The sequence below is a fragment of the Scyliorhinus canicula genome, chromosome 14 (genome assembly GCF_902713615.1).
Source record: "Scyliorhinus canicula chromosome 14, sScyCan1.1, whole genome shotgun sequence".
Classification (NCBI taxonomy): Eukaryota; Metazoa; Chordata; class Chondrichthyes; order Carcharhiniformes; family Scyliorhinidae; genus Scyliorhinus; species Scyliorhinus canicula.
The window spans coordinates 43,906,962-44,195,319 of NC_052159.1; the positions used below are offsets into that span (position 1 = coordinate 43,906,962).

The following is a 288,358-nucleotide window of genomic DNA, read 5'->3' on the forward strand; positions in this document are numbered from 1 at the left end:
GCTGCACCAGTTTGCTGCAAGGAGACAGGGACAGTGGTGATCTGCAGCAAGCAGCAATGTAATGATTGGCATTGACTTGACTCCATCCCTGAGGGAAACACCTTTGCCCTAAAGCCTGCTGCGAGCATCCATGAGGCTGAGTCTTGTGCCGGAGGAGGTGGAGTTGGCCCTGTTCAGTGCATCACTTCTGCGTCCCCAACCCACTTCCGTCCCGAGTTTGTCCTCCCATTTTTGCCTGGCTCCATCCAGTGGTGTCCTTGCCCTTTCCAGAAGTTGTCCATCGATGTCCCCACAGTTCCCCCTCTCCTTACTATCCGTGTTTATTAGCTCTTCCAGTAAAGTGTTGCTCGGGGCCCGAGGGTAATATGCCGTCTCCTTGCGGAGGAAGTGTTTAATTTGATGGTGCCGGAGTTCCTGTCTTGTCAGTAGCTCCAGATCTTCCGTAGGTTCGTCCAAGGTCGCGGGTCTGTCCCCAGTGTAAAAGTCCCTGACTGCTCGCATCCCCCCGTCCTTTCTCCATATTGTGAAGGTGGCACCGAGCAGGGCTGTCGGGAATTTGTGGTTACCGGAATGGGGGCCATGGAGGACATCCCAGTTAAACTGAAATCCTGCCTAATTTGGTTCCATGTCCTTAATGTGACTAATGGGCAGGATGTGTACTTTGCCGCGGGAGAGGGGGGAGGTGCGCTGCCGTGGTGAGGGCCCGGAGGAGAACTCCTCCAGCCTCACCCTCACCCATTCCATGTTGGGTTCTCATATCCATCCTTTCATCCTCTCGGCTGTGGCTGTCAAATTGTGGTATTGCAAGTTTGTTAGGGCCACGCCGCCCATAATTTTCCTCCTTTGCAGTGTCGGCTTGGGGATCCTAGGGTTCTTTGCCCCCACCCCCCCACCCCCCTCACAAGCGCCATGATCATTTTGTCTAACCCTTGGAAAAAGGCCTTGACGATGACGATCGGCACGGATCTGAACAGGAAGAGGAACCTCGGCAGTACGTTTATCTTGATTGTCTGCACCCTCTCCGCCAGGGAGCGGGGGGAGTGCATACCATCTCAGTAAGTCCTTTTTAATTTCCCCCGCCAGACTGGTCAGGTTCCACTTGTGGATCCGTGTCCAGTTGGGGGCTATCTGGATCCCCAGGTAGTGGAATTTAAATTGGGTCAGCTCTGTCCCTCCCCCATCCGAGTTCACCGGGAATGCCTCGCTTTTGCCCAGGTTGAGTTTGTAGCCCGAGAAGGCCCCGAACCCTTCCAAAAGCTCCATGATTACTTTCAGGCCATTCTGTGGATCCAAGATGTAGAGGAGCCGGTCATCCGCATAGAGTGAGACTCTGCTCCCTGCCTCGTCTTTGGATGCCCTTCCAGCCTTTTGCATTTCACAGAGCGAACACCTGGCGTTCAATTGTCAGGACGAACAGGAGCGGGGACAGTGGGCATCCCTGCCATGTGCCTCTTTGCAGCTGGAAATTTTCAGAGCTGGTGGCGTTGGTCCGAACACTCGCCTTAGGGGTGTTGTCCAGGAGTTTCACCCATGAGGTGAACCCTTTCCCAAACCGCTCCAATACCTCAATGAGGTACTTCCATTCGGCTCCGTCGAATGCCTTCTGGTACACAGCACTGGTACGCAATTCTCCAGTCTCTTAGCCAGGACTTTCGCGTGTACCTTCGCATCCACATTGAACAGCAAAATGGGTCCAGATGATCTGTATTCCGTCGGGCCTTTGTCTTTTTTAGTTATCAGTGATATCATGGCCTGTGTTATCAGTGACAGCGTTTCTCTGAGGCCCCCAAATGAATCAGCGACTCCTCCCCCCCACCAAGCCCGTACGCAATATGGGAGGGTTCCCACACCCACAGCGTGCAACCCCGGCCCGATCGCACGAGCATGCAAAAAATACCAGCTTGGCACCATGGCAGTGCCAACCTGGAACATTGGCAGTGCTCCTGCCAGTTGGCAGTGCTACCTTGGCACCTTGGCAGTGCCAGGGTACCACCCTGCCCAAAGGGCATGTAACTGGGGGTGTCAGATCCCCTTATGGACCCCCCCGAGTGCCATTCCGTCTGGTCCCCGGTTGTGGGGACCAGTACCAACAGTGCTCGCCCGAGAGCCTCTTGGCGAAGGGATTGAATCCTAAAGCCTCAGGTACTTTGGGAATCTGCACATTTCGGGTAAGGCTTACTGCCTCGCTCAAATATGCTGATTTGCCAAAACATGATCCCACCCATTGTAGGCGGGATTCACCTTGCAACATCTCGCAAGATTGTGTTGAATCTCACAAAGTATTGCGAGCCGGGTAGATCCTGGGAGCATGTCTCCCGGCTTTCAATGACCACACTGCGCCGTGGTGAGCTGCTTTTCCGGCGTAGCGTGGACAGAGCATCGCACTCCATGTTTCAAATATAAGGACAGCGGTCTTCATTAGTGCGCAGTCTTGCAAATTCTTTATTCAACTGGTCCTAAAATGTCTGCCTCCAGAGGCAGAATGATATGACTATGGTAAGCTAATTGGCTAGTACAGCCTTGCATTTCCAAAACCCAAACGACCTCCACCTCACCCTCTGCAGGTCCCTGCAGTAACACTGCCTCATGATTCACTTACATAAATAACAAAGACCAAAATCAATGTAAGAAAACCCCCTTTTGCTAAACATTGCAGATATAACAAATTTAATTTCTCTCAAAATTGAAATGAAAGAGGCCCCAGTGCAATCCTCACAGCCTGGTCTCCCTACTCTTACATACCTCTGGAAATATATCGAACATAGTAACACTGAGGAATCCCGGAAGAAAGCTGAGGCAGAAAACATCCTTTCAAATAAACACATCTCCAGCCCAACATCTCAACAACAACACTCCAATCTCCACAGGAGCTTGTGGACAGCCCTCAATAGAATATGGACTGGACATGGCCAATGTGGCGACCCGATGTACAGCTGGCACCTCAAAACCTCGCCCGGTTGTGACTGAGGAAATCCCGATCAAACCACAGAGCACGTAATTAGATCTTGCCCCCCAACTCAAAAGTTTGAAGGTGACACCCTGGAGGTACGCTTGCTCTCCAGCGGGGAATTGGTCTGGTTGGGGAACTTGAACTTCAAATTGTGATGACAGCTTCTGCAAGAAGAAGCAGATCCCCTGTCACAGGAGCCTGGTTGGTGGAAGGCTAAGGGAGGTGATCCCACAGGGTTATTTTCAAACACCACCCCTTCCCCTCCCGATCAAGACTTTTCATAAATAATTATGATGTGGAGCTGCCGGCATTGGACTGGGGTGGGCACAGTAAGAAGTCTTACAACATCAGGTTAAAGTCCAACAGGTTTGTTTAGAAGCACTAGCTTTCGGAGCGCAGTTCCTTTATCAGGTAAAAGTAAATAAATAATTAGGCCATTAAAGAGGAGGAGCAGCACATAATGGAGGCTAAGGAGGGTGTGGGATCATCAAAAGCAAATGTAGTCCATTAGGTATTACCCTGCAACCCTCGCACACCCCCACCCACACCAAAATATACAAGCAGCTTAGGCCTCGTAGGAGTTGTGTCATGGAGTGCATTTTAGAAAATAGGCAATAGGGAATTTCTGTAACTCAGCAAGACCTCAGACCACACTCATCTACCCACATGGCTCTCTCAGCGGTTTATATAAAGTGGCTCCAGCAAGGATTAGAGATTGACAATAAGCAAAGCCAATGCTCCGGGAAATCTATTGGCAGTTTTTATATATTTAAATGAAACTGTATTTTTTCATGTTTATTTTTTTTAGAAAAATGCAAAATCTCACAGTAACAGTAAAATACACCCAGTTATATGCTTTGATTAATACATGACAAAATAAATACATATAAGAAACAGAAAAATAATAGCAGTTGAACCGAAATCTCATCCCCACATGCACATTGCATTTGATGATCCTCGAGGAAAACCAATAACGGAATAAATGGAATCAAAGAGGTAACCAGCAAACATCCACTGAATCTTCATTTGCCTTAACTGCCGTAAATATTGTGTACATAAAAAGTACACATACATTAAACACAAACACATCAGGCTTATTCCAAAAATGTTAACACCTTTCACACTGTAGGTGTAGACCAGAGTGAACCAGGGTGGTATATTCGAAGGGGTATAGTGTTTGAGGGGTGCTATTTGTACAATGAAGAAGATCCTCTCACACAGGCCAGTAAAACTTCTTCCCAATTACACCTTCCATTTAAAATAAAGGACATTCCAATGTTGTACTGATTTAAAGAGGTCTCAGGGTCTTTCTGTATTTCTCCAAACTGACATCCAGGCACCCGGGCTCTACCCCAGCCACCATGGCAGTTGGTCTTGTCAGGCTGCCTAGGTACCAGGGAGTGCCAGGGCACTGCCCTGTGCCCGACCAACCGGGGGCTCCAATGGCCTGCAAAACCCCAGGGCAGCACGGTGGAACAGTAGTTAGCACTGCTGCCTCACAACTCGGGTGACCCGTGATCGGCCCAGCGCAAAGTTGTTTTGGACCTATCCCGCATTGCTCCCATTGCAACAGGATCGGTGCGGGGCACAATGTGGTGGGAAAAATCGCACCCTTTATGAAGGATGTGAAGCCATTAGAGAGGTTTGTGAGAATGATCCCAGGGATGAAGAGCTGCAGTTACATCTATAGATTGGAGAAGCTGGGCTCTTTTTGTTAGAGAAGGTTGAAAGGACATTTGAAACAGATGTTCAAAATCTGGAGAGAGAGGATAATAATAGTGAAATAGAAAGAATGTTAAAGAGGATAGAAAGGACGTCAGAAGTTAACACTTAGCAATTAAGCTGGAAATGCGCTCAAATAGGGCATTGAACTACAAGACAAAAGATGGAAGGCGTGATGGATGCAGTAGAAGATACTTCAGAGGAGCAGAGGCAAGTCCTGGGTATACCTAGGACAAAATCAAGCTGAGGCCAACAGCAACAGAAGGGATTGAGAAGGCAATAGTGTTAAACAGGGTGTGGGAACTGGGAGGAGGATATTGAAGAAGGAAATGGAGGAGGAGAAATAAAGGCAGCAGAGGCTGAGAGAAATATAGCTCAAGGAAAATTGCAAAAAGGACCAATTAGCAGCCATCTGGGTCAAAGATACTCATGTCTGGAGCAACACCCAGTACAATCTGTCTGATTGTGTGCAGCAATGGTAGATCTCGGCAACGTAAACAAGGTACAGAGAAAGCAACATATGGCTGAGCAATTCCTATGTCGAGGCTTAGAGTTCAACTTTGCTCTCTTTAAAACAGATGGTAAGAAATGGATCTGTGTTTGCTGCCGATAGGTCAGGTTTCTCACATGTTATTGGGGAATTAGAAATTTCAAAACACTTCAGGGTGTGATACACAACAGGGCCTCCATGGTTTAGTGGTTTATTCAAACTCTGGAATCTTTCATGTCGAAGTCTATGGAAAAAAAGGGAGAAAATTAGCATTGCTACAAAACAGTCCTTAATTCATTCACTAGTTGATGTGAAGGGCAAAAAAATATATTACAAAGCTACAGGAATAATTTGTGAACATTTTTGCACAAACTTATGAGTATTGGTATTTTGTGGTTAGAGTCCCAAATGGTGCTAACCTTTTTTAAAATCTCTTAAAACAGCACTCAGAGCTGTCCTTTTTGATCCTCCCCTTAAACCGGTGAGGTCCACTTGATGTAGGTACACCCATGGTGCTATTAGGAACGGAGTTCCAGGACTTTGACCGATCTATGTTGAAGGAACAGTGAAATCGTTCTAAATCAGGATGAATTGAGTCTTGGAGGGGAAATGTAGATAATGGTGTTCACATGTGCCTGCTGCCCTTGTTTACCTTGGCAGTAGAGGTGCAGAGTTTGGAAGGTACTATCAGAGGAGCCTTGGGCATTTTGCTGCAGTAAATTTTGTAGATGGTACAGAATGCTGCCACTGTGCACCTATGGCAAAGAGACTGAGCATTTAAGGTGGTGGATGGGGTGCCAATAAAGTGGTTTGCTTTTCCCTGGAAGGTCTAGGCAAGATACACAAAGCTCCGAAGAAGAGTCATATTGGATTCGGAATTTTGGGCGCCATCTAACCATATGAAAACAGAGTGCATTCTGGGCAGGATTAGAGGTGTCATTCCCAGCACTGGGAATGATCCCACTATCTAACAGTGCTCTGCTCTTTTTGGGGCCTTAGCGGAGAATGCCCCACCAATGCCTCACTCAGCCGCATTTCATGCACTGAGGAAGTCCATCGTCGGAGCTCCTCAGTACAGCAAGAGATCGGGACGCCATTTTAAAATGGCGCCCCAATCTCTCGACCCCACCCAGCCCCTGATCCCCCTCTTGCCCCTTTTGTTGGGGGTCCTCGTGCTCCCCGCACCTCACCTCACATGGCTGGGGCACTCCTGGACCCAATCTGAAACATAGATTAAATCCAACTGGCAGCCTGGCATTACCCCTGCGAGCCTCAGAATGCCATCTGGGTACCCTTGCAGTGACAGCCTGGCATCCAGGTGGCACTGCCAAGGTGTGTAGGTGGCACTGCCAGGGTGAGTGCCCAGGTGCCATCAGCAGTGCCAGGGTGCTACCCTGTCCAGATACTAGCCACCCAAGGCCTCCTATTGGCAGGGAGAACCCCCCACCCCACCCTGCCTCCCCTGCAAGTGCCGTTCCACCTGCTCCCGTTTGTGGGGACCAGCGCTGAACCGCGCCTGGCTGGATTCTCCTCGGTGAGGCCGGTAGATCCCGGCAGCCGGTTAGATCCGGCATCGACAGAGCTCAGTGAGTTTTTAACCTCACTGAACTCTGAGAGTCTGTGTCCCGCCCAGTGTGGATGGGATCCAGATGGCGATGACTTGGGAGGCCGGTCTCGCTGGGAGAGGCTACTGGCTGCGTTCCGTTCCGATTCCCGCGGGACTCGACCAGTGATTCGCACCTGTTAATACTTTCTCTCTCCCTCAGAGCTGTTGAGTTCCAGCATTTTCTGTTTTTTTTTTACATAATGTTGCTTTTCCCCAACAGTTTCAGTGAGATTCGGTTTAAAGAACTGCTCTTGGGTTGGTTTAGCTCACTAGGCTAAATTGCTGGCTTTTAAAGCAGACCAAGCAGGCCAGCAGCACGTTTCGATTCCCGTACCAGCCTCCCCGGACAGGCGCCGGAATGTGGCGACTAGGGCCTTTTCACAGTAACTTCATTGAAGCCTACTCGTGACAATAAGCGATTTTCATTTCATTTCATTTCATTTCATTTGTCACTGTAAGCCTTTCACTCTGGCTAACCATGGGCTTGCAGATTTCAACCCTTTATATTGCTCATATCAGGTCAATGTCTCTCTCCAATGATTTCCTGCTCAGCACTTGTCTTCTATAATCTGCCAGGTTGCACTCGCAGTGTGTAACCCAGGCACTGGTCAGAAGATAGAGATTCCATGCCTAAAAAGAAAGTCGCGAGGCCCCAATCCTCTGCCAGCAAAATATAGGCAGCCCAGGAAAATTGTTCTTAATGGGGCTGGTAGTTATTTAAATTTCTCGGTGGGCAGCCAATCCACATCCAGTCCAAATAGGATTTCCTGCTATTTTTCTTGCTCTTCTGTTTCCCCATGATCAGGAAATTCCTGTCCATGCACTGAGATAGTGCCTTTATTTGGCTGCCTGGCCTGCTCTGTATCTCGAGGATGTCCTGTTTATATTAATCTCCTTTTGGGTTGATTCTTGTACTTACAGAAAATCTATTGGTTGATTTACTTAAATCCTCCAGCAGTTTGCAATAATGCGAATTCCTTGCATGATTAAATAACTCTGAGAAATTGGACTGGTTCAGTACAGGCCAATAAAACACTTCTGAAAAGACATGTCAAAACTTTTCATTTTGCACTTATCAGAACACTTCACAAGAATACAAGAATGTCTCTTAGTTCAGCTTCAATTCTGTACTGCCAAATGACCATTCCTGAAAATGTTATGCTCAAATGAGTAAGCAGGAAGCTTCTCAGGGTGTATTCAATGAATGGCATGACACTGGGAAGTTTTGAGGACCTTGGCATGTTTGTCCATAGGTCTCTGAAGGCAGACGGGAAGGTTGATAGGGTGGTGAAAAAGACATATGGGACATTTCCCTTTATCAATCAAGGCATAGATTACAAAAGCAGGGAAGTCATGATGGAGCTGTAGAGAACTTTGGTGAGGCTACAGCTGGAGTACTTTGTGCAATTCTGGTTGCCACATTAGAGGAAGGATGTGATTGCATTAGAGGAGGTGCAGAGGAGATTCACCAGGATGTTGCCTTGAATGGGACATTTAAGTTATGAAGCGAGGTTGGATAGGCTTGGGTTGTTTTCACTAGAGCAGAGAAGACTGAGAGGTGACCTGATCGAGGTGTAGAAGATTATGAGGGGTATGGACAGGGTGGATAGGGAGCTGCTCTGAGTTGAAGGGTCAGGTACGAGGGGACACAATTTCAAGGTGAGGGGGGGGCAGGAGGTTTAGGGGGGTATTTAAGGAAAAACCTTTTTACCCAGAGGGTGGTGACAGTCTGGAATGCACTGCCTGAGAGGATATAGAGGCGGGTTACCTCAAATCCTTTAAAAAGTACATGGATGAGGACATGGCACATCATTACCTTCAAGGCTTTGGGCCAAGCGCTGGAAAGTGGGATTATGTAAGCAGGTTAGGTGTTTTTCATGCTTTGGTGCAGGCTCGATGGGCCACTGCACCATGATTCTGTGATTCTGAGTATGAGAGGGGAGGAGATGCATACCTTAAAGGGAGGTTATTTCATTTAATTAATGAAGCACATGTCCTTCAGATGTTGAACATCTAAAAGAGTGAGACTGTGGTTAATACAGGTTGGCCAATAGCTGTTTGTAGTGGATGTGATCTGTGAACTGATTGCCCCTTAATGATGTAAATGTCCAATCTTTAGGCACATGAAATGACATTCAGTCAGCACAGACAAGAATAGCAATGGAGTCACACTTATTCTTTTTCTCTGCTTTGTCTGGCTTGACTCATCATTGTCAACATCAATGAGATAATCCTCAAATTGCTCCTCTAATAATTAGAAGTAAAGTCAGCATAGTCCCAAATGATCATAGGCTGTTTTCCCCTTTGAGGATGAGAGCTGACTGGTGGTGATTTAACCTCTGGGGAGGGGCAGGGTTGATGAATAACCTCAGCCAGTACAGAGATTGTTGGCATCGCTCTACATCACAAACCAACTGTCCTGCCAACTGAGCTAAACCCGGTTTTCTTAAAAGCATTGTTGAAACGGTCTTTCTCATAATATGAACAGCATTCTCATCACATCATTGTTATGTAGAAATATTACGTAGTATTATGATTTTGATGGGGGTCCGTGATCGCTAATCCATTTTATTGGAGCAAGGAGTCATTCCTGAAACGAGAATAGGGGGCGGGATTCTCCCAGCCCTGGGCTGGGCCGGAGAATCCCCGCGAACGGCCCGACATCGGCACGCAATTCTCCGCTTTTGGCGCCGGTGTGGTTAGCGCGGCGCCAGTCGTGGGACGCTCGCCACTGCCGGCCCGCTGATTCTCCGGCATTAAGAAAAGTGCTGAGTCCCGCTGGCGCCGTTCTAACCTGCTCTGAGCCGGCGGGACCTTGGCGTTGAAGGATCGGGTGGCGGCCTGTGGGAGGGAGGGGGGATCCGACCCGGTTGGGGGGGGGGGGGGGGGGGGGGGGGGCTTCCGATGTGGCCTGGCCCACGATCGGGGCCCACCGATCGGCGGGCCGGCCTCTGGGGCTGGGGGCCTCCTTTCCTACGCACCGGCCCCTGTAGCCCTGTGCCATGTTGCGTCCGCCCAGGATTTTTCAAACCATAAATATTTTAAAGTAATCATTTTAAAATACGCAAGTACATGTTATACCCCATAAAACCGACTTGTCAGGTACTTTCTAACCATTCAAGCTAAAGACTATTAGTGAATTGAATGACCATGGATCGATGCAAAGTAAAGCTGTTTTAGAAACCTTGAGAGAGAATAAACTACACAGAAATATTTCAAGTGTAAAGTATTGTCCTTGTTTTAGTGTACAATGAAAATAAAGTACTTTTATCCATGCACCAGAGGATCTTGATCTCCATGGATGTATGGATTTTTACCCTAAAATAAGGGTAGTTCATTTGGACAAAAGGAGACTGTGCCCTAGGTTTTCCGAGCTGCTAGAAACTACAAGAGTTACCTTTTGCCAAGGTTGTTCTGGAAGGTCATCTTTTTTATTTCTTCATTGATATCATCATCTGAAATGGTCATCTTCAGTGAATTGTGAAGATCCTAGAATCATACAATTTTACAGCATAGTAGACCATTTTGCCCAACATACCTGTGCTTGTTCTCTGAAAGAACCAACCACAGTGTTCTATTCCCCTTCTCTCTCCCCATGTCCTTTTGGTGTTTTTCTTTTTCAAGAATTTATCCACTTCCCTTTTAAAAGCAGTCAAGGATTCTGCTTCCACTATTTCTGGCAGCATATTCCATAACGTAGCAAACTTAAAAAAAATAATTCTCTTAACCTTATATTTCATTCTGTTTCTCACAATCTACTGTCACTGTTTTAATAATCCAGAGACCCAGGGTAATCCTCTGGGGTCCTGGGTTCGAATCCCACCATGGAAGATGAAGAAATTTGAATTGAATAAGAATCAGCAATTAAAAGTCCAATGATGATCATGAAACCATTGTTGAAAAAACTCATCTGATTCACTAATGCCCTTTAGGAAAGGAAATCTGCTGTCCTTACATGGTGTGGCCTACATGAGACTCCAGACCTACAGCAATATGGTTGACCTGAATGCCCTCTGAAATGACCTAAGTAAGCCATTCAGCTGAAGGGCAATTAGGGATGGCCTTGACAGTGATGTCCTGGCAGAGAATGGTAGATCCCCCAGAAAACTGGATCGATGCAGGCGCCAAACCCGTTGCGATGCTCCGATGCCCTCCCTACATCAAAGTGCTATCTGCTGTGAATGAGAGGAAGTGAAACCACTTATCTCATTTTGATGTGGTGAGGAGCTGTCAATCATAGCAAGAGTGTTGAAAAACAGCGGTTCGCATCACAGCAGGGTACTTAAGATGCATTCAAGTCTGAAGGGAAAGATAGCTAAATAATGCACCCAAGCACCTTTCTCTGTGTGAATAAAACTGTCAATCACTGGCGAGAGAAGTATATTGTTGTGTGAAATTGATTGGGAGTTTTGCATTTCAAAGGCTGTCAAGGGATTTGAAGCCCTTTCAAGAGTACTTGGCTTTTGAGGAAGCCTCTGTCACTTGTAACAGCTGCTGCTTTAAACATATTTGTCTGAGGCAGATGTTAAGGAAGGGAGTCTGAGGCAGCAGATGTTAGGGAAAGGTGCATGAAAATGCAGTGATCTTTCACTGTACTGTCTGGACTTTTCTTTCAGGCAGGGGTGACTCTTGGAGCTCTCTTTCATGCTGGGGGTGGCTGATGGGTGGTCAAGTGAGGAGTGATTGAGGGTTGTTGGGGAGCGAGTGGAAGGTCAGTGGGGAGGGGGTTGGGTCACCCTCATGTGTGCATATTTTTAGGGGGGGGAGGGTAACTAGTTGTTCCTGTGGTAGGGAGGGAATAATGCCCCTACTTGTCAGTGAGGAGGGACAGGATTTGTATTGTGGGTAGGAGGGGGGCCCTCGGGATTGGGCCGCCCGTTCAAAATGGTGGCCCCATAACAGGATTCCTAACGAATCCAACGACGTCTCCTCCATGCATATATTTGCATGGTTATGGTGAGAGACTCACACCTGGGCCCCATTCCCAGTGCCAGCAGATATCAAACCCAATTTACTATCCAGAACAGAGAACCCTGGCCTTGATCTTTCAAACTGTTTACAAACCTTAGACTCTGTATTTTCCATATTCTCTTCACTTTGTTCCAAATTGATGAGCTGTACGACAGGGGTGTCTCCCTCCAACACTGGATGAATGGGCATGCTGAGTGGATCAATCAGAATTTCATAGGGAACCATTGGGTGCTGCCAAGATGCTGGTGCATAGATTTCCCAGGGCTGTAGCTGTCCAAACGTACCTTACAAACAATCCAATAACTAAGTGTTAAATAGGGGTATTTAATACACACTGAATTCAAGGCAATAGTAATTTCAAAAGGCCTCCTGAATTAAACTTGAGTTACTTATAACCGTCATGTAGTTCCAGTAATGAAATGACAGCTTCAGAATTATTTTCATGGAGTCAGAGTGCATCTTGTCATTCAACCAAATAAACATAAAAGATCTTGGGTGGAATTCTCCGTTCCCCACGCGGCGTGGGAGAATCGCGGGAGGGCTTCCCGACATTTTTTACGCCCCCCCCCCCCCCCGGTGCCCCCTAGGGGCCCGATTGGCACGGGAGCACCACGACTGTGCTCGGGAGAGGACAGGCCCGCGATCGGTGCCCACCGATCATCGGGCCAGCGTCCAAAACAGACGCACTCTTTCCCCTCCGCCGCCCGGCAAGATCAAGCCGCCACGTCTTGCCGGGCGGCTGAGGATAAAGATGGCCAATGCGCATGCGCGGTTCACGTCGTCTGCGCAATGAAGTCATCCGCGCATGCACGGGTTGGAACCGGCAACCCGCACATGCGCGGATGACCTCACAAATGCGCCGTTTTGCGCTAGGAGCGGCTGGGAAAGGCAGAGGCCCGCTCCTAGCCCCCCGGGTTGGGGGTGAATTAGGTGCGGGGAGCGGGCCCCGAGGCCGTCGTGAACCTCGGCCGATTTCACGACGGCCGATTTTTATCAGGAGCGGAGAATACCGCCCCTTGTGTAACTTTGGGCAGCTTTATTCTATTTTGGGTCTTTGTCAACAGGAAATGTCAGCACAGAAGTCGTTGGTCAGCCTTACTGATATTTGATGGTTAAAATATGGACTGGGGTGGGGGCGGAGATGGAAATTGAATTGGATTTGTTTATGTTCACGTGTACCGAGGGTCTTTTAGGGGGTTTGGCAACAGCGTGGAAGAAGTTGTTTTTGAGTCTGTTCGCGCGTGTTCTCAGACTTCTGTATCTCTTGCTCGATGGAAGAAGAAGTTGGAAGAGTGAGTAAGCCAGGTGGGAGGGATCTTTGATTATGCTGCTCGCTTTCCCCAAGCAGCGGGAGGAGTAGGTAGAGTCAATGGATGGGAGGCAAGTTCATGTGATGGACTGGGCTGTGTTCACGCCTCTCTGAAGTTTCTTAGTCTTTGGCCAAGCAGTTGCCAGGCTGTGATACAGCCCGATAGGATGCTTTCTATGGTGCATCTGTAAAAGTTGGTAAGAGTCTGTGTGGACATGCCGAATTTCTTTAGCATCCTGAGAAAGTATAGGCGCTGTTGTGCTTTCTTGGTCATAGCGTCGACATGAGTGAACCAGGACAGATTGTTGGTGATGCGCCCACCTAGAAATTTGAAGCTGTCATCAATCTCCATCTCAGCACCATGTATGCAGGCAGGGTTGTGTACTATACTTTGCTTCCTGAAGTCAAAGACCAGGGGCGCGATTCTCCCAGCCCTGCGCTGGGCCAGAGAATCGGGGCAACCGTGCCACGCCGCACCGATGCCGGTGCGCGATTCTCCGAGGTGCGGAGAATTGGCGCCATTTGTGCCGGTGGGTTTGGTGCGGTGCTGGTCGCGGACCGCTGTACAAGGCCGGGCCGCCAATTCTCCGGCCCAGATGGGCCAAACGGCCGCGCGGAAAAAGCAGAGTCCCGCCGGCGCCATCCACACCTGGTCGCTGCATGAAGGGCCGGGGGCGGCATGTAGGCGGAGGAGGGGATCTCCGTCCCTGGGGGGGGTCCTCCGATGGGGTCTGGCCCGTGATTAGGGCCCACTGATCGGAGGGCCGGCCTCTCCCCCCCTGGCCTACTATGTTGTGCGTCCGGCCCCAGAACCCCGGTGCCATGTTGCGTCAGGGCCGGCACGTTCTGTAAAGCCACCGCGCATGGGTGGGTTAGCGCGTCGCAACTGCGCATGCGTGGTTTGGCGCCGCCCCCAGTGTACACCAGGAAGTGAGGCTGGAGCGGCGTGAACCGCTTCAGGGCCGTGCTGGCTCCCTGTGGGGGCCAGAATCACTAGTTGCCTGTTTTGCACCGTGGTGAAACGAGACGGAGAATCGCACCCCAGCCTTTTAGTTTGCTGATATTGAGAGAGAGATTGTTGTTGTTACACCACTCCACTAGGTTCTCTATCTCTCTCCTGTATTCTGACTCATCATTGTTCGAGTTCTGACCCATTACGGTCATGTCATCAGCAAACTTGTAGATGGAGTTGGAGTCAAATTTTGCCATGCAGTTCTGTGTGAATAGGGACTTCAATAGAGGGCTAAGTACGCAGCCTTGCGGGGCACCGGTATTGAGGACTATTGTGGAGGAGGTGTTGTTGTTTATCCTTACTGATTGTGGTCTATGTATCAGAAAGTCGAGGATCTAGTTGCATAGGGAGGAGCCAAGTCCTAGGTTTTGGAGCTTTGATATGAGCTTGGCTGGGATTATGGGGTTGAAGGCAGAGCTGTAGTCAATGAATAGGAATCTGAGATAGGAGTCCCTGTTGACGAGATGCTCCAGGAATGAGTGCAGAGCCAGGGAGATGGTGTCTGCTGTTGGCCGGTTGTGGCGGTATACAAATTCCAGTGGATCTAGACATCCTTGGTGTATGGAGTTGATGTGTCGCATCACCAACCTCTCGAAGCACTTCATTATGACAGAGGGTGAGAGAAAGAGGGAAGTGTCAGAATGACGAGTGAAAAGGGAGAGAAGGTGTGAGAATGCAGTGATGACTGAGAAGTAAAGATATATAGGAGTGACGGGAGGGGAACATTAATCTGAGAAGGAGGAGGAGAGGGGGAATAGCAAAAGGAGGGAGGTGAAGGAGCGGGGAGATCAAAGATAGGAGAAATGGATAGGGGGGTGACGGAGGAATGAGCAGGATGGGTAGGGTGAAACAAAGGCAGTTCAACATTAAGTCTCCCAGTAAGTTTTGGGAAATACCACCTAAGGTAAGTCATGGGTCAACTTTCCAAAACTCACCTAGTTGCCAACTGGGAGGGTGGGGGAGTGGGGCACTGGGTAGAGGGAGCAGAAAGCAGAGGAGAGGGAAGGATACTTTCAAACATTGAAATTGGACCCCAATAGGCAAGAACTGGACAAGGGGGTTGAAGTGTGGTAGCAAGAGCAAGCCGAGTTCCAGGGTGTGAGTGTTGAAGGTCTAACTCCTGTCCAACCAAGCTCGTTGTCGGTTTCTTGGAGTTGCTAGCAATGGTGCCTCAGGTTTCGAGAGTGAAATATTTATTTTGCAAGCAATAAATCAGGCTTTTGTGGCACCTCGAAGTGATGTAGTTCATTGGCTATGAAGTGTTTTGGCATGTCTTGTGGGTATAAAATGTTCCATTTTAATGCAAGTCATTTCCGCTTCATCTTTTACGAAGCCACCTAATTCATGCTTTTACAAAATATGCGGCGGGATTCTCCCGCAACTGGCCGGATGCCGGTGCCAAGAGTGGCACGTGAACCACTCCAGCGTTGGGCTGCCCGGACGTTGTGGAATTCTCCGCACTTCCGGGGGCTATGTCGGCAGCGGGTGGTTGACGGCGTGCCAACCGGCAGCGAAGGGCCGCCGTGGGCCGGCGCAAGTTGGCGCATACGCAGAACCGCCGGCGTGTTTCCTGTGCATGCGCAGGGGGTTTCTTCTCCACGCCGGCCATGTCGGAGCCCAACACGAGGCCGGCGCGGAGGGAAAGAGTGTCCCCACGGCACAGACCCGCCTGCAGATCGTGGGCCCTGATCGCGGGCCAGGCCACCGTGGGGGGCCCCCCTCGGGGTCGGATCCTCCCGTGCCCCCCCGAGGACTCCGGTAGACGGCCTTCTAGCCAGGTCATGCCGTGATGGACCATGTCCATTTCACGCTGGTGGTACTGGCTGTAAACGGGTGGCCGCTCGGCCCATCGGGGCCTGGAAAATCGCCGGGCGGGGCCGCTGCCAACGGCCCCCAACCGAAGTGGCGTGGTCACTGCCCGAAAATCAGCCTTGGAGAATTCTGCAGCTGACATCGGAGCGACGGGGCAGGATTCACGCCGCCCCCCCCCGGCGATTCTCCGACACGGCCTGGGGGGGGGGGGGTCGGAGAATCCCGCCCATGGCATCTGGAATGCTGATTAATTCAGGAATATTTAGCTAAGAGTTGTGGAACCCACAATGAGTTCATTATTATTACACAAATATTTACCGATAAACTCTCCATCCACGCTCCACAATCGTACAGTACCCTCAACAGAAGATGTCACAATCACCTTTTGTTCTTCTATCAGCTCCATGCTGGAACAATAAACAAAAACCATTTATCGTAAAATAAGAATGAAATGAAAGCTGTTCGTACTTAATGCAATGTATATGGCACATACTTACCAGGTAACACCACTTACATGGGCTCTCCAGTAGTTAACAACTATAATGAAGATAGATGAAAACATATTGCAATTAGATTGGTACTATGTTTTCTATGTTTCTAATGTAATTTTTACAGATCATGAAACACATTTCGATTCATATGACACGTAGTATTCCTACATCATAATCAGCCTTCCTACATTGGAACTGGACGCTATTTCCTGAAAACAGGTAGTAGAGATTATACAAGGCACCATACATGCACAATTAAACTGTTGCTATGCATGGATGAAAATCACCAATGACATACAGGCAAATATGACAGTGCAGAGTAAACTTTCAGCAGTCTTCCATGTATTGAAACTGAAAAAAATTATCAAAATGTCAAAATGATAACATATCAAGATTGTTGCTTCTGGCTTCATAACTTAGCTCCTCCTCTCTTTGGTTGCTGCTATCAATGAAGCTTTTTCTATGAAAAACTCTCTCGATATAAATGATGTGTAGAGCACTCTCATTGTTATCCATAACAAGCCTGCTTTCACCAACTCCCGATCAATATAAGCCCAGGATTCTGCACTATTTTGCTCTCGACAGTTTATGAAATTGGAGGGCCAACTAAGCAGCATATCATATGTTCAATAAAGCAAGGCTAGGTTGATCAAAACTCCACTGCCCACCCCATACAATTGTTACATCCTCTTTGTAGTTCTTTTTTCCTTTTTATTCCTTCCTCTAATATTTTTCGGCTGCTGAGTATTTTATTTTTGCTGTCTCTCCAGTTTGTCTCGGTGATTTTTTATTTATTCATCCTTAAACAGTTCTTCTCATTCAGAGAACTTAGCACCTGCTGAAGAATATATTCAGTAATCAGGAATGATGACTGTTAATATTCTCTGAGAATCTCAATGGATGTTTGGCAAGCAAACAGGAAATTGTGTCAAATCAAAATTGCATAAAATTGCAGTGTTTGCTATTTCTTGTTTCTACTGGTGAAAGTTGAATCTACTGTTGAATACAAGAATCTCTGAAAAAATGAGGGGCCATATCGCCTTTGGAGCGGCTATCACAGTCTGATTGCCACATCTCTCCTATGTCCTTACACTAAAACACAGCCACACCTGCAGAATAGCTCGGTCATGTGAGAGGATTTCAGGGCAGACGGACTGAAGCTATGCTTTTCTCTGTTATGGGTTGTTAAGCATGATAGAAAGGAAACTTCAAGGCTTCATAGACCCAAAGACCCCCAACCTGGGGGAGACACACAGCCTCCTCCCCCAGCCCAGCCTGAGCCCCCAACACCCATCTCCCTTGAAGGACCTGGTAATTAAACAACATCTGGTCAGCGGCTGCTGGGCCCTTGTACTCCCTGGAGGTAAATGGGGCGGGGGTACTCACCTCCTTGCTCCACTTGGGGCCCATGGCACCTGGTCCCCGTTCATCTGGACAAGTAGTGATTTGCACCCGGGTGACTTCCTGTTTGGAGTGGGGAGGGGGGGGGGGGGGTTGGAGAATACCGGGAGGACACTGCATTCAAGTTTAATCTCACTAATGAGGTTAAAATGAATACAAATGAGCTCTAATTAGGTTCTCGCCTGTTCTGGGTAAGATCCTGATCACACCAGCTGGAGCAAGCTGGGAGCATTGGAAACTAAGCATCGGAAGCTGATTAAGGGGCATCTTGACAAATACATGAATAGGATAGGAATTGAAGGATACGGACCCCGGAAGTGTGGATGATTTTAGTTTGGACGGGCAGCATGGTTGGCACAGACTTGGAGGGCCGAAGGGCCTGTTCCTGTGCTCTACTTTTCTTTGTTCTTTGTTCTTTTGCCTGGTGCAAATCCCGTTTCTGGCCTCTCCCAGAATTCTTCCCACATAGCGGAATTTGTACCAGGAGCAGTGCAGCTGGAGAATCTCCCTCCACAGGTGCGGCACTGATCATCCTATGGACGATGGCCTGGGGCGATGGTGGACACAAATAACTTCACACATCTTACAAGGGCATCTCCATCTTGAGGCGTCCTTGCATTCTAATCTCTCTGATTAGAAGCAGAGTGATTATCGGTCTGATCGCTTATCAACAGCACACAGATAAATGCAGCATAACAGCAACATCTGTCAGTAATCCCCCCCCCCCCCCCCCCCCAACCACCCGCCCCGCTCTGAGATAATCTCGCATTCTTCACCTGCAGGTTAAAAACTACAATTTTACTACCTCAAATAGGAAATTTCTGACCATATTTGTAAACTGTAAAAATAATTCATCATTTTTATGGACCTAACACTAATTACCATGTTCTTGCACGATTTAGAAAAATTGTTTATAATGTGGTACATCCATTAGTACAGGTATTATTCAATTGTTAGAAAAACACCAGAATAAAATAATGGTTGCAATGCTTACTTTTTGGTGGATGTACTTCTGGTCCATGAACAGCGAAGCCTTTTATACCATAAACATAAATATATCCAACAGAATCTGCTGCGTAAAGCAACGAATCATCGATCGACACAGCCAGGCTGCTTAATTGAGATTTCACTTTGGACTGAAGAGATAGAAATGTGTATTATCAGAATTCACAATGAAAATATCAAGGGGTAGATTGTGGGTGTAGAAATCCTTTGCTGTGTTTCAGTCTTTTTAAGCCAGTTACATGTCAGAAAAAGTGTAAAGGACAATGACACATTGCAATGCGAATCTATTATTGTCTTTCTCTTTATGATGGAATTGGGGTAAATGTGGGTCGGAATGCTTCATTTACTCTTTGACATGAAGCCAGAACAAGTTTATCTCACGGACTTTATATAAATTTGGCAGGGTAGTCTGCAGCTCAAAGTTAGTGAAAAAGAGGTCAGAACGAGAGACAAGAAATGGAATGTGACTGAACGGGAGGCGGGCAACACTTTGGTCCAAAGAGAACGGTCCCTGGTCTAAGTGTTGGGAGGGTGTCTCAAAATAGATACCAGTGGGAGGGAGGGGAAGGCTGGGCCTGGGCGTGGTTCTCTTCTTGCTCTTGGCCCACAGGGATTGTTCACAAGTTATTTTCAAAATTAAACTTACATTTACGTCTTCTGGCCACTCTGCAGTCTCACGCAGGTTTCACTGCTGAATTTGGGGCTATGCTATCATCCCATGAGTTCTCATGAAAATGGGGGCAAATTTGTGGGGCTGTGATTTTACTACGTCGAGTATCCTCAAACCTGCCTGGGCAAATGATCCTGCTGCACGTGATCTGAGGTCAGTTAAGGATGTAATGCGGGCTTTTACAGAATGACTGGGGAATGTAGTGTACCCCACCTGCAAACACTCACTCTACCCTGTCTGCAAACTCCCTCTCACACTCTACCCCGCCTGCAAACTCCCTCTCACACTCTACCCCAGCTACAAACTCCCTCTCACACACTACCCCACCTGCAAACTCCCTCTCACACTCTACCCCAGCTACAAACTCCCTCTCACACTCTACCCCGCCTGCAAACTCCCTCACACACTCTATCCTGCCTGCAAACTCCCTCTCACACTCTACCCTGGCTGCAAACTCCCTCTCACACTCTACCCCACCCACAAACTCCCCCTCACACTCTACCCAGGCTGCAAACTCCCTCTCACACTCTATCCTGCCTGCAAACTCCCTCTCACACTCTACCCTGGCTGCAAACTCCCTCTCACACTCTACCCCGGCTGCAAACTCCCTTTCACACTCTACCCAGGCTGCAAACTCCCTCTCACATTCTATCACCACCATTTCGCTGGGTCAAAAGAGCACTAATCTATCATATTTTTTCAGGGTTAAAATTAAAATAAAATAAACTAATTAATTAAAGAACAAGCAAAGATATAACAAATTGTCAGCAACTTGTACCTCAAACCCAATTTTGTTTTACGTTTCATTGTTTTAAAAAAAATCTTCCCCCAACTACAATGTTTCAAACAGATTAACTTTCAGGATCACAGACAGCCTCAATACACAGTCATCTGAAATAAATGGGTTGAATTACAGGTCTGGGCGAATTTATCAATCTGAGTGGAATTACAATAAAAATGCTGCTTGCCAGACTATCATGTACATAAATTACACAGCAGATCTGCAGCTGAAAGGCTTGTCTCCTAACAAGTGAGAAACAATTAACCATCAAACAGGAGCACCATGTTAAACATGGAGATAATTTATTTGACTAAAGCTGCTTTCATCGAATCCCTACAGTGCAGAAGGAGGCCATTTGACCCATCGAGTCTGTACCGACCCTCTGAAATAGTACCCTATCTAGGCCCATGCCCTCTTGGCCACGCCACACCTTATCCCCTGAATCCAGTAACCCCAACTAATCTTTTAGATACTTAAGACAATTTAGCGTGGCCAATCCACCTAATCTGTCGATCTTTGGACTGTGGGAGGAAACCGGAGCACCCAGAGGAAACCCACGCAGATACAAGGAGAACGTACAACTTCCACACAGACAGGCCCAAGGCTGGAATTGAACCCTGGTCCCTGGTGGTGAGGCAGCAGTGCTAACCACTGTGCCACCGTGCCGCCCATATAATTACGGTGAGAGAATTGAGGAAATGTAGTTAAACCTTTAAAGAAAATGCTGCATATCTGTTACAACACTTTCTTTACAAAGGAAACTAAAAATACATATTTCTAACCAGTTTAAGTGCGAGCGGGAATTTCTGTTCCCTTTCATCTCGGGGGAGTATGGCGGTGAAAGTGGAAAATATCGTGAGAAGGCCTAAGTCGTGTTTCATGTTGATGTAAATGCACGTTGCAATCGTGTTCTCCCCCCACCTACCTGCATTTCCCACTGTTCAACTATGGGAATCTCACATTACATTAGCATATCTTTATCAGGCCCATACGCCAGAATCATAACCCCAAGTCATATAATGCGTCCATAACAGCGTGATGTCAGAACGGTGGGATGTACAACAGGTTTCAATTGGTATGCACCTAGTGAGCAGAACTCCGAGGGGAGTTCAGAGGTGAACGCAGCATTCGCAAAGCGTCTCCGGACCTTCAGGGGGAGCGGGCAACAGGGGTTGAGTCAGGGAGGCGATGACGAGAAAATGAGCAGGGGAGTGGACAGGGGAAGTGAGTAGGGGGAAGTGAGTTGGGGACAGATGGAGGAAGTGAGTCGGGCGGACGGGGTGGGGGGGGGGGTGTGGTGTCGAGGTGGATGGGTTGAGTGGGGGGTGCTTGGGGCACAAGGATGAACTTGGGTACAGAATGTTTCCTGGTCTGGCAGCCAAGACTTTGCACTGAACTCCAAAGAGTGCTAGCAGGGGCAGCTTTCAGATATGGCACCCGGATTACTGAAGTGCTGAGGTGATAGCGGGGTGGGTGAATCAGGAGCTGAATGCCAGCGAAACGATATGGAACTCATGCCTACCAATCGTTTTGGCTGCGTTTCACACAATATGGCGGAAAAAGCCACCATTGCTGTCGGTGGGCTGGTTCTCCTGCTCAGCATTGCCGATATCAAAGGCGATTCTGCCAGTGATTACATTTTAAGATAAAAATAATTGACATTAGAATCTATATAATTCCTAAACTGCAGAAGCAGGCCAATTGGCTCATCAAATCTGCACCTACCCTCTGAAAGAGGACCCCACCTAGGCCCACTCCCCAGCCCCATCCCCACAATGCCATAACCCCCGTTAACCTGCACATCTTTGGACACTAAGGGGAAATTTAGCATGGCCAATCCACCTAATGAACACATCTTTGGACTTCTCAATGCATTAGTTAAAAGAAATGTTTTCAAAATTCACATTTCACAGATAGGAAGTAAGTACTTTATCAGTGCAAAATTTCACATTGAAATTAATATCGCCCTATATGGAGATCTTCCACAAGAAATATTAAACACTTCCAAGTGATGTATGAACCATTTATTTGCTAATCGCTGAGTGACTGAAGATTCAGAAATGTCACGTGTTATAACTCACAGCAGTAAAAATACCGAAGAGCTGTCCACCGTGAAACAGATTCCAGAATGCAAGAGAGCCTATATAAGCATAAAACAAACACAAATTAAAAACACGATAGAGAAAAGTTGACAATGATAGGAACATTGGGCTGAGGAGCAGGAGCAGGCCATTTGGCCCTGCAAGCCTGCTCTACCATTTGATAAGATCATGGCTGATCTGATATGGTCTGAACTCCTGCTCCCCACATCCCTGTGGGTTCATGTACATCAAAAATCTTTAATGCTCTATCTACAATGTACATTGTAGTATATTATTGACAGTTGAAGGACAAGTCCCACTAGATTCGCTAATACAGGCTTGGTATGAACAAAAATATTGCAGAGAATAGTGAATTCCACTGTCCGTAATATCCAGTGGAAAGGGTGGATTTTCCTGAGCTGTGGCCTACAATTTCGGTCGACCACTTCAGAAGTTCACTTCACCATTATCATCACCTCATTGGCTGCTCCTCCGATCAGGTTTCATAAAGATTTCAGAGTGCATATAAAATGTTCTACTCAGATCAGGAAGGCAAAGAAGAGACTTAAACACAGCAGCAACTTTAAAGTGGTAAAGACAATGATAGTGCTGTCAACCTCTGCCATGGCCGGCGCGGAGAAGAACCCCCCCTGCGCATGCGCTGGGATGACGCCAGCACACGCTGCCGCTCCTGCGCATGCGCCATATCGCGCTGGCCGACGGAGGCCCTTCGGCACGGCGCCAAGCCCTTCCATGCCGGCTGGCGCAGCGCCAACTCTGCCGGTGCCGGCCTAGCCCCTGAAGGTGCGGAGGATTCTGCACCTTCCGGATGGCCCGACGGCGGAGTGGTTCACACCACTCCTCGGCGCCGGTACAGCCCTCCCCGCCGGGTAGGGGAGAATCCCGCCCAGGATGTGTTGGAAATGCTCAGCTGGTCTGGTAGCATCTGTGCAGTGAGAACCACTGGTCAGTGACCTGAAGCATTAACTCTGTTTCTCGTCTCACAGATGCTGCCAGGCGTGCTGAATATTTCCAGCATTTTCTGTTTATATTTCAGATTTCCAGCAGTACTTTGATCTCCTATTATATGCTCATTTAAAATGAGAAAATGTTTATCACAACGGAAAGTGTCATTTCTCTGTTGTGTGGCTAGAAATAACAGAGTATTTCAGGTGAATTGGTTTGTGCTAGTTTACTGGAAGGCAAACCAGGAGTTATGTGCCAATAGAGTATGTCACTGTTAGTTCAAGATATCTCGTTTGTACATTGGATTGTTGTTTGTGAACCGAAAAGCAAAATCACAAATAAGAACATAATAACTAGGAGCAGGAGTGGGCCATCTAGCCCCTCGAGCCTGCTCCGCCATTCAATGAGATCATGGCTGATCTTTTGTGGACTCAGCTCCACTTTCCTGCCCGAACACCATATCCCTTAATCCCTTTATCCTTCAAAAATCTATCCATCTTTACCTTGAAAACATTTAATGAAGGAGTCTCAACTGCTTCACTGGGCAAGGAATTCCATAGATTCACAACCTTTTGGATGAAGAAGTTCCTCCTAAACTCAGTCCTAAATCTACATCCCCTACGGGGAAGGCTGGGATGAACCGGTTCCTTGATGGACTGGACATACCAGTCGTGGGAGAGGGCAGGAAACGGGATCTGGAAGCACCACTAGCACTGGGAGAGATCATGGACAGCATTAGCTCCATGCAGACGGGGAAGGTGCCGGGACCGGACGGATTCCCGGCGGACTTCTACAAAAAATTTGCGATAGCGCTGGCCCCGCACCTGCGGGAGATGTTCACAGACTCGCTAGCTAGGGGCACGTTGCCACCCACGTTAGCACAGGCCTTAATCTCGCTGATACCTAAGAAAGACAAAGACCCAACGGAATGTGGGTCATACAGACCCATATCTCTGCTGAACGCAGACGCCAAAATACTGGCCAAAATCCTAACCAAAAGGCTAGAAGACTGTGTACCTGAGGTGGTCACAGAGGACCAGACGGGCTTCGTCAAAGGTGGACAGCTCACCTCGAACATCAGGCGCCTGCTGAACGTAATAATGACCCCCTCCGAGGAGAGAACACAAGACGTGATCGTCTCCCTGGACGCAGAAAAGGCCTTCGACAGAGTCGAATGGAAATACCTCATAGAGGTACTGGAGCAGTTCGGGCTTGGAACAGGGTTCACCGCTTGGGTAAAGCTCCTATACAATGCTCCCATGGCGAGCGTACGGACCAACAATACCAACTCCCAATACTTCCAGCTGCACAGGGACACCAGACAAGGATGCCCACTGTCCCCGCTGCTGTTTGCACTAGTAATCGAACCGCTAGCAATCGCGCTCAGGGCAGCAAAAAATTGTAGGGGGATCCAAAGGGGAGGCAGAGAGCACAGAGTCTCACTCTATGCAGATGATCTGCTCCTCTATATCTCGGACCCACAAAGCAGCATGGACGGAATCATCGCGCTCCTGAAAGAGTTTGGAGCCTTCTCGGGCTACAAACTCAACATGAGCTAAAGCGAGATCTTCCCAGTACACCAGCAGGGGGGGGGGGGGGGGGGGGGGGGGGGGGGGGGGGGGGGGGGGGGGCAGCACTAAAGGGGCTGCCGTTCAAACAAGCCGATATAAATTCCGCTACCTGGGGATCCAAATAGCCCATGACTGGAAAGGGATCCACAAATGGAACCTCACCAGCCTGACGGAGGAAGTTAAAAAGGACCTGCAAAGATGGAACACACTGCCACTCTCCCTCACGGGGAGAGTCCAGATGATCAAAATGAACGTACTGCCCAGGTTCCTCTTCCTGTTTAGATCCATTCCGATCTACATCCCCAAGGCCTTCTTCAAAGTGCTGGACAAACTTATCATGGCGTTCGTATGGGGGGTAAAAATGCTAGGATCCCAAAGAAGATCCTACAAAAAACAAAATCCAGGGGGGGGGCTAGCTCTCCCGAATCTACAATTCTACCACTGGGCGGCAACAGCCGAGCGAGTAAGGGGATGGATCCAGGATCCAGAAGCCGAGTGGGTGCGTGCGGAGGAGGCCTCCTGCATGGGGACCTCCCTCCGGGCCCTCGCCACGGCAGCACTCCCATCCCCACCCAAAAAACACTCCAGCAGCCCAGTGGTGACAGCCACCCTCCAATCCTGGAACCAACTGCGGCAGCATTTTGGCCTGACCAAAATGTCGAACAGGGCTCCCATCTGCAACAACCATAGGTTCACACCAGCACTGACTGACGCCACCTTCAAAAGGTGGAGGCAGGACGGGGGGACACTGACAGTCAGGGACCTACACACAGACGACAGGATCGCAACACTGGACGAACTGACAGCGAAATTTCGGCTAGCTGGGGGGGAACGAGCTGCGGTACCTCCAGCTCAAAAACTTCCTACGAAAGGAGACAAGGACGTACCCACAACCGCCACGACAGACACTATTGGAAGACCTACTGGACGCAAGTATCCTAGAGAAAGGGAACTGTAGCGACTTGTATGACCGACTGGTAAAAAGGGACGACACCGTACTGGACGCAACAAGAAGGAAATGGGAGGACGACCTGGGGATGGAGATAGGGTGGGGACTCTGGAGCGAAGCACTACATAGGGTCAACTCCACCTCCACATGCGCAAGGCTCAGCCTGACGCAACTAAAAGTGGTACATAGAGCCCACTTAACGAGAAACCGTATGAGTAGGTTCTTCCCGGAGGTGGAGGACAGATGCGAACGGTGCCAAAGAGGCCCGGCCAACCACGCCCACATGTTCTGGTCTTGCCCCAGACTTGTGGAGTACTGGACAGCCTTCTTCGAGGCTATGTCCAAAGTGGTGGGGGTGAGGGTGGAGCCATGCCCGATAGTGGCGGTCTTTGGGGTTTCAGACCAGCCAGATCTATTCCTGGGGAGGAGGGCGGATGCCCTTGCCTTTGCCTCCCTGATCGCCCGCCATAGAATCCTGTTTGGCTGGCGGTCAGCAGCACCGCCCAGAGCTGCAGACTGGCTGTCCGACCTCTCGGAATCTCTCCAAATGGAGAAAATCAAATTCGCCATCCGAGGGTCGGACGACGGCTTCCACAGAACGTGGGAGCCATTCATGCAATTGTTCCAGGACCTGTTTGTGGCCAACGAACAAGAGGAAGAATAGTCGGGTGGCCAAGAATCAGGGGAAAATGGACGGGAATCGGGGGAAGGTTGGGGGGGGGGGGGCTACGGGTTCGTTATGGGGGTTTGATGGCTAGCTAAGGCCCAAACTGTAAATAAATGCCTACAAACATGTGCCTCGGCCATATTGGGGAATGTAAAATATGTATGCCGGCTAAAGGGGGGAGGCCACAGTTATTATTACGAAGATGCTTACCTGTAAATATATATAGAACATAGAACATAGAACAGAACAGCACAGAACAGGCCCTTCGGCCCTCAATGTTGTGCCGAGCCATGATCACCCTACACAAACCCACGTATCCACCCTATACCCGTAACCCAACAACCCCCCCCCCTAACCTTACTTTTATTAGGACACTACGGGCAATTTAGCATGGCCAATCCACCTAACCCGCACATCTTTGGCCTGTGGGAGGAAACCGGAGCACCCGGAGGAAACCCACGCACACAGGGGGAGGACGTGCAGACTCCACACAGACAGTGACCCAGCCGGGAATCGAACCTGGGACCCTGGAGCTGTGAAGCATTTATGCTAACCACCATGCTACCCTGCTGCCCCAAATGTTAATTTTTGCGTGTTCCTTTTTTTTCTCTCTCTCTCTAACAATTTGTAATTTGTTCAATATAAAACATGAAAACTGAATAAAAAACATTTATTAAAAAAAAAATCTACTTCCCTTTATTTTGAGGCTATGTCCCCTAGTTCTGCTTTCACCTGCCAGTGGAAACAACCTCCCCGCATCTATCCTATCTATTCCCTTCATAATTTTATATGCTTCTATAAGAACCCCCCGCATCCTTCTAAATTCCAATAAACACAGTCTCAATCTACTCAATCTCTCCTCGTAATCCAACCACTTCAGCTCTGGGATTAACCTCGTTAATTTCGTTAAGCCCGCTTGCCGGAGTTAGCGCCGGCTGACGCGTCATATGACGTCAACCGCGCATGCGCGGATTGGAAGACTCCAACCCGCGCATGCGCGGATGACGTCATCGCGTATTTGCGCGAAACCCGCGCATGCGCGGGCCGGGATGCCCCTCAGCCGCCCCGCGAATGGATACTGCGGGGCGGCGGAAGGACAAATAGTGCGCGGGCACGGGCCCGCTGCCCGCGATCGGTGCCCACCGATCGCGGGCCCATGGCACCCTTGGCACGGCCGTGGTACTGCCGTGCCAATCGGTGCCATGGTTATAAAAAGCGAGTTGTTCCCGCCGTTTTTACGATCGGCCAGACCAGTTCTGTTTGCCGTTCGTAAAAACAGCGTAAAGGGCTGGGACTTTGGCCCATCGAACAGCTGTGAATCGCTGCCGGCCGTAAAAAAACGGCGGCAGCGATTCGTGTCGGGAGTTGGGCGGGGCGGGGGGGGAGAATAGCGGGAGGGCGGGAAAAATGTCGGGAAGGCCCTCCCGCTATTCTCCGACCCGTCGTGGGGGTCGGAGAATTTCGCCCAGTTAATCTCCTCTGCACACCCTCCAGTGCCAGTACGTCCTTTCACAGGTAAGGAGACCAAAACTGAACACAATAACACAATTCTCCAGGTGTGGCCGCACTAACACCTTATACAGTTGCAGCATAACCTCCCTAGTCTTAAACTCCATCCCTCTAGCAATGAAGGACAAATCTCCATTCGCCTTCTTAATCACCTGTTGCACCTGTAAACCAACGTTTTGCGACTCATACACTAGGCCACCCAGGTTCCTCTGAACTGCAGCATGTTTTAATATTTTATCATTTAAATAATAATCCCTTTTGCTGTTATTCCTACCAAAATGGATAACCTCATATTTGTCAACATTGTATTCCATCTGCCAGAACCTAGCCCATTCACTTAATCTGTCCAAATCCCTCTGCAGACTTCCAGTATCCATAGAACATAGAACATAGAACATTACAGCGCAGTACGGCCCCTTCGGCCCTCGAAGTTGCACTTTTTGCTTTACCATCTTAGTGTTGTCTGCAAACTTGGACACATTGCACTTGGTCCCCAACTCCAAATCATCTATGTAAATTGTGAACAATTGTGTGCCCAACGCTGATCCCTGAGGGACACCACTAGCTACTGATTGCCAACCAGAGAAACACCCATTAATCCCCACTCTTTGCTTTCTATTATTTAATCAATCCTTTATCCATGCTACTATTAAATAACACCCTTTTTGACTCACCAGGGTACACTGTCCTTCCGAACTCTCCTTGATCTCTTTGACACCTTGCAGACGGATTGTGCACACCGTCCTCCTCCAACTTCAAGTTGTTCATCTCAGTGAGGTTTATTTTGCTTAGTTCCATCTTACTTAGCTGATCGTATCTATAGCATTTCCAGCAATTACTTCTCTTTCTCCCGCTGCTTCAAGGCTTTCCCAGGGACCAGCTGTTGGATCACTCCATTTTTTTCATTTACAAAAAACAAAGAACAAAGAAAAGTACAGCACAGGAACAGGCCCTTCGCCCTCCAAGCCTGTGCCGACCATGCCGCCCGTGTAAACTAAAATCTTCTACACTTCCTGGGTCCGTATCCCTCTATTCCCATCCTATTCATGTGTTTGACAAGATGCCCCTTAAATGTCACTCGTCCCTGCTTCCACCACCTCCTCCGGCAGCGAGTTCCAGGCACCCACTACCCTCTGTGTAAAAAAACTTGCCTCCCACATCGTCTCTAAACCTTGCCCCTCGCACTGAGGAATTGAACAAACGAATGTGATACAAAATGGGATAATTAGTTAGGATAATGTAGAGGATACCCGGGTATAGGAGCCGGAACAAAGGAACTGAGCAAAGCTTGGCCAGGAAGGGGGGAGGGGCGGTTGCTAGGATGAGAATGCTGAGCGAAAGGGGCCCCCAAGGGCTGAAGAATGTGAAGTGAGCCAATCAGGATATATGGCCAGGTCAGGAAGTGTATAGGGATGACCTATGGAAATCTTGCATTCATTACTGTTGCCTTATTTGGTCATGTGTGTGAAACTTGATGCAACTTGAATGTATCTGTACAGACATGCTTCGTGCTTTTCGCTCACTCTCGCTGTTGAAGATCCAGGAGACACAGATTGTGTCCTGTGCTTTTAATAGAGTGAGTCACCCCAGCAAGCTGGTTAAAATAAACAATAATTGATACCTGCAAATCCGTCTCAAATTTTATTGAGACCAGACTGACAGCAAAAGAATCAGGATTGTCAGCACCTTAAACCTATGCCCCCTAGTAATTGACCCCTTTAACCTGGGAAAAAGCCTCTGACTATCCACTCTGTCTATGCACCTCATAGGGCAGCACAGTAGCATTGTGGATAGCGCAATTGCTTCACAGCTCCAGGGTTCCAGGTTCGATTCCGGCTTGGGTCACTGTCTGTGTGGAGTCTGCACATCCTCCCCGTGTGTGCGTGGGTTTCCTCCGGGTGCTCCGGTTTCCTCCCACAGTCCAAAGATGTGCAGGTTAGGTGGATTGGCCATGATAAATTGCCCTGAGTGTCCAAAATTGCCCTTAGTGTTGGGTGGGGTTACTGGGTTACTGGGTTATGGGGATTGGGTGGAGGTGTTGACCTTGGGTAGGGTGCTCTTTCCAAGAGCCGGTGCAGACTCGATGGGCCGAATGGCCTCCTTCTGCACTGTTAATTCTATGTAAATTGTTTATAATTCTGTTGACCTCTATCAGGTCGCCCCTCAACCACCGTCATTCCAGTGAGAACAAACCGAGTTTATTCAGCCTCTCCTCATAGCTAATGCCCTCCATACCAGGCAACATCCTGGTAAATCTCTTCTGGATCTTCTCTAAAGCCTCCACATCCTTCTGGTAGTGTGGCAACCAGAATTCAACACTATACTCCAAGTGTGGCCTAACTAAAGTTCTATACAGCTGCAACATTACTTGCTAATTCTTATACTCAATGCCCCGGCCAATAAAGGCAAGCATGCCATCTGCCTTCTTGGCTACCTTCTCCACATGCGTTGCCCCTTTCAGTGACCTGTGGACCTGTACACCAAGATCTCTCTGACTGTCAATACTCTTGAGGGTTCTACCATTCACTGTATATTCCCTACCTGCATTAGATCTTCCAAAATGCATTACCTCACATTTGTCCGGATTTAACTTCATCTGCCACCTCTCCGCCCAAGTCTCCAAACGATCCATATCCTGCTGTATCTTCTGACAGTCCTCAGCGCTATCCGCAATTCCACCAACCTTGTGTCGTCTGCAAACTTACTAATCAGACCAGTTACATTTTCCTCCAAATCATTTATACATACTACGAACAGCAAAGGTCCCAACACTGATCCCTGCGGAACACCACTAGTCACAGCCCTCCAATTAGAAAAGCACCCTTCCATTGCTACTCTCTGCCTTCTGTCACCTACCCAGTTCTGTATCCATCTTGCCAGCTCACCCCTGATCCCGTGTGACTTCACCTTTTGTACAAGTCTGCCATGAGGGACCTTGTCAAAGGCCTTACTGAAGTCCATATAGACAACATCCACTGCCCTACCTGCATCAATCATCTTTGTAACCTCTTCGAAAAACTCTATCAAGTTAGTGAGACACGACCTCCCCTTCACAAAATCGTGCTGCCTCTTGCATTTGCTTCCAAATGGGAGTAGATCCTGACTCGAAGAATTCTCTCCAGTAATTCCCCTAACACTGACGTAAGGCTCACCGGCCTATAGTTCCCTGGATTATCCTTGCTCCCCTTCTTAAACAAAGGAACAACATTGGCTATTCTCCAGTCCTCCGGGACGTCACCTGAAGACATTGAGGATCCAAAGATTTCTGTCAAGGCCTCAGCAATTTCCTCTCTAGTCTCCTTCAGTATTTTGGGGTAGATCCCGTCAGGCCCTGGGGACTTATCTAAATCCTCCCAATTAGCAACTGCAGATCTGAGATCCGTTTCTATATACACATTGATGATATCAGCTTGATTTCTTCACCATCTGTCTAACCGCTATAAAGTCTTGGATAGATTGCAATTTTCTCCAGCTAAACATTGGGAAGGCTAAAACATTCACCTCTGACCCTGTCACAAACATTGTGTCCTCATCCAAATACTTGACAGAAAAATCTGGAAGCAGTAGAATGAAAGTTAAAAAGCAAAGCAGCCACTGTGATACAAAGGGTCTAAAAATTGAGCACTTCACCCACACGGTGGGTTTGCAGACAGTAAAAAATATTTCCAGCAATTCATTCAGATATTCAGAGTTTGCATTTTTCTTGTTGCGAATTCCTTGCTTACCTTGGGAACCAGTAGCGACAAGTGAAGCTCCTAATTCAGCCTTCAGCACACGAGTCTTCAAGAATACGACTTTGTTGACACTCTTATCTACTGCTGCTGTGTGAACATCCAAAGTTGATTAAATCTAGAAGCGTTATACGATAAAATATGAACCAAATCTCATTATATGGTACCAGTGAATGATTGTCACAGATCTTGTTGCTTACTTGCTTCTTTTTGTTCAGATCTTTTCTGCCAAATTAGCAATGTTAATCAGTAACTCCTGTACTTTAAAGGCTTTACTGACCTATTCTCTAAAGCTATATTTATACTCTAGTCCCATGGCTTTATCAAATTGGAACTAAGTGGATTACAATTATATACATCACTCATTTCAGTTCATAGTCAAGTGATGAATAATTCAGTCAGGAAGACAGTGCGGACTGTTAAACATGATTGGCAGGACCTGGATGAGTAGGCCCACCCTCATTTCAGGCAGAGACAATATTTATCAGTAGTGGGAAGGCAGCACAGGCGGGAAACCCCAAATTGGCAGGACTACTTGGACATAGCGCTGAGATTAAATAGACCCTATCTTGACTGGTCCAAGGACCTTAACCCGTATTGTGGGTGTCATGAATTGATGCAATAGATGTAAATGCTCTTGAAAAGCAGATATGGTCGACATAAATGTCAAGATCTGAAGCTTTTTAAATGCTCAATCTTCCAACTTAATTTTAAATGCTCGGTCTTTAAACTTAAAAACTTAAAAAAATAATCTACAGCAAGAGCTAAAATAATGCTCTGCTGGACCACTTTGCTTGACAGTCTTAAGTTAGGAAGCAAAGTAACATTTGGTCATGCAGTTTCAATAGAGCTCTTTGTTGATATCTCCCCAAGGGCTGTCATTGTGCATGCTTGGCTGGGTTTCAAGAACAAAATTATCTCAGCAGGGGTCTGCGAATTTAATGTTTGATTAAAACTCCAAAGGGTCTCAAAAGTTTTGATATGGTTACTGCATAGAAGTTTGTTTGCTTTTACAAGAAAATTACCAATTGAGGAACATGGAAGGTGGATGAGGGGCATGAATCCTACTCACTCATGCATGATATTTTCAGTGGATAAGCAATCACCACAGAGAAGACTGCAGTGCATCATTCTGCACCTTCCCTATCAAGCAGCAATCTTGTTAGGCCACCTCACTGGTCTTTCTCCATATCCCCCTAATTCTTTCGCATTCAAGTAGTCACCCAATTCCCTTTTGAAGATTAGCACTGAATCGACAGACAGCATATCCCAACCCTGACCTCTCCTCTCCACCTTTCCCTCCAGGCTGACCATTCGTTCAGGAAAAAAGTCTTTGCCATTCACAACCATATGGTGGATGACTCGATTTATAACGGGCCTTGAATGAAACTTGGCTTACAGGAGATGACAATCTTGCCCTTCATTGAAGTTACCCATGTGCCACTGCTATCTCCCCAGCCCTACACCTCACACCCTATCCAAACTGTCATGGTGGCTCTTATCTGCAAGTCCCACCTTGATCTAACCCTCAACACATGGTACTTTCTCGTTTGCCTAGTACTTTGCTCCAGTTCTCGCAACTCGATTTTAAAATCTTTGTTGTCTACACACAAGACCCACCCCATGCTTCTCTCCCAGATATCCTCTTTCTTTTCCTCTTTCAACCTCTACATTGAGTGACATCATCAATATGATTTCAATCCACACCTCAGCTTCCCTCATTACCTCACCATGCATCTCACTGCCTTCCTGTCCTCCCTAAACCTCTCTTGTCATCAAACCACTCTTACTCATGTTCACAATCATTCCATTGGCCAATGTTCCTGCTATGCTGTGCACATGTGTAGGCTTATGGCTGTTTGGAAAGCACTAAATAGGCCTTGTTCCATGTGAAACACTGTGTGTGCCGCAAAAAGATTTAAAGATACAGCTCCTTGAAAAAACTGCCCGCTTACAACAACAAAATGTAAAAGGGACCGTTGCTCATGATTTTCCACCTGGTCTCATAGGCGTAAATACTGGCAAACGAATCAACAGTCACTCATTAATGTTCTGCCTCACACGTTAAGATAAGATCATAAGAAATAGGAGCAGAAATAGGCCATTCAGGCTCTCAAACCTGCTTTGTCATTCAGTAGGCTCACTGCTGATTTGATCATGGCTTCAACTCCACTTTCCTGCCAATCCCCATAACCCTTGACCCCTTGTAAATCAAAAATCTGTCTGCATTGTAAGCAGTTCAGAGAAGGTTTACCAGACTAATACCTGGAATGGAGGGTTATCTTATGAGGAAAGATTGGACAGGCTAGGCTTGCACCCACTGGAGTTTAGAAGTGACCATATTGAAACAAATAAGATGCTGAAGGGATGTGGGGAGGATGCTTCCTCTTGTGGGAGAACCTAGAACTAGGAGTCAACGTTTCAAAAGAAGGCGTCACCCATTTAAAAATGAGATGAGGTGAAATTATTTCTCTCAGAGAGCCTCTGGAACTCTCTTCCTGAAAAGGTGGTGGAAGCAAAGTCACATAATATTTTTAAGGCAGAGGTGAACAGATTCTTGTTAAGCAAAGGGGGTGATAGGTTATCGGGGGTATGAGAGTTATCGATTTGAGGTTACGGTCAGACCAACCATCATCTTATTAAATGTGGAGCAGATTGAAAGGGCTGAATGGTCAATTCTTGTTCCTTGTTCATATGTTCAGCTTTGAATATATTCAATGACCAGCTGACACAGCTGTCTGGAGTAGAGAATTAGATTAATGATCCTCTGAAAGATGAAATTCTTCATCTCCCTCTTAAATGGAAATTCCTTTTTTCGAACTGTGTCCCCTAGTTCCAGATTCCCCCATGAAAGGAAACATCCTTTCATGGCCAACTCTGCCAAGACTCCTCAGAATCCTTAATCTTTCAATAAGATTGCTGCTCATCTTTCTAAACGCCAATGAGTATAGGACCAACCTGCTCCATCTTTCCTCATCAAACAATTCCTTGATCACAGGAATCAATCCAGTGAACAAAATGAAAAGCGAGAGAGATCAGTGGGAGATTGAGAATAGGGCAATATTTCAGCATGGATAGACCATTGGTTAACTGGTAGAAAGCAAGGAGTAGGTATAAACAGGGCTTTTTCAAGCTGGTAGGCAGCGAATAGTGTAATGCTGCAAGGGTCAGCGCTGTGGCTTCATCTATTTACAATCTATATTAATGACTTAGATAACGAGACAGAGTAATGTATCAAAGTTTGCTGATGATACCAAGTTAGGTGGAAAGGCAAGCTGTGGGAGGACATATAGAGGCTGCAAAGAGATACATAGAACATAGAACACTACAGCGCAGTACGGGCCCTTCGGCCCTCGATGTTGCGCCGACCTGTGAAACCATCTGAAGCCGATCTGACCTACACTATTCCATTTTCATCCATATGTCTATCCAGTGACCACTTAAATGCCCTTAAAGTTGGCGAGTCTACTACTGTTGCAGGCAGGGCGTTCCACACCCCTACTACTCTCTGAGTAAAGAAACTGCCTCTGATATCTGTCCTATATCTATCACCCCTCAATTTAAAGCTATGTCCCCTCGTGTTGGTCATCACCATCCGAGGAAAAAGACTCTCACTGTCCAACCTATCTAACCCTCTGACTATCTTATATGTCTCTATTAAGTCACCTCTCAGCCGTCTCCTCTCTAACGAAAACAACCTCAATTCCCTGAGCCTTTCCTCGTAAGACCTTCCCTCCATACCAGGCAACATCCTAGTAAATCTCCTCTGAACCCTTTCCAAAGCTTCCACATCCTTCCTATAATGTGGTGACCAGAACTGCACGCAGTACTCCAGGTGCGGCTGCACCAGAGTTATGTACAGCTGCAGCATGACCTTGTGGTTCCGAAACTCAATCCCCCTGCTTATAAAGGCTAGCACACCATATGCCTTCTTAACAGCCCTATTAACCTGGGTGGCAACTTTCAGGGATTTATGTACCTGGATGCCGAGATCTCTCTGTTCATCTACACTACCAAGAATCTTGCCATTTGCCCAGTACTCTGCATTCCTGTTACTCCTTCCAAAGTGAACCACCTCACACTTTTCCGGATTAAACTCCATCTGCCACCTCTCAGCCCAGCTCTGCAGCTTATCTATGTCCCTCTGTATCCTATAACATCCTTCAGCACTATCCACAACTCCACCGACCTTCGTGTCATCTGCAAATTTACTAACCCATCCTTCTACACCCTCTTCCAGGTCATTTATAAAAATGACAAACAGCAGTGGCCCCAAAACAGATCCTTGCGGTACACCACTAGTAACTGAACTCAAGGATGAACATTTGCCATCAACCACCACCCTCTGTCTTCTTTCAGCTAGCCAATTACTGATCCAAACCGCTAAATCACCTTCAATTCCATACTTCCTTATTTTCTGCAATAGCCTACCATGGGGAACCTTATCAAACGCCTTACTGAAATCCATATACACCACGTCAACAGCTTTACCCTGATCCACCTGTTTGGTCACCTTCTCAAAAAACTCAATAAGGTTTGTGAGGCATGACCTACCCTTCACAAAACCGTGTTGACTATCGCTAATCAACTTGTTCTTTTCAAGATGATTATAAACCCTATCTCTTATAACCTTTTCCAACATTTTACCCACAACCGAAGTAAGGCTCACAGGTCTATAATTACCAGGGTTGTCTCTACTCCCCTTCTTGAACAAGGGGACAACATTTGCTATCCTCCAGTCTTCCGGCACTATTCCTGTCGACAAAGACGACATAAAGATCAAGGACAAAGGCTCTGCAATCTCCTCCCTGGCTTCCCAGAGAATCCTAGGATAAATCCCATCTGGCCCAGGGGATTTATCTATTTTGACATTTTCCAAAATTGCTAACGCCTCCTCCTTTTGAACCTCAATTCCATCTAGCCTGGTCGACTGAACCTGAGTGTTCTCCTCGACAACATTGTCTTTCTCCAGTGTAAACACTGACAAAAAATATCCATTTAACGCTTCCCCTATCTCCTCTGATTCCACACACAACTTTCCACTACTATCCTTGATTGGCCCTAACATACAAACATGTTAAGTGAGTGGGTAACAAGATGGTCAATGGAGCATAATATAAACAAGTGTGAAGTAATTCATTTTGGTCATTAAGAATTAAAAAGCAGTGAAAAGCTTTAAACATCAACACTTAAGGGACTTGGGTATGCTGACACAAGGAGCACAGAGTTAGCATGCAGGTGCAGCAAGTTATTAGGAAGACAAATGGCATATTGTCAGGGGATTGGAATACAAGAATAAAGAAATCCTGCTCCAGTTGTACAAGGGTTTGGTGAGACTTCATCTGGAGTAGTGGGCACACCAGGCTGGGAAATCCTCCCCATTGTGTACAGTTTTGGTTTCAACATTTAAGAAAGGATATCGTTGCATCGGAGGCGGTATAGTGAAGGTTCACTGGATTGGTCCCTGGGTGGTGAGAGGTTCAGTAAATTGGGCTTATATTCTCTGGAGTTTAGAGGAATGAGAGGTGATCTCATTGAAAACTTCTAAATTCTAAGGGGGTTTGATAGGATAGACATTGGGCGGCATTCTCCATTGTCTGTGTCTCGCCCGTTCTTGCGGCGGACTGAGCGGAAGAATCCAGTCCATTGTTTCCACCTATAAGGACATCTACAAGGGGGCAGGATTTCAGGATAAAGGGGCTGATCGGTTAGGACTAAGACAAAGAGAAATTCTTTCCCTTAGGTTTGTGAATCTTTGGAATTCTCTGCCAAGAGAATTATAAAGGTGCTATCATTAAATATATGTATGGCTGAGATAGAGAATCAAGGGATATAGGAAGTGGGTGGGGATGTGGGGTTGAAACCCAAGATCACCCATGATCAGAGCAAGCTCGAAGGATGCTATGGTCGACTCCTCCTGCCATCTCTTATGTTTTTATAACAACCATAGCTGATATTTAGTGAAGGTAGTGAGGGATAAATACTGGCTGGAAACCAGAGAGAATCTGCCTGTACTGAAATAGTCCTCATCACCATTTACTTCCAACTGAAAGGGCAGATGTGGCTTCCGTTTAACATCTGACTGAATCATGGTACCTCCAGCACCTGCAGCACCCCTTCAGTACTCCATCAAAGAATCAGCCTAGATATTGTGCTCAATGCTCTGGAGTGGAACTGAAAACACAATACCCAGCACTCCACCCCACCCTCCTCTGACAAAATCACTCACCTATACCAGGAGCATCTGGAACAGCAACCTTTGTTTCTTTTTCAAATTTCCAGGTATCTTTCTAAACCTCTCTTACTCTCCACTCCACCCTCACATCCAAAATGCATGTGCAGGGCATTGATTCAGCCAATATGTTCAGTTGTCTTTGCTCTCTTCCCCTTCCAATCGTAAGCCAAACCTCCCTCTGAACTCCCCAAGTCTCTGTTTAGTTCCTCCCCCATCTTTCTTCATGCGCTTTCCAAATTCCTTCTGACAATGAGATCCACATCTTACTTTCATGACACCATTCCCAATAAACTGTAGACCATCCAACGTCTCTTTGTGACTTCATGCTAGTTCCTTCTTCTCAGGTTCTAACCCTTCCATTTAACAACCACCAGTTATCCATTCTTCAAATCAGGCACTAGATGCTGTAAATTCAAAGGCCCCAGCCACTTTGAGATGTTTAAGGAGCTGTGTAGGATGGAAGGGGACAGGTCAGGGGAGGGGGATACGATGGGTCAGGGAGAGAGGCTAGGACAGGTTGTGGGAGAGAGAATAGGAGGGGGCGGGGAGAGAGAATAGGAAGAGTCGGGGATGCCAGGAGGTGGGGGTGGGGCAGGATGGTGTAGTTAGGGGTCTGGGGGGTGGGCAAGGGTAGTTGGGAGGGTGTGGTTAGGTGGTTAGTCGGGGGCCCAGTTGGGAGGTGCAGTCACTACTATAGTCACCAGAGTTAGAAGTGGTTTTAATTCTGCCCATTTTCTACTCATTTTCTGGGGAGCTATTCTGCTAAGAAAGTTAGGACCATATGTGGTCTCCGATTTAAGTCAGAATATCGGATGGTTACCAGTGTAGGGTAATTGCCCAGCAGAAACTTAAACTTGCCAGACAATTGCCATGCAATCCTTGCTTGGGGACATTGGGGCGTCGCTTGATGCACCTTCTAGGGTACCTGTCAGGTATGATGCCCCCTAGTTCTGCAGGGGCTGGTTTAGCACACTGGGTTAAATTGCTGGCTTGTAAAGCAGACCAAGGCAGGCCAGCAGCACGGTTCAATTCCCGTACCAGCCTCCCCGAACAGGTGCCGGAATGTAGCGACTAGGGGCTTTTCACAGTAACTTCATTGAAGCCTACTGGTGACAATAAGTGATTTTCATTTCATTTCATTTCACAGAGATCAGAAGTTATGGACCATTCTTTTTTCCATGATGAAGGAAATGTCCTTAATTCCATGTAACCATCTACGTGTGCCAACTATAAATTGTGCCAGTATATTTATCCCGCTAACAAAACTAGTCCCAACAAATAACGATGATGCCAACATGAATAAAGTGAAGCCAATGTAAAGTGAATTATTTACAAGTCAAATGTAATTTTGGAAAACACCCATGCCGCCTTTGAGCTCGCGAATCTTGGGCGGGATTATCCCCTAATCGGCGGGGTGGGCTTACCGGCGGTGAGGGCCTTACCGGCGGCGAGGAGTGGCGTGAACCACTCCAGCGTCGGGCCGCACCTTCAGGGGCTAGGCCTGTGCCGGCGGGGTTGGCACCGCGACAGCGGGCGCCTAATGGCCTCCGCCGGCCGGTATGAGTTGGCGCATGTGCGGGAGCACCAGCGTGCGCTGGCATCATCCCAGCACATGCGCAGATGGGGTTCTTCTCCGTGCCAGCCATGGCGGACCGTTACACCGGCTGGCACAGAGGGAAAGAGTACCCCCACGGCACAGGCCTGCCCCAGGATTGGTGGGCGCTGATCGCAGGCAAGGCACTGTGGGGGGCCCCCAGGGGCCGGATCCCACCACCTCCCCCCCCCCCGAGGACTCCGCAGGCTGCCCGCAGATCCAGGTCCCGCCGGTATGGACCTGGTGTATTTCACGCCAGCGGGACCCGGCGAAAACAGGCGGCCACTCGACCCATCGACCCATCGCGGGCAGGAGAATCGCCGGGGGGGGGGGGGGTGTGTCGCTGCCAACAGCCCCCGACCGGCGTGGCGTGATTCCCACCCCCGCTGAAAAACCGTCGCCGGAGAATCCCGGACGGGATTTACGCCGCCCCCTGACAATTCTCCGGCCCGGCGGGGGGTCAGGGAATCCCGCCCCTTGTGTTAATGGTATCATAGTTGATGAGGAAAGTTTTGGCCGTGATGCAGAGTATCCTTGATTCACCAGGAGGCTTTCTGACAGCCATACCAGGCTGCAGCATTGTCAGCTGATGGTGGGATTCATCACCAAAAATATTCCTCCACTGTGGAATTGCACGCCACTCCCATGCACGCTGCCGGCACTTAAAATTTTAATTGTGATTGTGTGGAAAATGGGAAAAAGTGAGTGAGTGTAAGTGGCACACATTTCTGGTTACACCATTGAAAACAGTATGCTTGTTGACAAAACTCCCGCAGCCCTTCCTCACCAAGATAACTTACCTTCTCTGTCTGTGCACACTGCTATATGGGGATTCCTTAAACGGCAGTAGATATGTCCTGAGATCATATTCCACACTATTATTTCTCCGTCATAGCTAGAGGTGGCTAGAAGTGTAGGAGGACACTGAGCTATACAGAGAATGTCATCCTTATGTCCTCGTTTCTAGAAAGAGGCATAAAATAATCATAGGCATGTGAATTTAAGGTTCATTATGCTCTCGTTTTCATAATGCCTGTTCAAGAAATATTCTTCATTAACTTAACAGGATGAAACATATATTGACAACCTCTGTATGAACTCAGTGAATGCAAAAGATATATCAAGCAATTATGTTTTCTGAAGGGGCATGTACTTTAAAGGTAAATTATTAATAACAAATATATTTTGAATTTGGATAGGGAGAGCGAAATAGGGACAGACTAGTACAAAAAACACTCAAATTTTTTCAGGGTAGCTAGGCCTCGCCTCTAGAGTTCAGCTCTTTTGTCCATTTTTGGACCAAGGCTAGAATGAGGTCCGATGCGGAGTCATCCTGACAGAATCCAAACAGAGCATTGGCGATTGGTTCTAGATTAATATGTGCCATTTGATAGCATTGTTGCGACATCTTGTATCATTTTGCTGATGATTGAAAGTAGACAATGAGGGGGTAATCAGTTGGATTGACTTCTTCAGATGAAACGTACCAGAACATTTTTCCATGTTGTTGTCATTGTGCTGAACAGTTTAGAGAGAAGCACAGCTAGTTCTGGAGCACAAGTCTTCAGTACTATGGCTGGAACTTTGCCGGTATCCAGTATGATGAGCCATTTCATTATATCATCTGGAGTGAATCAAAATGGATGAAAGACTGGTATCTGTGAGACCTTCAGGATGAGGTTGAGATGGATCATCCACATAGAATTCTTGGATGAAGATGGTTGAAAACATTTCAGAGTTGTCTTTTGCAAGCACGTATTGGGCTCCATCATTGAGGGTGGGAATAATTATGGCCTCCCAATTGTCCAACATTATTCAAGACTGAATGTTACAGGACAGCAGAGTTTTGATCCAATCCAGTGGTTGTGGGATCACTTAGCTCAACGTGTCGCATGCTGCTTCTACTGTTCAGCAAGACTGCAGCCCTGTGTTGTGTTCACCAGCATGGCAACTCATTTCCTGTACACTTGATGCTACTTGCGGCTACTTGAACCAGCCTCAGTTCCCTGGCTTGATGGTAATGATAGAGTGAGAAATGAGTCGGACATTAAGATTCAGATTGTGGTGGAATGCAATTCGGCTGCTGCTGAAGGCCCACACTGCCTCATGAATGCCTAGTTTGGATCTGCAGGATCTGTTCTGAATCTATCCTAACTAGCACATTAGTAGTGACACACAACGTGGATGGAAAGTGTCCTCAGTATGGAAATAGTACTTTATTGCTACAAGGACAGTGTAGTGGTTCCTCTTGCCAATACTGTCACAAATAGATGTCTCTGGACAGATTAGTTAGGGTAAGTTCACAGAGTCACAGAACAAATAGGTTTTCCCCTTGTGTTTGTTCTCTTACTACCTGCTGCAAGCCCAGTCTGGCAGATATGTCCTTCAAGACCTGGTCAGCTTGTTTGGCAGTGGTGTTGCGGACTCAGTCTTGGTGATGGAATGAATCTGCCCCCGAGTGCACTCTGTACCCTCACTTATGTATGTTAAAAGGTACACTATTCACATACACAGAGCCCTGTCCTTTGCAGACAGAAGGAGCATGTCCACACATTGACCTTTTCAACTAAACAAAAGCTTCAAGAACAGCCATTCTCTGGTTCATTCCCCAGGCAATGCATTTTTAAAAACATTTAATTTTTATTCCAATTAAGGGGAAATTTAGCATGGTCAATCCACCTACCCTGCACATCTTTGGGTTGTGGGGGTGAGACCCATGCAGGCACGGGGAGAATGTGTAAACTCAACACGGACAATGACCCAGACCTGGATCGAACCGGGTACTCGGCGTCGTGAGACAGCAGTGCGAACCACTGTGCCAAGCAATACCTTGACTAACCAGAGTTGCCCTGAGTGGTTTGAATTTGAACAAAAGTTCGACAGTTAACTGTTGCCTGGTGCATTCTGCATGGCAATGGCTCTACCAATCAGAGTGCATTTGCCAACCAATCCAAACTCTCTTCTCATGCAGTATAAATTGCTGTTCCCTTTAATATTCATGATGTGGAGATGCCGGCGTTGGACTGGGGTGAGCACAGTAAGAAGTCTTACAACACCAGGTTAAAGTCCAACAGGTTTGTTTCAAACACAAGCTTTCGGAGCACGGCTCCTTCACCTGAAGAAGGAGCCGTGCTCCGAAAGCTCGTGTTTGAAACAAACCTGTTGCCCTTTAATATTGGCATTCTTGCAAACTGTCCTAATGAAGGCAAGAAAAAATGTTTCGACAGAACGTCTCTTATTTTCAGCAATACACGAGTTTGATTAAAACAATATTTTTTTTGCGTTGGTTGATTGTGTGACCTTAGCTGCAGAGTAAAAAGAATGTCAGCAAGTTTCTAGTGGGAATGGAGCAATATGTCACTTTTTCCCTATTTTAATAGATTTCCTGACAAACAGTTTGTATAAAATCAGTGTCCCAAGTATTATGAAGATTCCCCACTGGAAATACATTACAACATTGACCTCACTTCAAAAATAATTCATTAGCTTTAAAGCAGTTTGTGATGTATGATGACCTTGAAAGATCAACATGCAAATGGGTCTTTTTAAGTGTGCATATTTTAACCTTATGATATTTGACCATTGTACAAATTATTGCTGTTATCTTATTTTCTCGATGCTTGGCTTGCTTGGGTTAATTTGTACAAAGTTGTGTTTTGATAAATTGTTTCTAGGTCTATTTATCACTGGATGACAGTAGTAAGTTTAGAACATAGAACATAGAACATAGAACGATACAGCGCAGTACAGGCCCTTCGGCCCAAGATGTTGCACCAACATGGAAAAAAACTAAAGGCCATCTAACCTACACTATGCCCTTATCATCCATATGCTTATCCAATTAATTTTTAAATGCCTTCAATGTTGGCGAGTTCACTACTGTTGCAGGTAGGGCATTCCACGGCCTCACCACTCTTTGCGTAAAAAACCCACCTCTGACCTCTGTCCTATATCTATTACCCCTCAATTTAAGGCTATGTCCCCTCGTGCTAGCCACCTCCATCCGCGGGAGAAGGCTCTCGCTGTCCACCCTATCTAACCCTCTGATCATTTTGTATGCCTCTATTAAGTCACCTCTTAACCTTCTTCTCTCTAATGAAAACAACCTCAAGTCCATCAGCCTTTCCTCATAAGATTTTCCCTCCATACCAGGCAACATCCTGGTAAATCTCCTCTGCACCCGTTCCAAAGCTTCCACGTCCTTCCTATAATGAGGCGACCAGAACTATACGCAGTACTCCAAATGCGGCCGTACTAGAGTTTTGTACAACTGCAACATGACCTCATGGCTCCGGAACTCAATCCCTCTACCAATAAAGGCCAACACACCATAGGCCTTCTTCACAACCCTATCAACCTGGGTGGCAACTTTCAGGGATCTATGTACATGGACACCGAGATCCCTCTGCTCATCCACACTACCAAGAATTTTACCATTAGCCAAATATTCCGCATTCCTGTTATTCTTTCCAAAGTGAATCACCTCACACTTCTCCACATTAAACTCCATTTGCCACCTCTCAGCCCAGCTCTGCAGCTTATCTATGTCCCTCTGTAACCTGCAACATCCTTCCGCACTGTCTACAACTCCACCGACTTTCGTGTCGTCTGCAAATTTACTCACCCATCCTTCTGCGCCCTCCTCTAGGTCATTTATAAAAATGACAAACAGCAACTGCCCCAGAACAGATCCTTGTGGTACACCACTCGTAACTGAACTCCATTCTGAACATTTCCCATCAACTACCACTCTCTGTCTTCTTTCAACTAGCCAATTTCTGATCCACATCTCTAAATCACCCTCAATCCCCAGCCTCCGTATTTTCTGCAATAGCTGACCATGGGGAACCTTATCAAACGCTTTACTGAAATCCATATACACCACATCAACTGCTCTACCCTCGTCTACCTGTTCAGTCACCTTCTCAAAGAACTCGATAAGGTTTGTGAGGCATGACCTACCCTTCACAAAACCATGCTGACTATCCCTAATCATATTATTCCTATCTAGATGATTATAAATCGTATCTTTTATAATCCTCTCCAAGACTTTACCCACCACAGACGTTAGGCTCACCGGCCTATAGTTACCGGGGTTATCTCTACTCCCCTTCTTGAACAAAGGGACCACATTTGCTATCCTCCAATCCTCTGGCACTATTCCTGTAGCCAATGATGACCTAAAAATCAAGGCCAAAGGCTCAGCAATCTCTTCCCTGGCTTCCCAGAGAATCCTAGGATAAATCCCATCAGGCCCCGGGGACTTATCTATTTTCACCTTGTCCAGAATTGCCAACACTTCTTCCCTACGCACCTCAATGCCATCTATTCTAATAGCCTGGGTCTCAGCATTCTCCTCCACAATATTATCTTTTTCCTGAGTGAATACTGACGAAAAGTATTCATTTAGTATCTCGCGTATCTCCTCAGCCTCCACACACAACTTCCCACCACTGTCCTTGACTGGCCCTACTCTTACCCTAGTCATTCTTTTATTCCTGACATACCTATAGAAAGCTTTTGGGTTTTCCTTGATCCTACCTGCCAAAGACTTCTCATGTCCCCTCCTTGCTCGTCTTAGCTCTCTCTTTAGATCCTTCCTTGCTTCCTTGTAACTATCAAGCGCCCCAACTGAAACTTCACGCCTCATCTTCACATAGGCCTCCTTCTTCCTCTTAACAAGAGATTCCACTTCTTTGGTAAACCACGGTTCCCTCGCTCGACCCCTTCCTCCCTGCCTGACTGGTACGTACTTATCAAGAACATGCAATAGCTGTTCCTTGAACAAGCTCCACATATCGAGTGTGCCCAAACCTTGCAGCCTACTTCTCCAACCTACACATCCTAAGTCATGTCTAATGGCATCATAATTGCCCTTCCCCCAGCTATAACTCTTGCCCTGCGGGGTATACTTATCCCTTTCCATCACTAACGTGAAGGTCACCGAATTGTGGTCACTGTTTCCAAAGTGCATTTCCCTCGTGCAGCACACAATGGAAAGTTTCAAAGGGAGGCCAAGCATTTGCTTGTGGGGAGATCGATTTGCAGAGTGAAAAGATTGCGAAAGAAAATAGTGGAAGATAAATATTTTCTCTAAAAATTCCATTTGGAAACCAAAAACCACAGATTAATGACAGACATACTTAAATATCAAGTAGTGCTGCTTACCAGATCATCCTGCCAATGTGGCTCAGGAAGCTGAATATGATGATGGTCACTGAATGAATCCTGGGCCATACAAAGGAAGACAGAATTTTGTAAATTTATAGTTTTACCATTTATCACGTTGTGTTAAAATAGCCTTACAGAAAAAATACATTGCAATTGCTAATATGAGATATCCTGACACATATATATCCGTTCCTGTGCTGTACTTTTCTTTGTTCTTTGTAATTCTTAAAGTGGTGCAGGAGCAGAAGTACCTGGGTCTATATGTGCAAAGGTCATTGAAGGTGGCAGCACAGGTTGGGAGAATAGTTAATGAAACATGCAGTACCCTGGGCTTCATTAATAGGGACATGGAATACAAGAGAAAGGAGGTTATGCTGAACTTCTATAAACCACTGGTTCCATCTCAACTGGAGTCTTGCATCCAACACATTAGACACATAATGTGAAGGCATTAGAGAAAATGCAGTAAAGATTCATGACAATGCCTCCAAGGCTGAGGAGCTTGAGCTACACAGATATATTGGAGAAGTTGTGGCTGTTTTCCTTCATAAAATCATAGAATTTACTTAAGCCTACACATCCGCCCTGTCCTCATAACCCAGTAACCCCACCTATTTAATTTTTTTTTTCTTCGTTCATGGAACATGAGCGTTGCAGGCTGGACCAGCATTTATTGCCCATTCCTAATTCCCCTTGAGGGGTCAGTTAAGAGTCAACAATGTTGCTGTGGATCTGGAGTCATATGTAGGCCAGACCAGGTAAGAAAGGCAGATTTCCTTCCCTAAAGGACATTAGTGAACCAGGTGTGTTTTTTGACAATCGATTCACAGTCATTATTAAACTTTTAATTCCAGATTTTTACTGAATTCAGATTTCACCATCTGCAGTGGCGGGATTTGAACCTGTTTCTCAGGACATCACTCTGGGTGTCTAGTTTACTAGTCCAGTGACAATAGCACTATGCCATTGCCTCCCCATGAGGGGTCTGGACAGAGTAGATCAGTAAAAATTGTTTCCGTTGGGGAGAGGGGTGAGAGGCTTCAGATTTAAAATAATTGACAGAAGAAGAAACACCAGGAGAAATGTCTTCACGCAGTAAGTGGTTAAGATGTGGAATGCACTGCCTGAGTGTGTGGCTTTTCGTGATTTTTTAAGTTTTGCATCACTCAGTCTCTGTGCAGTTTGGACTCTGAGTATGTCTTGCTGTTCAAATTTCTCACAGTACTCTTCAAATTTGTTTAGTAACGTTTGTAAGCTGTTTCTGTCTTCATCTTTTGAGTATTTAAATCCATTATACACTTTCCTACTTACAGGCCCTGCGGTGAGAATTGCTATTTTAATGTTGTCTGAGGCTTCTTGTATTTCATTAGCTACGAGATGAAAATCAAACATTTGTTTAAACCTTTTCCAGACATTTCTTACATTGCCAGTCAGGTCCAGCTGTTCTGGGTATTCAAGCCACATCCTCGAATTAGCGATGTCTTCCCAAGTCAAATGTCCAGTAGGAGATTTCCATGCCATTTTGAGCTTTCTGTATCTGCCACTGAGTTGTCCTGTAGTAAGCGTCTGAAGCCACTCCTGGGTACCATGTGTTGTTACTCGTGTCTTAATAAAGCTCGTAGTCTCAAATGTGGAGAAGATGCTTTATTGTGAGTTCGTTCTCTCTTCAGAGCTGTTTCCTAAGGTTACCTTCAGTGTTCCTAGCTGGTATGTGTGGGTGTCTGTCCTGCTCCAAGTTCTGCCCTCTGTGAAGTGTGTCCTAACTTCCTGTCCCCGTCTATTTATATGGCTCTCCCGTGCCCCCTCTAGTGTTTGCTCAGTTGTATTGCATCTAGTTAACTTGTGATCACCACATGTGGCAATGGCAGCTTCAATCACTGGCATCTAAAAAGGAAGAATGTGCAGGGTTACAGGAAGGTGGTTAGGGGCTGGTTTAGCTCACCAGGCTAAATCGCTGGCTTTTAAAGCAGACCAAGCAGGCCAGCAGCACGGTTCGATTCCCGTACCAGCCTCCCCGAACAGGCGCCGGAATGTGGCGACTTGGGGCTTTTCACAGTAACTTCATTGAAGCCTATTCGTGACAATAAGCGATTTTCATTCATTCATTTTCATTTCAGGTGGCGAGACAATGACACAAAGCAAATTGCCCAGACAGCAGGATCAGCTGAATGGCCTCTTGTGCTGTAATGATTCTGAGTGTCACGATTCAGTGTGACGTGTGGTCCTGGACAGGACGCAGAGCATATTTGGAGTTCAGGTTACTGGGCCCTACAGCACAGAAAGTCTCAGATTGAATCTCTGATCATTACAACATTCATCAGCTTCAGGTAGCAGTGCTGGCCTGATACAGAATCTATTAAACAAAGACAAACCAACAGGCTCAATTCATCTATATTCGTGTTTATTCTTCACCTAAACCCTGTGGTATTATTGTATTAGTCCTTAAAAATAGGAATTAATTGTTTGCAAATGTTCATCCAGGATGCACTGCAGTCAGGTGCTAAGCGACAATGGTTGCGATTTAACGGGACAAAAACAGAGTCCCGTTTTGGGCATGTTTAACGGGGAGTTTCTTCGCGCCTGCAGCACCGAGAACGACTTTTCCGTTCTTTGGTTTTGGCGAGGAACAGCCCACCGAGACCACATTTACATCATTTCCTGCACCGACGAGCTCAACTCACCAGTGCAGGAAGAGTATTGGCTGATCTGGGCACCATTGTTAAATACTGCCCCAATCTATTGACCCTACTCAGCCCCCCCACCTCGGCCTCTGGACCTGCCTCCATTGTCACCAAGTTGGACATGACAAGCTATTAAATCACGCCTAAAGTATCAGTCCACATTGAGAGCTTGAGAAATACACTCGGTGAAGCGCCAACGGTCTAAAAGTTTAATTATTTTGAATACTGGGAACCAGAAGCCATAATATGGTGGCAGTGGGTAGCAATAAGACGCAAACATTTTAAATTGAAGAATTTATTGAATTAGAATGAAAAAATTCCAGCTGAATTAGATTTTCTCTCTCTCTTGAACTGAAAGGATGGTGCGGTAATGAAACAGCCACGCCACAGTAAATAATGCAGAGTACAGCCTGTGATGAATTGGGAAGCTGATGATGCTGCAGCGACATTGGAAAAGTTTAGCTCACTTGGCTAGACAGCTGGTTTGTGTTGCAGAGCGAGACCAGCAGCGTGGGTTCAATTCCTGTACCGGCTGATGTAATTCATGAAGGCCTTGACCCTCACCTGAGGTATAGTGACCCTCAGGTTAAATCACCACCATCAACTCTCCCTATGTTCAACAGCCTATGGTCATCTGGGACTACGGCAACTTTACCTTTTCCTTACCATTGGTCCAGTGAAGAAACACAGTGAACTGATTCCAATAGTTCAGAAGATGCAAAAGGACAAAGCCAGTCAAGATATTGGGCTGAATTCTCCGCTAGTGGGATGCTCCGTTTCGCCAGCAGCCTGGAAGGTTCCGGACAGAGTGGGGCTATCCCACAATGGGAAACCCCACTGACCAGCCAGTGAAACGGAGAATCCTGACGGCGTGCTGAACCAGAAATCTGGCGGGGCGGAGAAACCCGCCCATCATGTTCAAGGCAGATATGATCTACAACAAGTTCAAATCCATGTTCGTTTTTGGCAAAGGTGGTTCTGTTATTGTACAAGTATTGAGGCAGCAGCAGCATGAGGAAGCAGTCAAGGGTACAAGAACAGGGGAAGAAAAGTGATCAACTGCAAGCTAACAGGAAAGACGGAAACATGTCCATATGTAAGTGTTACCAATTGGACAGGATGGAAAAGTTATGGCCCCTCCTTCTGCTCACTATCTAACGATCCCTGCTGAAAATGTGCACAGTTGGACACTGGGCAACATAAGGTTTGAACTGTGCTGTAAGCCCTACAAAACCTTGCAACACTGCAGCAAGTCAAAACGGTAACTACTGTCAAAGGAACAAGGCTGGGAATGTTACTGCAATAAAGTAAATCAATGGTCCAGCTGTGCGAGACATCTCTGAAGTAAAGCCAGCAACAAGAAAGTAAAAAATGGTTGACCATGTAGTAGACAACATTGAGAAGTATATAATCAAACCTATGTGAACAAAATGTTTTGCAGCAAAGAGTATGAAACTACCAGGACATAATAGTCAGGAAGCAAACATGCTTTATACTACATATATATATACACACACACATTACTCACACAGTATATGTTAATTCTTCTATCCCAGCCAACAGCAAGCACATATCTGCAAAGAAATTGAATGTATGTGGTTGAGAAAATGAATTGCAGCTTGAAAGCATAATGCCAAAGCAAATTGTTCATTGTAAGACTTGGCTGTTTTAGACAGGAAGCTCTCAGATAAGTCCCCGGAAAAGAAATGTAGAAAACATAGCTTTTTACACTATTTAAGAATGCCATGCGCGGTTCGGACACCCATTTGAAGAAGTGAAATTAAAACTCGAGAGAGTGCATGGAATCATCGAAACCTACAGCACAGAAGGAGGCCATTCAGTCTGTAGTGTTCATGCTAGCTCTGTGTAAAAGCAGTCAGACATGGCTGGGGGCTTTTCACAGTAACTTCATTGAAGCCTACTTGTGACACTAAGTGATTTTCATTTCATTTCATTTCAATCGCTGCGCAGTCATGATTCACATTAATGAATGTAGATATAATTAATGTCTATATTTCACGTGGAAGTATAAAGGAGGAAAAACCATTTCACTTACCTTTTAAACTCTTCATGTCTCCAATCCATGGTTCATGCCTCCATGAAGCTTTGTGACGTCTGCTAAAGACCTGCCACCTCCCTGGAGGCGAACTCTCAATGGGCTCACAAAACTGTTCATTTCCTCGTCAATACGAGCTGGCCAGTTCTAAGGCTGCTCATTCCCTGCCCTCGTGAAAACAGAAGGTAGTGGAGGCAGACATTCTGCATGTACCATTTCTTTCCAGTCCCACTAACATTAGGTCCTGATTGGCACAATGGAAATCCAGCCCCAGGAATCTTCCCCTTCTGGCCCCCTCGTCAAAATTTATCAAAATGAACAAATGAAACTGAAAACATGGTGGCCTGTCCGAAGAAGAATGACCTCACACCTCCTGATAAACTACTTCCTATGCTAGTGTTGCTCTACCCCCTTCCCACCATACAGAAATCTGAACACCCGCACATCCAGACATAGGAACAGCTTCTTCTCCACAGCTACAAGACTCCTCAACGACACCCCCTCGGACTGATCTGTTCTCTGTAAGACACTATTCACGACGCCCTATGCTGCTCTTGCTCATGTCATAGAACATAGAACATACAGTGCAGAAGGAGGCCATTCGGCCCATCGAGTCTGCACCAACCCAATTAAGCCCTCACTTCCACCCTATCCCCGTAACCCAATAGGTCCTCCTAACCCTTATTGGTCACTAAGGGCAATTTAGCCTCGCCAATCCACCTAACCTGCACGTCTTTGGACTGTGGGAGGAAACTGGAGCACCCAGAAGAAACCCACGCAGAGACGGGGAGAATGTGCAGACTCCGCACAGACAGTGACCCCGCAGGGAATTGAACCCGGAACCCTGGCACTGTGAAGCTACAGTGCTACCACTTGTGCTACCATGCTGCCCTGTATTTGCTTTGTTTGGCCCTTGTTCCGTACTGTAACCAATGAATTATTTGTCATTGTATTGTACTTCTTTGCATTCACTATAACTATCTATTATTCTTTTTTGTATACTGTGTACATACTGTGTACGTTCCCTTGGCTGCAGAAAAATACTTTTCACTGTAGTTCAGTACATGTGACAATAAATCAATCAATGAATCAATAGAGCCCTTTAATCAACTGCAGCATTTTAAATACTGAAGCTGGTACTCAATTTCCCTCCCTCCAAGCTGTGATAAGTCCATGACCTCCAGAAACTCATCCTGAATAATTAATAAGGGCTAGTCAAGGATGTTTTGTGGGGATTGGCTGCAGCATTACACCAGGTGCAGAAGTCCTGGCAATGGGAAGAGGTTCCAACTCAGGAACCCCTGCCCCCCCCCCCCCCCCCCCCCACCCCCACGCCCTGCCTATACCTCTTCAGTAAAGGATTACAGGCTTACAAATGAAACAGAAGGGCAGCAAATACCTGCAGAAGCATTTGCAGCAAAAGAGTCATGTACCGTTAAAGATGTCGGAGGATGTTTTGTCAAACGCATCTTACTCACTTATGTTTGTGCATCTCCACGTAGATACAGTCACAGATTTCACCACATCTCTCTGCAACAAGGAAAACTTAAGAGTTTGTTACATTTCATTCAATGTGGACGTTTTTGCGTATTAAATTATTTTTGTAATATTCAGAAAAGAGCGTATATTTTATGTAATTGCTTTGCAAACAATTTGAGATATTGTTGCTCCGTATGCATGTCATTTTGTGATGTGAGATATTCAGACTGTTTCACATTGTTTTATAAAACAGAAAAACCAAAATCATTAAATATGCACTTTTGGTTTTATTCTGAACCTAAAACCATCATTTTGAGTGAGCTCCCATGGAGTGCTCAAATCAGGTATATTCTCCGGGTGAAACAGAGTCATAGAGTACACAGATGTAACTTACTCCACAGTTTAAGGTCATCCATTCTGTCCTTATTCTCATCTATATTCTTTATAAAGAGGTACGATTTAATTGTTCTGTGCGGGATTAGCGGGGTTGTTCCCTGGGATAACGGCCCTTTTTTGGCCCCTGACGGGGAATGTCACCACCCCCAACTCCATTTTCAAAATTCTGAATTTTATTTGCAGGTGAAATGAATATACTCTATTGATGAGGGATAAGAACATAAGAACATAAGAACATAAGAACATAAGAACTAGGAGCAGGAGTAGGCCATCTGGCCCCTCGAGCCTGCTCCGCCATTCAATTAGATCATGGCTGATCTTTTGTGGACTCAGCTCCACTTTCCGGCCCGAACACCATAACCCTTAATCCCTTTATTCTTCAAAAAACTATCTATCTTTACCTTAAAAACATGTAATGAAGGAGCCTCAACTGCTTCACTGGGCAAGAAATTCCATAGATTCACAACCCTTTGGGTGAAGAAGTTCCTCCTAAACTCAGTCCTAAATCTACTTCCCCTTATTTTGAGGCTATGTCCCCTAGTTCTGCTGTCACCCGCCAGTGGAAACAACCTGCCCGCATCTATCCTATCTATTCCCTTCATAATTTTAAATGTTTCTATAAGATCCCCCCTCATCCTTCTATATTCCAACGAGTACAGTCCCAGTCTACTCAACCTCTCCTCATAATCCAACCCCTTCAGCTCTGGGATTAACCTAGTGAATCTCCTCTGCACACCCTCCAGCGCCAGTACGTCCTTTCTCAAGTAAGGAGACCAAAACTGAACACAATACTCCAGGTTTGGCCGCACCAACACCTTATACAATTGCAACATAACCTCCCTAGTCTTAAACTCCATCCCTCTAGCAATGAAGGACAAAATTCCATTTGCCTTCTTAATCACCTGTTGCACTTGTAAACCAACCTTCTGTGACTCATGCACTAGCACACCCAAGTCTCTCTGAACAGCGGCATGCTTTAATATTTTATCGTTTAAATAATAATCCCGTTTGCTGTTATTCCTTCCAAAATGGATAACCTCACATTTGTCAACATTGTATTCCATCTGCCAGACCCGAGCCCATTCACTTAACCTATCCAAATCGCTCTGCAGACTTCCAGTATCCTCTGAACTTTTCGCTTTACCACTCATCTTAGTGTCATCTGCAAACTTGGACACATTGCCCTTGGTCCCCAACTCCAAATCATCAATGTAAATTGTGAACAATTGTGGGCCCAACACGGATCCCTGAGGGACACCACTAGCTACTGATTGCCAACCAGAGAAACACCCATTTATCCCAACTCTTTGCTTTCTATTAATTAACCAATCCTCTATCCATGCTACTACTTTACCCTTAATGCCATGCATCTTTATCTTATGCAGCAACCTTTTGTGTGGCACCTTGTCAAAGGCTTTCTGGAAATCCAGATATACCACATCCATCGGCTCCCCGTTATCTACTGCACTGGTAATGTCCTCAAAAAAATTCCACTAAATTAGTTAGGCATGACCTGCCTTTTACAAACCCATGCTGCGTCTGCCCAATGGGACAACTTCTATCCAGATGCCTCGCAATTTCTTCCTTGATGATAGATTCCAGCATCTTCCCTATTACCGAAGTTAAACTCACTGGCCTATAATTTCCTGCTTTCTGCCTACCTCCTTTTTTAAACAGTGGCGTCACGTTTGCTAATTTCCAATCCACCGGGACCACCCCAGAGTCTAGTGAATTTCGGTAAATTATCACTAGTGCATCTGCAATTTCCCTAGCCATCTCTTTTAGCACTCTGGGATGCATTCCATCAGGGCCAGGAGACTTGTCTACCTTTAGCCCCATTAGCTTGCCCATCACTCCCTCCTTAGTGATAACAATCCTCTCAAGGTCCTCACCTGTCATAGCCTCATTTCTATCAGTCGCTGGCATGTTATTTGTGTCTTCCACTGTGAAGACCGACCCAAAAAACCTGTTCAGTTCCTCAGCCATTTCCTCATTTCCCATTATTAAAACTCCCTTCTCATCCTCTAAAGGACCAATATTTACCTTAGCCACTCTTTTTTGTCTTATATATTTGTAAAAACTTTTACTGTCTGTTTTTATATTCTGAGCAAGTTTACTCTCATACTCTATCTTACTCTTCTTTATAGCTTTTTTAGTAGCTTTCTGTTGCCCCCTAAAGATTTCCCAGTCCTCTAATCTCCCAGCAATCTTTGCCGTTTTATATGCTTTTTCCTTCAATTTTATACTCTCCCTTATTTCCTTAGATATCCACGGTCGATTTTCCCTCTTTCTTCCGTCCTTCCTTTTTGTTGGTATAAACCTTTGCTGAGCACTGTGAAAAATCGCTTGGAAGGTTCTCCACTGTTCCTCAACTGTTCCACCATAAAGTCTTAGCTCCCAGTCTACCTTAGCTAGTTCTTCTCTCATCCCCTTGTAATCTCCTTTGTTTAAACACAAAACACTAGTATTTGATTTTACTTTCTCACCCTCCATCTGTATTTTAAATTCCACCATATTGTGATCGCTCCTTCCGAGAGGATCCCTAACTATGAGATCATGAATCAATCCTGTCTCATTACACAGGACAAGATCTAGGACCGCTTGTTCCCTCGTAGGTTCCATTACATACTGTTCTAGGAAACTATCGCGGATACATTCTATAAACTCCTCCTCACGGTTGCCTTGACCGACCTGGTTAAACCAATCGACATGTAGATTAAAATCCCCCATGATAACTGCTGTACCATTTCTACATGCATCAGTTATTTCTTTGTTTATTGCCTGCCCCACCATCTCATTACTATTTGGTGGCCGATAGACTACTCCTATCAGTGACTTTTTCGCCTTACTATTCCTGATTTCCACCCAAATGGATTCAACCTTATCCTCCATAGCACCGATGTCATCCCTTACTATTGCCCGGATGTCATCCTTAAATAACAGAGCAACACCACCTCCCTTACCATCCACTCTGTCCTTCCGAATAGTTTGATACCCTCGGATATTTAACTCCCAGTCGTGACCATCCTTTAACCATGTTTCAGTAATGGCCACTAAATCATAGTCATTTACGATGATTTGTGCCACCAACTCATTTACTTTACTCCGAATACTACGAGCATTCAGGTAAAGTACACTTATGTTGGTTTTTTTACCTCTGTTTTGAATCTTAACATCTCCAGTTTTATTCCTTTTGTTATTACTGGGCCTATTCACTGTGCTCCCCTCAGTCACTGTACCTTGTACTGTCGCCCTTATGGATTTCTGACTATGTCTTCTCTGCCTTGCACTTTTCCCCTTACTTCCTTTTGTTTCTGTCCCTGTTTTACTACCTTCCAACTTCCAGCATTGGTTCCCATCCCCCTGCCACATTAGTTTAAACCCTCCCCAACAGCTCTAGGACATCGGTTCCAGTCCTGCCCAAGTGACAATCAGAATGTTCCAGCCTTTAGTAACTCAAATCAGGGAGTTTTGATGTGTTGAAAGAGACTTGATTTACTTTTAGCCCCCCCCCCTTTTTAATAATGTATCTCACTCCCTATTTATTATCATGTTTATCTTTTCTGCCACATCCATAAACTAATAGATGTCCAACCTTTTTGCCCATAAGATGTATGAGCAGACGTAGGTAATTCGGCCCATCCAGTCTGCTCCGCCATTCAATGAGTTTGTGACTGAGCGGAAATGAGTCTCCCCAACTCCACTTTCCTGCCTTATCTCCACAACCTTGGATTCCTTTGCTGATTAAAAATCTGTCTATCTCAGCCTTGAACATACTGAGACCCAGCCTCTACAGCTCTCTGTGGCAAAGAATTCCACAAATTAACTTACTCCATGAGAGAAGAAATCCTGCCTCATCGCTGTCTTAAATAATACCCATGTAGTCTAACATAGGAGAGCCGGTCAAGGAATATAATAGGAATGATGTCAGTATCTGCAGCAAGGCTGCAGATGAACACAATCCCAGGCTCTGCTTTCCAAATACTTTGTTCTTGACTGTACATCTGAGCAGGACACTTACACTACATATGGCTACATTAATTGTATAAACATGTGATGTGTTGGGTACTCTGGATCTGTGGAGACAGCGTTTACCTTAGCAGTAACATAGACAGGCTACCAACACTTGTAATAGTACAACTCTATTTTATTAACTTAAGAGCTGTTGAACATACTTGCACTGTGGATCGACACTATGTTAGATTGACTGAAGGCCTTTGCCTATCCTGACCAGCCTATACTGCTGGCAAATGGTGGATGTTTGTGCTACTGACTGCGGGCTCTGTCTGTCTCAGAGGCTGCATCCCGAATGAGCAGGAGAACTAGTGCCCTCTGGCTTTATAGTGACCGTGCCCTAACTGGTGATTGGCTGCTGTGTTGTGTGTGTTGATTGGTCTTGCAGTGTGTCAGTCAGTGTGTGTCTCTGCACCATCATATACTGATGTGTATATTATGACAGCATGGACATGCCATTTAAGGTCACAAGATAAGTTTGTAACTTGATGAGTGGACTTCAGGTGATTTAAGTTGACCACATTTCCCAACCCCTACTACCTCCTGAATACTGTCCCGACTCTTCCAGAAAAACAAAGACCTTTCCAGAATAATGATTCTCTTGAAAGGAAAAACTGTTCCATGCACAAAGCAGTTTGACTTTGAAGGAAACAGGTGCAATGGAAGGGGGAAGAAAACAACACCTTACTGAGACAAAAAGGGAGGGGGGAATATAGTATTGAAGTGTTTTATAAAGTGAGGACTCAGCTGCGAATTAGAATGGAATGAAAGCAAACCTCTCAGAACTAATCCTTTGAAATGGATTAAACCTTAGCTCTAGATTATTGGTATTCAAGATTTTTCATCTGCTATCTGCTTGGAAGGCAATGTGATAAATATGGATTATTTGTGTTGCAGTGGTGGTAGTTCATTGATGAGATCTTGAGGCTAAAGTGTTAAAACAGAAAAATCTTTATTGGGAGGCTTTAATTATTTACCGTTCCAAGTATGGTATTGCATGGTTTAGCTCCCACCATGAAGGCGAGCTGCTTGGAGTTCTGTTCTAGACTGTTCTCTGACTATGTGACTACATACATCATACAATGAGCAGTGCACTCTCTAGTCCCATGTTAACCCTTGCTCTGCTGATCACCGTTACAGTATAATGCATACAGACACCCCCTCCCTCCGGCCGCAACCCCCACCCCGATAAGTTAATTGTAAGTGAGCTTATAGGCGATAAGTTAATGGTAGGTGAGCTTATAGTTTTTGACTACATTGTTGTTGGGTACATTAACTGTTTTGTTACATTATCTGTTTTGTAACATGCTGATCTGAGCCACCTAAACTAAGATTATATCTGTAGAGCAACCTGATGCCAAATGAACAGCTAATTATTTAAACTAAGCTATTTATTATCATGACAAACCACATTTGACCCTAAGCCATGAAACCCTGGCCAATGAACTACATTCTGATCTGCTCAGGATAGCGATCAGTGGAAAGTTCTCAAGTTCTGATCCTATCCATTGGAACAGTAATTAGTGAACCAGTTGCATCTGTTGTCCTCACCAGTATGCGCTAGCCTAAGGTGTTGGAGGTCTTCATCCATATTACCTAGCAGTGTAAAACAATTCATGCATTTTAAAGTCAAAGCTAACATCCTGTAAGGTAGGTATCCCAACTTCCATTGTCTTGAATCTAAATCTCGAAGAAAAGCCCTTGTTGACATAATTTACCTTTCTTTAGTATTCTCAAACAGTGGCCATTATTAGGATTCCAGATCTTCAAACATCCATCTCTTCCTCCTGTAATTAGTCTACAGGAAAAAAGGGTTATTGTGAGTTTTCTTGTCACTAATGTCAACAAATAATTCATATGCACAAAGTAATAAATTCTCACCTCCTTCCACTGTCATCAAATGTCATGCAGCAAATGGCAGAATCATCATGAGCTCCACTAAATTCAAAGGTAAGGTTTCCTGTGTCAAGGTCCCAGACTTTGATTACCTCAATAAAACACACATATTTAATGTTTCACTTTGCTTCACTTATCAATAAGACTTTTAATGACTTCTCAAAAACCTAAATTCAGTTATAACTTTATGAATTAATTTTACATTTTGGTTAAGCCAGCAGGCCTCTCATGACATTGGTCACAGAGAGTCAAGGATGTCCCTTCTAACTGCTGTCTGCTGTGTGTGACCAGCTGCTTACACTGTGTGGCTGCTTGAAAATGTTACGGTTAATGCGCAGCCATGCATGTGCGCCTATAAAAGGGAACGTTGTTCGTGAGTAACTTGTTTGCTAATTTCCCCGTATATTCCCAGTTGCTGCCCACCTGCACAACTTAGAACATATAAGAAATAGAAGCAGGAGTAGGCCGCCAGACACTTCAAACCTGCCCGCCACTTAATATGATCATAGCTGATCTATGTCAGCCTCAACTCATTTTCAGTACCATTTCCCCATTGCCCTCTATTCCTCTATCTATCAAATATTCATCTACCTCCACTTTATTCTAAAAGTATTTTTATTCTCCTTTTTCACATTTTTTCCCAAATTTACACCCATCAATAAACAATAAAAAGTAACAAATGCAAAGTCAATCCCTATATCAACAACAACAATCCCATCCTCCCACCAAACCCCCAAACATTAGCCTGCTTGTTAACATAAACAAATGATAAAAAGGAATCAGGAATCACCCATAGTCACCATTAGCACATACTGACCCCCGACCCCCAACCCTCCCAGCTCCCCTCCTCCCCAATGTTCGATGTAATCCAATTCTTGAAAGTGCATAATGAATAACGCCCATGAATTGTAAAACCCCTCCATCCTTCCCCTCAGTTCAAATTTGACCTTCTCAAGCGTCAAGAAATCCAGCAGGTTCCCCCCACCACGCCAGTGCACAGGGTGGAGAGGTTGCTCTCCACCCTAACAGGATCCGCCTTTGGGCAATCAATGAGGCGAAGGCTACAACATCTGCCTCCGCATCCGTTTCCAACCCCAGCTGGTCCGACACCCCGAATATGGCCTCCCAATGGCCTGGTTCAAGGTTCACGTGTGCACCACTTTAGCAATTACCTGAAAAACCTCCTTCCAGTAATCCTCCAGTTTTGGACAGGACCAAAACATATGAATGTGGTTTGTGCCTCCCCGCCCCCCCCCCCCCCCCCCCCCCCCCCGCAACATTCACTCACATCTACTACCTCCTCAAAGAGCCGGCTCATCCTCGCCCTTGTATGGTGTGCTCTATACACCACCTTCATCTGTATCAGCCCCAACCTCGCACACAAGGTTGAGGAATTCACCCTCCGGAGCACCTCACACTAAAATCCGTCCTCCATACCCTCTCCCAACTCTTCCTCCCACTTTGCCTTGAACCCTTCCAGCAGCGACTTCTGCTCTTCCAAAATACCACGTAAACGGCCGATACTACCCCCTTCTCTAGTTCCCCTATCGTCAGCTCCTCCTCCAGCAATGTGGAAGCTGGCTCTACTGGGAATCTCTGTATCTCCTTACTGGCAAAGTCTCAAACCTGCATGTATGTAAATATTTCCCCTGTTCCAGCCTATTCTTCGCTCCCAGCTCCTTCAATCCAGCAAACCGACCCCAAGGAACAAATCTTTTAATGTCCTAATTCCGTTCTCCTCCCATCTCCGAAAATTTCCATCCCACTTCCCTGGCTCAAATCTATGGTTCCCCCGAATCGGCATTTCCCTTGACCCTGCCCCCAACCCGAAATGTTGGCGAAACTGCCGCCAAATTCTCAACGACGCTATTACTACCGGACTCCCCGAGTATCTCCCCGGGGCCGTCGGGAGCAGCGCTGTCACTAGTGCCTTTAATCCCGACCCCCTACACAAACTCTTCTCCATTCTGACCCATTGGGAGTCAACCCCTCTGACCCAGCTCCGTACCTTCTTCACATTCGCCGCCCAGTAATAATACATCAGGTTTGGAAGACCCAGACCCCCTGCCTGCCTTCCCCTCTGTAGCAGCACCTTTTTAATTCTGGCCACCTTCCCTCCCCATATTAACAAGGTAATCATCCCTTCAATCTCTCCAAAAAAATGCCTTTGGCAGGAAATCGGCAGGCATTGGAAAATGAACAGAAATTGCGGCAGCACATTCATTTTAACCGCCTGTACCCGACCCGCCAATGACAGAGAGGCCATCCCACCTTGCCAGATCAGTTTTCACCCTCCCCACCAAACTAGAAATGTTGTACGTACGGAGCCCCCCCCCCCCTCCACCCCCAATCTCGGACAACCTGCACCCCCAGGTATCTAAACTGAGTCCCTGCCCTACGGAATGGCAGCCCCCCACACCCCTGACCCGACCCCTGGCCAAGACACCACAAAATGTTAACTTTTGTCTCGATTTAATTTGTACCCTGAGAAAGACCCAAACACCCGAAGCAGCTCCAGTGTTCCCCCTATTGACACACTCGGTTCCGACATGTATTATAATAACAAGTCATCGGCATATAAGGACACCCTATGCTCTATCCGCGCCCGCGCCCCCCCCCCTCACCCCCCCACCCCCCCCCCCACCCCACACCCCCCCCCCCCCCCACTATCCCGTTCCATACCCCCAAACTTCTTAACGTGATGGCCAATGGCTCAATATCCACCTCCACTTTAAATACTTCTAATGATTCAGCCTCCACCACCCTCTGGGCAGTGAATTGGAGAGATTCACCACACTCTGCGAAACATTAGTTTTAAATGACCGGCCCTTTATCTTGTAACCTTGTCTCCTTGTTCAAGACTCTCCCGCTAGTGAAAACATCTGACCATTTACCCTGTCATACCCATTCAGGATCTTATATGTTTGAATAAGATCACCCCTCTCTCTTCTAAACTCCAAGGCGTACAGACCAAAGCTATTTAGTCTCTCTTGATAGAACAACCCTCTCATCCCAGGAATTAGCCTGGTAAATCTCCTTTGGACTAAATCCTTTTTTAGGTAAGGGGATCAAAACTGTACGCAGTATTTCAGGTGAGGCCTCACCAACACCCTGTACAATTGCAGCAAAGCCTGCCTATTTTTAAACTCCAACCCCTTTGCAATAAAGACCAAACTGCTGTTTGCCTTAACTACATGTTGGACCTGCCTACCAACATTTTGTGATTCATGCACGGGAGCACCTAGATCCCTCTGTACTTCGCTCATCTGCAATCTCTCTCCATTTCGATAATAATCTACCTTTTTATTCCTCCTTGATATAAATCAGCTTTTCTGGTTAACTATAGATGAGATAGATAAAATTTTAATTGAGAAATCATTAAGAGTGATTGACTAAATCACATTAACCATGAGAGTGAGGATAGCCGACTAGCTGGGAACTAATCAGATAAGACTCTAAATTTTTACATTTTGCAAGTTGCTCGAGACGTGCCAGAGAATCCAAGGCCAGTGACAAAAGACTCCATTGTTTGCAGATGCCTTCCCAGGCCTTGACAGCTGTGTTTCCATGGTCAGTCAGTCAGGGTAATAATGACTTCTTGAAAACTGTGCTAATCTAATTAATGTTAGAGGCATAATTGGCAAGCCAGGGTGTGGAAAATTACACCAAAACATTTCACTCTGAAATTGACAGACAGTTTGGTCAAATTGAGTGAAAAATAAATTAGTTGAAGCCAATCAGAGCTGTAAAGAAGGCAAAACTTTAAGATAACAATTTTTTTAAAATCACTTGTCGGGATGGAAAAATTCATTCCGGAATCAATCTAACTTCTTTTTGAAACCTATGTCTTTGCTGATGCCTTTGCTATCGCCATTTTTATTTTGTTCAAATCAATCTGTAATTTTGTACTGTGTGTTATGATTTGAAGAATTATCACGATTTGTATTTTAGACTCAACCACTGTATTCGCAAAAGACAATCAATCTGACCTAAGTTGGTTTTGTAACCAAACGTTTACCAGTGGACACTAAAGCTGTCAATAAAGTTCAATGAACACAGCCTGAATTTCTGTTATTTGGGAACTAAGAAGGGATAACGCGTATCCAGGATTCTGAATAGACACAGAGATCCATCACTCCGACAGAAGTGCATGACCTCACACTTCCCCACATTAACCTCCATTTGCCAGGTTTTCGCCCAGTCACTGAATCAATCTGTATCCTGTTGCAGAATCACAATACACTCATCACAACATTTCCTTCCACCTGTTTTATATAGAAGAAACACTGGGGAGAAGGCAGGAGAATGGGATTGAGAAAAATATCAGCCATGATTGAATGGCGGAGAAGACTTGATGGATCGAATGGCCTAATTCTGCTCCTATGTCTTATGGTCGCAGGATAATAGCAGCAATGATTATACTATGTATGGTACAACACCAGAGTCATTGATTGAGAGTGACTGAGCTAACTTCTTTGGGGATTGTCAAACACAACTCTATTTCTGTTTGTTACCCAATAGTTTTGGGTTTCCTTTCATAGAATTTACAGTGCAGAAGGAGACCATTCGGCCCATCGAGTCTGCACCGGCTCTTGGAAAGAGCACCCTACCCAAGGTCAACACCTCCACCATATCCCCATAACCCAGTAACCCCACCGAACACTAAGGGCAATTTTGGACACTAAGGGCAATTTATCATGGCCAATCCACCTAACCTGCACATCTGTGGACTGTGGGAGGAAACCAGAGCACCCGGAGGAAACCCACGCACACACGGGGTGAACATGCAGACTCCGCACAGACAGTGACCCAAGCCAGAATCGAACCTGGGACCCTGGAGCTGTGAAGCAATTGTGCTATCCACAATGCTACCGTGCTGCCATTTGATTTATATATAAACTGTCTCTAAACAATATTTCTTTAGCTGCTTAATTCCTTATTCTTAAAGAAGAGAATAATCAGAAGGAAATGCATGTAAAATGCATCAGTTAAAGGTTGAAAAACATTGATGGGAGGTTCACAGGTATGAGCGCGGGAGCGGCTGCGTTTTAGCAAGTTCCGGCTCTGCCCAGCTCTCAATCTTTGAGATTATACTTGCACACATCTCTATTTTGTCTTTTCTTGGTTTACACAGTGTACGCAATGTACCGAGTGTTGTGGATCAATGTCTCAGCTCTATTGGGTCAAGGTGACAAGCTTTGATCCTTGTGGTAACTGGAGGGAGTTGGAGTGGGGCCCTGTCTTTGGTGCCATAGCTGCTTTTGAGAGGATTTCCGCCCTGACAGCTGCTACCAATGAAGTGAATGCACCTGAATGTCATGAATCTGCGATGCGGGACATCAAAGCCCAATTTAAAGAGTTGCGAGGTGTCTTTATGAAGGCAATGGTGGCGCACGAGGAGGTACTTGTGACAGAGAGACCCGCCTTGGTGCAGGTCCTATTGCATGGCCTATCCTGAGGGATTCAGCTGAGGACACAGGGAACTGGTGCGGAGCCTGGTGTCTCAGGTGAGATGTTGAAGACTTTCCCAGCCGAGTTTGAGAACTGGCTTCTATGTTTCGGGAGACTCCATTTGGAGGATGAGCAGCTCAAATTCAATGGAGCACATTTAATCCTGCCTCCGGGGACTGGGTTTGGGGTGACCTTCCAATCTCTGGTTCTGTGTGGTCCTGTATGGTCCTGTTCCTGGTGTTAGTTGAGAGGACTTGGGGTTGCTTGGGCAGGCCAGACCATCCCCCAATTTGAGAGCCTGGGCAGTTGACCGCCTGGGCTCGGTCGAGTCAGCATGTTGGAGCTAATGGTGCTCATGTTCCGATTGTGTGAATCCTTGGAAGATCCTGAAGAATTCTCACATTTCAGATCCTGCTTTATCCTACTTTCTCTGCGCACCAGTAAATTGGTCGTTATCCTGATGACTACCTCACTCCTCAGTTGTTATCCTGGACTTTACTCCCTGATAATCATGTTGTTGTCTGTTAATGTTGTAATTTTATCCACTTGAAGGGAAGTAACTACTTCAGGGGTGATGTCCTGCACCATTAGCTATCCTGATTTGATAAAGTTTCATTATGTTGAGCTGAATATTGGTTGCGAGATTTGTGCACATTGCTTTATCCTAATATACCCTCAGGGGGAGGGTGAACAGGGCCGGAGGGGGGTGAGGGGGGAAGGGTGTGGATGGTGTGGCTAATTCTGTCTTTGTGATGTTCAAGGAAGGTTCCCCCTGTAGTCAGATCTAATATTTTTTTGGCTGCGCCTTATTCTTCTTCAGGCCCAGGTGGACTGTACATTATCCTGTTGAATCATAGAATCATAGAATTTACAGTGCAGAAGGAGGCCATTTGGCCCATCGAGTCTGCACCGGCTCTTGGAAAGAGCACCCTACCCACGGTCAACACCTCCACCCTATCCCCATAACCCAGTAACCCCACCCAACACTAAGGGCAATTTTGGACACTAAGGGCAATTTATCATGGCCAATCTACCTAACCTGCACATCTTTGGACTGTGGGAGGAAACTGGGGCACCCGGAGGAAACCCACGCACAGACAGTGACCCAAGCCGGAATCGAACCTGGGACCCTGGAGCTGTGAAGCAATTGCGCTATCCATAATGCTACCGTGCTGCCCGAGGGATTTGGTTTGGTTTGGGGCTGGGCTAGGCCAGGCCAGGCCGGGGGCGGGATTTACGCCGGCCCCGGGCGATTCCCCGACCCTACGGGGGGTCGGAGAATTCTGCCCCTTGTTCTTCTTCTTCACCCTTTTTCTGACTTGGAGAGGTGTTAAGGATGTTGCTTTTATTTTTCTTACTATTGGTGCCCTTGTAGCTAGCTGTGGTGATGTTAGAAGGAGGGCCTTGGCGGCACGACTAACAGATATGTATTTACGTTGGCTTTTGGATGGCCAAATCCTCTCTCTTTGGACGGACTTGGCTGTTTGGGGTGGGGAGGTGTTCCTGTGGTTCCGGGGGCTGAGGGTGTTAGTTTGGGGGCCGCTTTAACAACCCTCCATTCCTGGTGTGGGTTCCCTGCCATTCTTTCGATTGGGATCAGACCGTGTTCCTATTGGTTCTAGGCCACAAGATATCCTGTTGCCTTTTTGAGGGTGGTCATGGTGCTGATGGTTCAATGGCCTGTTTTATCCTTGGATCTGGGGTTGGGAGATGGGGTTGTGGAGGATCAGTTCACTGTTTTAGGTTCTTGTTCTTGTTACCTTTGTACTTCTTCCATGGGAGACACTGGTCTGATAATACAAGTTTGGTTGTGCCCAGTCCTCCCTCTGACTTTTTCCTTGTTCTTTGCCATCTCAGAAGTGTAGGATGGTTGCCTGTTCCGGTTTGGTTATGTAGAAGAGTTTAAATTGGGCTGGAAGAGTTAGTCGATTTCCCCTAAGCACTGGGTATTATTTTCTTCGCATGTCGTTCTGTTTTATAGCTATGGGTGAGATGTAGGTCAAAAATGTTGACTGCATCCTGTTCAGGTTTGGACGGGTTATTTATCCGTGGGTGGATCCCATCAGGGATTTTGTCCCTGATTCATGCGGTCTTGTCCTGTAGCTGCCTTTTTGTATTGGTTTGTTTCATGTGAAAGTTTGTAAAAAATTGTAAATTCCAATAAATAGACATGAGAAAAAACAGTGATAATGTAGGAGTTCTGTGAAGTGAAGAACAGTGATAACGTAGCGGTACTATGGATTGAAGCATTGTCCTACTCTTTGGTGGTAATTGTTGCCATTTCAGGCTTTGCTAACAACAAAGACCAGAATATAAGAATGGCTTGCAGCACAGAAGGATGTTATCTGACTTATTGAGTCTGTGCCGACTCTTTACAATTTAGCTGGTCCCACTTGAACGTGCTTTCCCGTAGCCCTCCTACAGTTTTCCCTTTTAGTTGTTATCCTTTCTGAAAGTAACAATTGGACCTGTCTCCAGCAGCCGTTCAGGCAGTGTATTCCATTCCAGATCCAAACCATTTGTTGTGTAAAAAGACTTTGCTCATGTTGCCTTTGTTTCTTTTGAAATTGGTGTCCTCTGGTGCTCAGTGCTTCAGCCAATGGGAATAATTTCCCTCTAACTACCTGGCCTCGGCTGCTGATGGCTTTGAATGCCTCGGCCAAATTTCTTCCCAACATTCTCTGCTCTTAAGATAGAACATAGAACATAGAGTACAGAAGGGGACCATTCAGCCCATTGAGTCTGCACCGACCCACTTAAGGCCTCACTTCCACCCTGCCCCCATGACCCAATAACCCCATCTAATCTTTTTGGTCACTAAGGGCAATTTAGCATGGCCAATCCATCTAACCTGCACGTATTTGGACTGTGGGAGGAAACCGGAGTACCCGAAGGAAACAAAGATAGAGGTCAGCTATTTATTTTCACCTGAACAATTTCTTTTAAGAAAAGAATTGAATAAAATAAAATTGATTGGCAACCAAAAGACAAAAATTTAGCATTTCTAAATCAAATATGTGCAAATTGCCAAGTGTCTTCTATCAACTGTATAATGTGCATATAGCTGCATAATAAATTCAACACAAGAATCAATAGCCAAATCAAAATTAAAATACACCTAACATTTTGCATCTTTTATTAATATTTTCCTCATATCGTCAGTACGTTTAGGGCCAATGCACAATTATATATAATCATGTTCAAAAGAAAATGCAAAATGATGAACCATATTAATTTAATGGAGAAATAGCATCTTTGTGCTCTGAATAGGAAAGTAGCGTGAAATTCACATATCACACTGAAAGCAAGCTTTTGGGTGCAATTCTCCGGAAAGTTTTCTCAGTGTTGTAGCGAGCGGGAAGTGCCGCGAGCTCCCTGCCCTCAGCCCAGCAAGGCCTGCAATGCAATACAACGTTAAATAGCCCACTTAACAAGGCCCCACAGGCTTCTCACCACAAATGAAGGCTGACCAGCTGATTCGTCGGGACCGCACTCGCCAGTCCCCTGCTAACAAGGTCGAGTAGCAGTTAAACAACTCTTGCTGTTTAACCCCACTCAGCACGCAGCCATGGTGCTGAGATGAAGAGTCACAAGGTTTGGAGATGCGGACCTGGCAGGATCCTAGATGCAGTCGAGGCCAGGAGGGAGATCCTGCTTCCCTCAAGTGTCCCGGAGGGTGAGCCACAGGGCGGCCAGTGCCGCCTGTGATGAAGTGGCACTGGCCGTCAGCTCGGGAAGCATGACCAGGATGAAAGGCCTCCAGTGCCACACAAAAGTTTGTGACCTACACCGGGCCGCATGCTTGAGGTGACCCCCCCCCCAACCAAAACCTTTACACCCCACGTGACCAACCCCCAACCCTCCATTGGCCCCCAACCCTACCTTCACTCCCACTCCCTTGGAAAAAGTTTTTAAAAGGAAAAAAAAAAACTGTAACAAGGAGTCCTACTGTAATTATTGTTCAGAGCACACACTTACTGATCCTTCTGAACAAGTGATGACTTGTCGAAACTCGTCACTGTATTTGCAGCAGAGTACTGGTTCAGTATGAGAGCAGATATGGTGTGGCTTCAGCTGGGGTCTGTAGGATACCAGAGAAATGGAACAAATGTGAAATACTGCCTCAGTATCAGGTAGAATCCCTTTAAAACCAATATTGACAAGGTATTGTTAATTGTGTACAGCTGATTTACACACTATCCTGGTCCAATTCCTGGGACTGGGGAGTGTTCAAGTTCAAGGTATTGGTTGGGATTCCAGATCAAACGTGATACTGTACTGATGCAGGTAGGATGGGCTGCATTTTCCAATCTGACACAGGCTAAAAATGGCAGATGGGGCCTGAATACGGGGTTCTCACCGCTGTTCCTGGTGCCTGCAAGCTTCAGCAGTGCTGCATAAGTGGACAAGATGTCCTGCCAAAGTGGAAGTGAGCATTTCAGAATTGCAATATTGTGAAAGTGGAAAAGTCTTCAAATGCATTAGAATACATTATCCACTGGATAAACTGCTATTCTTCATTGTACAACAGTAAAATCTAAGTCTGACGGTGTAGAAGTGTTTTAGCTTTGGCTTTTACTTGATGTTCAGTTCAAACATATTTTTGGCTGTTTCAAAACTTTGACATATAGCTGAGATTTTGGCTGTTCTTAAAGGCTTTAATAGATTTAGCTCAGCATTTTTTTGGACAGAGTTGTTCAGTGGAATCTTATTCTGAATGCTCAGTTGACTTCCAAGCCCATTAATGGATTCTGCATTTTGCTTATTAGATTTTGTTAACACAGCTGTCAAGGAAAATGAGACCTTAGGTTTTGTTTTACAGGTTTATGTCAAAAAGATTATGTTTGGGCAGCACGGTGGCACAGTGGCTTAGCCCTGTTGCCTCACGACGCCAAGGTCCCAGGTTTGATCCCGGCTCTGGGTCACTGTCTGTGTGGAGTTTGCACAGTCTCCCCATGTTTGCGTGGGTTTCGCCCCCACAACCCAAAAAGGTGTGCAGGCTAGATGGATTGGCCACGCTAAAATTGCCCCTTAATTGGAAAAAATGAATTGGGTACTCTAAATTTATTTTTTTTAAATTTAAAATAAAAACTAAAAAGATTATGTTTGTAAGTGGATCATCAAGTAACGTTTATTTTTGACATGTTTATGAGTTCCTCATACTTCCTAATGCTATCATAGGGCTCCTGAGTTGTGCTTATAGTAGATAGTTATAGTTGGGAAGTTGGTGGCATGGTGGTAATGTCATTGGACTGGTAATCCAGAGTCCAAGGCTAATTCTCTGAGGACATAGGTTCAAATCCTACCGTAGCGCTGGTGGTTTAAATTCAGTATATTCCAGATTTATTAAAAGCGAGTCTCTGTAATGGTGACCATTCCAGAAACTGATTCCTGCCTCCCTAATAAGCCTTCTCTTTGCAATAAGGCATTGCATTGAAGTCTAACTGATTGACTTGATGGACAATATAAGGAACAAAATAAGGTTGTATAGTGCTTTAAATGTACGGCCTCTACAGACCACATAACTTGCACCTTATGAATTATGATTAACACAATCAGCTGCCATCTAATCACAAGTGAAATCTCCATGAAAATAAAGCTCTCCAACAGTTTCTCCTGATTCTCATGCAATAGGCTACAACCCTGACTTTACAATTAAAACTCAGACCAGTTGCATTCCACAGATGACCGAGTAACTTGGAAACTCCTGATGCTGTGGGCAATTGTGATTATCTCTCCAACTACCCTAGTCTCAATTCCCAAACAAATATTTACTCATTTTTTTCTTACTTCCTTAGCATTCTGGATTACCAGTCCAATGATATTACCAATTCTATATTTCAAATGATATTTGAAAAATAGACATTTTTTTATATAAGTATATGCCCTGCATTTGCAGCTGTGATTTTCTGCTGTTTTATAAGTGCGAAATTGGAGTCAAACAGGTGACAGAAGTTTACAAGTAAAAAGAAGTGATGCTTGATGGTATAATGAACAGAGGGCCGTGTGATACGATACTTTGCCCTGACATTCTGCAGTGTCTGCAGTGAGAAACTGGCTAAAATCAGAAGGGAATGGAATAAACAAAATTAATGGCATCTGACTTATAGAAGTCTGTGCAATTTCAGGGTTAATACTACATAGGATATACAGCACAGAGAGAGACCACTTGGTTAAATAATCCATGATACCATGTATGAGCCACCTCCCATTTTTCCTCATTCTAAATATATCATTATAAGCCCCTTATTCCCATCTCCCTCATATGCTTACCTCGTGTCCATTCAAGAGCTTCGATACTATTCTCTTCAACCACTCCCCGTGTTAATGAGTTCCACATTGTCACCTCTTTCTGGTAAAGATATTTATTGAATTTCCTATTGGATTTCTTGATACCCATCTTATATTGATGGTCTCCAGTTCTACCTTTCCCCCACATTTGGAAACATTCTATTTGCATGTACTGTATCAAAATCTTTGAAAGATCTCCATTAGGTCACCCCTTGGGCTTCTCTTTTCAAGAGAAAAGAGACCCTGCCTGTCCATACTCTCCGTATAGGTAGCCCTCATATTTCACAAATTTTTTTTGCATCCTCTCCAGCACATCTATCATTTTTTTTTTAAAGTAAGGTAACCAGAATTATACATCGTACCTCAGGTGCGACTCACCAAGGTTTTGATACAGGTTTAGCTTTACTTTTCACTTCCGCCATTCTCAAAATAAAGTTTCATATTTGGTTTGCTTTTTTACGGCCTTGTTTACCTGGGGCGAGATCTTCTGGTGGTTCACACTGACGGGATCTTCCAGTGCACCCCCGCTGCAGGTTTCCCAGTGGCTTGGGGTGGATTCAATGGGAAATCCCATTGACATCGGCGGAATCTTGTGGTCCTGCCGATGTCAATGGGATTTCCAATTGTATCCACCTCACTCTGCTGGGAAACCCATGGGGGTGGTGCGCAATTGGCGGGGTGAGAAGATCCCGCCACCGGCCAATGGCGGCCGCTTCCTGCCACTGACAAACATGCCACGGGAAGGCCAGAGAAACTCACCCCTGGTGGTTACTTTTAGTGATTTATGTATTTGTATTCCCAGATTCCTTTGCAAACTGCAAACACTTTGGACACAATTTAACTCCCGCGTTGTGTCTGGCTAGGATCTGTGCGGGCCGGGGAGAGGTCCAAATTGGGAACCATGTCGGGTGCTGAGCTGTTTGTGATCAAACTGGCTCACTCCTTGTTATAACCTGCCTGCTTACCATTGGCTGGGGACTAATGACAATCCCACAATCCTGTGGGGGGGCGGAGAAATCATTAGCAGACTCCCTGCAAAAATAGAACTGGCCAGCTTGGAACCAGCAGAGAGAGAGGAGGGAGCAGCAAAGGAAGTAGCTGCTGCTGTTGTATATATATGTTATTGTAAATAAATGTTATTTCTTTGTATCCTGACAACTCGTGCTGAATTCTTCGTGGCCCTCACAAAATTCCTATTGGCGGGATCCGGATTCTGTCTAGATGCGGCGCAAAGCTAATTGAGGCCAATTTCAGGCCATCTCAATCTCATTAGGGAGATGCCAGCCCAATCTAACAGCCTCCTATGATCTAACCGGCTCCCCAGTTAGAGGTCATGCAGGCGCTGATTAGGGCTCATCCACACAAACGTGGACCAGACTTCACGGCCCCGGAGGGTTTCCCAGGCTATTGGAGACCCCGGAGTACTCAGGAACAGCGCACTGTGGCACCCTTGTTCTCCCTCTGACACCCGGGCAACATGGCACTCAGCGCCGGCCCTAGGGTTGCTGGCGCCCCGGGCAAGCTGAACTTCGGCGCCCTTCGGGGGGGGGGGGCGAGGCAGGGGGCGGGGTCCGAGGCAGGGGGGGCGGGGCCGAGGCGTGGGGGGAGCGAGACGGGGGGGGGGGGCGAGACGGGGGGGGCCGAGGCGGGGGGGGGGGCCTGAGGCGGGGGGGGGCCCGAGGCGGGGGGGCCCGAAGGGGGGGCGGAGCCGAGGGCGGGACGGAAGGGGGGGGCGGCCGGAGGGGGCGGAGGGGGCCGCCCTGGGGGAGGGCGGGCCACCGCGCATGCACTGGTTGGCACCGGCCCAACTGCGCATGCGCGGGACCCGAGTCTCTGGCGCCCCTAACACATGGCGCCCCGGGCGACTGCCCGAGTTGCCGGTGCCTTGGGCTGGCCCTGATGGCACTGCCAGGGCCGGCAGGGGCACTGTCGGGGTGCCTGTGTGGCGAGTGTTAGGGTGCCAGATGCCAGGGTGGCACTGTTGAGAGCCAAGACTGTGCCTATGAAAGGAGGGATGAGGGGGGATATGGCGGTTGGGGGGGGGGGGGGGGGGGGGGGGGGGGGGGGGGGGGGGGGGGGGGGGCTGTGAAGGGGCCTCCGGAAGGTTGGGCGGGATTAGGCTATTGAGTTGAATAATCAGCCATGGTCATAATGAATAATGGAGTGGGCTCGAAAGGCCGAATCACCTCCTCCTGCTCCTATTTTGTATGTTTCATTGTTAGATAACGGTGGGGAACTTGCTGGACAGAGCAGAGGAGAAATTCCCAGCCAAACCTGCCTGAAATGACACGTAGAAACTTTTCCATTAGATCTTTCCCTTCATCTTTCTTGTCAAAATATAATACCTCATATTTATCTATGTTAAAACTCATTTACTAATTATATGTCATCTTTTCATAGAATGTATAGAATTTACAGTGCAGAAGGAGGCCATTCGTCCCATCAAATCTGCACCGGGTCTTGGAAAGAGTACCCTACCCAAGGTCCACACCTCCGCCCTATCCCCATAACCCAGTAACCCCACCCAACACTAAGGGCAATTTTGGACACTGTGGGCAATTTAGCATGGCCAATCCACCTAACCTGCACATCTTTGGACTGTGGGAGGAAACTGGAGCACCCGGAGGAAACCCACGCACACACGGGGAAAATGTGCAGACTCCGCACACACAGTGACCCAAGCCGGGAATCGAACCTGGGACCCTGGAGCTGTGAAGCAATTGTGCTATCCACAATGTTACCATGCTGCTCTAAAGTTTTGTTCAAGTTTGTTAGCACCTTATAACTTGTTGCAGTCCTTCTCAGAATTGACTATCCCTCAATCTGGTGCCGTCAGTCATTTCAGGAATTGTGCTTTTATTTCCAAAGTCTAAATCATCAATAGGAATTATGAAAAGTCATGGTCTAAAAACAGATCCTTGTAGATCACTTTCCATCGTCTCCCATTCGGAATAATTACCCTTTACTCCGATGCTCTGCTTTTTGCATTGAGTGAATTACTTATCCTTTCTACTACTTCTTCCCTGAGTCTGACTTTATTCATTAGTCTATAATGTGCTACCTTATCAAAGGCTGTTTGAAAATCGAATTACAAAATTACCCCCGAATACTCTTTGTTACCTTTCCAGATCAAGCACGATTTCCAATTTTCAAATCCAAGTTGATTATTCATTATTATACATTTGGTTTCTCGATGCTCTTCTCTCCCATCCATGTTAAGCTGACTGGTCTACCTCCCCTCATTAAAAAAATAACGTTTGCTGTCCATCAATCTTCTAGCACGACACCTTTCCCCAATGAATTATTAAAAATATGAAGCAATGCCTCTGATATCTCTTCTCCAAAATCTTGATGTAATCTATCCAGGCAGGGACATTATTCTTTTTAAATTTAAAGAGATAATTATTTAATATTTCACCTCTTTTAAATACAGTTGTCTCATTTCTAATCTTATCATTCAATGTCATGTCCATCGGTCCTGTTTCCTTGGTAAATACTGAAACAAAGTAATTACTTAATAATAATAATACTTGTCACAAATAGGCTTACATTAACACTGCAATGAAGTTACTGTGAAAAGCCCCGAGTTGCCACACTCCGGCGCCTGTGCGGGTACACAGAGGGAGAATTCTGAATGTCCGATTCACCCAAGAGCACGTTTTACGGGACTCATGGGAGGAAACCGGAGCACCCGGAGTCATTTGCATCTAAAATCTAAGACTCCTTGCCTAGTCATCCTTGGAAACTCCATGAAAATCAATTTGACCAAAGAACATAGGTTTAATAATAAAGATAATCTTTATTAGTGTCACAAGTAGATTTACATTAACACTGCAATGAAGTTACTGTGAAAAGTGTTCCCTCGTTGTTCGACCTCATTGCTAACCAATATCGTTCCCATTTTCCATTCCCAAGTTCAATTTCAGCCCGTCAATATAGACTTTTCTTACCTTACATTTTAGGGGCTGGTTTAGCACAGGGCTAAAGAGCTGGCTTTGAAAGTAGACCGAGGCAGGCCAGCAGCACGGTTCAATTCCCATACCGGCCTCCCCGAACAGGCGCTGGATTGTGGAGGCTAGGAGCTTTTCACAGTAACTTCATTTGAAGCCTACTTGTGACAATAAGCGATTTTTATTTCATTTCATTTATTACCTTACATTCTTCCCAGTTACCATCTTAAAGTTTATGAGGTTATGTTCACTATTTGCCCAATATGTATTTTCTGCCCTATTACATTTTTTTTTAAAATGTTCTTTTCATGTACTAAATACTCTGTTTGAGCTGCACGCAGAGAAATACTTTTCACTGTTCCTCGGTACACGTGACAATAAACAAATCCAATCCAATCCTACTTTTACCTGCTCTGGCTCATTCCATCACTAGATCCAATTGTGAATTCTCCCTTCTCGCTACATACATACAGAATAAAAGCTTTGTAAACATTCTAGGAATTCTGATATCGTAACTCCTTTGGGCAACTAAAATCAGAGTAGTTCAAATTCCCTATTATTATTCTGGGTTGGATTTTATTTATTGTTACATGTACCGAGGTACTTGAAAAGTATTTTTCTGCGAGCTGCTCAACAGATCATTAAGTACAAGAAAATAAAATAAAATAAAATAAAATACATAATAGGGCAACACAAGGTACACAATGCAACTACATAACACCGGCATTGAGTGAAGCACACACGGGTGTAGTGTTAATGAGGTCAGTGAATAAGAGGGTCATTTAGGAGTCTGGTAACAGTGGGGAAGAAGCTGTTTTTGAAACTGTTCGTGCGTGTTCTCAGACTTTTGTATCTCCTGCCCGATGGAAGAAGTTGAAAGGGTGAGTAAGCCGGGTGGGAGGGGTCTTTGATTCTCGGGCCTGGGGCGGCACAGTGGTGCAGTGGTTAGCACTGCTGCCTCACGGCGCTGAGGTGCCAAGTTCAATCCCGGCTCTGGGTCACTGTCCCTGTGATGTTTGCACATTCTCCCCGTGTTTGCGTGGGTTTCACCCCCACTACCCAAAGATATACAGGGTAGGTGGCTTGGCCACGCTAAATTGCCCCTTAATTAGAAAAAATGAATTGGGTAATCTAAATTTTTTTTAAAAAATTATTCTAGGGCCTGAATTTTTCATTTGGTGGGGTCTCACTTCCTGCCATCTGGAGAGTGAACTGGCAACACATCCTCGCCAACTCATGACAAAAAATGGAAATCTGTGTGGGAGTTGGGATCATTCTGAAAGCTAAGTGTAGGTTTTTGCACCTTCAAATGTCATTATTAGGTGCTGTATTTTAATGCAGTGATTCATCTCAGAGATTTGTCCTTTAAACTGACCTTTCCAATGATCAACTTTGTGTAATTATTCACATACATTACCATCTTTTCCATCATGCACTGAAAATGTCATAACTTGCCCTTGACTCTCCTCTATTTTTCCTTTGAGTCAACTCGACTGCCTGTGCTGGCTGTTGAAAATAGAACTGCTCCTGTAGGTAGAAAATGCGTTGCACCTGCTCTCCCCTCCATTGAAATGAAATGAAAAGAATGAAATAAAAATCGCTTATTGTCGCAAGTAGGCTTCAAATAAAGTTCCTGTGAAAAGTCCCTAGTTGTCACAAACCGCCCGCCGCCTGTTCAGGAAGGCTGTTACGGGAATTGAACCGTGCTGCTGGCCTGCCTTGGTCTGCTTTGAAAGCCAGCACTTTAGCCCTGTGCTAAACCAGCCCCATTGATTGACAGGCATGCTGCTTTGAAGTGAAAAGGGACTTCTATTCTGTCAATGGAGCTGATAGCTTCGTGTTACAAACCTAATGGAGGTCCCTTGATCAGGACTTTGCGATTTCCCGTGGCCTCCCTGGAATATGAACTTCCCCTTTAACAAAGGTAGGCTTTTCCCTTTAAGGTGGAGAGGTTTCCCCTTTACAAAGAGAGTCCCAGTTGTATAAAAACGCCGTTCTAGCTGCAGGGTGGGGAAAGAGACCCTTCGGGGAGTGGAGGAGTATTGTAATTGTATCAAAATAAACCTTCTTCTGTAATTTCGACTTCCGTCTATGCATTCTGCCTACTGTGGATTCAACAGTGGCGACAAGGATTCTGTGGAGCTGCCATCGACACCGGTTGCCAAGTGCCTGGCCCACCTCATCTAGGCTTCGGCAGGTCCCACTACTAACCGCCGAATTGCCACACCCAGGAAAGCTGGAACCTTTTGAGCAGGTACAGATGATTGAGGGCAATATGTTGAACACATGAACTATTTTTTTCAAACAAATGATATTACTGGCGATGCATAAAAGCTGTTACATTACTGACAGCTTGCGGAGGGCCCACCTACAGTGTGATAAAGAGCTTGACTTACCCAGACTGCCCAGGTACCTGGTCGTTCGCCGCCCTGGTGAGGGAGCATTTTGACCCGAAACCATCTCTCATTGTATGTTGTTTCCGATTCTACATTGCTGCTCAGACCCAAGCCGAGTTGGTGAGTGACTTCTTGGCCCGCCTCCGAAAACTGGCTGTGACTTGCGAATTCGGAGTGACACTGAATGAGGCACTCAGGGACCGTTCGGTGTGTGGGCTCCGCGATGCGGCCACACAACGGAAATTACCAGCTGAGGCCCACCTGGTCCTGCAACACGCGGTGGTGATAGCTATCTCCAGAGAAAGTGCCGAACGAGAGATCCAGGAACTGCAGAGACTGACAGTGCTCCGTCTGGAATGTAATCGCAAGCACCTATCACACTCGGCTAGACCCGAGAAGGCTGACACCTGACAATGGGACACCTGCTGGAGGAACATGGACCGCCATAATAGAGGCCAACAACACCGCCGGGCATTCTCCCCTGACCAGGAGGAACAGGAATGTGACCACTAGCCAGCGTGAGCTGCAACAGGCCACAGAAATCAGAGAGATAGGAAACCCTGTGAGGATCTACCCTCTAGGCACGACCACCCGCTACGTGATGGTGCTTACTATGTGGAAGATGCGGAAAGCACCTTCCAGCAGTTACACTGCATGGCTACGCCAAGAGTAGCACCATCCGGTTCTCCCTCCGGATTAATGGCTATCCAATCTGTACGGAACCCAACACTGTGGCAGCAGTGCTGATAGCCCGTCACCGTTCGTTCAACCGCATTCGGTCTGGCCTTCAATCGCTGTCGGACACAAATGTGAGGCAATAGTGGGCACTTCAACGGTTCCGGTCAAGCATGGTCAACAGTCTGCAAACCTTCCTCTGCTGGTGGTCGACAGGAGCGGTCTGAGCTTGTTGAGGTGAGCCTGGCTACTCCACTTGCAGTAAGATTGGCAGCGGGTGTACTGCATGCACCTACCTTGTCCTGAGGGATTTCTATCGAGGCTTCCATCAGTATTCAAGGATGGCTTGGGCATCAAAAAAGGGGCTGTGTCCTAAATAAGTGTGGACCCCATGGCTCGACCACGCTACTTCCGTGTCCAACCTGTCCCTTGTGCCTTATGACCCAAAATGGACGCTGAGTTGGACTGGATGGAGAACTTGGGCATCATCTGCCTGGTACAGTTCTCTGACTGGGCGGCGCTGTTTGTCCAGATGCTTTGTAACCGAAAACATGCACAGGGGGCCATATGAATACACCCGCCTTTCCCTTTGGGGTTTCCTCCGTTTTGCGATATTTCAGCGAGCAATGGAGAACATCCTGCGGGACCTGCTCTGGGTGGCGGTCTATCACAATGCCGTTCTGATCACAGGCTTGTCTGACCAGGGGCACCTACAAAATCTGGCCAAGATGCTGGAGCATTTTGAGGCACACGGCGTCCACCTCCAGTGAGAGAAATGTGTATTCAACACCGCTAATGTAACTCGGCTACCGCATAGACCGGCATGGCTTGTACCGGGTGGAAGAGAAGGTAAAAGCAATTCGGCAGCCTCCTGTACCAGCTGGCCCAACGGAACTCAGTTTGTTCTTGGGAATGGTAAACTACTATGGCACGTTCCTCCCACTTCAGACCCTGAAGCCACCTGGGTTGGCCACTTCCTCACACAAAATGGAAGAACGCAAAGGTTACAAGGTAAAATGGACATTGGCAAAGAAACAAGCAGTCTGCAGAATCCCCTGTATTCTAGCTGCTACAGAAACCCGACAGAATTGTAACTAACGAGCTGTGCATATTAATGAAGCGATTCACGGTGATTCCCAGGCACAATGGACACAACAGTTAACTGCAATTGAAACATTCTATGGAAGGTCAAACATTCCGGCGCCAGTGGAGTCCAAGACAAAGGACACCAATAAGGTGGAAGGAACCGCCCGGTGATCGAGGAACATCCCCGTTATTGGGGAAATTCAAATCAATCGATTGGGAAGAGACCCAATCAATTGCAGGTTTATAGAGGGTCCGCCCAGAAGGATGCAAAGCCCCTGGGACCTATAAAAGTCAGGTCCCAGGACTGATTCGCTCTCTTGACCAGCCTCCCAGCGCTCCTCTTGACCAGCTCTCTTGACCAGCTCTCTTAGCCGGCCCTCCCAGCAGAACATTTTAGCAACTCTCGAAGAACCTTGAGAAGGAGAGGCCTGGTCAGCAGCCGCCATCAAGTAAGTGTCATACAACGCACGCTACGAAAGTAGACACTCCTGACCCCTTTAGTCCACACCAACTGGAAGCCTGCGGATCCAGGAAAAAGCAAGAGGCCATTGTTCCCTGATCCGGCAGTTCCCTTATTCCAGATAAGTATTGGCCTGTTAGTGGTAGGATTAGCCTAGTCTTGTAGTTTTATATGCATAAGTAGTAGATAACTGTATTATAATAAACGTGTCTTGTTTGAACTTACTAACTGGTATATTGAGTTATTGGTCTGAACTTGAACTTGATTCTTGTGGCGGTATCATAACGATACCTGGCGACTCTAGAGCTAAGGAATAAAACAGAGCCAAATTGAGTGTAAAGCACACTCACCCAGAACGAGCAACAACCCTCTCCTGCTGAAGAAGGGGCAACACTGGGAGTGAGGTCGAGAGCAGCAAGCGGCTTTTGTCAAGGAGAAACAACAACTACTTCAACCCATCCCGGCCAATCCTACTGACCTGCAACATTTCCCTGTATGCCATCGGGGCCAAGCTGGCCCACACCATGGGTGACAGATCTGAACATCCCATCGCCTTCGCCTCGAGAATGTAGGCTGACGCAGAGAAGCATTATGCCCGGATCGAGAAGGAGCGTTTGGCTGTCATATTCAGGGTCAAGAAATTCCATCAATATGCCTACGGGCATCGCTTCACTGTTCTCACAGACCGCAAGCCACTCTTGGGGCTCTTCAAGGAGGATTGGCGATTCTCCCCTCATTGCTTCCGCCCAAATTCAGCGATGGGTATGGTTGTTCGCAGTGTATGACTGTTGGAGCACCACTCCAGACCTAGATTCCTCACGCCGGTGCATTAAGCCATTTGCCCCTGCTGACCAGGCCACCTCCGCCAACGACAGCCAGCGAGGCCATTGCCACCCTCCATAGCCAGCGAGGCCATTGCCACCCTCCATAGCCAGCGAGGCCATTGCCACCCTCCATAGCCAGCGAGGCCATTGCCACCCTCCATAGCCAGCGAGGCCATTGCCACCCTCCATTTTATGGACACGCGACCGGTCAGGCCATTCCTCCCTCCATGGGTGGACCCAGACTAACCCTCAGCTATCCCGCGCCCATCACATGGTGCAATACTTTGCTTTATTCATTTATGGGATGTGGGCATCGCTGGTTAGGCCAGCATTTATTGCCCATCCCTAGCTGCCCTTCAGAAGGTCGTGGTGAGTTGCCCTCTTGAACCGCAGCAGTCCTTGAAGTGAAGGGACTCCCAATCTGCTGTTAGGGAGGGAGTGCCAGGGTGTTGCCCCAGCGACAGCGAAGGAGCTGTGATTTATTTCTAAGTGAGGGTGGTGAGTGACTTGGAGGGGTTCCCAGGTATCTGCTGCTCTTGTCCTTCTAGATGGTAGTGGTCGTGGGTTTGGAAGGTGCTGACTAAGGAACCTTGGCGGGTACTGCAGTGCATTTCTGGACAGTGAAAAAGGCTGCCACAGTTCGGTGGTTATTGGAAAGTTTGAATGTTTATGGAAGGGGGAGCAATCAAGCGGGCTGCTTTGTCCTGGATGGTGTCAAGCTTCTTGAGTGCTGTTGGAGCACTCATCCAGGCAAGTGGAGAGTATTTCATTACACTTCTGACTTGTACCTTGTCGATGTGGACAGGCTTTGGAGGGGTCAAGAGGGAAGTTCTCGCTGAAGGCTTCCTAGTCTTTGACCTGCCCTAGTAGCCACAATATTAATGTGACTAGTCCAGTTCAGTTTCTGATCAATTGAACTACTGCAATCCATATGGTGTAGGTGCACCCACAGTGCTGTTAGGAAGGAAGTTCCAGGATCTTGACCCAGCAACAGTGAATGAGAATGGCAATGCAGTTCCAAGTCAGGATGGTGTGCAGCTTGGAGGGGAACTTAGAGGTGGTGATGTTCCAATGCATCTAATAATAATAATGGTTATTATTGTCACAAGTAGGCTTACATTAACACTACAATGAAGTTATTGTGAAAAGCCTGTAATTGCTGCCGTTCTCCTTCTAGGTGGTAGAGATTGCATGTTTGTAGAGTGCTGTCAAAGGAGCCTTTGTGAGTTGCTGCAGTACACCTTGTAGATGGGACACACTGCTGTCACTGTGCATTGGTGGTGGAGGGAGGGGATGTTGAAGGTGGCGGTTGGGGTGCCAATCAAGTGGGCTACTTTGTCCTGGGTGGTGTAGAGCTTCTTGAGTGTTGGAGCTGGATTCATCCAGGCAAGTGGAGAGAATTCCATTACACTCCTGACTTGTGCCTTGTAGAAGATGGAGAGGTTTTGGGGAGTCAGGAGGTGAGTTACTCTCTGCAGAGTTCCCAGCCTTTGACCTGTTATTGTAGCTACGGTATTCATATGGCTGATCCAGTTCTGTTTCTGATTAATGGTAACTTTCATGAAGCTGATACTGGGGATACTGCCAAAGGAAAGTGATTGGATTCTCTTATTGGAAATGGTCATTACCTGGTATTTGTGTGGTGTGAACATTACTTGCTGCTTATTAACCTAAACCTGGATATTATCCAGGTCTTGCTGCATTTGGACATAGAATTTCATAGAATTTACAGTGCAGAAGGAGGCCATTCAGCCCATCGAGTCTGCACCAGCTCTCAGAAAGAGCACCCTACCCAAGGTCAACAACTCCACCCTATCCCCATAACCCAGTAACCCCACCCAACACTACGGGCAATTTTGGACTCTAAGGGCAATTCATCATGGCCAATCCACCTAACCTGCACATCTTTGGACTGTGGGAGGAAACCGGAGCACACGGAGGAAACCCACGCACACACGGGGAGGATGTGCAGACTCCGCACAGACAGTGACCCAAGCCGGAATCGAACCTGGGACCCTGGAGCTGTGAAGCGATTGTGCTATCCACAATGCTACCGTGCTGCCCTGAACTGCTTTAGTATCTGAGGAGTCATGAATGGTGCTGAACATTGCGTAGTCATCTGCAAACATCCCCGCTTCCGACCTTATGAAGTAAGGGAAGTCAATGATGAAGCAGCTGAAGATGGTTCGGCCTAGGACACAGACACTACCCGGAGGAACTCCCGCTGTGAGGTCCTGGAGCTGAGATGATTGACCTCCAACCATTACAAACATTTTCCTTTGTGTCAGGTATGATTCCAACCAACTGAGAATTTTCCTCTGATTTTAGACACTAAAGACATCAAGGAGTATGGGGGAAAAGTATTTAGATAGAGGACCAGCCATGATCACATTGAATGGTGGAGCAGATTTGTTGGTTCAAAAGGCCTACTCCTATTTTTTATGTCTATGTTTCTAAGTGTTGAATCCACGGTAGGCAGAACATATAGACAGAAGTAGAAATTACAGAACAAGGTTTATTTCAATACAATTAGAGTACTCCACTCCCTAACGGTCTCCTTCCCTGATCTGCAGCTAGGCCGGGGTTTTTATACTACTGGGGCTCTCCTTGTAAAGGGAAAACCTCACCCTCTTAAAGGGGAAGGCCTGCTTGTCTTAAAGAACCTTGCTTCCATCATAAGGTCAGAAGTGGGGATGTTTACTAACGATTGCACCATTCATGACTCCTTGGATACTGAAGCAGTCCCTGCCCAAATGTAGCAAGAACCTTGACAGTATCCAGGTTTATGTTAATAAGCAGCAAGTAATGTTCACACCACACGAATACCAGGTAACTTCATTGCAGTGTTAATGTAAGCCTACTTGTGACAATAATAACTATTATTATTATTGGATGCATGGGAACACCATCTCTACGTTCCTCTCCAAGCTACACGCCATCCTGACTTGGAACTGCATTGCCATTCTCATTCACTGTTGCTGGGTCAAGATCCTGGAACTTCCTTCCTAACAGCACTGTGGGTGTACCTACACCATATGGGTTGCAGCAGTTCAATCAAACAGCTCACCACCACCTTTTCAAGGGTAATAAGGCAAGGGCAACAAATGCTGGACTAGCCAGCAAAGCCCACATGAGTTCCTTTATTAACGTTGGCTGGCTTTCAAAAACTTCAGCTCAGCTCAGCAAGTAGTCTTAAAACGTTTACTAGTCTACAATAACAGAATGTGTCTCTGATGTGGTTCCTTGTTTGTTTACAAACCTAATAGGCATTTAAAGGATTATAAATCTTCCCCCTTTGGTTTGCTTTTTGTGTTTCAGGATTTTCATAGATTGTTAGAGGTTTAATACTTTACCAATGATTTTAAAATAATTCCCATTCCTGAAGAATGCACATAGTGCATATTGGGTGAATGGCCTTGGAGGATACATGAGGACATAGAAGTACCTCAGGGCGGACGGGACTTGGGCGGATGTCTTGGAGAGAGTCAACTCTTCCTCCTCATGTGCGAGGCTTAGTCTCATCCAATTCAAGGTGCTGCACCGGGCCCACATGTCCGGGACTAGGATGAGTAGGTTCTTTGGGGGTGAGGACAGGTGCACCAGATGTTCGGGGAGTCCAGCGAATCATGCCCATATGTTCTGGGCATGCCCAGTACTGGAAGAATTCTGGAAGGGGGTGGTGGGGACGGTGTCGAGGGTGGTTGGATCCAGGGTCAAACCAGGGTGGGGACACAAGGGGGGGGTGTTCCGTATTATAGTTTCTATTTTTTTTCTCGCTACGGTTATGTAACTTAACATTGTGTTAATTTAAGTTGTTGTTAATATGTTGGGTTGTTCATTGAGGAGGGGCGAAGGTTCATGATTGTTGTCATTATTGTTATTGTTGGTATTTTAGTATGGTTTGATGTTGTTATATAAATTCTAAATTTTCCAATAAAAATTATTTTTTTTAAAAGAAGTACCTCAGGGCAACATGGTTGATACATGGGGGCATAGCGAAGCAAAAAAGGAGACATAGGTTGGCATGGACAAGGAGTGGCACTGGGGTAGATGGGGTGTTGAGTGGGGGAAGGTGGATAGGGTGTTGAGTGGGAGGGGTGGAGGTGAGGTATAGAGGGGCCTTTAATCAATGTTTGGAGCTCAGAGTCTTGGAAAACTGAGTCGAGCCTCCTAATCTGCCCACCTTCACACCCTTACTCCTCATGCTCTCCATCAAGGTTCCCAGAATGCATTGCGATCTGACTCCTGTCTGAAAAGGCAAAATATGGGACGCGATTCTCCGCCCCCCACGCCGGTTGGGAGAATAGCGGGAGGGCCTCCCGACATTTTTCACGCCCTCCCACTATTCTCCCCCCCCTCGCCCGACCCACGTCACGAATTGCCGCTCGCGATTTGACACCCGGGAGTCCAGGGGGCGAGAGAGGCCGATGTCTTGGCCTTTGCCTCCCTGGTAGATCGGTGATGGATATTGTTAGAATGGAGGGACTCTGGGCCTCTGTAATTGGGGGTGTGGGTGAGCGACCTGGCAGAGTTTCTCAGGCTAGAAAAAATAAAGTTCGCCTTGAGGTGGCCTGTGGAGGGGTTTGCTCGGAGGTGGGCAGACATTTTCGACTTCTTCAAGAAAAGTTAAGATGTCAGCAGCGGGGGGCGGGGGGTGTTAAAATGGGGAGACAGGAGAGTCGGGTAGTGGAGAGCGGGATGGTGGGGCGTTCAGTATTTTGTTGAGTTTGTTATTTGATTTGATTGTGATTGTTTGCTGTGTGAATATATAAATGTCTCAATAAAATGTTTATCAAAAAAAAAGTGTGGCCTCAGTGAGGCATTCCTCGCCAAGGCCAAAAAAATGGCAGACCCCGCGGGGTCGTTCTTGGCACTGCTGAAACACCCCGATGTACGCGGCCAAAACGGGACTCTTTTTTGCGTGTTAAATTGCACCCATGTATTTTTATTTTAATGTTTCCTGTTCTACCCGTGCTAATAATGGTTTGAAGTCATAACAGCCATAAACAGTGCTCCTTTTGCCATCTCACACACATCATAAAAGATAATGTGGCCATGATCTACAGCAACCTTTTCAGCAACAATTCATTAAACATTTGGAGCAGTTCTATGCTCTTCACTTTTCAGTACATTTTATCCACAAGTAAAATCAGACACGAAGGACAGAATCGTAAGAAAATTGGCAACAGGCCATAACCAACCATCCTGTTTCACAGTCTAATATGACGATCTTTCAATTTTTCCTGCAAATCCATGGACAATATCTAGGCTTGGGCTGACAAGTGGCAAGTTACACTCGTGCCACACAAGTGCCAGGCAATGACCATCTCCTGCAAGAGAGCATCTAACCAGTGCCCTTGACATTCAATGGCGCTGAATCTCCCACAATCAACATCCTGGGGGTTACCATTGATCAGAAACTGAACTGGACTAGCCACCTTAATACTGTGGCTACCAGGGCAGATCAAAGGCTAGGAATCCAACGGCAAGTAACTCACCTCCTGACCCCACCCAAAGCCTGTCCACCATCTACAAGGAACAAGTCAGGAGTGTAATGGAATACTCTCCGCTTGCCTGGATGAGTGCAGCTCCAGCAACACTCAAGAAGCTTGACACAATCCAGGACAAAGCAGCCCACTTGATTGCTCCCCCTTCCACATAAAACATTCAAACCCTCCACCACTGACGAAATAGCAGCTGTGTGTGCCATCTACAAGATGCACTGCAGTAACTCACCAAGGTTCCTTCGTCAATACTTTCCCACAGACCCACAAACACTACCATTTAGAAGGAAAAGAGCAGCACATACCTGGAAATCCCACCACCTGGAGGATCCCCTCCAAGTCACTCACCACCCTGACTTGGAAAAATATCGCCGTTTCTTCACTGTCGCTGGGGCAAAACCCTGGAACTCCCTCCCTAACAGCACAGTGGGTCTACCTACACCTCAAGGACTGCAGCGGTTCAAGGTGGCAACTCACACCACCTTCTAAAGGGAACCTAGGGATGGGCAATAAAAATGGCCTAACCAGCGACACCCACATCCTGTACATGCATTTTTAAAAACAGTCTCTTCTGATGACTTTAAGCACATCAACATTTAGTCAGTCACTAGGTGACAGTCTAGAACACCAAAGCACCACATCGTGTTATAAGTAATGGAAGTACAACCAAGTTGACATGATTGAATATATTGGGGGAGATTTTCCGGGACCGTTCATAGTGAAGTCATATCTTGTTGTGGGCGCTAACCTTTGCGAGAGGGCATTAATGGGAGTTGTGTTGAGAGCCCCCCTCCCCACCAGCGCCATCATGTTTATGCTCAGTGAGGGCGTGAACCTGATTACCATTAATCTGCATATAGATAAATAGCTTCCAGTGGCATCCGATGTTCTCCTCACGCCCCCCCCCCCCCCCCCCCCCCCCCCCGCAGGCATTACGTAAGGTGAGTGGGAATCACTACTGCTCTCCAGCAGTCAACATGATCACGTTGCGGGCACAGAGGTCAGTTTACCCCCAGATGGTCAGGGCATGGCAGGGCATTGTCATCCTGGCTCTCTGGCAATGCCAATACTAGTTACCAGTGCCAGGATGGCAGGGTCAGGGGGTGGAGCAAGGGAAAGTGGCATCCAAGAAACCCCATGTGGGGGGTTCCCACCATATGGAGATACTGGCGATGGTGATTGGCGGGGGGTGGGGGGGGGGGGGCATTGAAGCCCCAATGCCAGTGGTGATGGTGGGGGTGGGGGTCCTTCAGTTTCACTTTGAGATCGGAGCAGCCTTTAAAATTGGCTCCCCGATCTCTGTGTAGCTGGGTTTAAGGCTCTACGAGGTGCAAACCACGCCCACTTGCTTTTTATTTGATGAAGTGTTCGAAGATCAGGAGAGCAAACCTGGCTGTTTCTCTGGGGAGAACGACGCCGGTTTTCAGTCAGAACCTATCTTTTGGGAAAAATTCCACCCATTATTCCAATTATACAAGAACGGACAAAAGAATGATAACCCCTAGCAAAATGACATGAAAAGATTGAGTTACTTCAGAAACCATTGGGTAACAGTTTTGAAAGAAGCTCACTGTATCTTTAGGTGCAGAAGAGCAATGCCATCGGCAGCAATGCAAAGTGATTTGGTCCCTGATACGTAGTGACATGCAGACACATCCCCTTTGATTCGACTGACTTTTGAATTGGCTGTGTACAAACAGCACTGATCCTCAATATCCCAGATCTAGAAACAAAAAATAAATATTTTAGAAAATAATTGAATATTGCATATCGATATTTCACAAATTTAAAAACAAAACAAATATCAACAACTTGCATTTCTATCATTTCCCAAGGGCGAAAAATGCAAGTGGACAAATTTGACTGTACTAACACAGAGGCAGCTATTCAGCTTAGTATAAACTTAGTAAGAGATTGACTGCGTCTCAGAAAGAATTCCTATCATTAAAAACTGAATGGCCTGATGAAGTTGCTGCCTTGAGGGGCAATAACGGCTCTATTTCAATTGCATTAAACAATGAAAATTACCCCCATTCTATTAAATGTGTTGCTATATGGGATTTTTCTTTTCGTTCTTTTTTCCCCCAGGGAGGATGAATTAATGTTCACTTCAAATGAGAGTGTGATTACTGGGAATTAAATATGTTTTCCTCCTGGTCATATGCAGTATCAACATTCAACACTGTCACTCATGTCTGCCTTTTTACCCAAGCTTTTCGTTACCCCTCTGAACATCTCCATCTCCGCTTCAGCTTCCATCCTCGCGATGCACCTTGCAAGGTTTTTCAGTGTCAGAGGCACTCCATAAACCCAGGTTATCTGCTACATCACACTAACTCTGTACTTCCACCATACTCTCAGGTAGATTTCCTGCAACACCTTGTGAATTTTTCAGAATTCTCACACCCAGCACATTCCATTTCAGATTGATATTGACAGGTTAATGCTCGATTTACCATCAGCTTATGGTGTGAGTTTATCCCCCTACAAGGACTCAACAGAGATGCCCCCTTATTACACCGCAGATTGTTCAAGTTTGATTCAAACCTGTGCCTCAGTTGTACCAACTGACTGCACCACCGTGCAAACCAGCCTCCAGCAGCCGTGCTGCCTATATTTAATGGAAAGCAGAAACACATGGAAATAATTTTAAATCTCCTCACGGACCTGGAACAGAATGCGACTGGCATCATAAGGTGTGGTGTCGTGGCTTAGCTTTACAAACCTTCACAGTGTTGTCCGTGGAGACTGAAAATAGTTTGTCATCAGGGGAGATGCATAGAAAGAAAATCGGAGCACAGTGGCCTCTCAGCAAAGCAGTGGGTTTCCTTTGAAGAAATAGATATATATTAAATGGATACAGATCACACAATTGAATAAAGGCAGTCCACTATTTCACACTTTCTACTTTTCCTTCATTGAGAATACATTTAAAGCTCATCAAACACTGTGACAGGATGAGGTTTTTAAAATGTGTTCCTGTTACATTTTCTCCTCCCTTGGGCACCATCACGTTACAGACCAATTCCAGCCAGGTGGACATTTGCTGATTTATCTCTAGCACTCAGTTTATAGCACTGTTAGCATCTCTAAGGGGATCATTGTGAATGACCTGGGTCACATTTCCCATTATGCATTTCCTGCTTCCACATACAGTACAGTTCATGTCTGCTGCTCTTTATCATTCCTGTGCACTTTGGCCTACACTGACTCGCTGTCAAGCAACACCTCAATCTTAAAATTCTCATCCTTGTTTTCAAATCCTCCAACCCCACAACCCGAGATAGCTACGTTCAACTAATTCTGGCCCCCGGAGCACGCCGATTTTAATTGGTCAGTGGCTGCACCTTCACTCGCCAAACTCGGGATTCTCTATGTAAACCTCTCTGATATTTTCTTTCGTCTATTAAGGCCCTCCTTAAAGCCTAGTGCTGTAACCGCTGTAACTACCGCAGGATATAGGCCTATTTAAGAAAGTCTTAGAAATCCGGTGGGTGTTAAGAGAGTGAAAACCCAGTGAAATGTATCTCTGCCGTCATTCCTTCCTCATTGTACCTTTGGAACTGAACATTCCCCAGGCATGGGAATGAGAAATACCAACCTTCTTAAGAGTTGTTAAGAATAGGATACAATCATTAATCTAACAGGCCTCACTTTTTGAAAACCACGTTTACTCACTGGTGACACGGTGGCACAGTGGTTAGCACTGATGCCTCGCAGCGCCAGAGACCCGGGTAACTGTGTGGAATTTGCACATTCTCCCCGTGCCTGCATGGCTTTCATCCAGGTTCTCCAGTTTCCACCCACAGCCCAATATGTGCTGGTGAGGTGGACTGTCCATGCTAAATTGCCCTTAGGCGGGGTTACGGGGATAGGGTGGCGGATTGGGTCTGGGTGGGGTGCTCTTTCAGAGGGTGGGTGCAGAGTTGATTGGCCGAATAGCCTCCTTCTGCATTGTCGGGATTCTATGATTCTGCCACCCAAGGCAGATGTGGCGAGCCATTGGCCCCCAGCTGGAATTTCCTGTCCTCTCAATGTCCACAGTCTATTTGCATGGCTCGCCCGCTGCTGAGGAACCCAAGCAAACTAATTGGCATGTCACAGAACCATTAAGTTTGCTTTATAATCATAGACATACAAAAGAATCTTTGCAGAAGGCTATTTGAAGCAGCACACAGCAATTAATGAGAGGATAGCAATAACAAGATTTCATGGCCACCTTACCCAGGAACATAAGGGTTCCACATACGCAAAATCCTGTCCATTCCACCTGTTACAATCAGGTTGTTCTTCTTACAGAAGTCAAAGGTTTTGACACCTTTGTGAACGCGGAATACAGACTGATCACACTCGAGCCTCTTCTGAGGAACCCCAGGGGCACCGTGACACTTTATACCCTTTCCCTCTTTCCAGCATTCCTTCACCTCCTTCATCTGTTTTTCCAGGTTAGTGGTTCCAGACGTGCAGCCTACAACGGTACAGCAAAGAAAATAAGATCTAGAAAGTCCAATTTTTCACAGAACATCTTTTACATTTCTTCCAATTTATAGTCTGGAAGGAGCAGTTGACAGCTTTGTTTCCACTTCAAAAAGCAAGTGGAATAATTGAGATTTTCAAACTGAAGTAGTATAGAAAATATATCTTGCAAAATGAAGCCAGAAATCTCAGCAGCAACATTTGTGGTCTATTTTTATTCACTGATGTGTACAGGAAAAACTTGTACATTCGTCCAATTGATCCGTTTTTAATAGATTCACTGCTGCTGTGCTAACTACTCTCGTTGAATGCCTTTGCCACTTCTCTCCACCTTTTTACACAGATATGTTTCTATGTTGAGAAATGTTCTTTTACAGTCTCTGCTTCCTGCAGCTGGTAGCTGTTTGCCTTTTTTTTCAAGCTGACTGATTAAATTGCTGCCTCACTTTCTCTTGCTGGACCCAACTCTCATCCTGGGCAGGGCAGGACTTCCACCCTCCCACCCAACCACCAGAACCCTAACTCCGTTTCCTGCATCACAGTTAATCTGATACCCATGGAGGGTTCTCAATAGAATTCTCAGAATCAATAAGGAACACCCCATTGCTCACCTGCATATCAATAGGACCACTTCTACAGCAGTAGTAGACACAATTGTGAAATACAGGAGGCAGAAGGCCCCCAAATTACAGAATGCCAGTGACCCAAAACAAGCTAGGTGGAGTCTGGAATGTATGGCGGGTGCCATAACACGGCTCTCTCCCTCTATCGGGTATCGTAGGGTCATTACTGCCACATCCTGGAGCCTACCACCTAATGTGACACTAGGGGAAAATGGTAATGTGGGCGGCAGGGAACTCAACACCACAATTGAATTTGGTGGCACCCCTACCAACCTGATTCTGGAGGGCCCCGATGGAATAAAGTGCCCAATTGGCAGCAGGAAAACTGTCACCAGGACTCCTGGCTCCTCCAGGGCCATTTAAATGCTGCAATGATGGATATCCCACTCCTGAGGGCTGCCAGCCAATTAGAGACCTGCAGCTCTGCAGTGCCACTGGTAACGGTGGCCACTGCCGGTATTGCAGGGACCAGCCCAGAGGATGAGCAATGGATCATCTGGAGTCAGGTAAGTGGGCCGGGATGGGGTTCCCAGGGAGGGGGACACTGGTCAGGAGTTGACAGCAAGGACACGGGTTGGTTTCCTATGGGGGTGTCCCCTATTTCGCATGCCAGGTCCCTCGAGTCCCCTGTTTGCTGTTTGTTGCATACCAGTGGCAATGGGTGAACTCCTCAAGTGATCACTTAAAGGCCTCAATTGGCCTCCTGATAGGAAGGCCAGCCCTAACTTAATCTCTAGGAGGTGAATAGGTAGTGGAACACGACCCCACACCCTCCCACCAAATCACATGGCCCACTCGCCTCTGGGAGTTATTATATTCCATCCTAGGATGCTAGGAAGCAGCAGTAACACAGATGGATGTGGTGGAAATACGGTAAGACCTAGGCCCTGTCTGATATTTATATATTATGGGTGGGTAAAAGGAAGCCTGAATTGGTGGGTTTGGGATTTGGGGGATGGACATACAGGTGAGGCAGTGATAGGCCACGTATTCCTTTTGTCTAAGGAACAAATTTAACACCGATTTCTGTGTGATTCCACTAGAGCACAACTCCCACTGAGGGTTACTGGAATTAATAACTGCAGTTCAATACAAATCCAAACAATCCAATCTAAAATGTATCTGGCAATCTGACAGTACCACAAGGCACAATCTAACTTCAACATTCTTTTGTAATGGCACTTTATTAACAGCTTTTCAAGAATCAAGCACACGCAAAGGTATTTAAATTGTTCACAGAGGCTTAGGTTTAGTGTTTCTTGGAGCAGGAGACTAATGTTGCACTTTCATATTATTCTTGCTAACACAAGGCGGGATTCTCCGACCCCCCGAGGGTCAGAGAATCACCCGGGGCTGGCGTCAATCCCGCCCCCGCCGTGTCCCGAATTCTCCGCCTCCCGAGATTCGGCGGGGGTAGGAATCTCGCGTGCCGGTCGGCGGGCCCCCCGCGGCAATTCTCCGACCCGTGATGGGCCAAAGTCCCGCCGCTGACAGGCCTCTCCTGCCGGCGTGGATTAAACCACCTACCTGACAGGCGGGATTGGTGGTGCGGGCGGGCTCTGGGGTCCTGGGGGGGTCGTGGGGAGATCTGACCCCAGGGGGTGCCCCCACGATGGCCTGGCCTGCGATCGGGGCCCACCGATCGGCGTGCAGGCCTCTGCTGTGATGAGAGAGAGAAATACAGCACAGAACAGGCCTTTCGGCCAACGATGTTGTGCCGAACTTTTACCCCAGGTTAATCATAGAATTTTGGACACTAAGGGCAATTTATCATGGCCAATCCACCCAACCTGCACATCTTTGGACTGTGGGAGGAAACCGGAGTACCCGGAGGAAACCCACGCACACACGGGGAGGATGTGCAGACTCCACACAGACAGTGACCCAAGTCGAAATCGAACTTGGGACCCTGGAGCTGTGAAGCAATTGTGCTATCCACAATGCTACCGTGCTTCCCTTAAGAAGAAATTTATCTACACTCCATTATTCTACCCTAATCCATGTACCTATCCAATAGCCACTTGAAGGTCCCTAACGTTTCCGACTCAACTACTTCCACAGGCAGTGCATTCCATGCCCCCACTACTCTCTGGGTAAAGAACCTACCTCTGACATCCCCCCTATATCTTCCACCATTTATCTTAAATTTATGTCCCCTTGTAATGGTGTGTTCCACCCAGGGAAAAAGTCTCTGACTGTCTACTCTATCTATTCCCCTGATCATCTTATAAACCTCTATCAAGTCGCCCCTCATCCTTCTCCGTTCTAATGAGAAAAGGCCTAGCACCCTCAACCTTTCCTCGTAAGACCTACTCTCCATTCCAGGCAACATCCTGGTAAATCTCCTTTGCACCTTTTCCAAAGCTTCCACATCCTTCCTAAAATGAGGTGACCAGAACTGCACACAGTACTCCAAATGTGGCCTGACCAAGGTTTTGTGCAGCTGCATCATCACCTCACGACTCTTAAATTCAATCCCTCTGGTAATGAACGCTAGCACACCATAGACCTTCTTCACAGCGCTATCCACTTGAGTGGCAACTTTCAAAGATCTATGAACATAGACCCCAAGATCTCTCAGCTCCTCTACATTGCCAAGAACCCTACCGTTAACCCTGTATTCCGCATTCATATTTGTCCTTCCAAAATGGACAACCTCACACTTGTCAGGGTTAAACTCCATCTGCCACTTCTCAGCCCAGCTCTGCATCCTATCTATGTCTTTTTGAAGCCGACAACAGCCCTCCTCACTATCCACAACTCCACCAATCTTCGTATCATCTGCAAATTTACTGACCCACCCTTCAACTCCCTCAGTTGTTAATGAAAATCACAAACAGCAGAGGACCCAGAACTGATCCCTGTGGTATGCCACTGGTAACTGGGCTCCAGGCTGAATGTTTGCCATCCACCACCACTCTCTGTCTTCTATCGGTTAGCCAGTTCGTTATCCAACTGGCCAAATTTCCCACTATCCCATGCCTCCTTACTTTCTGCATAAGCATATCATGGGGAACCTTATCAAATGCCTTACTAAAATCCATGCACACCACATCCACTGCTTTACCTTCATCCACATGCTTGGTCACCTCCTCAAAGAAGTCAATGAGACTTATAAGGCAAGACCTACCCCTCACAAATCCGTGCTGACTATCCCTAATCAAGCAGTGTCTTTCCAGATGCTCAGAAATACTATCCCTCAGTACCCTTTCCATTACTTTGCCTACCACCGAAGTAAGACTAACTGGCCTGTAATTCCCAGGGTTATCCCGATTCCCTTTTTTGAACAGGGGCACGACATTCGCCACTCTCCAATCCTCTGGTACCACCCCTGTTGACAGCGAGGATGAAAAGATCATTGCCAACGGCTCTGCAATTTCATTTCTTGCCTCCCATAGAATCCTTGGATATATCCCGTCAGGCCCGGGGGACTTGTCTATCCTCAAGTTTTTCAAAATGCCCAACACATCTTCCTTCCTAACAAGTATCTCCTCGAGCTTACCAGTCTGTTTCACACTGTCCTCTCCAACAATATGGCCCCTCTCGTTTGTAAATACTGAAGAAAAATACTTGTTCAAGACCTCTCCTATCTCTTCAGACTCAATACACAACCTCCCGCTACTGTCCTTGATCGGGCCTACCCTCGCTCTAGTCATTCTCATATTTCTCACATATGTGTAAAAGGCTTTGGGGTTTTCCTTGATCCTACCCGCCAAAGATTTTTCATGCCCTCTGTGGGGGCACTCTTTTTCTTCTGCTTCCGCCATGGCCATCACCATGGCGGAGGCGGAAGAGACCCCCTCCCCTGCGCATGCGCCGGTATGACGTCAGCAGCCGCTGACGCTCCGGCATATGCGCGGACTTTGCCGGCCGGCAAAATCTTTTCGGCCCTGGCTGGCGTAGTGCCAAAGGCCGTTCATGCCAGCCGGCGGAGCGGGAACCACTCCGGCGCGGGCCTAGCCCCTCAATGTGCGGAGAATTCCGCACCTTTGGGGCGGCCCGACGCCGGAGTGGTTCACGCCACTCCGACATGCCGGGACTCCCCGCCCCGCTGGGGAGGGGAGAATCCTGGCCCTAGTTTCTCCTGAGGCACAGCTAAGGATACTTTAAAATAAGTCACTGTAGAAACATCCAGTAAGTGAAGGATACTTTACCTATGACCAATGCTGAAGCTTCATGATTTGAGGAAGATATGATTGCGCCAATAGAATCATAATACTTCATCTGAAAAAAGAAATATGATTAAAATGTGCACAAGTGCGCACAATACATATTGAAAGAAAATAACTCACTTGAATTTTAAAGCTGTTTTCATTGTAAACTCAACAACCTGCACTCACACTGAAAGAGTGAAGCTGACTATTGTTTGTGGTGGAAACTCAGGAGGCTGAGGTACCCAGTTCATCTGCCCAATTTAATACTGACAGGATATCTGATCATATTGTGTGTTCGGACATCACTTAAATACTGGATTGAAGCCACCAGTAAATTGTGCATCTCAGAGACATCTTCAGACCACCCTGCGTCTTTTAAAGGAATGGCTGAATATTTAGTGTCAAGTAAAGGCCTTTAAATGCCAATTGAAGCTTTACAATGAAAACAGCTTTAAAATTCAGTGAGTCCTTTTTTTTCCACCAAAAGGCATTTTCTGGTTGCGGAATGCAGGAGGATCTACTGCCCACCTGCCTCATCAGGAATGGGGGAAGTTCCTGGGTTACCCCAGGATTTTCACACATAGAGCTGGATTTTCATGGCGTCAGGAAAACTCAGCAGACCTATAGAAATGGGAGGCTGGACCGCGATGTGGACGTGCGCCCCCCCCCCCCACTTTCCAACAGATCCAATTTCTGATAGCAGGGGAAAGGAGGCATGATTCACCCGGGACGAAAATCCAAACTCAGCAAAGACATTTCAAATAGGCTCCGTTTTGGCTGCCTCGATGATCTTAAACCACAGATTGATGGAGTAGGCATAAACCGTCTTGAATAGAGGAGGTAACTGTAATGACCTGAAGGTTTTTAAATACACAATTCTGTAAACAGGTTCCAGCTGTCATTCAGGGTTAAACAATCTCTGCTGGACTGCTTTGATTGATAGGTGTAAGTTTTTTAAAAAAAGAGTATCATCTGTTTGTGCAGTTTCAATGAAGCTCTCCATTGACATGTACCTAAAGGTTATCAGGGTGTTATTTTGAATGCTTGGCTAAATTTCAACCATTCATTACTGGAATCACTCCTGACCTTTTAAAAAATTATTTCACAGAATGTAGGCATTGCTGATTAAGTTAGCATTTATTCCCGATCCATAATTGCTGTTGAGGAGGTGGTGATGAGCCACCTTCTAGAACCACTGCAGTCCCTATGATGTAGGTACACCCAAAATGCTGTTAGGGATGGACTTTCAGGATTTTGTCCCAGCAACAGTGAAGGAATGGCGATATAGTTCCAAATCATGATCACTTGGAAGAGAATCTGCAGGTGGTAGTGTTCCCATACTCTGCTGCTCTTATCCTCCAAGATGATAGAAGTCGGGGGTTAGGAAGGTGTTGTTGAAGGAGCTTTGTGAGCTGTTGCAGTGCACTTAGTGGATGGTAGACACAGTTGCTATTGTGGTGGAGGAAGTGAATATTGAAGCTGATGGATGGGGTGCCAATCAAGCGGGCTGCTTTGTTATGGACGGTGTTGAGATTCTCATCTTGGCAAGTGAGAGTATTCCAACACTCAGTTAAATGCTGCTTGGATGTCAAGGCAGTCACTCTCACATCCCCTCTGGAGTTCAGCTCTTTTGTCCATGTTTGAACCGAGGCTGGAATGAGATCCAGAGCTGACTGGCCCAGGCGGAACCCAAACTGAGCGCCATTAGCAGGTTATCCTAAGTAAGTGCTACTTAACAGCACTGTCAACGACACATTCAATCACTTTGCTGATGATCAAGAGTAGATTGCTGGAGTGATAATTGGTCAGGTTGGTTTGTCCTGCTTTGTGTGTACAGGACACACCTGGACAATTTTCCACATAGCCAGGTAGATTTCAGTGTTGTAGTTCTGTTGGAACAGCTTGGCCAGGGGTGCGGCATGTTCTGGGGCACAAGTCACAGATTTACACAATCACAGAATTGTTACGGTGCAGAAGCAGTCCGTTCGGTCCATTGTGTCTTTGCAAGCTCTCCAAATGGGCATTCTGACTTAGTGATATTCCCCTACCTTCACTCCCGTAACTCTGCAAATTGTTTATTCAAATAATCACCGAATGCCCTCCTGAACACCTCGATTGAACCTGCCTCCACCACACTTCAACCACTCGCTGTGTGAAAATGTTTTTTCTTATCTTATATTTGCAAATCACTTTAAATCTTCAGTTTTCAGTACTATTGTTGGAATGTTATCAGGGTCCATAACCTTTGCAGTATCCAGCGCCTTCAATTGTTTCTTGATATTACATGGAGTGAATCGACTTAGCTGACATTTCATCTGTTGAGGCCCTCCGGAGGAGGCACCTCTGGCTGAAGATTGTTGCTGAAGATTGCAACCGGACTTTGCACGGTCAGCAAGGCTGGGTTTGCCTTTGTTGTTTCTGGTGTTTCGGTCAATGCCGGGTGGTCCAACCAGTTTCATTCATTTTTGCCAACTTTGTGGCGGTTTTTGATATAACTGAGTGGCTTGCTAGGCCATTTCAGAGGGCACTTAAGAGTTAACCACATTGTTGTGGATCTGGAGTCACATACAGGACAGACCAGGTAAGGATGGCAGATTTCCTTCCCTAAAAGACATTAGTGAACCAGATGAATTTTTATGACAATCGACAATGGTTTCCTGGTCACTATTACCAACACTAGCTTTTTAATTCCAGAATTATTAACTGAATTTAAATTCCACCAGCTGCTTTGGTGGGATTCTAACCCAGGTCCACGGAGCATTAGCCTGAGCCTCTTGATTATTAGTCAAGCGATGTTTCCTCTATGCTTCCATCTTCCCTTAACAATATAGGCAATTAAGGGCAGCACGGTGGTGCAGTGGTTAGCACAGCTGCCTCACGGCGCCGAGGTCCCAGGTTCGATCCCGGCTCTGGGTTACTGTCCGTGTGGAGTTTGCACATTCTCCCCATGTTTGCGTGGGTTTCACCCCCACAACCCAAAGATGTGCAAGGTAGTTGGATTGAACATGCTAAATTGCCCCTTAATTGGAAAAAAAATGAATTGGGTACACTAAATTTAGTACCAAAAAAAACAATATAGGCAATTACCTGTGTTATCCAATCTTCGTGCACTTTCCATCGAATGCAAGTGACATTTGGTGACAGGATAGAGTTTTCTAGGCTGATGGTGGGAAAATTATCCACCTTGGGCCACTTTTTCCATGTTCTACATTGAACAAAAAGACACAGAAATTAAAATATACTCTCGCAGCCCTGATCACACTCCATTACAAAACTAAAATGGAACAAACATCCCTGATGAGTTGAATGGCCTTTTTTGGTTATATTCTGGTTTTCATGCCCTATGAATTTTTAAAAATTCATTTACGGAATGTGGGCATCGCTAGTTAGGCCAGCATTTATTGCCCATCCCTTGTTGCCCTTCAGAACAGAGTGGGGAGTTGCCTTCTTGAACGGCTGCAATCCTTGAGGTGTAGGTCTACCCACTGTACTGTTAGGGAGGGAGATCCTGGGTTTTGCCCCAGCATCAGTGAAGGAACGGTGGTATATTTCCAAGTCGGGATGGTGAGTGATTTGGAGGGGAACCTCCAGATATCTGATGCTCTTGTCCTTCTAGATGGTCGTGGGCGTGGGTTTTGAAGGTGCTGTCTAATGAACCGTGGCAAATTCCTGTGTTGCATCTTGTAGATGGTATTCACGGCTGCCACTGTTCGTCGGTGGTGGAGGGTTTGTGGAAGGGGGAGCAATCAAATGGGCTACTTTGTCCTGGATGGTGTCGAGCTTCATGAGTGTTGTTGGAGCTGCACTCATCCAGAGACGTGGAGAGTATTTCATTACACTCTTGACTCACCTATTTTAGTTTTACTGCTAATTTACATTGAGCATAATTCTAGCTATCTATTAAATGTCATTTGTAAAGATCTTTCTGTTTCTCTTCGTTTTCCTTACAAATTAATTGTGCGGGTTTACAACCACAAAGTGGCCGCTGAGTTGTACCCTTGGGCTACAATTGACCAAAAGTAGTTTTCCTTTGTAACAAAAGTATTGAACCTTACTGTAAACCTGAGTCAGAATCAATGATCAATTGTGATGTATTTTAGTGAACATTGCTTTTAAAACAACAGGTACTGGGGCCTAGAGCAGAGAAACTGCTAAAATATTATTGCTTCACTTCATGTCTGGAATTTTCCTGCCTTTCCTGCCGGCAGGATCTTCCAGTCCCGCTGTTGCCTACCGAGATTTCAATGGCTCATTGTTTGGAAAATTCCGGCCATATATGTGGGTTTAATCCCACTTGTCAGGGGGCTGGGGGGGGGGGGGGGGGGGGGGGGGGGGGATTTTCCGTTCCAGTCTTCTCAGCGGTGGGAACAGTGGCCAGGGGTGGGGAGTGGAAATTCCCATGGGAGTTCCAAAATGGCTTTTACACCAACAGGGTTTCCCCAATCAATGGATCTCCCTCCCTGCCCCCATCAGTGTCATAACAGGAATGCCCACTTTAAAAGTCGGGATCCCTATTTGGATGCTTTTGAATATAGAACATAGAACATTACAGCGCAGTACAGGCCCTTCGGCCCTCGATGTTGCGCCGACCGGTGAAACCACTCTAAAGCCCATCTACACTATTCCCTTATCATCCATATGTTTATCCAATGGCCATTTAAATGCCCTTAATGTCGGCAAGTCCACTACTGTTGCAGGCAGGGCATTCCACGCCCTTACTACTGTCTGAGTAAAGAACCTACCCCTGACATCTGTCCTATATTTATCTCCCCTCAATTTAAAGCTATGTCCCCTCGTGCTAGACATCACCATCCGAGGAAAAAGGCTCTCACTGTCCACCCCATCTAATCCTCTGATCATTTTGTATGCCTCAATTAAGTCACCTCTTAACCTTCTTCTCTCTAATGAAAACAGCCTTAAGTCCCTCAGCCTTTCCTCATAAGATCTTCCCTCCATACCAGGCAACATCCTGGTAAATCTCCTCTGCACCCTTTCCAATGCTTCCACATCCTTCCTATAATGCGGCGACCAGAACTGCACGCAATACTCCAAATGCGGCCGCACCAGAGTTTTGTACAGCTGCAACATGACCTCATGGTTCTGAAACTCAATTCCTCTACCAATAAAAGCTAACACACCGTATGCCTTCTTAACAACCTCATCAACCTGGGTGGCAACTTTGAGGGATCTATGTACATGGACACCAAGATCTCTCTGCTCATCCACACTACCAAGAATCTCACCATTAGCCCAGTACTCTGTCTTCCTGTTACTTCTTCCAAAATGAATCACCTCACAGTTTTCTGCATTAAATTCCATTTGCCACCTCTCATCCCAGCTCTGCAGCTTATCTATGTCCCTCTGTAACCTGCAACATCCTTCCGCACTGTCCACAACTCCACCAACTTTAGATTCATCTGCAAATTTACTCACCCATCCTTCTAAGCCCTCCTCCAGGTCATTTATAAAAATTACAAACAGCAGTGGCCCCAAAACAGATCCTTGTGGTACACCACTGGTAACTGAACTCCAGGCTGAACATTTCCAATCAACCACCACCCTCTGTCTTCTTACAGTGAGCCAATTTCTGATGCAAACTGCTAAATCACCCTGAATCCCATGCCTCCGTATTTTCTGCAATAGCCTACCATGGGGAACCTTATCAAACGCTTTACTGAAATCCATATACACCACATCGACTGCTTTACCCTCGCCCATCTGTTTGGTTACCTTCTCAAAGATCTATGAGAAGGTGACTAAACAGTATAATTGTCAGGTATTTGGTCCTCCCATGTTAAATTATCCATTCACGTCAACATGGGAGGGATTGCCAACAAGAATTACAGCAGCTCCCTCACAATGTGCACCTGGCAAACAGAACCCTCCAGAGGCGCAGAGGGTACCCTGGCAGTACCCTGGCACAGTGTCCCATGTTGCATGGAGGTGGAGGGAGTTCCTTAGTTGGGGGGAGGGATGTTTCTATTCATATTCTTTAACAGCTGGATACCCCATGTTGTTGGCAGGGTGGGCTATTACATCGTGGGACCCATCCGTTACATTTTTTTCGTTCATCAGTTTAAAAATACGAAGGGAAATCAACCAATGACACCAGCGAACTTCCCTCTGCTTATCCAGCCTGATATGACACTTTGCCATAAAGTAACAGGATGCCGCCCTTGATTTTAAAGGCTCGTTAGCCGTGGGCGCAAATCCTGTAATGAATGCTAAATCTCACAAGAGGCCAAAAACTGTATTTGTTCCAACGAGACTTTCGAATGCGATTTTCCCAGTCCCCCTCCAATGATGTGATCAGGGTCATGTCCAGGAAGGGCTCATCCTATATTCGCATGCTGTAACATCATGCTGTGAAAATCTCTACTGCCCTTTACAGATGGCAACTTGGGAACTTGACCTTCCAAAAGGGAAGTTGGAGATGGACGGGTAATGTCTCCACTGACCACCAGGGAGCCTTAGGGGGAGAGGGCACTGTGCAATTCTGAGGGGTGGGGTTGAACATGAAGAGTGCAGCTCTTGGAGGTCTGTGACTGATCCTGCAGGGGTCAGTAAGTCTGTTCTTGATGGCCAGTAGGTTCACTGTCAGATATCGGAGTCCGTGGGGCGGCATGTGGCACAATGGTTAGCATTGCTGCCTATGGCGCTGAGGTTCGAATCCCGGCCCTGGGTCACTGTCCGTGTGGAGTTTGCACATTCTCCCCGTGTCTGCATGGGTTTCACCCCTACAACCTAAAGATGTGCAGGTTAGGGGGATTGGCCACACTAAATTGCCCCTTAATTGGAAAAAACTAATTGGGTACTGTGGTGGTATAGATATGAGCACTGCCATTGGTGCAGAGCACTGGCTTCCCATTGGCTCTGGCTGGTCATGTGCCTCTCGTCCGATTGGTTGGGCCTAGTCATGTGACTGCTCTCCAATTGGTCGAGAGGCAAGTAGGCCCCGCCTCTGAGGCGGGGTATAAGTACCCAGAGTTCCTGGCGGTCAGTCATTCTCTGTAGTCGACCACCGGGCTAACAACTAGCTGATTAAAGCCACAGTTCGGATCCTAAATGTGTCTTGAGTCGAATTGATGGTGCATCAGGTACTCTAAATTTAAAAAAAAGAAATCGGAGTCCATTGTCGGTGGTTAGTAATACCTTTGTGGTATTTGAGTCCGTTTGCAGGGGTGTTTGACAGCAGGGATTATGATCAGTGCCATGCAGCCTGGTCACATTGGCAGGATGGGTGTGAGCCTGCAAGAGAATACTACTTGGAGTCCCCGCCTTGTGGGGGGGAGGGGGGTATCTGTTGCTTGAGTAGCCAAGGTGCCTATTAGCACTGCGTATCCCTGAAGGAGGAGACAATTGCGTCCAGTTAGTATGTTGATATCAATGCTTGTTCCAATGATTGGCCTTCACATCATCAGCTCCCCACAGTATCGGATCCAAGGCTGAAACTCAGCTTTAGGTGTCAGGCTTTGCAGATGGTGTCTTGGGATCAGGGGCCAGGGGGTTCACTGCTCCTGGACTCCCCAACTCCTGCATGTACGGTTCCTTGTACCCTTCCCTTCCCAAAGCACATCTCACCGTCCAGAAGTCTAAGTCCAGGTACGATGATCAAACACAAGTCCCTCCTGAAAAATCCTGCAGTGATCCCATGAGCAAGGGAAGGGAGCCCTTGCCTGATGGCCAACTGCGAGTCTGAGTGGGTGAGGGATGATTCAAACAATCTCCCTGTTCTGGAGATGGAACGGAATTTTATATTGGTGAGTGCAGGAGCGCTGCAGCCAGTTGAGGTTGACTGCAGCGCTCAAGGGCGACACAGCGGCACTGTGGTTAGCACTGCTGCCTCACAGCTCCAGGGTCCCAAGTTCAATTCCGGCCTTGGGTGACTGTCTGTGCGGAGTCTGCACTTTCTCCAGTGTCTGCGTGGGATTTCTCCGGATGCTGCGGTTTCCTCCCACAGTCCAAAAATGTGCCGGTTAGGTGGATTGACCATGTTAAATTGCCCCTTAGCATCCAACAGGTTAGGTGGGGTTACTAGGTTCCAGGTATAGGGTGAAGGCGTGGGCTTAAGTAGAATGCTCTTTCCAAGGGCCGGTGCAGACTCAATGGGCCGAATGGTCTTCTTCTGCACTGTAAATTCTATGATTCTATGCTCCCAGGTCAAGGTGAGCAATGGGTAGTGGATGGTAAGGATCTATTGGTGGATCACAAACCTGTCTCCTCACAGGTTCGTTGACTATTTTGCAATGGAGTCATTGGAGCTAACATTGATATTGATCACAGCGATGGAAAAGGAAAGACTCCTGCATCAACATGCAGCTGTACCAATGCTGAAGCATCATCTTGATGACCAGGGGACTGCAGGCCAGGATCAGTGGCTGGATGCCACACCAGCTGGGGAGGAAGCCTGAAGGCACAGGTGACAGCCAGGAGTCTACCGTCTTCAGCTCTCTATCGAGCTAACCGACAATATGTGCCATCTGAGACTCCGGCTTACGAAGGAGACGATGAGCCACCTTTGCCAGGTCCTTGCAGACTTGGTGACACATGGCGCAGGAGGGCACCTGCTGCCTGCGGCTGTGAACGTTACGACAGCTCTAAATTTCTATGCCTCTAGATCCTTTCAGGGCTCCTCCAGGAACCTTTGTGGGTACTCACAGGCATCCACACAAAAGTCCATCCATGAGGTGAAGGATGTGCTCTTTGCCAGGGCGCAGGACCACATTCACTTTGATCTGGACAAGGTCAGCCAGCATGAAAGATCCATGGGATTCGGGCAGATCGCAGGTTTGCCACAGGTGCAGGGGAAATTGATTGCACCCATGGGCCTTTCCGCATCCCATGGCACCAGAGAGTCCCCTTCATCAATTGGAAGGGGTTCCATTCCCTCAATGTGCAACTGGTCTGTCACCACACAACTCACATTAGTTTCCCGGGGAACATCCATGACAGCTTCATCCTTCGGCAGTCCCAAATTCCTGAACATTTTGAGGCTATAGGGATGGCTCCTCAGGGATAAGGGTCATTCCCTCAGGATCTGGCTGATGAAGCCAGGGCAGAGGCCACAGAGACCTGTGGAGACCCGTTACAACGAGGCACACACACGACTTGGTGAGAGGACCATCGGCCTCCTCAAGGTGTGTTTCTGCTGCCTGGACAGGACCGCTGGATCCTTGCGGTATAACCCCAAAGGATCTTCCGCATTCTGGTGCTTTGTTGCACCCTCAACCACCTGGTTCTGGAACAGGATGAGGAGCTTGCAGAAAAGGATCTGGAGGAGATGCACATCGCCCTAACAAGGTGGAAGTTGAGGGGGGTGATGAGGAGGAGCCTGCAGAGGAGCCGGAGGAAGGGGACCATGTGGGATCGAAGGTGTGCATGGACAGGAGGGCTAGATATTCCCCCATCGCCGCCCATTTCCTGGATGACGATGATTAGGGTTGGACACTTGGGCGTCCCTTCAGGGTGTGGACTCTTATATGCGCCCAGTGGTGGTGGTGGTGTGGGGTTGGGGAGGGGGTGTGTGGTGGGGTGGTGGGGGGAGCGGGGGGGGGGGGGGGGGGGTAGGAATCACAACGCAGGGAGCTGGTGATAGGATTCCACGAATGTCAGCTGCCCATTCAATGCAGGGGGGTGATGATGACTCGCAGTGAGAAATGGTCTATGATGCTCCTCAGAGATGCTGCTAATTTCTCAGTTAGAGGGTTCCCTGCAGTCTCGGGGAGATGCCGTGTTTTCCTGTTAGCCTCTATAGTGGGAAACACCCCACGTTCCCGCCCTGCCACAGGACTTACTCTTTGAATAGGAGAATTTCGCCCAATGAGTTAACAGTCACTTTGGATATGATTTTTGCATAAATTAACATTTTTCACTTCCACAATCCACTTCTTTCAAGAAGCATTTCAAACTAAATTCTCCTGTAAATAAAAGGCAAATTTCACCTTATATATTTATATTAAAATTATTGAATAATCCTCTTTGATGTTCCATTTTAAAAAATGATAAATCAGGGCAGAAGGTCCTCTACTTTTAACTTCCAACAGACACCTTTCCACAGAGTCCAGATCAGTTGTGTAGCACCACTTTGCCTTCAAATGTACTAATAAATTAATGACCTCCTTCATAGACTTTGCAATCTGTTCAGCTCTATCCAATCTACAATCATTTTCCTGGACAATCCCCTACACCCTTGGAAAAGTAAATCACAGAAAGCTCAGATATCTGTCGTATCTATCCTTTCACAATTTATTCTTGGCCAACAGTCTTTGGCATGATGTTTGCAAGTTGCCAGCAGTTCAGAAGCAATCATGTTGAATACTTCATTCAATCATCTCTCGCTGAACTTATCCTTAGATTCTGAAACGTATTCTTAATTCAAATTCACCCAACTCAACACAGCATTTTATTGCTTTTGCTGGAAAGGTATTTCACATTAGCAGAATAGAATCCCTACAGTGCAGGAGACGACCATGCGGCCCATTGGATCTGCACCGACGCTCTGAAATAGCACTCCTCCGAAGGTCACTCCCCCACCCTATCCCTATCCACCTAACCTGCACATCTTTGGACACCAAGGAGCAATTTTATCATGGCTAATTCACGTAACCTGCACGCCTTTGGAGTGTGGCAGGAAACCGGAGCACCCGGAGGAAACCCACGCAGACACGGGAGAAAGCGCAAACTCCACGCAGTCACCCAACACCGGAACTGAACCCAGGTCCCTGGTGCAGAGAAGCAGCAGTGCTAACCAATGTGTGACCCAAGGTATTCCATGTCATGGGGGTGGATGGATAGGGAGGACTCTTAAAATCCAAGAATATTGGACTCCATAACAGGACCATCATTGGCACCCACATGCTACTCAATAATTAAATACAGTAAGCTCACTTCTGTCCAAATCTGAATTAGGAAGAGAGCAAGGCAAATAATAAATATCTGGTTGGGAATGGCAATAAAAATTAAGTACAGCCAGAGGATAATTAAATACTCCATGTGATTATCTACTTCTGGTCTGTGGAGTGGGGGGGGGGGGGGGGGGGGGGGGGGAGAAACGATCAGGAGAACAGTGGAAGGATGGATGAATATTAAAGTTTGCCTTGAACTGGTGATCAGGGAATTTTTATGCAAATGTTTTCATCAAGAAATTAAATTTCTTGCAGTGAGGAAGAGGGTGGGTCCAATGTTGGGTGGAATATATGTGGCAATTAAGTGGCAGCCACAGAGTCGATGAGTTATTGTTCCATGCTATCTTGCATTATGATTGCCAATGTAACACTTCCCTCCTACGGCACCGAGTTCAGACCTTTTTGATATAATTCCTGAAAATGGGTTGAAGAATAAAATCAGGCTATGGGGTAAATGTATGACACCAGGAATGTCAAAAAACACGGCAGTTGTCAAATCTGACTATCAGCACATGGTCACATGGACAGCTGGGTGCATCAGTACTTCTAAAAACTCGTCAATCTTCCAATTTATTTACCTTCACAAAAGAGTAAGCCAGATAATATTAGTTCACCTTCCCATCAATATTAAACCAATCACCGAAAGATAGTTAATGTAATAACTTGATATCAGTTGTCATGTTCTGTGACACGATGCAGCCATTTTGAAATATTTAGGAGGAGAACGTGCCTAGTTTCTATGATCGGAAACATAAGGAAAATGAAAAATGGGATCCTTCTATCTTTTTCCTCATTTTTTAGGTTCTAACAATATTCTATGGCTGGGAAAGTGGAGAGATAGTTTGTTGAATAACCAGGACAAAGAACCGATGCGACAGCTCCCTTCATTTGCATTGTCAAAGCAACAGATTTCTGCGCATCCAATGACAGTATCTGGGCATGATGGTCAGAGATGTGATGCACTTGATGCACTGTTCCACACTTACGCTCACAGCATCTCACATGAGCATAAAGAGATAAAACAAATACGTTATTGTCAAATCTTGTAATCCCAGAAAGTTTAATTGCTCGCCAACATGCAAATGATTTTTGTTTTAAACCCAATCTTCCTTTGCCTGGAAGAAATTTGCTGGAGACTGGGTCCCCTTCACTCATTTCCATTCTTTATACATGTGGCCGTGCCAAAAGTGCATTCAATTGAGACAATCAGAGTTGAACTTGACTTGTCCCCTTTTTCTTTCTCTCCCTCGTCTGGAGAAATTAAGTGTAAAGTAAAAATGAAGTAACCATAGTCTGCTTTCCCCTTTGAGGAGGAGACCTGACTGGTGGTGTTTTAAACTGAGGGGAGGATCAAAGTTAAAAAGGTTGAATAACCTCAGCTGGTATGGGGATTAGAACCAGGCTGCTGGCCTACACTCTGCATCACCAACCAGCTGTCCAGCCAACCAAGCTAAACTGGCCCCACCTCTGTCAGAGGTGGTTAGTTAACTCATCAACAGATAGAGGTGGTTAGTTAACTCATCAACAGAAAAGTTTTGAACCTGAGGTGTTCCAGGCCATGCATCCGCACTGCAGTGAGTTATACATCTGTGATCAATAATCAGGAATTGTTACCTCAAATTTATTTAGTCACAATGATTTTTAAGGTCAGAGATTTGGAAAATCTGCTCATGTGATTTGAAATCAAGCCACTTGTACTGAAAAAGAAGCATCTTAATCTCACGTCATCATTTCGGAGAACAGAAACATTCAGAGACATTTTCAATTTTAATGAAGTATTTTGGCATATTATACAAACCTCAAAGTCTCCCCTACAGATTTCAGCAGTAAAATGTTCACACAGCCCTGCAATGAGAAAAATATTTAAATTTACAATGACGGAAATGTCAGGATTGCAGTATCCAACAATGGGGAGGGGGGGGGGGGGGGGGGGGGGGAGTATACTTCTGGTTGCAATGTGCAGCACCAATGTGAGTCCATTTAGAAATAATGTTAAAAACTGTGCTACACATGGAAACCAAAGCAATTCTTACCCTCGTGTGCCAAGAATTCCCTCACGGTTTAATCAGTCAGCTACTGCATCTTTGACAGAGGATTACTGAAATCCCTGCTTGTAAGAAAGGGAAATTAGTTCTTACTGCTCTTGCAGTTATTACTAATGTCCAACAGGATCTTAATTCCTCCACATTAACTGCTATAGAGCTTTTATTATTCAATGTTCTGCCCTCCTCTTCACGATGCTGACCAATACAAGGGCATGATTTCAAAAGCAATGACAGCCCTCTCTGGCAACTAAGATGACTGTACTGACCGTGCCTCAAAATATATGTGGTATCAAATATTGATGCTGCAAATCCAACTAAAAAGTACAATAGGAAAGCAAACGTATTTACAGCATACTGCTGTTATATTGTGCATTTTGGACTCAATGTATTGCTCTCAAATCAAGATTGACTCCAAATATTTGGTACAATGATACCAATTCCAAGATTTTATAGAAAAGATGGGGAAGAATACAGTGCTTTTCTGAACATTGAGAATGTGGATAATGCCAACATACATGTCCCATAAGAAATACATTAGCCTTGGAGGACGTGAGCTAGACTCTCATCCATTTGTGTGTCTGATTCTACTGCCTTTGTAGAATGTACTCATTACAATATCAACCTTTGCTCCTTTAACTGTTTTCTGTTGTAGTTAATGATTGCGGTGCGACTTTAATATTTTGTTTTCATTCTTTCTGGATGGCCAACATTTTCAAAGCCTATCCCTAATTGCCCTTGGGATGGTACAGAATCATAGAATTTACAGTGCAGAAGGAGGCCATTCAGCCCATTGAACCTGCACCAGCCCTTGGAAAGAGCACCCTACTTAAGCCCCACACCTCCACCCTATCCCCCTTTATCCCCGTAACCCAGTAACCCCGCCTAGCCTCTTTTTGGACACTAAGAGCAATTTAGAATAGCCAATGCACCTCACCTGCACATCTTTGGGCTGTGGGAGGAAACCAGAGCATCCAGAGAAAACCCACGCACACACAGGGAGAACGTGCAGACTCCACACAGTCAGTGAGCCAAGACGGGAATCGAACCTGGAACCCTGGAGCTGTGAAGCAACTGTGCTAACCACTATACTACCATGCTGCCCACGGTGGTAGTGATCCACCTTCTTGAACTGCTGCAGTCCATGTGGTGTAAGTACACCCACAGTGCTGTTAGGGAGGGAGTTCTAGGACTTTGACCCAGTGACAGTGAAGAAACAGCGATATATGTCGAAGTCAGAATGGTGAGTGGCTTGGAGGGGTACTTGTAGGTGGTTGTGTCTCCACCCATCTCCTGCCCTTGTACTTCTAGATAGTCGGTGGTTTGGAAGATGCTGTCAAAGGAGCTTTGGCAAGTTATTGCAGTGCCTGTGGTGAGGTGAGTGAATGGGGTGCCAACAAGTGGATTGCTTTGTCCTGGATGGTGTCAAGCTTCTTGAGTGTTGTGGGAGCTACACTCATCCAGGCAATTGGAGAGTATTCCATCACAGTCTTGACTTGTGCCATGTAAGTGGTGGACAGGCTTAAGGGAGTCAGGAGATGAATTACTCTACAGAATTACAAGCATCTGGCGTGCTCTTGTAGCCTCAGTATTTATATGGCTAGTCCAGTTCAGTTTCGGTCAATAATAACCCGAGGATGTTGATGGTGAGCGAGTCAGAGATGATAATGCCATTGAATATCAAGAGGTGATGGTTGGTTTCTGTTTTGTTGAAGATGATCACTGCCTGGCAATTTTGTGGTGTGAATGTCCAACAAGACTGTATTGACCCAACTCCAGAAAAAAACAATCTGATTCCAGAAAGTGTCAGGTCAGCCCCAGGTGCTGTAATTAGTACACTCTACAAAAGTTAATCCAGTGGCAGAATTAGTAACATTGACTGGCTCAGATTGCTAAAACTGTATCGATTTTACTCATTACTTCTGGACAGGGTGACACGGTGTCACATCATCAAGGAACCAGGTTCAATTTCAGCCTTGGGTGACTGTGTTCTCCCTGTGTCTGCGTGAGTTTCCTCCGGGTGCTCCGGTTTACTCCCACAGTCCAAAGATGTGCAGGTTAGGTGGATTGGCCATGCTAAATTGGGGCAGCATGGTAGCACAAGTGGATAGCACTGTGGCTTCACAGGGCCAGGGTCCCAGGTTCGATTCTCCACTGGGTCACTGTCTGGGCAGAGTCTGCATGTTCCCCCATTGTCTGAGTGGGTTTCCTCTGGGTGCTCCGGTTTCCTCCCACAGTCCAAAGAAGTGCAGGTTAGGTGGATTGGCCATGCTAAATTGCCCTTAGTGTCCAAAAAGGTTAGGAGGGGTTATTGGGTTAGGGGGATAGGGTGGAAGTGAGGGCTTAAGTGGGTCGATGCAGACTCGATGGGCCGAATGGCCTCCTTCTGCACTGTATGTTCTATGTTAAATTGCCCCTTAGTGTCCAAAGGTTAGGTAAGGTTATGGGGATAGGGCAGGTGTGGGGGCTCGATGGGCCAAATGGCCTCCTTCTGCTCTGTCGAGATTCTATGGAAATGAAGTTGACAACCATGCCACATAAATGCAAGTATAAGACCTTAAAATATCTTACCATGCAAAGGGGCTACACATTGGCGCAGTGGATAGCATTGCTGCCTCATAGCGCCGAGGACCCGGGTGACTGTCCGTGTGGAACATAGAACATAGAAAAATACAGCACAGAACAGGCCCTTGGCCCCACGATGTTGTGCTGATTTTTTGTCCTAGATTAAGAACAAATTAATCTACACCCCATCATTCTACCGTAATCCATGTACCTATCCAATAGCCGCTTGAAGGTCCCTAATGTAAATGTGGAGTTTGCACATTCTCCCCATGTCTGCGTGGGTCTCACCCCCACAACCCAAAGATGTGCAGTGTAGGTGAACTGGCTACGCTAAATTGTCCCTTAATTGGAAAAAAAATTGTGTACTCTAAATTAAGAAAAAAATGTCTTACCATGAACAATGTAGGCTATTGCCTGATCACTTTCCATGCCTCAGGGTGGTACCATAATGCATAAATTTATGTGAATGGACAAAATTTCTTCCATATCCCTCTCATGCTCTGATAGCAGGCCTACATACAAAGGTGCTTTTGAGTTTTGAGACAGGCACTACTACAGGCTAGCATGCTGCTGCCAGTACAAGTGAGAACCTCCTGTTTAATCACCCTATCAATGCTGAAACCTGTAGTATTATTACAGCACGAGTTAATAAATGGTGCTGCTTTTAATTTGCCAGATTTGTGTTTAAACTATCTCCTCAGGAGAATCTCTGTGCCAGCAGAAACTCTAGCTCAGCTTTACGAGTACGGAAAATGTACTGGTGCATTCAGGGCTGCCTGCAGTGTAGAACTGTATTATAAATGCACCACCACTCTCTCATATAATGATCTCACCTGGTCATCTCCATACAGAATCATGCAGTCATCTTCACCTGTGGAGCTGAAGAATAAAAGAAGTTAAATTTATGCCGAGGCACGATAGCCTCTCATCGCCCTTTACAGATATTTGGACCATTTTGCAGCAAACGAGATCTTTGAATGTAATTCTGATTCATTGCCAGAAGCCCTTGCTTCATTTTTATTACAAGTGAAAACACAACTAAAAGGTCTTCCGTTATTTTTACAAGCTGTATAATAGTATTGGAGGCAGAATATTGGGCTAACTTAAGAATAGGCTGAATGCTATCATTTATTGGGAAGGGCGTTGGTTTGGGATTGATGTCCTTTCTTACTCATTTTAATACTGTAATCTTGTAAAATGTTGAAAATGCACAAGCAGCATATGATTTTGATATTAAGTAAAAAGATTCAAATGGACCAAACAGCAAGTAGTGCCTCATCACTGATATTCCTCACCAGTAGTCAAGTTGCAGTGGTCCGGATTCCAAACCGGTGATCTGACAATATGGCTCCAAGGTAGACAGCTCATAAATCTGAATTTCCCGATCTCTAAATTGAAAAAGTTAAAGAAATAACAAGATCGAGTTTTGAAATGTCTCACGCGTCTTCATGTGACATACAAAATAAAGCTGACAGAAAGAATCCATACCCAGTACTGAGGATGAACTTGTTATATTGAGACATGATGGTGAAGTTAGTTATCCATTTTGGCTTTTGGCCAATAGGCCGCACCTAAAAAGTAAAAGTAACGGAGTCATTAATATTCTTACAGCTTATATTGGGCAACACACATACCGATGACGGCGGCAATACAGATGACGGTATTGCATAGTATGTGATTACGGTCACCTCAACCCAGGCCAAATGAACAGGAGTTGAGATGTATTCCGACCCTCTTATCAAAGTGACTTCTGATGTGGTGCCATTAACTTGACACCATCAGCCCCTTGGGTAACGCACCTAAATGGTCAAATTTTGTCACCTGTGCCACATCACACACTGCATTTACCCAATGAGCAATCACAGCAGCCCGATATTCACTGAATATTTAACTTGTCTGGGGCGGCATGGTGGTGCAGTGGTTAGCACTGCTGCCTCACGGCGCTGAGGACCTGGGTTTGATCCCGGCCCTGGATCACTGTCCGTGTGGAGTTTGCACACTTTCCCCGTGTGTGCGTGTGTTTCGCCCCCACAACCCAAAGATGTGCAGGTTAGATGGATTGGCCGCGCTAAATTGCCCCTTGATTGGAATAAAATAACTGAGTACTTTAATTTTATTTTTTAAACTTTTCTGGCTCTCTCAACAGCCCAACTAGTTTATTCAGTGAATAGTGGAATCACAATAACCTGAGGGTCCAATGTTCGAGCTACAATAAGAAGGGAAGATAAATCAAACTTACTTATCTGACTCGCTATATTTTGTGAATGTCATGCAAATTGGATGGGACCAGGTTCGGTAGTGATGGGACCACTCTGAATATCTGGAGCCTGGATTGTAACTAGCAGTGAGAAACTGTACTGGTAAATTAATTTATTGCCCTCTAATAATGATGGAAATTGGAAATATGCACAGTTAAAAGTGCCCGGATTACTTGTTCACCGTAATTATGAGGCCCCAGTCTAAATCGGGTGAGGGTTGCAGGGGTCAGCTAAATACAAGATAAATTGGGGCAGCAGGGTAGCATGGTGGTTAGCATAAATGCTTCACAGCTCCAGGGTCCCAGGTTCGATTCCCGGCTGGGTCACTGTCTGTGTGGAGTCTGCACGTCCTCCCCCTGTGTGCGTGGGTTTCCTCCGGGTGCTCCGGTTTCCTCCCACAGTCCAAAGATGTGCGGGTTAGGTGGATTGGCCATGATAAATTGCCCGTAGTGTCCTAAAAAGTAAGGTTAAAGGGGGGGGGGTTGTTGGGTTACGGGTATAGGGTGAATACGTGGGTTTGAGTAGGGTGATCATGGCTCGGCACAACATTGAGGGCCGAAGGGCCTGTTCTGTGCTGTACTGTTCTATGTTCTATGTAATTGTTGTTGGGGTGGGGCAGGGGCAGCAGTGGCTGAAATATTTTTGGGGCCCCGGAGGGAGATTCAAATTGGGACCCCCATTCTGTCCAGCAAAGTAACTCCATAATCGTCTTTTTGCCCATATAGTTGAGTGATTTCAGAAAAATGTGTTGGGAAACACTCAACAATACTTGGAAAAAAAGACATCAATGTAAATTACAGGTAAACACTGCTGATTAGAACCTCGCTGTGCATTACACCAATGAACATGGATAAAGGGGCACAGAATATAACTGAACCAATACCAGGCCCAAACATTGTACATCTTAGCAATTGCATGGATATTTTTTAAACTTTTACTGGTGGCACATTGGCCCAATGGTTCTGTTTGAATTCTATTTCCATGATTTCAATGAGTGTTTACAAATAGACGTACAAAGAGTTTCCTGCTGCGTTTCAGTTTTAGCTCAGCTGACCAGAAAGAAATATTTCCATCCTCCCTCATCATGATGAAGGTATCATCGGGTGTGAAGTAGATGCGAAGGATCTGCTCTGCATGAGTGAGCTCCCGGACTGTGGCAGGAAGGGAGAACGAAATACGTTTGGACCGTGTATAGGATTCTTCAACCTCCTTGTACTTCAGCTGCATGTAGGTACAGAATTCACCCTGCCAAAGAAACACAGGGGACAGGGACTAGTGAAGAACACAGGAAATGAGAGGCTGTAATATGATCAAACCGTTTGAGAATCAGAGAAAGAATGAGAAACAGATCAGAAGCAAGACATTGGTGAAACAGAATTAGAATCTGCTTCGATTTGGATGCCGTATTGGGCGCAACTCAACAAAGCATTTCTATGTCCGGTTTTGGGCGTGTTTAGCAGGGTAATTCTCGGTGACTGCAGCGGCGACAAACACACCGCTATTCAATGGTACTTTGCCGGGTTTTTTTGGTGTTGGGGGTGTTTCTCTCTGCTTGGCAGCAGGAAAGGCTCTTCGCAGATCACGGGAGCCATTTTGTCTGCAGGCCCCAACCTCCCCCATCCACCCCCCGCTTTCAGGACACCCATCCACCATTTTCGGATCACCCTCCCCCCCAGCCTTGGGGAGGCCCCCCAGGAACACCCCCTTACCATCCCTCCAACCACCCAACCTGATGAGGCACCGATAGGCCCGATCCCTGCCAGTGCCAACCTGGCACACTGGCAGCACCCCTGCCAGGTTGGCAGTGCCATACTTCCGGAGTCCTCAGGTGACACTATCAGGGTGCTAGGCTGGCAGTATCAAGGTTCCCAGGTGCCAGAGGGAAAGCCAAGGTGCAACCCGGCCCTGTTCCAGACCATCCGAGGTTCTCCAAAGGCCGGGAGCCCGCCACCACCCCCCCCCCCCCCCCAGGTTCAATTACGACTGACCCATGTTTGTGTGGACCAGTACGAAATGGCACCTTGGCGACATCTCCCAGGCGTGGCCTGGAGAATCGGGTGAATGCATATTTAAATGAGCTTAATGGCTGTTATGGGCCAGGGTTTAGAGAACCCAAAAGTGTATCATGGAGTTCACCTGACCCACAACTTTTAATAGATTGTGGTATGGGGAGCGCACGGCTCACTCTACAGGTGTGGTACAGCAGAAATGGAAAAATATTTTTTAAAGCAAAACAATGTTTATTCTATGAACTCAAGTTAACCTTTTTAAAACATACAGTGAACATCTTAGCAACCATCAATTCAAACACAATCCCCAAAGAATAAAACACTAAGTAATCCTTAATAACTTCCCAAACAACATCCAGAAAACAAAAGAAACACCTTTTAACAGAAGCACATTAGGTTTACATTCACTACTGAGAACATTTATAATTCTGAATTCACCAAATGATCAAGAGATAGTCTTTTGATGGCAGAGAGAACAACAGTACACCTGCTTCGTCTGGCTTCAGCTCCAACACTGAAAACGAAACTAAAACACACCCTGTAGCAAACAGCCTAAAATGAAAGTACAAAGCTGACAGGCAGCTCAGCTCCACCCATCGCAAATCTCACGAGAGGCCTCTCGCGAGATTCAACGCCTCATTCTGACACCAAGCTGGGCGCGACGCGGCTGAGAATTGTGCCCATTATATTTTCACTCAAAATCCATTTGCTGATGTTCAGCAACCAACAGCCTGCCTTTCTATGCCAGCTCTCTGCAACGGCAATTCACCCAGTGCCATCTCCCAGCAAATGTTTCTTGATATGTTTTGCAGACAATGGATTAGTATATATGGCGAAGATGCAAATAATCGCTAGTTATCCTGGTTAGGCAGGGTGGAGAAGTTCATTGGAGATCATAATGCTGTCTGGTCACTATTCAGACACCCTATCATTAACGCATTTATAAAATATTGGGTCAAATGTAATGCCCTCCATCATGGCAAGTTTGGTTCTGGAGAGGGATTTAATCAAGTTGGAGGGTGACGGTTGTGGTCCCGGCAGCCTTACAGCCTCTGCCCTAATTATGATAGCTGGACTTGCCTTCTCACCAATTGAGGGCAATAATTAGTGAATTAAAGCCCACTTAAGGACCTCAGACCGCCAGCTCTGGTATCCACGTAGCAGTGGGTGGGGGCATTGTCACACTCGCAGCCTAGTGGAGGTTCCTGTTGGGTTTACAGGACGTCGCTCAGTCAAACGCCTCAGTGGTTGATCAAGGAACTTGGTCTTTGGGACCAGGGTGAGTGGGGTGGGGTGACTGCTGAGGGAGCCCCCCCCCCCCCTTGTTGTTGAATTGGCTCTGTCGTTGCCCTATGAGCCCCACCCCAAAATGCCTCTCCTGCCATCACTTATCTGTGGACTTCCTCCCTGGATGGGAGAGAAAGAATTGACCTTAAATAACTAACACTGCTGACTCCCTGTCCATTTTTCAGTGGGTGGTCTCCGTTTCCATTGTTCAATGGGTGTCTCTCTGTCGATTTATCAGTGGGCAGTCTCCCTGTCGGTTTTTCAGTAGATGGATAATGGAATACAGCACCTCGTGCAATCCAGTCTATGGCGGCCAAATGAATGTGTTGCTTTGATATGAATCCTCATGACTTTTGTGCTCTCATGCTGCAGCCTTTAATTTTTGTCACTTGCACATGTAGAGTTTGATAATACAACCAAATATCTCTGTTCAAATTCCTGATTTAAAGCATTTACAAGGGGTGTGTGTATTATCGGAAATGTAAGAGCGGCAAGGGTAATGAAATGTCTCGATAACCCACTAGAGAGAGCTAGAGTTACAAGTATATAAGACATTGATGCTAAGCCTTGTGGGGAGAGAAGCGAAGGAGATAGCTACAGTACAGACTGAAGGAAAGATAGTGTGAGTGAGAGCAGATCATAGTTTATTATAGTGTAGAGATTAGTGGTAGATGAGTGCAGACTATATGTTAATTATCAACTGGGTATTATATAGGAATAAGTGTCGAATCCAAATTAGTAGTGTTAATAAATTTATAGCTGTGTTCAAATTAAATCTATTTTGTGGTCTTTGTGAACACGACGCCAACCATCCTGAACTTAGTAACACAAAGAACACCACATGGAGCTTTTTGGATCTAAATCATACTGGGCAATATACAATAAATGTTAACATTTTTGTTTGTAAGGGATTCCTCTGACCACTATTTGACCTCATTTAAAAATTCTAAAATGGTTACTGGCATTTCACAGCACAAGGTGAACACATTGACCAGAATTCTCCAGCCCTTCCCACCAGCACGATTTTCCAGTCCGGCCGATGTCAAAATTAACGAAAACCGCTTGAAACATTCAGCAGGTCAGGCAGCATCCGCGCAGCGAGTTTATGTTTCGCGTCGATTATGGCAAAAGAGTCATATTCAATTCAAAATGATACCAGTATGCAATGGTGTCTCGAAAAAAGCAGCATCAGAGATTAAAGAAGCAACCTCATTACAATAAACTGGAAATGAGGGATGAGAATAGCAGGTTTTGCAGCCTGTGCAGGTTCAATTATTTCAAAAATATATCCTAAAGTGGGTTTCATGAAAAAAAAATCAACAAATGGCAAAGAATTATTCATTATTTTGCACTGTTCTAATTACTTAACTCTTTTTCTTAGAATAAATAACCTTTTCTCCTCTGGAGTTATTTCATGGAGGGGGGGGGGAGCGGGGGCGGGGGGGGGGGGGGGGTGCGGCAACTGGGTGAACCAATTCAGAAACATTACTGTGCCCATTGTGTAAGGAGCAAAATCACCTCAGGAAATACAGAATCAGGACCCAGCTGATTTGGGTGATCTTGCTATTTTAAGTGTACATGTTTATTTAACGCTTTCATTGTTGGCTTCAGTGATACATCTTGCAGTCAGTTGCTTTGATGACGATGGCATCAAAAGCTCTTTTGGATCACACCCTCCATAGCATCTCAAACGTCCATATATGCTTGTGTCAGCCATGGTTCCATTGGGAACACCCTTTGAGCCAGAAGGTTGTGGGTTCAATTTGCACTCCAGGATTTGAGCACCACAATATAAGATGATGCTGGAGCAGAGTACATGGGGAATGCTGCACTGTCGAGGTGCTGTCTTTCAGAGGAGTCATTAAACCGAGGCCCCATTCACCTCTCATTTGAATATAAAATATTTCATGACACTATTCTGAAAAAGAACAGGGGAGTTATGCCTGCTATCCTGCTCAATATTCATACCTCAATCAACATCACCACATCAGATGAGCATTAATATATTAAAGTTAACCAGTACTCTTTAATTTTGACTTCTAAGATGGTTACTCAGGGAAAGCTTCAAGCTTCAAGAGTTTAAATCAAGTGAAGTTATTCATTCCTGTGAGAAACTAAATTACTGAAGAAGTTCTCAATGTGCAAGGTCAGTTCCAGCACTGGAAAATAGCAGTGAGTATGTTAACAAGTAAACAGCCATAGCACTGCACATACCCAATCAATCTGATCATTTGCAGAATAATCAATCTTTCTGAAGAGTTCTCCAATTTGGTCATCATGCTAGAGTGAAAAAAAGAACAATGAAATGAGTTAAACGAGAAACATCATCTTCGACCAAAGTCAGAAATAAAATAAGGTCATAAGAAACACCAAGAATAAGAAAGGTTATTTTTGTTTTTTGAAGGTGAGTTCTAAATAGCTCTCCCATTGTAGCATAAGCTACATTCTGAACAATACCAACATTTCTATCTCTATCATTCACCCTGGTAGGTTACTCCAAATATTTACAATTCTGAGTTAAAAAATACTTGCTTTAAATTGACTTTGTGGTGAACTCCTTTCTCAATTAGCTTCTTTCCAGACGGTGGAGCTTAGGCTTCTCTGAGTTTACCTTGAATGTTTGTTCCTTTACATTTGGATCACACTTGCTGTCCTCCATTCCCGTTCCAATGACAGTGTAAGTTTTTCTGTCAGTCATGGTTCAGTTGATGGGATGCTCACCTCAGTCAGTTTGGGCTGAATTTTATGTGGAGTCTTCACCCCCGTTACAAAATATAGGGGTGACTCCACCTGCACATTGCTGGCTTTTCTCAGTGCCATTTAATGGTTGTCGCACCTTTGGCTTGATGCCAGCTTTCCACCCCCATTGGAGAGGAAGTCCCACCTCAGAGAACCGCTGGTTGCAGCTCTCTTGGTCCAGTAGCACCACCTGGAGCAGTGGCCACTGCTGGAACTGCAGGCAGTCTCCCTTGAAGAAGAACAGCTATGGAGCCTGGGCTGAGGCAAGTCTGGGGTCTCATTGGGGCCAGGCTGGCATGCCATGGTGAGGGGAGTAGGGTGTGGGGAGGCCGGGATTGAGATATCAGGGTGGGATGGAAACCATAAGGAGAAGGGAAATACGTTTTGGAGGGTGGTGTTCAAGGAGGCACCACCTATGCCAACATCCATTCCCATTAGTGGAGGCAGCCTGGACACATGCCACAGGCAAATTCTCAGCAATGGCAAAAATACCTTAATAAATCATTAATTGGACAGGCAATTATTATAATTAATTATTATAGTTATAGCAAGAGCAGGGCACCACAGACACAGCACCCACTTTTATGCCCCCACCCAAAACATTCATCCCTATTAAGTGGGTTTGAGTCCTGTCCTAGGACCTGAGCACACAAATCAAGGCTGGCACTGCAGTGCAGTACTAAGGGAGTGCTGCACCATCAGACGTGCCATCTTTCAGATGAGCCCAGTCTGCTCTCACAGGTAGATGTAAAAAAAGAACATGTGGTAAGCTGGGCAGCATGGTAGCACAAGTGATTAGCACTGTGGCTTCACCACGCCAGGGTCCCAGGTTTGATTCCCGGCTGGGTCACTGTCTGTGTGGAATCTGCACGTTCTCCCCGTGTCTGTGTGGGTTTCCTCCGGGTGCTCCGGTTTCCTCCCACACAGACGTGCAGGTTAGGTGGATTGGCCATGCTAAATTGCCCTTAGTGACCAAAAACGGTTAGGAGAGGTTATTTGGTTACGGGATAGGGTGGAAGTGAGGGCTTAAGTGAATCGGTGGAGACTCAATGGGCCGAATGGCCTCCTTCTGCACTGTATGTTCTATGTAATACTTCAAAGTAAACAGGGGTGTTATCCCTGGTGTCCTGGTCAATATTTATCTCTCAATCAACATAGCAGAAATAGATAACGTGGCTATTATCACATTAGTTGGTGGCAGGCAGCTGTGTGCAAGTTGGCTGCCACATTTCCTACATTACAACAGTGGCCACCTCCCAAACTTACCTCACTGGTTATAAAGTGCTTGTGGACGTCCAGTGGCTGTGAAAGGCATCCTATCAACTTAATTATTTTGTGGCCTGGTGACCAGAATTGAACAGAGAGTTAGCCAATTGTAAAGCCATTACCAATGTAGAGGTGAGCATCATACTGATGACTTAGGGGTAATATTACCTGGTAGTAAACACTGTTAGATTCACCTTTCAGAGCCATTGGAATCATTGTCGATTGTCACAAAAACCCATCTGGTTCACTAATGTCCTTTAATGAAGGAAACCTGTCATCCTTACCTAGCCTGACCTACAATTGACTCCATACACACAGCAATGTGGTTGAGTCTTAAATGCCCTCAGGGATGGGCAATAAATGCTGGCCCAGCCAGCGACGCCCACATCCCATGAACGAATAATTTTTTAAAACTCTGCCTATTGATTTTATCTGTGTGTGAAGATGGGTTTTAAGTGAGTTAAAATGTTGCCCCTGTTGTCCAAACTATTAAAAGGATTAAAGAGCAAAAATACTTTACAAGAACGGGACCAGAACTGGGCGATCATAAATATTGGGAAAGATTGAACAGGTCAAGATTTCTTATTTTTAAGAAAAGAGAAAACTTAGAAGACGGTTGACGTGGAGAAGAAGTTTGCATGTGAGAGAATCCATAACTATGAGTTATAAATACAATGAGCACTATTCAATGGAAACATTTCTAAGTGTCATTTTTGGCATGTTTGGTGGGGTGTTCCTTGACGGCCGCATTGGCGAGATCGCGGTCTGCATTCAATGGCACTTAGTGCTGAAAAGGAGCCCACATGAGATTCTTGACATTACTGGCTCCTTCGCCTTCTGATTCACCTGACTCGCACTCAGCTTCTAGCCACTAACCAGGGGGAGCTGCTTTTAAACGCTCCCTCACCACTCACTCTCAGTCAACACACAAGCATAGCAGCGCGCAGACCTGCTCTTCGCTTTGACGATGCCAACCCCGCCAGATTTCTGGATGCTGTGAATGAGAGGCAGGATATCCTGCTCTCACCAAGGTGTTGATTGGTGGTGTCCAAGGCATTGCTCAGTCTGTGACGACCATGGCCAAGGGATCAACATCATGTCCTAGTTGCTGAGGGTCATGTCCCAGCCACAGGCGGATCACGCTGAGGCACTGCAGAGCATGTCTAAATCACTGAGGACCATCGCTGAGAGCACCGATACCATGGTGCAGACAATGGGGAGCAGCCAGGACTGGCTCAGCCAGATGGCACAGAGGCCTCTGGAGCTCTCTCAAGTTCCTCCTCCATCCCCTGGAGTCCCCCAGGGCACCATTAGGGAGGTGGAAGCACGGGAGGCCAACCCCGGGGCCTGCCAAGGAGCCAACAGTGGTCTCCAGTTCTTCCGAATCCCCCATCCTGACACCGGCATATCTCAAGGGCAGCAGGCAGAACAGGGTGGCATGGTGACGCCTGTGGCACCAGTAAGTCAGCCAGGACCCTCCGGTTCCAGGCCCTCCAGAGGACACCCGCCATGGGCGTCAAAGGCCACAGGGATGGAAAGCAGCAGGCTACCTACACCTAAACGTAGCAGTAGATCATAAAAGATCAAAAAGACTGAGGATCACTGAGTGGGAATGAGGGTGGGGGAGGTGGGGTTCAGTATCCATAGCTAGGGGGAAAAGAGATTGGGGGTAGGGAGGGAAATTGCCGGGGGATGACGATGTTGAGCTGAGGATATAACCTCATCCTATGAGAATCTGGTGAACGAGGGCTTTCCTGGTCTCCGAGCGTGTTGGACTTTCGCTGCCACCTGTCCTCCATCTTCAGGCCCCTCCTCCCATAGCTCGTACTCCAACCCCTCCTGGTCCATCTCCTCCTCAGACGAGGCCACATGTCCCTCCTCCAGCATGTCGCCCCGCTGCTATGCTAGGTTATGGAGGGTACAGCAGATCACCACATCACCTTTGAAGGGTTGTATTGCAGGGCATCACCAGAGTGGTTCAGGCATCGGAACCATATTTTTGGCAGTCCGATTCACAGTATGGGTTGGAAGCATAGCCTCATTATATCGGGTCTCCATTTCAGTCTCAGGCCTCCACACGAGCATCACCAGCCAGGACCTCTGCAGGTACCCATTGTCCCCCGAGAGCCAACCTGTCATTCTGGCATGGCCCTCAAAGAGGCCGGGGGTCTCAGAGTGCCCAGGTGCAAGCTCCCTGGGTGGTGGTTGCAGACAATCTGGACATTCAAGGAGTGGAGCTCCGTCCTGTTAATAAAGGTCACTCCCTAATGCCCTGGTGCGTGCAGAGTGACATGTGTGTCACCTATGACCCTCTGGACCTGGGCAATCCAGCAATGATGGAGAATCCCCACAGCCCAGGCATCATGCTGGTCTTGGTCCTGGTTGAGGTGATAAAGTTTGATGCCCCGGCATACAGACCATCCGTGATTGTGTGGATTGTGAAATGCTGCACAGGTCCTCATCCCGCTTGAGCTCTGGAATGAACCGTTGGCATGGGGGTTGAGGGCTGCGGTGACTTTCACGGCACCAGGAGCGAGTATCCCCCTCCTCCACGGGGTGCCAGGTCCGCGAGGATATAGCATGGGTGCTGCACTGTCTCTCTCTCCTGAGATGGAGTCTTATGCGGCACATGCTGTTCTTCAACACATTGAACACACTTACCCTTTGGTCACGAGAAGATCCACAGTGTTGAAGCCCTGCTCTTTAGTGTTTGATTATTGACAACTGTCTCTATGGTGCTGATGCTCCTAGAGTTCAGGCATATTGTTCAGACTTCAAAGTTTCCTTGAGATGCTATGCACTAATCACCCTCTAAGACATGGCACGTGTATCCTCGGGGAGGCACGTGAGAATATTTTGTTTATTAAATGGTCAATAGTAACAAATATTTGAAAATCAACTACATAACATTCCACATATCGCACTAACCATTAGACAACAAGGAAATGTCACCATTCCATATTGGTCCCAATACAAAGTTATATCAGCTCATTTTCACACAAAACACACACAGGTTCCTCAACAGAAACAGAGGATAAGCCTGAGAATATGGTATCATGTCAAGAACTTTGTCATAGAATTGATCTGCCCATCAATGTGTGACTTGTTCCATGTATTAGTGCCTTTCTCTGTCTAGAAGCCACAACTGTGCAGGCCCTCCCACATGGCTCAGGTCTCCAAAATGTAATACAAACAAGCCCCATCTCTGGTGGAACGCCTCATCCGCCCCTCTCAGAGCAAATTTCACCTTCTCCAAATACAGGAACTCCATTAGGTCCCACAGCCACACCGATGCTCTGGGGAGAGCAGCTGACTTCCACCCCAACAGAACCCGGCTGCAAGCAATCAATGAGGCGAAGGCGCAAACATCTGACCCGTTCCCGCTACAGATCCATCAGGCCTGTCACCCCAAATATAACCCATGGGGACCCGGATCCAATTCCACATGGAGAACCTCAGACATGGTGCTGAAACAACCCCCAAATTGTCACCAACTTCGGGCAGGACTTGAGTCTGCCCGACTCAACTATCATTCTTAACTATCCTCCACTCCCTCAAAAAGCCGGTTCATCCTTGCCTTTGTTAAGTGCGCCCTGTACACCACTTTTAATTGAATCAACCCCAGCCTCGTGCACGACCTCAAGGCATTGAACCTTTGCAGCACTTTGTTCCATAATCCCTTCTCCAACACCATCCCCAACTCTTCCTCCCATTTGGCCTTAATCCCTTCCAGGGACTCCGTATCCTCCTCCATAATCCTGCTGGAGATCACTGAAATGAGCCCACTCTCCAGCCCCCATACTTCACCCCCAGCTCCTCTAAACTTTCAAATCACCCCTCCAGAAAAAGATCCTTGATCACTTTTACACCTTTCTCCTCCCATCCCCAGAACTTTGTATCCATTCTCCTTGGCACGAACCCATGATTCCGTCTTATCGGCATCATCCTTGACCCTGTCTTCAACTTGAATTGCTGCCGAAATTTCCCCTGAAACGTCAGCGTGGCTACCACTAGATGCTTACCCAAACTTTCCCGGGGTGAATGGTAGCGACGCCGTTGCCAGCGCCCGCAACCCCGACCCTTTACAAGAACACGCCTCTATCTGCACCCACAGCCTCTGCCTCCTTATTCCAGCCCCGCACCTTCTCCACATTCGCCGCCCAATAATAGTCCAACAAGTTCGGAAGGGCCAGTCTCCTCGGCTGCTGCCCCCTTTGGAGCACCGCCTTCCTTATTCTAGCAACTTGCTTCCCCACACGAGTTACAAGATCACCCTGTCCACCCCTCGAAAGAATGACTTTTGCAAAAACACCGACAGGAACAAAATGGGAACTGTGGCAAAAGATTTATTCTTACTGCCTGCAATGACAAAGGGAGGCTGTCCATCTCCTCAAATCCTCCTTCACCCTCCCCAGTAGGCCCGTGAAATGTAGCTTACGAATTCATGCCCAGTTCTGAGCCACCTGCACCTCCAAATACCTAAAGTGAGTTGTCGCTGCCCGGAATGGCACTTCCTCTCCCGCCCCTGCACCTGGAGGAGACACCACAAAATACTCACTCTTCCCTAAATTCAATTATACACTGAAAGCACCCCAAATTTCCTTAGCAACCACATTATGTCCCTCATCGATAAGCCTGGGTCCAAAATGTACAGCAGCAAATCATATGCGTACAGAGGCACCCTATTCCCCACCCACCCCCTCATTATCCCCCTCCATACATCCAAACTCCTCATCGCATTGGCCAAGGGCTCAATCGCGAACGCGAACAGAAAAGGTATCCCTGCCCCATTCCCCGGGATAGTGGGAAGAACCCAGAATTCATGTCATTCATCTGCACACATGCTGCTGGATCCTTGTATGGCAATTTAACCCATGCCGCAAACCTAGGCCCAATCCCAAACTTCTCCAGCACCACAAACAAATAACTCTACTCCACTCTGTCAAACATCTCTGCCTCTATGGCCACCTCCACCTCCAGCTCCCTTTCCTCTACCAGAGAAAGCATCACGTTCACTGACAGCTACCAGCCCTTGACGAAACCCATCTGATCCTCCCCCACCACCTTCAGAAAATTCTCCTCCAGCCTCACCGCCAACACCTTCGCCAGCATCTTGGCATCCGCGTTCAGTCGGGAAATGGGCCTATACAACCCACACTCCGACCCACACTCCACCAGATCCTTCTCCTTTCTAAGTAACAATGAAATGGATGCCTGCCACATTGTCTCCTGCAACCCTCCCTTTACCATCATATCCTCGAACATTTCCACCATCAGCCGGACCAACTTATGAAATGTAAGAATATTGGAACATTCGCAGGTGGAAAAAGACTGAAATGGGCAATATTCCTGTTTAAGTTTGCATGTTAAATTGTAATATGCTATGTATCTTGTTTTGTTATGCTCTTGACGTAGCATAAGCTGCTTCCTTTTTTTTTATAAATGTTTTTATTCAGTTTTCATATTTTATATTGAACAAATTACAAATTGTTAGGAGAGAGAGACAAAACAAAAAAAAAAAAAAAAAAACCAAACACGCAAAAATTAACATACATATTTACAGGTAAGCATCTTCGTAGTAGTAACTGCGCCCCCCCCCCCCCCCCCCCCCCTCAACATGTTTATTTAGCTTGGTTTTGGGCCTTAGCTAGCCATCGAACCCCCGTAACGAACCTGTATCCCCCCCCCCCCCTCCCGCTACCTTCCCCCGACTATTCTTCCTCTTGTACATTGGCCACAAATAGGTCCCGGAACAGTTGCATGAATGGCTCCCACGTTCTGTGGAAGCCGTCGTCCGACCCTCGGATGGCAAATTTGATTTTCTCCATTTGGAGAGATTCCGAGAGGTCGGACAGCCAGTCCGCAGCTCTGGGCGGTGCTGCTGACCGCCAGCCAAACAGGATTCTACGGCGGGCGATCAGGGAGGCAAAGGCAAGGGCGTCCGCCCTCCTCCCCAGGAATAGATCTGGCTGGTCTGAAACCCCGAAGATCGCCACTATCGGGCATGGCTCCACCCTCACCCCCACCACTTTGGACATAGCCTCGAAGAAGGCTGTCCAGTACTCCACAAGTCTGGGGCAAGACCAGAACATGTGGGCGTGGTTGGCCGGGCCTCTTTGGCACCGCTCACATCTGTCTTCCACCTCCGGGAAGAACCGACTCATACGGGTTCTTGTTAAGTGGGCTCTATGTACCACTTTTAGTTGCGTCAGGCTGAGCCTTGCGCACGTGGAGGTGGAGTTGACCCTATGCAGTGCTTCGCTCCAGAGTCCCCACCCTATCTCCATCCCCAGGTCGTCCTCCCACTTCCTCCTTGTTGCGTCCAGTACGGTGTCGTCCCTATCTACCAGTCGGTCATACATGTCACTACAGTTCCCTTTCTCTAGGATACTTGCGTCCAGTAGGTCTTCCAGTAGTGTCTGTCGTGGCGGTTGTGGGTACGTCCTTGTCTCCTTTCGTAGGAAGTTTTTGAGCTGCAGGTACCGTAGCTCGTTCCCCCCAGCTAGCTGAAATTTCTCTGTCAGTTCGTCCAGTGTTGCGATCCTGTCGTCCGTGTATAGGTCCCTGACTGTCAGTGTTCCCCCGTCCTGCCTCCACCTTTTGAAGGTGGCGTCGGTCAGTGCTGGTTTGAACCTATGGTTGTTGCAGATGGGAGCCCTGTTCGACATTTTGGTCAGGCCAAGTTGCTGCCGCAGTTGGTTCCAGGATTGGAGGGTGGCTGTCACCACTGGGCTGGTGGAGTGTTTTTTGGGTGGGGATGGGAGTGCTGCCGTGGCGAGGGCCCGGAGGGAGGTTCCCATGCAGGAGGCCTCCTCCACACGCACCCACTCAGCTTCTGGCTCCTGGATCCATCCCCTTACTTGCTCGGCTGTTGCTGCCAGTGGTAGAATTGTAGATTCGGGAGGGCTAACCCTCCCCTGGTTTTTGTTTTTTGTAAGACCTTCTTTGGGATCCTAGCATTTTTACCCCCCCATACGAACGCCATGATGAGTTTGTCCAGCGCTTTGAAAAAGGCCTTGGGGATGTAGATCGGAATGGATCTAAACAGGAAGAGGAACCTGGGCAGTACGTTCATTTTGATCGTCTGAACTCTCCCCGCGAGGGAGAGCGGGAGTGTGTTCCATCTTTGCAGGTCCTTTTTAACTTCCTCCGTCAGGCTGGTGAGGTTCCATTTGTGGATCCCTTTCCAGTCATGGGCTATTTGGATCCCCAGGTAGCGGAATTTATGTCGGGCTTGTTTGAACGGCAGCCCCTTTAGTGCTGCCCCCCCCCCCCCCCCCCCCCCCCCCCCCCCCCTTGCTGGTGTACTGGGAAGATCTCACTTTTGCTCATGTTGAGTTTGTAGCCCGAGAAGGCTCCAAACTCTTTATAAGCTGCTTCCTTGATGTGCACTCTGACAAAGGAAGGTTCAGACTTGGAGATAGCTTTAACACATTTATTAAACTGTTAATAATCCTCCTACTTGGATTCGACTCTCCAGTTAACCCTGCTATAGGTACCCAGACTGACGAACCAGTCTGCTACAATCCAGGTGGTGGGTGTGATGTGTTTCAAATCAACTGTATGTACACACTGAGTGTCTCCACTGCAAAGAGGAAGATCATGTATGTTGTGTCCTTTTATATGGGTTGGTGTAATGCCCTCCTGCGGTAATGTCACCTCTGTGTGTGTGTGTCATGAATGCCCATTGGTCGTGTCCTATCTTACTGACCTATTGGTTGAATGTCTGTGTGTCATGTCTCTAGTGCTCCCTCTAGTGTCTAGTTAGTCTAAGTGTATTTACATTAACCCTTTGTGTATTTACAGTGATGCATATCACCCATTCCCCATTTTCTCATGTTACATATTTTCTGTACACTGTTAAAGAAAATTGAACAAAAACAGGTAGATAAGTGATGCTATGTACAAGTTATGATAACAGTGATCATTAAACAAGAAGTCCAAATCATATGCATGAGTCCAAAATTCATGAATTATTATGGTCGAGTGTCTTTCTTGTTTGGTTGGTGAGGTGGTGATGTTTATGGTGGCATTGCTGTGTAAACGCCGTCAGTGTCCCTGTGCGTAAGGAACCAAGAAGTGGTCAAATCACTTTGTTGTCTGATTTGGAGTCTTTTTTTCTTCCGATGCTTGTGGTAACGATGTATGCAATCTGTGTCGTCCTGCCATGGTCTGTCATTGTACTGAGCTGAGCAGTAACAGTGTCCCTCACTTGCAGAGTTGTACCATGTCGTACCAGTTGTTGTTCCATTGTTGTTGTTTGTGTCGTGCTTGTTGTCAACGTTGTTGCCTTTGGTACGCTTCTCGTTATTGTCTTTGATGTGGCTTTTATAGGTTGTGTTGTTGTGTTGATGGTTCTGCTGTTGCGTTTGCTGTGCTCAAGGACCACATTCTGTGGGTAATACGAGTCCTTCACACAGTTACTCGTGTCAGCGTGCTTTGTGGCATCTGCTGTCACCTTGAGCGTGCCGCCACTGAGTTTGCGGCGCTCCCCATCTGGAGTCATGTCCGACTAACTTGAATCAGCTTTGGCTTCTCGATTCTCCCCGTCTGGAGTCTGGTCTGTTTCACCTGAGTATGTTTTGGCTTGTCGATGCTCCCTATCTGGAGCCTTTCTGGTTTACCTGTGTCAGCTTTGGTTTCTTGCCGCTCCCCGTCCGGATTGCAGGTTGACTTGAGTCAGCTGAGGTTTCTTGATGCTCCATGTTCGGATTCATTTCAGGTTCACTTGCATCTTCTGAGGTTTCTTGATGCTCCACGTCCGGAGTCAAAACATTGAGGAATTCATTTGCTTGTGGAGAGGCTCGAGCGAATGAGGTTTGAAGTAACATGGTGTCACCGGAGTCACCAGTAGTCTCACTGTGATTGTCGAGTGCCTCTGTACACACTAGCTGAGGTCTGTCACTTTGCACATCTGGTATGGGAAGTGGGATGCCGTCGTCACTTACCTCACATACAGTGGGTAGAGCCTCAGTGTCTTCTTACCGTTCACTTGAGCTGGGTAGACTGTCAGAGTCTTCTTCTTGTTCACTGGAGCGTGGTAGACTGTCATAGTCTTCTTGCTGTGCACTTGAGCATGGCAGACTGTCATAGTCTTTCTGTTGTTCACTTGAGCGTGGCAGACTTGCATCGTCTGCTGCTGGTTGCTCAGAGGAGGTTGCTAGACCCTCATGGTCTTGTTCATGCAAGGACTGCACTTTGGAGTCTTGTGTTGCTTCTATCATGTAATCTGTCCACGAGCTCGCTGCGGAGGGTTGTGTCACTCGAGTCACTTTCTGTGCGGAGATGTGCAGTTGTCTCGCTGTGGAGTCTTTCATCACTTTCTGTGTGAAGGCTGGGACCCTTCGTGATGCTCTCTTCGTGGTGCGTGGACCACTCTCTGTGTGGCAGCAGTCCGCTCTCTGTGGGCTTGTACCGTTCTCTGTCTCTTGGCATCAGGTCGCAGCATAATCCTGCACTCACGAGTCGGGATGTCGTATATGATGGGCTGAAGATTCCCCAATCCGAAGAACTCGTCGTCGGGGTCATCAATGTACAACACGTCTAGTTGCGGTTCAGATTTGGTACTGGGGTAGCCACCTCCCAAGGTGAAATGATCGTCTGAGTCGTTGTCTTTCAAGACAATATCATCACGTTTTGTGTCGGAGCTGGCATTGGGCTCGCGATGTCCAAAGAAGAATTCAAGGTCTAAATTATAGTCTTCAAGGACTGTATCATCTCTTTAGGCGGTACTAACTGCTTGTTGCAGGTTTCTGCGTAGGTTACTTTCAGCTACTGGTCGAATTTCAGGCATTGTGCTGTCGTTCGAGGTGAAAGAATGGGGTTTTACGGCTATAAATGTTTTTTTCATGTTTTGGGACATTGCCTCTTTGAATGGGCATGGTCCGGGGCCTCTGATGTCACGAAGTGTGTGACGTAGATCGTAGGAAGCGATTGGGCATGCGCAGATTGCTGTTCCTTTACTCGGGGCCTTTGTCTCAACTGCACATGTGCGGCTCCTTTTACAAGATGGCCGCCAATCAAAACTGCAGATTTCTGTTGCAAGCCTACCTCGTGGTGAGTTTTGGCGCCTCTTTTACCATTTTTTCTTGTATGTCCCTCGCAGAATTTTTGGAATTTATCCAGGACTGCCTGGAAGTCGCTCTTGTTTTGGCCCTTTGAGTATTTGAAGGTCTGGAAGATTTCAGCTGCCTCTCGACCCGCAATGGTAAGTAGCAGCTTTATTTTCTCTGCATCCGCCACGCCATCTAGGACGCTACCAGGTAGATCTCGAATCTCTGCCTGAACGCACGCCAGTTTTCACTGAGATTGCTTTGGTACCTGAGCTGCTGTGGAACCGGAATCTCGAACATCAGCTTGCCTGGGTATTGTTGCTGGTTGTCACTGTTTGCTGAGTTATAACTATATGGATTTAAACAGTTCACTCCTCGGTGCCATGTTTTGTTATGGTCAGACCCAGAGGTAGCTTTAACACATTTATTAAACTGTTAAAGATTTTCGTACTCTGATTCGACTCTCCTGTTAATCCTGCTATAGCTACTCAGACTAACCAGTCTTCTACAATCCACGTGGTGGGTGGATCTCGAATCTCTGCCTGAACCAACACCAGTTTTCACTGAGATTGCCTTGGTACCTGAGCTACTGTGGAACCGGAATCCCGAACATCATCTTGCCTTGGTGCTGTTGCTGGTTGTCACTGTTTGCTGAGTTGTAACTATATGGATTTAACAGGTCACTCCGTGGGTACCATGTTTTGTTATGCTCCCGACATAGCATAAGCTCCTTCCTTGATGTGCACTTTGACAAAGGAAGGTTCAGACTTGAAGATAGCTTTAACACATTTATTAAACTGTTAACAATTCTCCTACTTGGATTCGACTCTCCTGTTAATCCTGCTATAGGTACCCAGACTGACGAACCAGTCTGCTACAATCCAGGTGGTGGGTGTGATGCGTTTCAAATCAACCCTGTGTACACACGAAGTGTCTCCACAGGAAAGAGGAAAATCATGTGTGCTGTGTCCTTATATATGGGTTGGTGTAATGCCCTCCTGTGGTAGTGTCACCTCTGTGTGTGCCAAGAATTCCCATTGGTTGTGTCCCACCTTACTGACCTATTGGTTGAATGTCTGTGTGTCATGTCTCTGGTGCTCCCTCTAGTGTCTAGCTAGTCCATGTGTATTTACATTAACCCTTTGTGTATTTACAGTGATGCATATCACCACATATCTTATAAAGTATTACTTGTGTTTGTTAATGAGACTTAAAAGGCTTCAGGAAAATTAAGTAATCTTTTTATATTGCTGGGGGGTATGATGAATGTAAGAATTTTAGTTTATTATATTATATTATGGGTATTTGCTGCAGTAAGGGTTAAAAGTCTGAGTTAGTAGTGTTTTTAAAGAATCCTGGGTTGAAGGATTTTGGGAGCCAAGGATGCAATTAGGCCATCGTAAAAGTTTGGGCTAACGGAATGTTGTTTGGATTAAGGGATTCCCTGTGGAGTTAATTAGATTTCAGCTTGGCAAAATGTTGTAATTACTGAGAGGAGCCAAGGTATCACACATTTTGCAAAACAGTAGTTTTAAATGATTGTTAGTTGAAGATGTGAGCAGAAGTCAAGCATCTCTGTTCAGTTAAAAATATGTCTATCGATAGATTAGCAGTTTCCTTCCAGAATGTTCTGATGTGTGGGGTTAGACGATGAGCTGAAGCCATCTGGAGCAGCTTCTGAAGAAATACAGTATGAGTTTCTGCCTTGTTCTGACAGGAGTCAGGTCTTTTCTTTAAAGCAGAGTAAAAAGATCCCTCTCTCTCAAAGTAGAGTTTCCAGACATCTCTGTAAAGCAGGAATTCCTGAATGCTAACTGTAGATTAACAGTGGATGAATAGCTGGGATTATTTTTTTTTTGTTTGAGTGGGAATAAAGTTAGCAGTCAAGGGTTACCATATTCACTGTATTAATCAACATTGCTTAAGGGATAATTGTAAGCTATTTTCTGTGTGATGCTAGTAATTAAGTTTGTTTTAATAAATCATATCCTTATTTTTTGAGAATTCATTCCAGAGGTGAGGTATCCATTCCTCACATTCTTACAAAATTAAAATAAAGTATTGGGGTTTCTGTCCTGTATTGTAGACAGTGTTGGAGTCTGGTCTTGGATCATAATAGTTATAAGTAGTTCAGAGAAGTTTTACGGGGCTAATATCAGGAATGGTTAGGTTTGTATCCACTAGAGTTTAGAAGAGTAAGAGGCAACTTGATCAAAACCTTTAAGATGTTGAGGGGCATTGACAGTGTGTATGTGGAGAGGGCGTTTCCTCTTGTGAGAGCATCAGAACTAGGCGTCACTATTTCAAAATAAAAGGTTGCTCATTTAAGACCACGATGAGCAGAATTGTTTCTCTCTCAGAGGGTCGTGAGTCTCTGGAACTCTCTTTCTCAAAAGGCAGTGGAAGCAGAATCTTTGAATATTTTTAAGGCTGAGATGGATAGATTTTTGATAACAAGGGGGTGAAAGGTTATCTGGGGTCGGTAGGAATCTGAAGTTGAGGTTACAATTGGATAAGCCATGATCTTGTTGAATGGCAGAGCTGCCTCCAGGGGCCAAGTGGCCAACTTCTGTTCCTGATTTGTAGGTTTGTATGTTCATGTGGATTGCAATTTTTCAGTCCCACCACTCCCTTGCCTCACTATACAAAATCTGTACCAGGAACTATGATAATGAACTTTACATGCAAAATTGCCCACAATTTGGTCCAATTGGAATCATTTGAACCACTTGGCACTAATTTTTCTTTGGAGAAACCCCAGAATTCTAGACCTTAACCAAGGTCTTAGCAAGTTAATACTACTTTTGCTTATTTCCACTAAAGGTGCAGAGTAATTTATTAGATATCAAGGGCAAAATCAGAACAGTACTCTAAGTGCTTCACTTCCAAATTTCCTGTGTTATTAGCAATTCCTCCCCAATTATCACAATTAGTCCTGAGAGGAATATCAATCCTCTTAATTGGGAAATATGCTCAGGACAGAGAGTAAATAGTCAACATCAGAACGGTATCTGTCTGCCAATGTCCACCACTTACAACTCCATGAAATCCCAGACACTTCCTCATTATCTGCTTGAATGCTTCCACGTCCAAGTATTTCCTTCCAGCATTTTCAAAATCCTGAAAATAACAGAGCAAAGGAGATTTACTTTTCACACATATAGAACATAGAACAGTACAGCACAGAATAGGCCCTTCGGCCCTCAATGTTGTGCCGAGCCATGATCACCCTACTCAAACCCACGTATCCACCCTATACCCGTAACCCAACAACCCCCCCTTAGCCTTACATTTATTAGGACACTAAGGGCAATTTATCATGGCCAATCCACCTAACCCACACATCTTTGGACTGTGGGAGGAAACCGGAGCACCCGGAGGAAACCCACGCACACAGGGGGAGGACGTGCAGACTCCACACAGACAGTGACCCAGCCAGGAATCGAACCTGGGACCCTGGAGCTGTGAAGCATTTATGCTAACCACCATGCTACCCTGCTGCCCCTGCAAGCCCACATTTTAATTATTGATTAATTATTTAATTATTGAGACTGCGCTCAGGCCCGATGCAGGGCCCGATGCAGGGGGCATTACTGGGTTGGACAGGTTGCGGGGCAGGCAGGATGGACAGAGTGACAGTGGAGCACAAGGCCATTTTAGTCCCCGCCTTGTTAGAATAGCAGGACTAGGCTGTCCTCCCAACTGCCTGCAGAAATAGACAGCCCAAGGTGTCTAAAGCAAGCGCCAAGCAGCTGGACTTAAGCGTTAAGTGCTGCAAGCTGTTGTAGATGCTTTCTTCAAGCTAAGAATGAGCAGGAAGGCTGCCCCACCATTCTCACCTGCCTCTCTGGAAGCTTTAATTGGGAAAGTGAGAGGAAGGAGCGAGCAAATCTCCTTCAGCTGTTTTACAGCTTTGATAGAATCTTAAATGGCTGCCATGCAGGCTCTGGATTCCAGCATCAAGGGAGACTGTAATCGAGACGTCCATTCTTCTATCATTAACACAAGAGGTGATGCAGTTGCACCTCAACATCCATACTTCGCTATACAACATTTTTAGCATCTAAATCATCTAGAAATGCCCTTTCCATTGTCTTATTTTGTTCATACCATCTTTACATTACCATTAAAGGTTTTTATTTTTAAAACGTCAACCATTTTAAAGTGGTTGATGATGTAATTAATTCACTCCACATAATTTCTTTATCCAGAAGATACGGTTGTCCAAATTGCTTAGCTATTAATGTCTCCTTGATATTTTAGTTATGGCTTTTTTTCCTTCACTACTAAAGGAAGGCGTGTTGAAAGCCACATTCCTGCCACAGTTTTAAACTGTTATATCATTCTACACCATCTCTTCCTTTTGCATGTGATAGTAACCACTGAGTATCGTTCAGGGCTAATAACAGGTTGTTAGAATTGGGTGATTACCCTGACTGAGTTAAGTGCCACTCTATTTGCCTTTTCAGAAACAGTTTTTAAACAGCCATCCCACTGCAGCTCCATGAAGCTTTGAAATTATGTCAGAATAGCAGTCAGCAGGGTAGGTTATGGTGTGGGCATCATTAATACAGAGGATCAGAGTCCCTGCATAATTGTAGCCCAAATTATTTTGTGGTAATTTAACATAATCCAACACTTCGCTTTGCGTGTCCTTGGTCCCATCACTTATGGAATAGTTTGGAACATGCACACTGACGTCGCTGACCAAAAATGGTAAGTGGGGTCTTATTCACATTATAGGACCCTGGCTTCCAAACTAAAAAGGGTTTTTTGCCTGAAACAGACCCACAAATGATGCCAGCCGCATCACCCGTATTAACTCAGAAATAAGGCACACAGAAAACATTCTGAGGCTGTTACTGTCATCTCAGCATCCAGTGAACAGCAATCAGAGGATCGCTATTAACTCTGTGCTCTGTACATTGCTTCTTAAAAATTGAGTTAGCAACAAGGGATAGCACTTTGGAGAAATAACGGGCAAGATTCTCTGATCTCCCCGTGACGTGTTTCACGGAGGTGGGAGGTGGCCTGCCATTGGCCGATGATGGGATCTTCTGGTCCTATCGCTGTCCATGGATTTCCCATTGAACCCACCCCATGTTGCTGGGAAACCTGTGGCGGGGCTGCGCTGTCAACGGGACTGGATGATACCGCTGGTGTGAACAACCGGAAGACCTCGCCCAATAATTTTAATGGGGAATATTTTACTTAAGCTTAATGTACTATAATTATGTCAGAATAGTCTTACCTTTCTGAATAATACTGTAATTAATTTGATGTTTGTCTAATTAAATGTGACATCTTTCACTCAAATCTCATCACAATTTAATTCTGATCTATGACAGTATGCTGGATTGAAAAGGGGACAAATTCACCTCAAAGGCAGTTTGGATGCTCTTCAGATGTTCCAGGGAGACTTGTTGTTCAATCTGAAAATGAAATAAATAGAAACTACTTATGTATTAGATATTTTTTGAATTCATTAATTCATGGGGTGTGGGCAGCACTGGTGGGACCAGCATTTATTGCCTATCCTATACTACAGAGTTGTTTTCTAGGCCATTTCAGAGGGCAAATAAGATTCAAGGTCTGGTGTCACTTGGGCCAGACTGGATAAGAACAGCAGATTTCTTTCATTGGTGAATCAGATCTTTATTTTTAAATAAAGTCCAGTAAGGGGGAGGAGATAAATCGATCTGAGATGGGTGACAAATGTCAATACATTTTTTAGAAGTATTTGGTTTTGGATTGGCCTCCAGATGTCCTACACAAGATAGGCCATTATATGTCCAGCACCTAAGGGAGGAGTTTGCATGACACTTACCCAATCCATTGCTACTCCAAATTTGTGTAAGGATCCTATGTGCATCATAGATGAGGAGCATCATTCATTGGCGTAGTGGTAAGGTCACTGGACTAACAATCCACGTGCTATTACCCGGGAATGTGGGTTCAAATCCAACCAGGGAAGCTGCTGTGATTCAAATTCAATTAACAAATCTGGAACTGAAAGCTAGTCTCAGTAATGGTGAGCATGAAACTATTGTCCATTGTTGTAAAAAAAAAGATCTAGTTCACTAATTCCTCTTTCGGGAAGGAAATCTGCCCTCCTTATCTGGCCTGGCCTACATGTGACTCCAAATCCATGACAAAGTCATTGGGCGTGATTCATCTGAAACATTTTTAACTGTCATTTTGTGCCAGTTTGGCGGGTGTTTCCCATCCGTTTTTGGGGTGAGATCCAGACCTGGATTTACCCACACTTAGTCATTTTTTTCGACCTTGGGGAGTTTCTCCTCGGTCAACCCCCACTTAGAAATTCTGTCAGCAGTGGGGAGCTGAACTCACTGGTGACACCGACTCCTCAGAGATCGGGACGCCAATTTGAAAGGGTGCCCCAATCTCTATGGGGTCAGTGAGGACAGAGCTGTTGGGGAGCGTTTAAACTAATGTGGCAGGGGGATGGGAACTGATGGGAACCGATGCAGGAAGTTGGAAGGTAGTAAAACAGGGACAGAAGCAAAAGGCAGTAAGGGGGAAAGTGCAAGACAGAGAAGACATAGTCAAAAATCAAAAAGGGCGACAGTACAAAGTACAGTGACTGAGGGGAGCTCAGTGAATAGGCCCAGTAATACTAAAAGGAGTAAAACTAGAGATGTTAAGATTCAAAACAGAGGTAAAAAAACAAACATAAGTGTACTTTACCTGAATGCTCGTAGTATTCGCAATAAAGTAAATGAGTTGATGGCGCAAATCATCGTGAATGACTATGATTTAGTGGCCATTACTGAAACATGGTTAAAGGATGGTCACGACTGGGAGTTAAATATCCGAGGGTATCAAACTATTCGGAAGGACAGAGTGGATGGTAAGGGAGGTGGTGTAGTTCTGTTATTTAAGGATGACATCTGGGCAATAGTTAGGGATGATATCGGTGCTATGGAGGATAAGGTTGAATCCATTTGGGTGGAAATCAGGAAAAGTAAGGAGAAAAAGTCACTGATAGGAGTAGTCTATCGGCCACCAAATAGTAACATTATGGTGGGGCAGGCAATAAACAAAGAGATAACTGATGCATGTAGAAATGGTACAGCAGTTATCATGGGGGATTTTAATCTACATGTCGATTGGTTTAACCAGGTCAGTCAAGGCAACCTTGAGGAGGAGTTTATAGAATGTATCCGCGATAGTTTCCTAGAACAGTATGTAATGGAACCTACGAGGGAACAAGCGGTCAAGAGCTTGTCCTGTGTAATGAAACAGGATTGATTCATGATCTCATAGTTAGGGATCCTCTTGGAAGGAGCGATCACAATATGGTGGAATTTAAAATACAGATGGAGGGTGAGAAGGTAAAATCAAATACTAGTGTTTTGTGTTTAAACAAAGGAGATTACAATGGGATGAGAGAAGAACTAGCTAAGGTAGACTGGGAGCAAAGACTTTATGGTGGAACAGTTGAGGAACAGTGGAGAACCTTCCAAGCGATTTTTCACAGTGCTCAGCAAAGGTTTATACCCACAAAAAGGAAGGACGGTAGAAAGAGGGAAAATCGACCGTGGATATCTAAGGAAATAAGGGAGAGTATCAAATTGAAGGAAAGAGCATGCAAAGTGGCAAAGATTGGTGGGAGACTAGAGGACTGGGAAATATTTAAGGGGCAACAGAAAGCTACTAAAAAAGCTATAAAGAAGAGTAAGATAGAGTATGAGAGTAAACTTGCTCAGAATATAAAAACAGACAGCAAAAGTTTTTACAAATATATAAAGCAAAAAAGAGTGGCTAAGGTAAATATTGGTCCTTTAGAGGATGAAAAGGGAGTTTTAATAATGGGAGATGAGGAAATGGCTGAGGAACTGAACAGGTTTTTTGGGTCGGTCTTCACAGTGGAAGACACAAATAACATGCCAGTGACTGATAGAAATGAGGTTATGACAGGTGATGACCTTGAGAGGATTGTTATCACTAAGGAGGTAGTGATGGGCAAGCTAATGGGGCTAAAGGTAGACAAGTCTCCTGGCCCTGATGGAATGCATCCCAGAGTGCTAAAAGAGATGGCTAGGGAAATTGCAGATGCACTAGTGATGATTTACCAAAATACGCTAGACTCTGGGGTGGTCCCGGTGGATTGGAAATTAGCAAACGTGACACCACTGTTTATAAAAGGAGGTAGGCAGAAAGCAGGGCAGTGAGCTTAACGTCGGTAATAGAGAAGATGCTGGAATCTATCATCAAGGAAGAAATAGCGAGGCATCTGGATAGAAATTGTCCCATTGGGCAGACGCAGCATGGTTTCATAAAGGGCAGGTCGTGCCTAACTAATTTAGTGGAATTTTTTGAGGACATTACCAGTGCAGTAGATAACGAGGAGCCAATGGATGTGGTATATCTGGATTTCCAGAAAGCTTTTGACAAGGTGCCACACAAAAGGCTGCTGCATAAGATAAAGATGCATGGCATTAAGGGTAAGGTAGTAGCATGGATAGCGGATTGGTTAATTAATAGAAAGCAAAGAGTGGGGATTAATGGGTGCTTCTCTGGTTGGCGATCAGTAGCTAGTGGTGTCCCTCAGGGATCCGTGTTGGGCCCACAATTGTTCACAATCTACATATATGATTTAGAGGTGGGGACCAAGGGCAATGTGTCCAAATTTGTATATGACACTAAGATGAGTGGTAAAGCGAAAAGTGCAGAGGATACTGGAAGTCTGCAGAGGGATTTGGATAGGTTAAGTGAATGGGCTAGGGTCTGGCAAATTGAATACAATGTTGAAAAATGTGAGGTTGTCCATTTTGGTAGGAATAACAGCAAACAGGATTATTATTTAAACAATAAAATATTAAAGCAATGCAGCTGTGCAGAGAGACCTGGGTGTGCTAGTGCATGAGTCACAGAAAGTTGGTTTACAGGTGCAACAGGTGATTAAGAAGGCAAATGGAATTTTGTCCTTCATTGCTAGAGGGATGGAGTTTAAGACTAGGGAGGTTATGCTGCAATTGTATAAGGTGTTAGGGAGGCCACACCTGGAGTATTATATTCAGTTTTGGTCTCCTTACTTGAGAAAGGACATACTGGCACTGGAGGATGTGCAGAGGAGATTCACGAGGTTAATCCCAGAGCTGAAGGGGTTGGATTACGAGGAGAGGTTGAGTAGACTGGGACTGTACTCGTTGGAATTTAGAAGGATGAGGGGGGATCTTATAGAAACATTTAAAATTATGAAGGGAATAGATAGGATAGATGCGGGCAGGTTGTTTCCACTGGCGGGTGAAAACAGAACTAGGGGGCATAGCCTCAAAATAAGGGGAAGTAGATTTAGGACTGAGTTTAGGAGGAACTTCTTCACCCAAAGGGTTGTGAATCTATGGAATTCCTTGCCCAGTGAAGCAGTTGAGGCTCCTTCATTAAATGTTTTTAAGGTAAAGATAGATAGTTTTTTAAAGAAAAAAGGGATTAAAGGTTATGGTGTTCGATCCGGAAAGTGGAGCTGAGTCCACAAAAGATCAGCCATGATCTCATTGAATGGCGGAGCAGGCTCGAGGGGCCAGATGGCCTACTCCTGCTCCTAGTTCTTATGTTCTTATGTTCTTATGACACCCCATTATGGGGTCAGTGAGGAAACCCCCTTTCAGGCCCCCGTCCCCTTTTCGGACCCCCCTTCTGTCAGGACCACCCCCCCCCCCCCTTCATCCCTGACATTTATAAGCCCCCACGATAACCCCCTTCACCCTCATTCTTCATACCCCCCTCATCCTCCCTCTCATGGGCATGGTTCCCCTTAGGCCCTGCCCCTTGGCAGTGCCAACATGGCACTTAGGCACCCTGGCACCACCAGCACGGTAGCTGGGCAGTGCCCATGGCACCCAGATACAGACAACTGGTACTCAAGCAGTGCCAAGTTGGCATTCAGCCTGCCAGGTTGGCACTGCCAGGGTGCTTGGTGCCAGGGGAGTGCCAGGGTATTTCCCTGCCCTGTGCCTGACCACCCAGCGGACTCTAATAGCCTCCAAGACTCCGAGAGGGTTTGGTCTCAGCTTGTGGAGACCAGCACTACTTGGCATCCGGATGAGGCCTCACCAGTGCGGCCGGGTTCACCTGGGCACCGGGTGAATGCGGCCTCAAGTAGCCTGCACGTATTTAAATTAGCCTAATGGTTCATTTAAATATCGTCGTGCCGGGCGGCGTGAGTCAGGTGACTCGTGTGAGGTTTCGCACTGGGAGCAAATCCTAATTTGGACCCGACCCGCAATGCACCTGGCACGAGATCGGTGCCAGGCACAACGCGGTGGAGAAATCGCGCCTGCCCTCTGAAATGACCTTCGTAAGCCACTCAGATCAAGGGCATTTAGGAACGGGCAACAAATGCTGCCCTTGCCAGTGACATCAACACCCCATGAAAGAATAAAGAAGAAAAAACAGAATCCTGCTTCGCACAATTCTGTAAACTTGTGCCTGAAACAGACAAGTACCCACAGATTCTGGACGGTGGATTTCAAGCCAAAACTGGACAGTATATCCATTCCCACAATTGTTTTAACATTACTGCACTGTCAGTATTTACATTCTGCACTACTGCACCACGAGCACCCGAACAATCCATTACACATTAGCCCAAATCTTACTCAACATCACAGTTAACTTCTCTGAGAAACTGGTTACTCACTGCTGTCTTGCAAACAGAAATGTTTCAGTGTGTGGACAGTGTTTCAGTCAAGGACTAAGAGGAAGCATTCTCCAGTAAAGTGTACCATGAAAAGCTGATGGGATTTGGGTTTGAGAATAGAGGGAGCGTCGCAAGGTTTTCTTTTCTTTCGCATATTTTCAATTTAAAGTAAGTATTTCGGCTGGCTGCTGGAAATTAGTTCTCTGATTAAAAAGGGAAGAAATAACTTACCTGGAACAAGTGGTAAAAGTTTCAAGGACACAGTGTTCGCAACAATAACAATGTTCAAAAAACTGTAAAAAACAGGCTTATTCAGCCACAACATGACTCATTCTGTCATGCAGAATCGTACAAGCACAGCCTGCACTGACCTTGGTGCTACAGAAAACCAGAGATAATTCATTACACTCACCCCATAGCCCTGCAAATTTCTCAGTTTCAAATATTGATCCAGTTTCCTATTGAAAGATGTTGTAGCCCCTGCCTCAGTCACTCCCTCGTAGCACATTATTCCTTATTCCAACAACCCTTTGCATTCAGAATTTTTTTCTAACCTCTCCATTCAAACTCTGGGGTATATTGGACGAGATTTAACAAAACATTTCTAAGTCTCACTTTGGGCGCAATAGATGAGGGGCTGAATTCTCAAAAAAATGGGGCATTGTCCCCACGCCGGCGTAAAAACGCTGGCGTTTTACTCCAGACTTTCCTGAAAAAAAATATAGAGCAATTCACTTATCTTCAGGGGGCAGGGGCCCAGAGTAATTCTCACAGCTTTAGCTGCGGATACGGACCCCTGCATTTCCAGTTCCGAGTCCGCGCATGTGCACGGCGGCGGCCTCCAGCGGCAGCGCCGAGTGCTATGGCGAACTTGGACCGTGGACCAGGACCAAGAAACAAGGTTCCACCGATCTGCCTCGTACCGCTTGATCTTGCCCGCCCGAACACTGCCCCAGCCATCCATAAGGCCCCCCCCCCCCCCCGCCCCACGGGCAGGCTGCAGCCGCCGCACGTGCGTCACAACCAGCAAGACATGGTTAGAACCACACCGTCAGGAACTCGGCCGGTTGGGACTGGAGTATCGCTGGGAGAGCCTCTGGCAATGGCCCCCCAGCCGCGCGTCGTGATTCACGGGCGAGCGATTCTCTGGGGACCGGAGAATCGCGAGAGCGGCGCCGGGTCCAATTCGGGCATAAAAGTCGATTCTCCGTCCCCACGCCAAACGCAATTTTGGCGCGGGTCTGCGGAGAGTCCAGCCCGAGGTGTTCCTCAACGGCCGCATTGCCGAAGTTGCGACCTGTATTTAACGGCGCTTAGAGCCCCCACGATCTCCTTGTCTCGCCCAACTCCCATCTCAGAGTCCTACGGCTAACAAGGGAGAGCTGCTTTTAAACGTTCCCTCAGCAGTCACTCCCAGTCAACAAACAAGCACGACAGCGTACAGCCTTGCTCCTTGATTTGGGGATACTGACCAGGCCAGGCTTCTCTACACCACTGACGCAAGACGGGACATCCTGTTTCCCGAGGTGTTTGGGCGACTAGCTCCAGGGTCACCAATGCTGCCTGGGAGGCAGTGGCAGCGGCCGTCAGTGCGGGCAGCGTGACAAGTAGGACCACCATCTAATATCAGAACAAGACCAATGACCTTAGCCGAGCTGCAACTTACCACCTCTCTCCTGGCATCAGTTCTGCCTGCTGCCCCTCAAAACCTCTGAAGCCCCTCTTCTCACAAATCACTGGCTGACACCTCGCAGCCTCCCCGCATTCGATCTTCGTGCTTGCTTCTCAGAACCCACTGGCACCCACCAGCACAACCCCTTCATCTCCAGGTATGGTGTCCCCACATGCCACCTACTATAGACTCCCCTGACCCATCAAGCATGCAGTTCACAATGCCCTCTCTTTGTTCCCACAGGAATGGGCAGCATGGGAGCACTGCAGTTAGCACTGTTGCTTCACAGTTCCAGGGTCCCAAGTTCGATTCCGGGCTTGGGTCACTTTCTGTGTGGAGTCTGCACGTTCTCCCCTTGCCTGCATGCGTTTCCTCCGGGTGCTCCTGTTTTCCTCCCACAGTCCAAAGTTGTGCAGGTTAGGTCGATTGGCCAATCTAAATTGCCCTTAGTGTCCAAAAAGATTAGGGAGGGTTACTGTGTTACGAGGATAGGATGGAACTGTGGGCTTGGGTAGGATGCTCTTTCCAAGAGCCGGTGCAGACTCGATGGACTGAATGGCCTCCTTCTGCACTGTAAATTCTATCTGTCTGTCTGTCTGTCTGGAGAATATAGCCCATAATAAGCGGGAAAGGGCCAAGATGGGTCACGGAGTACCAGAGATTCAAATCCACACCCCCTATGAGGACCGGACCTTGAAAATCGTGGGGTTGTCCGAAGAGAGAGCAATCATCAACACAGAGGTTGACCTGAGTCACAGAGGTGAGGATTCACTGCCCCTTCACCCAGGTGACCTGTCTCAAGTGAGTTGTTCATGTCAGACAAATGATCCTTCCCACTCACAGACCACGGGCGCAATTCTCCTAAAGGGAGACAAACAGCCGACACCGCAGTGAAACCTGGAGTGTTTCACTCCGGCGTCGGAGGCCACTCCTCGCCCTCTATTCTCCCCCCCCCCCTCCCCCAGGGGGCTAGGAGCAGCGACGCATGAATTTCGCGCGCCGGGCCTTGGCGCTTGCATCAAAGCGGCGCACCTGGAATGACGCGGCCGGCGGTGCCTAAGTGACATCAGCCGCGCATGCGCAGGTTTGCCGGCGCCAACCCACGCATGCGCGGTTGCCATCTTCCCCTCCGCTGCCCCGCAAGACATGGTGGCTTGATCTTGCAGGGCGGTGGAGGGAAAAGAGTGCGCCTTTTAGAGACGCCGGTCTGGTGATATGATCTGCATACCTGTCTGCCATTGGGGCAGAACACCGGCTTACCATTGGCCCTGGTCGGTCATGTGCCTCTCGACCGATTGGCCGAGAGGCTGAGTTAACCACGCCTCCATTAACGAGGTATAAATGGACAAACGCCCGGCGATCGTCCATTCCATTGTAGACGATCGCAGAGCTATGTTCTAGTCTATTAAAGCTTGACTTTTGTAAAGCACTCGTCACGCGTACAATTAATGGTGCATCAGCCGGCCCGATGATCGGTGGGCATCGTTCGCGGGCCAGATACCTCCTGAGCACGCCCACAGACCCCACATGCAGCGGTCACCCGATGTTGATGTCAGCAGCCACCAGGTGTGGTTGGCGCCGACGTGAACCTGTCGGGTTTGGCAGGCCGCTCGTTAGAAACGGCGAGTGGCGATTCTCCGAGCGGCCTATCGCAAAACGTGACACGCCATTTTGGGGGGGGGGTGGGAGAATCGCGGGGTGTACCAGGGCGGCGTGGCGTGATTCGCCCGGCCCTCCCGCAATTCTCCCTCCTGGCGTGGGGGTTGGAGAATCGCGCCCCACATGTCTATTGTCTCGCAGGATCTCCCTCTGATGGGGCAGGGTCATCCAGAGTCATCCCCCCCCCCCCCCCCCGCCCCACCACCCAAGAGACCACCTCGGAGAGACCACCATTGACGCATTACAGCCCCAATCCCCACCTTCCACCAGCGCAGAGAGACACACCTCAGTGGGCAACATCACTGGACAAGCTTCTGGGGCACAATCTGGTGAGTACCACATAGTTGCTGATGCCCATCAGGTGGAGGCAAGAATGTCTGAGGAGTCAGCAATCACAGGTCTGCCTGATCCCAGGACTCAGCTGGGTCCCAACCAGGTGCTGAGCCCCTGGACAGGTTTATCCCACAGCTGAAGCAGGTGATAAGACACACCTGTGAGATTCAGGAGGGGCTGTCAGCGACATTCCAGCAGGTGTATAGCTGATTGGAGGCGTCCCAAAGGCTACGGGCGCTGGAAATGATGCCGACAATGCGTGGCACCGAGTTCAACACTGCTAGGGTGGTGACCGCAATAGAAAGCCTGCAGCAAAAGGTCAGTGTTTTAAGTGATGGTGCTCAAGGCATGACTCAGTCCGTGATGACCATGGCTGAGGGCCTCGATATCATGAACTGAGTGACAGGTCCTAGACGCAGGTGGGCATTGCCCAGCTACTGCAGAGCATGGCCCATTACCTAGGATATCGCTGAGGGCATTGACACCATGGTGCAGGCAATGGAGAGCCACCGGGACTGGCAGTGCCAGACGACTCAAGAAGCCTCTAGAGCTCACTCCAGCTGCTCCTCCATCTCATGGAGAGCCCCAGGGCTCCACAGGCACCGTCAGGGAGAAGGAAGCGCTGGAGGCCAACCCAGGGCCTGCCACCAAGGAGACAACAGCGGTCTACAGTTATTCCGAATCCTTCCCTCCTGACACCTGCGCATTTCAAGGGCAGTGGGCAGAACAGGGTGGCAGGGCAACGCTTGTGATACCGGTAAACCACCGGGGCCTTCCGGCTCCAGATCTTCCAGAGGATATCTGCCAAGGACATCAAAGGCCAAAAGGCACGGAAAGCAACAGGCTGCCTCCACCTCTGACATGTATCCTGGGACACACCTAGACATAGCACTGGACCACCGAACATCAAGAAGAGAGAGAATCACTGAGTGGGCACTTGTGGGGTTGGGGGTCACTATCTGTAGCTAGGGAGAATAGAACTGTTCACTATTAAAACATGTTACATTTGATACATCTGTTGCTTAAATCTTCGCAGCAGGTCTGTCTGCACCCGCAGGGCACAGGGGTCCAAGATCAAACGCCCTGATACAGACCCAATTCAGAGGATGGGTGTCAGCAGAAAGACAGGAGTCAGACTTTGGCATAAGCCGAGGAGCACCAGAGCTAATCTCACAGTGAGTTATCATCGCTCTCCTGCCTTGTACAATACCTGCTGACAATGCCGACACAGGCCCATCATCCTGGGGTGATGTTACACAGACCCTGGGAGGGTGGTCGGGACAGGATGAGGGAAATGGGCGGGGGGGAAGGGATTAGGTGGGAAGGAGGGTATTTGGGGGGGGTGGGCAAGAGGGAGGGAGCTGACAGACAAAGCCTCGTCCTATGAGAATTGGGTGAGGATGTGGACCTCCCTGGTCCTCCGTGCATGCCAGACCCTTGTCACCGCCTGTCCTCCATCCTCTGGCTCCTCCTGTGGCTCCTCCTCGGGCTTATCCTCTATCCCCTTGTACTCCACCTCCTCCTGAGATAAGTCCGCATGTCTCTCCTGCTCCAGCTAGTCGTCCCACTGTTGTGCCCAATCGTGGAAGGTACAGCAGGCTACCACAAAACAGAGGACCCTCTGGGGGTGTACTGCAGTGCACCACCTGAGTGGTCCAGGCATCAGAACCATATTTTCAGCAGTCTGATACACCGCTCAATGACAGCATAGGTTGCAATATGGGCCTCGTTGTATTGGGTCTCGGCTTCGGTCTCCAGCCTCTGCACTGGCGTCATCATCCAGGACCTCAGCGAGTACTACTTACCCTCCAAGAGATCTCCAAGTGTCCCAGGATGTAGCTGTCATGCACACTCCCTGGGAAACGTGCATGATCTGGAGGTGGTGGTCACACACGAGATGAACATTCAGGGAGTGGAACCCCTTCCTGTTAATGAAGGGACTTGCGTGTCATTTGGTTCCCCCCCCAGGACCCCGGCGATGGTGGGGAATCCTGCAGCCAGGCACTTTGGTGGGCCGGGTCCAGCTCAAAGTTGATATAGTTATGCCGCATTGTATCTTTGTTTAGACGGAGCCTTCTGCAACACATGTTGTCCATCATCTCATCGAAAGACTAACAACACCTGTACACCTTGGACCGTTGCTGGCCTCCACCTCTGAGTTCCTCCTTGTCCTGATGGGCAGCCCTGACTTCAGGGTGTCTAGTGGCCCCCTGCACATGGGTTGCCACCTCCAGCCTGCATCAATGCTGCTGCCTTTGACGGTGTCTGGCCACCTGGGCTGCCACCAGCAGTGAGAGGGCATCCTCTGCAGGTCCGACAACACCAACCATATTCTTATATCTGCGAGGAATTGGAGAAGGAGAAAGACCAACAGTCAGTTAGGGCTTCAGCCCCAGGACCCTCAAATCCCCCAAGCCTCCCCCACTGTAGTGCCATTCACTGAGCCAGTTTTGCTGGTGAACCTCGCTCTGTACATTCACCCCCCCCCCCCCCCCCCCCCACCCCTGCCACAGCAGGGGCCCCTAGATCCCTGACCCCATCCCTCTGCTGGGAATGTTAGGGAGACCACGCTCAAGTGCCACCCACTGATCCACACACTTACCCTTTGGTCGTGGGAATTCCATAGTATTGAAGTCCAGCTCTTGAGTGTTTGATTGCAGGCTGCTGCTTCAATGATGTTGACGCTCTAGAGTTCTAGCACAGTATTCAGGCTTCAAAGTTTGATTGAAATGCAAGGCACTAATCATCCTCTGAGACATGGCACGCGTCCCCACGAGAGCTGCATTTATAGCACAGAAGGATTTAGCCCAACAGGTGATGTCAATATATATGCCCCACATGAGCCTCCAATACTTTGTCATGTAACCCCATCAATATCTCCTTCTACTGAGTCAAGGTGAAAAGTATTAACATAGAATTGCATTGTCTAGAATTTCCATGGGGATTCTCCCAATTGTCGACCATGATGCCAGAAGAAAATTAGGGAACTCCAGGTACATGTATTTATTTATTTTGGCAAAATCATTTATTTACCAAAAATAATAGTACAATGAAATGTCTGACATTTCACAACATCTACACGATACAAGTGAGATACTGCACAGGGCCTGGCTCAGTAAAGCATTCTTTATCGAGTGTTTCTGATTACTCAAGGCATATTATATAAATGTGCTGTCACCATTTGACCAAGATCTCAACAGATCCTGTTGTCAGCAACTCCCAGTTCTCAAATAAATTAATGCTAACAGTTTAAGAAAAACATCCAATCTGCCACTCAAGAACTGGATGTTCTCAAACCATTTCCATGTTAATATATTTTATCTCCAAAGGAAGTATCATTACTCAGTACAAATACAAAATTAACTATCATTGTTACAACTACAAACACTTAACCTTTTTGATCTGTTTGTTATCTTTGAGCCTAGTATGAGTTACAAAAGCGCCAGAGCCACTTATCTCAGCAGGTGGCTGTGTTCACATTTTGACTGACAGTTTTAAGAGGTTATTAAAGAATTATCTGTATTTGATCTGGTAAATGAAATAGGTGTGTTTTTGCTTTTACAACAGATTAACCATTGCCTGCATCTTTCCAGCAATGAAAGATGATGGGTATGCATCAAAGAATCCATTTCAGATGGAGTATCTTACCCTTGCAAAGGGTCCAAAGGTGCTTCGCAAGAATGATCCCTGGAATGAACAGCTTACATAGATCATAGAACAGTACAGCACAGAACAGACCCTTCGGCCCTCGATGTTGTGCCGAGCAATGATCACCCTACTCAAACCCACGTATCCACCCTATACCCGTAACCCAACAACCCCCCCCCCCCCTTACTTTTTTAGGACATTACGGGCAATTTAGCATGGCCAATCCACCTAACCCGCACATCTTTGGACTGTGGGAGGAAACCGGAGCACCCAGAGGAAACCCACGCACACACGGTGAGGACGTGCAGACTCCGCACAGACAGTGACCCAGCCGGGAACCGAACCTGGGACCCTGGAGCTGTGAAGCATTTATGCTAACCACCATGCTACCGTGCTACCCAGCTTGTCGTATGAGGACTCTGGGTCTATACTCGTTGGAGTTTAGAAGGATGAGGGGGGATCTTATTGAAACTTATAGGATACTACGAGGCCTGGATAGTGTGGATGTGGAGAGGATGTTTCCACTTGTAGGAGAAACTAGAAGCAGAGGACACAATCTCAGACTAAAGGGACGATACTTTAAAACAGAGATGAGGAAGATTTTCTTCAGCCAGAGGGTGGTGAATTTGTGGAACTTTTTGCTGTGGAGGCTAAATCACTGAGTGTCTTTATGACAGAGATAGATAGGTTTTTAATTAATAAGGGGATCAGGGGTTATGGGGAGAAGGCAAGAGAATGGGGATGAGAAAAATATCAGCCATGATTGAATGGCGGAGCGGACTCGATGGGCCGAGTGGCCTAATTCTACTTCTATGTCTTATACTTTTATGGCGCATCCTTGCTGATGGCTAGAGGCCAATCCTTGAGAGACAGTTTCTGCCACAAATGTCCACATGAAGCTTCCAAGTGTTATTATGGGTTGTTGTTTTCAGCATTGGTACCTGTTGCCAAGTTTCTGTAGCCATTGGTCATTGTGGTGGTGCACACTAACCCATAAGAGGTGTTGCCATTTTCCTCTGTCATCAATTTGTGACCCAGGTGTAATAATCGATGTCTTGCTTGGAAGCACCTTGAAGAGCAACGTTACTAGTTCCATTAGCCGTCTTGCCTCCAGCTACGTCAGCAAACAGAAAGTCCTTGGATATATTACCTTCTTCCATTCTGTGACATGCTTGAGTGAATGAAGCCACTGGAGTATGATGAACACTAACCAATTTGGGAGCTCCACCTTTGATGGGTTGTAATATTGGTAATTTTGTCCTACCAGAATATAATCATAAAAGACAGCAAAGATGTGGCTATTTGGAGGGATTTAACATTCTATTAATGGGTTTTAGGGTGAGAGTTTTTTCCTCCCAGCATGAAGTACATTTGAGCCAGAGCTCTATTGAATTGATGGAGTCATTTCAAACATATGGGATGGGATTCTCCGTTGCCTGACGCCAAACTTGTAATCGACAATCGGGCGAAGAATCGATTCCGATGCCGGAATCGGGGCCGGTGCCGGTTTGACGGCCATTTGCAATTCTCCACTCCCTCCAAATGGCATAATCGTGATGCATGCAGCACGCAATCGCTATGCTGTTGGCGCCTCATCGGCCGGCCCACTTGCAATGCACCACCCCCGATGGGCCGAGTTCCCGACGGCGAGGGACATGTGTGTGGCCTGAGCCGACGTGCCAGCTGTGGACTGTGTCCAGCTCTGCTGGCCGAGTGTGGGTTGGGGAGGGGGACGGTAGACATCAGTTGGGCTGGGGGGGGACTGGTGGGCTGTGGGGTCGCAGTCGGCGGTTTAGGTGTAGCACACGGTCGGCGCCAGATTGTATGGCGCGACTGGTGCAGGTTGCCAGCGGTGCGCATGCACGGTCTGGGACCAGCCATTCTCTGGCTGTTTTCGGCATGGGTGTTGGATGTTCCAGTCAGTGCCGTTGCGAGCCCGCTACGTCGCCCCGATGCCGGCTCCTCCGATTCTCCGGCACCTGCGGGATCACCGCTGCGCCGGTCGGGGGCCGTTGAAAGCGCCCCCCCCCCCAGCGATTCTCTGGGCCTCGACGGGCTGAGTGCCCGCCGAGAACGGCCGAGTCCCGCCAGCGTGGGTCACGTATGGTCCCACATGGCGGGACCTGGAAATTCTGTCTGCGGGGGCCGTCCTAGTGGGGGGGGATCTGACCCCGGGAGGGGGGGGGGATCTGACCCCGGGGTGGGGGGGCCTCCACGGTGGCCTCGCCCGCCATTGGGGCCTACTGATCAGCGGGCTGGTTCCGTGGGGGCCTATGTTCCTCTGCACCGGGCCCCTGTAGGGCTCTGCCATATTGTCCGGGGGACGGCGTGGAGACGGGAACCCATGCGCATGCGTAAACACACACCGGCTGCCGGTCGCCGGCTAGAGCAGCAGAGACCACTCCGTTGCCGACCTAGCCCCCTAGGAAGGGGTGCATACCTGACAATCAAGGACCGTTGATGCCGGAGTGGTTCACGCCGCTTTTCACGCCGGCATCAGAACTTGGCCATGGGATTGGAGAATGAACCAATCCAATGGACCATGTTGAGTGGCATTTAAAATCCCGAGTCGCCTTTTTGTTTGGGTGCTGACTAATCTGCAGATCAGATTTCCAGAATTTTCTATTTTTTCTTTTATTTATCCAGCATTTTTCACCTTTTTCTTTTTGCTTCTTAAAATGATTGTGTTGTGCTCCCCCTTGTGGTCTAATGACCTAGAAATTGCTAATCTTACATTTGCTGTTGCCGTGGATACTGACAGAAAATATTAATGATACTTTGTTCACTGACGTGCATAGTGAGAGATAATAAGCTGGCATTGTGGCATAAACAGCAAGATGCACTTTGGAAAAAACAATGAGCTGCATTTGCACAGACAAGAACAACACAGTTACTTTAAAGAGCATGATGATGGTATGCAGGTCAATGAGAATGCTGGAAGTCATGGCCAGATGAAGCCTTGTCAGCATCCAGTGTTGTGCACCATATAGATTGTCTCTCAAAGTTGCCCATCCAATGTGGTAAAGGGGATTGTGGGGCCATTAAAAGACAAATGCATGAGCGGAGGGGGTGTCACATGATGTGAGTGCGGGAGTGGCTGCGTTTTCCCGAGCTCTGCCTCTGCTCATCTTGTGATCCTTTATTTTATCCTGGTGCACATTTCATACTTGGGATATATATCTTGCTCCATTTCCCTGGAGGATCCTGAGTGGTGTTTTGCGAAGAGAAGGCAAGATAAATTGTAGAAATTCCTCGTTTGACCAAGGTGGTTGGAGTGGGATGGATGGAACCCAGCATTGCAGTGGCGTTGATACTGGTGAGCGGGCTTCCCCCACATCAATGCCCGCCATTGAGAATGTTGTTCTGGATGAAAGTCTTGGTTCTGTGGTACAGGTCTTTAGAGTTCACTTTGAACATTTGCGAGGTAACCTAGGGAGAAGTGTGGAGGCGCATGGTGGAGTCTTTGCATTCGGAAAAGCACTTTTCTTGGAAAGGGCCCGCTTTTGAAACATTGAGATCCTGCTGCACGGCGTGTCAAATCCTGATGGGTTTGGCAAGGAGGGGAATGAGCCAAGGTGTGTCCATGAGCCTGGTCCCTGGCGAGAAGTGGGAGGCAAATTCCCGAATGAGTTTGAAAATTAGCTGGCATGCTTTAGTAATCTTGATTTGGAGGCTGGGTGCACCAGGTTTGATGAAGAACAGTGTGCCTGATCTTCAAGGCCTGTGGTTGGTTGGGGGCCCTGGCCACTGGCCCTATATTATCCTATCCTTGATGCTCAACACAAACAAGTAGAGGTGGCTGAGCATGTTGAATCATCGCCCCCGGTTGGGTCCTAGGCTGTGGATTGCTTGTGCGTCGAAGCGGTGGCATGGTGGAAGTGAAGGTGCCTGAGGAATGTTTATTGATCCTGCCTTGCTGTCGACCTTCTCGAGCAACTTAGATAGTGTTATTATCCTGCAATTCTTCTATAATCCTGGGTGTTACTCTCTTGTTATTGTGCTGTTGATTATTTATTATTGTTGCTTTTTTCCTGCAAGGGTGTGCGAGGTGTGAGCACGAGAGCGAGTGTCGTACTTTATCCCCTTCCAGCAAAAATCATAGAGTCAATTATGTGAAACATGGTTTGTGCACAATTTTACTCCTTTTTTTTATTATGTTATAATCCTTGTGGTAATGGGAGGGCAGTGCTTTTTTGGCACCTCTTATCGTCTTTAGGGCAGATTGGACGGCGGAGATGGCGTTGGATGATCACCGAGATTGAGGATAGCCACCCAGGTAGAGCTCACTGGATCGGATTTTTTTTATTAGTTATTTTTAATTTAAGAATTTGTGCCTTACTCCTCCGATAGCCTGGGCAGATTATGTATCCTAGGGAGGACTGGGTTCCTTCTGATCTTCCTTGTGGTTGGAGTTATTCCTCAGGGCCTTTTTTCCCCAGAGCTATTATAATGGGAGAATAGTAGTGGTGGCGCATGCTTAGCTGGCTTTGGTTAATCCTTGGCTGAAGAGAGAGATTGTTCTTTCTGTGATGGCGGACAGTGAAGGATGGTGGGAGATATCTATCGATCAGTTTGGTCTTTCTTCCTGGAGGGTCTTTTTTTCTTCTCTTCATCTGAGTGAGCAAGGTGCTGACACTAATCCTAGTCCAGCCCGGTGGTTTAGTGGAGGTTCCCCTGGTTTTCCAAAGAAGGAGGAAATCGGTCCCCGCCCCAGGGTGCAAAATCATTGGGTGTCTTGACGCCTCGTCTTCTCTTCGGTGATGGTGTCTCCCCAGCTGGGGCTGGCGTAATCTTCCTTTTTTCAATTTAAATGGGGGCAGTGTACTGCCCTGGATGTGGTTGGAGAGGTCCGGCCGGTGTGTGGGTGTTGTGATGTACTGGAGGTCCTAGGCTAGGCCAGGTCCAGCGCTGTGACTAGTATCCTATTGCCCCTGGGGGCTTGGGATAATCTCTTATTGAAGGCACCTATTGGGGATGCCCAGAGAAGCTGGGTATTGTTTCTTTGGTGGACCTAGGCCTGGGGTTGAGTTGAGTCCTGTATTCTGGTTGATGTCTTGTTGCCCTCCTCCCTTGGGGGGAGAGATGCTTTCTTGGTTGAATGAGCAGCTTCCTCGTTAATGGGTGACCGGCATGCATCAGGGAAATATGGAACCAGGTGAGCCCCGATCCGTGTTATCCTGTAGATTATTCCTAGTAGCGCTAGCTCTTTTTCCTCTGGTTTTCTTGGGAGGCCCTTAAGGCTTGATCATAGTTTGAATATGTTGTTGCCTGTCCCTCTCTGTACAAATGTATGGAATGATGTTGGTTCTGAACTGGGTGAGATTGAGGCTTTGTTGTGTGGTATACATGTTACTCCTCTTTAGAACTGGGGTTTCCGTGTATTTTCTTTGTTTTCCTTTTTTTGTAAGGGTGGGTATAAAGCATCAATTATTGGTTCCTGAATGGGTGCAGACGGGTCTTGTATCTGAGGAGAGGAGGCTGCGGTGTGTCGCTGGTGCTGCCAGAATTGAGGGAGATATATATTGGTGCATGCCGAACATGGTCTGGAAAGTCTATCGTGAACTCTGTGGTAATTGTCAGCAGACGAGTCATGGTGAGATGTCAGACAAGGGGAGGCTCAGGTATGAATGGTTGCTGACATTCAGATGAATCACGTGGAAGGGGTCCCAGAGGGTCTCCAGACTGATAAAGGATGAGGAAGGCACAGGATCTTGTTCCTGGTCCTGTAAGGAAAATAAATGAAAACCCACCTTATGGGCCTCCTATTGTGCTTCACCTCATGGAAAAAGCACAATGGTTTCCCCACTCACAAGACCAGTTTCAATAGAAATGAAGACATTATCATACTTTGATCTATGTGCTTAAGGAAGAACCTGTTGATTTCAAGGGGGTGCTCTTGGGTCAGTTTAGCTCAGTTGGCCAGACAGCTGGTTCATGACGCAGAGTGACGCCAACAGCACGGGTTCAATCCCTGTACCGGCTGAGGTTATTCATGAAGGCCGTGCCTTCGCCACCTTGCCCCTCACCTGAGGTGTTGTGACCCTCAGGTTAAATCAACACCAGTCAGCTCTCTCTCAATGGAAGAGCAGCCAGTAGTCCCCTGGTACTGTGGTGACATTTTACATCTTGCTTTCTACTCACAAACCTGCTTACCTTCACACTGGTTGCAAAATTCTTGAGAGTCATTTCATCAGCATCGATTCAGCGGAGCGATATCCCGCCCTCTTTAGCCCCATCCACATCATCCACAAATCAAAGTCCCCATCCTCAATCCTCGGACAGGAGCACTTGCTTGACCAAACAGCAGTTTGCAACACTATGTCAGATCATTGCCCAAATCTCGGATTGGCATCATTCACCCTGATGACAGGGTGGAGTCCCTCAGGAAAATCCATTACTGCTCAGCTAATTCCAATGCAGTAACCAGAATTCTTCAAAGAGGAACAAGTACCTTTCCAAAATAAATGTTCAAATCTCTTTTGCAATTTGAATTTGTGCACAAGTGCCCCAAGGTAGCACAGTGGTTAGCACTGTGGCTTCACAGCTCCCGGGTCCCACGTTCGATTCCGGCTTGGGTCACTGTATGTGCGGAGTCTGCACGTTGTCCCTGTGTCTACGTGGGTTTCCTCCAGGTGCTCCGGTTTCCTCCCACCAGTCCCAAAAGACGTGCTATTAGGTCATTTGGACATTCTGAGTTTCCCCTACCGTCGTGGACCGGTTGCGACGAATTCGCATACCGTCGCAACCAGTCCACATCAGACGCCATTTCCCTGGCCCTACACTCATCCCTAGAGCATTTTGAAAACAAGGACTCCTACATCAGACTCCTATTTATTGACTACAGCTCCGCCTTCAACACCATAATCCCAGCCAAGCTCATATCAAAGCTCCAAAACCTAGGACTTGGCTCTCCACTCTGCAACTGGATCCTTGACTTTCTGACCAACAGACCACAATCAGTAAGAATGAACACCAACACCTCCTCCACAATAGTCCTCAATACCGGTGCCCCGCAAGGCTGCGTACCTAGCCCCCTACTCTACTCCCTGTACACAGACGACTCATGGCAAAACTTGGTTCCAACTCCATCTACAAGTTTGCTGACGATACGACCATAGTGGGCCGGATCTCGAATAACGACGAGTCCAAATACAGGAGGGAGATAGAGAACCTAGTGGAGTGGTGTAACAACAACAATCTCTCCCTCAATGCCAGCAAAACTAAACAGCTGGTCATCGACTTCAGGAAGCATAGTACTGTACACACCCCTGTCAGCATCAACGGGGCCGAGGTGGAGATGGTTAGCAGTTTCAAATTCCTTGGGATGCACATCACCAAAAATCTGTCCTGGTGTACTCACGTCGACGTTATCACCAAGAAAGCACAACAGCGCCTATACTTCCTCAGGAAACTAAGGAAATTTGGCATGTCCACATTAACCCTTACCAACTTTTACAGATGCACTATAGAAAGCATCCTATCGGGCTGCATCACAGCCTGGTATGGCAACTGCTCGGCCCAGGACCGCAAGGAACTTCAGAGAGTCGTGAATACCGCCCAGTCCATCACACAAACCTGCCTCCCATCCATGGACTCCATCTACACCTCCCGCTGCCAGGGGAAAGCGGGCAGCATAATCAAAGACCCCTCCCCCCCGCCTTACTCACTTTTCCAACTTCTTCCATCAAACTTCCAGACTCAAAAACAGCTTCTTCCCCACTGTTACCAGACTCCTAAATGACCCTCTTATTGACTGATCTCATTAACACTACACCCTGTATGCTTCAACCGATGCCAATGCTTATGTAGTTACATTGTATATCTTGTGTTGCCCTATTATGTATTCTCATGTATTTTCTTGAATTTTGTTTAATTCCCTTTTCTTCCATGTACTGAATGATCTGTGAGCTGCTTGCAGAAAAATACTTTTCACTGTACCTCGGTACACATGACAATAAACAAATCCAATCCAATCCAATCCAATCCAATCCCTCTGTGTACCCGAACAGGTGCCGGAATATGGTGACTAGGGGCTTTTCACAGTAACTTAATTGCAGTGTTAATGTAAGCCTACATGTGACAATAAAGATTATTATTATTAGATGGGTGTAAAAGAGTGAATATTCAGGATAGCCTGGAAGCCTTGCCTGCTATACATTCTTGATGTAAGAGCATGACTGGGAGATCTAAATATGGGGCGGAAAGCTGGCAGTACTGAAATACACCCTGTTTTTTAGTGCATGATGCACCTTGGACTCACTGGCATTTCACAGCCATTGTATTGTACATCAAAGGAATCAAAAGTTGGCTATAGTGTTCCACTTAATAACTTACAGTAGAGAAAAACAAACAAGGTACGGTATCCTAGCAACTAGATTATTAAGATGCCACTTCACTAGTTAAGCAAAGAAAATGTCAACAGGAAATATCTATTCCCATGTAGTGAATCAGTTCCACACTGTGGTGCATAAAAGACTGCACAAATGCAGCAGAAAAAAATTGTATTCTCATTGCGTACAAATCGACAGAGAAGAATAGAAAAAGCAGAATTATCTCCCATATACCATGTTCTGAGTGAGTGTGAGAGAATGAATGGGAATTGAAGCTGCATTGTCTTGTCTGAAACCCACCCGATTTCCTCACCTCCTGCTGCCTAAACCAGGGATCACCAGGAGATGGATAGCAACAATCCTTGGTGAAATATCAGAAGGTGGAGTCGGGAAAAATTTGAATGGGGTATGTCTATTCATGGTCCACACTCACATTTTGGCTCCATAAACATCTTTTTAAAGCTTTGCTTTAATCTAACATCTAAACTGGACAATGGGTAGGATCGTCCTAAATGACAGTGGCAAGAAGTATGTGGCAGCAACACGCACGGCTGGCAAGCAGCACTCTCCACCTTCTCCCCCCCCCACCCCATCCTCAGTTTTACGGGTGTCAGCTCATCAATTAGTTGATGCTAAGGTTGCTGCACTGTTAAGGATAGCTACCTGCCCCTGAGAACTGCCAGCCCAGTCAGAGGACCAGTAGCCCAGCAATGCCACCCCTCTGAACAAATGGCTAGAGCTGGAGATTCTGCCTTCCCTGGCCACTGTCCCCTTCTTGAATGAAAAATATTACCCACATGGCTGCTGCTGGAGGGCCACCGGCATTCAGCGAGTGGCCTCCATTCCTGGCCAGGGGCTGGTGGAGATCAGCCATTGGCTAAATGCCAACAGCTTGGTAAAATGGTGATAACTAATTAATTCCTTACTTTCTGACTTAGGGTCACAATAGTTTGGAAAATACTTAATGTCACAACTTTATTCAAGAAGGGTGGTAAACAGAGAGCAGGAAACTACAGGCCAGTTAGCCGAATAGCTCTCACTGGGAAGCTGTTGAATCCATTATTAAAGAAGGTACAGCAGAATGCTTAGAAACTCATAATTTGATCAGGCAGAATTCAGCATGGGTTTGTGAAAGGGAAATCATATTTTAATTAGAATTTAATCTGGTAAATAATTAGTTCTTAGAATTTTTGAGAAAGTAACAAGCAAGGTGGATAAGGTGTATCGGGCGCGATTCTCCCAGACAGGGAGAAATCGTAAGGCTGGCGTCAAATCCAGGCGGGTTTGACGCCAGCCTCCCCCTCCCCGACCGGGAACCGATTCTGGTCCCCGGTCGGGGCTAGTATGCCGCGGCCGTGAACTCCGGCACCGCGGGCTTAACGAATTTCGTTAAGCCCGCTTGCCAGAGTTTGCGCCGGCTGACGCGTCACATGACGTCAGCCGCGCATGCGCAGATTGGAAGACTCCAACCCGCGCATGCGTGGATGCCGTCATCGCGCATTTGCGCGAAACCCGCGCATGCGTGGGCCGGGATGCCCCTCAGCCGCCCCGCGAAGTGATACAGCGGGGCGGCGGAAGGACAAAGAGTGCGCGGGAATCGGACCTGCTGCCCGCGATCGGTGCCCACCGATCGCGGGCCCATGGCACCCTTGGCACGGCCGTGGTACTGCCGTGCCAATCGGTGCCATGGTTTTCAAAATCGGGACTTTACGGCCGTTTTTACGAACGACCAGACCAGGTGTGTTTGCCGTTCGTAAAAACAGCCGTAAAGGGCTTGGAACTCGGCCCATCGGCCAGCTGTGAATCGCTGCTCGCCGTAAAAAAACGGCCGCAGCGATTCGTGTCGGGAGTCGGGCGTGGGGGCGGGGAGAATAGCGGGAGGGCATCAGACTAGCATGGCCGTAAAAATTTACGAACCCCGCTATTCTCCGCACCGTCGTGAGTGCGGAGAATTGCGCCCATAATTTTTGAAAAATAAATTTAGAGTGCCCAATTCATTTTTCCGAATTGAGAGGCAATTTAGCGTGGCCAATCCACCTACCCAGCACATCTTTGGGTTGTGGGGGCAAAACCCATGCAAACGCAGGGAGAATGTGCAAACTCCACACGGACAGTGACCCAGAGCCGGGATCGAACCTGGGACCGCGGCGCCATGAGGCAGTAGTGCTAACCACTGCACCACTGTGCCTCTTATGAAGAACTGTCAAACTGGAGACTTGAAAAATGAGAGGTAATTGTTTTGAAACGTAAGATCCTGAGAGGACTTGATAGGATGGATACTGGGCAGATGTTCCCACTTGTGGTGGAGTTAGATCTAGTGGGCACAATTGAAGAATACAAGGTTTTCCCTTTCAGACAGTGATGAGGAGAATTATTTTCTCTTAGTGGGTTATTTGTCTGTGGAATTCTATTCCCAGAAAGAAATGAAGGATGGGTCATTGAATTTATTCAAGGCTGTGTAAGACAAATTTTTGACAATGGAGCCAATGGTTATGGGGACAGACAGCAAAGTCGAGTTAAGGCAACTAACAGACCAGACATGGGGCTCGATTCTCTGACCCCCCGCTGGGTCGGAGAATCGGCGGGGGGGGGGGGGGGGGGGGGGGGCGGCGTGAATCGCGCCCCCGCCGTCTCCCGAAGTCTCCGGCACCAGAGATTCGGCGGGGCCGGGAATCGCATCGCGCCTTCGGCGGGCCCCCTGCCTGCAATTCTCTGGCCCGCGATGGGCCGAAGTCCCGCTGCTGTCATGCCGGTCCCACCGGCGGGAATCAAACCACCTACCTTACCGGCAGGACTGGCGGTGCAGGCGGGCTCCGGAGTCCCGGGGGGGGGGGCGCGGGGCGATCTGGCCCCGGGGTGTGTCCCCACGGTGGCATGGCCGTGGGCCGGTGGGCGGGCCTGTGCCGTGGGGGCACTCTTTTCCTTCCGCGTTGGCCATAGCCTTCACGATGGCGGATGCGGAAGTGACCCCCTCCTCTGCGCATGCGCGGGGATGACGTCAGCAGCCACTGACGCTCCGGCGCATGCGCGGACTTCTGCCGGCCTTTGGCGCCAAAGGCCTTTCCCACCGGCCGGCGGGGCGCCAACCACTCCGGCGCGAGCCCTGCCCCTCAAGGTTAGGGCTTGCCCCGAAAGGTGTGGAGAAATCCGCACCTTTGGGGCAGCCCAACGCCGGAGTGTTCACGCCACTCCATCCCACCGGGACTCCCCCCGCCCCGCCGGGTAGGGGAGAATTCCGGCCATGATCTTTTTGAATGGCTCAAGGGGCTGAATGGTCTACTATTGTTCCCATGTCCTATGCTCCTTTAATAAGGTATTGGAATATTTAAATTTGCTTCCTGGCCCCTGAAGGCAGGAAGCCTTCTGAAGCTGGTCTTATCTGTAAACAATTTCCTGATGGTGGGACATGGTCAGGGAGTGAATCCTACCAAATTCTACCACTCCACCTGTCCATTGGTGATCACACCTCATCCAGCCAGTAAAATCCTCCCAAACATGTCAAGTTTGGGTCTCTTCTGCCCCCTTTAAGTAGCCTTCAGTCTCCCACCCTTACTGTCTAATCAGTAGGTGCACAGACCCGATGGCTATAATGGCATTATATTAATTAGGGCATTTTCCTCTTTGACTTTGTGAGGGTGTACATTTAACAATGCACAATGCAGTCCAGCTCAGTGCAGTGAATGGAGTGTGTGGGGGTTCATTCCCATGTTTCAGTTTAATTTTACTGCTCTCGTTAAGTTAGCTGGACATTTGCTAACAGACGAGGACTACGCTCATGCATCAAATCCAAGAACAGAAGCTGATTGGAGCAGCCATACAAACATGTCAGCAATGTGACAAAGCAGCTACAATGTGACATTGATATGTTAAGGGAGTAGGCAAGGACCTGGCAGATATAGTGGGGGAAAGTATGAAAGGGTCCGTTTTGCAGGGAGAATAAAAGGCTAAAGACAGTATCAAACTCAAGGGAAAGGTATATAATTGAGCCAAGGCAGGTGGTAGGTTAGAAGATTGGACAGTATACAAAAAACAGCAAAGAATAATGAAAAGATGAATAAGAAGGGAATAATTACAGTACAAAAGAAAGATGGCTAGAAATATAAAGATGGACAGTTAGAGTTTTGAGATATTTAAAGTCATAGAAGTCTACAGCACAGAAAAGGCCCATCGGCCCATTACGTCTGCGCCGATCAAAAACAACCACCAAAGTATTCTAATCCCATTTTCCAGCACGTGGCCTTGGCATCGCAAGTGCTCATCTAAATACTTCTTCAATGTTATGAGGATCTCCGCCTCCACCATCCTTTCAGACAGGGAGTTCCAGACTCCCACCTGTTTTTCCTCACATTCTCTCTAAACCTCCTGCCCCTTACCTTAAATCTATGCCCCCTGGTCATTGATCCCAGTGGAATTATTTCATCCTGTCTACTCTATGTCCCTCATAATTTTATACATCTCAATCATGTCCCCCCTCAGCCTCCTCTGCTCCAAGGAAAACAATCCCAGTCTATCCAATCTCTCTTCATTGCTAAAACTCTCCAGCCCAGGAAACATCCTGGTAAATCTCCTCTGCACCCTTTCCAGTGCTATCACATCCCTCCTATAATGTGGAGTCCAGAATTACAGTTCCAACATAACCTCCCTGCTCGTAATTCTATGCCTCAGTTAATGAAGGCAAGTATACCATCTGCCTTTTTAATCACTGTATCCACCTGCACTGCTACCGTCAGGGACAGATGTTACATGCACACCCAGGCCCCTTGGATCATCGGTGCTTCCCAGAGTTCTCCCATTTATCGTGTATTCCCTTGCCTTGTTTGCTCTGCCCAAGTGTATCACCGCACACTTATCTGAATTGAATTCTATTTGCCACTGATCAGTCCATCTGAGCAGCCTGTCTTCCCCTCTTCTTCTACTTGGGATGTCCCTCAGTGTCGAGGATGACTTGCTTCCACTCTGGGGAGGTGAGTTCTGCGGTGGCTGAATAGTCCAATCCTAGATCCGCAGACTCTGCCACTGGTTTGGCAGGCAGTGTTCGATGAGGTGGGTGGATGGGACACTCTGGATTCTGTGCTCTCTTTCCACTGTTCACACTTGGCCTCCGTGCGCTCCATCCTACAATGCTCGAGGTGACAAATTTCAGCAGGCAGCCAAATTTGAGGAGGATGCTACCCAATCCCTCACTATTAACAAAGTCGAAGGCCTTTGTGAGATCGAAGAAGGCCATGTAGAGAGGTTGGATTTGTCGGGCGCTGAAGATCATGTCCATTGAGCCTATTGATGGGCAGAAGCCACACTAAAACTCAAGGAGGAGCTCTTCAGCCATTGGGAGGAGGCGGTTGAGGAGTATTCTCACAATGACCTTTCACGTGGTGGATAAAAGGGAAATCCCTCTGTCATTTCCGCAGTCAGAGCTGTCTCCTTTCTTGAAGACGGTCACAATTAAAGCATCTCTTGAGGTCATTCGGCATGCTCTCTTTTTTCCAGACAAGGGTGATGAGGTTGTGGATTTTTGTCAAGAACGCATCTCCGTTGCATTTTAGTACTTCTGCGGGGATTCCATCTGTGCCAGAGGCCTTGGTGTTCTTCAGCTGTCGGATGGCTTTTTTACCTCATGCGAGTTGTAGTCGTGCTAAGATGGCGGTGGGTAGCATGTTGCTGGATGGTGTCGAGAACGCTTGTGTCGAAGGCTGTGTCATGGTTGAAGAGGTCCTCGAAGTGCTCTCTCAAGTGGGCATTGATTGCCTCTGCCTTTCATGAGTGCCTCCTGTTTTTGGCTCTCAGGTGGGCTGGGTCTCTGGGTACTCAGACCGTAGATGGTTTTGCTTGCGAAGAAGCCACGCATGTCGTGGTTGTCAGAAGTGTCTTGTGAGAGTACCTTTAAGAAATTAGTGTTTAAGAAATGTACCTTTAAGAAATGGGTATTATCAGTGATGTCAGAGCGTGGGTGGAGCTGGGCTACCTGTCAGCTTTTTACTTTTGTTTTAGGCTGTTTGCTGCAGCGTGTGTTTTAGTTTTGTTTTCAGTGTTGGAGCTGAAGCCAGACAGAGCAAGCGTACTGTTGATCTCTCTGCCATGAAAAGACTATCTCTTGATCATTTGGTGAATTCAGAATTATAAAGGTTCTCAATAGTGAGTGTAAACCTAATGTGCTTCTGTCAAATGTGTTTCTTTTGGCTGGATGTTGTTTGGGAAGTTACTAAGGATTACTTAGTGTTGTATTCTTTGGGGGTTGTATTTGAATTAATGGTTGCTAAGATGTTCACTGTATGTTTTAAAAAGGTTAACTTGAGTTCATAGAATAAACATTGTTTTGCTTTAAAAAAATACTTTTCCATTTTTGCTGTACCACACCTGTAGAGTGGGCCATGTGCTCCCCATACCACAATCTATTAAAGGTTGTGGGTCAGGTGAACTCCATGATACACTTTGGGGTTCTCTAAACACTGGCCCATAACAGCAAGTTGCTGCGCACTTCCCACCCACCATCTGTTCTTTATGTCGCGATTTCTTTGTTGTACCTCAGCCTTCAGCTGCCTGTAGGCATGTTTCCTCTCACTCGAATTTTGGTGGAGCTGCCAGTTCAGGAACACCTTGAGCTTGCGATCAAGGAAATCCTGGATCTCCTGATCGTTCTCGGTGAACCGGTTTTGGTTTTTCCTGGTTGATAGCCCAAGCGACTCTTCACAGGTGCTCACTATGGTGGCTTTTTAGTCGGAGCAGGCGCCTTAACCTCCTGTAATCGAAGGCTATCCTCCTCACTATTTACCACCCCATCAATTTTCGTATCATCTGAGAATTTACTGATCAGCCCTTCTACATTCATATCTAAATCATTTATATAAACCATAACAACAAGGACCCTAACTCTGATCCCCACAGAACCCCACTGGACAGAGGCTTCCAGTCAGGAAAACCTCCCTCAACCATCACCCTCTAATTCCTGCTACTCAACCAACTCTGGATCCAATTTGCCAAATTTCCTTGGATCCCATGGGCTCTTATCTTCGTTATCAGTCTCCCTTCCAGGACCTTATCAAAAGCATTGAAATAAGAGTTAACAAAGTGAGCATTAGTCCTATAGAAAGTGCATCTGGGAAATTGATAATGGAACTAGGGAGCTGCCAGATGAAGTGAATAGGTATATTGCATCAGTCTTCAACATAGAGCAGTGATATGCAACCACAGCTGGTAAGTGGGCCGTTCGACTGGCCCTCCATCATCTGAGTGGGCTACAAGATTGAAAGTTATTCATTTACTGTGACCCTTGAAGAAGATTGAATATATTTAATATATGCCAAAGATATCATAAGTATAAAAAATGCTTAATCATTCACGTATTAATAGAACTGCCGAAGCTTCAAATGGTAGAAACAACAGAAATATTCACACTTTGATTGGATTCAGAGGGCGTGCAAAGCTCTCATAGTCAATGTTGTGTCCAATCAGCACGCACCTCACTTGCCCTTGCTTTACGTGTTTATCACTTCAGTTATACCAGTAGGAAAAAAGCTTCCCGGGTGGAAACCAATATGGCTACTCTGCGCATGGGCAACAGTCAACAAAATGTCTCGTGGGCCGCACTCAGAACCCTGATGGGCTGCATGTAGCCCCAGGGCCGCAGGTTGCTCGCCACTGCTATAGAGGATACAATATCTCAGAAATAGCTGTAAATCAGGAAACGGAAGGGAGGGAGGAACTCAAAAAAATTACAATCACCAGGGAAGTGGTATTGAATTGATTGTTGGGGCTGTGTGCTGACAAACCCCCTAGTCTGGATGGACCTCATCTTAGCATCTTGATAGAAGTGGGTTTAAATTTTCCAAATTTCCCTAGATTCTAGGACGGTTCCATTACATTGGAAAATAACAAATGTAACTCCTTTATTCAAAAAGATAGGGAGGCAGAACACTGGTAACCACAGGCCATTTAGCCTAACATCTGGTATGGAAAGTGGTAGAAGCTGGCATGAAAGATGTTCGAGCAGGGCACTTCGAAAAAAATCAAGGCAATCAGGTAAAGTCAACATTGATTTGTGAAAGGGAAATCATGTTTAAATAATTTATTGGAGTTCTTTGAAAGATTCACAAGTGCTGTGGATAAAGGGGAACCAGTGGATGCACTGTACTTAGATTTTCAAAAGGCATTTGATAAGGTGCCACGTCAAAGGTTATTGTAGAAAATAAAAGCCCCTCGTGTAGCCGGTAACTTCTTGGCATGAATAAAAGATTGGATAGCTAATAGGTGACAGTTGACACAATTGAATCATTTTCTGGTAGGCAGGATGGAGCAAGTGTTGTGCCACAGGGATCAGTTCTGGGCCTCAACTTTTTACAATTTATATACTTGACTTGGATGAAGGAACCAAAGGTTTGCTGATGACACAAAGGTAGGCAGGAAAGTAAAGTATGAAGAGGATATAAGGAGGTGACTAATGGACATAGGTTAAAGTGAGTGGGAAAAGATCAGGCAAATGGAGTCTAATGTGGGAAAATGTAAAATTGTCCATTTTGGCAGGAAAAATAAAAAGATGCTTATTATCTAAATGATGAGAGATTGAAGAGCTCTGAGATGCATGGGGGATCCGAGTGTCCCAGTGCATGAATCACAAAATGTAGGTTTGACCAATAATAAGAAAAGCTAACAGAATGTGATTGCCACACTTGTGGTGTTCCACAATACTGGGAACAATGATATTTACTATTTACTGAAAGGGTTTGTAAGTATGATTTGAAAATATGATACCAAATTGGCCGTTTGACTAATATAGAGGAACACTGTGACAAAATACAGGAAGATGTTCACAAACTCGCTAAAATATGCACATAATTGGCAACTTAACTTCGACATAGATAAGTGCAAGGTAGAAAACATTTTGGTAGAAAGAATAAAATGGTCCACATTCTCCATAAAATAGCTACCAAAGCACTGAGGCCCATTTCTAGGTGAAAAAATTGAAGCACAAGAGATGTTGTGCTGAATTTGTAAACAAAAACATTGGTTAGACCAAAGTTGGAGCACTGTGTACTGGTCTCCATGTTATAAAAACAATGTGGAGGTATTGGAGAAGGTGCAAAAAGGATTTATTGGACAATAAGAGATAGGAATAAATGTTGGCTTAGCCAGTGATGTCCACATCATGTGAAAGAATAAATAAATAACGATACTGAACGAACTGGGCAATAAGCAGTGATGCTGCTTTTTTCAAACAGCAAAGAATATAGGCACTGAAGGACAAAAGACAAGTTAGAAAAACCAATAGTCCCAAAGAAAATTAAAAGAAAATCAGACAATTTGTCCTTGCCTGTGCTATGGAAAGCCATGCAGGTCTGCAATCAGACACCACAGCTATGTTAGAACATATAATAGATGACACTACATATGCAAGAAACAACCATCTTCAGGAACAAAGGGAAATTAATGATGACTACCAGAACAGAGGTTAGACCGAGTGGGAAAACTTGAATAGGCAGGTGCTCTTATTAAAAAAGACGGAGGAAGGGCATGATAGAGGTCTTTTAAGATTATGAAAGCATTTGACAAAGCAGATATAGAGGACATGTTTCAACTTGTGGACAGGAAACAAACTAGAGGCTATGTGGGGCTAGATTTCCATCGCTCAATGGTGCGAATCAGTTCTCAAAATATTGAAGATACGTTTTTCTGGAAAACCGCTTTTCCTCTGCTTTCCCGACCCCACACCATGTTTGTGTGGCATTTTTGGGAGTCAGGAGGGTCTCGGGTGCAAAGCGCACAGGCATCTCTCCCAAGGTCAGGGTCCTCATTGTGAGGACCACAGGAAAATTGTATTTCCTACCGCACAATATCATCATGCGGCTGGTGTGAGTTTTAGAAACTCTTAAGAAAAAGTACATCCTTGGAGCGTGTGTGACCATTGGAGGAAGCCTACTGAGGAGACTGGAACAATCCAAAAGTGAAAAATGTTTCTAGACCTTCAAATGTCACCAGTAAAGGCTGTACTGTAACGTGGATGTGTTTTTAATGCAGTGATTCATCATAGAGCTCTGTCCTGCAATGGTTAGCTAACCATTACATTAACCAGCATTGTGTAAGAGTTAACATACACTACAATGATTTTTCCATCGGAGGAAGCGTCACCGTATCTAGAAAAATTTGTCACCCACCTGTCTTGTTTGGCGCTTGGATTTAAATGTACAGGTAGCTATGGCTACGGAGAAGTAATTTTAGCTAACTGGGCTAAATCGCTGGCTTCGAAAGCAGACCAAGGCAAGCCAGCAGCACGGTTCGATTCCCGTAACAGCCTCCCCGAACAGGCACCGGAATGTGGCGACTAGGGGCTTTTCATTTGAAGCCTACTCGTGACAATAAGCGATTTTCATTTTCATTTCATTATTTCTAATGGGTGTAGAAATAATCTGAGCACCTACTCCCCTCCCTTGATTGGCAGGCAATCAAATTTAAAACGGAGAAGACACCACCTTTCATTTTCAAGCTCTGGGCGTTGCAATAATACTTTGATAGTTGTGGTCACTATGAATACTTGGCTGAGTTCCAAAAGCTGTTGGTCTGTTGACACAGCTTTTTCTAATTCTTTTGTGGCACGTGGGTGTCACAGGCAAGGCCAGCATTAATTACCCATCCTAATTTCTCTTCAGAAGGAGATGATGAGTCGCCTTATTGAATTGCTGCTTCCCATCTGGTATCTGTCCACCCACAGTGCTGTTATGGAGGGTTTTGATCCCACAACAGTGAAGGAGTGCCAATATAGTTCAAGTCAACATCGTGTGTGGCTTTGCAGGTAGTGGTGTTCCTATGCTCTTTTAGGTCACAAGTTTACTGCAGTGGATCTTGTAAATTATATACACTGTCGCCACTGTGTGCTTGTGGTGCAGGGAGTTAATATTTAAAGTGGTGGATGGGTTGCTAATCAAGCGGATTATTTTGTCCTAGATGATACTGAGTTTCTCAAGTGTTGTTGGGGGGTCACACTAGTTCAGGCAAATGAAGAGTATTCCGTCACATTCCTGACTTGTTTTTGTAGACAGTAGGCTGACTTTGCGGAGTCAGGAGGTAGTTACTGCAAGTAGCACAGTGGGCCAAACAGCTGGCTTGTAAAACAAGGCCAGCAGGACGGTTCAATTCCCGTACCAGCCTCCCTGGACGGCCGCCGGAATGTGGCGACTAGGGACTTTTCACAGTAACTTCATTTGAAGCCTAGTTACGACAATAAGCGATTTTCATTTTTCAATTCTCAGCCTCTAACATGCTCTTGTAGCCACAGCATTTATACAATTGGTCCAGTTCCTGGGAAATTGTAACCCCCAGGATGTTAATAATGGGGAAATGATGGATGGTAACAACCTGGATTGTCAAGCACAGTAAGAAGTCTTACAACACCAGGTTAAAGTCCAAAAGGTTTGTTTCAAATCACTAGCTTTCGGAGCACTGCTCCTTCCACAGGTGAAACCCTGATTGTCAAGGGGAGATGGTCATTGCCTGGCACTTGTGTGGCACAAATGTTACTTGCCACTTTTTAAAAAATATATTCTTTATTCTCCTTTTTCACATTTTCTTCAAAATTTACACCCACCAACAAACAGTAAACGGTAATGAATACAATGTCAATCCCCTTATTAACAACGATCCCATCTTCCCACCAACCCCCAATCAATAGCCCACATGACAACATAAACATCAAATAAAAAAACAAAAACGAATCAGGAATTTCCCATAGCCACCGTTAATATATATAGTCCACCACCCCCCTCAACCACCCCCTCGCTAATATTCAAGGCCATCCATTGCCCGAAAGTATACAATGAATGACACCCATGAATTGCAGAACACCTCCCACCCCCCTCCCAGACTCCTCCCCGCCACTTCCTCTCGAAAACACCTCACCCGGTATCGGTCCCCTCCCCCAACTTTTCACCCCTCCTGGCCGCATCAAAACCTATTCTACCAGGCTCTTATGGCCACAGCCCCTCTCCCCACCACACTCCCATTCACTGGCCAACCTAAACTAGCCAGTGTGGAGGCCCCTGCCCGGGCCTCACTCCCCTCCAATCCCCTCCCCCCTGCCCGGTCCCAGAAAAACAAAAAAATCCCCTTCAACACACACCCCAGTGTAAACCACAAACCCCAAAGAACCATCATTACAAAGGAAATTTCCAACTCTCACCTTGTCCAAATAGACAACGTCGACTCATTTAGCACATATACCAACATGCAGTGAAAAAATAAAGCTACACACACTCCTACAAACCCCCTACCCTCAATAAAAGTCCCGCTCTCAGTCCCATTTCTCAATTCTGCCCCAGTCCTTCTGCCTTCGCAAATACTCCGCCACTTCCATCGTCTCAAAATAAAAGTCTTTGGGGGCAGCACGGTGGCAGTGGGTTAGCCCTGTTGCCTCACGACGCCGAGGTCCCAGGTTTGATCCCGGCTCTGGGTCACTGTCTGTGTGGAGTTTGCACATTCTCCCCGTGTTTGCGTGGGTTTCGCCCCCACAACCCAAAAGATGTGCAGAGTAGGTGGATTGGCCACGCTAAATTGCCCCTTAATTGGAAAAAATTAATTGGGTACTCTAAATTTATAAAAAAATAAAAAAATAAAAATAAAAGTCTTTGGAGTTGTAGGTCACCAGCAGCTTAGCTGGATACACTATACCGCACCGCACTCTGCTGTTATACAGTGCCGTCTTCACTCGGCCGAAGGCCGCCTTCCTCCTCGCCAACTCCACAGTAAAGTCCTGGTATATACATATACCAGCTCCAGCCCAGTGCACCGCCCACTTCTGCTTTGCCCAACACAGGACCTTCTCCTTCACGCGGTACCTACGGGAACAAATAGTCACTGCGATAGGCGGCTCGTTCGCTTTGGTATAGTCCTCCATGTCCTATGAGCCCGATCCAGTTTGAACCGAGAGGGATCTTCCCCCTCCCCCAACAGCTCCGCCAACATCTTGGCAAAATACTCCGTCGGCCTTGGGCCCTCCAACCCTTCGGGCAGACCCACAATCCTCAGATTTTGCTGCATAGATCTGTTTTCCAAGTCTTCCATTTTGGCTCGCAGACCCTTGTTGGCCTCCACCACCCTCCGCAGCTCCTTCCCCATCGTGGTGAGTTGATCACTGTGCTGCGACAATGCATCTTCCACTTCCTTCAGTGCCTCATCCTGCTCCCGCACCTCGGCCGATGCTCTCGATACCGCTGCCCTCACCAGTGTAATCGCCTCCTCCACCAGCACCTTCAATACCGCCACCATCTCCTTCCTCATCACCTCCATGTGCTTTGCGAACTGTTTTTCAAGTTCCATAACCGTCACCTTGGCTATCTTTTCTGCCGTGAGCAATGCGGCCTCACCCGGCAACCCAGACTCCGCCTTCCTTCCAGTTCCTGAGCTGACCCCTCTACTCGACGGAGAACCTTCATTAGCCCCTATCTTCACGGATGTTTTCCTTTGGGTTTTGGACATCTTTCTTCCTTACGTCTTCCTGCACTTATTTAACCAAAAATTACCCCTGGGACCGGGCATTAAATTCTAAAAAAATCAAACCTCAAGCAGGAGCCCTCCAGTGTGCGACCTCCTCCTACATGCCGTCACCGTAAGTCCACTTGTCACTTATTAACCCAAACTTTAACGTTTTCCATGTCTTGCAGCATGTGCACATGGACTACTTCTGTATTAGAGGAGTTGTAAATGGTGCTGAACTTTGTGTAATCATCAGCAAACATTCCCACTTCTGATCTTATGATGGTAGGAAGGTCATTAATGAAGCTGCTGAAGATGGTTGGGCTTAGGACACTACCCCACTACACTGAGGAACTGCTGCAGCAATGTTCTGGGCTTTCAACAACCACAACCATCTTTCTTTTATGCTAGCTATTTCTCCATCCAGTGGGATTGCTGACTGCTGCATAATATTATTCTTCAGCATTCACAGGACATATTTCTTTTGTCACATTTAATTCAATCCTTTCACCTTTGTGTGCTGCTCAATGAGAGGAAGAGATGAACAAATATAAATGGCAGGTCACAAAGTGTTGAATTAAGAGGCTGTATTCTCAGATTGTACTGACTGCCATACAGTACACAGGTCAACTCTCTGAAAGCACGTCTTGCTGGGGTGGTAATTAGCCATATTGAGTTTATCTTCTTTTCTGTGGACAGACATACCGTGGTCATTTTCCAAATTGTCAGGTAGATGGGGGATGACTGACAGTTTTCCGAGCTTGTAAATGACATACCAGCTTTTGATGTGGTTTCAGAATACATAGCTGTTCATTTACGCACCGTAATGTCCATTTAAAGGGTTAACTTACAGCATTTTTCTCTTTGGTCCATTGATTATTTAGCCAATTGATTAATAAGTCAACAGAATTTGGCTGCCTGAGTGAAACTCAAAAGATTCTCCATCATTATATTTTTGCATGTTCACAAATATTTGTTAAGCAGCCAAATATATTTGTTTACGCGGAAACTGCATTTTAGCAGATAAGAAGGTATTTGTGGCAGGGCGTATTGTGTCAATTTACCACCAGCATACAATGGCTTGATACAACTCTATTACAGCTCAATGAAGTCTAGTATCCATACTGTGCATCTCACTACAGAAACCTAGCATTTTAATCGGACAGCATGAGGGGATCAGTGAGTTGACTTTACTCAGATACTCCCAATTCCAGAAGTCTTCATCACTATCTTTTCCCATGGTCACTTATCAAAAAGTACAAGAGTGTTTCATTATTGTTGAGGAACGTATACAAACTCAGCTCTCTGCAGCATCACTGGTTATACATCTCGGCCAGATCTGCTTTGTCCTTACATTGGATGGACTGAATTTTATGGCCCTGTCGGGGAGGGGCGGGGCTGGAAAATGCAGCGAGCCATTCAAAAGTCCATTGACTTTGGTGGGAGTGGAAAATCCTACTGGTGGAAAATTCCACCCGATGTGTCTGCACTTGTAAAGTAAAGTTCATAGACAAAAACTATTTTCTTTATCACTATTTCCCCCCTAATCATTTTTTCGAGAATACTTACTGACTGTGGCATTTCCTTGTGACTTTGGGGAGTCAAGGGGTAGTTATGTAATCTTGATTCCCAGAAAGGAGGCTTGGCAAATTATCTTAGAGAGTTGGAGCAAAATGGTTTGAAAGATGGACAGAGGTTTATCAAGCACTGTGTGTTCCTGGGAAGAATATTTTTAGCAAATCCTTGCAAATTCATTGATGCAAAAACAGCTAATCATTAATGGGCGTTGGCAGCAGTTTAAGTGTTTATAGTTGACTAACCATTGAACCACGTAAAAGTCATGCTAAATAAAATTGTAAGGCATGGATACAGTGAATAAACAATGACAAAGCCACAAAAATATTTACATTGTATAACTGGTGTTGATTGAAGATGCATACTATCACTGTACAAGAAAATCATTATCCAAAACCTCCAGGTCATCAGAGACTGGGCGCATGATTGTCAGAATCCTGTGGAATTCCTGACACGTAGACCGATCTGGAAATTGGCCAGGAAGTTTCAATTTCCAGCGGGAAATTCCTCTGTTCCTGGGAACCCTCAATAAATGTCGACGATTCTGGGCTAGATTCAGAGATTCAGACTGTTCTATTGTATTTGGAGTCAGTCATAGAGGTTTACAGCATGAAAACAAGCCCTGAGGCCCAACTTGTCCTTGCCGCCCAGTTTTTGCCATTAAGCTAGTCCCAATTGCCTGCATTTGGCCCATATATCTCGAGACCCATTAGCACAGCGGGCTGGTTTAGCTCAGTGGGCTAGAAGCTGGTATGTGATGCAGAACAAGGCCAGCAGCACGGGTTCAATTCCAGTACCAGCTTACCTGAACAAGCGGCGGAATGTGGTGACTAGGGGCTTTTCACAGTAGCTTCACACTTGTGAAAATAAAAGGTTATTATTATTAACTGTCTAAATACTTTTTAAAAGACAAAATTGCACCCGCCTCTACTACTGCCTCTGGCAGCTCATTCCAGACACTCACCACCCTCTGTGTGAAATAATTGCCTCTCTGGACCCTTTACTATCTCTCCAATCTCACCTTAAACCTATCCTCTCTAGTTTTAGACTCCCCTACCGTTGGGGAAAGATGTTGACTATCTACCTGATCTATGCCTCTCATTATTTTATAGACCTTTTATAACTCAAACCATCAGGTTCCGGTAGCATACTGGTCAATGTTTTCTGCACTCTTTCTAGTTTGATAATATCCTTTCTATAATAGGGTGACCAGAACTGTACACCGTATTCCAAGTGTGGCCTTACTAATGTCTTGCACAACTTCAACAAGATGTCCCAACTCCTGTATTCAATGTTCTGACCAATGAAACCAAGCATGCCGAATGCCTTCTTCACCATCCTGTCCACCTGTGACTCCACTTTCAAGGAGCTATGAGCCTGTACTCCTATGCCTGGGTAGTTATCTGGGAAATGTTAGGCATATTCCCCTCCAAGTCACTCACCACCCCGACTTGGAAATATATCGCTGTTCCTTTACTGTCACTCGGTCAGAATCCTGGAACTCCCTCCCTAATAGCACTGTGGGTGTACCTCAGGGCTGCAGCGATTCACCTTCTGAAGGGCATCTAGGGATGGGCAATAAATGCTGGCCTAACCAGCAATGGCCACATCCCATAAATTAATTTTAAAATGTATATATTAAAACCTAGTCTCAAACCTGGGTAGCTACACAACTGACCCCACAATCAACCCACCACTGTCCCCCCCCCCCCCCCCCCCCCCCCCCCCCCACTACCCCAACAACATGCACCTAACTCATTCACCCATCCATTCATAAGGCAGCACGGTAGCATGGTGGTTAGCATAAATGCTTCACAGCTCCAGGGTCCCAGTTTCGATTCCCGGCTGGGTCACTGTCTGTGTGGAGTCTGCACGTCCTCCCCGCGTGTGCGTGGGTTTCCTCCGGGTGCTCCGGTTTCCTCCCACAGACCAAAGATGTGCGGGTTAGGTAGATTGGCCATGCTAAATTGCCCGTAGTGTCCTAAAAATAAGGTTAATGGGGGGGGGTTGTTGGGTTACTGGTATAGGGTGGATACGTTGGCTTGAGTAGGGTGATCATTGTTAGGCACAACATTGAGGGCCGAAGGGCCTGTTCTGTGCTGTACTGTTCTATGTTTCTATTCACTAACATTCGCCCTGCATCTTTAAAATGAACATATAGAACAAAGAACAGCACAGGAACAGGCCCTTCGGCCCTCCAAGATCGCCCTGACCATGTGTCCTATCTAGACCATCCTTCTATACCCCATCTGTTCATGTGTCTATCCAGATAAGTCTTAAGGCAGCTAATGCTGTAAAAAGGAGGTGCGTCCTCTCTTCCTCTGACTCTACTCCACTCTGACGGAGTTCCCCGATGCACATTGGGCATTTCTGCAGAAGCTGGGCTCTGAAGGTCCCAGTAGAAAAGGGCAACAGGGGCAGCACGGTGGCGCAGTGGTTAGCACGGCTGCCTCACAGCGCTGAAGACCCGGATTCTATCCCGGTCCCAGGTCATTGTGTGTGGATTTTGTACTATCTCCCCGTGTCTGCGTGGGTGTCACTCCCACAACCCAAAGATGTGCAGGTCAGTTGAATTGACCGCGATAAATTGCCCTTAATTGGGAAAAAAAGAATTGGATACTCTAAATTTTGAAATAGAGAAACGGGCAGCAACGTGCAGTCAGGGGAACTATCGATCTCAGCAACAATCCGACCATTATTGCCGCTGCCAATGAACACACTCAGAGTGAAGCAAAAGCTTTACTTCTATTTTTCTAGCTATTGAAAGGATGCCTAGTTGAAATAACAACACAATTGGTACAACAATTCAATGAAATCCATTACTTCCTAAGCAGCTAATAACACACAGCTGTAGCCATACACTGTTCCCAACCACAAACATCTAAATCCAAAATACTTTACAATCATTTGCAATCTCTTAGCTATAAGTACTTGTATTTCCATCATATAAATTTTTGAAGTGCAATCAAGATACTTTAAGTTGTTATATTTTCCTTACCTGCATGTTAGTGAATGATAATTGGACTCATACTTTGAAGCTTCTCATTTGTCTGGCAGCCTGCAACCCTGCTATATTCCTGCTAGTCATAAATTATCCATTCACAACCAGCATGACTCTTGCAAAGATAAGTCACTCCCACAGGCACTCACACTGCTGTACTTAGTTATTAGACCATACAGATGATAGTCAGTTTACAACTATGTTACAAGCTTGTAAAATCACCTTTTCACCCCTCATTAGTTGTCATGAAGAGAAAACTGGGACTCACATATGGAAGATAATCTTTAATTTGACAGTGACCAGCAGTTTGGATGAGTTGGTTTGGAAACAGTGGGAGCACTGGTATTTTGGGCAAAGGAAACTAATGGGGCAGGATTCTCCTGTACCCGGCCCGGGGGGGGTCCCGGTGGGACGGAGTGGCATGAACCACTCCGGCGTCGGGCCGCCCAAAAGGTGCAGAATTGGCCGCACCTTCAGGGGCTAGGCCCGCCCCAGAGTGGTTGGCGCCCTGCCGGCCGGCAGGATAGGGGCTTGGCACCACGCCAAGCGGCGCCATAGGGCCTCCGCCGGCCGGCACGAATCGGCGCATGCGCGGGAGCACCAGCGCATGCTGGCATCATCCCTGCACATGCGGGGGGGTCGGAGAATCCCGTCCCTAGTCTCAAACCACCTTCTTCATCCAAACCATTTTCGCACCTATCCTGAAGAAGGTGACTCGTACAGAATCTCTAGTATCTCACCCGCTTCTTCTGCCAGGAGTTGGACAATTGGTTTTGGTAGCACCGGGGGAATGGTGACATCAAAGCTGAGCCTAATCATAGCATCATCTGATAAAGATACACATTTCCAGTTTCCATTAATAATGCATAATGAAAATAAATTGATTCTCACGAAGGGTAAACTACTTAGGGTCCCGTATTGACATAGCCCAAAGCCAGTCAAATGGTGCAGCTAATTTAGCATTGAGAATGAACTGAATCTGGGACTTGTTGGTCATTATCTCTCAATAAATAAATGCACGTCTGGTGTAGTGTTGAGTTCCTAAGGAAATCCTAGATATGAATTCCCGAAATTTCAATGCACCTTAGTTAATGCCCAAATAATGTTACTCTCTAGGATATAAGAATTATGCCTCTTGTTTTATTATAAATCTCACACAATGTTAACATTACTGGCTAGGCCAGCCTCTGGTGACCATCCCTAATTGCCTTTGTGAAGGGTCACTCACTACCCTTGCTTGGAACTTGCTACTTATCAGCCTAAGCCTGAATGATTTTTTAAAATTAATTTACAGGATGTGGACATCGCTGGTCAGGCCAGCATTTATTGCCCATCCTGAGTTGCCCTTCAGAAGGTGGTGGTGAGTTGCCTTCTTGAAATGCTGCAGTCCCTGAGGTGCAGGTATACCCACTGTACTGTTAGGGAGGGAGTTCCAGGATGTTGCCCCAGTGACAGTGAAGGAGAGGCGATATATCAGGGTGATAAGTCAGGGTGGTGAGTGACTTGGGGGGAGGGGGGGTGACCTCCAAGTGAATGACGTCCAGGTCTTAATGCACATGGAAATGGGTTGCTTCAGAATCTGAGAAATTGCAAATGGTGCTGAAGATTGTGCAATCATCAAACATCCCCACCTCTGACCTTAACATGGAGGGAAGATCATTGATAAAGACCCTGATGTACCTAAAACACTGCCCTGAGGAACTCCTTCAGTAATGTCCTGGATCTATGATAATTGACCTCCAACAGCAACAATCATCTTCCTTCAGTATGCTACAAGTTGGACCGCTGACTGCAGCATTTTCTTTTAGCATTCATTGGAAATGTCACTTTTGTCATGTTGAATTCAACCTTTCCACCTTCATTTGCTGCCAAGTGGGAGGAAGAGCTAAGCAAATTAAACAGGTCAAATTCAGAGGTTGTGTTCTTCTATTGTACTGGCTGCCCTACATTGCCCAAGTTCGTCTATTTGACAGCGAGTCTCAATTCTGAGCAAAGATCAGTTTGAACATCTGAGGCTGGATTCTCCATTTCAGGGACTATGTCCCCACGCCATCATGAAAACTGTGGTCTTTTATGCCAGAAAAACTGGCGTCAAAAGGCCACAGATTCACAGTTCTGCAGGGGGCTCGCAGGGAGCCGTCATGATGCTCGCAGCTCCAGCTGCAGATACCACCCCCAGAACTTCTGGGTCAGAGGCCGCACATACGTACAGCGGCAACCTCCAGCGGCCATGACGTGCTCCATGGCAGACTCAGACCGCGGAAATAGTGCCCCCAATCGGCCACTCACCCAACCCAGACCGCCCGCAAAATAAAGGCACAGTCCTGTATGAGGCTCCCCCTGCCCTCCGATCGGCCTGCCACTGACCATGGCGGCCGCGGACTGAGTTCACAGCCGCCTCGCGAGTTTCCCGAACGGCTGGGACCGTATTAGAAATCAAATTACAAGAAATCAAATTACAAGTTATTACAAACTTAATAAAATGTTTTTTTTTTAAAAAGGAAATACGCCATCGGTACTTCAGTGGGTTGGGGGCAGAGAATAGCAGGGCGGGCCTCAAGGAATGGCCGCAGGTGTAGGATACTCCCCAAGTACGCCGCTCTTCGGGGGGCGGGGGGCGGAGAATCGTGAAACTGACACCAATCCCGATTCCATTGTGAAACTGGATTGTCCACCCCAGCGCCGAACGCGATTTCAGCGTTGGTGCGTGGAGAGTCCAGCCCATGAACTTTTGCCCTTGTTGGGCCAAATATGTGTGCTTTCCGAATAAATGATCCTCTCCCCCAAGGTCTAAATTTGTAACATTTACAAAAACAATCTGATGTAGCTCCAGATATTGGACTATAACAAACAATCCAAGGTAATATTGGACCACATCACGAATAGCAAAACAACACTTCATCATGATGGGCTCACAAGCACCATGCATCCAATGATCAAGCAGTAAACTAACCTAATCTGAAATTCACTTGTGTTCCATACAGTAGTGAAGTGAGGAGTCTTTTGTACCATTCATTCTACAGCAATGAATATACTACAGCTTCAGTTATTTTAAACTATCAATCAAAGAACAAATGCAGATTTGTTTTCTACCAATAGATGACTAAATTTAAATACGCATACTTAAAGTACTCAACATATGTAATTCAATGTACGGTATAAGATATAATATTAACGTCTCAAAGCCTCTTGCTGTAGAAACTCCATTTCCAATCAGTTTATGGTTAATCTACAATGTCAGTTTTTCACCTGGGTAGCAAGTTGAAAATTTACCCCCACATTCCTCCAATATTGATTAAATATTAATGCTGCCATTGTCGCGCACACAGTGACATAGTTGTTGGAAATGCATTCTTCTTTTTGCAGGCTAGGTATTGTGCCTTCCCTCTAGAATTGTATTTATTACCAGACACCAGCTTCGTGGAAGATGGATAACTCTGAGGGTAACACTATCTACCACCACCTGCAATGGAACACTCTCTGACTAACCGGCAGCTGCTTCTCCTTACTGCCATTGTCACACAAAGCTTTTCAAATGTACTGTGTTTATTTTCTACCCTTCTTATTTCCTAGGTGATGTGTTATTAGCTCACTGCGCTAAATCGCTGGCTTTTAAAGCAGACCAAGCAGGCCAGCAGCACGGTTCGATTCCCGTACCAGCCTCCCCGGACAGGCGCCGGAATGTGGCGACTAGGGGCTTTTCACAGTAACTTCATTGAAGCCTACTCGTGACAATAAGCGATTTTCATTTCATTCATTTTCTTGTTAACAATATGTTGTGCCATCTCATTTCATAACACTGAGAATTCCTGAGTGGTGTCCGAGGCCTAACCATCTTCAGCTTCATCAATGACCTTCCATCCACCATACGATCAGGAATGGGGATATTCACTGATGGTTCCACAATGTTCAGCACCATTCGCAACTCTTCAGATAATGAAGCAGTCCTTCTCCAAATGCAGCAGGACCTGGAAAATAACCAGGTTTTGGCCGACAAGTGGCAAGTAACATTCCCACCACAAATGGCAGGCAATGACCATCTCCAACAAGGGAAAAAACTAACCATCACCCACTTGACATTCAATGTCATTACCTTAGCTGAGTCCCCCACAATCAACATCCTGGAGTTACCGCTGAACAGAAATTAAATTGGACTTGCTGAAGGAGAATGGCATTCACCTCATGAAATCAGCTCCGGACCATCCTGAAACTAATGGGTTGGCCGAATGTTTAGTTCAATCATTGAAACATCCCATCAAGGCATCGAAGAACCAAGGTACATTTTTCAAGAAGCGTAAAGAAATTAATTTTCTTTTATAAATTTAGAGTGCCCAATTCATTTTTTCCAATTAAGGGGCAATTTAGTGTGGCCAATCCACCTAAACTGCACATCTTTGGGTTGTGGGGGTGAAACCCACGCAAACACGGGGAGAATGTGCAAACACCACACGGACAGTGACTCAGAGCAGGGATCGAACCTGGGACTTCGGCGCCATGAGACAGCAGTGCTACCCACTGCATCACTGTGCTGCCCAAGCATAAACAAATTCTTAATGTCTCATCAGAACACTGCACATGTAACGACACAGAGTTCACCAGCAATGCTGCTGTTCAAGAGGAAACTGCGAACACAGTTTGATTTGTTAATACCTCCTGATACTTCGGAGATTGTTTTGCTGGAAAAGAACAAAACTCTAAAAAGTGAGCTTTTAATCAAGGAGAGCGAATGCTAGCCACTAACTACACCACCAGCGAGAATTGGGTACCTGCTGTGATCCTAGCAAAGACAGGTCCAATATCATACTCCATACAGATGAATAATGAATGAGTTGGGCGATATCATACTGGCCAGCGACTAGCTTCACAAAGTGTAATTGCTGAAACTTCTCAAGAAGTATTTCCCCTGGAAAATATAGACAGCGGTACTTTGGAACAGAGCCTGAACACAGAGGCAAGTGCAGATTCCATTTCAGAGGACTTCTCAATACCTGTAGAGATGGACAGTGGAGCAACTTCGCGTGAACTACCAGCTAATGCAGGAAAAGAAGACAAGTTCACGAGTAGCCAGGTTCCAGAACATCAAATACAACCAAAAAGGAAGAAACTACCACTTCAGAGATGGTCTTATTAAGTTGTCTATATATGTATAGAGATAATGCATAAGTGGGTCTATTGTATAAATGTTTTTTTTTAATATTTTTATTGGCATTTTGCACTTATTATCCAAACTCTGCAGAATAATACAGAAACAACCATAATAATCAACATAGTGACAATATCAGCACAGGCATCACAGGCTGTCCTACACGTACATGATGGTGGCCCCCATTCTGTCCTTTCCTTACTTTATTTACAAGGGTGTGTGTGTTGTTACTCGTGTCTTAATAAAGCTCGTAGTCTCAAATGTGGAGAAGATGCTTTATTATGAGTTCGTTCACTCTTCAGAGCTGTTTCCTAAGGTGACCTTCAGTGTTCCTAGCTGGCGTGTGTCTTGTATCTGTGTTGCTCCAAGTTCTGCCCTTAGTGAAGTGTGTCCTCACTTCCTGTCCCCGTCTATTTATATGGTTCTCCCGTGCCCCCTCTAGTGTTTGCTCAGTTGTATTGCATCTAGTTAACTTGTGATCACCACATCCCCCTTTTTCTCTTTACATATTTTCTGTACATCGTTAAAGAAAATTGTACATCCTGTCCCGGTGTATTTATAGCTCTCCCTCTGGTGTTTGCTCAGTTGTTTTGTATCTAGTAAACTTGTGATCACCACATCCCCCTTTTTCTCTTTACATATTTGCTGTACATCGTTAAAGAAAATTGTAGAAAACAGTTACTTATGATATGCGTATCTACACAGGTGATGGTGCTATTGCATATTTTACAAAGCCAATGTAGTTATATGTCCAATCTCAATAAAAACATTTATGAGTCCAAACTTGATGAATTTGTTCAGAGCTTTTTTTCTTTTTGTTGTTGATGACGTGGTGATATTGATATTGCAAGTCCGCTGTGAATGTTGTTGGTGTTCCTTGTTATTTTAAGTACCCAATGCATCATCCCGAGGTGTTTGCATGGTCACCTCACTGATGTTGACTGGCATGGCCTTTTTTCTGTGCTTGTGGTGTTGATTTATTGTCTCATCCGCCTTGGATGTTGGTGTGCTTGCTCGTTCTGGAGCAGACGTGAGTTTGTGCGATTCGTTGTCATCCCATGACATGTTTGTAGTCTTGTCATCGTTTTGCAGTGTGCTGTGGCATTGTCCTTCATGTGCCGAGTAGTACCATTGTGTACAAGTCGTTGTTTCATTGCTGTTGTCTCTGTCGTTCCTGTTTTTGTTGTTTTCGTTGCCGTACTTGTTGCTGTTTTTGTCATTTCTGTCTTTGGTGTTGGCACTGTCGTTGTTCCTGACTTTGTTGTTTTCGTTGCCGTTCGTGTTGCTGTTTTTGTTTCTGTCGTTGTCGCTATCTTTGTGCCTGACTTTGGTGTTTGTCTTGTCGCGCTTCATGGTGCTTTTGTTCTTTCTGTTGTCGTTCTCGTTTCTGCTGTGCTTCTTGCTATTGTTGTTGGTCTTGTCGCGCTTCATGTTGCTTTTGTTCTTGCTGTTGTTTGTCCCGTTTCTGCTGTGCTTCTTTTGACTTTTGTTTTTCTTGTTATACTCTATTCGTGTCCCGAGTGGATAATTTGAGTCATTGAGCATTTCGTCTCGAGAGTGGTGCGAATGATCTGATGTTGCATCGGTGCAGGTGACCTCAATCATTTGTGGAGAATTGGATTCCTCGTCTTTGCTTTTGTTGTGCTCCTCTTCCGGAGTCACATTCTCCTCGATTTCATTTGACGCGGTGTCTCTGGATTCTTGGCGCTCCTCTTCTGGAGTCAAAACCTCCATGATTACAATTGACGTGATGTCTGCGGACTTCTGGCGCTCCTCTTCTGGAGTTGAAATCTTCATGATTTCCGTTGATGTTATCTCACTGGACTCCAGGTGCTCCTCTTCTGGAGTCAAAATCTGCATGGTTTCTTCTGGCTTGGTCTCTCTGGACTCCAGGTGCTCCTCTTCTGGAGTCAAAATCTGCATGTTTTCTTTCGGCATCGTCGCTCTGGACTGTTGGGTGGCCCGACTCTGTGCTTCTGTACAGACAAGCTGAGAACTGTCAGTCTCGCTGTGATCCTGTACGTCGAGTGCGATCACCTTGTTACTGTTCTCGCTCTGTGCGTCGGTACAGACAAGCTGAGAACTGTCAGTCTCGCTGTGATCCTGTACGTCGAGTGTGATCATCTTGTCACTGTCTTCGCATGCAGTGGGTAGAGGTGCATTGTCTTCTTCTTGTTCATGTGAGCTTGTTAGACTTTCATAGTCTGCTTGTGGTTGCTCAGATACAGCGGGTTGACCTTCATGGTCTTGTGCATGCATGGTGTCAGTGGTGAGATGTACGTTGTCTTCTTCTTGTTCCTGTGAGCTTGGTAGACTGTCATAGTCTGCTTGCGGTTGCTCAGATACTGCGGGTTTACCTGCATGGTCTTGTTCATGCATGGTGTTCGCCAGGGAGTGTTTGCTTGCATCCCTTTTGGAGTCTTTCATTACTCGCACTGTGGAGCCTGTCATCGCTCGCTCTGTGGAGTCTTCCTGTGCTCTCTGTGTGGCGTCGTCTTCGTCTTGGGTATTGCTGTCATCCAATGTATCGACGAGCTGCCATGGCCTCATGGTGTTGGATTCATCTACCATGAGTAGAGTCGTGTTGAGCTTTGCAACGGTGTCGCTGATGCTGTGATCAGCATGTCCAAATAACTCCTCCCTGTCTGAGTAGTATTCCTTGATACCCATTTCATCTTCGTTGGCTTCTTCTACCACGAGTCGATTCGTGTTGAACTTTGCGACCGTGTCGCTGATGCTGTGAGAAGCATATCCGACTGACTCAGCTGTGTCTGAGTAGTATTCTTCGAAAAACAAATCATCCTGGTTGGATTCTTCTACCACGAGTTGATTCGTGTTGAACGTTGCGACCGTATCGCTGATGCTGTGAGAAGCATATCCGACTGACTCAGCTGTGTCTGAGTAGTATTCTTCGAAAAACAAATCATCTTTTGTTGTTTCGGAATTCTTTTTGTTCTCTTCACTTTGGGTGGTGCAGACTGCTTTTTTCAGGGTGTTGTGCAAGTTGTCTTTAACTGTTGGTGTAAGTTCAGGCGTTTTTCTGTGTTCTGAGGCAAGAAAATTTGTGTTTACCACTTTAAGTGTCTTATTTTCAATTTTCGGGCATTTCCCTTTTAAGTGGGCGTGGTCGGGATGCTCAGACGTCATGACGTCATGCGCAGGAATGCATTGCGCATGCGCAAATCGGCCTTCTTCCTTCACTGCGCGATTTTGTTTCCATTGCGCATGCGCATCACGATCGGCACCGCGATCTTTTTTAAACTGCGCATGCGCGGCTTCCGGTTCCGGCGCATGCGCAGATGCAATTTGTAGTTCTTTGCTTACCGGAGACTGCAAAATGTGCGCCAACGCCATTTTTTGCCGTTTTTCGCGGATTTCAGCGATTTTTCTATCCCACCAGGACTGGGCTTCCAAAATTCGTAAGTTATCTTCTCTTCCCGATTTGGACAGGGTTTCAGCGTTTTGGCTTTGTGAGAAATTCTTTTTATTTCTTCTTTTTGATCTGTACTTTTCATTCGCGATTTCTTGCTCTTTTCGTGATTTTTTAAGTTTTGCATCACTCAGTCTCTGTGCAGTTTGGACTCTGAGTATGTCTTGCTGTTCAAATTTCTCACAGTACTCTTCAAATTTGTTTAGTAACGTTTGTAAGCTGTTTCTGTCTTCATCTTTTGAGTATTTAAATCCATTATACACTTTCCTATTTACAGGCCCTGCGGTGAGAATTGCTATTTTAATGTTGTCGGAGGCGTCTTGTACCCCATTACCTAGGAGATCAAAATCAAACAGTTGTTTAAACCTTTTCCAGACACCTCTTACATTGCCATTCAGGTCTAGCTGCGCTGGGTATCCAATCCACATCCTCGAATTAGCGATGTCTTCCCAAGTCAAATGTCCAGTAGGAGATTTCCATGCCATTTTGAGCTTTCTGTATCTGCCACTGAGTTGTCCTGTAGTAAGCGTCTGAAGCCACTCCTGGGTACCATGTGTTGTTTCATCATCAACAACCTTACTTTGCACAATCTAGGAAGTTCAGTTTTGAAATTCTCAACGGGCCTCACCACAACAGCGGTTTGATGCTGAGTTTTCCAGATTTCCGTGATACGTGCGTGAAAAATTGTTTTCTGTTGTCACTCCTGAAATGCCTCATTCCAATTTTAAGCTCATACCTCCTTGCTCTGGACTCCCCTACCAGAGGAAGACATTTCCTCTCCAGGGTAACACTAGATCAGATGTTAGACTTCAGACACAGATGACCTGAAATTGGGTCATTACTTCTGCTCGAAAGAACATTGGCTTGATTAACTGAACCTAGTTAGCAATTGTGCTTCACCGTGGCTTCTATTTCTTGGATACCAGCTCTGAGCACTAAAATAGTCTTCTCCATTTTGTCATGCTAACTGCTGTATGTTCACGGAAGCGGATTGATCCTGCTCAATTCAAGGAGGACTCTTGTCTTTAAAGAAACTAAAACATTTCTAAGCAGCCTTTTGTCAGTTAAGATAAAAAGTGTTTTGGACAGAACTTTTACACAAATTAATTGGGAAAAAACGGAGAGATTTATAATTGTGTCCACAATCTGGAGGGCAATTGGATCAAGGTGGCCTCAGGTAATATTATTCCAATTCTCTTCCCGTTCCTCGGGCTGCATTAAGGCAGACTTCATCTTTTTCCATCGCCAGTAACTCCTGGAACAGGTCACTAGTGTGTCATAATACTATGGTAATACTGGATTTCTGAAACTGCTGTCATTCTTAAAAACACTCTGTGAACCACTAGCATGAATTTATGTGTGACGATTTGTTTACAAATTGCTCATCTGCGTGATCTTTATCCTGATTTTTTTCGCTGATGCCACTGAACAAACTACATTTTCTCCGTCAATGTGCTAGTGAAATGTGGAGACTTCACAAATAAAGTCGCTGTGCCTATTTGCCAGAAGGTGCATTCTGCACTGAGTTTCTTTGTTGCCTTTCCGACATGCCTGCCCTCTCCACTCCACGTCTCTATCCCGTGAAGGTGGGACACCATTCCACACGCAGCAATATTCTTCACATGCCAGACAAAGATAAATGTCAGCAGGATGTTCTACCCCCTGAGCTAGAGCGCTGTCAATTCCAGCCCTGCTTGACCCGTACTTGCAACACAGTTAAAATTATCATTCCATTCTTAGAAAAGGTAGAGCAAGGAAAGGTGAAGGGTCGATATAAGGGGTACGTGCAAAATTGTACAGAAGGAACATCATACTCTGTAAATATTATGTGCTTTATATGTCAAATTGTCAAAATGGTAAAATTGGAAAATACCAATAAAAATATATATATTTTTTAATCTCTGGAAGGATTTACCAGCCTCGCCACGCCTGACCTGGTGACGCGATGAGTCTGTTGGATCTTGCGAGAGGCCTCTACCGAGATTCGCGCCCGTCGGGATGTCTTGTGAGATTCAACCAAACCTGGCACCTTGACACATCGCCCAGGTGGCACTGCCAGTCTGGTGGGGCACTGCCAAGGTGCCAGATTGCCCATTCCAGGGGTCAAGCCCGGGCTGCCTTGCCCTTAAGAGGTGGGGTTCAAGGACCCTGAAAGAGGTAAGCTCAGTGCAGTGGAGAGGTCCGGAGGCACCAGTGAGGTTGCTGAGGGGAGGGTGGGCAGGAAGGAGTCAAACGATTGGGCCTGTCTTTAGAAATGGCGGCCCGATTCACAGGTATTCTTAATTGTGGCCGCAACGGGGCGTTCCTCACCGAGGCCAAAAAAAATGGCAAAGTGTCGTTGAATAGCAGGGTCTTTCTTGGTGCTACAGGTGCCAAGAAATATCCTGCCAAACACGCATGAAAGCTGACTGTTTTTTCCCGTTGAATCATGCCTCTGTTTCAGACGGACAGCTTCCAGTACACCCTTCTTCAGTCACTGTAGATTCATCCAGGTCTCAAGATCTTCTCTGCAGGTTCAGCAGCGAGGCAGCATTTCTGAAGAAAGAGAGAGACAGACAACACCTCACAGCTCCTACTCACTGCATCCAGGATCTGACTGAGCTTTCCTGGATTCTCTGAAAACCATCCCACATGGGGAGGACCAAATCGCCACTGGTCGCCAGGCAGAATACGGCCTTTAGCCAATTCATTGGCCACCAACCAACCAATAGAATCGAATCCCTCGGTTCTCTTGGGTGCCACAAATTCAGAGCTAAATCTCCAATAGCACAGTGTATTATTTTGCAACTTTTGTATTCCAACTTAAAGGTATATGTCCATTAAACATCCATGGATCAAAAATGATAACCACAAAGTAACAGAAATAGGAAATAAGGGAATCAACCAAGAAGGCTTGTTACAAGAGGATCACAGCAGAGTGTGATTATGTCCTTATTGAACAGCCACATATCTACAACATCAGCAGCAAGGTGTAAATGACCAAAAATGAAAACCACAGATGATTTTTTTTTACTTTTCCTACTGCTACTTCTCCAGCTGAGATAGTTATCACACCTGATGTTTCTGTTTGATGACCTTTCATCAGGGCCCAGTCTGGTGAAAGGTCGGTCATCAACCTGAAACGTTAACTCTGTTTCCCTCTACAGATGCTGACTGACTGCTGAGTTTTCCCATTCATTTTGAACAAATTGGACATTAGGACACATCTCCAGGTTGCGTAGTTGCAAGTTATTGTAATCTTGTACAGCTAACAAGTGAAGTCAAACAGGAATAATTTTTAATACCCCTCCAAATTCAGAAGAAGAGAATGATTCCAGGGGATAGGGCTCCGGCACAGAAATACAATTCTAAAATCGTTGTTTGAAAGTATTGTTACAAATTTGAGCAGTGAAATGCTTGATATGGCGCATGTTCAACACTCTGTACAGGTATACTGTCTGTACAGGCATATCACTGGTGATTGTAGTTCCATTAACAGAAATGAAAATCAGCCCATTTACAGGATTCTAATCTGCAGGACAGTTTAACACACAGAGGCAGGAGAGAAACTTCCCCGTGATATTCTTCTCTTCAACATTTGAAAGCAAACAATATCAGTGCTATTTGATAAATATGCTACAACCACTTTTGTTTATTTTAAATTGCAGGTTTGATTTAGGGGTGTCACGAAGCTAAGGAGGACTGTATTCCTCTCCCCCCCCACCACCCCCCCCCCCCACCCCCGTGGTCCCAAAGTAGGGACAATATAGGGCTCCCGAGCCCCCTGATGACCCCATCACACCCACTAGGAAAACTTTATTTGAGGCAACCTCCTACTTGGATGCCATCCAAATGAAGGAAAGCAGGAGGGATCACAATGTGGGAGGTCTAATCAGAGGGTCCATCGCGCTGGATGGCCACAGCCTCACCAGGAGAGATGGGTGCTGCTAAGACAGGTAAACATTGCGAGAACGCATAAAAGATGGAGGTGGTCTCAGGTGTCCACTGAACAAGTTTTAAAAAAGAGATTGCCCAAAGGTGTAAGGGCTATCGGTGTGAAGAGGAAATCCCACCAAGGAAAACAATGTGTCTGCAACTGTAGTAACTCTGAATCTCCATCGTTGGGAGGTTGGCAGTAGCTTCGGCTGGTTGTCGGACAATCAGCCGAGAAACTACATTCACTAAGTTTATGGGCATTGATCTTGGGGCTGGGTGGCTCTGACACCAGGAACATTCCACCCGCTTGAGGGAATGCCTTCAATTTGTAATTCAATTGGTGCTATTGGCTCTCTGCCCCCATGCAGCTGCTCAATGATTCCAGGGGGCAGCCTACTCCTGGAAAAGGTCATCCAGGAAAGGATCAGCACCCGGGAGCCATTCCAACAGGGTTTCTCCCTACTTCCCTGGCCCCTCATCTGCACAGGGTCCTGAATAATCAACCCAAATGTCATAGTTGGCAGAAAAATCATGCAAGGTCCCTTTAATCACTTTGATAACGGGTACTGTTGGCAGGTACAGCTGGACAGACAGGAAAGTACACAGCCATGTTATCTCTCTCAATACTGAGTTATAGGTGCACAGCCAACCTCAGGATATGATGTGGAGATGCCGGCGTTGCTAACCTCAGGATAAGTAGGCCAGTGGTGCTGCAATTTTCAGGCATTTATCCCTCACTTCCCACTGTATAAAAAGTGACCATTTACTCTTTTTTCAATTCGCTCTTGGGATGTGGGCATCGCTGGGCTGGGCCAGCATTTGTTGCCCACCTCTAATTGCCCTTAAACTGAATGGCTTGCTAGGCAATTTCAGAGGGGGGCAGTTAAGAGTCAACTGCATCGTATCCAACGTGAATAAAATGAAAAATGCCCAATGAAAGAAAATTGTAGCTCTGTCTGCTGTTCTTTAGATCTGCTATAACATGAAGAAATCCCGTTGGCAAATTGGAATGTAAATAATTCATGCAAAACACATCTTGAAGGTCAACTAAAGATGCAATGAACAGTTTGACTGTCTAGAGACCAGAAGTAAAACGTTTTTTGAAAGGCTGTATGAACCACGTATGTCCTGATTTGGGTTCTATAAGTTATTGATTATTGTGCAAATAAGGGGTGGGATTCTCCTGTCCCCCAGCCGCGTGACTAAAGGCAGATTGGCCTCCTGCCCTCTTGTGGGCCACTGGGGAATTGGCTGTTCCGTGCGAAATACTCTGGTGTATGTTGAAAGTTTGGCTGTAGCATTCTTTAAGCTTAAAGACTCTGTTCCTGCTGTACGTGGCAGACCCAGAAGGGGGAATGCCGGAGATAATGGAACTATTAGCAGAGTTTGGGGACTTTTCGGGGTACAAACTAAATTTGGGCAAAAGTGAGGTTTTTGTGATACACCCGGGGGACCAGGGAGAGGGAATTGGGAGACTCCCCTTCAAGCGAGCAGGAAAGAGCTTTAGGTACTTAGGGGTGCAGGTGGCAAGGAACTGGGGGACCCTCCACAAGTTGAACTTTTCCAGGCTGGTGGAACAGATGGAGGAGGAATTTAAGAGGTGGGACATGGTACCGCTGTCGCTGGCGGGGAGGGTGCAGTCAATCAAAATGACGGTCCTCCCAAGGTTCTTGTTTTTATTTCAGTGCTTGCCCATCTTCCTCCCTAGGGCCTTCTTCAAAAAGGTGACGAGTAGCATCATGAGCTACGTGTGGGCGCACGGCACCCCAAGGGTGAGGAGGGTCTTTTTGGAGCGGAGTAGGGGCAGTGGAGGGCTGGCACTACCCAATCTCTCGGGGTATTACTGGGCGGCAAATGTGTCGATGGTGCGCAAGTGGATGATGGAAGGGGAGGGGGCAGCTTGGAAACGAATGGAGAGGGCGTCCTGTGGCAACACAAGCCTGGGGGCCCTAGTAACGGCACCATGGCCGCTCCCCCCCACGAGGTACACCACGAGCCCGGTGGTGGCGGCCACCCTCAAGATATGGGGGCAGTGGAGGCGACACAGGGGGGGAAAAGGGAGGTCTGTTGGCGGCGCCAATAAGAGGGAACCATAGATTCATCCCGGGGAACATCGACGGGGGATTTCAGAGCTGGTACAGGGTGGGCATACGGCAGCTGAAGGACCTGTTTATAGAGGGGAGGTTTGCGAGCCTGGGAGGGCTGGAGGAGAAGTTTGAGCTCCCCCCGGGAAACATGTTCAGATATTTACAAGTGAAGGCATTTGCTAGGCGGCAGGTGGAGGGGTTCCCCCTGCTCCCCAGTAAGGGGGCGAGTGATAGGGTACTCTCGGGGGTCTGGGTCGGAGGGGGGAGGATATCGGACATCTACAAGATAATGCAGGAGGCGGAGGAAGCATCGGGGGAGGAGCTGAAAACCAAGTGGGAAGGGGAGCTGGGAGAGCAGATAGAAGACGGGACGTGGGCGGATGCACTGGAGAAGGTCAATTCTTCCTCCTCGTGTGCGAGGCTGAGCCTCATTCAATTTAAGGTGCTGCATAGAGCTCACATGACGGGGACAAGGATGAGCCGGTTCTTTGGGGGTGAGGACAGGTGTGTCAGATGTCGGGGAAGCCCAGCGAACCATGTGCATATGTTCTGGGCATGTCCGGTGCTGGAAGGGTTCTGGAAGGGGGTGGCAAGGACGGTGTCGAAGGTGGTGGGGTCCAGGGTCAAACCAGGATGGGGGCTTGCGATCTTTGGGGTCGGGGTAGAACCGGGGGTACAGGAGGCTAGGGAGGCCGGAATACTGGCCTTTGCGTCCCTAGTGGCTCGACGAAGGATATTAATTCAATGGAAGGACGCGAGGCCTCCAAGCGTTGAAACTTGGATTAACAATATGGCTAGCTATATTCAGCTAGAAAGGATCAAATTTGCCCTGAGAGGGTCGGTACAGGGATTCTCCAGGCGGTGGCAACCTTTCCTTGACTTTTTAGATCAGAGATAGGCGTTCGGGGTCGTGGCAGCAGCAACCCGGGGGGGGGGGGGGGGGGGGGGGGGGGGGGGGGGGAGGAGGAGGGGAGGGGGGGGGCAGCAATGGTCGTGGGGGGACATGCACGACTGTAACGCGGGCAAGTCTGCTCGCTGCTCATGTCTGAAACTGTAGGCTGCCTTGTTTGTTAAGTTGTTGCTTGGGGGGGGGGGGAGGACTGGTGCGCGCGAGAGGGCGGGCGAGGGAGGGATATTTGCCTAGAGGGATTGTGTTGTAAATAATTTAAAAATTAGTAGGAGTAAATGTCTGTATGGAAAAACTCTTTCAATAAAAATTATTTTTTAAAAAAAGACTCTGTTCCTGCACACAGATATTGAAAGGTCTGTTCATCCATTATGGTCACTGAAACCCTGGTGTCAACTTCCATTTTAAGGGGTATACCAATCACCCTTGAGACGATTTCAATCGGAGCCGTTTTCAACCGATTCTCTTCTCCAGATCTCTTCTCTATGGACAGTGGCGCTTCGATTGCAATGGAAATACTGAAACTCAGCACATGGCCGGTCTCCTGGGGATGATAACCCCCACAATGATAGCAGTCCACCTCGGATTTGGATTAACTCCCTGACTCCTTCCCACTCCTTGGGTTCTGTCCTGCCCCAAGGACCATGTCTTGTTCTACACTCTGCTTGTTGATTTCACTGCAGGCCTCGCAGCCGTACCGCCCCATATTCGGTTCACCTCCCCTTCAGCCACGCTTTGAAGCTCAACGGCACTCGGCGCACTCCCATCACCTGAGTTATCTCGATTGTTTTTTCCAAAATATTTGTGGTCTCCGCCAGAAGCTTCTTCTGGATATTAAGGTTGTGGATCCCACTGACAAGCTGATCATGGAACAAGTCGCTAAGCTCAGTCCCAAACTCTCTGTGCTCAGCAAGCTGACGAAGCCTGGTTATGAAGGCTGAGACAGTTTATAACGCTTGAGGATAATTGAGGGCCTTGGGTTGTAAAGCCCTTTAACCAATTTTACTGTCTGGTCAAAGGTTTTCGAGTTGGTTGTCCCTCAGGACGCAAGGTTCCTAATTAAACTGTCAGAAGTTTCATCCCCTGCTTGACCTCACCTGTGATCTTGTTCGCGGCAAAGAAGAAATAGAGTTGCTCGATATACTGACTCCATGATTCAATCCCTTGGTCAAATGGGTCTCGTTTCCCAATGATAGACTGTTCCACTCAGTGCTTGAATGATTCTGATTCTTACAGGAGCTTCTCTACTTTCCCAACTGTACCTTCTTTTCCCTCTCAATTCACGATGACTGTCAACTGTGATCAAAATGTATTTTTCTAGCTGCCAATGTGGTGGCTCGAGATACACAGTGGAGGCTTCCAGTAGTTAACAACAGGGGTTTATTGATGAAACGTAAAGGCAGATAGATAGCAGGCACAGAAGAGTATACACGGGTCTTTACCCTTCATCTCCCTGGTCCACACAGCCCGGAGTCCTGCTCCCAGGGCAAACTCCCCATTAGCCGGGCTTTGAGTGCTCCCACACGATTGGCCCCAAGCCTATCACGTGATCAATGGAGTCTCCCCCTTAAAGGGGCCATGCGACCACAATTACCATGTAACTCTATACATCATACCATGGGCAGTGCTATTTCCATGTTAACTGATTACAATGGCATGCAGATACATACAACATCCTAAAACAGGAAAGTTGAGTTGTGGTTCCAATAAGATAATCATGATTTAATTAAATGGTGAAGCAGGCTTGAAGGGCCATGTGGTCTGCTCCTATTCCTGCTCTAAATTCAGATGTCACTGTGTAAGTATGTTTAATATCTTGCTTTTTTTGCTTCTGGATAGCATTTTCCCTCTAAAATAATTTAGCCATGTCATTTAACCTGTAGACATTCATCTGATAGGTTATTTTTCATATTAAAGATGGTGGGAAAGTCTCGTCAAAACTATTAAACTATCAATTACTACACTGTACAAGATCAAGCATAACGACACAAACTGTCCACAAAAGATTCAGTCTACTCAGCAAAACTGCCATTTAGCCATAAACACGACAGCAACTGTCCAGAGAAAAAAACACCTGAAGTGGAACAGTTTTGAATTGCAAGATTGAATTTGTTTATATTAGGGAAACAAAGTTGGAAGAGTTCTTTAAGATATTGGAAGGCAAAGATGCAGTAAATTTGTTTTAAGATGCACAGTGCAATTTTGGCAGCACTAATAATTTAACCCTGGAGTCCTAACAACCTGACCAGAGTGAGACATCCAGTGGAGGTCACTCTTTGTCCCTAGGATTTGATTGGTAGTGAATGGAGTTCCACTTGAATTCAATAGTGAAACTGATTTAAAAGAGGAACTTGTAACTGGTAGGAATGGAGCTTCGCATTTACTGTTGCTGAGAGTTGTTTCACAAGCAGAAATGGGGTTCTATCAGGCCAGAACTTATTGTATAGCTATCCGTCCCAAGATAGGTAGCTACTGTATGTGGCATTATCATCAATGTAAAGAGCTGCAAGGGTTAATGTAATGTCTAAAGCAACCACAAGAGGGAGCTAAATGTACAACTATATAAGACAATGATGCCAAGCCTTGTGGGAGAGAGATTGAGGAGAAAGCTAGAGGGCAGACTGAAGGAAACAGTGTGAATGAGAGCAGATCATAGTTAATGTAACAGTGCAGAGATTAGTAGATGAGTGTAGATTATATGTTTATTATCAACTGTGTTTTATATAGGAGTAAGTGTCAAATCCAATTAAGTAGTATTAATAAAAGTTCTGGCAGGGGAAGAGAGCGGTCGCGGGTAGAAGAGCTCCTGAGAGGGGAACACAGTACGTCCCGTTCCCCAAGGAGAACTTATGCCTAAGCGCGCAAACTTGTCCAACTGGGCCCCCGTACAGCAAGAGAGTGTGGAAGAAGAGGAGTGGCAACCCGGACTCCAAAACAGAGCAAAGTTGGAGACCTGAGCGCTCGGGAGCGGAGCGAGCAACAAAGAGAGGGAGAGGGCACACCCCCCCATCCCCCTTTCCGGTGGCGACCACGAGGTGGGCGACCACATAAGGGGGTCTCCCGGCCCGACTAGAAACCTCTCTCTTGACCCACCTGACCCGTTGTGAGAGAGAAGGGGAAAGAGAAGGAGAAAGGGAAGGAAGGGAACCAACCACAAGCAAACACAAAACCAGAAAAAAAAAAGAAACCCAAATCTGAAGCCTGAGGCAGACCAGACCCAGCGAGAACAGAGGAGTGGGAAGGGGGAGAGCAACCCCAGGGTAAGGAACAGCAGCGTGGAGAGAGAGAGAGACAGATGGCTGTAGGAAAGAAAAATACCGAAGGGAAAAAGATGGCGGACGAAACAGCGGAGCAGGAGAAGGACGCAGCGACCAGCATCCCTCCCGCACAGGGGGAAGAGTGGAGAAACGAGCTAAATAAGGAGCTAAGCGCCATAAAGGAGGCGCTCAGGATGGAGCTCCACACAATGATGAAGGAGGTACTGGCGGAGACAACGCACAAAATGCAGCAGACCATCGAACGCCTGGGAAGGAAAGTGGAGGCGCAGGAGAAAACGATTCTGGAGTTGTAGAGGGCCGCCTCGGACCAGAGCGACAGGGTGATAGCTCTGGAAGCCGAGGTGAAAAGGTTGGTAACTTCCCAGGGCAGCCTAAGAGGCAAAGTGGAGGACCAGGAAAATAGGTCCAGATGGCAGAACATTAGAATAGTGGGTCTGCCAGAGGGGATAGAGGGCAGAGACCCAACAGGCTACATCGCCCAAAGGTAAGGTGAAATTTGGGATGTTATTCCCGGCCAGACTCTGGGTAACATTAAGGGTAAGGAGCTGTATTTTAACACCCCAACGGAGGCTGATGAGTTTGTTAGATCAAACAAGCTGGGGGAGGAACAGCCGCAACCACATTGAAAGCCATGGGGACAGAAAAGAAAGGAAGGATCGGAACAAAGGGCAGAGGACAGACCGCAAGCAGAGACAATAAGATCATGAACTGTGCACGTGTTCTATGTTTTGGCACGGGATTGTGCTGCCTCGTTTCCGGGCTTGTCTCCTCTCTCAATGCAATGGGGGCAACTGGAGCAAGGGAAGTGAGGGTGAGAAAAAGTGGACAGGAGGGCGAGACAAGAGCGAGTAAGAGGAAGGTAAAACAGGGTCAGACCTGGGCAAGTACTGAGAGGGGGGCCACCGCACTAGGGAGGAGGGCCAACACGGGAGGGCAGGAAGGAAGGAGGGCCATGGCGCACCTCTCAGGGGAGAGGGAGCGCTTGGCACAAGGAGGGGAGGGGGGCAGAAGGGGGGGAGCAGAGGGAGGGGACAGAAGGACAGGGGCTGGGGGGAGGGGAGTCAGGGGGAGAGGGCAGAACAAATGAGAAGCAAAGAGAAGGGTGAGGTTGTTGAAGCAGTACAAGCATGAGCCTCGGCGGGCACGGAGCAGGGTGAGGAACCAAGATGGCGCCGCAAACAGCGACCCGGGTGGGCCTCAGGGCAAAGGGAGACCCTGGAGTGCAGGGGCGCACCCACGTGGCGGACACACAGCTGCCGGCCATGTTGGATGCCCCCGGACAAAGGGAAACCCTGGAGCGCAGGGGGGTGTACGCCAGCTAAGTATGGGTGATCCTGCAGGACCGGGGGGGGGGGGGGGGTCAGAAACCTCCCCCCCCCCCAATCAGGATTGTTACCTGGAATGTAAGGGGACTCAACAGCCCAGTGAAAAGATCCAGAGTCTTCGTCTACCTAAGAAGCCTAAAATCTAAAGCCCATAATCTACCTACAAGAGACGCGACGCACCTGAGGAAGAAGGACCGACTGCTGGGAAGGGCTGGGTGGGACAGACGTACCACTCATGCTATGGGACGAGGGCTAGGGGGGTTGGCAATATTAATTAGCAAGAGGACGAGGTTTACGGAAGCCAAGACAATTACGTACCCAGGGGGACGGTATGTCATGATCAGCGGTGTCCTGGAAGGGGCACCGGTTGTACTGGTAAACGTGCACGCTGGAAAACCATGCCCAATAGTGGCAATCTTCGGGATATCGGAGCAGCCAGAGTTACACATGGGGAAGGGGGCCAACGCCCTTGCTTTCGCTTCCCTAATCGCACGCCGGAGAATCCTGCTCGGCTGGCGATCGGCAGCATCACCCACAGCTGCAGACTGGCCGGCTGATCTCTTAGAATTTCTCCACCTGGAGAAGGTTAAGGAGAACTCCTGCTCTTCCCAACCTGGCTAATGCAAGTTTCCTTCAATTTCCTTTGGGGAGCCTTGTTTGTTTCTCAACAATTTGACTCGGCAAGGGCAGCCATGGTCAGTGCTAGGTTCAGCACTAGGTTAAGATGCTATTGGAACCCCATATATGCCATGGGACCTCTATTTGAATTTATCAATCAAGCTCCCATCGGCATATGAACAGACAAACTTACAAATTAAGTGCAGGATCTGCTTTGCCATTCAATAAGATCATGGCTGATCTGATTGTAACCTCACACCACATTCCCACCTTCCCCCAATCACCTTTCACCCCCTTGCCGAGCAAGAATCTATCTACCTCAGCCTTAAAAGTATTGACAGACTCTGCTTCAACTGCCTTTTGAGGAAGAGTGTTCCCAGACTCACTACCCTAAGAGCCAATGTTTCTCGCCTGTGTCTTAAATGAATAGTGACCCCCCTAGTACTGGATTCTCCCATAAGAGGAAACATCCTTTCCACATCCTCCTGTCAAGTCCCCTCAGGATTTTATAGCCAGGATTGTCCGATCCAAATTCGCACGGCAACGCTACCAGCAAGGACGGAAAATTTAGCATTCAGCCAAAGCTCCATCCACTGCAGCAGGAATGGAGAATTCCACCACGGTGAATAGACGGAGAATTCCGACCAATATGTTTCCATCAAGTTGTCTCGTACTCTTCTAAACTCCAGAGGAATAAGTCTAGCCTGCCCAACTTTTCCTCGTGAGACAACCTCCCCATTCCTGCATATAAAGTTGCTATGAAAAGTAATAAGCCATAGGATTGGGAGCAACTCCATATTCAGCAAAGGAGATAAAGAGATTGATTAAGAAGGAAAAAATACACCAGTCTGGGGGCATTGGTAACTGCGCCACTGCCGTTCCCGCCGGGACGGTACTCCACCAGTCCACTGGTGGTGGCGGCACTAAGAGTTTGGGGCCAATGGAGGAGACATGTGGGAGCAGTGGGAGCATCGGTCTGGGCCCCAATCTGTGATAATCACTGGTTTGCCCCGGGGAGTATGGACAGGGAGGTTCCAGTTATGGCGGAGAGCGGGGATTGAGAGGATGGGGGATATGTTCATAGAGGGGAGCTTTCCGAGTATGAGGGCATTGGAGGAAAAATTTGGGTTGGCGAGGGGAAACAAATTCAGGTATCTGCAGGTGCGGGACTTCCTACGTAAACAGGTGTCAACCTTCCCGCTCCTACCGCTGAGGGGGATTCAGGACAGGGTAGTTTCCAGAGGGTGGGTAGGAGAAGGGAGCGTCTCTGACATTTATAAGGAGCTTATGGGGTCGGAGGGGATGCAGATCGAGGAGCTGAAGCGCAAGTGGGAGGAGGAGCTGGGAGAAGAGATAGAGGATGGTCTATGGACAGACGTGTTGAGTAGAGACAACGCGTCCGCAACATGTGCCTGTCTCAGCCTGATACATTTCAAGGTTGTTCACCGGGCTCACATGACAGTGGCCCGGAAGAGCGGGTTCTTTGGGGTGGAGGACAGGTGCACAAAATGCGCGGGAGGACCAGCGAACCATGTCCACATGGTTTGGACATGTCCAAAGCTTAGGGGATTTTGGCAGGGGTTTGCAGATGTCATGTCCACGGTGTTAAAAACAAGGGTGGCGTGAGTCCAGAGGTGGCGACTTTCGGGGTGTCGGAAGACCCAGGAATCCAGGAGGAGGAAGAGGCAGACGTTCTGGCCTTTGCTTCCCTGGTAGCCCGGAGACGGATACTATTAGCTTGGAGGGACTCAAAGCCCCCGAAGTCGGAGATCTGGCTATCGGACATGGCTAGCTTTCTCTGTCTGGAGAAAATCAAGTTCGCCTTAGAGGGTCACTGTTGGGGTTCGCCCAGAGGTGGCATCCGTTTGTCGACTTCTTTGTGGAAAATTAATCATCAGCAGACGGTTGGGGGGGGAGGGGGGAGGGGGAGTAGTTTAGATTAGACTAATAAGATTAGATTAGATTAATAAGGGTGGGACCTGTACGAAAGGTAAATGGCTTTTGCACTGTGTTTATGTTTTCATGTATATTGTTTATTTTGTTGTTGTTACTATCCCAAAAATACCTCAATGAAATGTTTATTAAAAAAAAGAAGGAAAAAATAGAGCATGAGAGTAAACTCGCAAGCAACATAAAAGCGGACTGTAAAACCTTCTATATGTAAAAAGAAAAGGATTAGTGAAGACAAATGTAGGTCCCTCACAATCCAAAGCGGGAAAATTTATAACAGAGAAAAAGGAGCAGAGTAATTAAACAAATACTTTAGTTCAATCTGCAAAGGGGAAGACACAAATAACTTTCTGTGTCTTCACCAAATTTAGCAACCATACCTTCAGTCAATTCATCCAAGTCGTTTATATAAAATGTTGAGGCTGCAGCACTGATCCCTGTGGCCCACCATAAAAACTAGCTGTGTTAAAATGGGGAATTAACAGAAACGGAGCAGTATGTGGATGGGCCCCATTTTAACTGCTTTGCTGCTCCTTTCTCACCATTTGGGTTAATATTTCCCAAGACAGAATGCAGAACTAGAGGACACAGATTAAAATGCACCTCAAATGTGGTGGGAAAATTATATTTATTTTCACTTCATGACGGATTCTTATGAGTCACATTTACATGATCAGTTTAAAAGGAGCCAATGAGTTATCTTGTTAGTGATGGGTTGGCAGATAGCAGGGTTAGACAACATTCAGGTATCAAGGGCGCGATTCTCCGCACTCCCGACGGTGCGGAGAATAGCGTGGCTCGTAAAATTTTACGGCCACCCTGTTCCGACGCCCTCCCGCTATTCTCCCCCCCCCCCCCCCCCCCCCCCCATGCCCGACTCCCGATACGAATCGCTGCTGCCGTTTTTTTACGGCCGGCAGCGATTCTCAGCTGATGGATGGGCCGAGTTCCCAGCCCTTTACGTCTGTTTTTACGAACGGCAAACACACCTGGTCTGGTCTGGCCGTTCGTAAAAACGGCCGTAAACTGTCGATTTTTAAAACCATGGCACCGATTGGCACGGCAGTATCACGGCCGTGCCAAGGGTGCCATGGGCCCGCGATCGGTGGCCACCGATCGCGGGCAGCGGGCCCGATGCCCGCGCACTCTTTGTCCTTCCGCCGCCCCGCAGTATCCATTCGCGGGGCGGCTGAGGGGCATCCCGGCCCGCGCATGCGCGGGTTTCGCGCAAATGCGCAATGACGTCATCCGCGTATGCGCGGGTTGGAGTCTTCCAATCCGCGCATGCGCGGCTGACGTCATATGACGCGTCTGCCGGCGCTAACTCTGGCAAGCGGGCTTAACGGAATTCGTTAAGCCCGCGATGCCGGAGTTTACGGCGTCGGGATGCTAGCCCCGACCGGGGACCAGAATCGGTTCCCGGTCGGGAAGGGGGGGGCTGGCGTCAAACCTGCCCGGATTTGACGCCAGCCTTACGATTTCTCCCCATATGGGAGAATCGCGCCCCAAATACTTCACGAGGCACAAGGACCTTGAAATTGGATCACTCCAGAACAGGGGCCTGATCCACGTGCAGCCCAGGTTCCACGAGCCTAAACAGGTCAGTGACAGGACCATGTTCAACTGCTGTGGCAGCGTCTTTTTCTAATATTAGCAGTTAGCTCTGGATGCCGTTTGTCGTCCCAGAGCCAACTTGGGCTAATGAGCCAGCTATTCGCTTTTAACTGTCTGCACAAACCTGCTGGATAAGGAGAGTTGAATGTTACCCCCCCACCCATCCCCTATTGGACGTTTTGGATGCGTGCCACCCTATAATCAAGCCATGAGCTGCATCAAATCAATCCACACCTATAGCACTAAAAAAACAAATTGTGTAAGGATTTCTAGATTCTATTGCTCAAAAGCAGCGTGAAATGAGAACAAGAGGTGAGAAAGTTGCATAAAGTATCAAACACGTCAGAAATCAAACCATGTCAATCCAGTCATACCTAGTGCTAAGCAATTGTTTCACCAAACACGGCACATCACTGACCTAGTGCCATTTCAGAAATTAATTTAATTTCCAGGCTTATTTTCTTTACCTTGCCCTTTCTCAGGCTTTTCAGGGTGTCCCCGAACCTATGTATATTTTCATTTGCTGCCAGGTTCTGGGCGGGTCCCACCGAGTGCCTCTTGTTTTGCTGCTTCAGTAGCTCCCACTCCAACCACTCCGGCTGCTCCTTTTCATCCACCCGGGAAAACCACTCGATGGCCGTTGTCCCACTTCTGGCTGCTGGGATGGATGTTTTCGCACGCGGCTGTGAAGATCTAATCCTAGATGTTGTAGACTTGACAGTGGCAGGTCTGATGTTATGGAAAATGCTGCAACACAATGAAAACTTAATAAGTGAACAATAATGTCCTTTTGCTTCAGAATTTTCTTTACAGTAAAGTCACCATAGTCCCAAATGACCATAGGCTGCTTTACCCTTTGAGGGGGAGCGCTGACTGTTGGTAATTTAACGAGGATCACCAAGACCTCAAGGTTGAGAAGGCTTCATGAGTAACCGTGACAGTGAAACATCTGGAATGTCTTACGGATATAAGACAAGAATTGCTTTATTAGTGCTATTGAGGAGATAGCAGAGCATTACCCAAGGCTTCTGAAAGCGGCTGGCTCACAGTTTTTCTGAATCCATTTTTAAACATGAACCTTAAAACCCACATAGTAGGATATCAAAGAGACCGCAGCAATTATCCTGATCATCAGCAGTAAAATGCAATCATGAGCCGTTTAAAGAAATTCAGACGAGCTGGGAAGACCAGGGCAATTGTTTCTGCTGATGAATGAAGTGATGGAAAAGAAAGACAAGTTTAATGAGGATGTGCTGCTAGAAACCTCACTGGGGAAAGAAGAGACAGGGAAAGAAAGGACTAATATGCATTGATCTGCTCTCCATCTCAAAAGCAACATCCTGTATTTACATAGTGCTTTTAGGATCGATAGAAGGTTACTCTCATTGACAAGTCATGATGTGGAGATGGTGGCGTTGGACTGGGTTGAGCACAGTAAGAAGTCTTACAACACCAGGTTAAAGTCCAACAGGTTTGTTTCAAACACGAGCTTTCGGAGCGCAGCTCCTTCCTCAGGTGAATGGCGAGGTATGTTCCAGAAACATTTATATAGACAAAGTCAGAGATGCTGGACAATGCTTGGAATGCGAGCATTTGCAGGTAATCAAATCATTACAGATCCAGGGAGAGGGATAATCACAGGTTAAAGAGGTGCGCTCCGAAAGCTCGTGTTTGAAACAAACCTGTTGGACTTTAACCTGGTGTTGTAAGACTTCTTACTGTCATTGACAAGTGTTGGTTGTAACCAAAACTAGAGGAGGTGCCAAAAAGATGAAGGCAATGCCCAGTGTTAAAACAAAGTGGAAAGTCAACAAAGGATAAAAATCTCAAAGATCTCAAGAATCTACCAAGAACGCTGCTAAGAGCCAAGTATCTGTACAAGCCACATGGGCCAAGGTAGAGTGCTCTTTCAGAGGGTCCATGCAGTTTCAATGGGCTGAATGGCCTCCTTCTACACTTTAGGGATCCTATGATTCTACATGTGACAATTCTGTGAAAAGGACTTTGTGTAAGAATATACATTCTCAATTTGAAGTATGTAGCATACCCCTGAAGCTGTCACTCCTGTCGATGTGCGTTAATGTGGACTGCTAGTCTATTAGCAGCTGTTTTGAATACAGCAAGAGACAATACACACCAAATAATCAACTTTGGTTTAAGGGAAGGGTGGCATGGTAGTGCAGTGTTAGCACTGCTGCCTCACGGCGCCGAGGACCTGGGTTCGATCCCAGCTCTGGGTCACAATCCATGTGGAGTTTGCACATTCTCCCCGTGTCTGCGTGGGCCTCACCCCCACAACCCAAAGATCTGCAGGGTAGGTGGATTGGCCACACTAACCTGCCCCTTAATTGGGGAAATAACTTTGGTTAAGGGATGAACATTGTTGAGGATGCCAGGAGTACTTCCTCTCAAAATTATGAGTGGACTATTTTACATTCACCTGAGCATACATCAGTTTAACACTTCATTTGAAAAGTGTGAACTCTGACAATATAGTTCTCACTTTGTATTGCACTGAAGTACAGTAGGCGGCACGGTAGCACGGTAGCACAGTGGTTAAAACTGTTGTTTCGTAGCGCCAGGATCCCAGGTTCGATTCCCACTTGGGTTACTGTCTGTGCGGAGTCTGCATGTTCTCCCTGTGTCTGTGTGGGTTTCCTCTGGGTGCTCCGGTTTCTCCCATAGTCCACAATTGTGCCGGTTAGGTCGATTGACCATGCTAAATTGCCCTTGTGTCCAAAAAAGGTTAGATGGGGTTACTGGGTTATGGGGATAGGATGGAGTGTGCGCTTAGTTGGGGTGCCCTTTCCAAGGGAATTGGGAGCATCAGTGATTAAATAGAGGGAAATACATTTACTGCCCATACTACCAAAGATACGATTGGAAATAATGGTAACTTGCCAAATATAAGGTAAAATTTACAAAGCGACTGACTGCCGGACAAGGCAAATCCTTCCCTCTCTATTTATGGCTCTCTGAGGAATAGTTAATGGTCACCAACCACGGTTACTTCTGGTCCCACCGATTGCACACTCCCGCCCTGGGTTTCCTGGTGCTGTGGGGTGAATCAATGGGAAATACATTGCGGGGAGACCAGACAATCCCACCCATTAATTCTGTGTCTCTCTACATATGGTACCAGATTTGCGGAGGTTTTCCAAAATTTTCCATTTTTATTTTGGATTTTCAGCATCTGCAGTATTTTGCTTCAGCATTTCTGTGACTTGGTCACATTAAGGCAAAGCGCATTGGTTTGCCATTAACTGAGGTACAAATGCTCCAGCAACTCCAGGTAATGGCTGGTGCGTGTTTAAACAGAGAAATATTGAAGTTTCTGTCTGAGACCAGCTACTCTATTGTTAGCTTTGCAAAAGGCGCATTTCATTGACTCTCTCATAATTGGCATGCATTGCATAGTGTGCAGTCACTCAATGCATTCTGGGCTCGATTCGAGCAGGAAACCAACGATCCGCTGTCGAGTGCCCCAGCAGCCCATAACACATCCTTACCCACCATCACAGTTTCCGATGTCAGATCGGCCTTCCTGAAAGTGAACCCTCGGAAGGCGACCGGTCCGGACGGGATCCCTGGTTGCACTCAGAGCCTGCACGGAACATCTGGCAGATATGTTTGCAGACATCTTTAACCTGTCCCTACTCCACTCCGAGGTTCCCACCTGCTTCAAGAAGACCACTATCATACCGTTGTCAAAGATGAACCAGGCAACATGCCTCAATGACTGCCGTCCAGTGGCCCTGACATCAGTCATAATGAAGTGCTTCGAGAGGTTGGTCATGAAGCGCATCAACTCCATACTCCCAGAATGCCTTGACCCACTGCAATTCGCACACTGCTGCAACCGGTCCACAGGGCAATTTATCATGGCCAATCAACCTAACCTGCACATCTTTGGACCGTGGGAGGAAATAGGAGCACCCAGAGGAAACCCATGCAGACACGGGGAGAACGTGCAGACTCCGCACAGACAGTGACCCAAGCTGAGAATCGAAGCTGGGACCCTAGAGCTGTGAAGCAACTGTGCTAACCACTGTGCTACCATACATAGGGCGACACAGTAGCATAGTGGTTAGCACAATTGCTTCCCAGCTCCAGGGTCCCAGGTTCGATTCCCAGCTTGGGTCACTGTCTGTGCGGAGTCTGCAAGTTCTCCCTGTGTGTGCGTGGATTTCCTCCGGGTGCTCTGGTTTCCTACCACAGTCCAAAGATGTGCAGGTTAGGTGGATTGGCCATGCTAAATTGCCCTTAGTCTCCAAAATTGCCCTTAGTGTTGGGTGGGGTTACTGGGTGGGGGTGTGGGCTTGGTAGGGTGCTCTTTCCAAGAGCCGGTGCAGACTCGATGGGCCAAATGGCCTCCTTCTGCTCTGTAAATTCTATATACTGTGTTAATTGCTGCCAATCTCTCTGGCACTGAAAATTAACCACTACAACTGTGAGTTCTCATTTCTTCAGGTTTTTAATTGTTGTTGGAGGTTTTTAAATGTAATTTCTTTCCTCTTTCTGCTTCTTTTCTCTTAATCCTATCGCTTTTTATTTCTCATTGTGTCCTGGTGTGAAATTGAACCTCCCCGCCTCAAATTCTTACATCATTTCTCAATCCAGACACAGTTGTTATTTACTCAGCTCCCAGATTTCCTCACTGATAGTTGCCACCTCGCACTTTCAACAGCTTGTGGCAAAAAGCATCATAGAGAGTAAATGGGCAAGGGGGAAATCTCACTAACAGCGTATGCCTGGAAACTGCAAATCGTGGACCCAAGAATGTTTTGCTGAATGGCTGACCGTGCAGTTTCTGGAGAGGGTTCCCAGGGACGTTCCCCTGCCCTGGTTGAGAAATCAGCCAGGACAATTCTTTCTCCTTCAGGTTTGAAAGAACCACCTCCACCTTGAAACAGTTTCGGGTCTGCACCCAAATTAAAAACTGTGCAGCAACTCAGAGAAATTGCCCAAGACCTGGGAGACCCTCCCGTACTGGGCGGCACGACCCCAGCCTCTTACTGACGGGGAATGACCCAGTCCATCGCCTGCCAGGTGAAAATACTGCCCAGACACTGGAGCGGAGCCTCGGCTACCCTGACAACAGCGAATGGCATCTACACAACACTGGACAAATAAATGCTTCGCTGACACTTTCATTTCACAAGAAGCGGATCCATACATTTCTATTGGGAGATCCATCCTGCAGAGCGCACTTTACAGTCCCCCAGGCTGCAGCTATCCCGTTTCAGCCACTTTATTGAGTAACGTTTGACACGAATGCCGTTTGTGGACGTCGATTAGAAAAGTACCTGCTTATGGCGTAAGTTTCCAGCTTGCCAGCGGCGGAACTTGGCCGCACTTTCTTTCCCAGAGGCATTGTTGCCACTTTCTGATCTCTCAGCTATTCCTGGGCAATGGACCGCATGTCAGATGAGGACAAGTTTTAAGCCACTTCTTCCAGGGGAGCTACTGCCGTCTCCTCGCTCAGCCGCTTCTGGTTAGTAACCTGACACTGCCCTCACCTGTCAATGCACAGCATCAAAGAACACTTAAAGGTACACCTCCTCCTCCTGCCCAGAACACTAAATGCTGCTGTCTCGTCCAAATGATTCAAAGGGAGATTTAGTCATTCCAATTTACAGATTTGGAACCTCCAGATAAGCAAGACGGGTTAAATACAATAAAGTGCTGATCAGGTTTATTCACAATAAAATGATGTATTTACTTTCAAAATCAATCAAAAACACAGATCTTCTGGTCCCTGTGGTGGTGAAAACAGAGATGTAATAATATTTCTTATTATTGTCACAAGTAGGCTTACATTAACACTGCAATGATGTTACTGTGAAAATCCCCTAGTCGCCACATTCCGGAGCATGTTCGGGTACACAGGGAGAATTCAGAATGTCCAATTCACCTAACAAGCACATCTTTCAAGACAAAACCGGAGCACCCGGAGGAAACCCACGCAGACACGGGGGGAATGTGCAGACTCTGCACAGACAGTGACCCAGCGGGGAATCAAACCTCGGACGCTGGCGCTGTGAAGCAACCACTGTGCTAACCACTGTCCTACCTTGCCACACAATGTTCACTGCTATTGAGCACCACAACAGCATGGCAAGTTCAGGAGTGCCAACTTAGGCTGGGGCCCAGAACATACAGTGCAGAAGAAGGCCATTCGGCCCATCGAGTCTGCACCAACCCACTTAAGCCCTCACTTCCACCCTATCCCCGTAACCCAATAACCCCCTCCTAACCTTTTTGGACATTAAGGGCAATTTTATCATGGCCAATCCACCTAACCTGCATGTCTTTGGACTGTGGGAGGAAACAGGAGCACCCGGAGGAAACCCACGCAGACACGGGGAGAACATGCAGACTCCGCACAGACAGTGACCCAGCAGGGAATCGAACCTGGGACCCTGGCGCTGTGAAGCCACAGTGCTAGCCACTTGCGCTACCGTGCTGCCCATAAAGGAAAAATCAAAAGGAAAAACGTGTGGTTCAACAGAAATGGCTCCATGGGAACCACGATGATGGTCCTTCCAAAACATGTCAGTGTGTTAATGTGGGCTGATTGGCCTGGCCTCAGCCAGTTATTTACATTGATTTATTTAAGGCTGCTCCGAGTAGAAGGAGAGCCTGGTCCAGGAATGCAGAAGAAGAAGGTCAAAGCACAGGGTGACCAACTGTTCCGGTGACATCTTTTGTCCCTTGTTTCTAGCACAGCCTGTGCAAGGCTGAGCCTGAGAGTGTGATATAAAAGGGTTAACAGAATTCCTACATTAATATCTGAGGTATATGGTGATGTGGCCTGACAGCAGACACTCATGTGTTTGGTATTGTTTGGAGCAGACACTCAGCCCTGAGGGGTGACATGCATTTTCAATAATGCACTAGGGACGCACAATAAATTGTGCAAATAAACTTTTTTTTAGTAGATACCCTGAATTACTATGACTTTTCCTGTTTGATTCCTGCTCTAGCGCCTCCTATAACTGTGTTTATCAAACATTTTTCCCGGGACCCACTTTTGCCAACAAGCTGACCTTCAGGACTCACTCCAGCCGAACTTCACCATCCACAACGGCCAACCTTCGCAACTCATGCCACGTTCGCTTACCTGTAAAGTGAAAGGGGTGTCTACTTGGTCCTCACGGTCTCACTCCAATCAGGTTCAAAGGAGGAGAGGGCAATGCGCATATCAGGTGCAAACTTCAGCCAGCTTCATCTCTGTGAGAATGGAAAACCCAACCTTGCACATGTAGGTCGTCATGAAGGGTAGAAACAACAAAATGCTTGATTTAGACAGTGACCACAATTCGGTGACCTTTACATTAGTGATGGAAAGGGATAAGTATACTCCGCAGGGCAAGAGTTATAGCTGGGGGAAGGGCAATTATGATGCCATTAGACATGACTTAGGATGTGTAGGTTGGAGAAGTAGGCTGCAAGGGTTGGGCACACTGGATATGTGGAGCTTGTTCAAGGAACAGCTATTGCGTGTTCTTGATCAGTACGTACCAGTCAGACAGGGAGGAAAGGGTAGAGCGAGGGAACCGTGGTTTACCAAAGAAGTGGAATCTCTTGTTAAGAGGAAAAAGGAGGCCTACGTGAAGATGAGGCGTGAAGTTTCAGTTGGGGCGCTTGATAATTACAGGGAAGCGAGGAAGGATCTAAAGAGAGAGCTAAGACGAGCAAGGAGGGGACATGAGAAGTCTTTGGCAGGTAGGATCAAGGAAAACCCAAAAGCTTTCTATAGGTATGTCAGGAATAAAAGAATGACTAGGGTAAGAGTAGGGCCAGTCAAGGACAGTGGTGGGAAGTTGTGTGTGGAGGCTGAGGAGATAAGCGAGATACTAAATGAATACTTTTCGTCAGTATTCACTCAAGAAAAAGATAATATTGTGGAGGAGAATGCTGAGACCCAGGCTATTAGAATAGATGCCATTGAGGTGCGTAGGGAAGAAGTGTTGGCAATTCTGGACAAGGTGAAAATAGATAAGTCCCCGGGGCCTGATGGGATTTATCCTAGGATTCTCTGGGAAGCCAGGGAAGAGATTGCTGAGCCTTTGGCTTTGATTTTTTCTTCAAGAAGGGGAGTAGAGATAACCCCGGTAACTATAGGCCGGTGAGCCTAACGTCTGTGGTGGGTAAAGTCTTGGAGAGGATTATAAAAGATACGATTTATAATCATCTAGATAGGAATAATATGATTAAGGATAGTCAGCATGGTTTTGTGAAGGGTAGGTCATGCCTCACAAACCTTATCGAGTTCTTTGAGAAGGTGATTGAACAGGTGGACGAGGGTAGAGCAGTTGATGTGGTGTATATGGATTTCAGTAAAGCATTTGATAAGGTTCCCCACGGTCGGCTATTGCAGCAAATACGGAGGCTGGGGATTGAGGGTGATTTAGAGATGTGGATCAGAAATTGGCTAGTTGAAAAAAGACAGAGTGGTGGTAGTTGATGGGAAATGTTCAGAATGGAGTTCAGTTACGAGTGGCGTACCACAAGGATCTGTTCTGGGGCCGTTGCTGTTTGTCATTTTTATAAATGACCTAGAGGAGGGCGCAGAAAGATGGGTGAGTAAATTTGCAGACGACACTAAAGTCGGTGGAGTTGTAGACAGTGCGGAAGGATGTTGTAGGTTACAGAGGGACATAGATAAGCTGCAGAGCTGGGCTGAGAGGTGGCAAATGGAGTTTAATGTGGAGAAGTTTGAGGTGATTCACTTTGGAAAGAATAACAGGAATGCGGAATATTTGGCTAATGGTAAAATTCTTGGTAGTGTGGATGAGCAGAGGGATCTCGGTGTCCATGTACATAGATCCCTGAAAGTTGCCACCCAGGTTGATAGGGTTGTGAAGAAGGCCTATGGTGTGACGGCCTTTATTGGTAGAGGGATTGAGTTCCGGAGCCATGAGGTCATGTTGCAGTTGTACAAAACTCTAGTACGGCCGCATTTGGAGTATTGCGTACAGTTCTGGTCGCCTCATTATAGGAAGGACGTGGAAGCTTTGGAACGGGTGCAGAGGAGATTTACCAGGATGTTGCCTTGTATGGAGGGAAAATCTTATGAGGAAAGGCTGATGGACTTGAGGTTGTTTTCGTTAGAGAGAAGAAGGTTAAGAGGTGACCTAATAGAGGCATACAAAATGATCAGAGGGTTAGATAGGGTGGACAGCGAGAGCCTTCTCCCGCGGATGGAGGTGGCCAGCACGAGGGGACATAGCCTTAAATTAAGGGGTAATAGATATCGGACAGAGGTCAGAGGTGGGTTTTTTACGCAAAGAGTGGTGAGGCCGTGGAATGCCCTACCTGCAACAGTAGTGAACTCGCCAACATTGAGGGCATTTAAAAGTTTATTGGATAAGCATATGGATGATAAGGGCATAGTGTAGGTTAGATGGCCTTTAGTTTTTTCTATGTCGGTACAACATCGAGGGCCGAAGGGCCTGTACTGCGCTGTATCGTTCTATGTTCTATGTTCTATACTCAGTATTGGATACATAGATACATAGGACGGGATTCTCCCGCACTTGGTGCGATGGCCCGGCGCCAAGAGCGGCGCGAACCACTCCGCCATCGGGCCACCCGGAACTTGCGGAATTCTCCACATTTCTGGGGGCTACGCCGGCACTGGAGGAGCTGGAGCAGTGCCAACCGGTGCCGAAGTGCCGCTATGGTCAGCGCATATGCAGAACCGCTGCCGTGTTCTGGCGCATGCGCAGAACCGCCGTCATGTTCCTGCGCATGCACAGGGAGGGTTCTTCTCTGCGTCGGCCATGGCGGAGCCCTACAGAGGACGGTGCGGAGGGAAGAGTGCCCCCACGGCACAGGCCCCCCTGGTGTGCCCCGATCATGGGCCAGGCCACCATGGGGCCTCCCCCCAGCGCCGGATCCTCCCGCGCCCCCCCTGAGGACCCCGCTAGACGGGCGACAAGCCAGGTCCCATCGTGATGGACCATGTCCATTTCACGCCGATGGGACTGGCCAAAAATGGGCAGCCGCTCGGCCCATTGGGGCCCAGAGAATTGCTAGGGGGGCCGCTGCCAATGGCTCCTGACATACGTGGCGTAAACCCCACCCCCGCCCAAAAACCAATGCCAGAGAATACGGCAGCCGGCATCGGAGCGGCGGGGCGGGATTCATGCCGCCCCGCCGCCCCCCCCCCCCCTCCCCGGGATTCTCCGACCCCAAGTCAGAGAATCCTGCCCAAAGATACATAGAAGAGCCTTTGATCCCATTCTCCCCAAGTGCCTCTTCTCCAGCCGCCTCTTGACTATATTCAACGTTTTAGCATCAACTACTTCCTGTGGTAATAGTTTTTGTTTTCTTTCCCGAGAAAAACAAATTGAGGTAATAAGTTACTCCTGGGAAATACTACTCCAGAATGCTGACAGCCTGATGGTTTTTTTCTGAGTTTTTAATGTCCTGTCACAGCCATGGTACAGCAGCATAGTCTTTTCGTTTGGAGTGAGCAGTAAGTTAATAAATGACTCCGGGGTCTCAACCTCAAAATGAATTTTTCACCCACATTTCTCTTTCAAAATCTGAAACTTCTCCTCTCATTTACCAGTATTTTTCTGCACACAACACACATGGGTTTTGCATCCTTATTTGCTTTTGCACAATTGACAAAACCATACGTCACAAAATCGTCTTTACACTGCATTGTTCCTCAGTTTCTTCTTTGTGGACTGTTAACCAGAGACTCTGGAGCTCTGTACAGAGTAGTTCTGTCCTGTCCTGGACTCTCCTCAGCAGCTCTCTCCAGCAGATTCAGATGTTGGTCAGTAGGTACCCCTGCCTATTTGTGTCTCTGGCCATCCCTTTCCTGGAAGAAAACAATCCATCTTCACAGTCTTCTTGCCTTATTTGCTAACAGCTAGAAAATGGAAGATGCTCTCCTCTGGACAAACATGCAGGTCACTTGATGTCAAGGACCAGTTTAACTCAGTTGGCCGCACAACTGGTTTATGATGCAGAGTGAGGCCAACTGCGCGGGTTAAATTCCCGTACCAGATGAGGTTATTCATGAAAGTCTTTCCTTCTAAATATTTCCCATCTCAGAACATTGTTATTAACATGAAATATCCTCCCCCTACTTGGCCTATTACCTGTGGGAGCCTCTTGCATGTTATACTGGTGAATTAGCCATCCACATAGTCCATATGGCCATGGATTCCAGTTTACCTATGTAATATTGAACATAACACCCCTGCCTTTCTTGAATTCCACCAGTATTGCTTAATCTGGGAGTCTCTTCATCACCCTCTTTCAGGGAGGTTACTGGGGGGTGTGGAATTGGGAGAGCTTATGGGGGGAGGCTAAGGGGGGAAGGAAAATCTTCTTATATTTCTACAGTATAGAAATGGTCTTGTCCAGTTTATCTGGTTTACAAGTATTGAATCTTTCCCCAAATATGAGTTTACTGTCACCATGTCCATATGGTATAATGTGCAGAACATGTTAATGAAGGCCACGGCAGTCACCATAGTAAGTATTATCAGCTGCACTGTGTTTTTAATAACAAATTGGATGTTTTCCTTTCAAATTAACAATATTGCATCGTGCTGTTAAAGTAAAATTTGTACTCTGCAGTTTTTTTACAGCACCGAGGAGCCGGGTTCGATCCCAGCCTGGGGGTCACTGTCAATGTAGAGTTTGCACATTCTCCACATGTCTGCGTGTGCCTCACCCCCAAAACCTAAAGAGGTGCAGGGTATGTGGTTTGGCCACACTAAATTGACCCTTATTTGGAAAAAAAAAAGAATTGGGTACTCTAAATTTATTTTTCAAAAACCCCCTACATTCATGTCTAAATAATTTATGTAAACCACAAACAGCAAGAGCCCCAACACTGATCCCTGCAACCCCACTGGACACAGGCTTCTAGTCAGAAAAACCCTTCTCCCATCACCATCTGCTTCCTGCCACTCAACCAAATCTCGATCCAATTTGCCAAATTCCCTTCGATCCCATGAGCTCTTACCTTCGCTATCAGTCTCCCATGTATCAAAAGCCTTGCTGAAGTCCAATTAGACTACATCGAGTGCATTGATCTTATCTACCCTCCTGGTCACCTCTTTGAAAAATGCAATCAAGTTGGTCAGACATCACCTCCCCTCAACAAAGCCACGCTGACTGTTCTTGATTAATCGCTGCCTCTCCAAATGCAGATGTAATTGGCCTCTCAGAATTGTTTCACTAGTTTCCCCACCACTGAGGTTAGACTGACTGTCCTGTAGTTTCCTGGCTTATCCCTTCCTCCCTTCTTGAATAACGGTGCCACATTGGTTATCCTCCAGTCCTCCTGCGGCCAGAGAGGAATTGAAAATTAATGCCAGCTCCCCTGCTATTTGATCCTTGCCTCACTCAACAGCCTGGGATACATTTAACCCAGCCCTGGAGATCTGTCTACTTTTAAGCCTGCCAGGCCACTCAGAACCTCCTCTCTGTAGATGTTAATTTATTTAATCCTGCCTGATTTCTATACCCACACCAGTCGTTTCAGTAGTGAACACTGACACAAAGTATTCATTTCGAACCTTACCTACATCCTCCAGCTCCACACACCCATGGTCACACACCCAAATTACCTACATGGTCCTTAATGGGCCCTACTCTTTCCTAGTTATCCTCTTACCCTTAATGTACTTGTATAACATCTGAGGATTTTCCTTTATTTGACCTGCCAGTATCCTTTCATGACCCTTTTTGCTCTCCAACTTGCCTTTTTAAGTTTCCTTCTGCACATTCTTTACGCCTCTCGGGCTTCTGCTGTTTTGAGTCCTCAATATCTGCCATAAGTGGGCAGCACGGTGGCGCAGTGGGTTAGCCCTGCTGCCTCACTGCGCTGAGGTCCCAGGTAGACACCGGATTGTGGGGTGTATAGTTTTAATTTCTTTGGTGTGAGGAATCAAGTGAAACCTCAGTGAAAATAAACATCCCAGTCATTCTGTAACAATTATTAAAGAGTATTTATTAAAGTAAAGAAAAACAAATACACACAAACAGGACTACTCTACTCTCTCGTAATTAAAATGTATGGATTACGAAACATACACAGTTTCTATAGAATGTACTCTTTGTTGCAAAATATATCTATGATACCTGACCCCTGTAAGATTGCCCCTTTTCCCCAAACAACATTTAAATTGAATAACCAGCTATAGTTACCACCCAATACAGGGGTGATACTCAAATCTGGTCCAGTGAAGATATTTTAAAATTGCTGTTCCAAAGGTTTTCTGCATTGCCTTGGCTCTAAGTCACAGAAGCTTGTTTGCTGTAAACATGGTGGCTGGAAACTGGCCTGACAACTTTCTGAGACTGCTAGATAGTAACTCCCTTCCTGCTCAGGGTCTGATCAATTCTACCTTTGTTGTCCTTTGATTATGCTTTCTGTGTATTCGGCTATCTGCCCCTTCCTTTACGAGACATTGACATACCATGGACTTCCCAATCGTCTCTAATCTGTTTCTCTTCCATAAGCTATTTACATTTGAATATTATCTCAACTGTCGTTCTAAACTCATTACCGGGAGAGGCACATACTAATTGAGGCCCTTTGAATTCTGCCTACTGCTATTCCCATGCAGATTCATGACACTGTTAAAAATATAGTGTACTTTGGGAGAGGCATAGTTCAAAAGATTGACTGAATGCATATGCTAATCAACAGGGCATATTATGTCTTCCTGGTAACTCACTGTTGTCTGGTCTTGGATACAATTGAAATGAAAAATGAAATGAAAATCGCTTATTGTCACGAGTAGGCTTCAATGAAGTTACTGTGAAAAGCCCCTAGTCGCCACATTCCGGCGCCTGTTAGGGGAGGCTACGGGAATTGAACCATGCTGCTGGCCTGCCTTGGTCTGCTTTCAAAGCCAGCGATTTAGCCCAGTGTGCTAAACAGTAGGTCTGGAGAAGTCTTCGTTGTTTATGTTGGTTAACTGTGAATCATTATTGACTCTTCGAACTATTTAAAAATATATAGTAAATTATAAAGCTTGGAGCTTTTTTATTCATTTACTGATGTGGGTGACACTGTCTAGGCCAGCATTTATTGCCCATTCCTAGTTGCCCTTGAGAAGGTGGGGGTGAGCTGCCACATTTAACCGCTGCAGTCCCTGAGCTGTAGGTGCACCCACATTGCTACTAGGGAGGGAGTTCCAGGACATGAACGTGAGGAATGTCAGATCAGTCATGATCCTATTGAATGACAAAGCAGGTTCGAGGGATCGAATTGCCTACTCCTATTTCTTATGGTCTTATTTTGGCCCAGTGACAGTGAAGGAACGGCAATATATTTCCAAGTAAGGATGGTGAGTGACTTGGAGGACAACTTCCAGGTGGTAGAGTTCCCAGGTATCTGCTATGCTTGTCTTTCTAGATGATAGTGATCGTGGGTTTGGAAGATGCTGCCTAAGAAGGCTTGGTGAGTTCCTGCAGTGCATCTTGTAGATGATACATATGGCTGCCACTGTTCATTGGTGGTGGAGGGATTGAATTTTGTGAATGGTGTGCCAATTAAGCGGGCTGCTTTATCCTGGATGGTGTGAAGCTTGTTGAGCGTTGTTAGAGCTGAACTCATCCAGGGACGAGGAGGGAATTCCATCACACTCTTGACTTGTGCCATGCAGATGGTCGGCAGGCTTTGGGGAGTCAGGAGTTACTGCTGCAGGATTCCTAGCCTCTGACCTGCTCTTGTAGCTATAGTATTTATATGGCTAGTCCAGTTCAGTTTCTGGTAATTGGTAACTCCCAGGATTTTTTTCTTTAATTTAAAGTGCCCAATTCTTTTTTTTCCAATTAAGGGACAATTTAGCGTGGCCAATCCACCTATCTTGCATGACTTTGGGTTGTGGGGATCAGTCCCATGCAGACACGGGGAGAATTTGCAAACTCCACATGGACAGTGATCCAGGGCCGGGATGGAACCCAGGTCCTCGGTGCCATGAGATAGGAGTGCTAACAACTGCGCCACCATGCCACCCAACCCCTCAGGATGTTGACAGTGGGTGATTCAGCAATGGCAATGCCATTGAATGTCAAGGGGCGATGGTTAGATCCTCTCTTGTTGGAGATGGTCATTGCCTGGCACTTATTTAGCGCAAGTGTTACTTGACACTTGCCAGCCAAGCCTGGATATTATCCAGGTCTTGCTGCATTTGGCCATGAACTGCTTCAGTGTCTGAAGAGTTGCAAATGTAACTGAACATTGTGCAGTCATCCACAAACATCCCCACTTCTGACCTTTCTGATGGGAGGAAGGTCATTAATGAAACAGCTGGTGATGGTTGCGGCTAGGATGCTACCCTGAGGAGCTCCTGCAGTGATGTCCTGGAACTGAGATGATTGACCTTCAACCACCACAACCACTGTCATTTGTTCCAGGTGTTATTCCAAACAATGAAGGATTTCTCCCTAATTCTTATTGACTCCAGTTTTGCTAGGATGCCATACTCAATCAAATGCTGCCTTGATGTTAAGTGCAGTCACTTTCACCTTAGCTCTATTGTCCATGTTTGAACCCAGCTGTAATGAGATCAGGAGCTGAGCGAGTCTGGCAAAACCCAAACCGAGTGTCTGGAGCAGGTTATTGCTGCTTGATAACATTGTAGATGACCCTTTCCACCACTTTACTGGTGATTGAGAGTTTACTGATGATGGGCCAGCAATTGACCGGGTTGGATTTGTCCTGGACATGCCTGGGCAATTTTCAACATCGCTGGGTGTTGTAGTTGTAATGGAACAGTTTGGCTAGAGGTGCGGCAAGTTCTAGAGCACAAATCTTCAGTACCATCGCTGGAATATTGTCTGGGCCCATAGCCTTTGCAGTATCCAGAGGCTTCAGCCAATTCTTGATGTCATATCGATTAAATCGAATCAGCTGAAGACTGACACCTGTGGTTTTGGGCAGTGTTGTTCAAACTGGGGGCGTGACCCGCGGGTGGGTCACGGGTGGATCGCGGACGGGTGTCAGGAGGGTCGTGAAGCCGTCCTTTGCGGCGCTCCCGATCGCGCGAATCAGCTGCAGCAACTGGCTTTTAATAACGCCGGTTGCAAGCGGCCTTCAAAATGGCCGGGAACATATTTTTAAAAATCGGCCACATTGCACATGAATGCCCGATCATCGGTGCGCATGCGCAAAACTATATAGATTTGCGCATGCGCACCAATGATCGGGCGCACGTGCGCAATGCGGCCGATTTAAAAAAATATGTTTGCAGCCATTTTGAAGGCCACTTGTAGCCGGCGTTATTAAAAGCCGGCTGCTGAGATAGAGAAGATTTTTTTACCTAATTTATCTAATCTTCCTGCCTAAAGGGAGGCAGAGGGCAGGTAATGCCCCCCGAATGTCGGCGTCACGTGCTTTGAGCGCGATTGCGATTCCTCCATTTTGTTAGCAGCAAACAAGCAACAGGACAGTAAAATTTAAAATGGATCATTTTGTTATAAGGAAGAGAGGACCAGAGACACAAACAGGCCAGGATTTCACAACTAAACCTGCTGAAGAGAGTGGATCAGGAGAATCTACACCAGGACAAAGCAGTGTTGGCGTGAGCTGTTCAGGAGAATCCACACCAGGACAAAGCAGTGTTGGCGTGAGCTGTTCAGGAGGGTCCACACCAGGACAAAGCAGTGTTGGTGTGAGCTGTTCAGGAGGGTCCACACCAGGACAAAGCAGTGTTGATGTGAGTTCCAGGGCCTCTGGTGAACAGCCCATTAAGAAGAAACTGAAATCAGGCACAAAGTAGTATAAAGACGATTTTTTAAGGTATGGATTTATTAATTGTGCCAATGCAAATCAGGATGCAAGGCCCATGTGCGTTATATGCAAGGAAGTGCTGGCAAATGAAAGTTTAAAACCCTCAAAACTTCAAAGGCATTTGAAGCCTAAGCCTGGCGAGTTCGAGGACAAACCTCTTGATTTTTTTCAAAGGATGCAGCGAGAACTTAAATCGTCGGCTGAAGTCCTCAGCAGAAATGATACATTGAACAACAAAGTACAATTAGCCTCTTACATGATAGCTTACCGTGTAGCCAAAGAGAAAATGCCCCACACTATAGCAGAGAGATTAATTCTCCCTGCAGCAATAGATATAGTTTGTACGGTCATAGATGAGAGGTTCATTGAAAAAGTGAAATGCATCCCACTTAGTGACAGCACAGTGGCTCGCCGAATTTCTGATATTGCTGAGAATTTAGAAGCCCAGCTTATTTCTCATTTAAAATCAGCGCAGGCATTCTCAATACAACTGGATGAAAGTACAGACATTTCAGATTGTGCAACCTTGCTAGTATACGTTAGGTATTTCATAGAATTTACAGTGCAGAAGGAGGCCATTCGGCCCATCGAGTCTGCACTGGCTCTTGAAAAGAGCACCTTACCCAAGCCCATACCTCCACCCGATCCCCCTAACCCAATCCAACACTAAGGGAAATTTTGGACACTAAGGGCAATTTAGCTTGGCCAATCCACCTAACCTGCACAACTTTGGACTGTGGGAGGAAACCGGAGCACCCGGAGGAAACCCACGCACACACGGGGAGAACATGCAGACTCCGCACAGACAGTGACCCAAGCTGGGAATCGAACCTGGGACCCTGGAGCTGTGAAGCAATTGTGCTAACGACCATGCTATCGTGTTTGGCACAATGAATTTGTTGAAGATTTGCTGTGCTACCTGACTTTAGCAACCCACACGACTGGCACAGAAAGTTTTGAAGTTTTGAATAGTTTTGTGGTTGGAAAGTGCGGGCTCGACTGGGGTAATTGCAGAGGAATCACAAGTGATGGAGCAGCCAATATGACTGGGAAAAAGAGCGGAGTTATAGTAAGGATTAAGGAGGCAACTGGTCAGGACATTGTTTGGAATCATTGTTTTATTCACCGTGAGGCACTGTCATCGAAAGGAATTCCATCCAATCTTGAAGTGGCGTTGAAAGGAATAGTGAAAGTTGTGAATTTCATTAAAAGCAACCCACTCAATACCAGACTATTAAAAAAAAAAATTTAAAGTACCCAATTATTTTTTCCAATTAAGGGGTAATTTATGGTGGCCAATCCACCTACCCTGCACATCTGTTGGGTTGTGGGGGCGAAACCCACGCAAACACGGGGAGAATGTGCAAACTACACACGGACAGAGACCCAGGGCCGGGATTCGAAAACGGGTCCTCAGCGCCGCAGGCAACAATGCTAACCACTGTGCCACCGTACTGCCCTCAATACCAGACTTTTTGACACTCTGTGTTCCGATATGGGGGCTGAGCACACACATTTATTGTTCCACACAGAAGTACGTTGGCTATCAAAGGGTCGGGTGCTATTCAGTGTTACAAACTGAGGTACGGAATCCACGTTCCTCCTTGAGAAATTGTCCCCTCTGGCTGATTCGTTTGCTGATGAAACTTGGATGCTAGCAATCTCTTACCTTGCAGACATCTTTTCAATTCTAAATGAACTGAACCTCAAATTGCAAGGGAAGGATGATGATTGTTTTCGGCACTCTGAAGAAATCGATGCTTTCCAAAAAGACATTGAAGGTTTGGCAATTGCGAGTGCAAAGCCAAAACTACTACATGTTTCCCACACTGCTACGACACATTGAAGAAAACAGCATTAGTAAGGAAACTGTAAATGGATTGGCAAGCCTTATTGAGTTGCATCTGGCTGCCCTGATCGACAATTTTGGTCGCTACTTTCCAGGGGAGAAGTTTAAGATTCTGAGAGAGAGGAGGGGGGTGAAAAATCCCTTTGAGTTTGAGACCCCAGAATCAGTTCTTAACTTGCAGCTGCCTCCAAAAGAAGAAATTGAGCTTATGCGTCTCAGCTGTGACAGCATATTAAAAACATGGCACAAGTCAATGAGGCTGTCAGCATTCTGGAGTAGCATCTCTGAGGAGTATCCCGAGCTGAGTAAAACAAGCATTTTGTTGCTCTTGCCCTTCACAACGACCTACATGTGCGAGGTTGGATTTTCCGTCCTCACAAAGATGAAGACGCCACAAAGGAACTGGCTGAATCCTTCACCCGATATGTGCATTGCCCTCTCTTCCTGTGAACCTGATTGGAGTGAGATCGTGAGGACAAAGCAGGCTCACCTCTTGCAATAAAAGGTAAGAGAAAATGGTGGGTCACAAAGGTTGGCCGGCGTGGGTCGCGGGGGTCGGCCCACGTGGGTCGCGAAGGTCGGCCGGGTTGGGTCCCGAAGGTTGGCTGGTTGGTAAAAATGGGTCCCGGGAAAAAGTTTGAAGAACACGGGTTTTGGGGACCTCCTGAGGAGTTATCTCCATGCTTGCAGGTATAGACTGCTCTACCCAACACTGCACTGACCCTCAGTATGGGACCACGTGCCTCCTGCACCACTGTATGTGCAGTACTATATGTGCCAGACCCTTATACTACATCTACTCCCAAGCCTTTATCCAATGTATTAAATTATTCTAGTTTACCTTCTGTCTTACATTGTTATTACTTCACACATTTACATTGTCATTGCTACATTACTATCACCCCCATCTCCACCTCCGCCCCCCCCCCCCCCCCCCAACCCAGAATTCAAAGGTTCAGGCAGTTTCTATAATTTGTTCTTGTGACTGTTAGAGGAGTGGTAGACTCTGTCACTGCTTTTTCTTCCTATTGGTTTGGAGATTGTTCGGGCATCAGGGAATATTTTCATCCTTTTGTCCCATTGCTTCATATTAAATCACACTTGTTGAGTTCAGTTGTTGTGCTGGTCAGTCATTGCTGCCCTAGCTTGTTACTTGTGGATGGACGGACATTGTGCTGATCTCCCTGTCATTTCTTTTGCTTCCTCCATCATCCTCTGGATGTGGTGGTTCTCTCTGTGGCAGAGGATGAGAATTCCTGTGACTAGAATGAGGTTCAGTAGTACGCTCACCTCTACTTTGCATTGTCATAGAATCATAGCATTTACAGTGTAGAAGGAGGCCATGCAGCCCATTGAGTTTGCACCAGACCTTGGAAAGAGCACCTTACTTAAGTCCATGCTTCCACTCTAACCCTGGAACCCAGTAACACCACCTAACCTTTTGGACACTAAACGGCAATTTAGCATGGCCAATCCACCTAACCTGCACATCTTTGGACTGTGGGAGGAAACCCGAGCACCCAGAGGAAACCCACGCACACACGGGGAGGACGTGCAAACTCCATACAGACAGTCACTCGAGACCTAAGTTGAATCCGGGTCCCTGGAGCTGTGAGGCAGCAGTGCTAGCCACTGTGCCCATATCAACAATGAATGGCTGCTATCAGGTTTCAACAACCTTTATGGCTTTTGTGTCCTGACTGGGAGTTGCAGCGTATGTTCAGTGGTTGCAGTATTGACCTGCTGTACCATCATTGAAGCCAGAGGTCGCGGTTCGCCAGGTCTTTCTTTACATCCTTCACTGGTGGTGTTCTGGTTTTCCTCTGGGGGGGAGGCAATGGAAGGTTTTCCAGCACCTGTAATGAGAATGCGCAAAACCTGTCCACAGAGAGATGGCAGTTCAGAGCTGTCATTCTGTTTACTCTGGAACTTGCAGTTCGGTACGATTTATGACAGTGGTCGTCTTCACATTTGCCATTTTGAGGTGATTCAGGGATTCACAGGATCTCTACTCAAGAGAGAAGGCTGGTTACAGATGAGCTACATCAACTCGAAGATTTGTTTGCCGCCGGAGCTTAGTTTTTCCAGAATCATGCCTGTAACCGGAGGTCAGATTCATAAGGCCCCGTAGAATGGAGTGTATGTCGTTTGAAGCCAGGCACCTTTTAGCCATGGTTCTTTGACTGACAGCACTGTTATGCTGGCTCCTGTGTCCAATTTCAAATTTGTTAAATAGCCAGAGACTGAAATGCCCACATACCAAAATGAGAACCAAGATCTCTGGCCTCACACAAGCATTGGATTTCTGGGCTTGTGGTCTCGATAACTGTTGGGCCTTGTGTGTTTGAGAGTTTTTGTCTTGCACAGTTTCCATACTGTGCAATCCTGCTGAACTGGCAACATTGGGCTAAAATTGCAAGACATGGCTATTGCCTGTGGCGGCGCTTTCCTCCACAGCATTGCCATGGTATCTCTAGCTGGTTTTTTTGTGGTATTTGTTTCCCTGATCTGGAGTACCCCTGTGTCTTGGTTGCTAAACTAGCTGAACTGTGTGTTGGCCCCTGGACCACGGTTTATTTTGTCCCTTGAAATGCTTCTGTGTTGCTCACCGAGTTCTGACTGCCGAACTATCTGGATGCCATTTTCATGGTTAGATCTTCTTTTGATTGCATGATGTTAGAGAATGCATTATCTGCTACTCTTGCTACTGATAAGTGCAGATTTTAAGTGTCTATATTCGCAACCTTCTGCCATCCGGTATGGATCATTGATGGATGAATCAACAGGTTCTCCTCACCATTGCTTTTGCTTATTAAATTTAGTTCTTTTCAGTATTTTATTGTATCTTGAACTAAAATAAATGCTGAATGATTTTAGTACTTCTTCAAATTTCGCATTGATTCCCTGTCTTGAAATAATGTCATCTGCAATTGGGCCTACCGAGTAAAGCAAGGTGTTAACCTGTTCAGTTTCTGTCATTTTATCAAAGACCTGAAGCAATCATGTATCTAAAGAATCTCCGAGGTCCCCAACTTTGTAATTGATCTGGCCCCTGGATAATCCAAATTGATTTGGAACTGGTGAATTCTGTTCCATGGTTAAATTTTAAAATGTGTAAGTTTTGCTTTAAGATCTTTCAGAGCTTCAAGATAGTGCCGCCGTTTATTTGGAAACAAAGGGATTTGCCATGTTTGCCCGTTGCAGTGGGTTCTGCTACAATGACAATCACATCCAGCTTTACAAAATGTGCAACGATGGCTGCCTCGAACAATTGTCTGCAGAGTTCTCTTGCTCAGTGTTTTTACTTTAAAGTCATGAATTTGTTGAATCCTGGTGTTTATTTTCTCAAAGTTGCATTTTGAGGTTGTGATTCTCAACAATTATTTAATTAATTATTATTTTTGTTTTGATGCAAGCTCGGATGTCGTATGTTCAAGCATCAACTCGAGGATCAGGTTTCAAAAGGCAATTTTTTTCGAACTGCACTTCTGACTCTCAATTAGTTCAAGGTTTCTGTAGCCTGGAGGTTTAAAAGATTTCACTCACCCTTGCTTGAACAGCTGACTCTGCACCCTGGGATCTGAAGCTGGACTTCCAAAGGAGATTTAATGGAGTCTTCTGCTGCAGGAAGACATTCAAAGTTTTGGCCTCCAGCTTTCAAGCCTTTCTCTAGAACTTTTTCCTGGTAATATTTCCTCTTTTGTCTAATCTTCTGAATCTGCTTTCCAAGTCCAACTGTTTAGCTGAATTTTGTTTCTCAGTCTTTCAGCATTTGAGTGTTTCTCTAGATTCTCTGCAAGATCTTGGGTTTTTCCTCAAGCAGCCAAAATGTTGTAGGGAATTGGATACAGTTCAATAGTTCTGAAGAAGCATTCAGTCCCACATTATCCTACACCACACTCACTGGTCAGAACTTTACGGCCGTTCACGCCAGAGGGATCTTCCAGTCCTGCTGACGGCTAATCCCTACCACAGATATCCCGGAGGCGAGGAATGCATTCAATGGGAAACCCATTGACAATGGCAGGACCAGAAGACCTCATCGCAGGCCAATGGCAGGCCACCTTTGTGGCTGATTGTCTGGAAAATCCCGCACACTATGTACAGACAGTAAGTAAATAGTGGAAATAAACAGGTTTTTAGGTAGATATCCTGATGTGCCTGGTCCTTCCTTCCTTGCTTGAATCATGGCTGAGTACAACAGGAGCTCCCTAACAGCAAAATGATTTTCAAGGTTGGGACGTTGCAACCACGCATTCTAAGCTCGTGCCTTTTCCTCTTTTTTTTCCTTCAGTCAACAAAACGCCCAGCTCTTGATTCCACAGATTGCTGTTCCATTCTTATACTAATCAGCCTCAACCCCAAATGTCCCACAATCAAAGTGTGTCTTATATTATTTCATAAGAGTTGGCCATTGGTCATCGAGTGCGGAAACACCCCACCCCCCACCCATACCTTCCCCGGCATCTCTCACCACCCTGGCACCACTCCACCTCCCTCTCTGGCTCTGTTCACCACCAGTCTTACCCACCCCCACACCCCACCCTCCATCTCCCCCAGTCAGGCCTCCCCAGAGCTGGGTGGTGGAGAGAGGAGATTCTGAGCAGAGCTGCTGTTGGGGGAGGCAAAGAGGAGGTGGTAAGCAGAGGCCAGGAGGCTGGAATGGTGGTGATCAGCAGAGCTAGATGTAGCGGTAGAGCAGGGAAGGTTAAGCATGTTGAGGATCACTGAGGGCAACGGGGAGGGGGAAGAGGGCAGGGGGGGATGGTGAGGGGTGGTGGGGAGAGTGGGGGAGATTGGAACCATTGTGGGGTGAGTTGTGGAATTGTTGGACACTTGTGACACATAAAAAAACCTTGACCACAAGCAGTCTGACGCCTCTGTCACTTTCATCTGCAATGCGGCCCGACCTCCAAATCCTTGGCCCATCTCTCCAGGTATCTCCCCTATCTCCCTTCGCATGCGGCCCACCTCTGTGGAGGTACCCCCCCCCCCCCCACAGCCAAGGGTCCCCCATTCCCCGCAGAGCACTGAGTGGCAAGGCCAGTGCCCTTGGGCTCTTTGCCTGTGAGCAAAGATGGCTACTCACCTCCTCGGCTCCCCACAGAAGCCCTTCCACCAGGTTCACATTTTTATAAAGGAGTACTAATCGACGCCAATATAAACTTTTGCTAGGGAGGCCACTGAGGGAGATCATTGGATATGGGGGTGGCTCCCGTTATTTCTATGGAACTGGGGCTTAAGTGATGGTAATTGGTTTCTCGCCAATCGGAGATTATGGCATGATCCCGATTTTGCCTACCGGAGCGGGCCGGTTTGCACCGTAAACTGTTTGGTGCCTGGCGCGTTTCTTGTTTTTGGCCTCTCCCGCTATTTACTGGCCTTGTTTCACTCGTGCGAGACGCAACGAGGCCAGAGAATTGCACCCAAGATTTTCACATGGAGTGAGTAATTCCCTTCTCAATCACTGAACAGGCCTCAACCACTCTTCCAGATTGTCTTTTGTGTCTGGATACGTTGGCCGCCTCCTGCTGAACGGTGGCTTTCCCCCAGCTCCCCCCCCCCCCCCCCCCCCCCCCCACCCCAGTGAGATGAATTTGCCTGAATTGCCAATCCTAGAAGATGTGGCAATTGAGGCCCCAAATGTCCTGGAGCTGGTGAGTGCCGGAATATGGACTCCGTCCCTGCTCTGCCAAGATTTTTTCTCATTTGTGTTCTGATCTGCATCTGTCTGGGGCCTACGACAGGCCCCACTGAATATGTCCCCTTTTTCCAGAGGTAGTACCTGGTTGATATACTGTGCCTCCAGGCAAACAATGTCTTCAGTAGAGTTCCCAGTTCAAGAAGCTCACCCCTGAATAGACACCCTAACTATTCGCAGCTGCACGGGTTGGGATCAGGAGGCATATGATCCCGACCTGCTGTTGGTCAACAAAATGAGTCGGGATGTGTGATGGGGTGGGTTCCAATTGATGGGACAGAACCGTGGGTGGACCTATACCACATGGACGGCAGTGATTCAACAAGGCAGCTCACCACCACCTTCTCAAGAGCAATTAGAGATCGGCAATAAATGCTGGCCCAGCCAGTGACGCCCACATCTCAAGAATGAATTGATAGAAATCCTGTTGTAGGCCAGTAGAGGGGGTGGACCCACCGAGCAGTTTTGACTTGCTCTGTGCTCTGTGGCCACGACACGCTTCTTCCACATCCCCACCACCAGCACCCCCACCAGCAGCCACTCGAGGTGCAAATAAACCTTCCTTTGTGGATAATCAAAAACAAGAGGCATAACTTTATAATCGTATCTAGGCCACTTAGGAGTGCTGTCAGGAAGCATTTTTTTCACACAAAGCTAATGGAAATGTGGAACTCACTCATGTCAAAAGATTGTGGACACGTGGCCAAGTGAATCTTTTCAGGACTGGGATCGAGATTTTTGTTAGATAAGGGAGATGGAGTGAAGAAGGGTAAATGATGTAGCGGTACAATCATCTATAATAGCGATTCAATGGCAAAACAGACTCGAGGGACTGAACCGTTATTTCCGTTCTTACTGCTTCTTATATCTTTATCTGTCGCAGAATCTCCAAAGCTGCAATTTACATCAGTGTCATTGTGTTGCCGGACTTCCTGCACCCATCTCACCTTTCAGTCCTAACACAGTTTTTAACACAACTAGCAGCCTTCTAGCCTTCTGAGAGTTACTAACTTCAGATAAGGGGTTGCTTTGCTTTGTGAACCCTGCTGTAACCATATACGAAAGGAATTGACCTCAGATTATAATGTAAGATGCATGATCATGTTTTTATTTATTTTCATGTTATCATGTTATCATTGCAAGGGGTATTTTACAAAGTGGAGGTGGGGTGACACAGATGTTGCGACATGTGTACCTACAACTGTCTTGTGATCTCGCCACCCTCTGGCCCTGTTTTTTTGGTACCTCCTCCCCAGCTCTGCCACCCTACCCTGCTCGCCATCACCCATTTTCCACCCCCCCCCCCCCCCACCCCCCCCCCCCCTGCCTCCCCCCTCCCCCACCCCCCCCCCCCCCCCAATTCTCTCCCCCCCACCACCCCCCCTCCTGCTCCTCTTATCCCCACAGTCTCTTCCCCCCCCCCCCCCCCCCCCCCCCCCCCCACCCTCTATTGGCTGCTGGCTACAAAGAGGTCTTGGGAACACGTTGGTTAACGGTTTTCACGTTTTCAGGCAGTCCTCTTCCAGCCCACAGGTGGTGAATTTGATTTTCTCCAGGAGGAGGAATTCCGATAGGTCGGATAGCTAGTCTGCAGCTTTGGGTGCTGCTGCTGATCGGCAGCTAAGCAGGATTCTTCAGTGGGCGACTAGGGAGGCAAAGATCAGGGTGTTGCACTGTCTGTGTGCAGTTTACACATTCTCCCCATGTTTGCATGGGTTTTGTGGTGATATGCATCACTGTAGATACACAAGCGGTTAATGTAAGTAAACATAGACTAGCTAGACACTAGAGGGAGCACCAGAGATATGACACACAGACACTCAACCAATAGGTTAGTAAGATAGGACACGACCAATGGGCATTCACGATACACACAGAGGTGACACCACCACAGGAGGACATTACACCAACCCATATAAAAGGACACAGCACACATGATCTTCCTCTTTCCAGTGGAGACACTAAGTGAGCAGAGACACAGGGTTGATTCAATATCACACCCACCACGTGGATTGTAGCAGACTGGTTCATCAGTCTGAGTAGCTATAGAAGGATTAACAGTAAATAGGAATAGTTCAATAAATGTGTTGAAGTTATCTCCACGTCTGAATCTTCCTTTGTCAGGGTGCACATCAAGGAAGCGGCTTATGCTACGCCAAAAGCATAACAAGACAGGTTTCACCCCCACAACCCAAAGATGTGCAGGGCAGTGGATTGGCCATGCTAAATTGCCCTTAATTGTACCAAAAGTTATTGGTACTCTAAATTTGTTTTTTAAAAGATTAGGGCTTTGGCCTTCCTCCCCATGAAGAATTCTGGCTGGTCTGAAACCCCGAAGGTCGCCACTTTTGGGCATAGCTCCACCCTCACAACCTTGGACATTGCCTCAAAGGAGGTTGTCCAGAACTCAACAAGTCTTGAGCAGGTCCTGAACATGTGGGTGTGGTTAACCAGGTCTCCCTGGCACTGTTCACATTTGTCCTCCTCCTCCGGCAAGAACCTGTTCGTTTGGGTTCTGATTAGGTGTGCTCTGTGCACCACCTTTAGTTACATTAGGCTTAGCCCTGCGCACGTGGAGCTGGAGTTTGCCCTGATCAGTGCTTCGGTCCAGAGTCCCCACCCTACTTCTATCCCTAGTTATTCCTCCCATTTTTCTCCTGTCTAATTCAGCAAAGAGCGTGCCTCTTCCAACAGTTGCTCTACAGGTCCCCCCAGTTCCCCCTCCCTAAATCACCTACATCCAACAGCTCCTCTACCAGTGAGTGTCCCGGCATCTGTGGATACGTCATTGTTTCCCTACGGAGGAAGTTTCTGATCTGTATATGATGTAGCTTGTTCCCTTTGAGCAGTTGAAACCTCTCTCTGTCAGTTCTTCTGTCGTCGCTAATCAATCGTCCATGAAAAGGTCACAAACTGTCAACACCCACCCGTCCTGTCTTCACATTTTAAAGATGCCGTCCATTGTTGCTTGCATGAAACTGTGATCGTTGAAGATGGGGGCCATGGTGGGCATTTCGGTCAAGTCAAAGTGTTGCCTTAGTTGGTTCCATGTCCCGAGCATGGCTAACACAACTGGGCTTTTTGAATGTTTGACTGGCGGGGATAAGAGTGTTTTTCATGACTATGGCTCAGGAACTCTCCTTCATTCTCATCTATTCTGCTTCTGGCTCCTTCACCCATCCCCTCACTCTCTCCGCTGTGGCTGCCCAGTGATAGTATTGTAGTTATGGGAGTGCCAGGCCTCCCATGTTTCTTTTCCTTTGTAGGATCATTTTAGGGATCCTTGGATTCTTCCTCCCACCCTACACACACACACACACACAAACACCATGATCAGTTTGTTTACCAAAGGCCTTGGGGATGTAGGTCGGTAGGGATCTGAAGAGGAAGAGAAAAATGGGCAGCACGTTCATTTGATTGTTTGCACCCTCCCTGCCAGGGAGAGCGGGAGTGTATGTCACCTCAATGTTGGATTATATTACTACTCCTGGTAGCATGTTATATCATTTGAAGTAATATGTGTTACCCTTTTGTTTATGCCGAAATGTTCTTAACTTGATGATGAATACTCAAAGTCGTCTAATGAAAACAAATAATTTCTTGAGTAACTAATCAATTAACTTGTGAGTTTGATTCTTTAATACCTTTACTAGCTAATAAATTAAACAAGATAGAACTAGATTAAACTATGAATATGTATACTTGTACTCTGAGTTAACTCTACACCTCTGGGCGGAATTCTCCGCTCCCACGAAAAATCGGGAAGGCCGTCGTGAACTCGGCCGAGTTTCATGATGGCCTCGGAGGCCGCTCCTCTCACCTATTCACCCCCACCCAGGGGGCTAGGAGCGGCCCTCCGTAACTCTTGGCCACCGGGCCTTGACGCTTGCGTCAAGGCGGCGCGCCGGGAATGACGCGGCCGGCACGCCTAAGTGACGTCTGCCGGCTCCAACCCGCGCATGCGCGGCTGACGTCACGCCGGCTCCAACCCGCGCCTCCGTGGCTGACGTCACGATGGCTCAAACCTGCGCATGCGCGGTTGCCGTCTTCCCCTCCGCTGCCCCGCAAGACGTGGCGGCTTGATCTTGCGAGGCGGCGGAGGGGAAAGAGTGCATCCCTTTAAGACGCCGGCCAGTCCCCTCCCGAGCACGGCCGTGGTGCTCACTCCCCTCTCCGCCTTCTAGTGATCATTTAACTGTAATGACTATACATTAACTCCTTATGTATATACAGGTACAGAGATCACTACACTCAGCAGGTCCTTTTTTACATCCTCCACCAGACTTGTCAGGTTCCATTTGTGGATCCGCGTCCATTCGTGAGTAATTGAATTCCCAGTTGGCGGAATTTGTTTTGGGCTTGTTTTATGCCAAGTCTACTAAAGTTTGCCGGAGGAAGTAGACTGCTGTATCATGTCTGCACTTCAACAATCCCATCCGGTAAGCATTTTGCATCCGGTAATCTGTATGATATTCAAACCAAAATATATATGCAAGAAGTCAGCACTGACCTCTTTGAAAACTGTTACTTGTGCTGAACACTCAACAGTACTTACAGTTTGAATTCACCCCCCCCCCCCCCCCCCCCCCCCCCCATGGCAGGTTTACCCATGGTGGATGTGGCGTCCATTGGCCGCTGCGGGAGCTTCCAGTCCTGACCAAGTATTTGGGCTTTTGCATGATTCTCACCTCCCTACCCCCCCCCCCCCTCAGCTGGAGAACCCGCATCAAGGGGACCTGGAAAATCCTGGCCATTAACTCTGTTTTTCTTCAAAGATGCGGTCAAACCTACTGAATCAACGTCGGGGGGGGGGCGGTGTGGGGTGTGTGTGTGTGTGTGTGTGTGTGCAGGAGATTCCGTCAGGAGGGGCTGGAAAACTCCCCCCTCAAATGCTTCAAGTCAAATTTGACTTTTCAGTGAAGAAATTTCATATCTGACTCGAAACATTAACTCAGTTTATCTTTCCACAAATGCAGCTAGACTTATTAATATAGCCTTACTGCTGTATCTACGGCAACCACAGCATTCTGCTGATGCAGAGTGAAGGTGCTGAGTTCAGTTACATGGACAGTCAAACTGCTCTTTTCTGGTTGGCGTTGGGCTTCCTGTGATATTGTCAGCCTTGATGTTATTCAGATCCTGCTGTAAGGTAATATGTACTGATTAACCTTTGGAGGGATTAAAGGATAAATAAGGAGCAGTGTTGTAAAGCATGAATAATTGCTTTAATGCAAGCCTTCTACCCCTATGGCAGGAGGAATTCTTGCATTAGAGAGCTGCTGGCCAATCGGATGGCTGACATCTCTGTAGTACTCACTCCGCCAGTAGGAGCGCAAGTCAACTGGCTGGATCCCTCACACCAAGGAGCCCAGGTACCTCAAAGCTCGAGGATTGCAGCGAGGGGTGTGAGGAAGAAGGAGGTAAGGGGCCAGATCCATGAGGTCAGCTGTGATGTATAAAGGTGGAGGGGTGAAATGACCTGCTGGTTCGGCCACAACGGCAAACCTCCTCTCCCCCCCCCAACCTTGTCTTGCGTGACACAAACCATGCAGCTAAAGCAACTGAGATTGCCGTATGTCGAGAGCTTCCACACACGGCTGTGTCGGCAGTGGTCGGATGAAGCCTTTAAGATTGCCCACTGAAGGGCCTCAATAGGTCCGAGGGCAGCCATGCTATCTGATGCCTGTCCCACTGTAAAGTTTCAGTGGGATGACTACCCATTGGATTCAAATCTGACCATAGAACTCCTACAGTGCACAAGGAGACCATTCAGCCCATCGAGTCTGCACCAGCCTTCTGAAAGAGCACCCTACCTAGGCCCACTCACCTGCTCTATCCCTCTATCCCTCCCTAACCTGCACCTCTTTGAACTGTGGGAGGAAACCAAAGCACTTGGAGGAAACCCATGCAGACACTGGGAGAACGTGCAAACTCCGCACAGACAGTCACTCAAGGCCGGAATTGAACTGGGAGGCAGCAGTGCTAACCACTGTGCCATCACACCACCAGAGCATGTCAGTGGAGTATAAGAAACAGTCCAGCGAAACAAAACTGAGAAAAAGTGATGGGGTGCAGGTTTCACTAACATAGTAATAATAATGTAACACCTTCTAAATATGCAACACATCACAATCATAGATACAGACTGTTGATTCTTAACTGAATTGTCATTGAATTTCTATATCAAGATTTGATATTCATATTGCCTTAATGAATAGCTGTTACTAAACTGAAATATGATGGTGCTAATCCATGGGGTATTAAGAGAGTGATTTATACCCATGCTCTGCTTCAAGGATCATGCATCAGTAGAGGTCAAGAATTATCTCAAAGTGAAGATCAGAGAAAAAGTAATTTTGCATTGCTGTCACTCCTGCTCCTGATTAATTCCGTGGCCTTGTTGGAAATGGTGTGTGTGCATGTGATAGATTAGGTTTGTTTGTAAAATACCACTGTTGTTTTCACAGCTATATGGCATTTTCTTTACGTAGATCAACTGCCTTTTGAACTGAAACCTGTGACTTTCTGGCTCTTTATAGGTTAACATGCCAATGTTTGACAACTAAACTCTGAATCCGGTTCTGTGGAATTCTGGAATGCCCACCATTTTCTCCTATCCCTCAGCAGATGGATAATAACATATGCATATAGGCTGCCATGGCTTGGTCAGATTGATTTACAAGTGAAATAATTTACAGAAGTAGATGTCACAGCCAAATGCTGGTGCAATACAATAATCAAATTTACTCAATAAAGGATCTATTTTTCTGCCTAAATCATGAGAAAAGATTTTGAAAAAATACTGGTGAAAGTCACATTCAGACCAATTCTTTGGGAGTGCCTCGTGACCTGTATTAACAGAAGATGAAGAGAGACCTAAGAGACCCTGCAAAAGGGCAGGGTCTTTTCCTTCAAGAATTGACGGATTTATTTTCAAAACTCAGAGAATCAAATTCTTAACAAATTTTAACACTTGGAAGAATGAGGTGGTAATAATAAGAACAAAGGCTTCCAGAGAGCCCACAAACCATAGATGGCAGCAGGTCTTTGCACAACCTTGCTCTCTCAATGCTGTCTGTTGTGCCTGCTTTGCAGAATCATTTTCTTGAAGGCTTGATCTTTCGGGTAGTCACCTTCGGTCATTGCATTGGCTAACGACGTTGGATTCCTTCTTCAGTTTGTTTTACTTCCTGTAGCCATATTACCTAAGAATTGCAGCATCACTTCCTGATCTACAAATAAAATGCAAGAATGAAACCTTACAGTTAGTTTCCTGAATAAGCATGACTGCTGAGTGCTCTGTGTGGCGATATGAATATATTTTGCTTGCATTTTTTCTGGTAGAATCAGCCTATTTGTCAACCAAGGACAGTAATGGTTAGATTGATTTACAAGAGTCATATGGCCACTTGCCTCTCTGCTACAACTTGTTTATCACTTGGCCTTGATTCATAGTCTGTCAGCACTATTTCATTGCTGGAGTTAGGGCATAAAGATAGAGAAAGGGGTGCACACAAAGAAAATTCCATTTTGTGGTACATCTGTGAGAGCTCAATGAAAAATACTCAGAAGAACAAAGGGACTTGGGAGTCCTTGTTCAAGGTCAATGTGCAGGTTCAGTCGGCAAATGCAATGTTAGCATTCATGTCGAGTGGGCTAGCACAGTAGCACAAGTGGATAGCACTGTGGCTTCCCAGTGCCAGGGTCCCAGGTTCGATTCCCTGCTGGGTCACTGTCTGTGCGAAGTTTGCACATTCTCCCCGTGACTGCGTGGGTTTCCTTCGGGTGCTCCGATTTTCTCCCACAGTGCAAAGACGTGCAGGTTAGGTGGATTGGCCATGATAAAATGCCCTTAGTGACCAAAAAGGTTAGATGGGGTTATTGGGTTACGGGGATAGGGTGAAAGTGAGGGCTTAAGTGGGTCTGTGCAGACTCAGTGGACCAATTGGCATCCTTCTGCACAGAATGTTCTATGTTCTAATACTAGAGCAGGGATGTACTTTTAAGGCTGTATAAGGCTCTGGTCAGACCCCAGTTAGAGTATTGTGAGCAGTTTTGGGCCTGTATCTAAGGAAGGATTTGCTGGCCTTGGAAAGGGTTCAGAGAAGGTTCACAAGAATGATCCCTGGAATGAAGAACTTGTCGTATGAGGAACGGTTGAGGACTCTGGGTCTGTACTCATTGGAGTTTAGAAGGATGAGGGGGATCTTGTTGAAACTCACAGGATACTGCAAGGCCTGGATAGAGTGGACAGGGAGAGGATGTTTCCACTTGTAGGAAAAATTAGAACCAGAGGGCACAATCTCAGACTGAATGGACCATCCTTTAAAACAGAGATGAAGAGGAATTTCTTCAGCCAGAGGATGGTGAATGTGGAACTCTTTGCCGCCGATGGCTGTGGAGGCAAAATAACTGAGTGTTTTTAAGACAGAGATAGATAGGTGCTTGATTAATAAGGGGATCAGGGATTATGAGGAGAAGGCAGGCAAGGGGCTGTTTAGCACATAGGGGCTGTTTAGCACAGCGCTAAATCGCTGTCTTTGAGAGCAGACCAAGGCAGGCCAGTAGCACGGTTCAATTCCCGTACCAGCCCCCCCCCCCCGAACAGGCGCCGGAATGTGGTGACTAGGGGCTTTTCACAGTAACTTCATTTGAAGCCGACTTGTGACAATAAGCGATTTTCATTTCAAATGGGGATGAGAAAAATATCAGTCAGGATTGAATAGCAAAGCAGACCCGATGGGCCGAGTGGCCTAATTTTGCTACTGTGTCTTATGGTCTGAGCAACAAAATGATGTAGCTTTCGTCTATTTTCATTTTTTTTAATTTAGTGTATCTAAACAATGCTGAGATGTAAGGGAATAATGTAGTGAAGTAATCCAATGATAAATGATGATAGAGGTGTTCTGCAATAGCTCAATAGGAAAGCGTATCATGTAATGTAGTACAGAACTTTACACACCAGGAAAGTATCAGACTTGATCCCTGATCTGTGCTAAGTGAGTTGATATCAGGGAGGGTGGCTGTTGGATTAAAGGAACTGACCCCATTATACTCTAGACTACGGAGAAGAAAATAGTCGTCACAGTTCCCATTCCCAAATATCCACAGAAATCCATGCTGGAATTACACATACATTAATGTTAGACGAGGACATGATCAGGATCAGTTGAGGTGACCCCACAGTTAAATCAACTCATCTTATAGATTCACAAATGAAGCTTGATCCATCATCTTCAAAAAAGAACAGCAAGAAGTCTTACAACATCAGGTTACAAATCACTAGCTTTCGGAGCACTGCTCCTTCCTCAGGTGAATGGAGAGGTAGGTTCCAGAAACATTTATGTACGCAAAGTCAAAGATGCAAGACGATACTTTGAATGCGAGCATTTGCAGGTAATTAAGTCTTTACAGAGCCAGAGAGAGGGGCAACCCCAGGTTAAAGAGGTGTGAATTGTCTCAAACCAGGACAGTTGGTTGGATTTCGCAAGCCCAGGCCAGATGGTGGGGGGTGAATGTAATGCGACATGAATCCAAGGTCCCGGTTGAGGCCGTACTCATGTGTGCAGAACTTGGCTATAAGTTTCTGCTCAGCAATTATGCGTTGTCACACGTCCTGAAGGCCGCCTTGGAGAACGCTTACCCAAAGATCAGAGGCTGAATGCCTTCAACTGCTGAAGTGTTCCCGACTGGAAGGGAACATTCCTGCCTGGCGATTGTCGCGCGATGTCCGTTCATCCATTGTCGCAGCGTCTGCATGGTCTCGCCAATTTACCACACTTCATGACATCCTTTACATTCAGCCATTCTCCATTTTACGGCCCAGCTCTGCATCCTATCAATGTCTCTTTGCAGCCTACAACAGCCCTCCACCTCATCCACTACTCCACCAATCTTGGTGTCATCAGCAAATTTACTGACCCACCCTTGAGCACCCTCCTCCAAGTCATTGATAAAAATCACAAATAGCAGAGGACCCAGCACTGATCCCTGTGGTACACCGCTGGTAACTGGTCTCCAGTCTGAAAACTTTCCATCCACCACCACCCTCTGTCTTCTATGTGACAGCCAGTTACTTATCCAATTGGCCAAATTTCCCTCTATTCCACACCTCCTTACTTTCTTCATGGGCCGACCATGGGGAACCTTATCAAACGCCTTACTAAAATCCATGTATACGACATCACCTGCTCTATCTTCATCTACACACTTAGTTACCTCCTCAAAGAATTCAATCAAATTCGTGAGGCAAGGCTTAGCCTTCACGAATCAGTGTTGACTATCCTGGATTAAGCTGCATCTTTCCAAATGGTCATAAATCCTATCCTTCAGGACCTTTTCCATTAATTTACCGACCACCGAAGTAAGACTAACCGGCCTATAATTACCAGGGTCATTCCTACTCCCTTTCTTGAACAGAGGAACAACATTCGCCACTCTCCAGTCCTCTGGCACTATCCCCGTGGACAGTGAGGACCCAAAGATCAAAGCCAAAGGCTCTGCAATCTCATCCCTTGCCTCCCAAAGAATCCTTGGATATATCCCATCTGGCCCAGGGGACTTGTCGACCCTCAGGTTTTTCAAAATTGCTAATATATCCTTCCTCAGAACATGTACCTCCTCCAGCCTACCCACCTGCATCACACTTTCATCCTCAAAAACATGGCCCCTCTCCTTGGTGAACACTGAAGAAAAGTATTCATTCAACGCCTCTCCTATTTCTTCTGACTCCATCCGCAAGTTCCCACTACTGTCTTTGACTGGCCCTACCCTCACCCTGGTCATTCTTTTATTTCTCACATATGAGTAAAAAGCCTTGGGGTTTTCCTTGATCCGACCCGCCAAGGACTTCTCATGCCCCCTCCTAGCTCTCCTAAGCCCTTTTTTTTAGCTCATTCCTTGCTACCTTGTAACCCTCAAGCGACCCAACTGAACCTTGTTTTCTCATCCTTACATACTCTTCCTTTTCCTTCTTGACAAGACATTCAACCTCATTTGTGAACCATGGTTCACTCACATGGCCATTTCTTCCTTGCCTGACAGGGACACACCCATCAAGGACACACAGTATTTGTTCCTTGAACAAGCTCCACTTTTCATTTGTGCCTTTCCCTGACAGTTTCTGTTCCCATCTTATGCTCCCTAATTCTTGCCTGATCGTATCATAATTATCCCTCCCCCAATTATAAACCTTGCCCTGCCGTATGGCCCTATCCCTCTCCATTGCAATAGTGAAAGACACCAAATTGTGGTCACTATCTCCAAAGTGCTCTCCCACAAACAAATATAACACTTGGCCCGGTTCATTACCCAGTACCAAATCCAATGTGGCCTCCCTTCTTGTCGGCCTATCCACATATTGTGTCAGGAAACCCTCCTGCATACACTGTACAAAAACTGCCCCATCCAAACTGTTTGACCTATAGAGGTTCCAATCAATATTTGGAAAGTTAAAGCCACCCATGACAACTACCCTGTGACCTCCACACCTATCCATAATCTGTTTTCCAATTTCTTCCTCCACATCTCTATTACTATTTGGGGCCTATAGAAAACTCCTAACAATGTGACCGCTCCTTTCCTATTTCTAACTTCGGCCCATATTACTCAGTAGCAGATCCCCTTCGAACTGCCTTTCTGCAGCCGTTAAACTATCCTTGATTAACAATGCTACTCCTCCACCTCTTTTACCATCTTCCCTACTCTTACTGAAACATCTATACCCCTGAACTTCCAACAACCATTCCTGTCCCTGTTCTCACCATGTCTCCGTAATGACCACAACATCGTAGTCCCAAGTACCAATCCACGCTCCAAGTTCACCTACCTTATTCCGGATGCTCCTTGCATTGAAGTAGACACACTTCAACCCACCTTCCTGTCTGCCGGTACACTCCTGCGACCTTGATACCCTCCTCAGTACCTCACTACTCTCAACACTGGCTTCTGGATTACAGCTCGTTTTTCCCAGCCCCCCTGACAAATTAGTTTAAACCCCCCCCCCCCCCCCCCGAAGAGCCGTAGCAAATTTCCCTCCCACGATATTGGTGTCCCTCTGGTTCAGGTGCAAACCGTCCTGTCTGTACAAGTCCCACCTTCCCCAGAATGTGCTCCAATTATCCACCTACCTGAAACCCTCCCTCCTACACCATCCCTGCAGCCACGTGTTTATCTGCACTCTCTCCCTGTTCCTCACCTCACTAGCACGTGGTACTGGCAACAAACCAGAGATGACAACATGGTTTGTCCTGGCTCTCAGCTTCCACCCTAGCTCTCTAAATTCCTGTTTTAAATCTCCGTCCCTTCTCTTACCTATGTTGTTGGTTCCGATGTGTACCATGACTTGTCACTGTTCCCCCTCCCCCTTAAGGATTCTGAAAACGGACTTCCGGTGGCGGCGATGCTTGAGTGAGCCGCACATTCGGCGGGCTCTCACTCCGGCGGGGCTTTGGAGCTGATTCCCCGCGATAGCGGGACCACGGAGCGGCAAAAAGGCTGCCGCGAAAGGGCTGGAGAGCGGGCTGCAAGCGATGGAACCGTGGGAGGCCAGCAGGTAGGGGAAGAAAGAGAGAAAGAGACGGAGGCAAGGAGCAGAGGAAACTGACCTGAAACGTAAGATGGCAGACCCACGGACCTTCCTTGCTCCAGGAGAAGAAAAACAGGTTTGGAGTCGCTGAAGCAGGATAACTTGGACCCACTTCAGATGCTCAAGAGGTAAAAGTTAAGGAGCTGGGCGAAGGAAGGCGGCAGTGAAAGTGCTGAGGAGCGGGCTGCGGCACATGGAACAGCGGGAGTCCAGAAGGCAGAAGAAAAAGGAGAAAAAGGGACAGAGACAAGGACCTGAAGAAAATTACCGGGGACCTAAGATGGCGGACACACGGACCCCGGACTCAGCAATCCAGCAGGCGCTGGATAACATGCTCCAGGTAATGAAATCCAGTTTTGAAGCGGGACAGCTTGGACCCAATCCAGAAAGCGGTGGATCAGCTGAACCAGAGGCTGGACGCGCAGGATGTTAAAGTTAAGGAGCTGGGAGAGGCGGTGGAGGAGCAGGCGGATGCGCAGACGGTTGCAGCGATAGAAGTTGACGGGCTGAAAGAGCGGCAGAGAAGAATGCTGGACAGAGTGGAGGAGCTGGAGAATAGAGCCCGCAGGAACAACCTGAGAATGGTCGGCCTCCCGGAGTGGGCTGAGGGAGCTGATGCCGCTGCTTTTGTAGCAGACCTATTGATGCAGCTGATGGGGGCCGAAGCCTTTCCGCGACCGCCGGAGCTGGAGGGGGCACACAGAGTGCAGGCAAGACAGGGGCGGCTGGGCGGACCCCCCCCCCCCCCGCCCGATGGTGATTAGGTTCCACAGGTTCGTGGACAAGGAGCGGGTGCTGCGGTGGGCAAAGAGCGCCAGGAGCAGCACGTGGAACAACAATGTTATCCGCATTTACCAGGACCTAAGCCAGGAGGTGGCTCGGCGGCGAGCAGCCTTTAAGAATGTCAAGGAGGTGCTGTTCAAGAAGCACGTGAAGTTTGGTCTGCTGTTCCCGGCTCGCCTATGGGTCACGCACCAGGGTCAACACCACTACTTCTCCGAGCCCGAAGAAGCGATGGATTTTGTGAGGGATCAGGGGCTGTTCCCGAAAAGAGGCCCCACGGACGCAAATTGGGGCCCGAGGATTACCGTGGGAAGGTACGCCGAATGGGCCTGGACTGCCGCTCAACGGTTTGCTGGGCCAAAGGTGCCAAGCGGAACATTTGGGACTCTTTCCTTTGTTCATGGACATTGGTTTGGGGGGTTTACCCTTTTTTTTTTCTCTTTTTTCTCATGGGGGTTTTGTTTTGTGTTTTTTCCTCTTCTTTTCTGTTTTTTCCTGTTTGGGCTGATTTGTACTTTTTGTGCAGCTCGCGGAAGACACTGGAGCCGGCTTGCCCCAGTGGGTTGGAGAGGGGAATGGGGCGCCGGGGAGGAGGACGGGAAAACAATGGGAATGAGACAGGAAGGCGCCGGAGTGTTGAGTCACCGGGCTAGCAGATTGGCTAGTCAAGGTGGGGGGGGGGGGGGGGGGGGGGGGGGGAGGTCACAGCCAGTAGATGGCAGGGGTGGGGGTATCGGGGGATGTGGTGGTGGGGGGGGGGTTGTTCTGCTGACGTGGGAGGAACTTGAAATAGGCACAGGAAAGGAGGTTGAGGGTGGAGGCAGCCAAAGGGCAGGCCAGGAATGGGGCCCGGGGGCCGACCCGAGAAAGGCTATGGCTGACCGGCGTGGTGGGGGGGGGGGGGTGGGTTGTGCCCCCCGACCAGGCTGATCACCGGGAACATCAAGGGACTGAATGGGCCGGTTAAGAGGGCGCGGGTGTTCGCGCACTTGCAGGCTCTGAGGGCGGACGTAATTATGTTGCAGGAGACACATCTGAAAGTGTCTGACCAGACTAGGCTAAGAGAGGGCTGGATTAGCCAGGTCTTCCACTCGGACTTGGACTCGAAGATCAGGGGGGTGGCAATCATGATCAACAAGCGCGTGCAATTTGAGGCAGAGGGCATATCCGCAGACAGAGGGGGCGGATACCTGATGGTACAAGGCAGATTGGAGGGGAGAAGAGTGGTGCTGGTGAATATATATGCCCCGAACTGGGATGACGTGGACTTCATTAAAAGAGTGCTGGGGAAGATCCCGGACCTGGATTCTCGCAGGCTAATAATGGGAGGGGACTTTAACATGGTCCTTGACCCGACTTTGGATCGGTGGAGGCGGCTTCGTGCAGGGGCTCCAGCTTGGCAGCCCTGGTCACGGCTCCTCTATCGCTACCGCCGGCCAAGTACACCACCAGCCTGGTAGTGGTGGCGACCCTGCGGATATGGGGCCAGTGGAGGAGGCATGTAGGGGAGATGGGGGCGTCTGTCTGGGCGCCAATCTGCGACAACCATCGGTTTGCCCCCGGGAGTATGGATGGGGGGTTCCGAGTATGACGGCGGGCGGGGACGGGAAGGGTGGGTGATATGTTCCTGGAAGGGAGCTTTGTGAGTTTGAGGAGCTTGGAGGAGAAATTTGGGCTGGTAAGGGGAAATTATTTTAGGTACCTACAGTTGCGGGACTTTGTTCGTAGACAGGTCCCATCTTTCCCACGCCTCCCGCCAATGGGGATCCTAGACAGAATAGTCTCTAGGAGGGAAGAAGGGGAGGGTAGAGTCTTGGGTATTTATAAGGTGCTCATGAGGGAGGAAGGGTCCCAGACAGAGGAACTGAAACCTAAATGGGAGGAGGAGCTAGGCGGGGAAATGGAGGATGGGCTGTGGGCAGAGGCCCTGAGTAGGGTAAATTCGTCCGCGACATGTGCTAGGCTCGGGCTGATTCAATTTCAGGTCGTTCACCGGGCCCATATGATGGTGGCTCGGATGAGCAAATTTTTCGGGATAGAGGACAAATGCGCTAGGTGCACGGGAGGACCAGCGAACCACGTGCACATGTTTTGGGCATGCCCTAAGCTGAGGGGGTACTGGGAGGGATTTGCGGGAGTCATGTCCCAGGTGCTAAAAACAAGGGTGGTGATGAGTCCAGGGGTGACAATTTTTGGGGTTTCGGAAGACCCGGGAGTTCAGGGGGAGAAAGAGGCTGATGTTTTGGCCTTTGCTTCCCTGATAGCCCGGCGACTAATACTATGGGCGTGGAGGGACTCAAAGCCCCCGAAGACTGAGTGGTGGCTTGCGGACATGTCGAGTTTCCTGGGTATGGAAAAAATTAAGTTCGCCTTGAGGGGATCTGTGCAGGGGTTCGCCAGAAGGTGGCAACCATTTATTGACTTCTTTGCGGGAGAGTGAGCGTCAGCAGGGGGTGGGGGGGGGGGGGGTAGAGTAGAGTAGGAGGGAAAATATGGCGGGTAGTACCGGTGGGAGAGGAGCGGGCTTGTGCAGTATGTTACGATGGAAGTATTGAAAGTATGTGGATGTTTGCACATTTTTGCCTTTTTTGCTTTCTTTCTGTTGATGTCTGTAACTGTTTATAAAGCCAAAAACTACCTCAATAAAATTGTTCATTAAAAAAAAGGATTCTGAAAACACAGTCCGAGACGTCGCGGACCCTGGCACCCGGGAGGCAACATACCATCCGTGAGAGTCTCTTTCGCTGCCACAGAACCGTCTATCTGTCCCTCTAACTATCGAGTCCTCAATAACTATTGCTCTCCTGCTCTCTCTCCTTCCCTTCTGAGCCACAGGGACAGACTCAGTGCTGGAGATCCGTTCACCGTGGCTTACCCCACGGTGTAGGTCGTCCCCCTCAACAGTATCCAAAACGGTATACTTGTTACTGAGGGGAACGACCACAGAGGATCCCTGCACTAACTGCTTCCTCCCAGTGCCTCTCACCATCACCCATCTATCTTGATTCTTCGGAGTAACTACATCCCTGAAGCTACTATCTATGACCACCTCTGCCTTCCAAATGATCCGAAGTTCATCCAGCTCCAGCTCCAGTTCCCTAACGTGGTTTCTGAGGAGCTGGAGATGGGTGCACTTCCCACAGGTGAAATCAGCAGAGACACTGACGGCGTCCCTCACCTCAAACATTCTGCAGGAGGAACATTGCACTGCCTTCCCTGCCACCCTCTAGATAAAAAAAGAAAAAGAAAGAAAGAGCTTACCTGTTATTCACTCTACCCCTTAGGTTAGAGGAGGTGGAAGGGTGGGGGACACTACAAGTGTAGTGTCTAGGGTTTAGAAACTGCCCAACTTAAATACAGGTAAAAATAAAACACTTAACCAGCAACCACTGCGCCCCAGACAAGAACAGCAATCAGCTGTTATGGGCCCGCGCAAACAATTTAAATCTTTACTACTTACCCAGCAGTCACTCTGTCCTCACTCCGACCAGATTCAGCTGGAAACTCCCAACACTAAGTTTTTTAAAAATTTACTCCCCTTCTCAGCAAGCACTCATTCAGCAGCCACTGCGCCCCGCACGATAACACCTCCAGGAAAAGAAAAACTACTTACCAGTCACCGGCCAATCACTTACCTGCAGGCTGTGACATCACGGTTCAACTTCTTTCTACTTCTACCTGCCTCGAGTTTACCTCTCGGCTGGGATCCTTACAGTGATTGTTTTGTTTTGGTTAGAGGAGAAGTTAGGGAGGGAAACACTGAAGAAGTGTTTGGGGTTTGATGCGCGATCAACAACTACTGAAAAGAAGGAGTAATCCGAATTGAAGGCTTTAATCAACAAGATGTTTCTCCAGCAGCTCGAGTACAGAAAGAAGGTTGGCTGCTGGGAAACACGGGTTCTTATACCCCGTCTCATTGGGTGGAGCTACCTTACATCCCGACCAATGAAATGCAAACACTTGGGCCAATGAGTAGCGAGCCTTCTCCACCAATGGTAGCTCACACTCCCAGGTACCGTAGTACCTCTAGTCATACTACCACAGGGTTTAACTGTCACTTGATAACAGCTCCTCCACAAACCACCTTCAAGATACGGTGACCGCAATGCACTGATGCAAATTTTCCCCGCAACAGCCAATCAGCGGCTGTGCTCTACTGCCCTCTGCTGTTAAGCTGCAGAAAAAGTGTGCATGTGTTGCACACACAAGAGAGTTCAAAATGACAGGCATCACAAATTTCCACCAATTTTTACAGCGAGTTCCCTCAGCAAAGCAAGTTCTTTTATTACAAATTAGGTTCATTTTAACCGAGAGATTATAAATGGGAAAATAATGAACTGCCATTTGGTATCGATTTGTTAATTACAAGACTTCCACTATCGGTGTCAGACGCCTGCAGGTTTTCAATAGCTCTTCAGAATGAGCTGGCAGCTAATTACCTTCGACAGTTTCTGGGATAAAGTTGTAATTTTCACATCGCAACACCCTTTGGAGAAGGTTGTAAAGTGGTTACAGTCTGATGGTCCACAATGCGAGCAGTCCCTCCATGGCTGTACAATCTTTACACCAATTGTGTAGGACGATTAATCCTTTCTTTATATACATAGAACATACAGTGCGGAAGGAGGCCATTCAGCCCATCGAGTCTGCACTGACCCATTTAAGCCCTCACTTCCACCCTATCCCCATAACCCAATAACCCCTCCTAACCTTTTTGGGCACTAGGGGCAATTTAGCATGGCCAATCCACCTAACCTGCACATCTTTGGTCTGTGGGAGGAAACCGGAGCATCCGGAGGAAACCCACGCAGACACCGGGAGAACATGCAGACTCCGCACAGACAGCGACCCAGTGGGGAATCGAACCAGGGACCTTGGCGCTGTGAAGCCACAGTGCTAGCCACGTGTGCTACTGTGCTGCCACGGTAATATAAATTTAAAGTATCCAATTCTTTTTTTCCCAATTAAGGGGCAATTTAGCATTGCCAATCCACCTACCCTGCACATCTTTTGGGTTGTGGGGGTGAGACCCACGCAGACACAGCGAGAATGTGCAAACTCCACACGGACAGTGACCCAGAGCCGGGATCGAACCTGGGTCCTCAGCGCCGTGAGAAGATGATTAATCCTATATGGCATCAGAATTCTATGGACCACATTTGTCGGATGTGAGGTTTTATTTATTAGTTGCCTTTTGCTTATAAATTTGTCTGAGGGGGAATGTTTTGGAAGTGAAAATGCTGATCATTTGCTCCCCTGCTGAGACCTCAACTTGTCCTCGCTTGTAGACTCTGGGATGTACAATGACTGATACATTGCTTGTGTTTCGTCTTGTACCGCCGATCAGTAATTGGCTTTTTGTGTTCAACTGTCACAGCTACAATTTGACAGAAATAAAATCGATCATATTTTCATGCAGGGAATAATGGAGCCATACCTTTAATTGGAAGAGACGACAGGTAACTTTGCAATGCTTTAGGTTCGAGGGACTTTAATATTTTGGAAAAATCCAAATTAAAGTTTCCATACTCTCTGTCATATGTTGTCGGCTGTTTCCTGCTCTCTTGGTTTCTGATGTGTGCTTGAGTCACACTGGGCACTGTAATAATTCCAAAATAGGAGAATTTTAAACAGATTTTAGGAGTGAAAAATCATGAATTTTTTATATGTCTGTCAACATTGATGGAGCCTGCTTAAAAGAACATGGGTTACTGAAATATCTGCTCAATAAAAATCTTTCTTAGAGAGTAGTTGTATCGCTTTGAGCACAGAGAGAAAGTAGCAGGTTCCACATTGTCATTTGGAAAGCCCCGCATGATAGTTGTGGTCATACTGGTAGATAGAACGGAAAAATAATTTGCATTTATAGTGCGTCTTTCACAAACTCAGGACCTTCTAAAGAACTTACAGCCAATAAAGTACTCTTGAAGTGTGGTCGCTATTTTATTTTGAGAAAACTGGCAGCTATTTGTGTTCACCAAGGTTTTTCCTGGCCTCCAAATATCTACCAACCCTCTGTCATTGGACCAAGGCTCTGCTCTGCATTTCAAAACCACATGCTGGTGGGCATGCAATGCCCCCCCCCCCCCCCCCACCATCTCTCCAGTAAAATAAATCACCCACAAGCATCTTTCACGTGTTAAAATGCAGTTTGAGACCTGCAATTAGGGCGACAAGGTGGCACAGAAGCACTGCTGCCTCACAGGGCCAGAAACCTGGGTTCAATTCCAGCCCTGGATGGCTGCCTGTGTTGAGTTTGCACATTCTCCCTGTGTCAGCGTGGGTTTCCCCCAGATGCTCTGGTTTCCCCCCACGGTCGAAATATGAGCAGCTTAGGTGAATTGGTCACGATCAATGAGTGAGGTTACAGGGATAGGGTGGGGGAGTGGGCCTAGATAGAGTACTCTTTGGAGGGTCATTGCAGACTCGAATGGCCTCCTTCTGCACTGTTCGGATTCTTTGGACTCTCATGGACACCCCAACAGTGACAGACCAGAGCATTGCACCGTCATCATAGCTCAGGAACACAGGCACCTTGACATCAGACATTTCAATGCCAAATGGAAAGGACGTGAATCTCTGGAAGGCAGTGATTGGCTGATACGCAAAGAAGGTGTAGGGAAAGCAAACTCCAAAGGAGTTCTCCTATTGACATAAGTTCTCCTCTAGAGCATGACTGTCATAACCTTAACCCTGTCCACCAGCAGGAGAAGCACAGGACCTCATGGAAACATCTATATGTCAGCCTACTTGTGACACTAATAAAGATTATTATTATAGTCTAAACACTGGCATCTGCTTGGCTACATCATTGGTTGAGTAAGGGAATGCAGAGATGCTCACATCTCCCATGGTATGACAGGTACCCACAACTGCTGGACTGATCACTGCTTCATCCAATCAACCTTCTCCATCAGCAGAGTGAGATAATGATCAGACAATCTGTTCTTCTGGAGAAAACTTTGGCTAAGAGATGAAGATTGTCAAGGACAGCAGGTTGGATCCACAACTCTTCTTCAAAATAGTGCCATGGGATCTTTCACTTCAACCTGAGGGAGTGGAGGGAGACAAGCCCTTTGTTTCCCATCTCATCTGAAAGGTGGCACCTCTGACAATGCAGCACTCTCAGTGCCGTACAGGAGTGTCAACCTGAATTTAGTCATCAAGACTCTGAGACAGGATTTGAACTCATGACTTTCTGATTCAGAGGTTAGAGCCAAGCTGACCCTGGAGGGTTTGGTCTGCTTTGACTCCAGGCTTTGAATAATGATTTCCAGGCAACTTTCAGCCTCTGACATTTTTAGAAACGAATGATGAGCGAAAGGAAGACGGGGTAGAGAACCAAAAATAAAAGGTAAACTAAGCATCGTGACTGTTACCACCCACTCCCCTGCCCTCTACACCATGCTTCTGGAGTAAATGCAGTGACACTATCAAAGGTGTGTTTAAACCATTCTCACCTATTCCTTTGCAGCAATGTCCCAGTGTTTATTACTGCCATATCGGGTGGTGCAGGCAGCAATCCCAGGTTTTTGAGTTTGTTTTCTGGAGCGGCGTTGCTTATCTGTGAAAGCAGGACTTTCACCTGGTCTGTGTATATTGGGTAGACAGGGTGGACATTTCAGTGACTCTGGAAAAAATTTGAAACAGTTGAAATGGAAAAACTTCATCTACAAGTTTGCTGCCGACACGACCATAGTGGGTCAGATCTCGAACAATGATCAGTCAGAATCCAGGAGGGAGATAGAGAACCTATTGGAGTGGTATAACAACAACAATCTCTCCCTCAATGTCAGTAAAACTGAAGAGCTGGTCACTGACGTCAGGAAGCAAAGTATCGTACACATCCCTATCAGCGTCAATGGTTCCGAGGTGGAGATGGTTGACAGCTTCAAATTCCTAAGTGTGCAGATGACCAAGAATCTGCCTAGGTCCACGCACGTCAATGCTATGACCACAAAAGCACAACAGCACCTATACTTTCTCAGGAAACTGTGGAAATTTGGCATGTCCACATTGACTCTTAACACCTTTTACAGGTGCACCATAGAAAGCATCCTATCAGGCTACACCACAGCCTGGTGAGGCAACAGCTCGGCCCACGACCATAAGAAACTTCAGAGAGTTGTGAACACAGCCCAGTACATCAGATGAACCCGCCTCCCGATCTCTTGGGAAAGTGAGTAGCATAATCAAAGACCCCTCCCACCTGGCTTACTCACTCTTCCAACTTCTTCCATCGGGCAGGAGATACAAAAGTCTGAGAACACGCACGAACAGTTTCAAAAACAGCTTCTTCCCCACTGTTACCAGACTCCAAAATGACCCTCTTATGGACTGATCTATCTCTTCACACATCTTCTCTGCTGAGTAGTGCTACATTCCTGTATGCTTCACCCAATGCCTGTGTCTATGTATTTACATTGTGTATTTATGGTTGCCTTATTTTTTTTCATGTCGGGAATGATCTGTTTGAACTGTATGCTGAACAATACTTTTCACTGTACCTCAGTACACGTGACAATAAACAAATCCAATCCCATCCATCTGCTGTTATTCACATCACATTTCTTCCATATCTTTGTGTATGAGTTTAAAATTCTCTACATGCAAGACTTAGAGGTCCCTCCCCCAACAAAATTCTCCCTTCATTGCCCTTTATCAGGGTACCAGAACAAACCCGAATTTATATTAGGAAACCTGACAGGAAACCTGAACAATTTTTCAATTTGTAAAACTATGAGGAAAGGATAGTTCAACCTCAGGAGTGATTCTACTGACAAATGGGGAACTTTTATATTCAAATAAACTTTATTATTAATACAAAATAGCTCTAAAATTAAAAATTCTTGAAATGAAAGGAAGCACTATAACTACCAACTTATACCTTCTCTATCACCAATTCAACAAAGCTGATTTCAGGTCAAAAGCTACTTATAATTAAAGTTAGTAAACATAGGGACACTTGCTGTATTATTGTGTAGAGGTTGTCTTTCAGAAAAGGAGAGGGAGACCCTTTCAGGTACAACCTAAAAATCCTTCTGTCTTTGTCAGACTAAAAAAAAATCTACAACTGTTTGCGACAGATCTGGCTCCTCTCATTAATTACAAAATCATTATCCCACCAACTGTCTCATGACCATCTTAACCAAGGCTAAACACAATGGCCGGGATTCTCTGAGCCCGCGCTGGGTCTGAGAATCGGCGGGGGGGGGGCGCAGGAATCCCGCCACGCCGCGCTAATGCTGTCCCTCCGATGCTCTGGCAAATGGAGTATCGCCACCAATCGCGCCCACGCGATCGCTGCGGCACCAGTCGGGGCCGTTGAAAGCGGCCCCTGCAGCGATTCTCACCGAGTGCCCGCCGAGTCCCGCCGGCGTGGTTTACATATGGTCCCACCCGGCGGGACCTCGGCAATCTGGCTGCGGGGTCCTGGTTGGGGAGCGGGGTATCCGACTCCGGGGTGGGCCTCCACTGTGGCCAGGCCCGCAATCGGGGGCTACCGATCGGCGGGCGTGCTAATTCCGAAGGGCTATGTTCCTCTACGCCGGGCCCCTGTAGGGCTCCGCCATGTTACTCAGGGGCCGGCACTGAGACGGCAGCCACGCGCATGCACCGGCGCGGTGACGGCTGTGGCGCGCATGCGCAGACGCGCACCGGCTGTGTAGGGCCGGTACCGGAGCAGCTCACAGCACTCCAGAGCTGTTCTACCCCTGAGGAAGAGGAGAATGACTGGGCTTGGAGGCCCGTTGACGTCGGCATCACTCGCGCTAGTTTTGACGCTGGCGTCAACACATGGCCGCGATATCAGTGAATTCCGGCCAATGTCTCAATGATCTACATCCCATCCAAAATGCATGGGCCGGGATTCTCTGATATCCCGGCCAAGTGTTGACACCGCAGTCAAAACCGCCGCCATCGACGCCGGCTTCAACAGGCCTCTAGGCCCAGTCATTCTCCTCTTCCTCAGGGTCTAGAACGCCACCGGAGTGCTGTGCGCTGCTCCGGCACCGAAAGGCAGCACTACACCGCCCGGTCCACGCATGTGCACCACGGCCATCTCCGTGCGTGGTTGCCATTTCCACGCCAGCCCCAGGGCAACATAGGCCCCCCCCGGAATGAGCACGCCCGCCGATTGGTAGCCCCCGATCGTGAGCTTGGCCACCATGGAGCCGCCCCCCAGAGTCGGATCCCCCTGTCCCCTCACCGAGGTCCTGCAGGGTGGGGCCATATGTAAACCACGCCAGCGGAACTCAGCGGGCACTCGGCCTGTCGAGTGCGGAGAATCAGCCCGGAGTCCGCTTTCAATGGCCCCCAACTGGCACCGCAGCGGGCGCGATTGGCGCCGATTCTCCGGTCGCCGGAGAATTGGTGGCTCGGCGTCGGAGCAGCGGGCGGGAATCTCGTGCTCCCCCCCCCCCCCCCCCCCCCCCGCCGACCTGACGCAGGCTCAGAGAATCCTGGCCCATAAATCCCATACAGGTAAACAGGTATATGGTTGGAATGAATAAGAACATAAGAACTAGGAGCAGGAGTAGGCCATCTGGCCCCTCGAGCCTGCTCCACCATTCAATGAGATCATGGCTGATCTTTTGTGGACTCAGCTCCACTTTCCGGCCCGAACACCATAACTCTTAATGCCTTTATTCTTCAAAAAACTATTTATCTTTATCTTAAAAACATTTAATGAAGGAGCCTCTACTGCTTCATTGGGCAAGGAATTCCATAGATTCACAACCCTTTGGGTGAAGAAGTTCCTTCCTAAACTCAGTCCTAAATCTACTTCCCTTATTTTGAGGCTATGCCCCCTAGTTCTGCTTTCACCCACCAGTGGAAACAACCTGCCCGCATCTATCCTATCTATTCCCTTCATAATTTTATATGTGTCTATAAGATCCCCCCTCATCCTTCTAAATTCCAACGAGTACAGTCCTAGTCTACTCAACCTCTCCTCATAATCCAACCCCTTCAGCTCTGGGATTAACCTAGTGAATCTCCTCTGCACACCCTCCAGTGCCAGTACGTCCTTTCTCAAGTAAGGACACCAAACCCGAACACAGTACTCCAGGTGTGGTCTCACTAACACCTTATACAATTGCAGCATAACCTCCCTCGTCTTAAATGTCACTTTTATGACACCTTGATTGCAGCCATAGCAGACACACAGACTGGCTACATTAGCCTAGGATCTTTAATACTATTACTGTAACAGATATATATATACCTTAACCCAGGCTTTTAATAACATTACTGCAACAGATATATAATACAATCAATATACATTCATCACAGGGTACCAATACCTATCAGCCCCTTTTCACAAGAATGCCTATTATCTCCTGAACATTATATTAGCCTTGTTATAGAAATGATGCCACAGATCACTGCTTTAACAATATGAACCATAGGTCTATGCGGTCTTGTGCTGCTTGTTCTACACTCTCAGTAATTACAACTTTTTAAAAGTATCTTAAGACAATAAATTTCCAACAGTTTTACAATACACAAAACCCCCACACAAACCCCCCTCCAGCCCACCCAACAACTCCCCCAACAGTCAACGGTTACCCATTCCTGAAAATGCATGATGAACAAACCCCAACAATTGTAGAACCCCTCATTCACCATCCCCTCCCCCCTCCCTCCCGCCCTCAGCGCGAACTTCATCTTTTCCTGGGTCAGAAACCCCAGCAGGTCCCCCTCCCACGCCGAGGCACAGGGTGGAGAAGCTGACCTCCAGCTGACCTCCACCCCAACTGAACCCACCTGCGAGTGATCAGCAAGGCGAAGGCTAAAACATCTACCCCCGCACCAATCTGCAGCTCCGGCCAATCCGGTACACTGCAAATGGCTTCTCGGGGGCCAGGCTCCATGTCCACATTTAAAATCCCCAAAATGGTGCTGAACACAGTCCTCCGAAACCTTTCCAGATTTGGGCAGGACCAAAATTATATACATGATTCGCAGGGCCCTTCCTATGTTGTTCACAGACATCCTCCAGTCCCTTGAATAGCCGGCTCATCGTAGACTTTGTGAGGTGCGCCCTGCAAACTACCTTCAGCTGTAGCAGCCCAAGCCTCGCGCACATAGTCGAGGCATTTACCCTCTACTGCATCTCACACCACGGGCACTCCTCCAGCATCACGGTAGCACAGTGGTTAGCAATGTCGCTTCACAGCTCCAGGTTTCCAGGTTCGATTCCCGGCTTGGGACACTGTCTGTGAGGAGTCTACATGTTCTCCTCGTGTCTGCGTAGGTTTCCTCCAGGTGCTCCAGTCCTCCCACAGTCCAAATACCTGCAGGTTAGGTGGATTGGCTATGCTAAATTGCCCTTAGTGGCCAAAGAGGTTGGATGGGGTTGCCGGGTTACGGGTACGGAGCAGAGGTATGGGCTTAAGTGGGGTGCTCTTTCCAAGGGCCAGTGCAGACTCGATGGGCCAAATGGCTTTCTTCTGCACTGTAAATTCTATGCCTAACTCTTCCTCTCACTTCACCTTAACCCCCTCCTTGGACACCCTGTCCTCCTCCAAAATCCCCCTGTAAATAGCTGAGACGACTCCACCCCCCCCCCCCCCCCCCGCCCCGCCTCCCGATGATAGCACCGCCTCCAGCAACGATGAGGCTGGTGTCATTGGGAGATTCGGGAAGAACTTCCTCCAAAGTCCCGCACCTGCATATATCTGAAACCTTTGCTCAACGTCAATCCAAACTTCTCATCCAACTCATCCAAACTTGCAAAACTCCCTCCCGGAAACAGATCATTAATTTCCTTATCCCTCTCCCTTCCTATCCCGGAACCTTGTATCCATCCTCCCCAGCTCAAACCCACAGTTCCCCCTAATCGGCATCCCCCTGACCCAGCTCCTAATCTAAAATGCTGGCAAAGCTGCCTGCAGATCTTCAACATACAACTTCCAGATGTTAATAGTGGGGGAATCAGCGATGGTAACACTATCTAATGTCAAGAGGAAATGGTTAGATCATTTCTTGTTCGATCTGTCAATGCTTGGCCCTTGTGTCACACAAATACTACCTTCCACTGATCAGGCCAAGTCTGAATGTTGTCCATGTCTGGCTGCCTTTGGAAACAAACTGCTTCAGTAGCTAAGGATGGTGTTTGAACATTGTGCGGTCATCAGCGAAAATCCTGCCTTCTGCTGACCTTAAGATGGAGGGAAGCAGATTAAGATGGTTGGGCTTAGGACACTACCCTGATAACCTCCTATAATAATGTTGAGGAACGGAGATGATTGACCTCCAACAACCTCAACAACCTTCTTTTGTGCTAAGTATGATTCCAACTGGTGGAGAGTTTTCCCCAATTCCTATTGACTCCAATTTTGCTGGGGACCCTTGATGCCACACTCTGTCATATCCTTCTTTGATGACAAGGGCAGTGAATAATATCACCTCATCTCTTGATTTCAGCTCTTTTGTCCATGTTTGAAACAAGGCTGTAGTGAGGTCAGGAGCTGAGTGGCCCTGGCAGAACCCAAACTGAGCATCAGTGAGCAGGTTATTGCTGAACAGATTGATGGCATTGTCAATGACACCATCCATCATTTTGCAGATAACCAAGGGTGGGTCAATAATTGGCCAGTTTGGATTTTCCCTGCATCTTGTGGAAATACCTGACAATTTTCCACATTGCTGGGTAGATTTGAACATAGAACATGGAACACAGAATTTGCAGTGCAGAAGGAGGCCATTCAGCCCATCGAGTCTGCATTGGCCCTTTGAAAGAGCACCCCGCCTAAGCCCACAACTCCACCCTATCCCCGTAACCCAGTAACCCCACCTAACTGTAGGGGCTGGTTTAGCTCACTGGGCTAAATCGCTGGCTTTTAAAGCAGGCCAGCAGCACAGTTCGATTCCTGTACCACCTCCCCGGACAGGCGCCGGAAGGTGGCGACTAGGGGCTTTTCACAGTAACTTCATTGAAGCCTACTCGTGACAATAAGCGATTTTCATTTCATCTTTTTGGACACTAAGGGCAATTTAGCATGGCCAATCCACCTAACCTGCACATCTTCAGGCTGTGGGAGGAGACCGGAGCCCCTGGAGGAAACCCACGCATGCACGGGGTGAAAGTGCAAACTCCACACAGTGACCCAAGCCGGGAATCAAACCTGGGATCCTGGAGCTGTGAAGCAACTTGTGCTACCCACTGTACTACTGTGCCCCCTATGGACGCTGGTGTTGTAGCTCTACCAGGACAACTTGGCTAGGGGCGGGCAGTTTCTGGAACACATATTTCCAGTACTACTGATGGAGTGTTGTTGGGGCCCATAGCCTTTGCAGTAGAATGGAATAGAAGAAGAAGAATAATTGCTTATTGTCAGAAGTAGGCTTCAATGAAGTTACTGTGAAAAGCCCCTAGTCGTCACATTCCGGCTCCTGTTTGGGGAGGCCGGTACGGGAATTGAACCCACGCTGCTGGTCTTGTTCTGCATTACAAGCCAACTGCTTAGCCCACTGTGCTCCAGCCCCAATATCCAGTGCTTTCAGCATTTCTTGCTATTAGGAGACTGTGATGCAGTGGTAATGTCACTAGACCAGTATTCCAGAGGCCTGGGCTAATTCTCTGGAGAAATGGGTTCAAACCCCACCACCGCTGCTGACTGAATTTGAATTCAATTAATAAATCGGGAATATAAAGCTAGTCTCAGTAACGGCAACTATCATCGATTGTAGTAAAGAACCCACCTGGTTCACTAATGCCAGTCTGGCCAACATGTGACTCCAGACCCGCAGCAATGTGGTTGACTCTTAACTGCCCCACTGAAATAGCCTCATTAGCCAATCAAGTTAGCAGTGGGAAACAAATGCTGGCCTTGCATAAACTCACTGGCTGAAGACTGGCATCTATGTTGCTGGAAATCGCAGGAGGAGGATGAGGTGAATCATTCACTTGGTACTCCTGGCTGAAGATTGTTGCAAATGAGTACCCAATTCTTTTTCCAATTAAGGGGCAATCCACCTACCCTGCATTACTTTGGGTTGTGAGGGTGAAACCCACGTAGACACAGGGAGAATGTGCAAACTCCGGACAGACAGTAACCCGGTGCCGGGATCAAACCGGATCCTCGGCACCATAGGCAGCAGCGCTAACCACTGCACCACCGTACCGCCCTTTCTTCCAACATTCATGACTGGATGTGACAGGGCTGCAGAGCTTTCATCTGATGTGTTGGTTGTGGGACACTTAGCTCTTGTCTATTGTATGCTGCTTGGCGCACAGGTAAACCCTGAATTGTAGCTTCACAGGTTGACACCTCATTTTTAGGTTGGCCTGGTGCTGCTCTTGGAATGCCCTCCTGCAAGCTCAGTGTGACCTGGCTGATCAGATCGGAGGGAGTAATCTCATCTCTTTCACCTGACTTTCTTCAGTGATGAATATCCCAAACCACGAGCAAAGAAATTATCTTTGAGAACTCCGCGAACTGGATGATTTTCAAAGATGCAGGGAGTGCTGTAAAGATATCTGAATGCTGCAGGTCAGTGAGGAATTTTACCCTCGTTCCCCCCCCCCCCCCCCCACCCACTCCCTTCCTTTGGTCTCATGACTTTCTGGTTCTCCAGCACCAGCCAAAGGCACCAAGTACAGCAACCAGGTATTTAACTGCAGATCTCCAAACAAATAGTCTGGGCACAGTAGAACATTTGCAATCTTGTGCCTCTTAATCAACCAGCAGGAACCCGAAAATGATCATTACCACTAAAAATTCCAAAATCACTAAAAGGGGCATTAAACATTGCGATGGAAAGGACATCAATAATTAGAACCAATAGTTTGACATATGCAATGTGGCAGGTCAGGAAAGGGTCACCCTAACCAAAGAGCAGCCTAACATTTTGAAATGACTCGACAAGTATTCAGCACTTCCATACTCCAATAAAGGGCTTTACATTTTACAACACTGAGAAACGCATTTTGTATCTTCGCAATTCTTACAAGCTCGAATGACGTAACAATGGATGTTCAGTGCAGCCCTACCTTGCTGTACTCCCAGGTAATCCTGCCGGTATATTGTATCAAACTGGCATGCAACTACTTTCTGCATGTCTTCAGAAGACAATGATTTCATGAAACATGTTTTGACTCTTTGGTAGGCCTCCGGGTCCTCCGTGAGTAGTTTCCATAGCAGCAAACACTATAATAATACAATTTACAAATGAGGTTATAACCAGGAGAGGAGAATTGTTTTGACACTATAATGCGGTTCTGTTTATGTTCAAGATGTTTCCTACATGAGTAAAACATAAGCCATCTCTAAAGTTTATTATGAGGAGTATCTGTCAATATTGCTTACCTTGCATTTCTGAATAGTATCGTCCTTGTGTCGTGGTGACGCTGCACGCCGCATGGGCTGTTGGCTGGAGGAAGTCTTCCAGGGATAGTTATTTGTGTATGTGGTGCCACCAATAGGCTCATGGAGCTGAAATGGGAAAGTATACCCATTTGATGATCCAGTGCTGCAGAAGGACAACAAAAAGGGAACAAATAAACAAAACACAAATTAAAGGACTAGGATCTTCACAACTTGGAAACTCTGGCACAGTTAAATGAACTCACTCCATCTGCCGTACTTTAATAGAAAATCAATAGGCGCGGTTTAACGGGAACAAAAATCCCGTTTTGGGTGCGTTTGCCGGGATGTATCTCGACCCTGCTATCAAACGGAACTCTATTTTATTTCGGTAAGTTGGAAACGCCCGCTGTTTCCTTCATTTCCTTCACTAACCTTCATTTCCTGCACTGACTTTGAGTTCGGCAGTGCTGGAAGAGATCAGGGCACCATTTTTAAATGTTGCCCCAATCTCCCGACCCTCCTCAACATTCCCACCGCCGCCTCCGAAAACCTCCCCCCATGCCCCAACTTAACTGTTCGGGTGTCCTCGATCCCCCCTCACCGCACCTCAAAAGGGCAGGGCATCCCTGGGCCAGATCCTGGCACAGGCAACCAGGTACCTTGGCACTGCCAGACAGGCAAACTGGCATTGCCCCTGCCATCCCAGATAGAAGCGTCAAGGTGCCAACTAGCAGTGCCAAGGTGCCCGGTGGCAGCAGAAGTGCCAGGGTACCACGCTGCCCAGAGCCTGACCACCCGGGGCTCTCCAATGGCCTGTGAGATCCCCCAGGTGCCGTTATGCCAGGTCCATGTTTGTGTTGACCAATGCTAAACGCCGCCATGGCAAGTTCTCCCAGGCGCGGGCATTCGTTCCCAGGTCTCGGGAGCATCGGGCGGCGACATATTTAACTGAGCCTATCTGCTCACTTAAACATGTAAATCTGGATCTCACTCAGCAAGATGTTGCAAGATCACACGAGGCATTTGGAGCATCGCAAATCTTGCAAGAGGCCTCTTGCGAGATTTAACAGCCTCGTTGCGTCCGTTCAATCGTGCCCTATATATCTTCTACATAGTCCATTCCATAGTGTAATGGTCATAAAAAATATGAACCTGAAGAGAATTATCATTACATAACAAAAGATTCTCAGTCATTTATCTCAGATTTCCAGAAAATGGGTGGACTTTTTCCTTGCCCCGCGTGGCGAGTAAAATGGTGGGCAGCGGGGGGCTGTACGGTAGGAGCTCCAACAATCGGTTTAATATTATGGTTAGATCTTCCACCCCCTACCACCAAAGCAGGACACCAGAGGATGGTGTGAATCTCATTTGCATCCTGCTAATGGGATGCAGATGGAGGCCCAATTGGAATCGCCTGCCTATGCCCGATCGTCTGCAACACCAGTGGTAAATCATTCTCTCCAGACCACATCTGGATCAACGTGGCGTGTACATATCAGCACTTAGCTGAAGAATATGGATCTTCCAGCCTTATCTTTGAGGAAGTCAGTCTTCCAACCTCAGAGAGTTCCTGGAAGCCCATCTTCTTTCCTCAGGGAACCATCTTCTGTCTCCATAGGTGTGTCAGGTAAGTCCAGGGATTTTAAACCTGGTGTTCAGATATGATGCCAGGGTGCGAGCCGTCCAGCTCACTTCACCATACAGAACATCGCAAAACCCCCCAATTCATTTTTAATACCACCAGGATCACGCACAACAGCACAAATTCCCAATGGCCTCCATGACAGGAAATCGGCTCTGCCCCCATCCCGGCTTGGGACCTTTTCCCCAGAGGGAAAATTCCACCCGTTGTTAGTACAAATGTAATTTCTCACTGGATTAACACGCTGCGACTTCTAAGTATGAGTGGAAGGGGTATGAGCAGCAAACTTCATGTGTTCGTCTGGATGGAATAAGTTACAGAGGGTTTGAAAAATGATTGAAAGACAATTTCAATCGCATGCTCAAATCAGGCAATTGAAATCTGTTCAACAATATTAAGTGCACCAATGTATTTTGATTGCTATATTATCAGAATGTTTATCTGACATCCAGTACTAGATGAGCAGGAATTTACTCTAGTTAAATATCCTGCTCCAAACTCTATTCTCCAGCTACCGTCACCCTTCCTCTCCCGAGCAAAAGTCTGAGATTATGCCAGTCTGATCACAGCCTTGGTGTCATCTGAGATGTGTTTCCGATCACATATTTCTGCCGTTGCTAAGGTCACCTATTTCCACTTCTGTAACATGACGGGCTTCACCTCTATCTCAGCTCATCTGCGCTGAAATTCTCATTCATACCAACATCAACTCTAGACTTAACTAGGTCAACACACTCCTGCCTGGTCTGCCATATTCTACCCTCTGTAAACTGGAGGTCATCCAAAACCCTTCCCCCCTTGCCTTACCTTGCACCGTCCTGCTCCCTATCACCCCTATGTTCACTGATCAACATTAGCTCCTGGTCTTCATTTTAAAATTCTCATCCTTGTTTTCAAATCCCTCCACGGCCCCACCCCTCACTATTTCTGTAATCCCCTCAAGCCCCAAAAAACTCTTCAAGTATCTGTGCTCCTCTAATTCTGGCCTCTTGGACATCCCCGATTTTAATCACTTCACCATTGGTGGCCATGCCTTCGGTTACCTCGGCCATAAATGCCTGGCACCTCTCCAACTCAGTCCTTTAAGATTCTTCTGAAAACCTACCTTTTTGACCACGCTTGTCATAATTTGACCCATTATCTCCTCAGGTCTCATTATCATGCCTTGTTTTATAAAGCTCCTGTGAACATTTCTACTCAATCTTCAAAGGGTTAGTCCAGGTGAGTGAGTGGCTGGAGATAGTGCAAGAGGGAGGGGGCTTTAGATTTCTGTGGCATTGAGACCATTTTTGGGGATGGTGGGACCTGTACAAGGTGGATGGGTTGCACTTGAACCAAAAAGGGATCAGCATCCCTGGAGGGAGGCTTGCAAGTACTTTTGGGGAGGATTTAAACTAACTGGGCTGGGGGGTGGGATCCTGAGGGAAGGTTCAGAAGGGGGAGATTCACCGCCAAAATTAGAAGAGACAGCAAGTGCATCAGAAGAACATAAGAACTAGGAGCAGGAGTAGGCCATCTGGCCCCTCGAGCCTGCTCCGCCATTCAATGAGATCATGGCTGATCTTTTGTGGACTCAGCTCCACTTTCCGGCCCGAACACCATAACCCTTAATCCCTTTATTCTTCAAAAAACTATCTATCTTTACCTTAAAAACATGTAATGAAGGCGCCTCAACTGATTCACTGGGCAAGGAATTCCATAGATTCACAACCCTTTGGGTGAAGAAGTTCCTCCTAAACTCAGTCCTAAATCTACTTCCCCTTATTTTGAGGCTATGTCCCCTAGTTCTGCTTTCACCCGCTAGTGGAAACAACCTGCCCGCACCTATCCTATCTATTCCCTTCATAATTTTAAATGTTTCTATAAGGTCCCCCCTCATCCTTCTAAATTCCAACGAGTACAGTCCCAGTCTACTCAACCTCTCCTCATAATCCAACCCCTTCAGCTCTGGGATTAACCTAGTGAATCTCCTCTGCAAACCCTCCAGTGTCAGTATGTCCTTTCTCAAGTAAGGAGGCAAAACTGAACATAATACTCCAGGTGTGGCCTCACTAACACCTTATACAATTGCAACATAACCTCCCTCGTCTTAAACTCCATCCCTCTAGCAATGAAGGAGAAAATTCCATTTGCCTTCAACATCACCTGTTGCACCTGTAAACCAACTTTCTGTGACTAATGCACTAGCACACCCAGGTCTCTCTGCACAGCGGCATGCTTTAATATTTTATTGTTTAAATAATAATCCCGTTTGCTGTTATTCCTACCAAAATGGATAACCTCACATTTGTCAACATTGTATTTCATCTGCCAGACCCTAGCCATTCACTTAACCTATCCAAATCCCTCTGCAGACTTCCAGTATCCTCTGCACTTTTCGCTTTATCACTCATCTTAGTGTCATCTGCAAACTTGGACACATTGCCCTTGGTCCCCAACTCCAAATCATCTATGTAAATTGTGAACAATTGTGGGCCCAACACGGATCCCTGAGGGACACCACTAGCTACTGATTGCCAACCAGAGAAACACCCATTAATCCACACTCTTTGCTTTCTATTAATTAACCAATCCACTATCCATGCTACTACTTTACCCTTAATGCCATGCATCTTTATCTTATGCAGCAACCTTTTGTGTGGCACCTTGTCAAAGGCTTTCTGGAAATCCAGATATACCACATCCATTGGCTCCCCGTTATCTATTGCACTGGTAATGTCCTCAAAAAATTCCACTAAATTAGTTAGGCACGACCTGCCCTTTATGAACTCCATCAGGGAGGCATAGAAGGAATGTGCCAATTAAGTCACAAGGGAGTTTCGAAGATTGGATGGTATGTATTTTAACGCAGGGCAGATGAGTTGAGGACACAAGTTAAAACATAAGGGTATGATGTAATTTCTGTCACTTAGACATGGTTGAGAGAGGGGCAGGATTTGCAGCTTAATGTCCCAGTATATATGATCTTCAGGCGATTCAGAGAAGGGGGTAAAAGAGGAGGTGGTGTTACAATTTTGATCAGGGAATCAATTACAGCAGTAAGGCGGGACGGCATCTTAGAGGGCTCTCCAAATGAAGTCATATGGATAGAACCTAAAACCCAAAAAAGAGTGTTGCTGGGAGTGTTCTATAGTCCCCCCAACAGTCCGAGAGAAATAGAAGAGCAGATATGTCGGCAAATTTCAGAGAAATGTAAAAATAGTAGGGTTGTGACAGTGGGAGATTTCAACTTTCCCAACATTAACTGGGGTAGCCATAGCGTGCAAGGTTTAGAGCGAGCAGAGTTCTTAAAATGCATCCAGGAGAACGTTTTAAGCCAGTACATAGAAGAGAGTGGGTGGTCCTGGTCTTAATTTTAGGTAACAAAGTCGTGAAAGTGGTTAAAGTATCAGTGGGGAAGCTTTTTACAGACAGAGATCATAATTCCGCTAGATACGAGGTGGCACGGTGGTGCAGTGGTTAGCACTGCTGTCTCATGGCATCGAGGATCCCAGCCCCAGGTCACTGTCCATGTGGGGTTTGCACATTCTCCCCGTGTTTGCATGGATCTTGCCCCCACAACCCAAAGGTGTGCAGGCTAGGTGGATTGGCCATGTTAAATTGGCTGTTAATTGGGGGAAAAAAAGAATTCAGTACTCTAAGGGCGCGATTCTCCACCCCCCACGACGGGTCGGAGAATAGCGGGAGGGCCTTCCCGACATTTTTCCCGACCTCCCGCTATTCTCCCCCCCCCCCCCCCCCCCCCCCCCCCCCACGGCCGCCACACGACACAAATCGCTGCTCGCCGTTTTTTTACGGTGAGCAGCGATTCTTCCCTATCCGATGGGCCGATTTCCCAGGCCTTTACGGCCGTTTTCACGAATTTACACACACCTGCTATCACAGTTCGTGAAAACGGAAGCAAAGTGCCGTTCTGCACAACCATGCCACCGATCGCGGGCAGCGGGTCCGATTCCGGCGCACTCTTTGTCCCTCCGCTGCCCCGCAGGATCAGTCCGCGGTGCCGCTAAGCCGTTCTTCCCGGGGCCGCGATGCTAGCCCCGACCGGGGGGGGTGAATCGGGTCCCGGGAGGGGGCGCGGAGGCTGCCGTGAAACACGGCCGGTTTCACGGCAGCCTTTACAACTCTCCGCATTTGCGGAGAATCGCGCCCTAAATTTTTTTTAAAATTCTGTCAGATTCAAGATTGCTGTTGAAAAGGACAAGGATGGGGTGAAATCAAAGTTCTAAACTGGGGGAGGTGCAATTTTAATGAGATCAGATATGATTTGGCCAGAGTGGTAAATCTGTGACAGAGCAGTGGGAAGCATTCAAGAAGGAAATAGGGAGAGTGCAGGACCAACATGTTCCAATCAAGAAAAAGGTTGGGACCGACAAATCCAATGAACCCTGGATATCGAGGGATACAAGGCCTGGCATACGGGGGAAAGGGAGGCTTATGACAGATGTCGATGACTCAAAACAGCAGACGCCCTCGAGGTGTAAAGAATGTTCAAGAGGGAACTTAAAAAGAAAATTCGGAGAGCAAAAATGGGACATGAAAGGTTACTGACAGATAAAATAAAGGAAAATTCAAGTTGTTTTACAAGTACATTAAGTATAACTAGGGAAAGAATAGGACCCATTCAGGACCACAGTGGTAGGGAGGCACAGTGGCGCATGGTTAGCACTGCTGCCTCATAGAGCCAAGGGCCGGGTTCGGTCCCGGTCCCGGGTCACTGTCGATGTGGAGATTGCACATTCTCCCCATGTCTGCGTGGACCTCACCCCCACAACCCAAAGATGGGTAGGCGGATTGGCCACGCTAAATTGCCCCTTAATTGGAAAAAAATGAATTGGGTACACTAAATTTTTTTAAAAGGACCACAGTGGTAATTTGTGTGTGGAGCCAGAGGGCATAGGTAGGGATCTAAATGAATACTTTGTGTCAGTGTTCACTAGTGAGAGGAACGATGTGGGTATAGAAATCAGGGAGAGGGACTGTGATAAAATGAAACAAAATTAACATAGACAGAGAGGAGGTTCTGAGTGGTCTGGCAGGCTTAAAAGTAGACAAATCTCCAGGGCCAGATGAAACATATCCCAGACTGTTGAGTGAGACAAGGGAGGGAATAGCAGGGGCGTTGGTAATAATTTTCAATTCCTCTCTGGCCACAGGAGACGTGCAGGAGGAATGGAGGATAGCTAATGTGGTACCATTATTCAAGAAGGGAGGAACGGATCAACCAGGAAATTACAGGCCAGTCAGTCTAACCTCAGTGGTGGGGAAACTATTGGAAATAATTCTGAGAGACAGAATTAATTTGCATTTGGAGAGGCAGCGATTAATCAAGAACAGTCAGCATGGGTTTCTTAAAGCGACTTCATGTCTGACCAACTTGATTGAATTTTTGGAAAAGGTGCATAGATCAGGGCAATATATTTGACGTAGTCTACCTGGACTTCAGCAAGGCTTGATAAGGTCCCACATGGGAGACTGATAGCAAAGGTAAGAGCCCATGGGGTCCAAGGAAATTTGGAAAATTGGATCCAAATTGCTGAGTGCAGAAAGCAGAGGTTGATGGTCGAGGGGTATTTTCTGACTGGAAGCCTATGCTCAGTGGGGTCCTGCAGGGATCAGTGTTGGGGCCCTTGCTGTTTTTTGTTTATATAAATGAGTTAGACTTGAATGTAGGAAGGTTTATCAGTAAGTTTGCAGATGAAACAAAAATTGGTGGGGTGGTAAATAGTGAGGAGGATAGCCTTAGAATTCAGGCCTGAGGATAGCCTTAGAATATAGACGGGTTGGTCAGATGGGCTGGTCAGTGTCAAATGGAATTCAATCCAGATAAGTGTGAGGTGATGCACTTGGGCAGGACAAACAAGGCAAGGGGATATATGATAAACGGCAGGAAGCTGTGAAGCACCGAGAATCAGAGGAACCTTGGTGTGCTTGTACACTGGTCCCTTGAAGTAGCAGGCCACTTGCATTTACTAGCCAAGGCATCAAATTTAAGGGCAGGGAGGTTATGCTGGAACTGTGTAAAATATTGTTCAGAACACAACTAGAGTATTGCGTGCAGTTATGGAATCCAGATTATAGGAGGGATGCGAAAGCCCTGGAAAGGGTGCAGAGGAGATTTACCAGGATGTTACCTGGCTGGAGAATTTTAGTTATGAAGAAAGATTGGATAGACAGAGATTGCTTTTTCTTGGAGCACAGGAAGCTGAGGAGGGACATTTATGAGATATATAAAATTCTGAGGGGCATAGATTTTTTTTTACACATTGAACTCATGGTTATAGAATCATGGAATTTACAGTACAGACGGAGGCCATTCGGCCCATCGAGTCTGCACCGGCTTTTTTGAAAGAGCACACTACCCAAGACCACACCCCCACCCCATCCCCACAACCCAGTAACCCCACCCAACTCTAAGGGCAATTTTGGACACCTAAGGGCAATTTAACATGACCAATCCACCTGGCCTGCACATCTTTGGACTGTGGGAGGAAACCTGAACACCCGGAGGAAACCCACGCAGACACGGGGAGAACATGCAGACTCCGCACAGACAGTGACCCAAGCCGGGAATCGAACCTAGGACCTGGAGCTGTGAAGCAATTGTGCTAACCACTATGGTACCGTGCTGCCCCAATAGAATAGAGTAGACAGGACGAAACATTTCCCCTTGGTGAAGGGATCAATGACCTGGGGGTATAGTTTTAACATGAGGGGCAGGTGGTTTAGAGGAGATGTGAGGAAACCCTTTTCATCCAGTAGGTGGTGGGAGTCTGGAACTTAGTGCCTGAAACGGTGTTGGAGGCAGAGACCTTCATGGCATTCAGGAAGTATTTAGATGTGCACTTGCAATGCCAAGGCATACAGGGCTATGGGCCAAATGCTGGAAAATGGGATCAGAATACTTGGGTGGATGTTTTAGACTGGCTCTGTGCTGTAGACCTCTATGACTCTATGACAGATATAATGGAGTGGGGAAAGCACATATCACTAGGTGTTTTGATTCAGACTCACCGAAGTTGGTCAGGCACAGAACCTGGTCGATAAATAAAATCACGCTGAGATGTAGTTTGATATGGATCGAAGGCCTGAGACCCCCCTAGAAAAGGCAGATAATTTGGGGTAATGAAATATACTTTTCAGCTTAAAACACAAAGACTTGCGGCAGAGAAACAGATGAGGAAATCTCCTCACTATCTATCAAATTAATATCGCGATGCTCCAGAATTCTACTGGGGAAGAGCAGGAACCTCTTGAGTTCAGGACAGAGTTTTGTAGACACGGAGACAGAAAGGTTTATAGGAAGGCAGAATACTATTCAGCTAAACGTGCCTGAACAATCCAAAACCATCTCACTTCTGATTCCCCTACACCTTCATCCGTTTCAAACATTTCCCTAGTCTTAACTTAAAATGTCTCCTGTTCTGTCCCTCAACTATTCCCGTGTTAAAGTTTTGCTGAGGGAGAATTTTCCCTCTTAGCTCTTGGGATGTGGATAATGCTGGCAAAGCCGATGTTATTGCCTGGCCTTATCCTTGAGCCATGGTGGCCATGTGCTCCCACAATGGTGCTGGGTGGACAGTTTCAGGATTTTGACCCAGCGACACTCAGGGAAATCAATGACAGGGTCAGGATAGTATGTGGTCTTGACGGAGAACTTGAAGGTGATGGTGTTCCCACAACATTGCTGCTCTTGTCCTTTATTATGGAAGACGTGGCAGGGGAGGGGGATGCTGTCGAGTAAATGTGTTTCAAATAGATCCGACAGACTGTGGACTGACACTGTTAGTGAGAATTTTACATTAGTGAACACTTATCAGTGCTTTTCCAGCCAGAAGGTCATTGCTCCAAATGAGCAACAGTATTCTTCACAGATTCTGGGTGATTATCTGCCACTCATACGGAATTCTTTATGGATAGAGTAGCACTGAGATTTGCTTAAATAATTATAGACTTAAAAATCCTGTAAAAACACAATAAAATTAAAAAGCACTTTGTAAATAGCATAATGCAGATATTGTTCCATGCAGCAGGCGGATCACTGGGACTTAATTCATGAAATGGTTTCGTACATAATAGTCCACTCTACACATAGAGAATAAGAAATGACGCACAGAAATGCCAACACAATATCCAGACAACGTACTAAAATTAAACACACATTTAACTTCCCATCATTTCCAAACAAAGTGCAAAGTCTTGTTTGCATTTTTCTGATGGACTGCTTTGTGCTCATCTTTTAAATATATACTTTCATGGGATGTGGGTGTTGCTGGTTGGAACAGCATTTAAACCCAGCCGTAATTGCCCTTGCAAATCTGATGGTGAGCTGTCTTCTTAAACCACTGCAGTCCTCACAGTAGATGTTGATCCCAGTGCTGTTAGGGAGGAGCTACATGGATTTGACCAAGCAAAAGTGAAAAAATACAGTTCCAGGTAAGGATGGCATGTAAATTTGAAGGAAATAACAATGTGGAGAGAGAGGTGGGGTAGAGCGACGGAGAGGGGGAAAGCAATACAGAGAGAGTGAGGGGGAGAGTGATGTGGAGGGAGAGAGGGGGGAGAGTGACAGAGAGAGAGCAACACGGAGAGGGGGTGAAGAGCAACGGGGAGAAAGAGCAACACGGAGAGAGAGAGCGGGAGAGCAATAAGGAGAGAGAGAGGGAGGAGGGTCACACAGAAAGAGAGAGGGGGAGGGTAATGCAGAGAGAGAGGGGAGAGTGATGCAGAGAGAGCGAGAAGGGGAGAGTGACAGAGAGAGAGCAACAGAGAGAGAGGGGGGAAGAGCAACGCGGACAGAGAAAGCCCAAGTGGAGAGAGAGAATAGGAGAGCAATAAGGAGAGAGGAAGAAGGGCAACACAAAGAGAGAGAGGGGTGGTAGAGCATCGTGGAGAGTGAGAGAGGGGAAGAGTGAGACGGAGAGAGAGGGGAAGAGTGATGTGGAGAGAGAGGAAGAGTCATGTGGAGAGAGAGGAGCGAGTGAGACGGAGAGAGAGGGGAAGAGTGATGCGGAGAGAGAGGGGAAGAGTGAGACGGAGAGAAAGGGGAGGAGTCATGCGGAAAGAGAGGGGGAGAGTGATGTGGAGAGAAGGGGGAGAGTGATGTGGTGAGGGGGAGAGCAACACAGAGAGAGAGCGACATAGAGAGAGAGGGGGAAAGCAATATGGAGAAAGAGAGGAGGGAAGAACAGAGAGGGGACGAGGGCAATATGGAGCGAGAGAGAGAGAGGCGGGGTAAGCGTTGCATAGACGGGGAGAGACATGCGGAGAGAGAGAGGGGGATGCTGTCGAGCTAAATGTGTTTCAAACAGATCCTACAGACTGTGGAGTGACAGTTGAGGCCCCAAAACACAACAGAGTATTGTATAGGGGGGGTAATTACCAGCACTACAGGTACCGGGAACAACCTGTTTAATCCTACCCAAAATGGACTTGTTTTCTTTTGGTTTGATCGCACCCATAGTTTTAACTGTGTTTAATTTAATGTTTCTGTGCATGGAAGGGTAAACCCTATAGTTAGATGCGTACTGGACAAAGACATGTAAGGTAGAAAAACTTGTATGTTTTAGTTTAGCTTATTTGTGGACAGTTTGAGATAGATAATGAGAGAGAAGACAGCTCTCATAGCTCTTCTAAAATAAATTTCTTTGGAAGGCTACAGAGGGAACATCTCTCTCAGCTTTTCTGGAAGAAAAGCCATACCATGGAGTAATGGTTAGGAAAACAAGTACAGGGCAGTATGGTGGTGCAGTGGGTTAGCCCTGGTTTGATCCCGGCCCGGGTCGCTGTCCGTGTGGAGTTTGCACATTCTCCCCGTGCTTGCGTGGGTTTCGCCCCCACAACCCAAAGATGTGCAGGATAGGTGGATTGGCCACACTAAATTGTCCCTTAATTGGAAAAAAATGAATTGGGTACTTTAAATTTATTTTAAACAAGGAAAACAAATACAGAGATTTGAAGGGCAACTAGTTAAGGAAACTAGAGAAATTAAGAGACGTTTCCAAGAAGTCTGAATTAAAGGTACTAGAACAGTAAAGACAGACATGCCAGAAAGATACTGAAGTTACTTGAAATAACTATGGAAATCAGTAGTTAGATCTCAGAGTTTGTATCAAAGTTAAGTCAAAGTGATTGGAATAAAATCCTGGACTGGATTTGCTGTTTAAATTGGATCAGAAGCTTTGTTTAAGTGTCATTTGGAACCTTGGTCTGGATTTTGAATTACAAACCGCTAAGGAAAGCATTATTATTATGAGAGAAGAATTAGAAGTGTGTATTTGCCCATAGTCATCTTGTGTGCTTAAGAGGGACTTTGTGTTAATGAGACCATTGTAGATTAAGATGTAATTTAAAATCCGTGGGTAATTGGTGAGCTAAAGGGGGAGTAAAGGAATATTGTATCATAATGCAATTTTTTTGTGTTTAATGTTTTATCCTCGTTGTTAAACTCCAGAAAGGGAGGGTATAATGACAGGGAATGGGTGGGAAGAAACCGGAGGGAAGGAAGTGGAGGGGGAAGGGAAAGAAGGATGTGGATGTGGACCCTGGGAGGGGTGGGTGCCAGTGGGAGGGTGGCAATGGTAAATGCAATGTGGTCAGCAGGTTACTTCTCCTGGCTCCAAATCCGTCCGGTGGTGGTCCCTTTAAGGACTGCTGATTTGGTCATGGGTCGGCTTGAATGCATCATGCCACTCAATTTAACAAATGGGGAGGAGCACTGGTTAGCACTGCTGCCCCAGGGTGTTGAGGACCCGGGTTCCATCCCAGCCCCGGATTACTGACCGTGTGGAATTTGCACATTCTCCCCGGGTCTGCGTGGGTCTTGCCCCCACAACCCAAAGATGTGCAGGGTAGGTGAATTGGCCATGCTAAATTGTCCCTTAATTGTAATTTCTTTTTAAATAATAATTTTCTTTTAAAAACAGGACATCAAATAAACATTGGGTCTCGATTTGCATATGCAAACCTTTAATGCCTATTTCAGCTATTGGTCCCATCCCATTTTCTGCTACCTGTATTAATACGGCATGGAGCTGACCAATCAGAAATCTGCATGCCCATCACCCACTTTTAATTCTGTTTGACGCCGGCCTGTTAAAAGAGGGGCAGTGTTCCCAAACCCCAGAAACGCTTTCTGTGAAATACCTTCCACTTTATTTTCAAAATTATTTTTCCATTACAGGATTGCAATGATCATGAAAGAAATATAAATTCTCTATTCTCACATCGGCAAAGATCAGATGCACTTGGCCTCAGGTCTGCTTTTCTCTTTCCATGTTTTTTGCTTTCTTTTCCCTTTGTGTGCGCCTTCTTCGTTCCTTTTTGAGCATTCGCTGCCTCTTTGCTTTTCTTTGTTTTTCTGTGATGATCCTTCACTTCTGGACAGTATCGCAAATGCTCTGGAAGCTCGGTGCACTACAGTGGGAAGGAGGGAGGGAAATCACATTTACAAAACCTATAAGATTGAGTTTTTTTTATCTTGACACATATAATAAGCATAATCGTGCTGATTGTGAGTTTACCTGAACAGCAACAGGATTGGTTACGTCCTTTACATATGATGTTAGAATCAGGTCCATATCATACGGAAAAGCTTTGTTATTATTTCCGAATCCTTTAGATCACTTTGTGGAGATTAATCTGTTTCAGCTTTTCATTCGCAGACCGAAGAGGCTGTGCCTTCTGTTGCCAAGGGATACAGTCTGGTTGCCTGGGTTAGGATAAACAAAGCTGATAAAGGAAAGCATGTGGACTGCATTTCACCCCAGCAGATTTAATGTGACAGTGCCCTCAGCTTCAGAATGGCAGTGTATCTGCAAAGCTTGATCTCTGCAGACAACTCAAATGCCTTTGCACCATTGGTAATGACCATTCCGAAATGTCGGTAACGTTTCTTTGGCTGCATTGAAGCACCTCAAGACTGCAATGTGATGTTTGTGGCGAACCTGAATATTTTTGCACTTTGTGTGATAGCCATTTTGAAACATTTGTAAACATTCTTACCACTCTCTGGGTGAAGAAATTTGTACTGAATTCGCTATTTGATTTAAAGCGACAATCTTATATTCATGACTCTTAGTTTTGCTCCTCCTCACATATGGAAGCTGTGGTAATGAATGTGGCTGCCCTTCCCTCCTACCAATCACCCTGTGGGTGGTGCCTGTACTATATTCTGGTTAGCAAGATGAGAGCGAGCCTGTAAACATCTCAATGTATGTTCCCAATAAAGTTTGCATTTGTTTGCAACAAACCAGCTCCTGCCTCAAGGTATCACAGCCACATTCCCTCTGTATCCATTCTATCAAAGCCTTTCCGAACGTTAAAGATGTCTATAAGTTCACCCTCGGCTTTTTATTTTCAAGAGAAAGGAAGCAGCCTATTCATCCTTTCATGATAGATATAGAGCTAGATTCTCCCGCCCTGCTCGCCGCAAGAAAGCCACGGGCGAGATGGCGACTATGGAAAAATCCATTGACCTCGGGCGGGATTCTCCGGTCACCGGGAAAACGTGGCCTAGAATCTCGCCCATATCTCAGAGATCAGGTATTGTCCTTGGAAAACTTTCTCCAGCATCTCTATATTCATTTAATGATATGGCAACCATAACGGTACCAAAGGTTAGAATAGGGTGATATTAGCCCAATATGTCAGGTGCTAGCTGCAAGTGGACACTGCACATTTGTGCTCAGCTGTATCCATGACACTCAAAATACTCTGCAACACTATAGGGCCTGGCCCTGCCAGCCTGCTGACTCTTTTGTGGATGTTATGCACACATTGGAGCGATTCTCCTCACCTCACACAATGTTATCACACGGACTTCCACAGAGTCAACTGAGATTGTCCTGACACAAATACCAGGACATCAATGTGATTGATGTACCTTCACCAAGAGCAGCTGGCGGTGGCGAATAGCTCGCTGAATATTCCTCCCAAAACTGTTTCAGATACCACTTCAATAAATGTCTGCCTCATGCTGTTTGCTCCCAGATATACTGGACGGTAACCCTGGGCAGCCCCTCCCACCATCTGAAATATCAAAGAGACAACTGGGAGAAAGCAAAAGTCGGTGAAGAGCTGGTGAAAATTTGAAAGGCAGAAGCAAAAGAGAAATGGAGGAAATGAAAAAAATGAAAAATGAAAATCGTTTATTATCACGAGTAGACTTCAATGAAGTTACTGTGAAAAGCCCCTAGTCGCCACATTCCGGCGCCTGTCCGGGGAGGCTGGTACGGGAATCGAACCGTGCTGCTGGCCTGCTTTAAAAGCCAGCGATTTAGCTGAGAGAGCTAAACCAGGAGAATAGAGAATGGAACAAAAAAGTGAAAAACTAAGACAGAGAACAAAATAAATGAAGGGGACGAGCAGAGAAGAAAAATGTGTGATGGAGAAGCTAAGGCTAAGGGATCTTTCCGGTAAAATTGCGCACAAGGCCATTGAATTAGATAATTGAGTGCAGAGATTTGACTGATTAGTTACAAAAATGGAACATATTTAGCACCTTTTTCAACACTCTTTATATGTGCTCCTCACCAAAGCGTGCTCCACATACAAATCTACATCCTAAATGAATGAAAATGCAAGCAGTGAATGGGATGGAGCTCTCAGTCTACTCTTTGAACCTATGTTGGAGACTTTATAGGTGGCCCACATGTTCCAATTCCCGGAGAGACTGATAACTTTTAAATAGAGATATGAATTGCCAATGCAAAAGATCGTACAACAAAATTTCATGTTTTAACACTTTTGTTGTAAAAAAACTAAAATCAACATCGACCATGAAATGAAAATGAAAATGAAAATCGCTTATTGTCACGAGTAGGCTTCAATGAAGTTACTGTGAAAAGCCCCTAGTCGCCACATTCCGGCGCCTGTCCGGGGAGGCTGGTACGGGAATCGAACCGTGCTGCTGGCCTGCTTTAAAAGCCAGCGATTTAGCTGAGAGAGCTAAACCAGGAGAATAGAGAATGAAACAAAAAAGTGAAAAACTAAGACAGAGAACAAAATAAATGAAGGGGACGAGCAGAGAAGAAAAATGTGTGATGGAGAAGCTAAGGCTAAGGGATCGACATGATAAGTGTCAGATAGACGTCCATAGAACTAGTAAGAGTGTGATAGAGAAAGACAGAGAAAGTGTGATCCCTTACTATCCAGTCCCAGCCTACAATGCATTCCCACACATGTCATTAGTCGTATTCATGGGCCCCAGTACTTTTCTCCACCTTTCTCCCTTCCCCTACTTCACGAATAGTCATCCTTCTGCTATTCCTGTCTGATTCACAATGTTCTGGTAGCGTCTATGTTCAACTCTCACCACAGTCTGGATACCTGGCTGAAGGTGGTTTAAAACATCAGATTAGCTTTAAGTACTATATTTACATGCCTGCATATTGCCAACAAATGCAATAATAATGCATCTTATATAAACTGGCTGTATGCTATTATCTAAGCTTACAGCCAAGAACAGGCCGGTTGGGTAACATTGCCTTAGGCTTGCTCTGCTCTGATAGCCATGCACCTACCTCAATGATCACAGTCCCCTGCAGCCGCTCCTCAAGCATCTCAATATTGGAACCTTCTCTTCAACATTTTGTAAATGGAGGACCACTCCTCAGCATCATCACATTATAGGATCGCAAGAATTTCACAAAATAAATGCCCTTCTGCTCCAAAACCTATCTCCCTGACCTCCACAAATCTGCCAGCTGTTCAGTTAAATTGACTGCCCTGAATGTTGTTTTACAAGCCTGTTATTTATTGAATGCTGCAATTAATACTTGGGGAAACCCGTCTTCTGCTGTTTCATCAATGACCTTACTTTCATAAGGTCAAAGATGGGGTTGTTTGCAGATGATTGCACAATGTTCAGCACCATTCATGACTCCTCACATAATGAAGCAGTCCATGTCCAAATGCAGCAAGGCCGGGACCACATCCAAGCTTGACATAAAAACATTGAAAATAGAAGCAGGAGGAAGCCATTCAGCCCTTCGAGCCTGCTCCGTCATTCATTATGATCATCGCTGATCATCAAGTTCAATACCCGGATCCTGCCTTCTGGCCCCATATCCCTTGATCCCTTTAGACCCAAGAGCTATATCTAATTCTTTCCTGAAATTACACAATGTTTTGCCCTCAACTACTTTCTGTGGTCGCAAATTCCACACATTCACCACTCTGGGTGAAGAAATTTCTCCTCACCTCAGTGAGGCGGTGGTTGTGGTGATATGCATCACTGTAAATACACAAGGGGTTAATGTAAATACACTACAACTAAGTAAACACTAGAGAGAGCACCAGAAACATGACATGCAGACAAACAGCTAATGAACACATAGAATAGGACAAGACCAATGGGCAGTCAAGACACCCAGAGGTGACACTACCACAAGGGGGCGACCCATATAAAAGGACAGCGCACACATGCTTTCTCTTTCCACGGGTGACACTTTGAGAGAAGGACAGGGGCAAATCAGAAGCATCACAGCCACCGCATGGCTTACAGTAGATGGTTAGTTAGACTGAGTTACTATAGCAAGATTAGCCGGAGAGTCGAACTCAAGTAGGAGAATTGTTAACTGTTCAATAAATGTGTTAAACCTATCTCCAAGTCTGAACCTTCCTTTGCCAGAGCATACATCAAGGAAGCAGCTTATGCTAAATAAGGAAGCATAACACAACAGTGGTATTATCGCTGGGCTAGTAACCCAGAGACCCTGGATAATGATCTGGGGACCTGGGTTCAAATTCCACCATGGCAGTTGATGCAATTTAAACTCAATTCAATAAAATATCTGGAATTAAAAGTCTAATGATGAACATGAAACCATTGTTGTCATAATCCTCTCACTATGAAGGCTAACATACTATTTGCCTTCTTTACTGCCTGTTTTACCTCTGTATTTACTTTTAGAGAATAATGCCAGAGGACACCAAGGTTGCTGTGTAACCACCTCTCTCAATTTACACCTATTCAAATAATAATCTGCCTTCCTATTTTTGCTACTGAAGTGGATATCCTCACATTTATGCACATTTCGCTGCATCTGCCATCCTTGTGCCCACTCACTCAAGTGGCGGAATTCTCCGGTCGCCGATGCTGAAATCACGTTCAGCGATCGGCCGGAGAATCCCTGTTTGCACCAAAATCAGGGGCATCGCTGCCTTTGCGCTGCACCGTGCCCTCGAAAACGGAGCACTCGAAGAATACACCACATGTCATAATATTCGGCCTCAGATGATGCTCCGCCCCCGATGGGCCGAGTTCCCGACGGCATGGGTCACTCATGCTATATGTTTCCGTGAAACCGGCGTGGCGACTGCGGACTGAGTCCATCTCCGCCACAGTTGGGGGGGAACTGTTCCGCAGGCGGTGGGGGCTTTGGCGGGAGTTGGGGCACTGGGGGGTGGTCCGGGGTGGTGTGGAGGATTACTGGGTGACAGTGTGTGGAAGGCCGGGTCCGCACACGGCCGCGCCATGTTGCATGGCGCGGGCGCTGCAGGTCGCTGCCACGGACCAGGCAATTCTCCGGCCGAATCCGGGGGTAAAGCTGGGCCGGAGGCTTTACACTGCATGCTTGCTAGCCCCCCACCAGACGGAGGATCGGTGCAGCTTTTGCGCCATTTTTTCTGGCATAAAACGCCACTGTTCCCATGCCAGCATCAGCATTTGTCTTCAAATCGGAGCATCTGGGCCAAGGTGTGCAAATCCCACTGAAGCATCTCTGCATCCTCCTCACAGCTCACCCTCCCACCCAACTTTGTATCATCTGCAAATTTGGAGAGATTACATTTAGTTCTCTTGTCCAAAATATTAATAAATAATGTGAACAGTTGGGGTCCTAGCACAGATCACTGTGGCATCCCACTATTCACCGCCTGTCAATCAGAAAAAGGTCCATTTATTCCAACTTTTTGGCTTCCTGTCTGCTAACCAACTTTCTATCCATCTCAAGACATGACCCGTAATCCCATGCGCTTTAAGTTTACATATTAATCTGCTATGTGGCACCTTGTAGAAAACCTTCTGAAAATCTAAATAAACCACATCCACCGGGTCTCCCTGATCAATTCTACTAGTTACAGCTTCAAAGAATTCCAATAGATCTGTCAAGCATGATTTTCCTTTCATTAATCCATGCTGACAGGATGGCATGTGGCACAGTGGTTAGCACTGGGACTGCGGCATTGAGGACCTGGGTCACTGTCCATATGGAGTTTGCACATTCTCCCCAGGTCTGCGTGGGTTTCACCCCCACAACCCAAAGATGTGAAAGTTAGGTGGACTGGTCACACTAAATTGCCACTTAATTTGGGCAACACGGTAGCATTGTGGATAGCACAATTGCTTCATAGCTCCAGAGTCCCAGGTTCAATTCCGGCTTGGGTCACTGTCTGTGCAGAGTCTGCACATCCTCCACGTGTGTGCGTGGGTTTCCGCCGGGTGCTCCGGTTTCCTCCCACAGTCCAAAGATGTGCAGGTTAGGTGGATTGGCCATGATAAATTGCCCTTAGTCTCCAAAATTGCCCTTAAGTGTTGGGTGGGGTTAATGGGGATGGGGCGGAGATGTTGACCTTGGGTAGGGTGCTCTTTCCAAGAGCTGGTGCAGACTCGATGTGCCGAATGGCCTCCTTCTGCACTGTAAATTTTATGATAAAAAAATTAATTGGAAAAAAAATAATTGGGTACTCTAAAATGGAAAAAAAAAAATCCATGCTGCATTTGTCCATTTACACCACATTCGAGCAAGTGTCGGGCAATGACCATCTCTAACAAGAGAGGATCTAACAATCACTGAATCCCCCACAATCAACATCTTGGGGCTTACCGTTGACCAGAAACTGAACGGGACAAGATGCATAATCTGCCTGTGAGTCTTGTTGCAGCTGTACTTTCCTTCCCAAGTCTGGGAAAGTCAGGCTTAATCAGGTTCTGAAGCATTCGCCCATCAGCAGCTCTACTGGCGCCAACCCTGTTGTAAAATGCAATGTGGTTCTACAGTTAAAAGGGAATCTTGTCCATCACGTGTCCAGGGAGTCTGCTTCCTCATGCCTCTCTTCAATGTCTGGATCACCCGTTTGGCCAGACCAATGGAAAACGGGTCGTAAGGGGGCGGATCGGATATGTTTGATTCCGTTCATATGCGTGAAAGTAGCAAACTCTTCATTTGTGAATGGTATCCTTCTGACGGTGACACGGACTTCAGGAATCTCGTGAGTACTAAATGAGCACCTTAATTTCTCGACGGTGGCCTTCAATGTGGTGGAGGACATTCTATAGGAATGGGTGTCCACCAGGACTATAAAAAAAAACATGGATCCATAAAAAACCTTACCCAGGGGCAACCTGGCCATTCCCGGGAGGTCATAGGTGGGGGTCTTTGGTGCCCCTGACATACTGGGCAACTATGCACGGTACACTTGATGTCCCCAATGATTCCAGGCCACTAGACGTGGCTTTGAGCCAGCATCTTCATTTCTGAAGCTCCTGGGTGACCACTGTCCTTCAGGATCAATTCCTGGCCCAGCGGTGGGATTATCAGGCATGCTTCCCACAGGACGGTGCCATCTTCCACACAGGCATTGTCAAACCCGGGGGCGCAACCCGTGGGCGGGTGACGAGAGGGTCACGGAGCCATCCATCGCGGCGCTCCCGATCACGCAAATCCGCGCACAACAGCCGCAGCAGCCGCAGCAGCCGGCTTTTAATAATGCCGGCTGCGAACGGCCTTCAAAATGGCCAGGAACAGATAAAGAAAATTCAGCAGCACTGCGCATGCGTGCCCGATCATCGGTTCATTTTTTTTTATATGGTCACAGCCTTTATTTTAAAGTTCAGGGGGCCAAAGAGACCAAAGAGACCATTGGGGCCAAAGGAACCCAAACCATTTCCTCCATTTTTGTCAGCAACAAACAAGGTAAGAGAAAATGGTGGGTCGCGAAGGTCAGCCGGCGCGGGTCGCAATGGTCGGCCGGCGTGGATCACGAAGGTCGGCCGGCGTGGGTCGCGAAGGTCGGCCAGCGTGGATCGTGAAGGTCGTCCGGGTTGGGTCCCGAAGGTTGGCGGTTGGTAAAAATGGGTCCCCGGACAAAAAGTTTGAAGAACACTGGTCTACACTCAGCTCCCGTTGTTTTTGGGAATAGGGCTGTTGAGCTGTTGGGAAGTCATCCTGTAATCTGACATATAATAACATATGCCGGAACTTCGCCAACTTGAGATCCTTCTGCATCCATGCATCTATGTGTACGGCTGTCACCAGCTGAGTGTCTATAAAGTTCAAAGTCACCACCAGTGGAGATGGAGGGCTCACAGGCAGTGAGAGACGACTGAGGGCATCAGCATGGGCTATCTGGGCACCTGGGCGATGTTGAAAAGTATATTTATATGCTGCAAGCAAGAGTGGCCAGTGTTGAATTTGGGCTGAAGCTATGGGGGAATTGCCTTGTCCTCCTTAAAGAGGCCTAACAGAGGCTGTGGTCAGTGATTAAGCAGAAGTGCAGCCTGTAGACACATGGATTCATTTTTTTTACGGTGAACACCTTCGCCAAACCCTTGCTTTCTATCTGACCATAGCTGCCAACATTCTGGATGCAAATGCTACGGAGTTCTCGGTACCATCGTCCCACCTATGGGACAGCACCACTCCAATCCCATAGAGGGAGGCATCAGAAGTGAGGATGAGCAGCCGGGATGGAGCATAGTTGGTGAGCAGTTGGAAGGATGATATCTGCCGCTTCACTCCCCTGAATCCCCCTTCCTGTGGAATACCCAAACGCCTATTTTTGTTTCTTCTTTAACAAAATATGCAGGGATGCCAACAGAGTGGTCAAGTTTAAAATGAATTTTCCATCGTAACTTATAAGGCCTAAAAATTATTGTAATTCCATGGCATTCCTCAGAGCCGGGGCCCCTTTTATGGCCTGAATCATCTCCTCCACAGGATGCAGGCTGTCTCTGACCCCCTATACCCCAAGTACGTCAAAGCTTTCGCCCTATAAACGCATTTGCTTCTTTCAGTCGGTTGCCAACCTGGGCGAATCTTCTGAGGACCTCCTCTAGGTTATCTATGTGCTCCTTTTCTGTGGTCTCCACAATGAGCCCAACATCCATGTACCACCCTGGCAAACCGCTAAATAATGCCTTCCATCACCCTTTGAAAGATTTCCAGAGCCAAAGAGACACCGAACGGGAGGTGTGTGCACGCGAGCAATCTCCTGTAGGTGTTTATAGTCGTATACTTCTACGATGCGGAGTCCAGTTCTAACTGCAGCTATGTGGGCTCATATCAAGTTTTCTAAAGGAGCACCTTCCAGCCAGTTTCATATATAAGTCCTCTACCCGAGGGTAACGATCCAGGTGAGACGCACTGTTCACATCAGTTTGTAGTCCGTACAGTCCGGCTTCATCGCTGGTACCATGGATACGGCCCACTCCGCTAACCGTACTGGGCATATGGTGCACAGACCTTCCTGGCGGCGCAGTTCATCATCAACCTTAGTGAGTAAGGCTGTGCCCTGAAATATCAGGGAAGAGCCTCTGGGTCTACGCAGGTGCAGGCCTTGGCTCCCTTTATCTTACCCAGAACACATGAGGATATTTGCCGAGGAACTCATACAGACTTCCAGTGCCCATCTGGTAAATCTGCTGCCTGTCATAATATACAGATTAATATATGATGGTGCAGAGACACACACTGACTGACACACTGCAAGACCAATCAACACACACAACACAGCAGCCAATCACCAGTTAGGACATGGTCACTATAAAGCCAGAGGGCACTAGTTTTCCCGTTCATTCGGGATGCAGCCTCTGAGACAGACAGAGCCCGCAGTCAGTAGCACAAACATCCACCATGTGCTGGCAGTATAGGCTGGTCAGGTTAGGCATAGGCCTTCAGTCAATCTAACATAGTGTCGATCCACAGTGCAAGTATGTTTAACAGCTCTTAGTTAAATAAAATAGAGTTGTACTTCTACAAGTGTTGGTAGCCTGTCTATGTTACTGCTAAGGTAAACGCAGTCTCCACAGATCCAGAGTATCCAACACATCACTGCCAATCGAAGCAGGGACTCATAGCCAATCAAGCCCCAGTAGGTTAGGTCCTGGTCCTTGTACCATGGCCAAAGGTAGCCTGACAATTGGTTGTCAGTGGGTCACTGCGGTTACAGAAGTTCCTACGATTCTCAGTGGTTCACCAGTGTAAGTCACTAATCTGGGGCTGGATTCTCCCCTACCGGGCGTGACGGAGGGTCCCGGCGTAGGGGAGTGGCGCCAACCACTCAGGGGTCGGGCCTTCCCAAAGGTGGGGAATTCTCCCCACCTTTGGGGCGGTTGGCACCAGAAGACTGGCGCAAAAAACCGGCGCCCCCGGCAGCGGGGCTGGCCGAAAGGCTTTCGCCGGTCGGTGCATACCCCGGCAGTGAGGCCGCTGACGTCACCACCGGCACATGCGCGATGTGGGTTTCTCTTCCGCTTTCGCCATGGCGGAGGCTGTGGCGGCCGCGGAAGGAGAAAGAGTGCACCCAGGGCACTGGCCCGGAGTCTGAGCGGGGGGCCCCGATCGCGGGCCAGGCCACCGTGGGGGCACCCCTCAGGGATCGATCGCCTCTCGCCCCCCCCAGGACCCCAGGGCCCACTCGCGCCGCTGATCCCGCTGTTACAGAGGTGGTTCAAACCTCGACAGCGGGAGATGCCACCCAGCGGCGGGACTTCAGCCCATCCGGGCCGGAGAATCACCGCAGGGGCCTCGCTGATCGGCGTGGCGAGATTCCCGCCACCGCCACTTCCCGGGTGGCGGAGAATCTCTGCCACGGCGGGGCGGGATTTTAGGCGGCCCCAGGCGATTCTCTGACCCTGCTGGGGGTCGGAGAGTTTCGCCCTGGCCTTGGAGTTACTCAGGGTTCATGGCAAGTTCCTGTGCGGAGTCGGTGGAAGATTCTGCTGACCAATGATGGAGATGGCAGCCTTGTGCCCATTTCCATTACCAGGAGGTGTCCATTCACCTGCAGTGTGAGCCGAATTGGTGCCATCTTTCGGGTCATGATGCAGTTCATGTTCTCTTCCTCCGGTGGGGCCATGTGCAAGGACCTGGCTCAGGGCAACCTCAGCGTCTGCCCAGGGTGGCGAACTCTCCATCGATTCGGCGGCCCTGATTACCGTTTGCTGTCCCTCGTCCTTGGGAGAGGTGGTCTCTGGCGGCTCCCGGCTGCCATATTGTACCTTTGATTGTCACTTTGGAGGTGACCATTCAATTGCTGCCCTGGGATGTCGCAGTAGACCGGTATGAAGGCCGAGCAACACTATGGACCCCATAGTCTATGGAACCTTGAAGCTCCTGCACTCCTTTCTCTACGTTTCCGTGGGACAGTACTGACTCAATGGCTCGTTTTCAATCCAATGTGGGCTCTGCCAACAGCTCCTTTGCGTGGCCATGCTATTGATTCTCCACACAAGCTGATCCCTCAACATTTCAGATAGGGATCGCTGACCTCACTGTGCTCTACCAGTCATTGACTCCCCCAGAGTCCGTACAGCCTTGTTGCACCTTTAACGTTTAATAATATGATGGTTTTAGGTTATAATGGTGATACACCAGTGCAACTAGTTCCTCAAATGAGCAGCCAGGCAGGTAAGGCTCTTTATAATACCGAAGGTTTGTGACCCGCAAGCAGTTAGGAGAATTCCCTTTTGTCAGTCTTTTCCCAAGATGCCACTGGCCTGGAAAAAATACCTGATCCGCTCTGTGTGCTGAGCCCAATCTTCCAGGCCTGCGTCAACGGCCTCCATTTTCCCAAAAAGCAGCATTTTTGAAACCTAATTCCACATGCTGCCACACAACACTCATCCATGGCAGCTGGGACATACTGACGTAGAGTTCAGATTTTCCTTTTTCCTCTTCACCAGTTTAATGACTAGGAAACCAGGAAGCCAGCAGTCGGATGAAGCTAGGATTTATTTAAAGTAACATAAATCTGCCCATGGCAGCGAACTATTTACACATCACAGTCCCCACTGGGACAACCAACATCCCGGTCCCCGCTGGGACAACCAACATCCCGGTCCCCGCTGGGACAACAAACATCCCGGTCCCCGCTGGGACAACCAACATCCCGGTCCCCGCTGGGACAACCAACATCCCGGTCCCCGCTGGGACAACAAACATCCCGGTCCCCGCTGGGACAACCCGGTCCCCATTGGGACAACCAACATCCCGGTCCCCGCTGGGACAACCCGGTCCCCGCTGGGACAACCAACATCCCGGTCCCCGCTGGGACAACCCGGTCCCCGCTGGGACAACCAACATCCCGGTCCCCGCTGGGACATCCCGGTCCCCGCTGGGACAACCAACATCCCGGTCCCCGCTGGGACAACCGGCATCCCGGTCCCCGCTGGGACAACCGGCATCCCGGTCCCCGCTGGGACAACCAACATCCCGGTCCCCGCTGGGACATCCCGGTCCCCGCTGGGACAACCAACATCCCGGTCCCCGCTGGGACAACCAACATCCCGGTCCCCGCTGGGACAACCAACATCCCGGTCCCCGCTGGGACAACCAACATCCTGGTCCCCGCTGGGACAACCAACATCCCGGTCCCCGCTGGGACAACCAACATCCCGGTCCCCGCTGGGACAACAAACATCCCGGTCCCCGCTGGGACAACCAACATCCCGGTCCCCGCTGGGACAACCAACATCCCGGTCCCCGCTGGGACAACCAACATCCCGGTCCCCGCTGGGACAACCAACATCCCGGTCCCCATTGGGACAACCAACATCCCGGTCCCCGCTGGGACAACCCGGTCCCCGCTGGGACAACCGACATCCCGGTCCCCATTGGGACAACCAACATCCCGGTCCCCGCTGGGACAACCAACATCCCGGTCCCCATTGGGACAACCAACATCCCGGTCCCCATTGGGACAACCAACATCCCGGTCCCCATTGGGTCAACCAACATCCCGGTCCCCATTGGGACAACCAACATCCCGGTCCCCATTGGGACAACCAACATCCCGGTCCCCGCTGGGACAACCAACATCCCGGTCCCCGCTGGGACAACCCGGTCCCCGTTGGGACAACCAACATCCCGGTCCCCGCTGGGACAACCAACATCCCGGTCCCCGCTGGGACAACCAACATCCCGGTCCCCGCTGGGACAACCAACATCCCGGTCCCCGCTGGGACAACCGACATCCCGGTCCCCGCTGGGACAACCGACATCCCGGTCCCCGCTGGGACAACCAACATCCCGGTCCCCACTGGGACAACCGACATCCCGGTCCCCGCTGGGACAACCGACATCCCGGTCCCCGCTGGGACAACCAACATCCCGGTCCCCGCTGGGACAACCAACATCCCGGTCCCCGCTGGGACAACCAACATCCCGGCCCCTATTGGGACAACCAACATCCCGGTCCCCATTGGGACAACCAACATCCCGGTCCCCGCTGGGACAACCCGGTCCCCGCTGGGACAACCAACATCCCGGTCCCCGCTGGGACAACCGACATCCCGGTCCCCGCTGGGACAACCAACATCCCGGTCCCCATTGGGTCAACCAACATCCCGGTCCCCGCTGGGACAACCAACATCCCGGTCCCCGCTGGGACAACCAACATCCCGGTCCCCGCTGGGACAACCCGGTCCCCGCTGGGACAACCAACATCCCGGTCCCCGCTGGGACAACCAACATCCCGGTCCCCGCTGGGACAACCAACATCCCGGTCCCCGCTGGGACAACCAACATCCCGGTCCCCGCTGGGACAACCAACATCCCGGTCCCCGCTGGGACAACCAACATCCCGGACCCCATTGGGACAACCAACATCCCGGTCCCCGCTGGGACAACCAACATCCCGGTCCCCATTGGGACAACCCGGTCCCCGCTGGGACAACCAACATCCCGGTCCCCGCTGGGACAACCAACATCCCGGTCCCCATTGGGACAACCAACATCCCGGTCCCCGCTGGGACAACCAACATCCCGGTCCCTGCTGGGACATCCCGGTCCCCATTGGGACAACCAACATCCCGGTCCCTGCTGGGACATCCCGGTCCCCATTGGGACAACCCGGTCCCCGCTGGGACAACCAACATCCCGGTCCCCGCTGGGACAACCAACATCCCGGTCCCCGCTGGGACAACCAACATCCCGGACCCCATTGGGACAACCAACATCCCGGTCCCAGCTGGGACAACCGACATCCCGGTCCCCGCTGGGACAACCGACATTCCGGTCCCCGCTGGGACAACCAACATCCCGGCCCCTATTGGGACAACCAACATCCCGGTCCCCATTGGGACAACCAACATCCCGGTCCCCGCTGGGACAACCCGGTCCCCGCTGGGACAACCAACATCCCGGTCCCCGCTGGGACAACCAACATCCCGGTCCCCGCTGGGACAACCGACATCCCGGTCCCCGCTGGGACAACCAACATCCCGGTCCCCGCTGGGACAACCAACATCCCGGTCCCCGCTGGGACAACCAACATCCCGGTCCCCGCTGGGTCAACCAACATCCCGGTCCCCGCTGGGACAACCAACATCCCGGTCCCCGCTTTCGCCAGCTTTTACGCTCGATCTTTATGAGTCCCAGCTACGTGGGCCTCCAACCACGAGCGGGAGTGTCCCTACTCCACGAGTCCCACGAGGAGATCAATTACATATTCCTCATGAGTTTTGTGGGGGTTATACACCCTCCAAGTTACTCACCGTCCTAACTTAGAAATATATCGCTGTTCCTTCACTGTTGCTGGGTCAAAATCCTGGAATTCCTTCCCAAACAGCAGTATGGATGTACCTACACCTCTGGGATTGCAGCTGTTTAAAATGGCAGTTCACCACCACCTTCTCAAGAGCAACTAGGGATGGGCAATAAATGCTGGCCTCATCAGCAACACCCACATCCCGTAAATGAATTTCATTAAAAACCTGATGAATAAATTCTCCCAGCTTGGGTCCATATTAACTGCTGTTCACTGGATCACAGTTTTGTTTCAGTGGTCAAAACAATCCTTGGTTTGACCATTATAATCGGTCATTTGGTCAGAAGTGTTAATATGTTGAACGTACTCTTTCCAATTCCAATTCCAGATAATAATTAAAGCAATACCGGTTGTTTTACAGACCAGGGAAAATCGTTGAAGCTGCCCGATGATATCACTTAACTAGTGTGATGTAATTTATTGTTCACCCTATGATTGTCAGGGACCAATTGGATACCGCACACCAATGACAACTAATATTTTCAGTCACATTGTTCAGGCAGACCAATTACAGCACTCAAAACTAATGAGCTATGGTCGTCACAGAGACAATGATGCAGTTACCAGGGTCGAATAAGCAGCAGCCATTATGCGTTTAGTTCCATTTTACTCACTAATATCAGCATTGAATTAATGCAGAGGTTAAAAGACAGCACCTGAGGCAGCCAACATTTTAATATAACTAGTGGACCTCCCAAGGTGTTATTCACTAGGCAGCACAGTGGCACAGTGCTTAGCACTGCTGCCTCACACCACCAGGAACTTGGATTTGATTCCGGCCTTGGGTGACTCTTGTGGAGTTTGCATGTTCTCCCCGTGTCTCTGGTTTCTTCCCACAGTCCAAAGACGTGCAGGTTACGTAGATTGGTCATGCTAAATTGCCTGTAAGTGTCCAAAGTTTGGGTGGGGTTCCGGGCTGGGTGCTTTTTCGGAGGGTCGGTGCAGGCTTGATTGGCTGAATGATCTCCGTCTGAGCACTGTGGGGATTCTATGATTTCTACGAGTTCCATGTAAAGTGTTGACTTATTATGATTGACTGTGTCAAATTTCACTTGTATTACACAACATTGTGGGAGTTTTAGGTATTTCTAGGATTATGTTCTATGACTATTCATGTTTGTGTGGAAATTATAAACGTGTCCTTAATTATTATTAAATATTAATTTAACTATTTTAATTTTATCCCTTATTAAAGTCCAGCGTACCTCAGAAGTTAGCAGGACAGATAATGGTCATTAACAGGAATAGAGTAGGAAATATATTCCAGATTATATTTATGTAGAAAGTGTGCAGGAAACTGGTCTTTGCTCTGGAACATTGTTGGAGGATTGGTTTGGCGTTTGGAACTCGGTAACAGTCATCCGCTCTGGGGAGAGTGAGAGAAGAGTCTTAGAATGTGTGGGAGTATTAAGGAGGCAGAGTGTTTATGCTGTCTAGGAGTATTGGAAAGGTACAGTGTCAAGAAAAAGTGGAGAGGGGAGTTTAAGGGTATTGATTATTAGGGATGTCCTGCAATGCATCAGCAGTGTGAAGGGATCCTAGAATCTTCGTGGCCAAGTGAAGTAAAGTTGGGTGACAGAAAGAAGCAGAAACTTTGGCAGTAGAACTTACTAAGACCTGGACCCATAGTGCAAAAAATGATCTTCCTTCTGCATGTCTCATTCTGCAATAAATAAATTGGGTTGGACTTCTGGTTGATGTTGCCTTCACATCGTGTGGTAGATGAATGTCCTTCTTCTCCTGATCCCAGTATGTAGCAGCTCCGGAGAGATAGTCAAACATCTCATGAGATTTAAATTGTTCCGTCACCACAGAATACTCTGGTATTATGACTTCACTACAATACCTCAAACTATTGTTGTGCTGTATTATTCTTTGTTCTTTTGGACTCCGTAAGTGCATATGGTTTTAGTTTAGGCAGGTACCATGGTCGGTGCAGGCTAGGAGGACTGAAGGGACTGTTCCTGTGGTATATTGTTCTTTGTTCTAAACCCCATACATGCAGCCTCACATGTTGCATTAACAGAAACAATAAAACGAATATGGTTTGTAAATGTTCACAATTCTTGAACCATTTAGTCATAAAGGTATTGGGACACATTTAAAAACAAAACATTTTTCTATCTTTTATTTAAAACAAATTTACATAAACACTATACCCAAACATTGGATTGAGAGCTTTAGTCAAAAAGGAACCAGCAACTGGATTCCATACTGGGGAGACGGAGGCAGTGGGTAAGTAAACAAATACTAGAGGTAGGCCACTTTTGAAAGGGGATAGGAAACCGGGGGACGGGAAGGGAGGGGTCATGGGGAAAGGGACAGGAACGGAGTGAAACAGATAATGTGGTTACATAAGGCCGCAACCAGGAGCCCGGAACAAAGAAGCAATGCAGGCAACTACTCAATACAGTCTCTGGGCGAAGGGAGATCCTGGAGTACAAGGGCCTGCCTATGTGGCGGGCGCACTGTCGCCGGCCACGTTGGGTGCCCCCTGGACAAAGGGAAACCCCGGAGCACAGGGACCCGACCTCATGGGGAGAGCAGTGATAGAGGCCATCTTGGACGGCCCCCTAACAAAGGGAAACCCCGGAGTGCAGGGGCGCATTCAACAGGTAAGCGGGGGGGACAAAAACTTCCCTCCAGGATAGTCACCTGGAACGACAAGGGACTTAACAGCCCAGTGAAAAGATCCAGAATCTTCACCCGCCTGAGAAACATGAGAGCCGACATAGTCTTCCTCCAAGAGACGCACCTGAGGGAGCAGGACCGACAGCGGGTAATTTCCGACAACGCTCCACATTACATAGATGTGAAGTTGGAGACAGGCAGTACCCAAAGCCCCACATGGAGGTTGGACACTGCCCTACTGGCTGACAAGGCCTTCAGTGAGAGGGTATCACAGGCCATAGTGGAGTACACAACAAACAACCAAAATGGGGAGGTCTCACCCTTCACGTTCTGAGAGGTGCTAAAGGCCGTGATTAGAGGGGAAATTATCGCCTTTTAAGCATGAAGGGATAGAGAGGAGAGAGCAGCTAGGCAGCAGCTGGTCAACTCCATGCTGGAAGTCGACCATAAATACTCTGAGGCCCCGACCGTAGAGCTCTTGGCGGAGAGGAAAAAGCTACAAATGGACTTTGACCTGCCCTCCACGAGGAAAGCAGTGCACCAACTCCGCCAAGCACGGGGGAACCTATATGAACACGGGGACAAAGCCAGCCACCTGTTGGCGCACCAGCTGAAAAGCAGGCAGCCACCAGAGATATCGCGCAAATTAGGGACAGCAGAGGCACGTTAGAAACGGACCCAGGCAAGGTTAACAAGACCCTCGAGGACTTTTACCGGGGACTGTACACCTCAGAGTCCCCACTAGGGATCTCGGGGATTAAGCAGTTCCTCGATGGACTGGACATGCCAGTCGGGGTGGGGGGGGGGGGGGGGGGGGGGGGGGGGGGGGGGACAGAAAACGGGGCCTGGGAATACCGCTAGAACTGGGAGAGATCATGGAGAGTAATCTCCATGCAGGCGGGGAAGGCGCCGGGTCCAGATGAGTTCCCGGCGGACTTCTACAAATCATTTCCGATAGCAATGGCCCCGCACCTGCGGGAGATGTTCACAGACTCGCTGGCGAGTGGCACACTGCCACCTACGCTAGAACAAGCTTCAATCTCACTAAAACCTAAGAAAGACAAAGACTCAATGGAATGTGGTTCATACAGATGCATCTCGCTACAGAACGTAGATGCCAAAATATTAGCCGAGATCCTCGCCAAAAGGCTAGAAGACTGCATACTAGAAGTGGTCGCAGAGGATCAAACGGGCTTTGTCAAAGGTAGACAGCTAACATCGAGCATCAGGCGCCTGCTCAACGTGATCATGACCCCATCCAGGGACAGAGCACCTGAGTTTATCATCTACCTGGATGCAGAAAAGGCCTTCAACAGAGTCAAGTGGAAGTACCTTATAGAGGTGCTGGAGCAGTTCGGGCTCGGAAAAGGATTCACCTCATGGGTGAAACTCGTGTACAATGCTCCCATAGCAAGCGTATGGACAAACACCAGCTCCCAGTACTTCCAGCTGCACAAGGGCACCAGGCAGGATGCCCGCTGTCGCTGCTGCTGTTCACCCTAGCGATCAAACCATTAGCGATCGCTCTCAGAACAGCAAAGAACTGGAGGGAGATCCAAAGAGGATGCAGAGAGCATAGAGTCTCTCTCTATGCGGATGACCTGCTCCTCTACATCTCGGACCCACAAAGTGGCATGGACGGAATCATCACGCTCCTGAAAGATTTGGTGCCTTCTCGGGCTACAAACTCAACATGAGCAATAGTGAGATTCTCCCGGTGAACCCGCAAGGGGGAGGGACAGCACTGGTGGGACTACCGTTTAAACAGGCCCAGTACAAATTCCTCTACCTGGGTTCCAAATCGCTCATGGCTGGACGGGGATCCACAAATGGAACCTGATCCGTCTGACAGAGAAAGTTATAAAGGACCTGCAGAGGTGGAGCACACTCCCACTCTCCATTGCAGGGAGAGTACAGACGATCAAAATGAACATACTGCCCACATACCTTTTCCTACTAAGATCCATCCCGATCTATATCCCCAAGGCCTTTTTCAAGGCTCTGGACAAATTAATCATGGCGTTTGTAGGGGGGGGGAAAGAATGCTAGGGTTACAAAGAAGGTCCTGCAGAAAACAAAATTCAGGGGAGGGCTAACCCTCTCAAACCTACAATTCTACCACTGCGCAGCGACGGCAGAAAGAGTGATGGGATGGACAAAGGAGCCAGAAGGCGAGCGGGTGCACGCGAAGGAGGCCTCCTGCAAGGGGACCTCTCTCTGGATCCTCGCCACGGCGGCACTCCCATCCCCGCCCAAGTAACACTCCAGTGGTGATAGCCACCCTCCAGACATGGAACCAATTACGGCAACAATTCGGACTGACCAAAATATCCGACAAAGCCCCCACCTGCAATAACCACAGATTCACACCAGCACTCACCGATGCCACCTTCAAAAGGTGGAGACAAGGCGTGGGGACATTGACAGTCAGGGACCTATACACTGACAGTGGGGTCACAACACTGGAAGAACTGACGGAGAATCCAGCTAGCTAAAGGCAACAAACTCAGATACCTGCTGCTTAAAAACCTCCTACGGAAGGAGACAAGGACATACCCGCGACCACCATGACAGACACTATTAGAATAACTACTGGACGCAGACATCCTAGGCGGATGGAACTGCAGTGACATGTACGAATGACTGCTAGAGAGGGCCGACACCGAATTGGACAAGATAAGAAGGAAATGGGAGGAAGATATGAGGTTCGAAATAGGGAGGGTATTCAAAGTAGGATGGCGAAGCACATGCACAGAGTCAACTCTACCTCCCCATGCGCGAGGCTCAACCTAACTCAGCTAAAAGTGGTACATAGAGCCCACTTGACCAGAACCCGAATGAGCAGGTTCTTCCCAGAGGTGGAGAATAGATGTGAACGATGTTCTGGTTTTGCCCAAGACTTGCTGGGTACTGGACAGCCTAATTTGAGGCAATGTCCAAAGGTGGAGGGTGGAGCAATGCCCGAAAGTGGCGGTCTACAGGGTATCATACCAGCCAGATCTCTTCCCTGATCGCCTGGCCGTAGAATTCTGCTCGGTTGGCGATCAGCAGCACCACCTAAAGCTGCAGACTGGCTGTCTGACCTATCAGGAATTGAGAAAATCAAATTCACTATCCGAGGGTTGGAAGAGGGCTTCCACAAAACATGGGAGCCATTCACCCCACTGTTCCGAGATCTGTTTGTGGCCAACACAGAAATAAATAAATAGCCAGTAGCCAGGGACAAATAGCCAGGACAAGACAGAAAGAGGAAAGTGAGGGAGGACCGGGGAGTGGGGGGAAGGTGACGTAGCAAAACCTAGTGGAAAAATGGAGAGCAGTAATGAAAAAAGGGGAAGAGAAGGGGGGTCAAGACGGCGACAGACTGTAAATAGAGAAACCTCAGAAGGAACCTTTGTGACTGTACAATAAATGAAAATGAACGGCAATGTATATAATTTTGAAAATGCCAATAAAACAATTTTTTTTAAACAGATATGGAAAGACAAGAATGTCTAATGTTGCTTGTTACAACCCATCAAAGGTGATATCAGTAATGATTTGTCTGATCAAACACAGACTTTGGAGTTCTTTTTGGAGTTGGTGAAACATCAACCTCTGTAATATTGTAACAAGGTAGCTAATTTGCCTATTTCCATGCCCAAAAGGAATCCATAGGCAGATCCAGTGACCTGTGCAGTGAATTAAATTAAACATGATTTGCAGTAATAGCCCTAATATATTTACCTGGTAATATCAATAAAGCAGGAACCTGAGGCACATCCACAAAATATTAAAACGGTGCTCATTCATTCACAGTTTATACAGCACCAATTAATACCCAACGAATACTTCAGAAGAGCTGGAAGATACACTGTCTAGGGGGCTGTTTAGCTCACAGGGCTAAATCGCTGGCTTTGAAAGCAGACCAAGGCAAGCCAGCAGCACAGTTCAATTCCCGTAACAGCCTCCCTCAACAGGTGCCGGAATGTGGTGACTAGGGGCTTTTCACAGTAACTTCATTTGAAGCCTACTCGTGACAATAAGCGATTTTCATTTCACTTCCATGTAACCTACATTATATTTTTAGGATACTAATTTAATGTGATTGAATATTTCAAAAGGCCTTTCGATTACACAATAGTGAGCATAATAGTGTTGTGTATTAGAGAGGAAGGAGAGGCAGGAAAGGGAGAGGCTGGTGGGGGAGCTCCTAGAAGTAGATAGGAAATATGCGGCGGCGCCAGAGGAGGGGCTATTAAGGGAGCGGCGTAGCTTGCAGGCCAGGTTCGACCTACTGACCACGAGGAAGGCGGAAATGCAGTGGAGAAGGGCGCAGGGTGCGGCGTATGAGTACGGGGAAAAGGCGAGCAGGATGCTGGCACACCAGCTTCGTAAGCGAGATGCAGCCAGAGAGATTGGGGGAGTGAGAGAGAGGGGTGGGGATGTAGTGCAGAAGGGGCAAGAGGTGAATAGGGTCTTTAGGGACTTCTATAGGGAATTGTATAGGTCTGAACCGCCGAAGAGGAGAGGGGGAATGAAGAACTTTCTCGACAAATTGGGGTTCCCAAAGGTACAGGAGGAGCTGGTGGAAGGGTTGGGGGCGCCGATAGAGCTGCAGGAGCTAATCAAAGGGATAGGCCAGATGCAGGCGGGGAAGGCGCCGGGGCCGGATGGGTTCCCGGTGGAGTTTTACAGGAAATTTGTGGACTTGGTGGGTCCAGTGCTGGTGCGAGCCTTCAATGAGGCGCGCGAGGGGGGGGTTCTGCCTCCAACAATGTCGCAGGCCCTGATCTCCTTGATTTTGAAGCGGGACAAGGACCCGGTCCAGTGCGGGTCCTACAGGCCTATCTCCCTCTTAAATGTAGATGCCAAGCTGTTAGCAAAGGTCCTGGCAACCAGGATAGAGGACTGTGTGCCAGGGGTAGTCCATGAAGACCAGACGGGGTTCGTGAAGGGACGCCAACTTAACACAAATGTCCGGAGATTGTTAAATGTGATTATGATGCCAGCAGTGGAAGGGGAGGCGGAGATAGTGGTAGCGCTGGACGCGGAGAAGGCATTTGACAGGGTGGAGTGGGAATACTTGTGGGAGACGTTGGAAAGGTTTGGGTTTGGGGAGGGATTTATCAAGTGGGTAAAACTGCTCTATTCAGCTCCGATGGCAAGTGTGGTAACAAACGGGAGGAGGTCAGAATATTTTGGGCTCCATCGAGGTACTAGGCAGGGATGTCCCCTATCTCCCTTACTCTTTGCATTAGCGATTGAGCCGTTGGCGATGGCACTGAGGGGTTCAGGGGGGTGGAGAGGACTGACAAGGGGAGGGGAGGAACATCGGGTCTCGCTCTATGCGGATGATTTGTTGTTGTATGTGGCAGACCCGGAGGGGGGAATGCCGGAGGTAATGGGGATACTAGCGGAGTTCGGGGACTTTTCGGGATATAAATTAAATCTGGGGAAAAGTGAGGTCTTTGTAATACACCCGGGAGACCAAGGGGAGGGAATTGGGAGGCTCCCCTTCAAAAGAGCAGTTAAAAGTTTTAGGTATTTGGGGGTGCAGGTGGCAAAGAACTGGGGGACCCTACACAAGTTGAACTTTTCCAGACTGGTGGAGCAGATGGAGGAGGAGTTTAAGAGGTGGGACATGGTGCCGCTGTCGCTAGCAGGGAGGGTGCAGTCAGTTAAAATGACGGTCCTCCCGAGGTTCTTGTTTTTGTTCCAGTGTCTGCCCATCTTCCTCCCCAGGGCCTTTTTCAAGAAGGTAACGAGTAGTATCATGGGGTATGTGTGGGCACATGGCACCCCGAGAGTTAGAAGGGTCTTTTTGGAGCGGAGTAGGGATAGTGGAGGGCTGGCGTTACCCAACCTTTCAGGATATTACTGGGCGGCAAATACATCGATGGTACGAAAGTGGATGATGGAAGGGGAGGGGGCAGCCTGGAAGCGCATGGAGAGGGCGTCCTGCGGCAACATAAGCTTAGGGGCACTGGTAACGGCACCATGGCCGCTCCCTCCCACGAGGTATACCACGAGCCCGGTGGTGGCGGCCACCCTCAAGATCTGGGGGCAGTGGAGGCGACACAGGGGGGAAGTGGGAGGTCTGATAGGGGCACCACTAAGAGGGAACCACAGATTTGCGCCGGGAAACACAGGAGGGGGATTCCAGAGCTGGCAGAGGGCGGGTATTAGACAACTGAGGGACTTGTTTATAGAGGGGAGGTTTGCGAGCCTGGGAGAGCTGGAGGAGAAATTTGGGCTCCCCCCGGGGAACACGTTCAGGTACCTCCAAGTGAAGGCATTTGCCAGACGACAGGTAGCGGGGTTCCCCGCGCTCCCCGACAGGGGGGTGAGTGATAGGGTGCTATCAGGGGTCTGGGTCGGGGAGGGGAAGATCTCGGACATCTATAAGATTATGCAGGAGGTGGAGGAGGTACCAGTAGAGGAGCTGAAAGATAAGTGGGAGTTAGAGCTGGGGGAACAGATAGAGGAC

At 47.3% G+C, this 288,358-nt stretch overlaps 2 protein-coding genes across 6 annotated transcripts; both read right to left on the minus strand.

Moving 5' to 3' along the window:
• Positions 1-3,777: 3,777 nt before the first annotated feature.
• wdr95 (WD40 repeat domain 95) lies at positions 3,778-203,217 on the minus strand. 4 transcript variants are annotated; one of them, XM_038819069.1, is made up of 30 exons: positions 203,141-203,217; positions 198,302-198,581; positions 134,607-134,660; positions 132,265-132,348; positions 117,386-117,451; positions 112,890-113,120; positions 111,106-111,188; positions 110,913-111,005; positions 110,451-110,496; positions 106,809-106,855; positions 97,194-97,311; positions 94,107-94,176; positions 89,078-89,321; positions 87,579-87,681; positions 86,425-86,576; positions 67,646-67,748; positions 58,202-58,308; positions 58,039-58,118; positions 51,910-51,961; positions 49,904-49,949; positions 45,692-45,751; positions 40,324-40,486; positions 31,689-31,781; positions 22,302-22,360; positions 18,759-18,900; positions 16,370-16,409; positions 16,191-16,279; positions 11,833-12,023; positions 10,166-10,257; positions 3,778-5,406 (listed from the first exon to the last, which is right to left on the minus strand). In XM_038819069.1, exons 1-30 carry the CDS (start codon positions 203,206-203,208, stop codon positions 5,220-5,222), a joined length of 3,243 nt encoding a protein of 1,080 aa, XP_038674997.1. In that variant the 5' UTR covers positions 203,209-203,217; the 3' UTR covers positions 3,778-5,219. The 4 variants fall into 4 exon arrangements, with proteins under 4 accessions (XP_038674997.1, XP_038674996.1, XP_038674998.1 ...); XM_038819068.1 differs by having other exon boundaries at positions 31,689-31,784; XM_038819070.1 differs by lacking the exons at positions 198,302-198,581; positions 203,141-203,217 and adding an exon at positions 173,565-173,635 and having other exon boundaries at positions 31,689-31,784.
• A 25,602-nt stretch (positions 203,218-228,819) lies between these two features.
• Positions 228,820-281,005, minus strand: LOC119977715. 2 transcript variants are annotated; one of them, XM_038818899.1, is made up of 9 exons: positions 280,870-281,005; positions 265,011-265,198; positions 264,714-264,903; positions 260,503-260,587; positions 251,847-252,009; positions 251,531-251,687; positions 242,994-243,163; positions 240,971-241,132; positions 228,820-229,396 (listed from the first exon to the last, which is right to left on the minus strand). In XM_038818899.1, exons 2-7 carry the CDS (start codon positions 265,065-265,067, stop codon positions 242,994-242,996), a joined length of 822 nt encoding a protein of 273 aa, XP_038674827.1. In that variant the 5' UTR covers positions 265,068-265,198; positions 280,870-281,005; the 3' UTR covers positions 228,820-229,396; positions 240,971-241,132. The 2 variants fall into 2 exon arrangements, with proteins under 2 accessions (XP_038674827.1, XP_038674828.1); XM_038818900.1 differs by lacking the exon at positions 280,870-281,005 and adding an exon at positions 279,566-279,608.
• Between the last annotated feature and the right edge of the window lie 7,353 nt (positions 281,006-288,358).

Bases quoted from the DNA above. Each gene is read 5' to 3' on its own strand.
- LOC119977715 (XM_038818899.1), bottom strand. From the start codon at position 265,067: ATGGACCTGATTCTAACATCATATGTAAAGGACGTAACCAATCCTGTT. The intron at 264,904-265,010 runs GTAAACTCACAA...TTCCCACTGTAG, and splicing joins CCAATCCTGTTGCTGTTCAG to TGCACCGAGCTTCCAGAGCA. The intron at 260,588-264,713 runs GTGAGAATAGAG...TGCCTTTTCTAG, and splicing joins TGCATCTGATCTTTGCCGAT to GGGGGTCTCAGGCCTTCGAT.
- wdr95 (XM_038819068.1), bottom strand. From the start codon at position 203,208: ATGCCTCTGGGAAAGAAAGTGCGGCCAAGTTCCGCCGCTGGCAAGCTG. The intron at 117,452-132,264 runs GTAAGTGGTGGA...TTTTCACTCTAG, and splicing joins GTCTGGGATTTCATGGAGTT to CATGATGACCAAATTGGAGA. The intron at 22,361-31,688 runs GTAAGCAAGGAA...ATGCTTATATAG, and splicing joins TGTCGCTACTGGTTCCCAAG to GCTCTCTTGCATTCTGGAAT.